At 36.5% G+C, this 204,755-nt stretch overlaps 1 protein-coding gene across 1 annotated transcript; it reads right to left on the bottom strand.

The window, feature by feature from the left end:
* Nucleotides 1-4,387: 4,387 nt before the first annotated feature.
* On the bottom strand, nt 4,388-138,535 carry ADAMTS19 (ADAM metallopeptidase with thrombospondin type 1 motif 19). The gene is made up of 23 exons (XM_056514510.1): nt 138,394-138,535; nt 136,797-137,407; nt 114,541-114,706; nt 102,188-102,360; nt 101,168-101,251; nt 100,210-100,367; nt 90,825-90,868; nt 69,328-69,433; nt 55,927-56,067; nt 55,183-55,333; nt 48,084-48,185; nt 45,297-45,427; nt 43,597-43,766; nt 40,332-40,459; nt 39,604-39,724; nt 37,546-37,626; nt 31,656-31,813; nt 30,808-30,961; nt 27,872-28,007; nt 25,664-25,868; nt 23,579-23,731; nt 7,516-7,693; nt 4,388-5,623 (listed from the first exon to the last, which is right to left on the bottom strand). Exons 1-23 carry the CDS (start codon nt 138,476-138,478, stop codon nt 5,472-5,474), a joined length of 3,588 nt encoding a protein of 1,195 aa, XP_056370485.1. The 5' UTR covers nt 138,479-138,535; the 3' UTR covers nt 4,388-5,471.
* Nucleotides 138,536-204,755: the final 66,220 nt, after the last annotated feature.

Below are 204,755 nucleotides of genomic sequence, written 5' to 3'. Positions count from 1 at the left end.
AGCTTATCCACCACCTTCAGGACTTTTTTAAACTATAGTTATACCAGTCTCTTTCTTTTCAATTTGCATTATCAACCTTTTTAATCTTGTAAACCACCTAGTCTATCTCCTTGCTAATTTATGTTTCATTTTTAATGTATTACACTGCAATTCCACTACATTGTTCATAAGAATACAGCAACCATAAACAAATACAATGCTCATGTTGTGGTTATACCAGTTCCAAAAATGGGAAAAATTATGTCTTCTCTTCTGACAACATCCATCAGTTTTTGGTGCTTTTTTCCCTGCTATTCTCATAGCAGTTAGTAACTCTCATAGGGCTAGTAACTTCACTTCTGTGACTGCCAGTTGCAAATTCAGTATCTTATAGGAATGGTTCAGGCTATTTTCATAGCTATAGTACTTGACATTTACCTACACCAAAGTTTTTATTTTAATGTCTTGTCTAATCACTCAGTTTTGTATTTCTTGTCAATTGAGACAGGAGTTAACCAGAAGAGCTTGCTGTCACCTGTGTAGATGGAGAACTCAGTTTTTACTCTTCTCATGCCACGGAAGAAAATGCCAAAAAAACCTAACAATATTGCTGACTTCTCTCCATCCTGAAGGATGATAATTTTGCTTCCAATCCTTTAATCACCTTTCAAGCCATAAAGATTGCTCCTTCAGTGCTGTGTGAATGCAGTTTCTTGAATATTTTGTAACACTGTCAGAGATTTCTGGGTCCAGCACATTCTCTTTGCTCCCTTTGCAACTGAAGCCGTTCTGACTCTCACCCAAGAGCACATGCTTATCCAGGTGCTCAGGGATCTTGCTTTTTTATTTGGCTGTTATGGCAAGACTCCCTAATCGGCAGCTCAAGGGATTGCCTTTTCCACAGGCAGGAATTACACTGCACCATGGGTGCCAGTGGCTTTGACAACAATTTCTCAGTTATGTTCTCAGGTGACTGCAACCCTAGGTGCTGTCTGCACCTAACATACTTATTTGGTCTTACTTCCCTGTGTATTTCCTTCCTTCACCTTGATCCAACTTCTCTGATATCTCTGCTATAAGAAACCCTGTAATATTTCATCTGGAAAAGCCAACATAAGTAATTAACTGAACTTCTCTTTCACTCCATTATCAGTCCTTTCACACTTGTGCTATCAGATGATCCCACCTGATTTGGCTTCCAGGTTTGGATGTTTTTCAAGTTCCCTTTCTATTAGCTTGCATATCTTTTTTACAGATCTCTTTAAATTATTTCTGGGTGCTTCTAATTTTCTTTTTATAATTGATCTGTTAGGTATTAGGGCCTCCACTGATCTCTTGATGCAGGCAAGCTTTCTATTTTTAGTGCATTTTTCAAATAGGCAAATGGCTGCTTTTCTGTCACTGAAGAAGATAATGAAAACTGAATGGAAAAAACCTGAAACAACCCAAAATCTAGCCCACTTCCTCTAGAACAAAGCAGCAATTTCCCTTCAGAATAAATGACAATGCAATTAAAATTCAGGTATTTCTTTAAGAGAGTTATGAGACGTGGTAGCTATCGTAACTTCTGCCCACTACTCTAGCTGGCCAGCACATATGTGGGAAGAGGAAGTAAACCTGCTGTGCACCAGCCTAGCACAATCCCTGTGTACCACTTAAATCCCACTTAATCCAACAAAATAGGGTCTAAGTGGTATTTAATTAGCAGAGAGGCCTACTCTAGCTCTTAGGAGTCAAGAGTGAATTTCACTTTTACATGCCAGGTGAACTTGACTGATTTGACAATCATTTGTTGAAATGTTACATATTCATCAGGCTGGAAGGAAAACATTAATGCAAAGGGATTGTTCTTGAAGGAGAAAGAACAAATTTTAAAAAAATTAAAAGAGAGTGAACTCTGTATTGTCTCTGTCTGCATAAGACTATGGCTTGCCTGAACACAGCTGGAAAGGTGCCTGCTGCCACCCAGTTCTATGGAAAACTGCAGGGCTGGCACATGCTTGCCCTCCCCACAGTGTGCTGTGGCTTAAGCCATAGCCTGGGCACATTTCAGAATGTTCTTATAATTTTCTGACCAAAGTGGTATTTCAGTCTGTACTGCTCCCCTGAATGATGATAGAGTATACTGAACAGTAAAATGAACTTGCTTTCAAATTCAGAGGTATATTTGCTATTTAGACACACAACTGCTTCAAAATGATTCACATCTATTTAACTAATAGTTTTGTACTACAGATGCTAAAGGAATCAGAATCAGCACTATAACACCCTGATTACAATTATTACAATTGATTTAAAAAATGTCATTTTAGACCACAACTTTCCACCCTTGTCTCACAATGAAAAGCCCTTCCTTTTTATGATCTTATAGAGGTGACGGAAGGATGATTTCAGCACCAGTCAGTGATTTGTTTTTGACAGATACAGGCAGACTTAAAATACACTTTTTCATTTTTTTTTTACTAAGATGGCATTCTTGTTAGTGAAATATTCAAAATCAGGAGAGCCTAAGCATTTAGAACTGTGAGGATATCACTAGCTGATAAAAAGAATTTCCTCTGGGCCCTAGTCTGGAGGCATCCTTTCTTTTGCTTGTTTTTCAAGTGAGTGCAGGAGTATTACCAATACCTGGTGCTAAGTATGAAGAAAATTTAAAATAATAATTGCTTCTTTTGTCTGCCAACTACAATAATTTTATCAGACTTTCAAATGTGCATCTGTAACATTAAGGAGTTATGCCCCAGAGCAACTGAATTTTCTGTGCATTGAAACGTTTTAATTATAAAAAAGATAACATTTAGGAGTAGAGACAAGGCAGGCTCAAAACTTAAAAGGGTATAAGAAGAAATTTATTAGTAACACAAAAAAAATTTCAGAATAAGATTTTTAGATTATTCCCTCCTCCCTTCATTCCACATTTCTTAACAACAACATACAGAAAACACTTCAGTCAGTTATCTACTTAAATAATAATTTCAGTTCACTCTAGAGAGAAAAGTCCCTTTTTTGGCTTTAGGCTTAGGGGATGTTTCCACTCTCACAATTTGCATCTGCCCGGACCTGCAAACTGATTTCCTCCCATTCCCACAGTCCTTCCAGAGCCATGTTATGGGTTATGTTGCACACATGGGGTACTATTTTTAAAGACAGGCTGCTGAAAAACAAAATTATCTTCATCTCCTTCTCTATCAAATGTCTCTGTTCATATTCCAGTCCCAAACCAGAGAGCTCCATTTCCCTGCAGCAAAAAAAGTCTTCTTCTCAAGAACCCAAACCTCCCCAAATATATTTCACAGTTTAAAGGAATTTTAGTATAGTCACAATCCCCTTATAGCCCCACAAAAAAAGGTTTTCAGCTACTCATCAGTTGCATCTTTTCAATCTCTTCCCATCACGAACTTTATCTTCATTCTGCTGACTTCTGCAGACTCTATGCTTTATTTCTTCTCATTCAGGGGAGCTCAGGAGATCAAGAATTTTATCCAGGCATTAAAAGAGTTAAAATTGCATCCAGAACATGAAGAAGCCATGTGGTCAGCTGGAGGCCTCTTCTCTCAGAACAGGGTGGGGGGGGAAGGGACAGCCTTTGTTGGCTCCCCGATCCCCCTGCTCGGCCACGCCACGTGGAGAGGAGAGCCGAGCCGAGCCAAGCCGAGCCAGGAGCCACCACAGCCAGGGCCAGGGCCGGGGGCCATGCTGGGGCCCTGCTGGGGCTGAGCCCGAGCCCAGGGCCGGGCCCCGGCCAGAGCCACCTTACCTTCGGAGGGACCAGAAGCCGAAAAAGCAGCAAATTAGCCTTAGCAACATGATTTATGAAAGCAAAATAACTTTTCATTGGCCACCTGGGATGTCAACCACCAAATCAGCCCTCTGACTGGTCCCAGAGGCAGGACAGCTTTCCTGTTTTCCGGCCTTGTGTTGCCTTCCCTCAGGCGGCTTCCCCTCCCCCCGCCACATATCTACATCGCATCTATACACTAAAATCTTTGCAGAGAAGGAAAAGCAACAGTCACTCAAATAAAGCTGCATTTCCTTTTTATTCTGAGTAGAAAACATGTCCTCCTGGCTTATTTCACCAGCTGTCTTGCCTTCAGGTTTTGCTCTCCTACATGTTTTCAGAACATGCTTAAAGGCTTGCATCACAAAATGGGGGCAGAAGACCTACTGCTGTCCACCGGCCAAGTTCAGCCATTACGGGACTCACCTGAGATAAATACCTGCCTCTCCACAGAATGCTGCTTTGTTATTCTCATTTCCCGTCTGTATCAAGGCTCACAGAGTGACACGTCTGTCTGCAGCTGCAGAGCGGTGCCCAAGTCAAGAGGCAGAAGGCACTTATACCATAGCTGTACCTGCTGCAATGTAGGGCTCAGAGGATTAAACTACCAGACACAGACACACAAAAATATTTCAAATAACAAAAGGAGCTTTACTTTTTATTGAAAACGTAAAAATCATGTGAATCATGTACAATATTTTCTCATAAGGAAAATCTTAGCTGTTTCATAATGTTTCACAAAACTGTAAAACATTTAATTTTTATAAAGACTTTTTCATTAGACAAAGATAAAACTAAAGTAGTATTACAAAGCTATTTTCTAAATCATCAACAGAGAACTGAGGATGTTTAACAGATTAATTCATATAAGTGGCAGGAGAAAGGACTCTTCCATTCTTTAATCTGCAAAAGGACACACAAAGGTATAGAGGGGCATAGGTTTTTCATTTAAAAACTTTAAAAATTAAGTGACATGTTAAAACACTACAGACGTGGATTCATAGGATGGCACAAGTTCTAGAACTGCTTTTCTCTACACTACCTCAAACAGTGCAACAGTGATTCAGTGTAAATCTCTACAGTGTTTCATTGATTTAATACTTGTGTTCAAGTATGTGTCCATGAGAAATGATCAAAATCTCTACTTAGCTATTTTAATTTTCTTGTTTATAATATAAGTTACAGTAGAATATCCCCTTCAGTATGTTTCTAAATCAAATGAACTAATTTCACAATACATTCTGTAATAACCTGTTTAATAATGTTAGCTTGTTCACTTTGACATCTGTTGCAAAAAAGATCATTCTGACTCCAAATGCCAAAAATATAATAAAATTAAAAAGGACTTTATTTCCATATACAACAAAACTATTCAGCTAAATTAAAATAAATTCAAGATAACATGACTTTTTTTTTTTTGCAACAGATGACCTTACTGAAAATAAACATTTAAAATACTAGTTACTATTTTTTAAAAATTCTGATAAGTGTATCCAAAAGTGTTCATATAAAAATTAATTATGAAAATTTCAGAAGATAAAACATGTTGGTTGTCTAACCAAAATCATTAAGGATGTCTGGCAGGCAAAAATAAATTAATTTGATTAAATTATATGTCATCTGATAATATTTGGTCTGAAAAAGCCTGTGTGGGTGTGTGTGTTTATAAATAATAAGATTGCAAAGAGCTGAGAGACAGCCAGCCTGACAGAGGTCAACTCTTCTGCTGCATCTTTTGCGCATAAAAGTCCCTGCACGTCTCACAGCATCGCTGATACCACCTCATGTCTTGACAGAGGTTCTTCTCTCTTATCACTCTGCAGTACACAGGCCACTGGTCTCCTAGGCACTTGAATGTTAAAGCAGCTGTGAAACAACAAGAGCAAAATCAAATATAAATTACTGATGCCTTTTCTAGCAAAGAATCACGTAGCAAAAGCAAAAAGGATTTAAGAAGTGTGTCTGGGGAAGAGAAAGGGTTATAGATGTAGACATTTAATAAAAGAAGGAATTCCCCTCGTCCTCCTGTTGTCAATATATTCAAAATCAAAAATTGTCCAGCTTTATTTATAAATTGGATTAAGCTGCATTGAACTTAATTAATGTCATATAGCTGTCTTCTCATGAGTGAGTGGAGCCCATCTTTCTGCCTTGTTTCACTTATGAAAGCCTCTTTACAAAGGTTGTCATAGAAAGACTGTGGTACTAAAGTTGGAAATTTTCACATTTAGTTATACATACCAAGTGTAGCTAAATACTTGCATATGTAGTATGCAGTACATGGAATTAAAAAACAGTATTAAAACTGGAACCCAGTGAAAAACAGGGCACAAGAACAAGATATTGTCCCAAACCTATCACAAACACTGAAAAAAGAAGTAAATCTCAGATTTGAGTTAATCTCCTATGCTAACAGAAGAGGAATTTGTAAAAGAGCTGATTGCACAATCCCCACCAGCTTTCACTAGCCCTACCCCCAAATCAAAAGATCTCTATGAATGGAACTGGAGGCCAAAATTATCAATATATTAAAGAGAAGCATTGCATCATGTATTTTGGAGATGTTAAGGTTTCTACTGGATTGGATTCTGACTCCATGCTGGATGACATTGACTTGTAGATTATTAGTATCAGTGCTACATAATCCATGCCATGAGGACAACATAGTCCAATCTTTTTTTTTTTGCACTTCACATTAAGCCAAATTTTAACTGACACTGTATTTTTTGTGTGATTCTTTCTGATTCACATTAGTCTGTGACACAAAGCTGCTTATATAACCTCACCCAAGAAAATCATCAATGATGGGGAGATGGCATCTTGCTTCTGAGAGAACAACTGAACAAAGAAAGATAAAATGCAAGATAAAGTGCAAATTGAAACAATGATTACTGCACAGAAATGTTCAAAGGTTGAAAACCTCAAGAAGTACCCTTCCCTGTCTTAAAGGAAGTACTGCACACAGTCTGAAATGCCGTGTGGGAGTAATCTATTGGACAGGAAATTTTATCTTAACAATAGCTCTGGAAAGTCAGCTGGAGATGGTGTGCTGTCTTACAGCAAGTCTTTGAATATTCCTGTCATGTTCAAGATGCATATGAATGATTAGGGGAACTAATGGTAATCATCATCAACAATGCACTAGGAAACAAAAACTGCCAGAACTAACAGTTCTGTAGTTATGCAATAACATAATTTATTTGAGAATAGAAGAGACCTGAGTTCTGCCAGGTACAGCAAATCTCTTCATTTAAAGTAATTTTCCTTCACACACAATGCCTAATACATCAGGCATTGCTGTAGACATTTGAACTAAAGACAAGTGGAAAGAGCTGTTTGTACTTAAAGAACAAATAAGGGCCTCCTTGACTGCACAAATATCAAGAGAACACAATTTACAGAATTTTGAAAAAGAAGAGAAGGTATTTTCTGACTTTAGAAAGGTTTGATAAAATTGACTGTGAATATATAAAAATATGTGTTTGTAATGTCTCTAATATAAATATATTTTCAAATGGGATGTTTTGTTCCTTAATACCATACAGTCTCCTAATGAGGTCCTTCTTTGGATAACAAAATCTTTCACCATTAGTTACAGTCTCTGATGTACATACTCAAAACCTGAGGCAAAAGATCAATCTCTGCACAGAATTAAATCTCCTGAATATCTCCCGAGTTCTAGACTTGTTTCTGAACAGTTTGTTTTACTGTATGGAGAGAAAGAACTTGAAAGAGATTTGTCATTTCTAATTGCTTACCTAACCTGGGTGATGTTATTGTGTTAACATTAATTTTCTCATTGCAGGGATGGAGATGGCAGGGTCTGTAGGCTGCAGGCTTTTCTGAAGAAAAGCATTCATTGCCATGCCTTCCCGTGATTTTGTGCATGCACTGGATGACTCGAGACTGCATTCCTTTGCCACAGGTGACAGAGCACTGGAACACACAGAAGACACATTCATTGGAAAGGTATTTTTGCTGGTAATCATGAACGTGAAATGCCAGTCCACGTGAAGTCAGTGGCTGCTTCTTCAGATGTCAGCATTCCAAGATTTCTGAATTCTATTCCATTAGCTAAATGAAAATCAACTAAAAAAGTACAAATTAATTAACAGTATTAATTGAAGGACTCACTCCAGCATCCTATTGCTGTCCATTTTGTAGAGCCTGTGATGAAACTCAAAACCAGCAATGTGGGTGAAGGAAGCAAAGGTTACTCTCTCTTATCTATATATTAATTTACTCTTATTAGAGATTAAAGTGATGGAAAAAACGTTCACAGATGCATCAGAGAAAAGAATTTTTAATAAAGCCATTAATTAACTACAGCAAAAATGCTCTTTCTGCAGAGCAGAGTGTATGTCGCCTGGCTTTGCATCACATCTTCATGTTTTCACACGTGTCTCAGAATTAAAACACAAATGTGAGACATGATGCCTGGCCTTTAATTAATCTTGCCCTCTCGTTGCCACAGAGAATGAGGTAAGAAAATAAAACAACTGAGCTCTGTAACAATGGTAACATTCTACTTCTATCACTGTAACATAATATATTAGAGTGAAAATTAGACAGTGCTGTACAGATGCTTACAAAAGCTATTCCAAACAAAATGAAACAAAACAAAACAACATGTTTACACCTTTTCTGACTTTTTGTGAACAAAATTTCATAGGATATTAATTACTTTTCTGTCCATTTGACACACATGCTATTGCTTTAACTACAAATCTGTTAAAAATTAGGTTGGAATTTTCTCCTAGCCTGTAATGGTTTTTACCCAATTACCCAGAAATTTCACCAAGTTTTACAGAAATGTTCTACAGAGAACATCTTCAAATACTAATCAGTTTCTTGTAATGAATAATATAAGAGCACATACTGCAAATTTTGCCACATAATCCTGGAAATATTTTTGTAAATAATTTTTATTACATAAATGTTCCGAATATATTTCCTTGGGAGGCATCAAGAAGCAGCTGGAAAAAAGAATGAAATGAGAAAGACAAGGAGAAGGTGCTATAACAAAAAATGTTTCCCAGCCATCCCGTCTCGAGATGGAGATGGAGAGCTATACTTTTCTGCAAAGGAAACACTAAACAGGTTTTTACCCTTTGGTTTGGCTAACTATGTGCCTTTGAGTGACATTTTAAACACTCACTTGGAAGAAAGATTTACATGCCAAGTGGGAAATAGAGGGCTTGCACCTCAATATGTGCATTGAGAGAAGTGAGACTCCTGTCTTTTGGACTCCTAAAGCTCCAAGAGAGGTACAAGAGACTAGGATACACACTTGGACGTTTTCACACGGGACTGAACTTTTAACTACACAAAATCAAAGACTGGCATTTTATAGCGACAGCAGGTGGACTTGATTTTGCTCCTGTTCTCAGTGAGTCAATACAGAACTGTATCTTGCTGAGTTAATCAGATACAGCCTCCATGAGCCAAGGCATGTAAAGACATTAAATTATGAATTTACCAACCACAGTTTAACATATGAACAAATATATGGTTTACAGGACGGAAATCAGTTAGTACTGAAGTACCTTCAAAGTATGCCATTAACTCTAAATTTAGTACACTGCTGTAAAATTGCATGAGAAAAGCGTCTCAACGTAACTAGTTTTCTTGAATTCTCTGCCTTTTCCTTGTGCAGCTAAAAATAATCTGAGTTCCTATAACAGCCAACATTATGCACATTATGGTCAACATGTAAAATCACACATATACCTACACAAATTTTATCCCCAATAGCAAATGGAACATAGATTTTAATTTTGCCAAAATTCTGACCACTCCTTAAATTCCTCTCATCATAGTTTCAGAGGTATTTATTTTTGGAATACTTTAACGAAATTAAAATTGAGACAATGGAATAGCAAAATTTAAAAAGGCAAAAAAAAAGACAAAACTAAAAAACTAAAACTACAACACAAATGTGAGAGTAACGTATGTTGAAGGTGTCTAATAAGGAAAGATAGTCTTTAAATTTTTTCATGGTGATCTTAATTTAGAGTAATATGGCACATAGTATTAAATTTTTTTTCCCATCAAAGATTTTCATGTTGAAAAATCCATGAGAGCATGTGGCATTCCTTTTGTCAGCTACAGAGAAGGAGCACATGGGAAGATGGACCTGGTACATAAGATCTCCAAAATAACTGATCTGGCCTTAGGTTATTCTAGAGTGAGTAGGTGAAATCCAGCCACCTGGAATATTGGAGGGGAGAATGGGATTTGAAAAAAAAAGTCTTTTGCTAACAAAATGGGCTCCAGTGGTCTGCTAATTGATAATGCCAAACAATTCATGTAGGCAGGTGCCTTTGTGGAGACCACTCTGGGAGCAGACATATCATCTGCACATCAGATGAGCTCTGGCCTGAAGGTTTGTTGTGACTGCAACTGACATGACATGCAACAAACAGAGAGATCTCTCAGCTAATCAGTGTTTAGGTGCTGAATTTCTATAGGTGCAGAATCTGGCAAGATTTTGGCTTAAAATCTTAACTGGTGAATTAATATCCTCTTAATAACTGAGCCTCCACTGGCCTTGGTGAGATATTTCAGAGTGTTATGAACCATTACAATGTAGCTTTTCATCCCAAGATGTAGAGATCATGCAAACAATTAATTTTAGTCTTGCTTGACCTACTTACTAATATCACAACTTTAGAAACTGACATCAACGGATGATTAAACAAAATATCTCAGTTCATATAGGGAATAAAGAAATTTTCCCAGCAAAGCAGGAAATAAAGAAATTTGTACTCTATGTTCTTTTATTTTCACAGAAATGTACTAAATTTAACAGTGCATGTATTCTTATTTTTTTTTAAATGGGAACTTACTTGTAAGATGTTTGGGGAATGTTGAGAAGAAGCAGGGTTACCCCAGTGATTTGCAATCGAAAACTTTTAAATCTAGCCTAGTTAGTATGCAAGTAAAGCAAGAATTTCACAAATGCCTAGAGTTTTAAAATCAATGAGGGATTTGATAGGTATGCTGTGCTCTTCAATGTTCACATAGCAGCAGAAGTAGCAGCAGCAGCGGTGGTGTCTGACTTCAAAACTAAGAATTCTACTGACTGGAAGCCAGAAAAAAAATCTTTTTACCATAAAAGCTCATATAAGCTAGTTGCTATATTAGGTCATATTCAAAGTAATATGAAATAGTATGAAATAGGTAAAGCACCAGGCATTTTGCAGTGCACTTGCTAGCTACATAAAGAGTGAGGTTTCCATGTCCATGAAGTCATCTTAAACAAGATTGTCCAGAAAACACATCAGCCAACTGCTGCTATAACTGAAAGCAGACATTGAATATTGGAGAATAAAAGTAATGAATAATAATAATAAAAAAATAATAATAAAAGTGTACTTTTCTTCTTTATCCTGAAAAGATAGGGAATTGTTCTGACTTCACTAGGAGACACCTCAACTTCTGCAGATTAGCTAGATGCACCTTCAGATCATTTCTGTCACTGCAAATATTCAACCTGAGGTAAACACCTTTCACTGTATATGCAGCTGTCACATTTTAGGTAGTGCTCATGGTACGTAGTTGAAGTTGTATAAGTTCTGCATATTTCTGGACTTTCCATGTTTAAAACTCTAAAAAAGCTTTCAATTTCAAAGAAATAAAAAATATTTTCACTTTTACACATTAATCAGTGAATTTAATCAGAAATAAATTTATCTGTCAAAAGTGCTTGTAATTTTTTGTATATATATATAAGATTTACAGAACATGCTCACTCTCAATCAATATGTAGCATTTTCATTAATTCAGCAGGTTTCACATTAATTTAAACCCACAGCTTTTACTATTAGTGAATGAAGAACGCATTTCTATAGTTCTTCTTCCCATCCACTCTATCTCCCACATGTCAGTCTTGGAAATGAAATACTTTATTTTTGTGGGGGTTAATAGCACTTCTTACTACTCAGATGACCTACACTTTAAGGCCATGTAGCTGATTAGCAAAAATTCCTGTAGGACAACTGTATTTGTAGGTTTAGACTAAATGTTCTAGTACACAGCCAGAAGGGGTTTTTTATGTGGCTGTTAATCTGTGCATCTTGGACATGATCCTAAAGGTACTGTAAAACCATTCAAGCAGCAAGACATGTAAAACATTCCTGTTAAAGATTACAAAAAATTCCTGTGTAAAGATAGTTAACAGCTTTTTTTTTTTTAAATCTATTTCTTTAAAAAAACCTTACCACCCTGTTTGAATTTTGTCCTACTTTTGAACTTCTTTTAGACATAATTTCAAGGACAGAAATCTAGGCGTTAAATATAACAATCCTTACACTTGGCATGCACACCCGCTACCCAAGATTCCTTCTTTCTGTTCCCTGCCAAAGATATATATTCTGGAGAGAATACATATTCCCAAGGCCAACAGCTGAGGAAGTTGCTGTAATGTGTTAGCTGCTTCCAGCTGGCCTTCACGAGAAGTAGGAATTCCTAAATTAAGGGAAAAATTGTCACTGGCAGACAGTAACGGTCAAAATGCATCTTTCTGCCAAGACAACAGGCAATCACTGAAGAGGCTGATACAATCCACAATGAAAAAAGCCAATCTGTGACACTATTAACAGAATTGACTTGGACAATTTATTTTCAAGAATAAGTGGACTGCTCAATAAAAGGTTTTACAAGTCTAAGTAGCATTCAAAGCAGAGGCTGACGTGCTCCTAAGGAAACTCAGTGATGAGTTTTACTGGAAATTATTAGCAGAGCATTCCTAATCATTTATGTATAGGTTCATCAGTTCCAGCTTTTAAGCGGTTTCAACCTTTTCGTGAAGTGAGTGTGAAACAAGAACAGCAAGCAATCAGACTTTAGCAGCAGGATTCATTTTTGCTAGCAAGCTTGCAAAATCTTTTTCTGTTTTGTCTTCTTATAAAGCTTGCATTTGAAGGCAGGTAGAAGACAACATGGTGCATTTTTTTCCAGCAAAAGCTTTTACTGAGTTGGGCAATGTTCTTAAAGATTACCTAAATCAAGCAAATAAGCTGCAGTTTATTAGACCATTTTTGTTGTTGTTGTTGTTGTTGTTATAAAGGCATTTCTGAATAGTGTAGCAGAAAGAGGGACTTATGGATACAGGCATAAGATGGAGTCTGAGTTCTCACATGCATCATTTCCAGGAAGGTCTTTCTGCCTCTCTCATTTCTGACACACCCAACACCTCAGTATGCCAAATTTAAAATTCAGAACTTGTGCTAAGTTTAGCTAAAAAAATATCTGCTGTTGGTCTCTTCTAAGTTTAGCAAGTTTGAGTTATGCCTATTTGTTTTATTTTATATTCTTTTCCCCCCCTTCTTCTGCCCCTGCCCCTCCGTTTTTTCTTTCTAGCTCTTTTTTCTAGGGTATGAAGAGGTAAGATTCAAAAAGAGGCAATATTTTAAATTAAGACAGACAGAGCCCCAGTTCCTTTGAAAAACTTGAAATAGGGTTCCCTTTGAGGGAGGAAACCCTCATCACATCATCTCAAGAATCTGAACCTTTCTTTTCTCTTTCTCTCTCTCTTTTTTTTCCCCTCTGTTTTTCTTTTAAGGCCCCACGCAGAACAATTTGGTTGTTTGGCAGAGGAGGCAAAATTGCCTTTGGTATCAAGACAAGAAACAACTGAAAATTTGTGAGCTGATTATAAAAGAAAATTTATTTTTTCTAGGTCAGTATATATGCATCTGTTCTTCAGAATATCATTGCCTATCTACTCTGAATGAATAGTGGGGTTTGATAGGCTTGAATCTCTGGAACGGGCTCTCTGGACTCAGCTTGGAAGTGGAAAATTCTTTGTCTCCATGTGAAACCCAGATTCCATTGCCCAATTACTTTCTTGGGTGAATTAATGAAACACAACCATCCACTTCATGGTTTAAAAACCAGGATTATTCCAATGATACTAGTTTGTTCTGTTAGAGACAAGCTAGAGTCCAAATCCATAAAAAACCTGAGACTGCTGCAGCCTGCCATTTCCCTCAGATATCATGGAAGGTATCACCATTTTTCTCTCATCATTAATGACCTATATCAAAGAATGAACAAATTCTGTAATACCATAGCAGATCTTGAAGGCCAGGTTCCTCTATGTGCTCCAGATGTAGGTACATACCATTTTAAATTTAGTATTTATACTTTCTACAGATCTATATTTAGTACAAAAACACATTCAAATTTTAAGGCTATTTAAATATACCTCCACCTGAAATAGTTACTTGTTCTTATTTAGGACTCTAGACATACTGCTAAATGGTATTTGACATCATAACACTGGTGGATTTTACAAATTTTAGCTGTGTTTGTGCACCTCTGCCTGGGCATTGCTTCAGGGATCCCCGTTAGGCAGGAAACAGAAATAAATGTTAGCTGTGGATTTGTGGTTGTCCCAGATGCCTGCTTGTGCTGACTCACACATGGATATATTATTGCCACTAGAGCTTAGCAATGAACAAGACATTATTACAAATCAAACTTTCATATCTGAGATATCATTGCACAGTATTTTGCCAGCAGATGACCTGATTCATTACAACTATCACACATCCACACAAGAACCTGGAAACAGTTAGAGTTCATGACATAATTACCTTTATCTTTCCAATTAAATTAGTTGAGCATGCTATTCTGGACTGACAAAAATGAATTCTTAAAATTAATTTGAAATATTAGCCTTTGAGTATATAATTATATTAGCATACATGACAATGCTAGCCTGATGCTCAGTAGAAAACTTTGCACGGAAAAGCATAGCTCAACAGCACAAAGATGTAATTAGAGGATTATGGTATTCCTAATGAAAAGACAGGTCACAGAACCTACTAAGGACACAAAGGAAATTTCAAAGGAGGGAAAAGGAAACCTTCAAGAAAATAATTTATTTTAAAACTTCTATTTTATCTATTTACTTTTCAGAAATCAAAGAAACATGTCAAAAAGCTGTTCTGTACAACACAGAATTAAGCACTGTCCTTTAAATATCATCACACTATGTAGCACTTTCAAGTTTTTCCAGTAGGTTGAATAAATGAAAGAGTTCTTTTCTGATAATGACTTTACTTCCAGGCACTGTATCTACCAAATTTCAAATAATGAAGATATGAAATAGCTGGTGACTTACTAAAATGGCTATGAAAGATATTAAAAAACCCAAAACATAAAACACCCCTATGAGTTTACAAGGAAACTCAACTCATAGGACTTTTATTTAGACTTGTACCTTGAAATACAAGAATAAAATCATAGAATCAGTTAAGCTGGAAAAGACCTCTAAGATCATTGAGGCAAATCATTAACTTAGCACTGCCAAGTCCATTACTAAACTATGTCCCTAAGTAAAGAGCTACATGTCTTTAAATACCTCTAGGGATGGCAACTCCACTATTTACCTGGGCAGTCTGTTCTATTGCTTGACAACACTTCTGCTGAGGAACTTTTCCCTAATATGCAATCTGAGCCTCTGCTGGCCACTTGAGGCCACTTCCTCTCATTCAATCACTTGTCACCTGGGAGAGGAGACTGACTCCCACATCACTACAAACTCCTTTGATGGAGTGGTAGAGAGAGAAGGTCTACTCTGTGCTTCCTTTTCTCCAGGCTAAACAACCCCAGCTCTCTCAGCCACCCCTCACAGGACTTCTACTCCAGACCCTTCCCCTCTGTTGCCCTTCTCTACACATGCTCCAACACTTCAGTATCTTACAGTGAGGGGCTCCAAAGTGAACAGCTTCACCAGTGCCAAGCACAGGGGACAATCCCTGCCCTGCTCCTGCTGTCCACACTATGGCTGCCACAGGCCAGGATACCATTGGCCACCTTGGCACATCTGGGCACACTCCTGGTTCATGTTCAGTTGCTGTTGACCAGAACCCTCAGGTCCTTTTCTGCCAGGCAACTTTCCAGACACTCTGTCCCCAGCCTGCAGCACTGCCTGGCGTCGGTGTGATCCAAGTACACGATCCACCCCTTGGCCTTGCGGAACCTCTTACCATTGGCCTCAGCCAACCAATTCAATGTCTTGATTGCTCTGCACAGCTTTTCTACCCTCAGCAAATCAACATTCCCATGCAAACTGGTGTTGTCCACGAACTTACTGAAGGTGCACTTGATCCCCCTGTCCAGAACATCAATAAAGAAGTCAAACAGGACTGGACCTACACTAAGCCCTAGGGAACACCTCTTGGTGGCCAACTGCCAACTGGGTGTAACTCCATTCACCACCCCTCTCTGGGTCCAGCCATACAGATAGTTCTTAACTCAGCAAAGAGGGCACCTGTCCAAACCATGGGCTGCCAGCTATTCCAGGAGAATGCTACGGGAGACGTTGTCAAAGGCTTTACTAAGGCCCAGGTAAACAACATCCACAGCCTTTTCCTCATCCACTAGGCGGATAACCCTGTCTTAGAAGGACGTCAGGTTAGTCAAGAACTGCCTTTAATAAACCCATATGCTGACTGGGCCTGATCACACAGGTTCAGCACTTGCCATATGGTGTCACTCAGGATGAACAGCTCCTGACCTTCCCCAGCACTGAGGTCAGGCTGATGGGCCTGTAGTTCCCTGGATCTTCCTTCCAGCTTCCACAGTATCCTCACGTGGATCCCATCCACCCTCAGAGAACTGTCTAAGTGATGGAGCAGGTCACTGACCACTTTTCCTTTCCATTATGAGGGTTTGGTTCTATTCCCATCCCTGTCTGAACACCTGCAGAACAACTGGTCCTAATATCAAAGACTGAGGTAAAGAATGTAAAAAGTGCCTCAGCCTTTTCTTCATCCTTTGTCACCATGTTTCCCTTTGCATCCAATAAACAATGGAGATTCTCCTCAACCCTCCTTAGACATATAGTTATAGACACATTTTTTTTTGTTGCAGATTAAATTCTATCTGGGCCTTGATCCTTCTCATTTTCTTCCTGTATAACCTCACAACATCCTTGTAGTGCTCCTGAGTTGCCTCCCCCATCTTCCAAAGATTGTAAACTCTTTTTTTCCCCCCAAATAACAGAAAAAGCTCTCTGTTCACACAAGACAGTCATCTCATCTTCTAGCACAAGGGGACAGACAGCTCTTGCACCTTTAAGATTTCTTTCCTGAGGAATGTCTAGCCTTCCTGGACTCCTCTGCCTTTCAGGACTGGCTCTCAAGGGACTCATTCAGTCTTCTTAACAGGTCAAAGTCTGCCCTCTAGAAGAGCATGGTGGCAGTTCTGTCACCCCTCTACTTACTGCTTTGAAAACTGAAAACTCTTATCATTTCATGGTTGCTGTCCTCAAGATAGCCTCTAAAACAATCATTTCAAAAGAAGTCTTCAAGATTCCATTATTTCTTATATTTTTAAAGTATTTTTATCTTGTTACTGGTCATAAACTATCAGAAAACAGCAAAAAAGTAACAACCCCATAAATTAAAACAAAATAATGAAAACCAAACAATAAATATTTTTGAGACAAAGTAAGAATTTCATAGAAAATCAAGTTTATCACAAGAATGAATACCTGAGGCAGTATTTTCTTTAGCTGCATGAAATACACGGTAATAGATACATGAAAGAAAAAAAAAATTCCAACAAAAATCAGCTAGACCACACAAGAAAAAAGGATTACATAAAAAACCAGCTTTTCTCCTTCATCTGGCCTTCCAAGGGATCACTACACCCAGTCAATCATACTTCTCAATTTCAAAGAGTGCCAGCAGCTGGTATAAGAAATAGCATCCCCACTTATAGCTTATAGCAGAGGTTTTAGTCTGTAGGTAGAACCACCGAATATTTGGTGGGAAGGAGAATGCAGAAAATTTAAAGAGCTGCCTAAAAGTTCAAAGTCAATGACTGCATACAGTATTTAGTTCTGAAATACTGCTGCGCTTAAAGAAAACAAAACTATTTATAATGTTATCAATTATCTATTTTAGCAGCATTTCATCATTTTACTTCTACTACCAGGGAGCAAAAGCTTGTTCGAAAAGTACTAGCTTGTTCAAGTGTATCTCAGATCTCCTTTTCTTTGGGAATTTCCTAGACTTCCTCTAACTGTTCAGGTTTATGAAGGTGATTTAAAAGTCAATTTTTTCACTACACCTTTGTGTCTCTATACAAGACATCTCAACCTGCTTCCCTGGAAACCATTTTTTAAAATTGTCAGACTGAAACAATTTAGTACAATTGCTGAATCCATCAGTGCTACTCTTTTCCTTCTCTGTCAGCCAGTGTAGGACACACAAGAATGCAAAACTATGACTGTACGCACACATTTAAGCACAGGGCTGCATTTGCTTCCAGTACATGCTGCCATCTTCCAGGCATCCTCTTCTAGCTATGGTTTGGTTTTCTGCACTAAACCAGCTTTTGTACTCCATGTTAAGGTCATTTTGGGAACAAACTTGTTCACTCCTTGATGGAAATGTAAAAGGTAATGTATAAAGATGCTAAATTCTGCTTAAGACTCTCCTAGGACACATAGGGAAACACAGAGTATGTATTATGAGGCGGATTTTTCCTTCCTTCCTTCCTTCCTTCCTTCCTTCCTTCCTTCCTTCCTTCCTTCCTTCCTTCCTTCCTTCCTTCCTTCCTTCCTTCCTTCCTTCCTTCCTTCCTTCCTTCCTTCCTTCCTTCCTTCCTTCCTTCCTTCCCTTCCTTTCCTTCCTTCCTTCTTCCCTCCCTTTTATTTTCCTTTTATTATTTATTTGATTATGTAGTTCTCCCATTACCATGTCACTTATCATGTAAGATGGCAAGCATATTTCAGCAGGAGCTGTTTACTTCTTTTGTTCTTGTTCATTCATGCTTTGTCTCAGAGTTCTAGGAAGGTTCAGTCCTGATGGGAACTATTCAGATGTACCACAACTCAATCAATAATGGCACTTGAGGCACAACACAACATTCATAATTACCTTTTGATTCTAATTTGGTATTTCCCCAAATTTTCTTACCTTAAAGATGCTTGAAGCAGAAAACCAACTATGTGGTTTACAACTAGTAATATCTTAGTGGATCTAAGCACAATACAGATACTACAACTTCCCATTTACATGTGATTTTCTGTGTGTTCAAAATAGGTGATATCTACTTTTAAAATCCTTTCCAGACTTTTTAGTGGTTTCTTCTGTCATGAAGGGTGGTCTCGTTCTGTTTTTCTAGAAACTGACATGACACTATATTTATTCCAGCCGAAATTCTACTGTATACTGATCTAAAAAAACCCTTTATATGAAACAAAAAATGCTAATATTGTTAATATTACAGGACTGGTTAAAAATGTATAAAATCTCCCAATGTTATTTCATTATATTAACATCTTCCATATTATTTGCTCATGCTTAATTTCTGAAACAGAGATATACCTCATTTGCTGCGAATTAACTACATTTAAATTAATATTAAAGTTATTGACTTATTATTACAGTATTATTTTGACTTCTATTATTTCACATTGCATAATTTATTTTTCCATAAATCTACTGATAGTGTTATATTTTGACTTATGGCCAGCACTATTCCATTCTAAAAATCTAAAAGAGCTTAATAATTTTGGACGGGGATCCAAGGAAAAAAAAAGGCTAATTCCCTTGTCAGTAAAATTATAATATTAATATCATCGAGGTTTTTTTCTTCTAATTGGAGGAGATCAGTTGAGTTTGTTTGCTGTGGAAATTTAGAGGATGTTGAAATATTTAAGCACCCAATTCAAAGGTGGGATGTCCCATGCTCTTCAACAATTAGCAAAAAAAGTTTGTGAGCATTTACCTTCTCTCCATTTACACATTTTCTTTCATTAGGGAAGAAGGTAAACAATCCTTATCACTGCTTTCTGTACCCTCAGCAGATCTCTCTGTGACTGTCTTCCCCTAACAGCTGAAGTCTTGACTTCCTCTGTCTACACACACACATACAGACACACTTTTTAGGGAGCACTGCATGTACTGTCTGAAATAAAAAATTTGGAAAAAGCCATTATTCTGGGATTCATTAGTTTAAAAACCAAGCAGTCGCCTCAGATAGCCTTTCAGAGTCAGTGGAAAAAAAATTAGATTAACCTTTGCGTCACATTTTTGCTTCATCAGGCTAAAGACAAAGTGAACTGCCTGCCAGCTGTTGGGACCACTACCCCAGATTTCATATTTGACTCCTCAGCATCTCTTGTCTAACATATAGATACTATTTAGAAATTCTGCTGCTGCTCCATCTTTACTTTCTATAGAATGCATCCTTTTTCCAATCTTTTTTACAACTTATGCCACATTATCTTCTCTGGTGTCCTATAAACACATATATATATCCTCATCTTACAAATTGCTGCTCCTAAGTTCTAGTTTGTTGTCCGTTCTTTTGATCCCATTTTTCCTTGCTGAATGATGTAATATCATATCCATTAAAAACTCACATTTTAATTACCATTTTCAATACCCACTTTCCAAATTATTCTCTGTTCCAAAATTCATCCTGCTTCTCATGCTTCATTTATTCTGACAATGCTCCAAAGAGTCTAATAGTAGCAGAAAAAAATATACACAGTTTCCTACACAAAGCAAGGTAACTTAGACATGCCCTTTGAGCACCCTGTGCTGCTGAAATTTAAGTGTTTTTTGGAGAATGGCTTCAACAATGACGTGCTCTTTAGTAAGCCATGAAGATGTGTAAACATGCAGCTCACATGCATTTCATTTCACCTCTCCTGGGCCTATTTGTTTATACTTAGCTGATGAATGCCTCTGAGCATGATCCTGTCCTTGTATGGCTTTGAAATGGGTAGCCAGTGAGTAGAGCAGGGCAGCTCAGCAAGGGACACTGCTGCTACAATAGCTGTGGTCTGTAAGCATTCCTCATTTGAAGGTAACTCACACACTGTTGGGTAGGATATTCCATGGATGGCATTTGCTAGGAAAATACAGTATCATTGGTAATGTTACTAATACTGGCTCCAGAAGCTTAGTTTGAGCTTTCCTTTCTGATCACACCCATATTTCTCACAAAGGTGGGCACAGAGCCCAAGTGATGTTAAGAACAACAATGTCTAGCACATTGACCCATCATAGGAACTTAAGAATCATTACAGAGTTAAATGTTGCACACAGGCCAAGTTGTACAGACTTCTTTTAGATTCAGTCAGAGTTTTAGAAGGATTATTTATTGATCTATTTGAGCTTGGAATTTTGGTCAAATATTCTTTGATCTTGGTAGTGTTAAAACAGAGCTCAAAAATTATTTGATCTTTGTGTGACTATAGCAATAAAACAAATTAACTCCATTACAGCACTCCCTAATTATTAATCATGTTAACTTTTCAGAAATAGTGCAATTTAAGCTTAATTTAAAATTATGTCTTAGGAGTTCAAAGGAAACAGCAAAGTGAGTAAAGATATTAGGCCTCTTGTTTTAGTCTGTGAGAAGCGTCATCTAAATTTTTCAAGTCAAGTCTTGGCATTAGCTAGAGAGAACTTGGCTCTGCTCAAAGGAACAGACTTCTGTCAATGTCAAGAACAATCCTAAAGAGTAACAACAGCGAACATAGAAGACTGCGTTGAACAAACAAACAGAGCAAAGATTAACGTTTATCTGAGCTTTTCATTTGTTCATTTGTTCTCACCATATTAACATGTATGCCATGACTTCATGTTGCTATGTACTCCTTCAATGGAACAGAAAAGCAACAGAGAAAAGAAATGGAGAAAATTATACAGAGAAAAAAATAAACAGAAAAAATATTTTAAATTTAACTTATGTCTCTGCAGAGAAATCAAGGTATCTATTTTTTCTACAAATGCTGGAAAATCTCTGCTGCACAAGTCACAGTCAGCCTGTATGTTAACTGCTTAAGACATTTTGCCAACTCTGTAATTCCTCATGTCCTAATTTTGAAGTTCAAAGTACAGTTTAGGTGAGAGTGTTACAGCTTTGACTCCAGGAGAAGAGCAGAAAATACAAAATTATCAGCAAATTTTAAACAGGAAGATATAAGTTTTTGTACACCCATGTATGACAATGGTTGTTTGTGAAAAGTACTGAGAGGATAAAGTTGTTCTGTCCAGAGGGCACTGGGAACACAGTGTAACTATCTCAGCATACCCACATAGCCTCAGCAATCCCAATTTGAATGACTGCTTCAATTAAGAAAGCAGATGGCAATTTCTCCATGGTTTACTTCCTTCTGGTGCTACTGATAAATGAAGAAGGCTTTAACTGCAGTTATGTAGTAGAGAAACAGAAATACTAAATGTTATTACCAAACATATCTTCTTGTAAAAGTAATACTGCTACTGAAAGTTAGTTGCTTCTGCTGTTTAAATAGTAATGGTTATACTATGTGCTTTTGAAGTAGCTAGATACTCACAGAGTACTTGCAGCTAATTCTTGGAAGGCTGGCTAGTCATACACTGCTGGCTTTAGGCCTTGTTTCCAGCTCCTACATCACATGAAAGACAACTAAAAATACATTAAATACTTCTCCATACAAGCAAGTTAAAAAAATGCTGCAATAATGTTAGGTGCTGAAAGTAAAAGTGTTGTGTGCAAAGTTATGAAGAGAAGCAAAGGAAATAAAAAAAAGATTAAAATATTTCTGCTAAAGTGTGGTCCGTGATACAGCAAAAGAAAATCTTGACAAGGTTCAATTTCAGAATTTCAGCATGTTTCAGATATTCCAAAACTGCATCAGATATTCAAGGGCAATCACAGATCTAACCAATATTGCTTGTTGTTGTTTAGCCTATGCTTATTTACCTCTTAAATTTCCTTTGCCAAGGAAATAATGTAATGACAGTTGAGAGTCCATAATAATAAAAAAATAGTAACAGAATAACAGTAGTAGATGCTTCCCAGATGCTAAGTAGCTTATGTGGAAATTTAATAGGCTAAAGGTGCTACTGTATAAGGCTAGAGGGTGTACTTTATTGGAAGCACAAATAAAATGTGCAAACACAAGGAAATTTGTAAGTTGTAAGGTTGGAGCTGGCTGCAGTTTCTGAAGTTGCTTGTCTGCCTACTGATACAGTATGTTTGTACAGATTGGCATTATATTGAAGATTTATCTCACACTTACTTCATATTCCTCATTCATTATTTATACTGTAAGCTCACTGTGACTACCAGTTTAGTGTAGGTGTAGAAGAAGAGATTACAGGCGATCTTGCCCCTGGTAAGTCACAGTTGTACTAATTACCAAAGATGAGGAAGAGCCTTACCCTTAATGGGTCTCAGCTATGACTAATAGAGATGTGTGATAAAAGGGGTGGATTGGCTAGTTGAGAGGATCTTGGAGGCAGAGGGTCTGGAGCAAGAGAACCCTGAGGAGGTAGAGGAGCCCTGAGGAAGGAGGAATGATCCAGAGAGACAGTGAGAAGAACAAGACAAGGAAGAGAGCTGGTGCAGTAAAAGATCTGCTGTGAGGTCAGTCTGGGTCTGATGGAGTCACAGCCTGCTGCTGGAGCCTGCAGTCACAGCTGAGCTGGGTGAAAGCTGCGGTCAGTCTGCAGACCAATACCCGCAGTCACAGTCGAGCAGGAGATACCCAGCAGTCAGAGTCTGCAGCTGGACCCTGCAGTGCCAGCTTGCTGTAGTCAGTCAGGATGGCTAAGCTGAAAACAAGAATAAACTGGGACCCTTCTCATGTTGTTGAATAAGGGTCTGTGTCTTGCCTTACTTCTACATCTAATCAGAGGTCTGCTGCTACAGTTTAGGTTTGGGTTTTTTTTGTTGTTTATAGCCTTATTGTTGATGCTGGGACATGTGTACACTTTCGATAAGAGGAATTCTTATTAAGAACCCAACTTGAAAAATGTGTGATGCTGGGAGGCACTAGTATCAAGGATTACTCACCTTAGACCAGTCTCCCATTCTCCAGACATAGCATTTGGAATAGTCCTCACAGTCCTCTGCCTCTTTAGGTCTAGTAGACAAAACACATTTCTTGCGTGGATTGGTGCACCTCACAGTCCGATGCCGTACTCCCTTACCACACTTTACAGAGCACTGTTGGAAAAAATTGTTTTTCAGATTTCTATAAAATTCACTTACCCCATTTCATCCCAGTCTATATGACTTCTGCCAAGTCAGCATAAATATTTTGCAGCTTCAGTGATCTCCTAACTTCCAACCATCAATTGCAACAACACTATTTTTATTAAAAAAGAAAAACTGAGAAAAAAATTCCTTATGGGACAGATTGATAATTGATTCATTTTTAGATAAAATTAGATTAAAACGTACTTGCTTAAGGAAAAAATAGGCTTTTGAATAAGAAGATATCTGAAAAGTTATTATTAAATCAATGCAAAATGCTATACTAAAAATATTAGGCAGTCTTTCTTCTTTGAATGAAAGGAAGTACAATGAAAGAAAATCAAAATAACATTTATAGGCATATGATATGAAGCAACTTCAGAAAAGCTCAGTTAAAGTGTCCGACAGCCTTTTTTAGGAGGAGGAAAAAAATGTAGAATGGAAAAGTAAATATTCCAAATCCATGCAAGAATCTAGACTGAACTTGAAAATTCAAAATCACTATATAGAGACAGTGTGTGAAAGCTCTTTTCAGGTTGCTCAGAAGGTCTTAATCTATGTTTTTTTTTCTATCATTCCCATTTACACAGCCAGAAATGATGCCATTTCCTTCTCAAAACATTATCACTGCTTTTGATCATCCCACTGCTTGCAGTTCAAAACTCTCCTCTGCCAAGCTGATTATAACTGCAGGAAGCAGTAATGGCTAGCTTCCTATACAATGGTGATAGTAGGAATGGCCATGGAAATATGCTCTTCAAAAAATATTTATTGCTTCCAACAAAAACATGCTCTCTCATGTCTCATCTCTGAATGAAGACAAACTGACTAAACAGTCCATGTTCTTCTTTTTCTCACCTCTGTAAATGGATGCCTTGCTTCTCACAACCAGCCCTTGCATCATAAAACTCTGTACCACACCAGAAACTGCTGGCATTTACATCTCCTATCTCCACCTTAGCATCTGTTTTTCATCTTTAAAAACATTCCCTATTTGTTAGCTATTTCTTGCTTGGGAATCAAGGATTTCTGCTGAGTAGAGCAATTCAAAGAAGGGACTTCTCTCACATTCAGCTGTTATTTGTATTTCGATAATGGAGGGATCCATACCACAGCTTCTAGTATGGGAGGTAATCACAATTGCCTTAATTCTTTCAATGAAGGGAGAAGTTCCAAATAACCCTTTCATCTTGTTCAGATGGCAGTGAGAACAATACTCTTCTTCCTCCACAGTCAGTTAATTTTAGAAGAACTCAAAGATGAAGAAAGCCAATTGGAAAAGCGCATCTAAAGGTCTTAATTTAATAAAGCTTTTTGGACAATAATTGCATTTTACAGCAATCCTTCAGGATGCAAAATATGTAAAATTGCGTTATGTACAAGCCCATTTGCCTATTGCTGTTGCTTTGGACAAAAAAGCAAAGAAAGAGGAAGGGAAGAAAATGTCTTTCTTTGCCAAAGGCTCTCCTCAAAGCCTCCCTGAATCAGGAAGGGATCACCCATCTGCTGATAAGCATCCCTTGGTACAAAAGTACATCCCAGCTATTCCCACTTTGAACCCAAGGTCTTGTAGCTGATAAGTGGCGCCTTAATTCTATTTGCTCCTGGTTACCCACTACTAGAGACAGGATACACTTGATTATACATGCTTGAAAATTGGCCAGAAGAGACTGATGCATTACATTAACTGGGTAAAATGTAGTAGATGTACACAGCTGGTCTTCCTAGCCTCCAAACCCTTTGCCAAAACATTGCATGAGAGCCATGACAATCATCAGGCTGAGCTGTGCCACTTGATGCTGAAAAAAGCCTTATTTCCAAAAAATACTAAGGCACAAATAATGACTATGGAGTATTTGTATAAATATTTGTATTTGTATAAATCTGTATGATATGCAGCACCTCAGACCAGACTCCTGCCTCCCACACTGTCATGCAGTCCTGGCCTTCACAGCGCTGTGCAGAAGCAGGCTTTGGCCCCAGACAGTCCCTCTCTCTGGCTCTGATCAGGGTCCCATTTCTGAGCTGCTGTGTGCAGGCTACTTGTCTGTTCTGGGTTCCTTTCCCACATGTCCTTGAACATGGTGTCCATTCTGTCATCATCCATCTGCAAAGAAACACAGGCAATGTAGTAATATGAAATCAGGAAAGGAAAAATACCACCACATCTTATTCTCCTGCTCACCAGTGTATACACCCAAGACACACTTGCATATTTTCAGCCTCCTTTTACTGTCATTTTGCTACTGGAATATTTATTAATCTAATATATATTACATTACATATGGTATTAATGTAAATTTCTTCCCCAGCCCACTGTTTTCAAAGTACTTCCCTCTAATTGTAATCCCAATCTGAAAATTTCCAAAATATAGATACATCTTAAAGATGACAGATCCCTGATCAGCCTGCCTGTTATTCTGTTTGTCTACCTATGTCAAGTGTTTGTCAATCATATAAAGTCCAGCATTCCTTGAAAATACTCTGTTGCAAGAAAGAATCCCTCAAGTGTGAAAGACTCACTGTCCTGAAAAAAGCACAAAAGCTCACAATTCCTCATGTTCTTCAGAGTAAGCCCTAACAGGGTGCATGGTTTAAATCACAACAGCAAGGAAGGCTGATGCAGTTTGGCAGAGCCCACATACCTGGAGAACAATCTTTCTAGAACATAATTTTCCCCAGATGTTCTGCAGATCCAGATTATGGCCACATGCCCTTAAAAAATCAAACAGTTCTGCTCCTGATGCAGTACACGAGAGTTTTCAAGGAGACTTAGCTTGCAAGGAGAGTTTTTAGAAAACTGAGATTTAACAAATTTGTTTCGACCTTCTGTCATGCATTTACAGGAAGAAAATGAAGCATTTAACTAAGCGGTTTTTTGTTATCAGTCCAGATATAACTTATAGATCATGACCTGTCAAGGTAATTAAATAGGCTTTAAGAAATTTCTTCATATGCCAATAGCAAAAAGTATTTATGCAAGTGTATGCTTTAGTACCATTTATGTTAAAAGCTAATAATATTTTGTAATGATCACTTACAGTGTATGAAAAATTGGATAATTAAATTTCTTACATTTCCCAGAACAGCATCTCCGAGTATCAATTGGCAAAGTTTGAAAATTTTCACTTTAATTGAAAAAAACCACAGAATGTTGAAAATTTATGGCAGACAATGCCTCACAAAAAATCAGATTATTCAATTTCTATCTATTACGTGAACAGTGATGTTAATAATATAAAATAAAGGTCTTCTAAAACATGCATATAAAGAAGTATAAATAATTCCTTCAAAAGGTAATGCTCTAGTTTGGGAAAGACCAAATGTCAGTGGTTTTGTCTTACTTAAAATGTATCATACTTCTCATTTTATCAGGTTCAGTATTTCATCCTTTCCAAGCAAACTATGTCTTCTAGTTCACTTTACATACTTTCTTGAGCAGTATTTGCATTTAATTTATTTTGCATTATTTCGTTTAAAAATGCCATCTACCTGTCCTCCAGATGACTGCAGCAGACTGATCCCAGTGCTTACTCCTGGGGATGCTAGCCAGCTCCTGCTAGCTGCTCTCCCCTCCCTCCAAGGTGTGGACTTGCTCTAACTTGCTTTAAACAAGAACATGCAAGTCTCGAGGATTCCCTCAAGCCATAATTCTTCATGTTGCATAAATGTAGAAAGAGTGATTAACAGCGGTTTATTTATTTATTTACTGTTTAGGGTATCCAGAGTTTATCAGAGCTTTAAAGACTCGAAGCCTTGTTTAAAAGAACAAACCCAAACACTAAAACATATCACTAATTAAGACCATTAGATTAAATCCCTTATATGTCTTCATATAAACACCATTTAAATTTCAGTTTTGTAGCACAGATAAGTCTGTGAGAATACTTCCAGAGGAAAGGAATTAACTGCTTTGCTAAATGAGAATTGATTTAGGCATGGTGCTTAAGGACACTTTTTAAAACTCAGGAGAAACAATTTTCAGGATTTGTGTTTTCCCTACATTTTGCATTACAAGGTTTTGGATGAATGTATTTACTGCCCATTCACTGCCAGCAGCAGTCCACTGTAAAGTTTTTACACAGTTTAATTTAACCAAATCACTATTACCTTGTTTGGCAGGGCTGTTCGTTGCACTTGCGGATCTGTGGTTCAGGTTTTGTTAAATATTTGCACTTCTTGTTGTCCACAAGACTGATGTTCTTGTTCATAATCTTTGTGCAAGAGACTGTTGTCTTTCTTTCACCTAAAGAAAAAAAGAAGCAGGTGTGTGAGGAAACCATGAATATGCAAATTGTTAAGGACACAGATACAGCTATTTCATGTACAGTTTGGCAAAAAGAACTGCAAAACCAGTGTTAAAAATTCAAAGCTAGCAGGGAGCCTGAAAGAAATCGTACAGTTCATAGGGAACATTGTGAGTTTCTAGCCTAGTCTTTGCACACCACCACCGAGAGTTTTTCTGCTTTATTCCTGCAACTAGTTATAGGCCACACTTACAGCATTATTCTTACTGGAATAATTTCTTTCTTAACCACTGAAACCCCAGCACTGGGCAAACCTTGCAGAAAATTACAAAGAGAAGTATGGTTGCTAATTACTACATAAAATGAAAAAAGAAATGAGAAAATGTGACTGGTGCTAAGATAAGGGGAATCAGCACATGCATCCTTCAGCAGGGAGCCTGCACTATTTCCCATGAACTAAAGAGGTCAGAAGACCTGAAATGCAGGGTCAGAAAACCATTTAGGAATCTGTGTATTGCTGCACAAATACAGTGCATGCCCTCTACAGAATCCTGGTGGATGGGAGTGGGTGGTCTGGAGTATCTCTGGTATCTCTTGAACATGGAAGCATTAGAAATTAGGATTTAATAAAGTACCAACGACAAGTAGTAACTTGCAATTAGACTGGAGCCTGAATTTTAGAAAACTAGCAATCCTTGAATTCAGGATTTCAGCTAGAAGAAAACAGGCTCATAACCATTTGTTCTTTTAGTTACTTTTTCTCTGTCTGGAAGTTTAATGGCGAAGGGGCTGCGTGCATGAGCAGGGCAGGCTTAAGCACAAACGTTCACCAGAGGTCAAAAACAAGCCTGTGGATGGAGCAGTTAAGTTATAAATGCACATTATGTGCATGACCACTGCTGACATTTTTCACAGTGCTTGTGTTTGTGAGAGCACATGCAACTAATCTATCATATCACAGCGTCTGAGATGTTTGACAATTCTTTCTGCACTTATGTATACATCTACGTATTCATAATCTCTCCCACCCAAAGAAAGCTTTTCTGCAACACTGGAGGTCGCAGACCAGTTACATATATAAACATACACAAAACCAATATGACTTCATCAATAGTTTTACCCTAACAAATGCTTTGAGCATATAAGTAAAACTATTGATAATTGTTATATTATTTATTCAGATTAATCAATATATTGATGTTAAATTTTAATCAAATATAGCCAGGGTAAAAGCTGCAGTACTTTAATTTCATTATTTCTTGATATTTAAGCTAGAAAGTAAAAGAAAAGTGGAAATAGTTTTGTCTAAAACAAGAAAAATCTTTCAGTAGTATTTCAGAAAATTTACCTTCTAGGGAACTTTGTAATAACTCAGCTATTTTAGACAATAACATAAAATGAAGGCCAGTTACAACAGAAAAAAATTATAAACATTAGAGTAAAATATTTAAATATTTATTTAAGCGTGAATGTAGAATAAGTTACTGACATACTGCATTTTTAGATTTCTGCAGATAATAGAAATATTTAGACATATCTGGGGCAAAAATGACCAATTGTACTAGTATTACAGTTATCCTAAAAATGCATCAGGAAACCATGAAAAGTGTGAATTCACAAGTAAACAGGGGTGCACTATTAAGAATCAGAGTGTGCTACTAGCACCATGAACAAAATACTTTCTAGGGAAGAAGCCTTATTACCACAAAAACCATGTTTATGGAAACTACAGCAATCCTTTATGACACCAGGATTGTTCACACAGTCAGAGGAGCTAGAACACTGTGTTCTTTATGCTGATGTTATGATGAAGAAAAGCATTTTCAGGCTTTCCTATTCAGTCACAAGGTGCATAGCGGTTTTCAGAACTGTTGATCAGAGCAACCATGATTGCCAAGGCTGTCAGCATGAAAGACAGATATCAAAAATCAATACAGTGTGCACAGGCTGACTAATTGCACAAGGTATGAACAGATCACTGTATACTGCTTTTATTAAAAAAAACCAAAACCTCTCTGAAGTGTTTTTAAGTGTAATTATCATTTTAAGCAACATCTTATAGAAAACTGCTCTGAAGACATGATAAATCAGATAGAAAACAGTTTGAAAGACTTTTGTTACATCAATACTGTACATATTCCAATATTTGTTTTCAGAATCATATTTTTTTCTTCCAAAATCACATTTTTTATGGTTAATAAACATAGGAAAAATATCACATAGGCATACTAATATCTGCTGTTGCAGTATTTGTTCCATATGTTTCTGGATCATCCTCAACTCGTGTAACTAACTGTACTTTTTTGATCTGAGACTGGGATTCAGCTTCTCTGTGGTTTGAAATGTCTCTTACAGATCATTTATCTTCAGTAGTTCCAAATACAGAGTGGAATGCACTTTCTATTCTTGTTCTAGCTCTTGCACTTGTATTTCTTCTTGGAAACAGTGTCCTGAATTTGCTTGTTAGATTTTGTTCCTTCATTACCATCTTTTGCTAGATCTATCACAGTATTTTTAAAACAATCAGAAAGCACAAGACGGACGTATATTTACATTGTATGGTAAAATACAAGCCACAATGAGGATATTAGCATTAAATACACCTCACTGACCATCAGAACCATAATTATATATAAACACACAGAGTTTATACATATGGCTGCATATTGCATACACACGTTTGCACTGTGTATATACATGCAAACTTATATATATGTATATACATATTGTATACACATATTCATTTATGATATATGTGTATGTTTGTGTGTGCACTTGTACATTTTTATTTTATTTTACCTCCTCCACATACAGCATCACAGTCTTCCCAGGTAGAATGTGTCCACATGAAAAGGGGCTCTGGTACTTTAGAGCTCTGATTTTCAGGCAGAGGATCCAGTGGGATTGTGTATTCATAGTGTAAACCATAGCTCTGGTCGTGGAAGAGCAGCACCTGCAAGATACAAAGAAGGAAAACCTTCCTACATACACAGACACTATGGAAGACAAACTCCAAACTGCAAGTGGATCACCTTGAAAAGCACAACAGAATGACTTAATGCTCAACTGCCTTTCAGCCCTCCTAATGGATTTGCTAGAAGAAATTAATTAGAGTATCCAAATCAAGCCAATGGGAAAAAATATTTTGCTTTATTAAGAAAATTCCTTTAATTTAAAGTATTTGAATCGTGAAGTACTTCCCTATCATCTCTACTTCTTTCCTTACTAACTTTTCCTCTCCAACTGAAATACATCAAAATTCAACTTTTTCATGGAGAATTTGGTGATTGCCATTCTGAAAAGGTGATACTGTGCTATAGTCAGCCAGGATTACGACCACCTGAAATTAATTTGAATCTCTCTCCTTACCTGGCACGTCAGTTTTTTATGACACTTTTGGGAATGCTGAGACCTTCAATCCTGCCCCAAGAACTTAAAGATTGCTCTTGGATTTAAACGCATTTTTTTACAAGCAGGCTGACAGACATATCTCTCCTCACCCCCTCCTTCCCACTTTTGTAGATATACACGTAAACACAAAAGCAAGTATACCTTACATCAATCTCATTCTCTTGAGAAGTCTGGAAAAAATATTAGTTACTATGCTGTACCATGGGAATCCAGTAAAAAAACCCAAATCGTCATACCAGCAAATGTAAAGGTGATGTTGTGGGACCTTTGGCTGATATTTTCTCCCAGAGACCTCTCCGAACATAATGGACTGTGGTGCCAGCAATATTGAATGTTCCAGAATGCTCTATCTTCCAATCACTATTGATTGACTGTTTTCCAGCATCCCTAAGAGCTGCAAAATACAGGAAAAAAGCCCAATAAAAAAGGTGTCTATTCAGCAGTGATTTTCTTCTCTCACTTCCTGTTTGGATAATTTAAAAGGCAGGTGAAATTCACCTAATTCTGATTGCAAAGATATTTATGGATCCTACTGTACATGAACTACAGTCAGTATGTGCTTCAGAAACACCTTCTGGAGGAAATGCCTGGCAAAATTGTGTGTACTTAATACTACCTGACGTTAATATCAGCGTTGTAATGCCTGAGAAGAGTGACAGGCTCTAATATAATTCATAATTTGAACACTGAATTACCTTAAGGCAAAGGGAACTATTCTCTGATCCCAGGGTGGCCATTTCTATAATCCATAAAAGCATGGGAAACACAATTTTCACAAGAGACACTTCAAGATTTGTGGAACTAAGCTGCAACTTAAAAAAAAAAAAAAAAATCTAGCTCAGAATTCTTCCCTCTCTAATAACCACACTTGCCTTTTCTGCACCTTAGAAAGTGATAAGAATTTATACATTTTTGCAACATAATTGCATGCTTTGAACAAATAGAAGAAGCTTGTTCTTTTTGGCTAAATAATTTCTCATGCTGAACCAATTTATATTTAAAAATATAATCAACCCAGCTAAGATACATTCCATACACTGTGAACAAAGGATTTTGATTAGTTTTCTATAGTAAATGAAATAGATTATTCTGTGAATGGTTTGTAATTTTATGTTGTTTTATTTTATTTTATTTTATTTTATTTTATTTTATTTTATTTTATTTTATTTTATTTTATTTTATTCCAATCAGTTGTGAATAATCATGTGAAATAGACTTCAAGACACCTTCTGTACAAGAAGTTTTACACGTTTGACTTCATTGAAATTGCATGTTCGGCATCAGAATGTTGTAAGAGAACCTCCACATGTTCCAAAATTTCCCTTTTTAAAGTTGTAAGTTAATGTGAGTCACTCCTGTAATCATGTCCTCTTCTATTCATATTTATACTGTTATGTTTTGTTTCCATGGGAAACAATGGCAACAGGCCTACGGACTGGCAGGAATCCAATTGAATTAGACACCACTGATGTGTACCACTGCAGCACTGTGTAATAGATGTTAAGACTATAAAATCCATTAACACTGCATACCAGTCTTGTACTAAGAAGAACTAGTGATTCTACAAGTTTTAAAAAACCGTATTTTAAGTTTAAGCGTTCAATTGTTAATAGTAATTAAGTTATATTTAGTGTTTAAACTATTTGGGCTAATCCTCTTCTCGGTGGAGAAACTAAAAACATGTACTCCAACATGCAAGGTCCAGCCGAGTCATGCTGCTCAGATGGAGCAGCATCCTCTCCCCAGAGAGCAGCAGAAACCGTTCTGTCTGGTCTTTAAAATGAATGTATGTGCCATAGCATGCAGACATGTGCAGGGAACTGGAACCCCAGCTCAGAATACAGAAATATGTCATATCTTGCATTTTCTGCTTTCAGATTGCTCATATGAGTCACTGGTCTTAGACAAAGTCAGAAAGTGTGTCCTCAAGCCTTGAATTTGGACTTGGATTCAGGCAGTGCAGCTTCTGTTCTTCACTCACTCACACCCCATTTTGTAAGCAAGTTCACTGAGTTTTATTCCATACTGCACACATATTCCTATTCTTCTTAACTTTTGACAGAGGAGGTTGCTCTGTACAAAATAACCCAAAATAACATTCAGAACATAAGATATCTTCTCTCAGGTAATTCAAGCAATACACCTACAACTGAAAAGCCACCTAGTTTTGAAAACAGATGGGCTAATGCTGACATTGCTAGTTGCCAGTGTCCTCTTTATTATCCTATCCTCTTCAAATTTGTGCAATAGTCTCTTTTCCTCAACCAGTGGGGACTACATAGGCTGTGATTTTCAAATATATATGCGAGTGGCTTGATAACTACATTAGCAAGTTCCCTCAGGTTCCATATATTTGCATATGCGCAGGTCCCTTTGGGTGGTCTTAAACCTGATCTATGATTGGAAGAACTTTGTTCCACCATCCTCTGCCCGGATGTTGAGGGACTTAAAAGATGTGGAAAAACTGTTTACCACTGAAGCGGAGTAAAAAAATTGCAAAACACTGCAGCCTTCTCCATGCCCACTGTCATTGGTTTTTCCTGACTTATTTTTCACTGTGTGTTGTGGGTACATATATTTTCTTTACTATTCCCTTTCCGACTAAAAACCTGTAGAAACCCTTATTAATCTCCCCATTCCTTGCCAAAATCAGCACCACCTGTGCCCTTTGCCCTAGTTTTCCTGAACTTATCCTCACATATATGAGCAGCATCCCTATATACTTGCCAGGATATATGCCCCTGGTTTCACTGCTTGTTCATTCTCTTCTTGCACTTTAGTCTGACCAGGAGGTCCTTACTCACCCATGCTACTCTCCTGCCTTCCTTGTCTGATTTCCTATATGTTGGAATAATCGAGCGCTTTTGCAACTTAGGAAAAAATATTATCCGCAATTGTTATTAAAGACTATTATTCAAAATCTTTAAAGAGCTGCCGGTTCTGTTTTGCTCCTGCATACCCAAGGGCAGTTTCCCAGGTGGTACCATCTATCAATTCCTTAAACAACTGAAAGTTCACTCACATGAAGTCCTGGCTTTAGTCTTCACCTGGCCCATATCCCTAAAAATCAAGAGTTCCAGCAAGGCATGATCATTGCAGCTTAGGCTGCCACCAAACTCTCTAAATAGTTCATCTTTGTCGGGAAGCAACCAACAGTGTCCAGAAACACTATTACCCTGGTCTATAATTTCAATTAAGAACATATCCTCAAAACTCTCCTGGACTGTTTACAGCTTGGTGTGCTCTTTCTCCAGCAGATACCAGGTTACTGAAATTCCTGAGCCAGATCAGAGACTGCAAGCATGAAGTATGATTCCTGCAGCTGAAGTAAGAGCACTTCATCAACAGACCCTGCTTGGTTAGGCAGCCTGTTGTAGCCACAACAAAGAAATTTCCTTTGTTGGCTTGGCCCATAATTTTTACCCATGGGCTCTCAACCATTTCCTACAGTCCTCTACATATGAAAGGAAAACATGCTTAGTCTAAGTGGACTCTGGTCTCTGCTTTGCTCTGTGGGTTGGGAGGAAGATGGGACCAGGTTCTCAACTGGCTTCCCTTGAAATCTGAAATTACACTCTGCAAAGATTGAACAGATTTAGTTCTAGGTATTTTTAAACTATTAACATTGCCAGGAATGAGAAATTCAAAATTTTTTAGACACCATCTGCTTTCTCACACCCTCCTGTCTCAAAATGTGGCCCAAGATGCTTTTTTTTAAATTAAGAAGCATTTAATAAAAGAAATCACATGGAGCACAACACACCTATAGGCTGGATAAGAGCACTGGCAATTACAATGTCATACTGTGTTACACTGCAAATGTGAAGGATCTATCCCCCTAAGGTAGCCTGATCACATATCTGAAAATAATGACACAGCTAACCTGCTTCTTCAGTCCAGCCGAAAATGAACAGTTTCTCTCATTTCTGATCAGCACAAAAGAATTTCAGGGTTAGGACTGTAATTAATTTCTATAGTTATATTCCACTAACCCATCACATTAATTCATTATAAAGCCTGGACCTGTCACGTCGTTACTCAAGTGTCTCATGAATGAGTTCTCTAATTTCAAAGCCTAGGGCTTCTAAGACAGAAGTATTTTAATTTTCCTTTTTGTATTCTATATTAATTTTTTTTTTGAAAACTTGTAACACTTGCCAAATATAAATGAAAATTTAGCAACTGAAAAGGTATTATACCATAGGAACCTAGATAATGCTTGAAACAACTTTTTATAGCTGTTCTTATAAATTTTTTTTAAAGTATCAGATAGCGAACCAAGTTTCAAAAATGTTACCACTGCTAATTCAGTCTTAAAAATAAATAACAAAGCTATATCTAACAATAATAATTTTTAGTTCAAAAATTAGTAAGTTTATGCTTTAGGAAATATTATTTACTTAAATAAACACTCTCCACCCACTACAATGCTACAAAAAATTCCCACTCCTAAATACTGTACTGATAAAATACTTCACACAAATAAGACATCTGTTCTGAATACTTGTTTCAACAGCACAATTATCCAATGATGCTGCTAGTGTGGGCTGTAGTTCTACTAATCAGTTTAGCAAAATTACTGCAGTTTCCAGATCATAATGATTCTGTTTCCTGACTATCAAGTAAATCCAGAGAAGGGCATTGTATTTTGACGCCTTCTGCATTTGACCTGTGCTGTACAACAATGATCAAATCCTCCTTCAATTAAAATTGCCCTCTAAGCAACAGCTAGTAGTGTATGTTGGAATACACTGTGTTTACACTTTATCTCCAATTACACAATTATTAGTTGATTGTATTTACACTTTGTCTCCAAATAGACAATTATTAGTTGTATAGTTAGCTATAAAACTAATTGTTATCTCCAAACCTTGTCATAAAATGTGTTTATGACAATTAGTAAAACAAAATAGTGTTGGTCTGTATTGACTAAATTCAAGTACAGAACCCAGTATGGTGCCACATGAAATTAGCATACAGAACTATAAAATGAATAGCCAATCAGAAACATGAAAGAATTTAATATGTTTTACCTTTCATATTTTTAACTGTGGTATTGTGAAGAAACTTGTTTCTAAGATTAAAGACTTAAGTTCTCATCCCAAAACTTTCATTATGCTATGCCTATTCGAAAACTATTCCTTTGCAATTCAGATCCTGATGCTTTCAAAATAACCTATAAATTAAGAAAGTGTAAATACCCTGTCCTAGTGAAAAAAAAAGGTGAAACAACACAAGTTTTAATTCAAGATATGGCAATGGACCTGTTACTGGGTCCCCACAAAGGCTTACAAAAAAAACCAAAAAAGGTGTAAGGCACAACAAAAGACACTGCACAGAAATACTGGCTGATTCTCATTCAGATATAAAACCATAAATTTAATGAAAACAAAATTAAAATAGTAAGCAACTAGAAGCTAATTGGGAACTTTCACAAATAAGCCGATGATTGACACTATTTCATGGGCATAAAAACCATTTCATTCTTTTTGCTTTTTGTGGGGTAAGGGTTAAAAACAGTTTGCTACGCAAGAAGAAGGAATAAATTTCCCTAAACGCAATGCTAGCTTTTATTTATTTATTTTTGCATTACATATAAATACTAATAAATAATAGTATAAATAAATAAATAAATAATAGTATTTCTATTCTCCACATATGTCAATAGAAAGACAAACTACAGCTATTGTTTTAACACTCTTGCATATTCATGTCTGTGGTTCATTGGGGAGCAATTAAATATTCCAGATCTCTAAACCACCCTGGAAGGTGCAGGCCTCAAGGCAAACCAGCAGTCATCCACTGGTAACCTAAACTGCCAAAATTAAGATTCACCACCTGCAACATTCTCTCAATGGAAGTACTGAGAATATTCAAATATTTCTTAAAATGTAAATATTGCTTATGAGCATAACTAAGGACAGTGATCAAACCAGGGAATTTTTTATATCATTGTCTTATTTCTCATACCATATCACTCTCAATTTAAATTTAAGCACTGCAGAAAACAATATCAATTATGATATTTCATATATTCACTTAAACCCTGTAACAAAAAGCACACTCTCTTAAACATCTTCTTTAGACCTCATTAAAAGATAATATATATACATTTATAATATTTACCTAAATAACTGTGGGCTGGTTTTTCTTCCACAACTTTGATTCTCCTTGCTCCTGCAGGTATCACCAAAGCTTCCACATAACCTAAGCATGAGACCAGATGTCCCAAGTTAAAAAGAAAAACAGAAGAGCATAGAAAAGTACACCTTGTATGTTTTCTCTTCTCTTCTCCCCTATTTTGCTTTTTAAATGTAGCAAGTTATAATTTGTATAGCAATATTTTGAAGATTCTTGCCAAATTGAAGAAAATCTCTGGAACTGTGCATTATATGTAATTTATGTACAATACTACATAACTGAAACAGTATGGCACAGTAAAACATATCAAGAACTAGTGAGGCTTGGAGACTGTGGCTGGAGCAGGTGAAGTCCTTTCTGCCTAAGTAGCTCAGAGTCATCATGACCACCACATGAATATAAAAGAATTCCAACTTCACTCGACATGTAAAGACAAATGGTATGGCACTAAAATCTAAGCATCCTTCCACTGCTTAGTTTTTAGTTTGCTTTATGTATTTTTTGCTCCATCTCCTTCTTGATTCAACATATTCAAACCCTATTATGGTAGGTTTTGGTTTTGAAAACTACTTATTAATTATTTGCTTCAAATTGAAATTGTCTCTTGATAGTGTGGACTAAGAGAGGATGTTGAACTAATTGCTTTAAATAAAACACAGTGAAAAGGCAATGCAAGTGGAAACCACTGAGCAGGCAGGAATGTCATTAATAAATAAGCACATATTTTAGATTATCCAGGTAAGCTTCACAAAGGGAAAACATACACCTATCTTTTATTACATGTAGCTATGTGATATTCTACACCAAAACACTTAACATTTACAACACTTTTTCAATAATTCTGAAACGTGAAAATTAAGGCAGCATCTTTCATTTCTGTAAGAGATATATATTGCTTACAGTTTCTTGAGAAGGAAAATAACTTAGAAGTGTTAAGATGGCAATACCACAATACTGAGGATTGACACAGCACCCCGAAAAAATTTGAAAGTGCGTGGATATTCACATTAGCAATAGAAGAGAGCTGACATAAAGCGATTTTATTAGCAGGAACCTTCTTTGCTGTTTTTTATATCTTGTAGTTCTCCAGACTCATCTGGGGTTTGGAATCCTTGCTTTGCCTTACATTCCACTTGAGAGGGCCAGACATAAACATTTGAAGACTTTGCTCAACTTTACCCTCTTTCCTAAAGTACTATACTTCAGTCAAAAATCCACTGAAGTCCTTTATTTTTCAAATATATGCAGTCTGCTTCTAATTACAGTATTTTTTATGTGATTTACTTACCACCTCTCAGTTCTGCACATTTTCTACTCAAGAAACTGAAAGTGCAATGGCAAACAAATGCTGCTAGTTGGTCAAATGCTCTTTCAAAGAAAAGATTTGCATATGGTGTGAAAGATTCACATTATTAGGATTTCAATTCTCTACTCTGTGAATATTATTGTACTGCAGCCAGTAAGTTATTCCCATTCACAGGACAAATCAGAGCAGCATTTGGACATCTCATATTCATTTGCATTAGCAAATCTATTGGCTTGTTATGGTATGTTATTAGTAGCATAAAATAATGAGTAATGAAGAGGTATTAGACCTCTTCATGCATTCAGCTTTATGATTTTTCACTGTCTGGCTTAGTTTAGTAAGATTACTCTAGATAAAAAAAAATCATAATTTGGAAATATATTTCGAATAACACTAAGTGAACCTGAACACTAAAAGAATTCACAACATTCTATTTGCTAAAAATATAAACCCAATTTCTCATATCCCTTAAAAATCAGTCTCTCCTATCAGAGTGTATCTTTAAGATATTCCCTTCATTTTGCAATTGAAATAATGTGCAATATTTTTGCAATGAGTTTTAAAATACTTATGCATTCTTTTCTTTAATGTCTCATCATCTCTAAAAAGCAGGATCTAAAGTCCTTTTGAGAAATATGAGTCCTTTAAGAAATACAGCTTTTTAAATTTCCCAATGCACCATGTAATTAAAAAGCCACTGGTTTCCTTAATATTTGAAATAAAGAAACAGACATTACCTGCTCCTCTGGTATGGTTAAAATCACCTTTAATAACTTTGCATGACTTTCCGTTACCATTGCATATACCACAATGATCTTCACGAGCCAGAGATCCTAATATACCATCACAGCCAAATTTCTGTGGGAGAAGGAAATAAAAGCTTTTGAGACACAGGCTCATGGCAGAGATCTGTCCCATAGAGAACTCCCCTGTGACTTTGTGTAGATTGCTGCATTCCCTCTTCCTGTGTGGCTAGCTAACTCTACCAGCTGCTCTCCAAGAGAAACACCACTGCATTCCCATCTCCTGGTGGGACCTGTGGCACATCAGACCCACTGTGCAACACACACCACACAGGCCTTCCCAATAAAAGAATGCAATGTGCCTCTCCTGCTTTCTACTCAAAATATGGATGGTTCTTTGCTATGCCCACAGTGGTAAAGTACCATTAATATCAGCCAAAGGACTTATTCTGAATAGGGCATAAACAGGTCTAAAATATGCAAATATAAATTTTATCTGTGTTTTGCTAAAAAGTATTCAATTTAAAACAAATTAAGTCTACTCAAGCATCTCCACGTTACAGTTAGACACATTTCTGTAATTAATATCAGGGGTAGCTTGACAACAGCAATAAAATTAATATATGCAGGCCTGTTATGAAATAAAAACCTTTTAAAGTCTTAACATTTATGTGTGCTTGGTGCGTGCCTGTACACCCAAGGTCAAAACAAGTAATTCATACCTGGCATCTACCATCTGCACAGACATCCAGCCCATGCTGGCCACAGGAAGTCCCGTCCATCACCTTTTCTGTTAGAAGAACAGGCTGATCCTTTCCAGCCGGAGAACAGAACAAAGCACATGGCTTTTCTGCAGCAGCAACGGATGGAAAAACATGCTTTATTGGAAAAAGGTAACTTCTGAAACACAGAATTATCCTCAACACTACTGTTAAAACTGGTACTTGCTTATGTGTGGCATGCATCTACATTAGCATAAGAAGTTCTCTTAGACACACAGAAAACAAAAAAAAGATTTTGATTCATTTCTTACTGTTTGAAAAATTTGAGTTTTTTTCTTCCTACAGCATGCTGCTGCTATAAACTTGGCCTACAGAGTACTCATGTCATGCTCGTTGATGCAATTAAGAATATACACATTACAGCTGTTGGAATATTTTGGTTGTAATCTATACTTTCATTCTCCTCTATTTTTGGCAGATCATAAATATTGGTTAAAAAAGAAACTTAACACTTTACAGCCTTTACAACTGTGCAGGGCAAGGAAAAAAAAATGAAGCAACTGACACACCCAGGGAAGAAAAATATATGAATTTACAAAGTTTACATTTAAAAAAACCAAGGAACCAACAAAAAAAAAAAAAAAACCAAAAAAACCAAAAAAAACCCAAACAAACAAAAAACCCAAAAAACAAAACAAAACACAACAAACAAAACAAAACAAACAAAAAACCAACAAAAAAAACAAAGACTAAAACAAAAACAACCCACAAGACCCCAGAAACATTATTACTAACATTTTTTATGAAGTTCAAGCAATTTTCTACTAAATTTCTAAAACTTTCTATAAATTATTTCTAATTATGAAAGAACATAAAAATGTAGTGATATCCTATGTATCCAAGTATTCCTAATGGCCACATTTACAAACAATGAAGCTTGTTTCACCCCTGTGAAAATAATAGCAAATAAAGGAAATGAAGTCTCTTCTCAGTGGTCAACTGAGTACAAAAACTGTACAAAATGACAGGAATTTTTCATATCTTTCTTCACAAACGAAATGATTCAAACTTCTTCCTAAATCTGTTGCAGATTTTTAAAAGGATAAAAGTCAATCCTGAGCCTGAAACTGATTTCACTTGGACACAGTCTATGCCACTCTGACTTCATACTGACTTCTAGATTCCTGGAGTGCATTTTTATTAGTAAATTAAACAGTTCCAGGAAACATTCAGGGGCACTGGAATTCTACTGTCTATACAGCTGAACTGTAAAACAGTCTATGCCGCAGTTTTTTGCATGTGCTAACTAGCACCAGTTCAGTCTAGACTGGAAATTGCCATCTGCAAAGGACTGTTTTCAAAAAAGCAGTTTTAGCATGCAAAGGAGTAGAAAAGTACAGACAGAGGAGTTTTGTGCCAGCTGACTTACACAACAGAGAGGTCTGGGCACATTTAAATTTCTAAAATTGACAGAGCCTCAGGGTATCACTAGAGGACCAGATGTGATCTCTTCTACCAACATGTGAAGCTAGTCAGACACAAGCCATCTCCAGCTAAAAAGCAGCCTGAGTTTGTGCCCTCTGCATCCAGTTATTCTGCTTAAATAGTAACCTCAAAGTTCCCTGTGGGCTTTAAGCATGTATCAGCATTTTTTAAAGGCGTACAAGGTGGATGACCTAAGCACTATTTTAAAGACACTGAACTCAAAGAGACAGCAACTAAACAACACAGGGCAACTCCAGCAGACTACAGGAGATCTCATACAGCAACTATTTTGGACATGGTGCACAGTTAGTGTCCTCTAGGAGAGCAAACAATAAAGGATTTGAGAATAATGTATACTGGGATACTGGCACTCTCTGGATGGTCCACTTTTGTTTCTCCTGAGGGACACCTCAAGATAACAGGATCACTCAGAACAAAGTTAGATGAAAACAACCATCTGTGCTCATTAACATGGCACAGGAGAATGTCAAGACTTTTTTCATCTGAATGAAATAATATTATTCGAAGTCAGACCTAAACAAAACATGTGTTTCTGTGCTAAAACAAAATTTAGTAAAGCAAAACAAAACTAATTTACTTGATAAGAACATATGTAATAGTTGGAAAGAGTTCTTTTTACAATGAAATGAGCTAACATACAAGCCTGATGAAAATAGTACCACCAGTTTTCCCTTTGGCACCCTGAGAAAAGGCTTAGAAGAAATGAAAACCACCTTCTTTAGTTAGGCATATATTATATGCATATATTATAATATGTTGATAGCAAAACAGTCTTCTATGCTTTCTAATGTTTTCTGATAAATTGTTTCAACAGTAAAAAAATTTTGGAGTAACAAACTCCTTAAAATTGGGTAACACACACTTGCAGTACTCCTGTGTCTTTCTAGGGTTTTCTTTATTACGGCTTGCTATGATTTTGTGAAGTTCTCAAGTCAACTGCTTTCACAACTGGTGTATTTTTGTTGTAGTTTTTTTTTAAATTTGTTTTTAATTTAAATAAATTAAAACACAAAAATTCACAGAAAATTCAGTGGGGTAGAAATTACTGTTCACTTTTCTATCAAGAAGGAATTTGTTTTACACCAACATTAATGTTGCAGATAATGTAAGTCTCATCTTCAACTATACTTCCACTTGAGCATTTTCCTAATGACATGGTATGCAAGCAAGTTTGTTGCATGGAAGCATGCATACAGTATGTCATATGTCAGGAGTTTGCATGCAATAGGTATTAGGATTTATAGAATTCTTAGTGAAGTTTACAGCATACATTATCTACATATTGCTGCCAAATCAAACACTGGTATGTGAAATACTCACAGTATTAAGCTAGAAGTTCTCTCCTTCCTCAAAAACAAAGGCTTACAGTTGCATTGTCTTTTTGGTTTTGTAGGTAAAAAAACCCTTGATATATGCATATTTAATGATGGAGCATTACTCTAGAAAGCTGTATTTCTGAGTCACTTCATATTGTGATTCTGATTAAAAAGGAAAAAGCTGACTGAATTTTCAGTCAAATATAGTTATGACCTATAAGGAATGACAAACTCAATAGGAACAAAAACCAAAATATTCTAGAGCATACAAAAGTGCCACTAGATCTTGTCTATGAAATTAAAATAACTTACCAAAAACACTGGGCTTGAGGATTGATTGTTTGCTTTAATTTTAGCTATATATTTATTGATTAACAACAATATCAACAAGCTACAAGCCATATAAGCAGATTATGAGAACAAGGGAGATGGTTTATACTCACCATCATCAATGACAGCTTGCCACTGGTGCACATGTTTCTGATATGAAGATCTGACACTGAAAGCCTGGCACTGCCAGTCCCTAAAGGCAGGCACACCAGCAGGACAAGAAGGATTTTCACATACCCTATACTGCATTGTGGGCCCATGACACTCTCCTTCAAGGCCTGAACTAGAAAAGATGGCATAAATACAACCCTTTACTGTTGGCAATATTTTGTCAAACTTACAGTATAGTTTACTTATGCTAGACATAAATTAAAAATAGCAGGCTTTTCTGCTGACACTTAGCATTCCGAAATGAAAAACTGAAGTCACAGAACAAAACACTTTTCCTTTCTCTCTGTACTGGTTACATTACATATAAGGTGTGATCGGTGCTAAGCCATGATTTACACTTAGCCCCAAGAAAGCACTAGCACTAGTAGGAGCTTAGGCAGGAGAACTCAGGTACAGTTTTGATATATCTGAGATGATTTTTCTCTATTTGGAAGCCAAAGAGACTCCTGAAAGGACACAACACCTGCAGATTTGCTACCTCTCCTTTTTCTCTGAATGCGATGTTACAGGGTTCAGATAAATGCTCTGTTTCGTTTTGGTCACTCCAGCTCTGCTTGCAGGTCCAAATGAACAAATGCAAAAGAAGGCAGAAACTGGAATAATTTGGAACCTTTCCTGGAAAAATTAATTAATGAGCATCTTAATTAATTAGGACAACCATAAATTCTAGAAATAGCTTTAAGGTATACAGCTGAAAGTGGTGTTTAGATGGCATGAACTATGAAAGAATTCTTTGTATCAAAATTTCCGTTAAACCCCCATGCTTTTGTATAGCCAAATCCCATTTTTCTCCAAAATTCTTTATGCAAATTTATCTTTTTTAAACCTCCTGTCTATTTTATCCCAAAATCTGCTATATAGTCTTCCATAAGTCTTAATTTCCCCCTTTGTAATTTAATTTTTTTTAAAAACACTAACTTGACTCTTATCCACTCTGGTTTCGTTTTCCCTATACTTGCCTTCATTATCTACTCTGTTCCCTATGCCTATACTCTCTTTCCTTTTCTTTTCCACTTGGTGTATAAATGACCCACAGAAATCAAACAGGTATTAAACAATTAAAAGGTAATGAGCAATTAAAAGGAAAACACCTTTTAGTTGGTCACTGAGAAATAGTAAAAAAAAATTTAATTCAAGCCAAAAGTAAAAATTCCCTTATCCCCCAAGACAGAAGGTTTTCATTTTCACAAGATAGGCAATCTAAATCCTGTTTATCAGATATGTCTGAGAAACTGGTAGAAATATCTCTTTTTAAAACTTTCAGTTACGTGGTTCTCCAGATGAGACGCAGAATTCAATCTTCTCTAGACAAAAAATTTAAAGACTAGAATTACACAGTGACAATTTGCAACTCAGGAGGTGTGATTTTACGTTTCTGTTGCTTCTTCAGGTGAAGCTTAAGAAGGTAGTTTCATTCTTCTATTAATATTATCTAAGGTCTTGACAGAAGCAGAAAAGATGAAAAATAGTGCTGACATGCAGCAAAATACCTGCAATACCTATTCTTCTAAGTGTTTTTCAGTATTCATAAAGCACCAATTGCTTAGGTAAAGGCCAACTGTAACGTCACGGGCTCCTGCACTCATGTAAATTTTGTACAGAAATTCCAGTGAACAGCAATGGAAACCTGAACTGTTTTTACCCAGGGCATTTGCGCTGTCGGCTGCTGATTCCAGTGTTGCAAGTCCGGCTGCAAGCGCTCCAGGCGCTCCACTCCCCCTCCACGTGCTCCGCAAAAGAGGTCCGATTGATGCAATCTCCAGCCTTACACCACTAGGGGAAAATTCAGCCCTTAGGTAAATCAGTCAAGGCACATGCAAAACAATTCACTTCTCCACGAGCACACAGGAAGCACAACATGAACATTTGGTTCAATACACAGTTTTCATATCAGCCAGATATATTTTTGCCTTGCAATCTCCAAAGCTTTTTTATCTGTCCCAGTAAATGCAACAGCCAGAGACCTTTCTCTGGTTCAGTGGCCAAGGATCAGGTTTGAGGTTGTCCACAACCTCAAAAGTAAGTTCATTTCCAATGAAGGATACCTCCTAGAAATGGTATTCATACCATGCTGTCTCCATTTTAGATTGGGCACTGACTAAGAAATCATTTTAGGATCCAGCCCAAACCTATTGCAGGGATCATTGTCCAGCTGAATTATGCAGATGATCACAGCACAGTGTCCAGGGTTGTTCTCAGGACTTGATTGCTTCAGCATGACAGTTCCCACCAGCAGGAACTTCATTGTCCCTCATTATCCAGTGACAATTTCAATAGAAAGATATATTACAAGTAATAGAGAAAATGAGATTTTATTCACCACTTGTATTCAAAGATAAAATGGAAGCTTCAAAAAGCTGGCAGTGAGAAAGTCCAGAGAATTTCTGGCATTTATTAAAATAGTAATAATAAATTCAATGATCTTGTATGCATATATCATTTCCTGGGAAAAGTGCAATTTCTCACTCAAAAACTATCCAATTGCTATTGTTATGCTCTGTAACCTATGCCCATATCTTGTACAAATCATCATAAACTCTGCAGAAATTAGTGCTTTGTCAAATTATACCAACTTAATATCTGTCACATGTATTAGGAAGTAGAGGTATTTTCCAGCCTTAACAATTTCATGATGCAATGATTCAGCAATTACAAAACAGACAATGATCACTTTATGCCATTAACATTAGCAATTTAACTAATTCCTTTTCACATTCTGAACTGTTGGTGAATCACTTTTATCAACGGATAACAGACTTCACAAATAAGTCTTGTATTTACAGCAAAACAAAACGTGTCACTAATGCTGTTGATAAAGACTTCTGTTTCTTTTAGAACACAATTCTGTAACTTTCAGTGTCCGTGCTAAACCTTTATCTGGTAACATTTTCACCTGCAGTTTGAAACTGGTCTTTACTGATCAATTGATCTTCATTTTTTCTCTTAAATCATCACATCACAGTGAAGGCATAAAGACTTTTAAAAAGTCTTCATGTAGGGTGGTTCAATCTTTATATTAGGTTTACAACCAGAAACTATAAATTTTGTAATGCTCTTTGATGTTTCAAACCAGTAATGCTCATAGACATTAAAAGTTATTGCTTCAGATAAAATACGGATTTTTTTGATCGAGATAGCATCTGCCCTCTCTGCAGTCTCAGGGATTTTTATAAATCCTTGACTCAAACCCCAACCAAGTAGGACAAGCTGTGTAATCTACATTTCTATCACTTTCTAAGATCCTAAGAGAAGCAAAAGGCAACAATAATTCATCTCCACAATACCAACAAAAAACCCCAAAGCCAGTGATTTGTGTAACCTAAACCTCACCTCAGACAGATAGTTTTCACTGCTATACATAAATAAGTTATCTCTGTAGCCTGGCCCAATGAGCCATTTTAATTACAATCAGGTAATCATCATAAGAGGTTCTGCTTTCTTATTCCATAGCATGGGCAGGCCAGTCACAATGTAAAAAATGGAATATCAAATAACAAAACACATGTCCCTCACTTTCCAGATATTGACTTCAGACAGCATCAACTATAAACTTTATCAGAATAAGAACACTGAAGAAATTGTCATTATTTTAGAGATATGAACAGAAATACAACCTGGTTTTCCTTTAGCACATAAAATTATATTATCTGAATATTTAATATTAATTGATTGATTTGATTTTAGGAGAATAATGAGAGTTCTGGTGAATGTAATGTGACTCAAAGAGTAAATCACTCCAGTGGGAAATGGCTGTCAGCACAGTATCTTGAATATCCCAAGATATATGTATGCTTTTTCTCTGTTTTCTGTTTGAGGTTGTTATACTCATTTACAGATATATGCAAAGATTACAAACAATTTTAACTGGAAAGCTCTTGAAGGACAATTTATATAATTTTAACTGAATTGGGTGATCATTTAATTTGTCTGTGATGGCATGCTTTTAATGGGATTTTCACTCTTTTACATGTAGTAACGCCACAAATATTTCTTGATTAAACTTATCCTGAAAGATTTTAACAACCATCTGTACCAATTCCTTCAAAGAGACTATTTCTAAATCCTAAATCATAGCTGAGAACTCTGTATCTTTGAAAGCTTAAGTTTCTATTTACAGTTGGAAGAGCAAAAACTGCATTCTATTCATAAATATGACACAAAATGAGAAAGAATTTGAAATAAAACAGTGTAAATATTAGAACATCTGTCTGTTTGGCTAACCCTTTTTTAACTCACTGGTTTTAGGGAAATGTTCTTTCTTGTATCTATATTATAAAATCTATCATATATAATACATTCAACTGTAGTTTATTTTAACGACAATTGAGGAAAGCAGGAACTCTAAAGAAGCATAAAGATCTATTTGTTTTGTTTCCTTAAATTTTAGATGTTCAGTATAATTGATACTGCTTTTCCACCAGAGGCATACCTTTCCAGTGTCACAGTCTGTTCCATCCATTGGTGGATCCAGTTTAGTTTTGCATTCCTTCTCACTTTCCACCTTACACCACAACCCAGTGCAAATGACATGCTGAAAACCAAATAAAGAGTAAGCACAGAATCTGTCTTATGCAAAATGACTTTCTGCATGCAGTCTGCTAATTTTGTCTACATTTATTAGTCTGATGGTATTGAAATGCGTTTAAACATGCAAAGAAACCCAAGTGGGCAGAGCTTAGACTAACTGTGCTTCCCTAGGACTCCAAGAACTGTCCTGCTTGTGCCACTCCAATGACTGCTGTTCAATGATTCATATTTCTTCTATAATTCATTTATTACTCTAGGAAAAAAAAATTCAAAAGCCTACAAACCTGATCTCCACAAAGAAGACATAAAGTTACCTGACAAATGCTGCTGGAAAGAAAAGAAGGGAGATGACAGGGCTGCAAGTCAGTCATGAATTTTAGAGATGGAAAGAAAAGCCCTCTGAAGTATCAGAACAAAAGAGTTTTTACTTTACTCAAAAGAAAGCCCAGCCTTTAAGGATGCTGGCTCACATTTCCCAAATTTCCCTGGCTACTTTTCCTGTTTTTCTCTAAAAAGTCCTCCTTCTCCCATGGTTTTCAGTGAGGACTGCTTTCTGCCTGCTGTCTGTTCCCCCTTAACAATAAACCATGTGGAAGTGAAGAGAGGTCATATGGGGCTGAGCTGTGGCCTGAGTATTACTGCATATGCACAGTGATCATCCACAATTATACTGCCCAAAGAGGGGCAAGAACAATCAGGAGAGGGGGAGGTGTTGCAAGCAGGATGGAAGATAAAGAACAGCTGGGTTTTTTAAACCAGGGCTGCCAGAAGACCTGCTTTTTCTAAGTGAAATGATTTTTTATGTTGGTACACCCAGTATGAGTCTCTTACACTAGGCATGAAGAACGTGTCATAAATCTTACGGTATCTTGAAAAAAAGCCTAAAAGCAGATGAAATATAATTCAACAAAAGATTGTGTCTGAACTAAGGAACAGAGCAGTTCCATTGGGAGCCTTACATGTAAAAATGTCTGTAACATCAGTTATCAAAAAAAAGTAAAAAAACCAAAGATTGTAGAGGTCTGATGCATTATACAGAAAGAAGAGACAGGATGGCAGCAGTCAGACTCACTCCTGATTCATCCTGTAACTATTTTATGCTGAAGCTGAGCTAGCAACACAACAACCAGCATATATATGTCTCCAAAAAACAGCTACAGAAGCTCTATCCTGTTCCTGAGTAATTTTAGCAAGCATTTTTCAAGTAATGAACTCTAATGTCTGTTCTTGTTCATTTTTTTTTAAACAATGTAGATGATGACAATAGTAGATGATATAGAGTATCAGATGGTCATAACAAAGTGCTTCCATATCAATTAGGAACTGAGAGACATACTGCTGGAACTACTCCACAAAAATATATCTTAATTTAATGGTCCTAATAAATTTTTTTTCATATCTTTAAATCATCATTTATGAGTGAATACAATGGTGGAAAAGCCATACATATTTATCCAAGTTTTAAAAAAATACAGGCAAATTTTCTTTTTTGTCATCGCATTTTTAAGTATATGATCCTTCTTTTTCCCCCTAAAACACTTTGATTGTACGCTCAATTTCACTTGTATATGATTGCAAAATGGCTTACAATACAGTTCTTTATAAGTCTAGAAACAATTGTTCTAAATATAGAGAGGCATTAAGCCAGATTTACAGGATTTGGGGTATTTTGGGTACCTAAACACAGAGACATACTTGAACCATCTAAACTAAATCAAGAAAATCAAATCAACACCATTTGCTTGCTAATGTGCATTCTATATAACTGCATGTTTCTACAAATATTTGTATACCACCTCCCTATGAACCATGAACCAGCTTCCCTAGATAGAAACTACGCTGGGCTTTAAGTGAACTGTACTCTAAAAACACTCACTTCACCAACTGCTAATGTAAGCACTCAATATTAGCAGACTTTAAAATTCCCCAACCCAAGAAAAAGGAGATATGGAGTTACTAAAATTGGTGGTTTACTTGTAAGACTTTTATCCTGGGCTTGTCATTTCAGTCAAATCACAAATAGACCCTCTAGTTACTGTCTAGACTGTATTTCTGTTGAAGAGGTATGAGATATGGAGATTGTTGTCAGCATCTAATTTTTGACATTTAAGGGTTTCTGTATAAGGCCAGGGAACGACTCTAACACACAATATGGGTTTTTCATTAGCAACCTGCAATGAAGCAGACCTGAACTGATTTGAAAGCAAACATTAATATGGAGGGCAGTGTCAATTTTAGAGTCACTCCAAAATTAGTCCTCTGAAAAGAAACTTTCTTCAGTCAAAGTAAGGATAGCTAAGCTAACATTCACAGAGGTTTACCAGTTATCTATGATAAGTACAGTTCAACAGCCATCACAGCTTTCTAGATGAGCCAAAGGAAGGAATAGACTTTGGAGATTAAAAACTTATAATTGTGATATTAGACTATTCACAATCTGTAAAGTATTTCTTTGTGTGTACACTGGAAAACAAAATATCACCAAGCACACACAAAGGATTTTTTTTTTTTAGAGAATGTGCTAGTCATGAGTTTTTTACAGCAAAAGCTCCTAAAACAAAATATAGAAGTCACAATGTATTACAGAGGTCACTCCAGCTTTGAGTTTTGTGGGAGTTTTGTGTCTGTTTCTGTCTATTTAATTAAAAAAGTAAGGCAGGCCTATGTGAATCAGAAGACATTTCCAGTCATGCAAGCATATGGAAAGATATTTCAGTTGAGAGGAATGACCAGAGACAAAAAGGGAATTTTAGAACAGTATTTGTGCAAAGTCAAGATTGTTTAAAATGTGGTGGTTGAGATGAGGACAGATATTTCACCAGAACTATAATATTTCCATTACTTTTGTTCTTTCTATTGTGATCATTCCCTGAAATGCCTTAAAAATCACCATGAAATATAACCAGTCTCCTACTTCTTTGCAAAGATCACAGCTGTGTTATGACAAGAACTGTTTTAGTGGAACTGACCAGATAGCATTCACATCCTGGACTTTAATCTTAAAAGCCAATATTTAATAGTTCAACAATTGCATTAAATTGTCAAGTTTTACAATCCCTTTTAATCATCAAGAACTACTTCTGGGCCATGATGTCACTATCTGTGATGTGAAATAATGTTAGGATCTAACTGATTCTTGCATGAGACATCATGGGCATAAAAGCAAACTTGGCTCCCTTACAAGGTAAGCATAAAGACACAATATAAATCTTGAACCTGGAGATCCACTCATGCTTTTCTAAGGTCCAAAAATTTTGCCAAGGATATGAAAAAAAAGTCTTTGAAATAAAGATGAAAAGGTAAAAATAAAGTCACCATTTATGAAAGGGGAGTGGGAGGGCCTCACTTAGGAAAATACAGGAGCAGGACCTCAGTGGTTCCTTCAGCTCTTTGCTTCATTCACTAAATTAAACTATAAAGATGAATTCTTGATAGCAAGGGAATATCATTTGTATCAGTAGCATTTCTCAGAGCTTGCCATGTAATGTGACTGTAAAGTGCAGTCCTAAAGTACACCTCAGTAATAACAATAGTAGAAAATTACATCTCAGCAGAAATGCACTATTGATTGTACCACTGATATTTGTAGAACTAAGAATATTTTTCATCATTACTCAATTATTTCTGTTATATACAAAACACAGTTGCTGAATAGAAGACTGTATGGAATTCTGTTCACTAAGTAATCCTCCAGTCTCAAAAAATGTAAGATTGTGGCATAGTTCATAATTTATCTTTCACACAGTTTTACTGAAGTGCATGAACTGTTCAGCAAGTAGAACCTGTCCAAAATATCCTGGGCTATAAATTGTTGGATTTAGTGACATTTAAATGAACCTTCAAGGAGTGTGTTTCTCTCATTTCCTGGCCTGTGGACAACAACTATAACCATAATAAACTTCCAGTTACTGGCACAGTAAGACAGACTATACAGAGATTAAAGGAAGTAGTCTGGATATCACAGAATATTCATTGGTTATCTATGCATAACTAAATAATTATTGCACTAAATTAATACAGGAACTAATGAAACACGTTCAATTTAGAAAGGTCTTCCAAATGTTGATTTCTCCAATGGCAACCACAATAATTTGTATAATCAACACAGAGAAATTTGAGTCTTCATATTAAGTAAAATGCAACTATTAGTAAGGTTAGATCCAATGTATTTGTTACTTGTATCTAACATCTTTTTATTCCTGAAGAAGATCCTAAAATTAGCTACTGAATAACAGTGCTTCACAGTTAGATGATCTTGGTATTGCACAGTCCATGTGCTAGAACCCATGAAAGATTTCTGGAAAGTTTAAATGTTTTGGTTCTAATCGAATTCCAATGATATTTTTTTTTCCTTTCTTTTCATACATATGAAGAAAACATGTAAAAGGAGGACAACTTCCTTATCCTCTTGGCTGTGCTCTATCCACTGCTCTGAGTTTCCCCTTCACCATAGAAATATTATTTCTATTATTTAGAAATTCTAAATCTAATTGGACTAGCAGTAAACTTAAGAATTTAAGACCCACAGCAGGGAACAAAAGAAGGAGATCTGAATATAGAGCCTAAGCTTGCTGTAAGTAGCTCTTCATGTCTAGAAACTGAGGATCAATTTGTTGGATTTTATTTTCTGTTGGAAGGAAGTTAAGAGTGTAAATTTTTCTTCCAGATAAAAGAACTCAGAAGAAAACCAACAAGGTGATTATACCGAGTTCAGGAAGGAAGCTTTGGAAAAATTTTCTTCTACCTCTCTATTCTCATCATGTTTTCTCATTTTTGTCCTTCGTGTCATTTATTTCTAACAGATCTAAGGTTCTTAAAAATTCATAACAATAATTCTTGGTTCAATATTTCATTATACAATTTCCAGTTTAGGGTTATCAGTTTTGCAGAGGATCTTGGAAAAACTGCAAAAGGTTCTTCCCACTGATCTCTACTCAGAAACTGTTATTGGACTCCCTTTTTCTAACTGTTAAGATCATAAGGTCATCAAGTAACACATTTGCTTTTATGACGAGAACTAAAATTAAATTGCAGTTTCAGGAAAAAAAGAATAGTTGAAACAAACATAGGCCTTTTTATTGTTTTGCATCATTACTATATTCCTTCTTGACAGCAAACCCGTATTATACTTGGATTTAAATTACACCATTACAATTATTAAATAGTATTAATATACTAATATTTAATAATATTAAATGGTACAGTAATATATAATATTTAATATTACAGTAAAATTAATATAAATATTTATTATAAAACAATTATCCTTTAGGTAGGAAAAAACAGATATATTTATTTAGCTGAAAACAAGTGATTTAGCTGATAGGCATCCTCTTACATGCAGAATGTCAGAACAGGGGAACACGACTGAAGATAACTAGAAATGGACAACTATGAGCACCTAGAACCTAAGTAATCTCTGTGCAAACAGTGTTTAACCTTGGTAATAGTATTTAATTTCCTAATATTTCTAGAATAATAATGTAAACAAAAAAACCCCTCAGTGATAGGATCTCAAAAAAGAAAAAGATTCACTATGAAAAAAACACAACAGTCATAGGACAACTTGACTATCTGAATTTAAATATATGAATCAGAAGAAAACAAAAATAATATGAAGGAGATTCAGCCAAGAAAATGAAAAGCATATTCATGTATTTTGTAACAGAAAATCTTGACATTTGTCTCTTTCTTCAATTACTTTTGAGAATCGTTAAAGAAGACCTACAAGAAATACTAAACACACTATCATTTTCTTATTCAAAATAGACTTCTAGAGAATAAAAAACAGAAATTACATCCTTTAATTGAAAGCAATGTACTAAATGCAAGGAACAGGTTCAAATTCATTAAAAAGCACTTGGAAGTAATGAATATTTGTAGAATGGTGACACTGAGATTTACAGTTAATATCCAGAGTGAAAATGTTTTCAGCAAGACAGCTAAAACAAAATCCATAAAATGATGGCTTTTTTTTCCTTTCCTCTTCAACTATACCACTCAGCATGCCTTAGCCAGACATGTACTGCAATGTTTCCTTTGAGATCTTTTAGATAAAGATTTGTTTAAGTGAAAGTCTCTGGAGAAATAGTAATATGTCCAAACTGAAAGCAGGAAGAAAACTGAAGAACTAAAGGAGAAAGGAATTACATTTTCCTGTTTAGTACTCCTAACCTTTTCAGGTTATCTGCCCACTGATTCTGATGAAATTTTATTTCACATTTCCTCTAGCCCCTGCTCTATCAATCCATACTCCATGCTCTTTATATATTTGTATTTCATCTTCCCATCTTGTCTTGGTTAGAGTCTTAAGGGCACCCAATATGTTTAGTCTCTCCTGTTGATGTTAAAAAAGGTTGACTTTTCTCTGTAAAAATCATTCTTAAACTGCTTCTTCAATCAGATGTGTACTAATATTAGCTCATAAAATTATGAACTGTTCAATTTTGCTAACCTGTTTTTTTAAGCCTGTGAACTGACACTGCTTCACACTGGCACAAAGCAAGGTCAGCAAACTGACTTAAGTACTGGAACTCCTCTTGCCATGGCACTGTACAGCTCTGCCTGGGCTCAGAGATGCCTCCTAGGAGGCGCAGAGCCCAGTTAACACCCAGCTTACTCCTCACAGTGTGCACAGGCACAGCATAATCTTCTGAAAGTCAGACATGGACGTTCAGTACCCAAACTATAATAAAAGCCAGCCTAACTAATAAATTGCAAATATTACACTTGCTGCAACAAAGTGTCTTAAAACTATGACATCTTCTGTTTCTGAAGTACAAGGGAAGTATCAATAAAACACGTTTCATATATTCAGACACCTAAAGAAAGAATTACAAGACAAACCAATGAATATATGCATATTAATTTTTGGAAAGCACGTGTAAAATTCTCACTTCAAAGGTGCTATATTCTCTTTCTGTCAAACACACGTACAAAAGCTACTCTCACACAAAAATTAGATGGTAGATGCATTCTCTGAAGTACAGCCACAGCCTTACCTGCATTTCTTGGCAAAAGGAAGCAGTTGGTCCAAAAAGAATCTGACACTGCTCATCTGCAGTGTACGTCATTCCTGGCAGCTTAGAGGGAATAATCACAGAATTGAGGCTCTGAGGATTCGTCTGTACCAGACAGTTACTGGCCTTTGACCTGGTAATATGCAGAGATTCATATGCTGAGCAATCCGAGGGTCTGATTGCCACGCCAACTTAAACTTGCACACAACATTTGAAATATGTGGACAATTACCATTCTTTTTATTCATCAGCACTGGGCTGCTGCTCATGTTTAAGCTGCTATAAGTTATGCTTATTGTAAGTTAATATGTTCTGTTATTGTACATTTGCAGAAAGACAACATAATTGATCAGAATTCCGGAAAAGTGCTGGACAACATTTTAGCATAAAACTTACTTAATGAATTAAGGTTTTGGTGGCCAAACATTTCAGTACACAGCATATTAATATAAAGTAAACATAGTGGCATATATAAAATGTCTATATATGTATAAAGAAGTGTAATCACTTACATTAAGACATGAAAATATGAAAATCCATGTAATTGCTGAACACAAATTTTAATAGCTCTAATATTAGACTGTGATGATTTAAAATATTTTGATGGATTTTGCAAAACAAATATCCCACAGGAATAAAAATAATTGAAAACTTATTATTTCAGTATATTAATTGCATCTACTTCTAAATGACATACAGTGAGAGTTCTTTTCTTGAATTATATACCTGAGGAATCTTTCCAGATCTTCCCTGCTGCACTGAGACCATGAGACATCCCCAAGATTCTGTCCTTTAATCCATTCGCCAGACATGATATGGACACCATCTGCACAGGATGGGTGGTCATTGTCGTGGTTTATCCCCATGCTGAATTTTGAAGTTATTAAAAGAAAAAACAACAAAGTAAAACAAAATAACAGATTGTTTTCAGAATTTATGTAAGCTAAAACTGCTGCAAAGGGTTGTAAGTAGCTCAGATATATATATTTCATACAGGAAACTGCTTTTGATTATTTTTTTCATGGTATCTTTCATAGGAGTGTACAGAACCATGTATAGAGGACAATTCTATAATTAAAGATGGAACTGGAGCTGCATTTATTTGATGAGAAATATTGCATTCTAATCAGTTCAATACATACTTTGGACAACTTTGTTAATTTTCAGAACTGTACAATTATTGCAAGCTAAATGAATACTATTTCTCTTGTAAATGGGCAAATACTCTTATTTTTCAAGATTAGTGAATATTTTGGCAGTGATTCAGTCTTCATTCTCCATGGAACCGATTGGTTGAAATTTTATAGAATAGTTAAATGATCACTACTTTAATGTGTAAGTATTGTCTTGGAAGAAAAAAAACACCAAAACGTGTTTTCAATTTCTTGTTAAAAATAACACTAATGAAGAATTTAAATCAACTTTGATTATAAAGACTTAGGATCCTTATTCATCCCAGTGAGTTCTCACATTCTATAGACTGCAATGAACAATTCTACTGAACATCTGCTTGAAGCTGCTGTTCTAACCAAAGATTCATTCTCACTATCATTCATAATTAGCAAACAGAGAGGAAGAAGAAATACTTAAATAAAACTAAAACTTTCACCATTAGCTAAGTGGATCATGCTTGACTGATATTACAAGAAATAAATACACTTAATTGTTTTTTGGAGATTTACAAATGGGTATGAGACTACTCTCCAGAGTATTGGATTTAAAGTAGTACTGGAATTTTGCAGCATTACTCTGCCCTGCAGTAAAGCAAAAGTTCAGGTTTAATAAAACTCCATGCCTTGTATTGATTCTTTCACTTACAGACTGCCTGTACAAAAGCTGGAGTACATCATGCTTCTCCTTATTTCACCACTCCAGAGTGGCAAATGGCAAAAAAGGCCTGCCTCCTGACACTTTTCCTCTCCAGTCCATGCCAAAACCCATTCATGACTAGACCAAATTACACATAAAATTAAAATTTGCTTTACCTTGAGTTTACTTATGAGATTAATGGAAATATCACGTAGGGCTTTCCCTTGCCTATAGAAGTGCTCTGTCTCTTACACTCATGTGTACACCCCACAGTCTGGAACATTGGAACAGTATCTTCTGCATAAATTGGATAATTTTTCTACCTGTAAACTGTGCAACTGAGGCAAGCAAATGTATCTGACTCTCATCTTTTCCTGATCTTCCTGAATGTAAAAAAAAACTACACAGAAGTGCCTCTGAACTTGCCTTTCATTATTTTTGCATGCTTCACATGCAGAATTTGAGATGTCTCTGTCTCTTGAGTTATATACACCCATAGGAATTGTGGAGGAAGACATAGGAAATCTAACAATATTTAATCTGGTGGACTACATAAGAAAAAAAATTTTGCTCATAGCTCTTTAAGTTATATGCTTCCATAGTGAAAAACAGTAATTTAAAAATACTCCTATGTCAGTATCATATGCACTGTAGGAATTAAACTAAAATATTTACAACACAAAATCTTGAGAAAACCTCTTATACAGCTGATGGCTCCTATCTTTGCAGAGTGGAAACATTGGCACATTTATATATTATTTATAATACTTTTTAAAATTAAAATTACAAGACCTCTGTAATTTCTAATTATGATTATTTCCCTTTACTCTGAAGAGCAATTCTTGAAGCTAGATTTTGTCACAAAATATTCTGTGAAGTCAGCCTGAGAAAAGTGTGCAGAAATGAACTATGATTTTACTGTTTCAAAAAACAATCTCACTAGCTACCATTGCATATATATATATATGTATCAGTGTACCCTCCTTTTTCCAATCTACTACCACAGAAGCATTTTGCAAAGTTTATTAGCACAAGAATTCTGAGGAAAACATTGTATTTGAAAGCATGAAGTGGTTAAAAACTGTTGTACTTATAATACCTGTGTATATCAGATACATTAAGCACTAATAAAAAACCCAATTTTAATATTCTTCCAATACTTTAGCTATCGATACTTCTTTAATACTTCTCCTATCATGCTTTGATATTCAACTGTAGTTCAAAATATCTGTACTAACCCAATGAAATTAATTCTTCAATTTTCTTCCACCTCCAAATTAAGGACACGTAAAAAATCCAGAAAACAGCAAACACAAGTATTGAATCCTTTGCCTACCTGAATGAATAGGCATTCAAAAATACCTATTCAAAAGGAAAATACATGTTGTATGTTAATATCAATTAACTAAATTGCAAGACAATATCTGAGAATAAGCTAAAGAAGCAAGAGAACCTGCTTTTAACACAACACTCTCAGGAATGTTTTCTTCAGAGAGTGCTTTTGATCTCTTCTAGCATGGTAATGCCTGTGTATTTTTATCTGACCTAGTATCAATTACAATACCACATAAAAGTCCATGTGCAGCAGAACTGCACTTCTGATTTCATTCCTCACATCACATCACACTACATGTGTGTAGTGAAAGAAAGAAGCTGAGCAGTCATTGCTACCTTGTTATTCAACACAGGAGTAAATACTGTAGGTATACCTACTTCTCCATTAACAATCAGGGACATAACATTATTCAGTGCTTGCAGTGGTGGTCATGATATTTTCTAGCCCCCCTTGATGCACATGAAAGACATAACTACGTAACTAGCACAACTTCTCTGATACAAAGGCACCACAGAAGCTCTGTCTGTGTAAGGTGTCTCTCCCTATAGAATGAATGCATTATGACAGCACTCAGCACAGTGCTCCCTCTCCCCTCTCCCACAGCTGTGATCAGTCAACCTCATACAAGAGAAAAGCCACACCACGTGCATGTGGGAGGAAGACAAAGAGTTTGGGATTACAGGATAACTTTGAAAAAGCTTGAAAAAACACAATTAACAAAGAAGACAGTGCTGTACTTTAACATGTCTACTTCACGTCTATATATAGAAATAATTATATTTTTAAGGAAATAAGTGTTATTTAGTCAGTGTAACCTATTCTGGCTAAGGGCTATATACAGCACATAAAATATGCAAATAGGAAGTATTCTATAGAATACCTTCCCTAAATAAAATATTAGCAACATTTAAATTCACACTATGCAATTAAGATGTATTTTAACAATCTCAGTCTTAAACTATTTTGACAAACAGACTTGGTCCAATAAACTCCATTAACAGCATAAGTCAAGTCCACTGGGGAAAAAAAACAAACATGATACCATGTATAAAGTTGAGATAAATTTTCTGAACTCTTTAATACGCAAGTAGAAATAGTACAAAGAAATATAATTAAATACTTGGTATTTGGAATTAATAACTCAGGACACTGAAAGAAAAATATTAGTTCAATATTTCAGTTAAAAAGCAATTATTTTACAACTAACTACAGCTGCAATTATATGTGTACAGCTGGAATCAAACAGACAATAGCTTCTCTCCTGTCAGTTTAGGGAAAAGCTTATATCTTTGCATTCAAAATGCATTCCAGTGTCAACATATTGAACAAGTACCAAGTACTGCAATTTAATTTGATTTTATAGTGGATTATTACAAAATCAAAGCTCTTTTAAGCCTCAAAAGAGGATCCTCAGTCATTATTCTATATTTAAATAAGCTAAATAAGGTTATGCACACACCTTCTTGAAATAATTAGGTCTGCATTGCTATTTTATATTTCTTCTCACAGTGGGACATCACAAGTCTTTGACATGTGCTACTTTCATGACAATATGAATTTGCTCAGTGATCCTACATGCTTCCAGGTAAAAGCTTTTCATTATTTATTCATTATTTTGCTTGTGCTTTGCAAATGATAGATGAGGGTTGTCACCATCCTATCACACTTAAAATGCAAGTAGTGCAGCTGAACAAGAATGCTGCTATTAAAACAGAAACACGCAAAGACAGAAATTAAATAGCACCAAAACTTAATATAGGAGCAATTAATTAGGTTAGTTCAGACAGATGTGGACAAAAGGCGAGAGAATCAAAAAATTAAAGAGAACAACTGCTTCTCAGATTTTTCACATTCACTAACAGTGAGACAGATTAAGAAATAAGACTCAGATTAAGAAAAGTGCAAGAACAAGTGCTGGGTCAAGGAATCAGCACTAGAATGTTCAGTTTAATTAACAGATTCCTAAATATTAAAGGATCTATTTATTCCAAGTCATATTTAATATAATCGAATCATGTGTGTGAACTGCAGATGAAGCATAATACTACTACTATGAGCTCAGGACAGACTGAAAATTATGAGAAAACTTTCCCCTTGTGAAGGAGAAAGTAAATCTCTGAATGCAGTTACCAGTTTATATCTGTGATGTGTGATGGGATCAGGTGCCATTTGATTTGTTAAAAATTCATATTAGTATAAGTTATTACTACAATTATTTGTAAATCCTCTGCAACTATTACCCTATATATTTTTCCATTTTGTGAAATAGATCACTAACATAACAAATTATATTAAGAATAAAAATTATTTTAGAAAGTATTATAATGAAGTGTTATCTTCATTATCATTTCCACTGCTTTCTTATTTTTCATAATTTTGTGCAATAGTATGCCAGAATGATCAAAACTTTTAACTATGGACCCAGAAATTGAAAGGTTTCAAATGCTTATATGGCATTTTATAGTACCATGATTTTTCTGATCTGAAATTCTGCAGTATCATGAGGATGCATTTTATAAGTGAAAATAACGCCCCTTATGTGACTATCACAGAGAGAGACAGAAGCTACACTACTTTCTTAGTACATTTATTGCACTTTTTCAACAAAATGTTTTATCTATCTTTATAGAGACAAATGTATTAAAAGACCAGACTAGTAGGAGGATTTTATAACCTGTGTTGGCTTGTTGGTTTTGTTAAATCCCAGTTAGTGAAATATTAAGTGTTGTCTGATTTTTTATATATCCTTTAAAACGAGGGCTTCACAGATCATTGAGTAACATCTGGCCAAGGGCAGCATTTCAACTTGTACATTAATTATTTAGCTGAAAGTGAAAGGCGATTGACCAGCTACAGAAAAATTATGATGGTAAAATGGTAAAACATTATTTTTTTGGAAGGAATTTATCTTCAAAGAAAAATCTACCAAACAAGGAAATCTAAATCTTCCTGTTAAAAATTAGATAATCAGAAAAAGTAAAAATAAATAACTTTATGCAATTATTATTTCTCTTTTGTGAATCATTACTCATCCTCCACAATACTAGAAATTCAAATTACATTTTCAGTCTTAAAACAACTGGGTAAAAGTACAACATGCATTTAGTACAGGGATATTAACATATGCTGCACATTGCTGTCCAGCTGACTTTGCAGCTTTTGCTGAACAGCTGCTTTCTTCTCTGTAACTCCCACACCTCTACCACCATGCTTCATGGTGTTGGATCTAGAAAAACTACTGAGCCACAACTCTTTGACAGAATTATATAATTTGAAGCTTTGCTGTGACAGATGTATTTAACATCATAACATGAAAATATAGATTGCTCCTTCCTGAAGGCTTTTTATAGATATTATATAATACAGGAAAAGTATTGGCTTCTGGCAAATATGACACCCATGCCACATTCCTGAGCTATCATAAAATCAGTGAAGAGCTACAAAAAAACCAGTTTTTGTATTAACAAAGAGCACTGACATTATTACAATCTTTTGCCAATTTTTTCACAGATCTTTTAAATGTATCAGACTATCAAATAAGCCTTTGCATCCTGTAGGATGCTTTTCAGTTACTAACTGCTTAGTTTACAAATGTTATCCTAAGGAAAATATAACATAAATCCATGCTGAAACAGTATAGAAACACGACAGAAACATAACCCTTTATTTATTGCCAGAGAAAGAGTTATCTAAATTTCATGTAAAAAATCATCATATCTTTTAAAGTTATTTAAATGCTGTCTCAGTGCTTCCTTTCTTCCTGAGCTGTTTCTTCAGCTGTTTTGCTATCAGCAAAAGGTTGGTGATGCTTTGTTTCTGCCTGGCATTGCAGTCATGTGTTGGGATGCACTAAGATCTTTCTGTGATCAGAACTGAACCAACAAATCTAACTTTTTTTCAGGGTTTTTAATACCAGAAACATTTTGAGTATGAGTAAACAGAAATGCAAAATATTTAACATTCATTCTTTTCTGTCATCTGTAATTATAAATGCATTTTGTTGTACAATTTTCAGGCCAGGGAAGTTAGGAATGATATACCCACCTGCCCAGTAAAATCCTAAACTGATTTAAATCAGCCTAACTATATGACTGTGTAACAAAGATTTTTAGTTTAATATGGGTGCAGACAAAAAATAGACTATCATTTTTTAAAGAACCTACCCACTAAAGCAGTAAAAATGAATGTAAGGTAATCTCAAGGACTTGCATGGCTGAGCATCTAATATATATACTTGGAACATCAACAAAGAAGGAAAGAAAAAAAAATCTTTTCAAGACCACTCAGTGTACTGTCAGCTTAACTGCAATAATTTAGAATAGTTACCTTATGGATATTTTTCTTGACCTATCTGGAGAAAAAAAAGACAGATGAAACTACTAGGATGATTTTGTATAAATCATAAATCATGTTTTAAATAGAGAATATGTAATTGCTGAAATGCAATACAAAGCTAAAGCCTCGTATTAATTTGTATCAAATAAGTTAGCACCAAGGAAAGAAGAAAGCAGATTACCTTCCATCTTAAGAGTTATTTTAAAAAAGAAGTTTCTTATTAAACAAGTACTACGCTTTATAGATAAATTTCTCTGTGACATTTCCAATTTTTTTTAACAAAGAGGATACAAAATGTCACAGATAGTAAAACAATACAAAAATAATATAAAAATAAGAGAACCATAGAATCATAGAAGGGTTTGGGTTGGAAGGGACAATAAAGATCATATAGTTCCAAATCCACTGCCATGGACAGGGAACCTATCACTAGACTAGGTTGTGCTCAAAATTCCACCCAGCCTGGTCATGATCAACTCAACATAGGGAGTCCACAACACGTGGACAACAGGACAACCTGTTCAGTGTCTCACTACCCTCACAGTAAAAAATTTCTTCCCAATATCTAATCTAAACCTACTTTCATTTAGTTTAAAGACATTCCCCCTTGTCCTGTCACTATGGGCCCTTCTCCAGCTTTACTTCAGGTCTTCTTCAGGTAGTGAAAGATGCCATAGGTTCCCCCCAGAGCCTTCCCTTCTCCAGGCATGTCAAAGTTTTAGGTAGCTAGGCACATAAAACAGGGAATTATAACCATTTCTGTGTAAAACTGTAATGACACAAATATGTGTATGGGGGAAGATGATTGCCTGTATCTGTTGTGCATGTATTTTTAAAATCACCATAAAGCTCAGTTTTTCAAACAGCAGCTGTACTTTTCAAACTGTTTTACTAAAAGTTGGGCTCCCATCTCTACACTTCAGATGACTTTGATTTTAACAGAAAACTCAGTGGTGACAAAAACCACCCAAAACAGTCAAAGCTCAACATCTCTGATAGCACCAACAGATAGATTAATACCATATCAATAATGTATCTTGGACTGAGAAACCCAGCTTTAGATCATTTGCCAAAAAGGGCAGAAAAATTTAAGAAAGAAACAACTGGAGGGATATGAGACTTTGCAACTGGAATAAAGCCACAATAAAGAATTTCCCCTGCGCCTTTTATCCGATACTCTACTAGTCCATGGGGTTGTATGGGAGAGAGAAGGAATCATGATTATTTGGGGACAGATTACCAGCACAGTCACCACGGACACTGTGGCACCCTTGATAACCTGAATGAGGATGCTGGGAAGCAGAAGCTCTGAGAGAAAGGAACCCCACAGTGATATGATGGCCACTTCTGAATAAAGCTTAATTATCAATTGGATAATTATCCTAACATGTCATCTCAATACAAGTCACTTTTTTGCTTTTGGATTCATTCTTTAAAAAAATCCCCAACAAACTCATTCTGCTTTCCAGAATGTAAAACAAGTATCATTAAATAATTATTCAAGTAAGAGCAGTACAATGCGCTGCAAGGCTAGAAGATAACGAATGCACATAAGAAGAGAAAGCTCCTATGGAAGCAGGTAATTTCAGCAATATGATTCAAATCATGACTTTTTGATTCAAATTCTGTCTTCAGAAATGAAAAGTCTATTCAGTCAATACAGATACTAACAATTACAGTCCTAATATTGATATGTTTCCAAAGCAAGCTAGTCTTGTCATGAGTTAATAGGAATTACAAACTCAGTCTTTGTAATGTGTCCCAGAAAAAGGGGAAGGCAATTGAAGGGGAGGAACACTTTCATCTTTTATAAGAAAGGCTGCTGTCACTGACCAAATACATGAAGAGTTTTCCCTATCTAATTTTTTTCCAAATTAGTCCCCCAGTGCCTCTCCTGGTGAAGGTAACCCTTGAGAAGTTCCTGGTAAAAGGTAAGAGACTCAAAATTCTTACTTGGTTTTTTTCCACAGATTTGTATTTAGGAAAGAGAAAAACAATGCACTAACCTATTAAACCTCCCTACCTTTCTTTCTTAAGACATTAAAATGGAAAATGGAAAGTCATTAAAACGTGAACAGTGGGTGGTCTATCTGCATATCCACTCAGTTATGAAGTAAGGTTTCATTCTTCAGTAAGGCAGGCAAACAATGAGGGAACAAAATAAATGCTAAACAAACACTTCGAACATCTAAGACCAAAAGTCATGTATCAAATGCTTCAATTTACTCATCCTCACTAAAATTAACCTTACTGTTCACAGTTTCATTGGCAGAGGTGACCACAACTACTCCTGGACTTATTGCATTAGATGATTTTCAAATTATAAGGAAAACCTAATCAAATCAAATTTAATTAATATATTTTCTTTCTATGTGCTAATTTTGTTCATCCTTAAAAACAAGTTTGGTTGTGTAATTCTACTTTATCCATATCTCTTTTTTTCCAGTTACTTTAATGATATTCCTTACTCCACATTACTAATGCATTCAAAAAGATTGGTAGACCCTTGTGATTATAACTCTTATGGATTTTACAGTGTTCTGTGATCATATTTCGGACAGTGATAAGAAAAGCATGGGGAGTAACTGACTCTCCTTATCTCCTTATTTTCTTATATTCCATTTAAAGCTCTCATTAAGTTCATTTTTTCATACAACTTTTTAATATCTTCACAAAGAATATATGATATGCTTTGTGCTTACAAATGCCTAAATAGGTGATCCAGAAATTCCACAGACTCCCTGTTCAGCACTACAAAATATGTGGTAGGATATCCTGAATGAGTTACCTCTCATATTTCAAAAAATGCTTGTCAAAAAAAGAATGCAGATAGGTATAAAATTAATTCTGAAAAATTTTACCAGTCTTTAAGTGGCTAAGACAATTTCTAAATTACATTTAGAGCACATAATAATTGTTAATTAATTTTGAGATGCAGAAATTTACATCCATTCTTTATTTCTCCATCATTCAAAAGTTATTATAGGCCATAGAGAGCCATAGTTTAAGTAAAATCACATGTAGCTTGTTAACCTGAATACCACCAACTCTTCTCTCTGCACTTCACACAGAGATGTCTTTTAATTAATTGTTGTTAGTTTTTACTTTGTAATATGAAGTCATTGCATAATTACCTAATACTAGTAAATCTATTTTAATAAATAGGATATATTTAATAAAACAAAATCCATTACTGTGATACAGTTTTTAATGACTGATTACACAGATAGAGCTCAAAAATCAACTGCTGACTTACATAAATTCTCAATGTCATTAAAATACCATCTGCATTCAGAAACACAAAGCTAGAACAACGACATCTCATATTACAAAGCAAGATTTAGTCTGACATTGTATTTCACTGATAATATTTGTCTCTTAATAGGAAAAATTAAAAAAACAAAACAAAACAGCACAACACTTTAAATAAACTTCCATGTACCAGAATGTATTCAATATAAGGGTCTCTTCTCCCAGGCAACTGGCAAGTGGACAAGAGGAAATGGCCTCAGGCTGTGCCAGGGGAGGTTCAGGTTGGATATCAGGCAAAATTGCTTCAGGGAAAGGAATGCATCAGAACTATATATTCATCAATACAATGACAACTGGTAATGTCTTTGTATATGCCCTCAGAAAATGAAAATCAACAGCATCTATATTCCATAGGTTTTGAATCTATTTGTATGATAAATTATGAGCAAGAATAATATTTGTCGTACAGAAGGGAAAAAACCTGGTTTTTCTTTATCCTTTGAGAAGCAAAATCTTTAAGAAAGTTTTTGGTTCTATGCTGCTGAAATAGACTCTTCTCTAGAGCAACTAGAATGGTTAAACATATTACACACAAAAAATCCCCAAGGCAGTCGTTAAATGACCTCAAGAATCAAAAAGAGTTAGTGAAAACTTTGTAGAAAAGATGATGTGCTAAAAGATCTATTTATGACTAGTCCGTGTGGTGGGCATTTAATCTCTGCTTCTGAAGCAGTTAAGAGTGAGCAAGACAAATCTCTGTAAGAGACATTCTAGATACATTTGAATCTGCTCAAGTCCCTTCCAATAAGATCTACATTTGAATGTTTGTCTTCAAGCATTTTTATACTGTCTCTTCACAAAGGTTCAACTGTTTCTAGTGTCTTCTTTGCAATTTCCAGGGCCTGGCTGGTAAACAGAGACATTCATGCAGAAAAAACAAATGTCTCTAAAATGCCTCCTTCCCCTCCTTGGTGCAAGACCAGTCTGTCTCAGATTATGACAGACTCTGACTCCATCATGACACAGGAATCTAGATGACTCTGCATCTTTTGCACTGGAGGATGCTCCTTTCTTTTTTCTATTTTTTTTTTTTTTTTTTTTTTTTTTTTTTTTTTTTTTCTTTTCTTTCTTTTCTTGTTGCAGCTGCTCATATATCTCTGGCTACCTATTCTTTCATTTTTGTGATAAGTCCTTTTATACACTATGCGGTTTGTTACAAGCCTTCATTAGTTTGGATTTCTTGAAGAAATCTCTGGTTCAATCAACATCCTGTGTTTTACATTGACACAAAATTTGCTTTATTCTTTATTTCCACTCTTTTAAAATATCTGTTATATTACCCACAGAGAATTGTGAGAATGTCTCTAATCCAAATGCCATTATTACTGTGAGAGTATGATAGCTGGAATATCTTTATGATTTGCTTTTCTAAGTTTATTTCAATTAGTATGAAAGGATTTGAAAGCTTCAAAATTTCGTATGTAGCCTTGCAACTTCTTTTTCCCCTAGGATTCATGTATCAGCAATATAAGTTTTATGTTCCTGCAAGAAGTTCATGAAAATTCCTTTCTCTTTCCCAGTCCAAAAACAATGCAAAGACATTAAGACATTCCAAGCTCACAAACAAATGTAACACAGGTTATGGTCTTGGAAGAACTGCCGTCAGCAACAGTGAGCTTCTCTGTCTACCTTGTTTTGTGTACTGCTTGACATCTAGAAGACCTTAGGAAGTCAAAGATAGGTTTGATTGTATGCTAAAAGACAAAAACCTTATCACTATGTAACCACATAGACTTTTTAAGATAAGTATCCCACACTGGCAAATTTGCTATTGCACAACCAACACACCACCCATAACTTCACAAAAATTTTACGTGTCACCATTTTTCAGGGAGCATAAGATCCTACACTTCTTGTTGATTGAGATGTCTCTTTTTTCAAACACAGCAATTTTGCAGCAAAGGCTTTAAAAATACTTTTATTATGTTGGGCATAAAGCAGTACTTACATCTGTTATTATCATACCCATGTAAAACAATTTTCCAATTTACCAGTGAATTTATCTGCAGATCATATTCAGCAATTGTTCTTTCCCCTTACTCTTGATTTACTTTTACAGGAATAAGTTTAGAGAAAATAATTCTTCTACCCATTCCCTCCTCAAATACCACCAAACACTACAGTAAAAAATAGAAATAGAACGATATGTAGCTACAAAACATAAATAAGTATTCCTTTTTAGGTCATTTCTTCATAGAAACTATCATGCAAGCAGGCTGGCTTATATTAACCAGGATTTTTTTTCTGCAGTTATGAAAAGGAAAAAAAAAAAAGAAAAAAGAGATAAGATCAATTTAATGCAGCAACTTATACTTGTGTCAATCTTGAAATACTTACTCTGTATTTGCTTATTTTGCAACCAGAAAAAAATAAATCAATATAAATATTTTAATTTCCATTTTTTTTCTTGCAATTAACTTCATGTTTCAAAATTAGATGCTAGGATCTCCATTCTCAGAAAGCTTTGACCAAATTTAAACCAAGCCACTTTTAATTTAAAGTGTTTGTCCCAAGATACACACATTTAGTAAAACATCCGTCTCTGTTGTCACTCTGAAACTGACATTATAATACTAATAAACAAATACCTGGCACAGAAACTGCAGAAAAAAAATGAGAGAGTAATACACACTGTCCTTTTATTTCAGTTAAAAGTAAGATATTTATATTTTTTTTCTTTACAAGTAGTGAAGCCAACAATGAAGTTCAGCTCTTATTAACAGATTTTATTATTGCAAAATAAGAATTTTTTTACTTTGGGTTAAAATATTTGACACTGGATGAATAAAAACATCCAGGCCAATTGTGAAGGACATTTACCTTCGCCTTCATTTTGCCATCCTTTTCTTCTTCTAAGATTAAAAAAAAAAAAAAAAAAAATGCTGCAAAGACCAATGACTATTCTACACTTTAATGGGATCTATCATGAGAAAGCCAAATTAAATAATGGCTCTTCCAACTTATGATCTCATTAAAATGTTTGTTGGCAACAATTGTTAAGAGTTGGATCTGTTACACAATACCATAGTCAGCAAAGAAAAAACATCTTGGGGCACCTGTTTTCCCCTAGATAATGGCAGTCTTTCCAGCTAATCTATTTATTTGTAGCTCTAAAGACTTTTGTGTTACTTCAAGCTGTAAACATTTTCTTGGGCTGCACACCATATATCGATACATGTTTTTATTAACAGAAACTCTATTTTCTGTTTTTTTCATTCAATTTCAATACCCTCCTTACAAAAGGAAAGGAAAAACTGAAGCATACAATCAAATTAGTCAAATCGTAGTAGTATTACATGCAAATTAATACTAGACTTTAATATCCACACACTTACTTGTGACCCATTTCATGAGCAATTGTAAATGCCAGATTCAGACCATTGTCCTCTGCAATTATACATTTTCTTTTTTCACTGCACATTCCACTCAGGTATGCTATACCTAGGAAACAAAACCATCACATTCAATTATTTTTTGTTCTAATTTTATATATTACAGCATAATTAGACCCAAACAAGACTGCAACCTTCCAAACTGAGCCATTCAAGTACATAAGGAGATATCTGACAAAGGTTTACTTACTCAATTTGCAACCAGTAGTAATATTACTCACAGCAATGATTAAATGGACTGCAATATACAAAAAATGCTTTCTTTGAAAGAGTTGCTCGGTACCTTAATGAGATGTGATAGAACACATGTATGAATGTCAGTACTGCTGCAAAGGAAAATAAATGTCTACAACAATAGGGCACAAGTCTGAACAGGCATTTCCTCTGACAGACTTAGAAGAATTGAGTGCAAAGCACAAAGTTGTGCCCCTACATTTGTCACCACTAAGTACTCATAAAGCGTTCAGCATGTTAGTGGTTTTAAAAATGTTTAGAAGAGTCAGATGTCTCTTCACAGGAGACTGCAGCCTGTCAAACATATTTATTGTAGAGGCTATAATGCCTTTACTACATAATACTTTAGTTATCAAAAAACCAAATGAAGCCTTAATGGTACAGTTTTGACTTCACCTTCTTAAAAGTAGAGTGTCTGTAACTATAAAATCTTGAGGAACATGAAGCTTAATGTGGATAATGGTAAATTTTTCAGACCACAAATGCATTTAGCAGGGACAACTGTCGTCGCTCGTCGTTTGAAAATTTGGAGTAAACAATCAAAACACTGTTTCAAGTGTTTGGCCTTCTTCCCAGGAACTTCCTTTCAATGGAATGGTGCCCTCCGGTTCAGCATGTTTGCTGGATATTTGCATGTAAAGGTCAAGTTTGAAATGTCTGACAGTATTTGAAATTTAGTCATAATTATAGTTCCAAGTCAATAAGATAAGTCATTCTTCTTATGGTCCAAGTATCTGTCAGTCTGTGAGCACAACGCTTCACCCACAAGTAGTAGTAACCACTATTCTGCCAACTTTTGAGTGTTGCCCTTAAAAGAACTGGCTGAAAGTTTTTGAACACAGAACTTTTGACAAAAATTGTTGTTCAAGACTGAACAACATAACGACAAATTAAACTTGAATAAGGCAGTGTATTTCAACTTTTACTATTTGTTTCCAAAATAGGGAATAGCCATGTGAGATACAGGAGAAAAAACAAAACCTGGTCAAGGAAAAAAAATTAGTAGTCCTTTGAAGGAGACCTCATGCTAAATGTAGGTATCACTTATAATTACTTGAATAAAAATCAGAGAATAAATGCTCTGGAATGTAATGTTTTGTTTTAAAAATGTTATTCTGCAATAGCTGAAATAAAAACAAGAATATTTCTAAAGTAATTTTGTGCCTTGTAGTTCCACAATTATATGGATCTTCTTTTAAGATTTGATGACCAAATTGAAAAAAGGTAGTAAGACTTTTAATGCTGGAGCTTGAAGTAGTACAGCTGGTAACAATAGCAGAAGTGAACATCAGGGTCCTGACTTCAGCCATCATCAGTGAACTTAAAAATTGGTCCAACGAAACAGAAAAATCACTCTTGCCACAAACAAAACCCAGTGCTGCATTTTGAAGTGCTGGGAGCAATTCTTTATTATAATGCAAAACATTCAGAAACACTTTTCTTCCTGTGCTGGTTTTGGCTGCGATAGAGTTAATTGCCCTCAGAGCAGCTGTAAGGACTATGCTTTGGGTTTTTGTGAGAACAGTGAGGGTAACACAGGGAGGTCTTGCTGAGCAGGGGTTACACAGATTCAAGGCTTCTCCTCCTCCTCACCACCAGGAGAGCAGGGGCTGGGTAAGACACTGGCAAGGGGCACAGCCTTGCTGAGCAGGATCTCCCACACCCTGCAGCACTGTGCTCAGCAAACAGAGGAGGCAGGAGGCTGCCAGGGGACTGATGCTCAGGGACTGGCCAGGCTTTGGTTGGTTGGTGGTGAGCAACTGTTTTCAGCAGCTTCATTTCTCTTGCTTGGATTTTACTTATCTCTGTTATTTTCCTCTTCATTATCACTACTGTCATTATTACTGTTATTTTTATTTCAATTAGGAAACTATTTTTATCAGAACCCATTGCTTTTCTCACTCTCATCCTTGCAATTCTCTCCTCCCATTTCACTGTGTGGGGAGAGAGCAAGCAGCTATGTGGTGTTTAATTGCCATCTGGAGCTCATTCATGACAGTGTTGATGGCTATTTTCAGTTGGATAAAACTTACTTGCTGGGATCTACAGAGAGAGAATTCCCTAACCTCCCTCTTCCTGACGATGCTCAGTACTAACAGAAAACTGTATGATAATCTCTAGCTCTCTCAAGGGAAAAGGAGTCTCCTAACCTTCCTCTCACCTCTAAATTGGCAGGTTTTCCATAAAACAACTAGGTGTTGTATTGAGTACTACCAGTTGCTGTTCACTATTCTGATTGCCCCCTCATTTACTACCAAAAAACTATGAAGGTTTCAAGTTTCACACCTATTCTGCAAAAGAGGCAATCAGCATTATTAGGAATTTTCAATAATACATTGATCATATAATACTCAACTAATGCTCATATATATCCTCACATATCACCAAAATGTTTTCATACTTGGAATTCTTTGAAGAAAATTGATTATGTTGGAACTTTATAAGTTTGGCAGACAAAACATAAGATTTAAATTTAATCAAGATTAAACTGGATTGCTGATTCTAGAAATATTGAAAGCATCAAAAGCAATTAATGCTTTATGGCTTCTCCTCTATTAAACAAATTCAACCTCATATGTGCAAGCCACATTCAACATCAACCACTGGATGTAAATCAGCCAACTACTAGCTGTGAATTATGTAAAAGCTCATGTCTTGTCTTTGATTATGAATTTCACAAGTAGTGAAAAACAAATCTACTTCAGTAAGCAGCTGCTCTTACTTAGTTGTCTGTGCATTAGGTAAGAGACAGAATTTCTTCTTTAAATATATTTATGTTCACAGCAGCTTCCTGTGGTTTATTAACACAGCTGGAACTGCTCCAAGGTTATTAGTCCTACCCATAGACATGAGCAGGTTTTTCTACAAACTGTGACATATTTTCTTGTTTGCCAATGAACATCTTCATCAAATCACTTACCTACTTATTCTTTGAAATTAGGTGCACATCTACACCCTTTCTGCTGAAAAGTGCCAGTTCAGCTGACAGGGATGTTACACTTAACAGCTTACCAGCTATCTGAACAAGTCTGTTAGCTTTACCTACTCAGTCATAGCCAGCTGTCTGTAACATAAATCCACTATGTTAAAAGGCTATTAAAAAGGCTATTGTCAGTATTGCCCCCACTCAGTATTGCAAAAACTCCATAGTAAAAAAAAAAACAACAGAATCACAATAAGAGACACACAGTCAAACTTACAATCACTGGTCTTCCTTACAGTGACTATAAAACACTTAAATTTCTTTTCATCTGAACTTCCTTGGTTTCACAACACATTTAAATTTTTATGTCATTGTATTAGCTATGTGTTTATTCATAACTTCCAATAGCATGATCTTCATTTTAATTATCAGTGGTGCACAAAAGTCACAGCCACTACAATAGAAACATAATTAAAAGCCCAAGTACATCTGACTTTTGATTCACAAATAAATATTTTACAGTACAAAGCACTTTAAAAATATTTAAAAAGAACTGGCAAATCAATGGGTTTGTCAGCATAAAAACATTATTTAATTGCACTTGATTACTAATCAAACAAATTACATTTTTAGCAGACCATATGCTTGTCTTAAAAAGCAGGAGAAAAAAGTTTTCACCATGCCAAAGTCTTCAAAGTCTAATTAGCACAAGCTGTTCTGAAGAGAGTCACAGATGACTTCTAGGAAAAACAAGTTTTGTCAGTTGTCTGTGAATCAGCAGCTCTTAAACACGGCAGTAATCAAAACAAGACAGTTAACAATCAGAAATCTCATATACAAAATGCAAAGCCCAGTAATATTTTTTTTCTCTTTTAAAGTGAGAGATATAGCAGTGAGGACAAATGCACCTTTATGTGCATGTGTTGTATCTTCATAAACATACATCATAAAAAATAATAGGATACAACCAAATCAGCTTCTGTTGCATTATTCCCAAATGCAAGTTAAATTTTATTCATGTTTTTTGTTATTTTATGACTTATACACATCTTAGAAAATCCATGCTTTCAGGAGAACATCAATAACTGCACTAATTTATATGTACTAGTAAGTGTGGGATTTTACGTTTCAGAATAGACTATTAAGCTTACTCTTACACCTTGAAATAAACTGTTGCAATTTAATCCTTAGAGCACGGAAAAGGACTAAAATAGAGAGCATGTATGTATGCCATGCTAAAATAAATTCTGAATGTGTGTTTATACAGTTTTTGGTTCTTAGTCCACAGACCTCTAAGATGCTGTTATAGGGATGGGATGGCAAAAGTGCTGGAAGGTACTAATTTTCTTCTAAAATTTCTTCCAAGATGAATGCACAGAGGAGACAATAAGTAAATTTTCCCCATTGCCCATTCCTGGCCTCTGCTGACAACGGATGTAGGGATGCCTTGAGTTAAAGGTTGGCTGCAACTGCTGTCAACTTTAACAGTCAGCAAAGTACTTATTCTGTGAATTTGTGTATTCCTTCTCACCTGCATCTGCCTGGGTCCATGACGTGTCATGGCAAATAAGTCCAGAGTGTAGTTGCCTAGAACGTATTTCTTCTCTTTTAATAAAGATTGCAGAGGGGGTATTCTAGCTCAAATACAAAGCTCTACTCATCTATTCAAAGTAATTTGGGCCCATCTAGACCTCCATCAGCAATTGCAATGATCAATTGAGAAGATCTACCAAATTTAGTAACTTCTGTGGCAGAGGCCATTTGCATGTATTTGGCATCTTATGCCCCACTGCATAGATTACTTACTCTTGTTCTACTGCAGTCTTTCAGGCATGGTTATTGTCAAAAGGACTATTGTATTGTGGGTTAATAGAAGAAACATAATTATTTTTCTCTAGTTTTCCCTCCCTTCCTAATTGGCCCTAATGTTCAGTTTACTTAGCTGCTCATGAGGACCATTGGGAAGAGCAGGCTGAGTGAGGAGATCCTGCCCCTCTACTCAGCTCTAGTGAGGCCACATCTGGAGTGCCACATGCAATTCTGGGCCCCAAGAAAGACAAGGAGCTACTACAGAGGGTCTAGTGGGGGACACAGGGGTGATTTGTGATCTGGAGCATCTCCCTTTCTAGGAGAGACTGCAGAAGCTGGGCCTGTTTAGTCGAGAGGAGAGAAGACTGAGCAGGCATGTCAGGGATGGCAGATGCCCAGAGAATGGTGCCAAACTCTTTTACATGGTGCCCAGTGACAAGGAGAAAAGGCCATAACCAAAACACAAGAAAAACACAAGGAAAAGCTTCTTTACATTGAGGATGTCAGAGCACTGGAAGAGGCTGCACAGGGAGGTGGTGGAATCTCCCTCCCTGGAGATTCAAACCCACCTGGATGTGTTTCTTTTTCACCTGCTCTAGGTGAACCTGCTTTTGCAGAGGGATTGGACTAGATGATCTCCAGAAGTCCCTTCCAACCCTATCAGTTCTGGGATTTTCAGAGAATTGGCCCTTACGATTCTCTGATCTCTTTCCTCAGTGGCAACAAAGTCCACAACTTCACACATATAGACTAAAGAGTAGTATTTTTCTTAATATGCATAACTTTGTCTATACTTCTATCTTCTCTTTCACCTCCTTTTCAGTATCTTGATATGTGTGAACAATTCTTTTTGATAGTTTTATACTGAACTATCCAGAATGCTTCAAAATATGAAAGCATATGCAGGCCACCACTATTCCTAGTTTAGGATGAAAGGCAGCTCGGAACTCAAGGATATCTTCTTGTAGTGTAAAAACTGTCAAATTATTCCCATGTCTTCTTTTTTAACTTATAAGCCACATATAAAAGTTCTAAAAAATGTAAAGGAAAATATTTAATGCCTAATACACTGTAATATGGTCACTGAGTACAGTCAGTATACTTTTAAAATATTAAATCTTTTAACTGCCCCCCTTTTTTTTTTTAAAGGCAACATCACCAAGTGGAAAACTTGTCCATAAAAACATGCATGAACAGGAAAAGACACAGATGGAAAAGAAAACTGCATAGTGTTAAATGAAAAGAAGAAAGACATAAATTTGAGAAAGTAACAACTTCCTTTTCTCCACATTTAACCTTCTTTCTGTAATCCAGAAAGAGAAAAAACCCCAATAGTTTGTACCTAATTAGTGTTGAACAGGTCCTAAATTATTCTACTCAGAAGAAACTAAAAAAATTGGATATGAAGTATTATGCATTCAAAATTTTCTTTGCTTCATATTTTCTCATACTATGAACAAAAAAGAAAAACCAAATGTAACCTTTCTAGGAAGCAATTCAATCTTCTAAGAAATTGAAATAGTTTAACTTCCTCATGGGATAATTTTCACAAGCAACTTTTCTAGATGTTTTTTTTTTCCACAGCATAGAAATTAATAAGAATCTTGATCTAGATTTACGAATGAAACATTTGGACGGAAGTAGAAATGTTTATTTTTAGGATTTACATGATAATCAGTCCTTAAATTACCTGGTGCCTTATGAAACCTTCATGGAACTGCTGTATACAATCAAATGACTTTGAAGACATCTCTTGGCAACAAAACTGAATGAGGCGCATCCAATAAAGTTTGTTACTTAGCCAGCAACAGGTTTCATGCTTAGCATGAGAACAGCTCCTACCAAATACATGCATAAATAAGTTAATCTTGAGGATATGCTTTTCACTGGAAAGATTGGACAGACATGGACAGAAATACACAGCTTACTTTGAATACTATCGCATGCCCCAGATAATGAGTTTGGGCCTGATTCCTACCATAAAACTGTTTATGTATATCAACAAAAGCCTTTGTTACTTTACAAAATGGTGAGATGATGACAGTGAACACTGCAGTACACCACAGGAAGAAACTTTAATAATTCAAATTTGCTTTCTGTTTCACAACTTGTACTACAATTACCTTTTCTTAAAAGGTGGGCAATGTGACAATGATGCTTGGCAGTCTCTCAGGCTTTCCCAAACAGAACCTAAGGAATGGATCATCACAATGACTGGGAAATACATAAACCAAAGCATACATTTCCCTTTTATTTCTTGCCCCACTACTCCAGACTGACACCTAAACTTGTGCAGTGCTACAAGGAGATCATGGTATGAAGGCTGAATCTTATTCATTTGACTGTCTCTACACTTCTGTGCACGTACATATATTCAGTTTTCTTTTTCCTCCCTTTTGATCTTTATTTAGCCCATCTTTCATCTTTCCTTTGCAAACCTGCTTTTCTTAAATAAATCTGTTTATTTTAAAAAGTTGCCTTTTGATTTCTGGTCAGTAAACCTCCAAAAGAGGTGTGCTGGGCAAGGGTGATGTACTTATGAAGCAGAGCAAAGAATGTAGGAAATGACAGACCACAGCTGCTGCAAAGAAAACTGAACCCAAGAGAGACTGGAGAGGCAGTTTAGATAAATGCCTGTATCAATTCAGTGGATTAACTGCTTGTGGAAATGTTTATCCTTGAGTTAATCAAAAGAGTGTAAATGGCTTGTTAACTGGCCCAGCACATGGTAAATGGATATGTAGCTCAGCCCAAGAAAGCATAAAACTGAATACCAGACAAAAAGAACTTTGAGCAGAGCAATGGGCTTGAGCAGGCTTTAACACACACATTCCTTCCCAGCACTGGGGGATGCTCAGCATCATGACAGTGAGCACAGGAGGGCCAATAGTGAGCATGAGATTTGTACTGTGGTCCCACAGTACATTGTAATGGCTACGCTTATTTCAATATACTGCCATTATGATTCTGCTTAATCAAAATCCCACATAACATCAAATGTTTCCAGGTAAGTACACTCTATGTGGAATACCATACAGAAGCTGGTCACAGAATTCTGATCCTCATGCATTTCATTGCTTCCCACAGAGGGTGTTCTTTCAAAGACATACTGCTGCTCTACACAGCATTCATACAGAGCTAGCCTTTTCTAAAACATATTCTCTTCCTTGTTGATTTCAGTTTGTTAGTTCTGTTCAGTTGCTGGAAACCATATCAGAGCATGCAGTAGCTCTTGAAACTATCAGGAAGCAAGTGGGACCACTGTGAACATCTGGAATATGTAAGTGGCTGTGTTTAACAGTGCCACACAAAAGCTTGATAGAGTAGTTCTTGAAAGTGAAAATTCTCTGTGAAGTTCATTGAAAAGACAAATTATTCCTCAGATCATTTAAAAATAAATGTGCCATTGTAAAAACAGATAACAGGAAGTATTCTAGAACAACTTTTAGAAATAAAACACCTGATATATGGGAACAAATCTCCCACACTTAAACAGCCTGATTTGTGTTGGATGACTTATATCTTGTACTTGTCGATTCAAAAATCTGTAAGCAATAAAAGGTATAAATTTACTAGGACAAGTATTTAAAAAGAGTTAACTTTAACAAAAAGAGAGAAGAAGTTCATTTTCTAGCCTGGTGTAATTGTGCAAAATGTTTTGGAGGCTTGTAAACTGAAGTTTCTCCTAGGGTATGACTTTAAAAGGAAAAGTAGCAACAACAGCTTCTAGTCTGAATTCAAAGGGAGATACCTTTGCCAAAAAGGCAAGTGAAATTTTAGAATACCACAATATAAGAAATCACAGTATGAATACCTGCTAACATTAAGAAACTGACTTCATTTGATGAAGACAACTCTTTGTCATAATTTGTTACAGCTTTGCTCTCAGATGCTTTCTAGCTGCTGCCAGTTGTTTAAATTACCTTTTCTTAATATAAATCTAATCACTATTTAAACATACTTTTATAAAACCAACATACTTGAAAGACTTGACCAGTTAAAAATATATTAAATGTCTGCAAGACATTAAAACACCCCAACATTTTCTTTAAAATATTTTTTTTTTAAGTCTTATCATTTGATGTCATGGGCCATGGCTTAAGGAAATAGGAAGCACAATGCCCAGAAACAGCATGTTGATGAAAATGCTGATGTAAGTGTAGGTTTTAGACTTCCAGGGGAACTATGCAGGGGCTTTAAAAGTTACCCTAGTTTTCAAGATCAGTTCTGGGGCAGCCTTTGTTTTCCAAATGGAAATTTGACTTCTGCAACCTTAAAAATATTGTGCTGGCTGTAAAATTTGAGTTCATATGTCATTTCTAGATTTAATGTCCTCCATTATCTGCAAATAGAAAAAACAAAAAAAGCAGAAAATAAGAAGTGCACTCCTATTTGAATGCAAGTGCTGTACATTTACAACTCTCTCTTGTCTCCGATTTTGCCTCCAAATATATTGACTCTCCCCATAAAAACTGTGATGACTAAATGTAGTCCTGGACTAAAAGACAGTACAATTAGTTTTCAGAACTGCTTCCACTGCTGTGCAGTGTGAGTTTGCTTTAACATATTTTAGAATACTATGAGCCTACAACTTTATACACTTGGACCAAAATCTATTAGCATCACAGAGTAAAATATATACTGGAATTAATTAAGAATTATGTCACTCCAGCCAGCTAGTGAAAATATTCACCCAGGTGCTTATCTCTCTTCTTGCCTTCCTGACATCTGGGTTTCAGCTCTCACATTGATAAAGTGTGCAGCTGCTACAGCTGCCCCCATGTTCTGTACGTCTACACACATTTCAACACCTTTGAAATCACCTCCTGCCTCATTCCACCAAATAGGCTTTTTTCCCTGAATAATGTTTCCCAGGCTTACCAGTTTAATCTGCTCATAATATATTGCTGATGCTTTTCTTGATCTTAAAAGAATTACAGCCTTGATACCCTTTCAAGCTGATTATCCTGTAACTTAGTTTCTGGTGCTTTCTTGCTGGTGCCATTCCCTATGCAACAAACCAGTGTGAAATCACTCACATAATTTTCACCCTGTAATACATTATTTCAACCTATTTCTTTTCCTGCAACAAACTATGAGGTAAACAACACTGCCTTGCTTTCTTTTGCAACTTCTTTTATTATACCATTGTTATGGAAATGACATTTACAGAAACATAATATTGCTCCTTGACACACAAGGCTTCACCACAGTAAAACATTTCTTTATTTTGTGCAACCTGAGAGATTTCTTATGTTTTTATGATATATTCAAAAGTGATGTGAAAGTGATTTTTTTACTGTTGCTGAGATCACGCTTAAAGAAAATATTCAGGATTTTTCTTCCTATTTTTAATGGGATGCTCTCTCTTTTATGTGAGATAAGGGGCAGCTAGTGGGATTGAAAGATGCATTAGTCTGCTTTTACTTTGATTTTTAGCATAATGCACTACTCTCTGGCCAAAGTTTTTGCAGTTTGTGCTATTTAACATTTTCGTGTTAAACTGTACTTTGTTTCACTGAGAGATGCACTATAAGAAAGTGATTGATCTTGGGGCTGTTTATAGCAGAAAGCACTAGCACATCTTCTAGAAAATATGAATTGAAGAGCCAATTGTTCCTTTATACCGAAAACAAGGACCAGCTATGGATGCATAGCATCTTTTGCTAAATGAGAACAAAGGAAAAGATATCTTGAGAAGGGTCTTCCACCATACCTTTTTTCAGCTAAAATAATTTGATTTAAAATTATCTGCAGATATTCGTCCTGTGTTTTACCTTCATTGGTATAACTAAGGCTACGTTGTTTCATGCTATATTATCACATGTGATGAAAGTGTTTCTGCTGCCCCAGTAAGAGTCAGTTCTAACTGATCAATGGCACCATCAGATTAGTTCCTTCATGTCCATGTCTCAGTGCTCTTGCAAGCTGTTTTCAGTTCATAAATTCCTGGAATTTGTTGGAATAATGCTCAGGAAATTTGAGTTCAACGAAAACAAGCTAAATAGACTGAGAGTATCAGGTCTTTTTTCTTCCAGGGTACCCATTATCCAAAATAATCTTTGCAAAGTCTGCAAGATGCAGGTAATTGAGAACTAGAATGCAGCATTAGCCCCTGACTGAGAAATCAGAGTAAAGGAAGACTTACTTGATGTTTTATTCAGTGTAGGGTACTATCATCCTGAGAACATAAAAACTTCAGTATAGACTCAAACTAGGAAAAAAACCCCTTGTTGCCACTTTCATGTCACAAAAGGGTGCTATGAAATGGATTCAAACCAGAAGTCTTCCCAAAGACATTTAAATGAAGAGTGAGACTTGGCCCTATCCCTCTATTCTATTCTGCTGACATTTGTGGAGCACTTTTCCTTGTTTTGACAAGGTGGATGCAGTTGAATAGATCATCTGCAATTCTCTCCACAAATATGGACCTCTTTCTGTCACCTCCTCATTTAAACAACTCATATATTACTGACTTCCAGCTCCACTCTTCAAACAAAGGCATTTTTTACAGTCTAATTCCATTACACTGATTTTCCCCTGCCATTATATAGTTAGAGGACACAGAAACTAATACATTAGTCACAAGGAGCTACCTGTCTCTTTGAAAACATTGTTCTGAAAACATTTCCACTAATAAACACCTGAGTTTTCTAGTGCACAACACTATATAAAGTTGACCATTCACGCATAACTTTGCAAATGTTTCTTTTGAAAGGATAAAGATACTCTACACAAGCATATCTCTAAGACTTAATATTAGCTAGCTAGGATGGCTAGCTACAAAACAGATATTTTACAGACATATATATTTTTAATATCTAATTTGTAATGTGTGACAACACATTTTTTTATTTTTAAAATTTAATTGTATGCATGATACATAAAGTCAAGGAAAATTCTTTATACAAACCAATCCAGAGTATATATTGGTATTATAGCACACAGAGTAACTTATAATTGATGCATGATTATTTACAGTACCATCCCACATGATTTTATATTTTTCATATTAAAAAACCCATAAAAGATGAGTGAAAGATATTTTTAAGCGCTTACAACTGCTTGGAACTGATACAGTTTTTCAACAATTTCAATGAACAGACTGACACAAAACATAATTCACTTTTGCAATATGATTAGCAAAAATGATAAATTTTCTCCTGGTGAAAAGATTTTGCCTAATCTTAATAAGCCATGCCCACTCCTCTGATTTGTGTCTCACTGCCCTCCCCATCCTTGGCATGAGCATCTCTTGATCACGGCAGTATTGCTCTGAAGCTTCACTCATTTTTCACTTCTGCATCTGGCATGCTTAAGTATAGGATCCCTACATAAAGTTAGCAAGTACACACTATTCACAAGACAAACACAAATTACTGTGATAATTAACTTGCAATTACCTTATACTTTCTTTAAAAGATAGTAAATATGCACCATTTAATACATGAGATTCTTTTGCCCTAACTTTGGAGTGCCTTTTTCTGATGGACAGGGGAATTTTGTCTATGGACAAAATTCTGAACTGAAGTTCAAGGTTGAAACATAAATATTTTAAATGCTATTCAGTGAAATGTTACAATTCTTACATTTTGTACATCTTTCTATACTTCAAATTCCTTTGAAAGAGGATTTTAAATACCTCAGATAAGTTGAAGCTAAACGCAGACAAAATTAATGATGTATCTAGAGATGAACCAGCATAATCTGTAGAAAATGACAAAGTTTTACAGCATTTTCACAGAATAATATGAAATTATGAGAGCCTGCAGATGGTACTGAGGCATATTACACCACCCCTTAGTCAAGTAAAGAGCCAAATTCAGAGCTTGATTTTGTCAATCCACTGGGATTTAAATGTATGTTAAGAACAAAGATCACATGTTAACTGAGAAAGAGCACAACTAAATCTTAACTGGAATGTGCAACAGGAATTAGATATATTGGAAAATAGTTATTATATCAATATAAGAAAAAATTATGTCTAACCTCAGAATATTTCAAGACAGACACTATTGGAAAAAATTTATTTCTTTAGTAACTAAGGATTTTATTACTTTTATATATACTTTTAATACCATCTTAACCATAGTGCATTTCTTTTTTATTTAGAACTATTACACAAATAAACTGCTATTATGCAAATAAATAGTATCAGACAACCATACACACCAATGCTATCAACAAATATACAGAATTAACCTGCACATCAAATGAGCAACATGTTTTAGCCTCAAAAATTCCTTGAACTAGAACATCCAGAGGTCAATGAAAGTCTGATACAAAATGTCAGATTTTCTCAACTCTAACATTTACATAGATTTCATTGTAAACATCTAAAACTATATGTAGACATGAAAATTAACCTTCCCATCCTCCTAAACACACTCAAAGGCCCTGCTGCTTCCTGAGACAGATTGTTAACACATAGCAAGAAAGCAGTGACCTCTGTAGTATAATCTGAAAAACAAAACAAAAAATACCTTTTTTCCATTACTTTCAGCACTCTAAATACATTGACTAACTACTTCAAAGTAAAATTACATAAAATCAACAAAAGAATTGCCTGCAACAAGTCTTGACCAATTGTTTAATGAAGAAAAGACTTGTTTTTTAAGTTTGGTAAGGGTCGTTAATTAAAAGCTCAGTGATTATGAAACTGCCATCAAGAGTCCATTCAGTCCTGTCACCCTACTACTGTTGAGATTAATTAGGCTTTAAACACTTCAAATAAAGCACAGGAAAATGAAACAATCTGATGTGTTGTAACCCAGTTATTTTGTGTCTGTCTCACAACACCACTTGAAAACAAAGGTTTGCATATCTCAGTGTGAAAACTTATGTCTCTGGTCTCACAGGAGCCTTGCCATTTATTGCAACTCAGTAAAACAAGAGGCAAGGTAAGATAGGACTGTATCTCAAGAGTTTTGCTGGACACATGAAGCATAGTAATTTTTGGAACTGAATTTAATATGAGAAGAATAAAGTTGAGGATTGTAATAGCAACGTCTGGATTCGATGACTGAGCACATGTAGTGTAGTCGGCATTCTGCATTCCTGAAAAACTGCACCAAGCATGTGTAATTCATTTGATGTTTTATGACATATGAGGTAAACTAAATTCTGTTTACTTATTTTGCTTTGGGTTTTCACATTTATTGGAACTCACAATTAATTAGGATCTGTTTGCTGTCCTTACAGACATGTAACTCACTGACAAAACCAAATTTTATTCTGTAGGCTGCAGAAGTCAAAATTTTCCAATTATTTTTTAAAATCTTGATTATTAAAGGTATTTCTAAACTAGATACACTGGATTATCTAGTATGGATATGTAGTATAGATATTGCTTTCGAGGGAACTTTTGCATTTCTACAGAAGAAAATCAATATTCAGAAGTCACATGTGAATAATGGAGCTACTGAGGCATTTGTAGCTACTGACTACACATCTGAGCATCTGAGCTTTCTTTTAAAAGAAATGTAAGTCCAGAAATTAAAATTTCTATAAAAGCACTTAAAAGATGGTTTTGCTCCCACTGTATGAGGTGTTCCTCTCTATTGAAGCCTGTGAATTATTATCATGATTTTGCTGTAAAAGAGACTGTTGTATGAATCCAAAATTGTATGCATTGCAAAGGTTATGTGAATGACTTAGACTTTGCTAGACATTGGAAATCTCCACAGAAAATCTTCAGATTAAATGGTAAGCCCAATTCTCTGAATGTCAGCAGTGAAAAAAAAAATCTTTTCTTTGCATAGGATATATTTTTAGATGATCTCTTGTTCAGTGGGACAAATCAATTCACAGAGCAAAACTCAGAGCTTAAAATGCTTTTGCTGTTTTTGCAAATTTTGTCCAGCATCAAGCTTGGAGATGTGTCAGAGAACATTTAAGATCTAGGAAATTTAACAGACTGTAGCCATCCCTTTCCTGGGAGCAACTTGCTGTAATTGTTTCTCATCATCCAATCTGTCATTCAACTGCCCTCCCATTCTGAATTCCCCATGGCACCAAGAACAGTAACATTCACAACAAAACCAAGCAAATTAATTACACTAGTGATGAATATCTGAAAAAACTGCTGGTGTACATCTCTGTGCACAGGTAACATCAGTCAATAGAATTTTAGAATGATATATACTCAAACAGTATTCAGTCACTTGTAACACTTTTCACCAATATCCAACTGAACTGTGGGCAAGGACTCATTTTTCTTACCTTTACTGATTTTGTCCTCTAAGCATGCTTCCTGCACTTCTATCTGCAAGGCTGACTGTACTCTGCCATATACAGAGCAGAACCTATGGAACCTAGCACAGGTTCTATATTCCATTCTACATGGTGGTACTGGCCCACACCCTAGTTTCAGCTTTACCTGTTTTGTGGAAACACCTGTCTCCAAAAATGTGTGTCTACCATAGGATATACCATAAATGACAGGCTCTGGGATTTTTGGATTCCTGTTGCCTTGACTGATCAGAAACCTTCCTATACACTGCAAGTGACAACACCTGAATAACCCACAGTGTTGAATTGGAACTGCTGCAAGTGCATTTCTTCAATAACTGTGACTCAACAAAACAGAAGAAACAAGCAAAAAACAAAGCCTAACAAAGACTAACTCTGCCAGCATGGCTTATGTCTCAAGGGCTGCTGGTCTGCAGCCCACAGGTACTTGAACTAGGTTTGAATTAGCAGCATCGAGCGCCTGCTGGAGTCCAGCACACAGCTTGGCATGAGGAGGTTCACTGCGATTCTCAACAAAGTGTTACCAGCTAGCGAGGCTGAGGGCAGCTGTGTCACACTGCAAGAGAGCAATAGTCTGGATAAGGGGAGGGATGCCAGATGGATTCACAGGCGGAAGCATAGGGAAACAGACCTCTTCAGTTTACCTCTGCTGTGCTGCTGCCTGTGCTCCGTGCAACTTCCTTGGCTGCTTGCTCCCTGGAAACTGGCCCTTCAGCTTCAGTATTTTCCAGCATTAACCCTCAGTGGACATGGACAGCCTGCCCAATTCCCTACCTCTATCATATCTCTTAATGCACAGGGCTGGTGCAAACCTTTGTCCCAAGGGTAAAAGCTTGCAGGAAAACTCCAGGCTCTTTGTATTAAAGATTGATAGCTTTCATATTAGGAAAGAAAAGTAAATAAATCTATCTTTGGTATTTTTCTAAGTTGGATGGAAAATACGTTCTTTCACTTCATTTTGGTTTGTGGTCTTTATTGTGCAGATGTTTGTCTGATTCCTTATCGGTTTTGATTTCTATCCACGCCATTCAGCTCCTTTGCAACAGTAAAAAGACCTGATGGTGCCTTAATTTTCTGCTTTTTTTTTTTTTTTTTGTATTTGCAACACTATGTGTTACCAAATTTAGAAATTTTTAATATACTGTACTTATGCCCAAAAACAATGTGACAAGTTTTTAGAGGAATTCTGTTTAGAGACTGCATTTTATTGGAAAACGCTTTTTAGCAAACAGTTTAGATAGAAACACATGTTCTTATAGCTGTTGTTTTAACTGAAAATGTTATCTAAAAAACACAACCAAAACCAGAAGTCTCTATGTGGGTTCCAGCAGATTAACAGGGCTCCAAACTGATGCCAACACAAGACAAGCATCATTTTAGAATCTTCCCATGCCTGTAACACTGCACTCTAAGAACTCTCTCATATAGTATTTCCACAGAAGACATTAACTAGCAGCAAACAACAGATCTAACCCAAAAGAAGTATGGCTCAGAGAGTCATAATCTTGATTGCTGATGTGGAAACGTAGACAAGAGGAAGGGAAATTAAAATGTGCATACACTTGCTTCAATAAATAGTCTTTCTGTGTTTACTTGTAAGCCTACTTCTTGAGAAAATATCTGTTGATTTCAGTCTGAAAATATTTGTTTACTTCCATCTCTTAAAGATTTGTGCAATATCCCAACAACCATTTTCCCTAGGAAAATTTCCCATATTGCCCTATGCTCATCTCAGTTACTTCAATGTGGTAATACCAGAAGAGTCACACACTCGAGCAGTACAGCATGTGCAATCCCCAGTTCACATTTTGTGCTGATTCTCCTGCAACAGACTTAATTCTCTGGAAACCAACAACTGAATTACTTCCTAATTTTTTTAGAAATTCACTGGGACGTCCACACTCATAATTCTGCATGTCACCAGCCCAAGAAAAAGAACAACATTCCAAATTACCACAAATTCAAAAGGTAGCTTCCTCCAAGTAAGTTAACAAAGGTTGTTTGGAGGAGAAACATGCTATGATCCCAAAATGCAGTTGTCTTCTGGGGGAAAAGAACTTTGGACAATTACATATCTAAAACAATCTTTTCACTAGCAAAATTAATTTAATTTATATAAAAACATCTTCATATATTTCCACCCTCAGAGAAATCCTCTGTTGTAATCATAGGATGTCCCTGATGATCATACTGAAAAACAACGTCTGAAACCTCTCTAAGTTTTAGATGAACTGTGAGAATCAAGGGAGCAGTACGATATCATTTCTGTGCACGAGTAAGGAACAGAAAACATACACATGAGCAAAACAGGAGGGGGAAAAGAATGAAGAATGCTGCAGCCAACCAAACATCCAATCAGCTCAAAATCACTTGGATCAGGTCAATTTTCAGCCTAAACAATGGTTTTGTGGCTCTCCACCCGGAATGAATTTGACAGTGGCTACAACAATTGGCAATGCTGAAATCAGAACAGCTTTGCAGAAATCAATTGACCTGGGCTGACTGATACCACATAAGAGTCTAGCTTAACGTTTTACAGAAACGTGGGATTAGATAAGGAAGTCAATTATCCAAAAATCCAAATACTCTGGATTTACATTATGAAGTAAGAAAGCAGACTCTCAACTCCCTGGCTGCAGCAGAGATTTCCAAGCCTTTCTAGGAATAGGGAAATACTTGATACCGTAAGGCATAAAATAAATACACTCTACTTCCTAAATTTTAAGACACGTTGGGGAAATAAAATAAAATTTCTGAAATAATTCTTCTTTCTGTCTACTTTGCAAAACTAAAAAATATGAAGTATTAATCAGTTTTGGAATCACACAATGATTGGACAGGACCTTAAAGATCATCTAGTTCCAACTCCCCTGCCATAAGCAGGGACACATTTCACTAAATCAAGTTGTTCAAGGGCCCATCCAACCTGGCCTTAAACTCCTACAGCTTCTCTGGGCAACCAGTTCCAGTGCTTCACCACTCTCTGAGTAAAGAATTTCTTACCAGTATCTAATCTACACTTGTCCTCTTTCAGTTTAAAACCATTTTCCCTTGTCCAGCCACTACCTCCCTGCATAAAAAACACTTCTTCCTTCTTTTTGTAAGTCTTGTTCAGGTACTGGAGGGGCACAATGAAGTCTCCCCAAATTCTTCTCTTCTCCTTGATGGTTGGTCTCCAAGATATATTGATTTTTTTGTCCCTGACTAAGAATGTAATATTTTGACAATCACTGTAAATCATGCTTTTTATCACTATAGAAAAAAAAAAGACTTGTATTTTTCCACCTTAAATTCTTCTTCTCTGAAGAAGAACAACTCAGCTCCTCTGAAAGAATATTTAGAAAATTATCACCACATATTTTGTTCAAAATTATTAATGAAATATACTTCAGTATAGTTCTGGGGAGATTTGTCATATGGTTTTGGTTTTGACTAAACTTTTTTTTCTGGTTAACAGAGTTCTTGGTTAATTATATCTTTAAACCATTAAATCTTCATATAAATCACTGTTGTTATAAGAGACAATGCGAAAATACTTTCTGAAGAGTGCATAAGTTATGTACTGCCAATCTTGTTCTACAGAAAGTAGAACACATAAAAGTGTGGATGATTTTGCCACCTAAATACATAAACACTTTGTCTGTGTAACAGAATACTGGCACTTTCTCTCTGGTTTAAGAGGATGTGCATGTCCAGTCTGAAAACTGTGAGCCTTGGCATGTAATGACTAAACAATAAATCCTGTATTTATCTGCTTAGTATCCATCACTGGAAAGAACTATTATCCAACATGGCAATCCTTTCCAATAATGAGGTCTGTCCTGTACAAGCTCCTTCTCATAATTCTCATTACTGGATTGCCTAAAGTGCTACAAAGATCACCTTGACTGCCTCATATTCCTGTACAGTTATATTAATATTTCAGAGATATTTGCTTTATTCCTCTCTTTATGGTAGAGAAGAGTCTTTACTGTGCATTCTTCTGGATTTTTTGAGACGGGGGGAAGGTGAGGCAAGGTCTGGACATTGGGGAATCCTATACTACAGCAGCATTTCTCATTTACTGTCTTTGGCAAATTCTGTAATTTACAGCATGTGATACATCCCGGGAATGTACTGTCTCTTTTTGCCTATAAACTGTGGCATAAATATAGGAAGATCAAACCGCCCTTCATTTCCTTTCAACAAACTTTTACTCATGAGCTAATCTAAAATCTTTATTTTGGTTTTCCTAGGAAAAAAAAGTCAGAATAAAGATACCAAAATGAAACCACCTTCTACATGTACTTTCAACAATTTGGCATTATAGACCTGTTAGCCTAAAAATAATTGACAGAATATATCAATGACAGTAAGATAACTCACAAATTTTCTTCAAGAGAGATGGGTAAAGTTCTACAACACTCTTTCTTAGATGAGCTCCAGAATGATGGTGGACAACACTCAGAAAATTATCTTCTAAACAGTGAGCACGGACCCACAGTACTATAAATATTAATGGAAGAAAGTATACCCCCACATTTATGGAAAGGCACTATATTCATCTGGGAAAATAATGACTGAAATTCATAAAATAAATTATGAAACATAGAGAAAACAATGACCTTTGCTTTTGTTGCACAATTGTGCCTATATGGAAAGAACTATACACACAAACTGTGGTTTGGTTCCTGAAGAAACCTCCAAACAACAACACAGAGAATGGGAAAGTCCATAACAGCCAATCCACAATATGCCAGTTCACTCAGTCACGATCTCCACTTCATTTTGCTTATCACAATACTAAGACTACAAATTCTTGACTTAACAATTAATAGACTGTTACATTTTCAAGTTTCATCCCAGTTTGTTCACCACAGAACTGTTAATTACTGATACTGGACTCATTTTAATTTTACTCAATTTAAAATTCTATTGACAAATTCAGAGATAAATAGTTCTCCTATTACCTCCAAGTTTGAACTTATCATAATACTATCCTTGAATATATTCACTTAAATTCTGAAATTCAGGAAGCAGCCTATCCTGATTTAGATATACTGGAAGTATTCTAGATTTAAATTTCAGTTTAGATCAACATAAAATGATGAAGATTTCTTGTCACTTTCTCTTTCAGCTGGAAATAAATATTTTTGCACTAGTAAATAAAAAGTAAATGCCTCTAAACAAGAAACACTCATACAAAATTCACCTAAGGCAAATATACCAATTAGTGAAAGAACACTATGAATTCTGGATCATTTACTGCTGTGAAATACATTACATTCTTATTTATAAAGCATTTTACTGATACCCATCCAACAACACATGTACTTGGGATATAGCAGTCAAAGAAAAAATACTAGCAAGTGGTGAGGCAATACAGTTTACATAGGAATTCTCCTCAAATCTTTGCAACTGAAATGAAACAGGAAAAAAATCTACTTCTCTGCCTAGGAGGGAGCACAAGTATGACAATACTACATTACTATCATCCTGATCTTACTGAAAAAAATCAGGTTCTGATTACCTGTATTCACATACAGAACTGTTAAAGGCATCTATTAGAAAACTGAAATTCTAGGTAAGAACATGCCATGACATCCTACAGTTAAGGCCATGGAGTGTTTTCTCCCAGAATTATAACTGAACAGAGCAGCTGCTAGTTTTTGCTACCCTTTCCACCAGACATTTTCACTGAAAAACTGTCAACCAAAAAGTGTGCAAACAAAATAAATGTTTACAGAAAATCTCAATGCAGCCTGCACTTACTTTAACTGAAAATGTCAGAAGATGCCTGTTGCAATAGCTCATATCCTGTATTCTTTTGAAGAATTTCATAAGCTTCTTACATACATGGCTCATAAATACTGTATCATGCATTAGATTCTTATGGAAATCTCATTTATACATGATATTCACACTGAAGATAAATCCATTGCATAAAAAAAGAATCATAAATATATTTTCTTAGTTTCATATTCAAAATTTAAAATAGTAAAAAAAATTCCTATTAGTCAGTGAGACTAAAAAGAAAAAGTTTTAAAGTTTGCTCTAAGAAAGAGATGGAAATATTGTACTAAAACACAGTATTTTGCTAGAAGCATACACCAATGTAATAGTACTTTGAATTTTAGCTTTCCATCACTGATTTTGCTGTCATCTTTTAGCTTCACACTTCTATTTGCACAAAACTAATTTTGTTACGTAGTTTATACATAGTCTCTTATGTTTATTTACTTACCAACAGTATCACATGGTTCATCCTTATGTACACAGAAATCCTTCCTAGAATTGGGGGTGAAAGAAAAAATGTTAAGCAAGTCAAGCTGTTAGACGTTAACAACTGTGTAACCTATTTAGAAACATTTTTTACGGCTCAACGAATAAATACAGAACACCATTATCTCAACAAAGAACAAGAGGAAGCTAAGGCCAGGATTCCACAGAGCACTTAAACTCCAGCTTATTTTCTAGAGCAGATTTAAGAGTAGTCAGGTGACAAAACATGTACCGCATATTCAAATTGCACTGCACCTAATTTCTATATTCTTTTGAGGTTTGTGGGTATTTTTTTCCTTCTTCTACAAGCATCTTGAAAAGTAACAAGTCTAAAGCTAGTCTTCCTATCATTTGAAACCAAGATATTTCCAGTGCTTTATATGAGATTCAAATGCAACTTTTAGATCAATAATAGAGTCAGAAAGTTTTTATTCTAGCAAGTCAATGGTTAAAAACAGTAATAAGGTTATTACAAGAAGCATTTCTGCTAGGGCATCCCCTTACAGTAGTGGAAGACTTATAAAAATTAACTAACCTATCTATTTTAGTCCAGTCATAAGTCTATAAATAAGACTCTCTATTGCATAAAGGAGAATAAACATTTCAACTGTGTCTTAAATATCTGCTTGGGATTCATTTTGATTTCACATGTACTTTACTTCTCAGAGACACACAACAAGTTACTAAAAGAGCAAAGGGAAAACTGCTCTTTAATGGAGTGTTTAATGAGTTATGTTAATTTGTTATTTTAAGTTAAAAAGGGGCTGCTGAGGCATGCATGAACTGGGGAGGTAGGGAGGGAAACAATGGGGAAAAAACAACAAAAGAACCTTCAGGTATAGCAACCCCACAAACAAAGAAGTTCAGTTTTTCTACTGTGCCACAGAGTAAAGGCCTTTGTTTTTAGGGGGAGACCATATGAATCAGAGAAATTTAGCTATTATATTCTGTCTATGAAGGTACACAGATAGACCCATCGATTGATAAAGATATACATATAGACAAACATCCATTTTCCAGGAATAAAATGTAGGAACTGTTTCATGCTTGAAATGAAAGATAATGACATTTGTTTTTTCACAAAATGCAATTACTCCAAGAGCTGTTTGTTTGTTTCCCACAGACTATTTCTACATAGGGATTTAGACCCAAAAGCAATTTCTAGAGGTTGGCAAATTTCTGACAGCTGTTAAGGGCCACACAGATAGATGCATGGGGTTATATAGCTTTTAATTAACCAGTCACCACTGCCAGATAATGCCAAAGAAGAGAAGAATGACAGTGCTACAGATTGATAAAGTTGTGAGTAAACTGATAAGGACAGCCTAGGAATACACTCAAAAGGGCCCTGGAACTGAGCAAAAGGTGCTGAACAAGAAACTATAATCAGACACAGAAAAAAGTTATTTTATTTTTTCAAACCTGCAAGAAATTGCATTAATGCACTGGGCTGTAACACAATTCTTTGTTTTGTGCTATGGGACACAAGGGACTTATTGTCTTGTTAAGCAACATGACAGAACGATTAGAAATATGGGACTTGAGGTGAAGCAAGAGAACATGCATAAAGACAATCTAAGGACATTGACTGCCTTCCATACACACCCACCCAACCACCATAAAAATTAATTGACTCAATAATAAGTAAAAAAAGAAAAGGAAAAGGGAAAAAAAAAAGAGATCATACCTTCAACTGTAAAATAATAATATGTTACATTTTAAAACTGCCAATATCCAAAAGGTTTTTACTCCTGTAACACCTTTCTTCTCATATACTTACTGAGCTGTTTTTCTTTTGTTTTCACTTCTTGGCTGAATCTGACTATGATTATGCTGTGCATTCAGGGTTTCATTATGGGACTTGGGGGAAATGGTACTGCTATGATTTGGCAAGAGGGAAATACAGTAAACCATTCTTAGTTCCTGACTTACATTGAAAGAATGTAATACCTCCTTTAATTTCCAGGAATATGAATGCATTACATACAATTGAGACTAGACTCCACAGTAAAGATTTACAGTTCTTGCTAAACCTACCAGAGACTCTCACAAATATAAAGCACACTACTAAGTCCTCAGACACATTATTTGCCTTTGTCCTTCTCATCCTTTCTCTCAGCAAAACAGAGCCAAGATATTAAAATTACCATTACAGCATACAGAAGTTTTAGTGGCAGCAGCAGAGTCTGTCAATGAAAGCAATAAATGGTTAAAGCCCACCCACTCCAAGCAGTACCCAGCACATAATCTCCATTACTCTAAATGGTTACTTTGCATACACACAGAAGGGAAAACAGGTCCTTACTTCAGTGAAGGAGAAGCTTTCACACTATTTACACTTGAATTCTGCACTTGAATGAATTGGCTAACAGCAGAAAAGGACTCTAAGCGTGGATAGGTAACCAATAATGCAATGCTTCAGAAAATTACGTTTCATTAGTAGGTTTTAGTTTATGACATATAGCATTACAAAAGATGTTCACAGCACACAAAGGCTACTTAATTTCTAAATACAAAGTATCTCAGTACATTGCCTTTGTTAAAATAAATCCTGATATGTAGGTGGCATATACAACAGAAAACCAAAAGAACAGTAAAGGAAGACTAAACTAAAATCCAGACTTATTTTTTGTCAATAATTTCCAGCAATTTTTCATTTTAGATAAATTTAATACTTGGTTTTGGGCAAGTCAAAATAGCCAAAAGATCTATGTTTTACTGGTATATCATTTACTGGTATATCATTTCCTTCCATACCCTATATTGGAGAAAAGATAAAAAGGACAGGTAACAGATTTTTTAGTCTATCAGATCTCCATTCTGACTTCACTCTACCCCAGTTTCTCCAATGTTTGCAATTTTGAAACATGTGGCTTGAATAACAGCAGAAGTTAGAATGCTTGAAACTGCAGTCTAACTGCTGATACTGATTCCAGGGCTTACAACATTTTTGAAGCTTGTTGCTCAAGTAGTCAGTTTAATCAAATCATAATATTTTAATAAGGAATAGTTGCAATTAATGGCAATTGTGGCAAGTGACATTATCATCAAATTGCAAATGCCTTCACTTGCATTGTGCAAAGTGAGTAACTACAACACTGAAGATGTTCTTGCTTCTTCACATAACAGGACATAATTCTGAAATAATTCTCACATATAAACCAAGAACATATATACTAATTAATAAATGTCCTTTTAATGACAATAATTAGATTTAAAATTATTTTTGTGTTAATGAGCCCCAAGAAAAATTACTTATTTATTATTTATTTGGGAATTTAAATGAATGGACAATGGTACTAGTATGGTAAGAAATACAATGATATTTCACAAACTGTTTATTATTTTGAGAGTAAATCTCAAAGGCAGCAGTATGTAATGATCAGTGTATTTTAGGAAAAACAGGAAATAATATATTTAATTATTTCAAATGGTTAACACCACTTAGGCTCTGTAAAGCTGAACTGACATTAAAAAGGGTGATATTAATAGTGCTTACAAAGCTCACATTTTGACTTAAAAACAACAGCTCAGAAGCGTGATAAGTTAACTAACAGCTGATTTGAACAGCTGTATTGTCAACATATGGAAACAGATAGAGAGTAGTCAGGAATCCAAGCAAGGTGCTCTTGAGTGGAGTCACACAGAAGCTAGGCTCAGCATTAGTATTAAACAACAATGCAGAAGAAAAAATGAAAGCATTCCTGGTAAAGTTTAAAAATTACATGAGTTCTGATAGATACACACAGGAATGAAGAGAGATCAAATTTTAAAGATAACTCATCTGAGCAAATTTTCTTCTAGTGCAGCCAAAAGTGGCCTCCCAACTTGATTAAATGAAACAAGAACAAAAAAATGAGAATTTGGAAACAGGCAGTAGGAGGGAACAGCATCCTTGGATAAAGATACAGGAAAATATCAAAATGACACCACTACCTCTGCTCACAACAATATTGTGTCCAATTTTGGTATTTATGCTTGAAAAAATAGTTTTGTAAAGCAAAAAAGGTCTGGAAAGAAGTGAGAAAACAATTACATAGATAACTTCTGCAAATTACTCTGGGACAAAGAAGAGTTTTGACTTGAGCACAGCCTACAAGTATTTTCACAGGGAGGGGTTTTCCATCAGATTTTAGCAGCAAAGAGTACCAAGAGATCCATGGTTGAAAGCTGAAGTCAGAAAAATTAAAAATAAGACCAACCATCCATTCAGAAAATTAATTACTGTGCCAATAATCTACTGCTGAATAGTAAATCTTCCTTTCTTTCAAATTTTTGTCCAAGACTTGCCTGCCTTTCTTAATCACCAGGGAAATTAAAATATAAAAATAACTGTCTAGATTTTAGTTTGGGTCTCTCACTAGATACTCAGAGATTTTAAACTCAGTTTAAGTCCATATATTCCTGTGGAACAGATCTGTACTAGTGAACAGCCCAATTGTTAGAGCTTGAAAGAATAAGCTGACAGCAACAGGTAAATTAATGCAAATTTTTCCCACATCCATTATTAAAAGCATTATCACTTCACAGATTCAAATATCTTCAACATAAAAATTAAAAAACCAAAACAGCATACAATGACTTAAAATCAGTGTGAACTTAGTAAAAATACACAGATAAAATTACAGGACTTCAATTTTACAAAGGATTCTGGCTCAAAAAAAAACCAAAACTTTTTATTTAAATATGCTCTTTTCAGGTTTCCCCACTGTCTTCTGCATCTACAATGCTATTACTAAATAATTAACAGAAAGGCCATGTGAGATTCTCATGAACTTCCTTGATGCCTACTGATAGTGTCAAATAAATCAAATTATCAAAAGAGTTGATAAATTGAGTACAAAATTATCAAGAGAGTTGGCAGTATTGAAGTTACAGCGATGAAGACAAATTTAAGAATAATCTCATCTCTCACCATGTATTTGTAAGAATTCACTTTTCCAAAGCTGAAATTCACTAGGAGCTTAAGGACAGCAGTAGCAATTTAATAATCCAATCTCTATCTCTATACATTTCAGCAATTTTGACTGCCAAAAACTGCAGGCTTCTGGGGCATCTCTGTAATACCAGTTTCACTCATGCAGGGATCTTTCACAACCCTCTTCCTCTGACTTTCTTGAGGATTTATTTTTGTTTCAGAAAGGTAACAAAAAGCGAAGTCAGAAAAATAACTGTATTTCTTCTGTGCATTGGAAGGTAATAGCAACACTTAAGAAAATCGTGTGCAAGCTTTGGGGAGAGCTCTGGATGGTTGAAACAATTGGAAGTGAAACAATATTTATGAAATCTAAGTGCTGTTTATGCCATTAGGTACTTCTATGGAACAAGGCACTTTCTTGCATTAAAATTGCCCAACAGTAGTCTTTTAATTACCCAGGGAAAGCAGATCTCAGATACTGAAGATCAGTATGAATAAATGGCTGATGCACACTATCAACATGGAGTATCACTACCTGATGAATATTGGGAGAATCACAGGTCTACTTCTGTCATAAGAGCATGTGAAAATATCACTACTGAGAAGGAGAATAAAGAATTTGTATTATTCTTTTCACACTTATTCTACAAACCACTGTGACACAACAGATTGACTGAGGCACTGGAAAAGCAGAAAAACTCCTAATTTTTAAGTGACGGTAGATTCTGCCTCAAACTCATAAAGTTGGGCACTTCAAAGTTTTTGCTACCTAATTTGCAATAGAGGCTATATATGAACTTGAGCACCACCACACTCAGGTCAAGAAACCTGTGCAGATAGCAACTGGTAATGTCATTTCAGGGGCCACCAAAATCAGGGCTTGTCTCTGCACACTCAGGCCCTGTAACTTAAAAGACAAGGAGGATGTTGATGCAACATGCTTGACTTTTTCTTCAGAAAAAACTCCTAATACTGTCTATCTCTAAAGTAACTCTGATAATTTATAACTGTGAATACAGTAAAACTTGATAAAACAGGTAGCTTTATCAAGACAGTCCTTAAAACAATTTTGTCTTAATTATCACATTCTCTTTATATCCAACCTCCTTAGTAAACTTTTCTAAATACATTACAAACTCTTCCTGTGTTTCTTCCACTTCATGGCACCATATTTTAAACAGCATATTATTTCATCAAAATAAGCCAATTTAAAGGGAAACTAAACAAAAACTGACATTATGAAATAGGACCAAAGTAAATTGAAATGAATTGGTAGCAGATATGCATTATTACATTCTATCTGGGCAGGAGAGAAAGCTGTGGGGAGAAGTTGGTTTTGCTTTTGTCCTTACAGAACAAATACAGAAATAAGTCTTGGAAAGTACCTTTTTCCTGAAAAGGCTATGGTGGCCCTTTGGCTGCTGAATAATGGTCTCTATAACATCCACATTACAGTCTTTGTACTTAGGCATTAAAAATTAGCTCTGAAGAACACTCAATCCTTCATTTCTAACTCTTTTGGTTACTACACAAAACTGCCATATGAAAGCTCAGGAAAGCTTTTACAAAGAACTCTTGCTGTTCTATTATCATGCAAGACAAAAGAGGAGATGTGGCAACTTTTCGGATGGTTGCCACAGAATGTGTTGGATACCCAAAACTTCACACATTTACTCGAACAACACCAAGCAGTTGGTGTTCATCTGTATAAACAAAATCATTTCCCTCAATGAAGCAGACCTACTGTCCAAAGCTCTTTGGAAGTTTTGACAAAGGAGCTTATTCCATGCTTGCAAAACAGAATGAGACTCTGAATTAACAAAACACACATGTAGAGCCACACATGATGTTAGCTATACCACAAACCTGATGATGTGTAGAGGTAGCCTGGATTAGCAAAACATTCTCAGTCAGAAAATTGCTCTGGTATGATTTATTAGCAGCTAAAGCAGCTCTCAAGTGCAAGACAGTACAGCCTGGAGAGTAATACCATTGAAAAATAAAAATGTCAGAACAGATCTTTAATTTCTGGCTCCAGCACTAAACTACTGTCTGCCATCTAATCAATCACTTCCCTTCTCTGTACTTCAAATTCCTTAAAACTGATCAGAGATTTAATCTAAAAATTGTATTTAAACTGACAGGTAGACAAATCCGGAGTGAGGGCAGAATACAGGCAGGAAAACAATCTAGAGCACCTCTCTTATGAAGACAGGTTAAGACAGCTTGGGTTGGTCAGCCTGCAGAAGAGAGGAGCTCTTATGAGCTTTAGGTGCTTTAGGAGTACTTAAAGCAGGCCTAAAAGAAGACTGGAGAGGAACTTTTTACAGGGGCACGTAGTGACAGGACAGAGGGCGATGTCATTAAATGGAAATTGGCTAGGTTTATACCAGACACAGAGAAATTCTTTAGAGAAGCTGTGAATGCCCCATTCCTGGAAATTCTAAAGGCCAGATTGCACAGGGCTTTGACCAATCTGCTCTAATACAAAGTATCCTTGCCCATGGGGGAGGGAGGTTTGGAATTAGATGATCCTTAAGGTCCATTACAACCAATTCTATCATTCTACAAAATCAGAATATCACTACTGCAAAGCAGAAAAGCATCTTAACACGTGATCAGACTTTTACAAAGCTTTTTTACCACTTAGAATCACAGAATCCCACCATTTTTAGGGTTGGAAGGGACTTCTGTAGATCATCCAGTCCAATCCTTTTGTCAAGGCAGGGTCACCTGGAGCAGGTGACACAGGAACATGTCCCAGTGGGGCATAAAAGTCTCCAGAGAGGGAGATTCCATGACCTCTCCATGCAGCCTGTTCCAGTGCTCTGAAAACCTCAACGTAAAGAAGTTATTTCTCATGTTGAGGTGGAATTTCTTGTACTTTGGTTTATGGCCATTGGCCCTTGTTTAATTGTTGGGCACTACTGAGAATAGTCTGGCATGATCCTCTTGGCACCTGCCTTTGAGATATTTATGTTCACTAATAGGATCCCCTCTCAGTCTTCTCTGGAATAAAAAGGCCCAGCTCCTGCAGTCTCTTCTCATAAGAGAGATGCTGCAGACCCCAAGTCATCTCTGTAGTCTCTGCTGGACCCTCTGCAGTACCTCCTTGTGTTTCTTATACTGAGGAGTTCAGAACTGAACACAATACCACAGATGTGGGCAAACAGAGGGGCAGGATCACATTCCTGAACCCGTTTGCCACATTCTTCCCAATGCACCCCAGGATCGCATTGGTCATCCTCACCACAAGGTCAACTGATATACACATCAAACAGAGGAGGATGACACAGACTAAGAAATGCAGACTTTTCCAGGAAAAGATAAGGGACTGAACAGCAAAAGTAGCAACAGAGCTCTCCCCAAAGACTGTTCAGACTTATAAATTTCCTGCTTCCTGTAAGTGACTGGCTCTCCAAAGCAGAAAAATCTAGGGAAGCATTTTTCTCCAAAAGACACTATAGATATTGGAGTAATCATAATGAAACTAACTTACAGGAAAAAAAAATCTTTTTATTTTATATAGGGTCCCAGTAAGACTGCCCTGAATAAATAGCAAAAGACTGCATGTAAGTGTAAAGCTTACACACGGTTTTACGATACTATATCACTGACTAGCATGGGACTGCACAGTGGCACTCTGCTACTGACAAACCCAGGAATTTTCTTTGGAAGGCAGCTCGAAGGTTTCCAGTCCAAACCTGACTTCAAAAATGGCACTAAGTCCAACCCTAGGCTGAATGAATTACCATTCTGTCCTTTCCTCTGGATCATGCCTGCCTGCTGGCTGAACACCAACAAGCATCTCCCTGTGTACCACCTACAGAAAAAACCAGGACAGGGAAGAGGTGAACTGGAGGCCTGTTTCCTTCTCAATGTGCTAAATGTCTGACAACTAAGAGTTAGGAGGAACTGCAGATCTGGAATCACACCCTTGTGGCTGCAGGGCACATACTGAAGATGTACATGATGCACCTTCAGCACACAGTGAATCATACCAGTTCCAGGTTAGTAAGAGGGAAGCGTAACTCAGTAATGTGCCTAATGCTGATCTAGCTCTCAATGGTTTAAATATGCTTTTGTGTTTAGACTGAAAGTATCTACAGGTCTGGGGTGCTGCCTCTTTTGAATGAAGACACAGGGATGAAGGATTCCAACTTTGCTACATAGATAAGGCCTCAGGTATATAGCCAAAGAAGAAACAAGAGAATAATCTGTTCATAATTTCAAATGTTTACCATCTGGGAAATAGTGCTTTCTGCACCACCTTTGCCAACACCAACACCAACAAAGGTGGTGACCTTTCCAGATACCTCAAAATGCTCCCTTCCTCACTGCAAACTCAATTCTTACTGTGTTGGCAATCTACTTTGATCAACGTTCACACTGGATGCCTATTTTTTAATGCTTGTTTTCACTACTTTACCTTGTGATCAGTATGGCTGCATCAACTGAAGTCATGTCTTCTCCCCAGCTTGTCGACATTTCTAAGTGTATATCATTCTTCTTGCCAAATTCTTCATGCTGCCATTTACAAAAGCTTTCCAGCATTTTTTCACCATGATGTCCAATATACATATCTGCCTGGAAATAAAAAACAATGTTACTAAAATTAGGATACTGTAAATAGAATTTGGAACCCTTTTTGACCAACCTAGCAAAAATCTGCTTTTTATGGCATAATACCTCCATGGCAAAACAACTCAAGCTTCAGGAACAGAGACCACTTTCCTCACTTGTTAGGGATACAAATTAAGAAAGCGCATTGAGAGTGTACATGCATCTGCTCACCCAAACTCTAGTCTGATTTACTTGCTGATTTCTCGTTATCCATGTGAGGAAAAGTATAATGACGTCAAGATTCAGAATTTGAACATGAAATGAGATTACTCCAAGTGCTGAAAGGAACTGTAGAAATAAATACTTATTCACTGGAAAATTACAATATTTTAGATTAGAACTACTGGTAAGAGAATCTCATTTCCTTATGAACTAAGTGCTATATCAGCTTTTGTTTGTCTAGGGATTAGACAACAAAGAAAATCAGTTCTCCTTGTACAATCCAATGTATTTAAAGGAGATTATTTTTCTATTCAGATATGTGAACACACAAAAAGCAGAGCAGAAGCAGATTTTGCTAAGATCTACCTGAGTTCCACATGGAAACTTTGATCGACTTTTAATTGCCAGCACAGAAAAGCCTCAATACATGCAGCACATAAATTAGGAGAAAGTTAATCGTTATTGGGGCTGCTCCTCAGCATAAATAATATACAAGGAAACATTTTAGCCATTGAAGTTCATGAATACTGCAAGCTTTTGCACAGCAACAAGCTAAGTAGCATTACCCTCTACAAGCTAAGACAAATGTCATAAATACCTACTGGAGTCTCATGAAGAAGGACAAGTTTAGTCACCCGAAGATTTACTTGTAATCCTAGACTCTTGTGTTGGAAAAGATTAAAAACCTAAGAGAGATTAAAAAAAATAAAAAAAAAAATATATATATAAATATGAACTTGTATTGCACATACACTAAATACAAATGACAGAACCCCAAAGAACCTCAAATCCTCTCATATTCTATGTACTGTGACTGCTTTTATCTTCTGTAATCTGAACAGAACATTAAAATAATGTACTGTGTTGGTATTCTGAAGTGAAAACAGAGCTTAGGCAATATTCATTCTGGGAACATAAAAAAAGTCCTCTTCCTCTCAATGGCCACAATCACTTTATAAACTGTGGCCTGTTTCTCCAAGTATTTACACACACATTTAATACTGTTCACATGAAAATTTATATTCAGTTAAATCCATGATCTTGGACCAAGTGGTCTGAGCCAACATCCAACTGCCTAATTCTTCCTTATCATTCAGAATAGTTAAAGCTCATATTAATTTTTCAGCTTTAGAAGAATCTTTCCTTGTATATTACAGGTTATTTTTCACTGCTTTATGCACCAAATGAGTGCACTACAGTTCCAGATAGAACTGGAGGGGAATGTAATTGCCCAAGTCCATTACACCTTCTTTTTTTCCCAACGGCACACACAATCCTTTTCCGTAACAATGTCATATCTTCACAGCAAGCACAGGTCATCAGAAACTATCCAATATTCCAACCTTTCCAACAACACCATGGGCTTCTAACCAAAAACTCATCTTGTTCTCTCACTTCCAGGTTTCCCTGAGACGTATGACCAGGCAGTACACAGTAGCCTGCAGCACCATGGTTTCTGATGGAAAACATATGGACTAAGTCTTGACAGCCTGCTGATGGTCCTGCTCTGACTGTGCCTTACAGGTGTTCAGCAGAAACACGAGAAGGAGCAATGGAATCAGCCTGCGCTTGGCAGGTTGGCACTGCTGGCAAATCATCAATATTAGTTTTAAATTTCCTACCATGTTTAAGATGGTTAGAATAAATCTTCTGGCAGCGTCTGTTCCATGATACGAAACCATAGCTGGATCTGCCACCACAACAGTTTCTATGTTGTACTCTTGAGGTAACTTGTAAGAGTATCGCTTTCCTCTTCCACTTTCTGACGCTTTTTGAGTCTTGGATTTTCTTTTATCTGTAAACCAAAAAAGCTTGAGAAATTTATCCTTCAAACTACTCCTGCTGTACTTTTTAGGATTTGTTACCCTTGGTTATGTTGTAACTGTCATTATGTGGAAAGTAATAGCTATGGACTTTAATATATTATGCTTATTTGTCACTGCCGATGCTAAGGCTCATACTAAAGGTCTCTACTGTGTATAAATATTAGCTCATACCAAGAAAACAGAAATTTTATCCATCTTTTCAAGTAAAATCAGAAAGACTATTTATATCCTTTCAACTGGTATATTTATAAAGATAATATGTGTCTCCTACTTTGTTTTGTGGGAGAAAACTCAACTCATGCTGTGACTGAAGGAAAACCAGTCACACTGACATTGCAGAATTTTTGTCTGTCCATCTTCATAAATCACAGAGAAAATATCTTCATGTAATTATATCTTAGCATACAAGACAACAAATACAGATTCGTCACAGAAACATGTATTTGGTAAATACATGCAACAATTCCATGATTTGCAAAGAGAAAATAGTGTTTCAGACGAATGACAGAGAATGACATAGGTTTGTTAGGAAAAAAAAAAAAGTGAATTTTTACTGACATGACTTCAAAATCAGTGCTCCTGTAAGCAGCTGAAACAAAGTAGCAAAATCAAACCCTGGAAACAGGCCTTCAAATATACAGAAAGTTACAAGTCGAATACATGTTATGCTCATGGTAAGGCTGAGGTTATAAACGGCATTCATTTTCAGTTTACCCTCCAAAAACCCAACAAAATCCCCATTACTACTATGATACATAGGAAACCCCCCTGCCCAATTACACAGAAACAGTTCAAGCCAGAAGGTGGTCAGATTTACAAACCGCAGTCAGCAATGCCATTTTAAATAATATAATTTAAAATTAAATGAAAAATTAAACTCCTTGCTGTAGTCACCAAATTTTGTTAGATCCTCTTAAGAGGATGTAAAATTTCTGGGACTGATCCCATTGAAACCAAGTGGAGTTTTCTTCAGAATCCACATGTTTGTGATGTTTGAGATGACAATTATACTCTGGAAACAATAAAATACTCAGAAATTTTGCAGAAATGCCTTGCAATTAACCAGTTTCATCTCTAATGGGAAAATTCCTGCACTGTATTTTAAAATACATGATCACGCTCCCAAAAACAAGTCACTTTTCCAGACAGTGCTAAAAATGAACTCACAAAGTCAATTAACTCACAAATTAAATTTAAAATATAAAATAGCAATGGAAGAGGGGTCTGTGATTTAAACATACAATTGATGGACCCTCGGGGGTTGACCATCCAAGTGGCCTTTGCTAAGTTTATTTCCCAGTTCTTAAAGGTTCCCCCACCAAGTGCCTTCAGGGTAGTCTTGAAAAGGCCGTTGCACAGTTTAACTTTCCCAGCAGCGGGTGCATGGTAAGGGATATAATATATCAAATCAATGCCATGTTCTCTAGCCCAGGCATTGATAAGGCCATTCTTAAAATGAGTCCCGTTGTCTGACTCACTTCTCTCAGGGGTACCATGCCTCCAGAGGACTTGTTTTTCCAGGCCTAAGATGGTGTTCCGAGCAGTGGCATGAGGCACAGGGTAGGTCTCCAACCACCCAGTGGTGGCTTCCACCATGGTCAGCACGTAGCGCTTGCCTTGGCGGGTCTGAGGCAGTGTGATATAGTCAATCTGCCAGGCCTCTCCGTACTTGTACTTGGACCACCGCCCCCCATACCAGAGGGGCTTCACCCGCTTGGCTTGCTTGATGGCAGCGCACGTGTCACAGTCATGGATAACCTGGGAGACGCTGTCCATGGTTAGATCCACCCCTCGGTCTCGTGCCCACTTGTAGGTGGCATCTCTGCCCTGATGACCTGAGGCACCGTGGGCCCATCAAGCCAGGAACAATTCTCCCTTGTGTTCCCAATCTAAGTCTATCTTTGAGACCTCTATCTGTGCAGCCTGATATACCTGCTCATTGTGCCGGTGTTCTTCATTAGCCCGACTCTTGGGAACATGAGCATTCACATGACAGACTTTCACGGGTAGCTTCTCTACCCGAGTGGCAATGTCTTTCCACTCATCAGCAGCCCAGATTGGTTTTCCTCTACGTTGCCAATCAGCCTTTTTCCACCTCTCCAGCCACCCCCACAGAGCATTGGCTACCATCCAGGAGTCAGTGTAAAGGCAGACCTTTGGCCATTTCTCTCTCTCAGCAATGTCCAAGGCCAGCTGAACAGCTTTGAGCTCAGCAAGTTGACTTGATTTACCTTTTCCTTCCGTAGCTTGTGCAACCTGTCGTGTGGGGCTCCATACGGCTGCTTTCCACTTCCGGTTCATCCCCACGATGCGGCAGTCGGTGAAAAGGGCGTAGCATTTTTCATCTGCTGGCAGTTGGTTGTATGGTGGGGCTTCTTCAGCCCAGGTCACTTGTTCCTGCTCCTCTTCGTCAGCGAGACCAAAATCTTCACCTTCTGGCCAGTTTGTAATTATCTCCAAAATCCCAGGGCGATTCGGGTTGCCAATACGGGCACGCTGCGTGATGAGGGCAATCCACTTGCTCCATGTGGCGTCGGTGGCACGGTGGGTAGAGGGAACCTTTCCTTTGAACATCCACCCCAGCACTGGCAGTCGGGGTGCCAGGAGAAGCTGTGCTTCTGTGCCAATCACCTCTGAGGCAGCTTGAACTCCTTCATAGGCAGCCAGGATTTCCTTCTCTGTGGGAGTGTAATTGGCTTCAGACCCTCTGTAACTTCGGCTCCAGAATCCCAGGGGTCGGCCTCGGGTCTCACCAGGCACCTTCTGCCAAAGGCTCCAGGACAGACCATGGCTCCCAGCTGCAGAGTAGAGCACATTCTTTACCTCTGGTCCCGTCCTGACTGGGCCAAGGGCCACTGCATGAGCGATCTCCTGCTTGATCTGGGTGAAGGCTTGCTGCTGCTCAGGGCCCCAGTGGAAATCGTTCTTCTTGCGGGTGACCAGGTAGAGAGGGCTTACAATCTGGCTGTACTCAGGGATGTGCATTCTCCAAAAGCCTATGGCACCTAGGAAAGCTTGTGTTTCCTTCTTGCTTGTTGGTGGAGACATTGCAGTGATCTTATTGATGACCTCAGTGGGGATCTGGCACCATCCATCTTGCCACTTCACTCCCAGGAACTGGATCTCTCGGGCAGGTCCTTTGACTTTGCTCTTTCTAATGGCAAAACTGGCTCCCAGCAAAATCTGGATGATCTTCTCTCCCTTCTCAAATACCTCCACTGCCGTGTTCCCCCACACAATGATGTCATCAATGTACTGCAAATGTTCTGGAGCCTCACCTTTTTCCAGTGCAGCCTGGATCAGTCCGTGGCAGATGGTGGGGCTGTGTTTCCACCCCTGGAGCAGTTGGTTCCAGGTGTACTGCACGCCCCTCCAGGTGAAAGCAAACTGAGGCCTGCACTCTGCTGCCAAAGGAATGGAGAAAAACGCATTGGCAATGTCAATGGTGGCATACCACCTTGCTGCCTTGGACTCCAGCTCGTACTGCAGCTCCAGCATGTCCGGCACGGCAGCGCTCAGCGGTGGAGTCACTTCATTCAAGGCACGATAGTCCACAGTCAGTCTCCATTCTCCATCAGACTTGTGCACAGGCCAGATGGGGCTGTTGAAGGGTGAGTGGGCTTTGCTGACCACCCCTTGGCTCTCCAGCTCACGGATCATCTTGTGGATGGGGATCACAGCATCTCGATTTGTCCGGTACTGCCGGCGGTGCACTGTCATGGTGGCAATTGGTACCTGTTGCTCTGTCACTTTCAGGAGCCCCACTGCAGATGGGTTTTCTGATAGTCCAGGCAAAGTGTTCAACTGCTTAATGCTCTCTGTTGCTACAGCAGCTATTCCAAAATCCCACCTGAACCCCTTTGGGTCTTTGCAGTAGCCGTTCCTGAGGAAATCTATGCCTAGAATGCACAGTGCTCCTGGGCCAGTTACAATAGGATGTTTCTGCCACCCCTTCCTTGTCTGGCTAATCTCAGCTTCCAGCAAAGTGAATTCCTGTGATCCCCCTGTCACCCCAACAATGGAAACAAGGTTCTTTCCCCACATGTTCTAATGCTATCAGGGTGCATTGTGAACCAGTATCAACTAGCACTCTATGTTCCTGTGGCTTTGATGTGCCAGGCCATCGCACCCACACTGTCCAATACTCTCTGTCATCCCATGCCTCTCCCTGGTAGGGGGCCTCTAGCCCTGGTTATTATTTCTTTCCTGGGCATACATATTACAGGTTTCTTCAAGTGGGTTTGACAGATTATATTCTCTTCTGTAATATTCTGCACCTTGGTTATGGGAGGTTGAGGCTAACTTCACTTTAGTAGAACTCCCTTGATTAGTGCTTCCCTCCCTGAGCTGACGCACCCCTGCTGCCAAGACAGAAGTGGGTTTCCCATCCCATCTTCCCATGTCTTCCCCATGGTCATGCAGAAAGAACCACAGGTCAGCTCATGGGGTGTACCGTCTCTCCCCAGCTGGGGGGCATCACACACTGAATTTGGGGCCTGTGACTCATATTGGTGCTGCATTGATCTTCCTTATCTCTTCCCTCATCCCTCTCATCTCCTCTTTAAACTCCTCTTGACCACAGCAGAGACACTGGCCTGCACTGGGCCATTCATCATACTCTCAAAATTTCTGAGTCTGTTGGCAACAGAACCCACTGTCTCTTGGTGGTTATCAGCATTGATCATTGCAATCAAGGTGGTATACTGAGATGGCCCCAGGTTTGCCAGATTCCACAGCATCTGCCCTGTGCACCTGACCTTGTCAGGATCATTGTCATGCTGTCCATACCTCCTAAAGAGTACCTCTAATACTGCCACTTCTCTCAGCTGCTGGATCCCTTCCTCAAGGGTCTTCCAGCACATTCTATGGTGGTGCTTCTGCATTCTCTCTTTGTGGACAAACTTCTCTCTCACACTCATTAAAAGCCGGTCCCAGAGGGGAAGGGGGCCTGGCTCCCTTACAAATACCTGATCCACACAAGAGTCCTGGGTTAAGGATCCCAAATTCCTGGCCTCAGTTCCATCCAGCTGCACACCTCTACCCATAAGGTCCCAGACCTGGAGTAACCAAGTTGTAAAAGGCTCACGGCCTCGCCGTGCAATGTCTTTGCGCAGGTTACGGAGACTGTCGTATGAGAGGGACTCGGTGACAATCTCAACCTCTGGCTCCCTTGCTGGTTGTGAGGACCCTCCTGGCTGATCCCCATTATCTAGGTGCCTCGTTTTAATCTTAGATTTTCTAGTTTCCACAGGGGCAGCTGCTGCTGGCTATGGCTGCCTCTGTGATCCGGCTGGAGCCTGGACAGATACAACATCTACGGGTTCCACTGCAGCACCATCTGACTCTCCCTCTTTAGGGGAGGGGGAGGGTTTCTCACCAGCTGGGGAAAAGTGCTCCTTCAACATCTGGCCCATGTCCCGTATCTCCCTTAGCAGGACCCCCACCCACTTGGGTGGTTCCTCTCTGTAGTGGGCAGCGGGGCAGGATCAGGCTCTGGGGCAGCATCCCTAGTCCCAGGCAGGGTCATATTCTGGGGCAGTATCCATAGTGCCTGGGGTAGGGTCAGGCTCTGGGGCAGCATCTCTATTCTCTGGGGCAGCACTTTTATTTCTTGGGGTAGGTATCAGGGTTGTTATCCAAGCTAATATTCCCTTGTCTCTGAATGCAGGCATATCAGCAACACCAGCCACTGTATGGTATCATAAACATTCAGAGGAGATTTAAACCCTTCAAAACTGGTGAAGTAGACCCAAAAAACTGGGTGAAGGGTTGGGAGAAAATTTGCCCTGGTGTCATTCCCTCACAGTAGATGCCATTATTAAAGTAACCCCAAAAACACAGTTAGTGTGTGATAGCCCTGAATCCATGTACTCGCCTTCCAAAGGAAGCTAAAAACCCACAAATTCCTCACCTTATTAACCCATACAGCAAACTGGATAGCAGACACAGTAGCCTTAGTTAAAGGGCCCATGTTTAGATAAGGGCCTGCAAATGGGAGAAATAGTCACAACCACGTGCCACCCAAAGCAGGGTAAGCTAGACCACATGATGCCACCTAATGAGGTTTCCATATCCAGCACACAAAAATTAGGTTATTCAAGAATTGTTATTCCTTTTATCTCTCGATGCACTCGAGCCCCACACTGGGCACCAAAATCCGTCCTGGATTGAAGGACAGGTATCTGCTAATAAAGGCAGAAGCTTCTCTTTGAAATGGAGAATGTAAAGCCCCTTCCTTCAAATTATTATAATAATTTTGAAAGTAAGGGGCTCTCAGGCAAAGATATGGGAATTAGGAATAACAGTTCTTTACTAGGAAAATTAAAATAGAAATACAGTATTACAAAGAACAATCCCAACCCTGACAGTCAGAATACAACCTGACACCCTGTCAGTCAGGGTGTTGGTAGCAGTCCCATTAAATGGTGGCTGCAGTCCTCCTGCAGTGGCAGATGTGGTTCAGCTGAAGCAGTGCTCCTGTAGAAGGTGCAGATTTCCTCTGAAGGTCCAGGGATGATGTGGAAAGGTCCGGTTTTCCTCTGGAATCCAGTGGAAAGATGGTCTCTTGCTGTCCAAAATCTCAGTTTTTTTATCTAGGTAGGAAAGACTTGGCTCCTCCCTTTGGCTGGAGCCTCTCCCAGTAGGATGATGTAATTTTACCAGCCATACAGTGGGACTCAATGGCCCAGCAGCAGATGATATCTTCCTGGAGGGAGGGAGGGTTGTGGAAAAGATAAAGATGACTGCTCCACCTGGTTTTAAAGATGGCCCTTTAGCAGATATGTGCCATGGAGATAAAGGTCACTACCCCACCCAGCTTCAACAGATGGTGATAGAATACACATTTCTGGCCACATCAACCCAACACTTTACTACATCTGAGAAGGTCTAACTGATCCTCTACAGCTAGTGATAGTGTAAGACTTACTAACACATTTACTAAAAGAAAAAAAATATGTATTTTCTCTGTTTGATGACCTAGAAGTAGAAACAGCTTATAAATTTAGGCTATCTAAATCTAAAGTCTCTTATTTTGATCCTTCAGACACTTGCTTAGCCTTGTAACTTTTGCTACAGTGCAGCCTTACTCATGTTTGCTAACAGAGGATCTACAGCCTAGTTTATATAACATTATGTGTGTTTTCATTGCTCTTTTGAGGATAATTTCTAATGAGACCTCAGTGTTAGTACTTATGCCAAAAAACCACTTCCTATAAGCTATACAACTGTGGCTTGCCATACAAACATCTAATGCTGCAAGGGTAAGCTATAGATCTAAATTTGAAAAGTAAAATCATGTGGGTTAAAAAACATCTCTTACGACCAACCTGGTCAATATGCCTTCCTCTTATGCACAATGCAGCTTCCAGCAAAAGTTTATTCACTGATCACTTCTTTGTAAAGGACAGCAGCTAGTGATTGAAAACTTCAAATTTAATCTTAGCATGTACAGAGAATTCTCTTAACACATCTCTTTAAAAGTTACAGCTACCAGTAAACCTCTATTCAGAACTGACAGTCCACAATAAAATACATCATTGTCCTAAACATTAATAACACTGTGGTCCCATAAGCTGTTGAAAGCCCTGTCTTTGGGGATTGTAGTGGATGAGAAGACTACACAGCTCTGTAGACAAACTGTCTGCCCATCATTTGACTTAGATATCTCTCCCATTAACAAACCAATGAGCAATCTGTTCTTGGCCAGCCAACCTTTTACAAATTGCTGGCAGAAATCCCCATCACGAGATCTCATTTATCTGAAAATTTAGCTGTTTCCTAAGAACTTTAAATAAATGGAATTAGTAATTTTGGTACTACTTGTATTCAAATAACTGCCACAACTGCTGCCAGATAACAAGAGAAACAGGCTTTAGGCAAAGACTCTTGTTTCTTTACATACTCACAAATAAGTACAAATTACAAAGAACTATTCATTATTGCAGGCAAAGGATGTAAAAGACAATAACTGTTGCAAAAAACTCAGCTACATCAATAATGCATGTGCTAACAAGATTAAAGATGCATAAATTAATCTAAAAAATTTAATTACATTGCCAAAATAAAAAAATAAATTCTACAGAAGGATTCTGTGCAGTAAAATTCTAGTTTGTGCAACTATGGAAAAAAAGAAGACTCCATATCCATATATTTTTTAAACTCAGTTGACTGAAAGGAAAGTTAGGAATTACTGCATTACTTCAGCAAGAAGACTAAAAATACTGCAGCAAGTACATTTGACATAAAATAGGCAATTAAGAGAAAACAAGCAGAAATGTTAACAAAACAATAACCCCACCCTAAAAAAATTTAGAGAGATTAAAATCCATCTACTATAATCACAGGTTACATAAAGTATCTGAGCCAACATTTCAAAGAGGCTGTGACCACAGGACTCCTGGACACCTTCAGGTCCTCAGGCACAAAAGCATTTCCTGACTACATGCACATGCAGCCCAGACTGCAGAGGAATCACCATCACTCCCCAGGGGATAACCTAGTCATACGGAAATTGCAGTATTCTGCCTACGTAGGGAATATTCAGGAGCTTAAGAAGCCATGAGCTGTACTTCCACTACAATTTGAATAGGGATTTAAATACTTTCCTATGGAGTGACAATGTTTTTCTGACCCAAGGAGCAGAAACAAATATCTCAAGTAGCACCAATCTCCATTTCATGCAATCTCATAGATCCATGAGCAAGATTGTTTGCACATTTTATTGCATGACTATCACATAGAAATGGGCTGTAGAGAAAGAATCAACACAGCTCTCCCAGCTGTGTTGCCCAGTCTACATGCCATAAAGTAAAACTTCTGCTTTTGATTCGGTGATACTTAGCAGGCTTTCTCCTGCAATATTATGTTATTCAAGAGGAAAAGTACAATTGTATCTCAGGACAGTATATTATTTAATGCCAGAATTAAGGAGAGGAACAGTCTTCCAATCTCACAAATTCAGAGGGGATTCAAAATTCACATTTACTGTATCCTAGGTAAGAGATTTCCTTTTTTGCAACATACCCCAGGCCTTGACCATGAGTTCAGTTCACTGTACAAACAACTTCAGTTTGGAACAAGTGCTTCACAGCAGGTAGAAGGAAAAAACCTTAGATTCCCAATGTGGCCATTTATTCTAATTACAACTGCTTCTCTCATGTTTTTTCTGCAACACACTCCTGCACAGGTTTCTTTTAAAGGTTTGATGGGCCACGTGCTAAAGAAAGGAGTGGAGTGTAAGTCTATGTGCAACTGGCTCACACACATAAACAAACCATAGACACTTTCAACAGAAGGATATACATGCACACTGTCAACAATCAAGAAAGCATCTGCTTCTGTCAGTATGATTCTCTGCCTTGTCTAATTACTAAGAAAACCATCCCATTCACAAAAACAAGTTCTTTGTTCTCCTCAAACAAGTTTGGCTGTGCAGCAACTTTCAATCCAGCCCTCAATGGCAACGGACAACAAACAATACCTTCTTTGATTGCCTCTGCTGGTTCTCCATGAAAAGCTATTCTTCCCAATAGTGATCCTTCAACACCTCCAGCACAGACATTCATTCCTTCTGATAATTACAATTCATCACTGGCAATGCACATTTGCTTGATAGGTAGCCAGCCTTTGAGATCAATTTGGAAAAAAACCAGCAACAGAAATACCTGTCTCTATTCTGACACACAAGCACTGTAGAAGCAAGAGATATGGTGGTAAGATAAGACCATATTGCTGAGAAGTTGCTTTCTTACCAAGGTTGTAGTTGCTCTATTTCAAAAAGTTCCACCTCTACCAAAGGCAGCTGAGACTATCTCACAGCCCCACAATAAAGCCTCTGCTTCATTTTTGTTTAATTGATCTACTTAGCTTATTATTTTACTTAGAATTCTGAAATACTTATCTAAAGGCTTTTTTTTTGATGCTTAAAGGCTGCACCATGCGTGTAGTATGTGCCTGTAGCAAGAATATTTTGGTGATATTAACTAAGTTCATGTCACATCAACGAATTGCTCTCAGTATAGACAGAGCTTTTTAAGCACATAATTCACTGCACTCCCTCTTAGTAAAATAACCTGTACCAGTGGAGTGAGGGACTGGTCTTGCTAGAACAATAGCATTGGTTAGAAAGTGCAGTTATTTATACGCCCTGGCAATAACGTTGTGTCAGAAGATGCTACTCAGTTATGCACAGCTCAAATTATTTTGAAATTTTAAAGCTGGTAGTAGATATAATGAAGCTTCCTTCAAACAGATATTTGATGCTCTGTTGGCAGGTTATTCATAACAAATCAGAGCTTTGTGTGTAAGATTATTACAAAAGAATAAACTGACTTTCCCGTTTTGGAGCATAAGAGAAAGTGAAAGGATATCTGATAATGAACATCATGGAAGAATAAAGTCCTTATGAACAGGTTTGCATCTTTACTCGTTTTCATACCCACCACTGTTCGCTACTTTGTCAGATACTCCTCTCCCCTTTTTGCATGCATACTTTTCATTTTTTCTTTCTCATTCCCATACACATGCAGGCATGCATGCTCTAACTCATTTTTCTCTAATAGGGAGGAATAAACAGCTTTATTTGATGTGAACAGCTTTGGATAATAGAGAAAATTGAACTTTCAGATAAGCAGTGTGAATGTAATACACATTCATTCATATGTATATCTAGAAGAGTAATATAGAGCCAACTGAAGGAAGTTCTGTCATTTATTTCATCCCACTGCAAAAAGAACCTTGCTTTGCTAATTTATCTTTGATTTCAAACTCTGCATGGATGCCTAACTATAAAAACAATGCTTCCAAAATAGAAAAAAAAAAAAAAAAGAAAAAAAAACACCACAAAAACTGTACATTTATTCTGTGAACATACAAAGTGGACAGAGTAGTATAAAAGTTCAGGAAGGATCAGACAGCCATGGAAAAGTTTTGGCTGAAAATGATCTCCAGAGGGCAGCTAGTCCAACCTCCTGCTTAAGTCAGGCCAAGTGTCAGAGTATGATCAGCTCTTTTAGAGACATTTCTAGACATTTCTTTATAAATACCTGAGGATGTGGACTCAACAGCCTTTCTAGGCAACCTCTTCCAGTGCTAAGTATTCTTGTGGAGATTTTATTTTCCTTATGGAAATTGAAATTTCACTGAACACAAGTTACAACTGTTGTCTGTCACAGCATATCTCTAAGGAATGTCTGGCTTCATCTTCTTTCTGCAGACCCTTAGGCACCAGACAACTGCAGCTGCATCCTTCCTTTATCTTTCCTTACCTGCTTGAAATAACTTAGTTCCTTCTGCCTCATCCCAAATGTCATATAATCCAGCCTCCTGGATATATAACCATTTCAGTGCACTTCTGCCATTTTCTTTGCATTTTGCTAGAATCTCACTTACACGCGAAAAACAAGCCTAAAAATGTGCACTCATTCTGGTTTACTTCCTAGGAGAAAAATAATTTTTCATAACAACATTAGAAACACCCTCAGCTCAACGCTGAGGTCAAAGGCCTGAGATGTCCTCCATCCTTTGAAGAACAACAGCTAATGATGAAGCAGAAAAAACAAAACACTATCTTTCACAAAAGCCATTTTTGCCTTCTCCACTGATACCTATGAAGTGATCACCGTGTGCCAAATTTCTGTTGAAAGTCTTCTACAACAACTTGTTCTACCTGCCATTGTGGAAGAAGCATTAGAATCGTTTCATAGAACAAGAACATTTATAAAAATCACTTAAATTCAGACAAATGTGGAAGTTCAAGACTAAAAAAAACCAGGAAGAACTCTTTAACTTCGTTTTAAAACAGAAAATTAGGTACAAGAATTGCACATAGTGAGTGATTAAGCAGAGAAAGACAAGAAATTTATTTTAATTATTAAAAATTTAATTGTTAAGTTGAAATTTAAAAATACCCTAAAGATTTCTACTTTCAAATACAAATGCACAGTAAAAAGCAGTGTCTATCCCTAATGCACAATTCCCTCTCCCAACAAGTGAGAGGGAGTCTTAGCATGCCACCTCAAGAGTCCATCCTAAGGTACTGCAACAAGAATATCAGTAAGGCTTCTGTCAACCTTCTTGTGTAACTACTATCTACTTTTCTTTAAAATCTATTTGCTGCATTGAAACTTTTCGCACGATTTTTGTATTACCTGTAACAACACCACAGTACTGATTCTGAGAAGGTGGCTTTTCAGAAATCTTCTCCTCTGCGGACCTTTTCCGTCTGTACACCCTGTGTGCATGCCCTGTCACAGCCAAAGTGCGATTGAGAGGCTCAATAAATATGAAATCCTCATTAATCTGTATAAACCCCATCTGCAAAGGAAAACATAAGGAACATATAAGGTAAGAATTTATTATGTTGTGCACAGTCCTGCAGGAGAAAAAACCCACAACACTCCATTTAAGAAAACACTTTGTTTTAGTAACCTTATGAGCAAAGCGAGTACCTTTGTATTTTACAAGTTTTCTACTTAAATAAACTAGAATAAATTTCATTTATTTCAGCTAAATCCGGGTGGGTGGGTGGCTACTTGCCAGTAGCATATGCACAGTAAAAGATATGGAATGTTAAAAGTTTACTTTGGGAGACCCAGGAGGTCATTTATATATGTACAGCATATACAGAAAAGTCTATACACTAGTTTTGTTATTTATTATTGTCATATTTTTAGATAACTATATTTAATAAAATAACAGGAACAATGTAAGGCATATGAATACACACTGAACAAATGTAAGTGTGGAAAAGAAATCTTGTGGCACACTTTTTACTCTTTTTCAAACTATTTCGAACTATTTTTAAAACTACTTAAAAGCAGCAGAAATCCCTTCTTGGTTTCCAGCAGTTACACCAGAAAAATATTTGAATACAGCCATTTAGTTGGTTAACTCTTCCCATCCCAACATATTCATACGCACAGACACACATGAAAAGTTAACACACCAGATGCACATCTAATATTACAAGAGCATAGCCAAAGCCTAAAAAAAAAGAATACTATAAAACATACTTATATAAACACCACACAAATAAAACTCAGTTTAAACTGTTAAGCTGCCAATACACACAAGTTCCTATCAAGAGTAAAGCTGGAGACAGCAAGGTTTTGTGGAGCTTTTTGCCCCATCAGTAAGACTCACAGCTAAACTCCTCATTCTCTAAACTTAAAAAATCTATGATACTGTTCTGCTACAGAAAGAAAACAGTGTGATATAACTGGCTAAGAGAAGCAGAGAGCTCTTCTGTATGTTTCTAAGTAGCATTAATGGACAGGAATAGAAAATAATTTTATTTCTTCTGGACTCACGTACATGCCATTATTGGATATCCTGTCTGACAGATTAATAAATCATCCAAAAATATTCTGACCCAAGGAAGAAAACAAAATCAAAAATTTTGAGTGGTACAAAACACAATTTCATTCAAACACAATACTTTAAAAAGAAAAAAATCCAATAGTCTTTCTGCACAATCACATGAAATAAATGTGAATACACACATTTAACGTTTCAATCAGGTACAACAGCTAAGGAATGCCAAACAGATGTTGAAAGGTCATCATTAACATTGCACACAAACACAGAAGTATCTGGGGGTTTGGCTGTTCCTTTTCCTTTTTTGCACTTACTTTTTAGGTACAGTTCAGCAGGAGCTTTAAATGTCACCCACTAGAAGATTAGCTAGTTATGTATTGCTAAGTACTTTCTGTACACCTGTAAGATAAAATTCCTTGAAAAGTCTATCTTTAAAAATGCTAGTTTTATATAACAATTAACTAGTCTTATAAAAACTACAAATGATGTGAATTTTTATTTAAAAGCACAGACTCAAATAATAGTAAAATGCATAAATTACTTTTAATTTGATTTTTATATCTAATGCTGAATTTCACTGAGGGATAGATTACATTACTTTTTAAAAGATAAGCTGAATATAGAATAGGAATAGCAGCCTATTACATGGTGCTGCAAGTATCCCCTGTCCACCAACAAAAAGCAAGGCCTTAGTCCCTCCTGAACTGACTCAGTCTTAGAATATTTGTCACACCTCTTCCATCTCCATTCTCTTTGTTGCAAAATGAAACCATGGCTTTAGGATGATGCTCTTCAGATTGCCACCACTCATTAGACATTCTAAAAAGTTTTGCTAGGACTGACATTTAATGTTTTCTTCCAGCTCTCACATAAACTGAAGTTTAACTCATTGGTAGAGAAATCCCAAATTTATTGCCTGTTTCCTGAGTCAGAACTTAGGAAACTGAACAGGGAAGTAAAGTTAAACATATACAAATGGGCAATTTTCAGACAAATCTGAATAATCAAATAATCTCTGATGCCATTTTGACTGCTTCAGGGGAAAAAAAACCAAAATAACAACAATAACAAAAAGTCATTATTTCTCCAACTTTTGGATAATTTCACAGGTAGAAAGTGGTAGGTGAAGCTGTACCTTCGTCAACCATGCCCTAATATTTTCATAATCATTACAAATGGGGTTAAGAATATCTTTTTTAATGAAGTAAACACAGAGAGCACAGAAGTCAAAGCATGCATTAAAGCATTTCAGTTTCAACACATTTTCAGATATTGTATGCCAGGGCCAATTACAGCCTTTAGGCAGTTAAATATTAAAACTTCCATGTTTTGAAAACACACAGAAAAACAAATATTAAAAATATGGAAAAGCAAAACCCTAATATCCATCCAGGATAGAACTGTGAGTTCTGACTAACTGACAGTTTCATGTAAAAAATACTACTGCTCACAGCTACAATTGAAAAGCCTACCAGGACTCTGGACTTAACTCTTATAAAGGTAATACAGGATGCCACTCTTTCCCCCGCTTTATCACGTTTATTACATTAAAAAAAACCCCACAAACTTAAATGCAGCACACATCTCAGTAGATTTAAAGCCCAGCCCAATCTCGTTTGAAAAAAAAAAAAATCTTCAAATTTCGTACCTACTGATAAACTTGTGTTGATGTACTTGTATTTTACTTACTGTATGCAGCAAAGTATAAGTTAAGTATAGGGCAAACTTCAGCTGATGGGCAAATAAAACTTTAGGTGCAGAAAATTAACAAATTAACTCTGGATAGTGGGAAACCAAGACAAATTAAAACAAAACCTTTCCCCAGCACCCTTAGTGGCACAGGGCAGGTGGGGAACAGCAGGTGTGGTCAGCATTTTAGAGTTTCTCCCTGCTGCAGCCAACTCTCCACTGTTTTGTGAAGCAAATGCACACAGCGAGCAAGGACAGGCTGTACAAGACTCCACTTCTTCCTGCTCCCAACATGCTGCCCAAGGCATATATCAATGGGAAAAATGCATTCCTCTCAGACCCAGAAAATGTATATGTCACTTAAGTACACTTATTGTATCCATCAGCACCAAAATATTAATGTCACATTTGCATTATAAAAATTAGAGGTTATTTTCAGTGTACCATGCAAAAAAACAAATTTTCTTTACAAGTTCAATATTTACTTGTTTTGAAACATAATCTGGTAATAGACTTTGTGCTATTTGTCAAGTGTACCAAAACTGAGGATTAATTGCTGATTAAATGGGCAACATCTTTAATTTATATATGAGAATCCCACTCTGAAGGTTTTTTCTCCCCTGTTTTAACAATCCATATTTAATTTAGTATCTTGATTATAACAATTCTATCAGAATCTGACCTGAGCTGAAATACAATAAATAGTCTCCAGCTCTTACTAATACAAATAATAAAGCAACCTCAAATAACTTTTCAAACTGTGTATACAACAGTGTAAGAACTTGGCAAACTGTTTTTATTTAAACACACTACCACTTTCCCTCTATAAGAACTTTCATTGCTGAAGGCTGAAGAAGCGTAAACTTGATGGTCTCAAAAGTCTTTTCCAACTTAACTGATTCTATGAGATACACAAAATGTAACTGCAAACAAAATGCATAAAATTTATCAATTCTAAACACTCTAATTTTTTTAAGAGCCTTTTTTTGTATAAGCACAAATGTGCTTCCTAAACTCATGGGGGTGTTTTAAAGTCAGATATTCGGTCACTGCTATCAGCAGGAAACTTATGAACCATGAGTCCCTTCAAGGGCCAGCTCTCTGTGCAATGCTGGCCATCAGGTTCAAGTGACCATTTCCACATGCCAGCTACTCTCCACTCTTCTGGTTACAAATGCCAGCCAGCTGTAGACTCTTGGAACTTACACAGCCACAAAGTTCCCTTGTTCAGCTTGTACCACTATTTTCAGAAATGTCAGTGCAATCTCAACTACTGCATACTTGACCTTCAAAATAATTTAGTAGAATAATTTAGTAGAACTAGTAAACCAATCATAAAATGCAGAAATTGTTCTCCCTTCCCCTTTCCTCTTCCTTTGCCCTGGAAGTCGTGCCCACTTTCTGGCTGAGTAATCTGTGACTTAAAAGACCAAAAACACCTGAACTTAAGAAACACCTGTGACAAAGGAAAGCACACCCCAACATATGAAAAGACTGAAAGACTGTGTATTCTATGAAAAAAATAAAAACCCAGCAGAAATGACTACTTGATCCTAGTCATCTGGAGTTCTCCAACACTGATTGTAGTAACCAATATTAACAGAGCCCATGTACATTATTCAGAATAAAGGACACTGTTCTTGAGGGAAGCACCAGCTCAGAGAACAACTGGCTGATTCTTCTAGCAAATTACCTAGCACAATGAAATCTCAGCTTTCTCTCAAAGTCCTAAAAGGCCATTTAATCTTATTCAGGCCAGAAAATCAAACATCTTAAAATATATTCATACATCATTCATGAGTTGTAACTTAGCTTATAAATTTCACTTGACTATTGAAACAAACTTAGCTAAACTTGACACGCTAAGACAAACCAAATTTTCTCTTTACATCATATGCAGCATGCATTATTTCATTATTTTCATTATACAACCTTAATTGTCACTGCTTAGGTCCTGTAGTATTGGAAATGTAGAATACAAAGTAGAATATACAATGCATATTACCTCTGTATTTTAACATCTTGAATCCACACATCAAGTCCAGTCCCCTAAGCATCTGAGATTTTGTAAAACAGATTTTCTTACATTTATAACACAAATCTCTTGTCAGACTACACTTATTTTCATATTTTTTTGCTACTACTGTTAAATAAAATAGCTTCAATAGAACTGCCAATCTATTATTTTACTATCCTTACTTGAAATGTTTCACATTTTTATCTTTTAACATTTGGAAATCTTTCCAATATTACAACTTTATTGATTCATGGTCATTATTTCAGATCCATCTGATCCAGGGTCACTGCTTTCCTTCTGGACCAGCTCTCCAGGCCAGCTTTCCAAGGTCCCTTGATACTCACTCCAAAGTTTTTTAAAGGGTAAACATACCACATTGCAGTTTCTACTGTGTGATGACAAATACACCAGCCTTTGGCTGTTGCTTGATGAAAGAGGCTTTACTACAACTCTGACATCGGCTCAGCTGGTTAGAGCCAGGTGCTAGCAGCATCAAGGTTCAACACTGTATGGGTCATTCATTGATTCTTGTGGGTCCTTTCCAACTCGGAATATTCTGATTATGTAATTATCCCTGTAACCACAAATTAATTCCTCTCTCTGAACATCAGCAAACAGAAATGCAAGCCACATTTCAGCTATCATTTCACTGCAAATCCGTGAAATGAGACTAAATATGTTCACTTAACGTCCTCCACCAATTACATATGCTTGATGGCTCACAACAATCCTGTGATCAGCAAATACAAAATCTTTTTTCCTCCTGTCATTGTCAACTAATTCACAAGTCTATAAGGCAAATCTATAAATGTATAAAACTACTAAATCACAAATAAAAATAATTTAGGTTTAGTCCGGCTAAATTTGTTACTGACCTTAGCTCCAGCTCCTATAAAGCACCTAAACTAGGTTTTTCATGACTGCACCTCACAGGGACTGACCTTTCCAGCAATAAAGGGGTTTACTTCCTTTGAAAATACTTCATCGAAAACATCGCCTTCTCTCCACATTAATACAAACACTAGTCACACTGAAAACCAGGCAAAATTTACTGGAACTCTTTCACTCTGCCAGTTAAATTTGTGAGTGTTGGACTTCAGAGCAATCATAGGAAGTTACAACAAAGGTACATCTTCCACTGAAAGCCAGACAGCTTCACATGGAGAATTAAGTCTTTAAGAAGTGGGAAAGCACAGAACAACAGACAAAAATATAACAGGATGACGACAGGCAACACAATTCCTACACTTTGCTGTTTCCAATTTATTATTTATGGTTATGGTTACACTTGATCATAGTATGGTCAGTTTTTATAAAAATATCTTTTTGCATCTCAATTTTCTAGCTCTACCTAGTTTTATGTGTTAGCCTTTGGAGCTACTTACTTATCCTAAGGCATAAGGTAAGTAACATGATATGGTTGTGAAAATTGTTTCACCTAAGTAATGTGCCCACAAGTTCATTACAACATCATGTATGCTTTCACAGGTTTTCCTTAAAATAAAAAAAGGGCAAATTTTAAGAAGTTTACTGAAATTAAACATATGTTGCTGTTTTCACAGATTTATTGCTTCAATAGCACATTGTAAATGGACTCCACTGTACACTCTTATTTTGGCAGCAGTTATCCTGAAGTATAGTTTAGCTGTAGTTTGTTTCAATCAAATTAGTTATGTAAAAACACTGAAATGGCCTCAATGTTTTAAAACACAGAATTCATCTCAAACCCTTTAGAATCTTGCAATGAGGAGGCACAGAATAGTTTAGGCATACATAAAAGTTTTCAAAATCACTAAGGCACCATAACTCAAATTTCGCAAAACTAAGTGAAGATAAATAAGACATTGATGTTGAGTCAAGCCCTGTAGTTATTATGATGACTTGTTCTAGAACAACTATAGAAACCTTATAAACAATTACTACCCTGCACAAAGTGTCCAATGAACTGTATTTGCGTGAGCTGTTCTCTCTCTCCAGATACAAGACTAATCTTTTCCAGTTCAAGGTAGCTGAAGTATCTTTACAAACACTTCATTGAAAACTACTTCCACGAGGCAATTCTAAGTTCTATTTTCAAATGCTTAAAACAGAAAAGTAACAAACATGAAGTACAAACTCCCAAAGCTAAATGTACCATTTCTGTTGTATAGCCTATTTTTCTATAAAAACGGATGGCAACCAAACCAACTGCATCTAGCTGCAGATAACTTTATCACAATGTGCCACAGGAAGATAATACTGTTATGCATGATAGGTACATACATTTTATGTAATAGTAACCTCCAGAGAATTTAAAATTTTGGGGCTTGAACAGGTATGATCAGAATGTCATATAAGCCAGATAAAAGCACAGAGAACAGCAAAAGCCAACAAGAATCCCAGTATCTTTATTAAAGCCACAGAATGACAGAAATGGAGGTCTCATGGAGACACCAATAATTCACGTGACTTCATTTCAGTGCCATCCAAAAAGAAGACACGTATAGAATATATGTAAAAGCATGCATTTATGGAAAGTTACCAGAAGGAACTTCATGACATTCAGCTATGATGAATGCCAAGCCTAGCTCCAGCCTCCAGGACAGATCCACACCTGGCACGACAGACCTCACACTACAGGGGTGAATGGATGGCGAGAAGATCTGCTAAAATGGTCCTTGAGGGCAGTAGGCACATGACACAGAATCATAATTGTCTGTGATGTTTTACTGTTATCAGTTGTGATCTCTAAATTCTAGTCAAATTCCATAACTTAGATTTATTCTGGTTTCGCTTTTAGTTTTGAATTCTCATCTTGTTCTGTCATTGACTTGCAATCTAGATTTTGCCAAGATACTTTTGTATTCTTAACTAGAATTCAGTTTCGGGATTATATATTCATATGCTGAGATATTCACAACTATTTTTAAAAATTTGACAAAAATCACAGTTTAAAGCCTACCTTTCAACTGCAGCATCTACAAAAAAAGAACTGCAGTACTGCAGTTGCATGGTAACATGCAAAAATATTCAAAAAATATTTGACAGAAGCATAAATAGTCTAAATGCTTTTTTCCTGTTACCATGTTGCACAGCTAAAATTACTGTGTAAATAAATGCATTTTTTTACTAAGCTGTGGTATCAAGATCCTAGATACACAGGTATAGAATCGCTTTACATCTACAAATCTATCAAGTGTTTAGGTTCTACATCCTTTTAATGAGGAGGAAAAGGAAAGGGGGGAGAAACTACAGAATACAGAGATGGTCTGGAAATCAGAGTTTAAAGTACACGAACTTCCATTTTCCCTCACCTAAACAGTTTCATGTTCACTCAAGAAAAGTATTCCACAACTGTGTCTTTAAAATCATAAATCCAAAATTATTAATACCTAAAGATTTATACTCAGCAACAACAAACTAAGAAGTGAGGACAGGCATGTTCTCATTTTTCTTTATGCAGCATTCTGGAAGTTTATGAGGTACAGAAAGCCTACTACTCCCAGTGTAGGTAACTTAATTTATAAAATTTTAAAACCAAATTAGCATTTCTGATCCAAGTGCTACAAGGTATCATTGAAATTAAACTCAATATATGTGACAGTAAATTTAAAACCTGTTTCCAAGACACATTGGATTAATGACACACTGAAAATACTCTTGATTTTTAAACTAACTTAAACTGAAAAACTATTTCGTTCATTTGCTACAGGCAACTATACAAAGGATTGACTAATACTATTAAGAAAAGAGACAGCTATTGGCAAGTCAGACTTCATCAGCAGTGCAGCTATTTAATATTCAGAATATCCATAACTGCACACAAGGCACACTCTGTAATCCTTAAGAAAATAAATACAATATTTTCATCCTTAGATGCTTAAAACAATGCAGAATTTATGGCAACCATGGCTATGTCACAAAAGACAACAATATGTGCCAATCCACCATTTTATAAGTTAATGGTCTCTTTCTGAAAATTCATCCCCCCACTCAGTAGCTTCTACCCTTTATCTTAGAAGGCTGGCCTGATCTGTAAAACTAACTAGATCTTGAACTATCCATTATTCCTCTCTTTCATGTAGTTTTGGTTTCTATCACAGAAGAAGCAGAAGCTCCAGTGAACAGCTAGAAAGCCTTAATGGCAGACTGTGTAGCTCAGAAACATAAGATGAATCACTTAAGTCACAGAATGATTTGGGTTGGGAAGGACCTTAAAGACCATCTCTTTCCAAGCCCCATCACGGGCAGCACCTGGGAGCCCTGCACTGGACCAGGTTCCTCAGAGACCATCCAGGCTGCCCTTGGACACTGCCAGGTATGGAGCATCCACACTCCTCTGGGCAATCTGTTTCAGCACCTCACCATCTTCTGAGTAAAGAATTTAGTCCTAATTTCTAATCTAAACCCTTACTCAGTCTTTAAGGCTTATCCTATCACTCTAAGACCTTGCAAAAAGTCCCTCTCCAGCTTTTTTTAGGCCTACAATCAGATCAAAAGAGATTTTCTCAATTACAGAATGTTAAAAGGGAAGACAAATGAGGCTGTTGTTCTGGCCATGAAAATGACCCTCAATCAGCTCTGGCCAATATATGCTCAATAAAGCAAAATACAGTATTCTGTCCTAGCTGTCTAAACATTAAGACTTAGATCTGATTTCATGCTGATTTAGATCAATTACAGTGTTTTAATAGTAAATATAAAGTAATTTCACATAATTAGGATTGTGAATTTATGCTTTGTAGCAAAATTCATTGCCTATAACTTTATGTTAGAAAATTAATTTATTTAAAAATAATAATTAATGCATGGACTAGAGCTCCTAAAGAGAAGACAACTAGAAAGCATTGTTCATGCAAAAATAAAAAATTGCCCACCTAACTCACTCCTCTTCACTTGCATTAAAAAATCACTATTACTCTCTCAGAAATAATTAAAATTCTACTAAAAGAACACAGAAAATTTCTGTTCTCACAGTTCTAAATTATCATCTACAGACAGAAACTTTTTTATTAATGAAAGTTCTTTCAGTGGTCTCCTAGCATCTTGGTCTTCAGGTTTCATATTTTGATCTGTCCTTACAAGGGCTACAGAATTAGTTTTTCATTTTTCTCAGTTCTCGTTTTCATGTAGGCATATGCTCCAAGAAGCTGGAAGTAATAAAAGGGCCATGTCTTCAGTTTGGTTCATTAAAAACACAATGATCAGAGCTGACTGTGGTCCAAGCACAGTTTCCACATGAACAAAAAAAACTAACCACCATTACAAAAGGAAGCATTAACCAACTACCACGGCTGCTAAACCTAAGGAAGAAATAAAAAATACCAACTGCTTGTGCACTATAGAAAAAGATATTCTTTTAGCCCTGAGTATAATCCTGTATTAAATATACATTTTTTGTGGTTGCAACTTCATTGTTGGTGCATGCACCAACTGACAAATGAATAAAATTCTTCCTGTCTGTTGCCTGAAATGTTCTGAAAAGCCTTACTTTATTTTGCTTCAAGAAGTATGCTGGGGCAATATGTTCAACCAACCACAGATGACTAGTATAGGCCAATAAAATAAACTACAATCAAAATGAAAAGCAGAATACAATTATATTTGAACCAGCCTGACACATCCCTTTACTAGTAGAATTCAAAGAAGAACTTACATAAAAACCCTAGCAGCCAGCTAACCTGCAAATTGGGACCATCATGTTGTCCTAACTAACTAATGCATGATGTTAACAATCATTTGGTTTTGTTCATCAAGTACATGCTATATAAAATGGAACACAACCACTGACTTACTGTTAAAAAAAATAAAAGTCACAAACCCAGCCATAATGCTTTCCAGAATAAATACAAGAGCTTCTATAAAGTGAGCCAGGATTTTAAAAACTTTATTCCATAAAACTTAAGTTAAAAATTCTTTACATTGAGCTGGTTTAGTGATATTTCAGATCACTTAGTTCACAACAATATTTGAGTACTTATTAATACTGTCCAAGAAAGACTGTTTGCACATCTAAACATGACTACTTATAGAAAAAGCAACACCTATGGAAACATGTCACCTAAGGGAAAAATCCTTGCAATTAAAGACTCAGTGCTCATAAAGATGTTCCCTTAGAACATTTTGGTGTAATATGAGTAACTTCAGCGATTCTTGTGGTAAGACTAAAAACCACTCTTTTGGAGTATGAATCAAAGTGCTATACCTTTAGCTAATGAAACAGCATTAAACTCATTTCTTTAGAGCAAGCCTGGATTTTATCCCATCAGAATCTGAAACAGTATTTTATGGAAGAAAAATATAATAATACACAAAGGTTGAGCACTAAGCATTCTACACCTAGTCCCCTGCAGAAGGTTAAACAGGAAATATCAACAACCAAAATCTGCATTAGATAAAACACCTAGACTAATACCAAGAATACCAATACAAGGGATCCAAGCTTAAATTGATTCATCCTTGTAAAACACTTAAATACTGCATACCCATGAGTAACCATTATTCAAACCCATGTGCTTTCATGGTAGCCACAGAAGGATATGGCACAGTTCCAAAACCTGCCCATGATTGTCCACAGAGAAATTCAATCTCTGCTAATCCTTACTGAAATATCCATCCATGACTCCATTATCTTGGTTTTTTTTCTGACAGAGAGGCAGAATTGTTCTTATTATTCCTATTATTAAACATTATTTAATTCAAGGCAACACTCCATGAAGCTCAGTTTCACTCAAATTTGCAATTTGCCAAAATTACTAACTGTGGAAAACAGTAATTCAAGAAAGGAAAATAAAATAAATTTATAGATATAGAACTACAATTCAACAAATAAAGTTAGTCCTTCTACAAAATAAAGTTATGCTTAGGGCTTTTATATCTCTATCTAGAATTACATTAATCCAAACCAGACAGCTTTAAGAGAAATAAAAAAGACTCCCACAACATTGTTTTAAAAAGTTGAAAATATATAGAAGTTATACTCTTCTATGACTCCTAACTGAAATTCTTTTTTTCTAAACTATGCAGGTTTTTTGCTTATAACTCCTAAACCTAGACCCTACTTTCCCTTTTTGAGGGAAAAAAATATCAATTTACCTTTTCTTGCACAAAGAAACTAAAGCTTTGCTACTCTTAGGAAAGAAGGTACAGTATCTAATTATTTTTCAAGAATTATTATTTAAACAAAAGAAGAAATACAAACTTTGATAAAGGTTTTTATTCTTTTAACTTAGAGAGCTTGATTTAACGGGCATGAGAACACAAATGGTGATCAGAATGGAGTTTTGACATTAGCATTTTGGACTAAGTACCATCAGTCTGACTGGTCACTTTTAAACAAAGTTGGTTACATGAAATAAGCAAAGGATTTATTACCCAACATGAAACAGAAAAGAAAGGAATTATTTCCTTCCATTATTTCCAATGCAAATAATTTAGTCTGGGAAGCAAAAAAAATAAAAAAAAAAAAAATAAAAAAAATATATATATAAAAAAAAAGAGACAACAAAGAAATGTGCTGTTATTATTATTATGCTTCCTTAGATAGGTTACTACTGAAGAAACAAGTAATCAGACAGAAAAAGAGAAATGTGCTAGGATTATCAGCCAAAAACTGGAAAACAAAGCATTTTATATACCTAATTGCATCAATTATACTCTATACACTGTCTTTCACTTTAAACTCATTCACTATCCCCATGTGTTTCTAAATAAATATTTGAGGTGAGGTCCACTGATGTCACAAACAGACAAACGAGACTGGTGATCTCTTACTTAGACACAAAATCTCCTAAGCAGCTTCCTGTCTCCTAATTTACAACAAGATTGTCAATTCTCAGCTTTCAAAAGTTGTGCCAATTGGAAGAGTCTCACACACAGCTTACAACAGAAACACATACAGACAGCTTCACATTTAAGAGTATTTTTCAAAAGAAAATTAAGACTATAACTAAAGAGAATATGAGTCCCTTATGATGTCCCCTTTATCTCCTGTCTCCCAGTTCCAGAAGAAAGCCAACTTCATACGTGCCTTGAAGCAAAGTTACATCTGAGTTTTCAGGGTTATAATCCAATTGCCAGGCTAATCAGACAAAACCAAAAAAACCCAACCAACCAACCAACCAACTACAACAAAAAAAACTACAAAAAACCCCACAGAACCAAGGAAAAAGAAAAAAAAAAAAAAAAAAAAAAAAAAAAAAGGAAAAAAACCCACTCCAAATTGTAAGCACATCTGAAGAACAGTTTATCATTTTATGTAGAAGAGGCATTACTATAATGGCTGTAGCCATCACCTGGGCACTTCTCCCACCCAGCATCTCCTGAAACCTAGAGGGACATAAGAGGACATTTACTTTGTATTGAAGCATAAGAACTCGTCCCCAGACAAATTAACATCATATGCAAAAATATCTGTATTTTCCTTAACTTGCTGCTATCTAAATAAGCTTGCCCTGACTTGACCCAGTTACACTTCTGACATCTAATGAGAACATAAGGTAGCACAGCTGAGATCATAAAACAAGCATATGCAATTGCTGGAAGATAATCACACAGAAACTAAATCACTTCACAAGTCAGTTTTGGGCACATTTCTACATTTTTGGATGCAAAACTCATTCAGAAAATAATTCTGACTGAAGTACTGGTAGACCCAAGAAAAACATTCAACAGCACAGGCTTCCAAAAAAATTTTAGTTCTATTCACTTACGTGCAGATGTATGTATTATTAGCAGCTAATGTTAGGAGATTGATTTCTCATTCTAAATCAACTGTTCTAAAATTAACACTAGAAATAGTCTTCATCTTTCCCTTCCAAATAACACTTATTGCTTATTTATGATGGCATATGAGAAGCAATAAAAATAAACAAGAACACCAGACTGTCCAGGCAATGACATGTTAACAACAAAAGCTTAACTGAACTGTTAATGAACTGCAGATGCACAGCTGATCTTAAAACTAATAGAGATGTTTTGGGTTATTGGTTTATAAAAATTTGATCAACTACCGTCTGGATCTGCAATGTAACACAGATGCTCATGCACATGCTTGGTGTATTTCATGCTATTTCCACTACACTTTTGATTCTGCAAGGAGAAACCAACCTGCCCTCCTGCTATATCCCTGAAGTCACCTGAGAGATCTGAATAAACCAAGGAAGGACTCGGACACACTCCACAGAAAAACTTCTGCAAACACCTAATTCAGCCACAAATCCAAATAACTTTGTCTCAGTCTCTTCTATTGAGGTAGTTCTCCTCAACACATAGCAAAGAGGTATGTTCACCATTTGAATACTACTTGTACATGACCATTTGTTTTCACAGACTTCTTGAATATTCTCACCTTCCATCAATCCCACAGCTCACACACCTAATGATTTCTCTGGGCTTTTCCCCCTATTTCCCAGCTCCCCCTATTTTTATCTTATTTAGCATGGAGATCATGGATGCTGCTCTTTTTTCTCCTGTCACAATCCATCATTAACAAAAAAAAATAATCTCCACTCCTGCAAGAAAACATTTTAAAAAGAAAGAAAAAGAACAGTCCTTCTAACATAATATTACAAGGGTTGCAACATGGAGAACATTTGGTTCTTTTAAGAATCCTGGTTCATTTGCTAGCAAAGAAACAATTGGCAGATACACGAGATATATAAGCCAGGGATACATGTTCTGAAGAAAATGTTGGTTTCATTAACATTAGCAGTTGTAGCTGGAAGACACTCAGTGCTCTGCCTTTTTAAAGCAGTTAACATCAAATCAGGAGGCCAAAATGTCACTAATTTACTAATTTAACTAAAGGAATTAGCCAGATTTTCTGATTTACCATCTCACTTCTCTATCCTGAAAAATAACATTGATAATTTTTTATGTTAATTACAATAGGTAGAGATCTCAGGTCATGCACAGCAGTCTCTCTTTTTTTTTTTTTTTTTTTTTTTTTTTTTTTAATAAAGCCACTCTGGAGAGAGTGTACTTCTCATCTGTAATTATCACTCAGAAATATATTGCAAAGGAAGTATTTGTACTGAAACTAAGCACTTTAGGAAGAAAGCAGGCCATTATAAGCAGGATTGGAATCACAAATCAAACCTGTCTCAGGACAGAGCACCTGCATGATTGCAGGATAGCTCTTTGAAGAAGAAAAGAATCATTACCACATGCTCTGAGGCATGGTGGCCCAAAATGTCACATACCAGGCAACAGTGTTTAATATTAAAGGAAACAGGGATCGTTACAGTTCAAATGTTGCCTTGGCCTAAGTCAAACCTGACTTTCTAAATCATTCAGATCTTCATTAATATTGTTCCTATGTTTAGAAGACTTATCCTCCCTATGAATTAGGAAGAGTTCTCAGATACACAAAACAAAAATCTAACCAAAAGATGTTTCATCCAGGAAGATAAAGAAGAATAGCAAAAAACTGCAGCACCGGGACCCAGAAGGGAAAATCAAAACAAAGAGGGTTTATTCCTTTATCTTTAAGCCGATCTTTGCTGGTTTATGGCACTTAATGACAGTTATAAAACTTTTAAAGGGATGCCATCTCCAGCACTCCTTTCCTTTATTAAAAAGAAAGAAAACAAAACAAAACAAACCCCACCCTACAACCTAGATTTAATAGTTCTGTTTGTAATTAACTCCTGGTTCAGCAAGTTTGTTAATAGCGTTAATAGTGTTTTGCATGTACATATATGCCAGTTATTTCAGCTGGCCACAGTCACTTATTCCATTCTCCTAGGCTTCTCTACTGTGTGCAAAGCTCTGCTTCATTAGATTTTCAAGGTGATATTTTAACAAAGAGATTTAAATATAACAGAGAAATTACAAGCACAGCAGCTAAGCTTTGGCTGGAGGCAAAAATGTGGCAGATGTGCCTCTGCCTAAGCATGCCACAGTAACCTCACGTAAACAACTTGTTTTGTCCAGCTGGAAACCAGACTTCCTGCAGAGCTGGCTGTCCTCCTCTTTCCCACCTTCCACTGTCATGTAAATCCAGGAAGAACTACCCAGATGAGTTTCAACACAGATATTGAAAGGCTTCCTTCATCAAGGGGCACTACCACATCTCATTAGTTCTCCAACCTAATGCAGAGGTAGAAACCACTAATGTTTTGTCCAATGCTTTATTTTCCCAGGGATGCTTGGTTTTTTGGTTGATTTGTTTTTGGGGTTTTTTTGTGTGGTTTTTTTTTTCCTGAGGAAAAAATACTCAAAACACTTTCATACCAGAGCAAAGCTGCTTTCAGTTGTACCATTTCCACTCATACCCTACCTTGCTCACCAATTTATACTGATCACAGATTTTAAATTGCCCATATAAACGTGTTTAAAACATAAATAAGGCACACCTTAAAGTCAACAAAGCAAATCTTTTTGAACCTGTGAATTCTCAGTATGGGATACTCATAGAGTACCCTCATTCACACATTTATTTCTGTCCCTCTCAGTAAAGTTTCCTTTCTCTAACAAACCCGTAATGAAACAGTAGACAGACTGATTCTATTTGTTCTCTCTTCATTTAAGGATCCCAGGAAGCTGGGTGAATAGAAGAGAGTGTGTATTTAATTTTACCCTGGCAGCCTGTAAGGATAATCCTATTCAATTTTATAATCCTCCTTCTGCAACGTCAAACTTTCACATGTATGTATCATATGGACCATAAAGACCGCTAACATTCTCTTTTCTTTACCCTTTTATGAAAAAATTGTTGGTGATCTCTGTTTTGTAATGCTTACCAGCAGAAGAAAAGAAGCCGTAATTGTCTCAAATTTCTTTTGGAAAGCATCTGGTGTGGAAGTTACTCAATACGGATGAGTAACTGCAAGGGTCACTGAGGTGGGGAGGAAGGGACTCTACATTTGGTTGACAAAAGGCTGGGTATTTAACCCATTTCAGCTTGCATGTTGGCACTGCATGATTCAGGATGTGTGATGGGGTAGCTGCATTCAAGCCTGATCGAAGCAAGAGGTCTATTGAAGTCTCAGGATCTTACAGCAGGAGTTCACACTCTGTAACAGCACAGCCTCCCAGGGCAATATGTGAAGCCCAAATGTATGAGTTGTTGGGACCACCTGCTCCCAGAGGCGGACAAAAGCAGGCATACTCACAAAAGCAAGATTTTAGCTTGCATGTCTACTGCACAGCAATCAGACTCATTGCACACACCACATGCAAGCAGTCTATTCATCCTCAATCCATCAGATCCTATGCCAGGAAAGGAGTTCCAGCAGGTCAAGTATTACACTGCCACTGAAAGCTGTGCAACCAAAACGTAGAAGTTCGGTACAGCTGTTTGAGCTGTCCAAAAATCCAAGTATACTTGTCATATCAGGCATTACCCTCATTGCAGGAATCACAAGGAAGTGTAACTAAAAGCTATATTCACTGGGATTTTTCCCATATAAAATATTGATACACTGTGGTTAAGATCCTTGTCTAGGAAGAAATATGTCAAAACACAGATTTAACCTTTTCTTAGGCTGAATCCTATCCCAAAAAGTGGTTGTGTGCAAAATTTTAGGAAAATATAAACTTCCTGATGGATTTTGTTACTATTGTTCATTCCAATTTCATTCTGCTTGTTCTGAGACAAACTATAATGTTAGACTATCTTCAATGGAGAGGTACAAAATAATAATTCCAGTTTTCCAGAAGCCCTAGTGTCCTGAATGTAAGGGATATGTGAAATTAGAACATCCTAAGAAGTCAAAAATATTTTTAATCCATCATGTGTCATTCAATTACTAGTAGTTAATAACACTCATCTTCAAAACTATTCTTCACAAGCATTGTGTCAGAAGTAAAAAAAGCCATGCATGTACAGTACAGCTGCTTCAGGTTTCTTTCAAATTTTACTGAAGCACTATACAACCGTTTCATTAGCCAGTAAAGGCACATATGTTTTTCATATCCTTATTTACTTGTTTTATTGTAAAAGCAGGACATTAAAATCAGAAATATCCATTGAAATGCTGTTCTCCAGTGATACTTGGCACATTTCTGCATGCACAAAACAAGTGTCATCCATTCTTTTGCTGATGCTGGCAGCATTGCTTTGGATAGTGCAATTTAGGTGAAGTACTTGTCTACAAACTATTGATCAGACATTTAAATACCTGCTTTTTACTGGCAATGAGGCCTAATAAAAGCATCACACACTTCTGTAGAGAGAGCTCTTCCCTGGACTGGAGATATGCTAAGGTTTGTTCCAACTCAAGTCACTGTGAAAGTGCATATTACTTTTAATTACAAATAATATTATACACAGATTCATCAGAATTATAAATATGCTATTGCCTGATTCACTGTCTTAAGATCCAGCGAAAATCAGATGAATTCCAAATCTCCTCTCCAGTAAATTAACAAAAATGTCAATGTTTTCTTAGGTAGAGCTTCAGAGATGTTCTGCTAGACAACCTGCAAGAAGCTGAGATGAGCAGCACAGTAGCAAGAAGCTTCATTGTTCTGTCCATTCTGCCTGTCTACATTTGCTCCTGTTTGCACTTCCTGACAGAGTAAGCATACCCCAATGCTTTAGAAATAAAAAGCCATTCAGATCCTTTCTCAGTGTAAACAGAAATAGTTGTTCTCTATTTACTGCAGACTGCTTCAGTCAAAAAAAGAAGGAACATTGAGGAACTCCCTGCAATCAGTACACAGCCATAGAGTACTACCTAAGGAATTCATTACTGAGAAAAAATTGCACTAATACCCTTCTTTTTAAAATGAAATGAAGAGGGGATAAAGCACATATTTACCATGTTTACAGCACTCTGTGGGAAGAGCAGTGAGACTACTTCAACTTTCATTCTAGCAGTAGATAAAGAACCAGCAGTCTGATTTCTTAATTCTAAGTCCACAGTAAATTTCTCCTACAGCATGCTACAAAAAATTACCATATATTTTTATATATATTACCAGACCCAATTAAAACCGCTCAACGACCTTTGACACAATTTTTTTCTTATTTCAAATGTCATGTCAGAACAAAAGCAAAGTGAAGAAACAACCATTTAAATAATTAATGGTCCAGCTCTGCAATTCATCACTTTCAGAAGAACAGTCTCACTGGCATCAGCTGGACTGTTTACATCCTGGTATTTGGCTAAGCATGAAGAAGAAATAGGCAGTCAGCATACAGATGGGAACATCCTTGGAAACATCTCCTTATTCATCTTCTCAGAGCATCAGTGCAGAATCCCAAAATGTACTCAGAGTAAATCCCACTGAACTTCGAAGAGATCTAAGCACTTGTGATCCACAAGTGTTTCACCAAGGAGTTGGAGAGGACTTTCACCACTGACCGTGTCAGCTCTGAGACTGCACCAAGGTCATCACGATGAAGTTTCTAGATAGTCCATGCATATCTCCAATCTTCAGATTCATTAGAAAATAACCACAGAGCTATGCTTCGTTTGTCAAGATTAAGTACCTAAACGAAGACACTCCTTAATGCTTGCAGTCAAAATTTGGTTAGTAATTATCTAGGAGTACAGCTTTCATTTCTCACTTGTATTTTTGCATTACTTTCATAGTATGTCAGGAGCCCAATTATTATTACCCATCATATACTGGTTCTTGATGAGCAGCTTAAGAAAAAACACACTCTGAAGCTCTCAAGAACTGTGAAATAATATGGGGAAGCTTTAATGTTGTCCTCCTTTCTGTGTATAGAAGTTGATTACTACACAGACTTTTTTTTTCCTTATTTCCTGAATATCACTAGCATGTCAGATTTCTGTGCCTTGAGAACTTGAACTGATACCAGCATCCTATGTGGATGGCACAACAATTTCACCTAAGGCCTCTAATTTATTGAAGATGCAGTACCACAACAGCAGCCATACATCTGTACTGCCAGGTATGACCTTTCTCTGCACTGATGGCCAAACCACTACACTCCTTCCCCCTTTCTGCTGCATGGCATAACTGCTGTCTGTCAGGCTACATCTAATTTCCTTGTCATAAGAACACTCACCAAAAGGCTGTTTCTGAAGAGCAGAATGGTGTAATCTAAGATGCATATTAGCCCACATTTGACCTTCCAAAGTGTATGTAGCTTACTAAACCTAGCCCAAGGTCTGCAAGGCTTTGAAATGAGAGTATATCTAAGGTATCTGTATTTTCCCTTAAACGTCTTTATATTTAAAATGAAAAAATAAATTCCAATTCCTGTAAAATATTTGTGAGGACAAGTTTCAATGTTATTTTACATATTGAAAAAAAGAAAATGTAATTTGAAATACTTGCTTGGCTCCATTTTCAGGGTCAGGCCTAGATGAAACAGGGTGGAATATACAACACATGTAAGGATGTTTTTTCAATACTCTTGGAAACTCAGCAACTTGCATATGTAATAGAGCCCAAGCAATGACTGAATAAAGAATGACAAATAGCTTAGGATTTGTTATGACAACTTTGACATAATAGCACTGTGCAATTTTTTTAACTATGCCTGACACAGCAACACTCTCAGGAAGAACAGCTGCTTAACTATTTCACCACAAACAGGACAGCGCAGTTGAGGATCATGAAAATACCAGTCAACATCAATAACAGTTGCCAATTTTATCTGAGATACACAGAATAATTTTTTATAATGTTTCAGCTGCAGTTTTCTGGATGGGGAACATGATCTGCACACATGCATGGCCAAAGGCTTTGGGTAAGCTGGTACTCCTAGTAAAGTCTAACAGAATCAAGAATTACTAATGGCGCTCTTAAAAAACTGGGATCTATCCAAAAAGTGAATTTCAATTTATATAATAAATCAGAGATGTTACAGACATGCAATGATGTGCATGGCTTTTGAGAAGACATAATAAAAAGGTGATAATTATTTCCACCAATTTCTTTACAAAGATCTTCTAACCTAATTTTACCCAATACAGAAGTAAAACTCTCAAAATAAGAAGGAGCACAGAAGTCAAATGCTTTTCACGAACACAAAACTCTTTTACCCAATTGTTTTCAAACCACCATCAACTGACTTTCAATATTTTTCTCCACTATTAATTCTACCACCACGCTTTGGAAAATCTGACAAAATATCAATAACTAGATGCCAACCACTTAAGAGTTGTGTGAAACTTGGTGGTTTCACTTTGCAGGAGTGCAGACAAATATTTTATTTGGTGTCAATCCACCATTTTCAGTTTGTGTTGATTTTTGAGTAAGTTCTAACAGGCACACGAATAAGCAGTCCACATTTTACCTGGTTTCCCTTCACGACCATACAAATAAAAAGGCCTATCTTCATGAATCAACAATGGAGCAAGTTAGACGCTAAAATTCAGAAAGAAATACAAGAAAATGATGATTTACACCCAAACCCAAGGATTGTATCAACCCTCTCTAGCACCATTACTCTTTATATTCTAAATTCTGTGAAGTGTTGCAAGAATGTGCATTTATGATGCTATATAAAGGCCCCAGCTGAGAATAACAGAAGCAATAATTGGGGCTTTTTTTAGGTTCTGCCAGCATTCTATACCATCACAGGTAAACTTTTTTATTTCTACACGTTCCATCCCCCTAGGAGTACCTTAGGATTGCAGCTCTTTGGATCATCACTGCTGTTGTCAGTTCTTCTCTTTATCTGGTAAAAATCATGACTGATGCAACAGAAATAATGGCAAGGGGAGCTTGTTTTAAATAAGAGAAGTATGCCACAGAAGTAACAACAATTGAAAAGGTCTGACTGTACTAAGATTGCTGAGAACATACTCATTGCATTCTTCTACAGAGCAGTTAAAAGGAAAGAAGTCCCAAATTCTAAGTATCTACAGGTACCACATATGGGAAGCTGTGAGGCAGAGAAAAAAGGCCAGAGAGATGAAAACAAAGGACTAATGAAAAGGAAAAAGGAGACACTGGTAAAATCTGGTAGAAATAGATAAGACAGAACACTTTGAAAACTGAGATGCAGAAGGAAGATAATACAAATGAGGGAAACAACTTTAGAATACAGGATGAGAATGAAGAACAAATGGATTACAGATGGACTGCAGGAGAGATAATGAGACAGAGAAAAGAAAGAGAGGGAGCATGGAGATATCTAATTACAGAACTCATTGAAGAGAAGATAAAATTGCAGATAGAGACAAGGAAAGTTTAAGAAAGGACGGTGTAAGAAGACGGAAATCTACAATCAGAAAAGTATGCATCTGGAAATAGGATTAATTGTACAGGCTAAAGGCAGAATTAGCATCTGAGAAATGTTATGAGTATGAATAGGAAAATCGCTAAAAAACAAGGTTAGGTACAGAGGTAGGACACAAGATGCTATGAAATAAAGAAGACCTTGGGAAAGGAATGGGAATTAAAAGCAACAGATGAAGCAGAGACTTGGATGGAGGCCTGGGTGCTAGCTAGGTGCATGCAAGATGACCTTACCAGTCCACCACAGGTACTGAAGGAGGCGAAGGAGCCCGGGTAGCGGAGGACTGCACCACTGTAGTAACAAGCTCTCTCAGGTTGCGACTGTGCAGCACTGGGTGGACTTTTGCCCTCACCCCCGAGACGCTCCTCCACAGCAAAGCCAGGAGCCAGGAAGCGGCTGTCCCTCTTGAGCAGCAGGTAGAGCTCCCGAGCAAAAGCTGGGATCCTCAGCAGCACTTCATCTCCATCCTCGACTGGAGGTGGTGGTGGGGGAGATGGTGGTGTTGGCAACTGAGAGGCAGCGCCAGACCCCTGGGGCAGGGGGGACCAGTGATAAAACTCCTGAGACTCATACTCATCCTCAGTGTCCTCTTCCTCTGCTGCCTCCCCTACAGCCTGCGCCTGCCCGTCCACAGAGGAGGAGACTGAACGCACCTCTCGGGAACTGCCAGCCACTGGGCTAGGTGTGACTGGGGCACTGAAAGTGCTGCTTCGGTTCCCACCACTGGGGTCGACACTGCAGCCCCCACCACCACCACTGCCACCCGCCGGCTCCTGCTGGCCCGGGCTCCACAGCGCAGGGAAGACGATCTCCCACTCCTCAGTCTCTTCTGACGCATGGAGACCTGCAGGAAATCCAGCAGATGCTTTAAATGAGTGGACCACCAAGCAGCATCCAGTGCCTGGCAAAAAGCTACCCTTTGCCCCACCACAAGATGGTCCTTCTGACTCCTAGACCTACAAGCATGCCACACAAAACACAGTGGGGTTCATTCGTCCCTTTCATCTTGTCCTTGTGCACGGCAGGGGGCCCAGCTGCTAGATGTGTCTGTGCCTGTTGATGCGTCTGGAACACACCAAGGTCCTGCAGAACTGAGAGAAAGCCAGACCCCAAACTGGGCAGAAGCTATGTTTGTACCAGTAGCTGGTAGGATATTCTTCCTTTTCATCACCACCTCCATGCAAGGAAATTTGCACAAACCCTTCATCATTTAGAGCAAGTAAAAACTTTTTCATATAGCTAAAAAAAAAAAAAAAAAAAAAAAGAAAAAAAAGTCCTGGGGAAAATCTGAACAAATTTGAAAATGTCCACCTTCTTCTCAGCATGCTGTGCAAGACCCATTGGCCTCCCAAAGTTTGGCCAAACATGCACACACGCACACCATGGCTGCATGTACAAGTGGCAGTTGCATGCACATGCTGTATATCATGATCATTCATATAATGAACCTGAATTATAATCACTCACCACTGATGTCCGCATATCCTACACTCTCTACATCACAATACAACCGAAGCCCAGCATGCCAGCATTACGCTTACAAAGACCTGAGTACATACAACCTACACTAGCCTGAGACAGGAAACAGTTTTATTTACACATTCATCTCACACTCCAGGAACAGCACAGCCGGCAGAGATGACAGGGCTGCTTGTGGAAACCAGGTCTCGCACAGAGGAGCGCAGCGCGGCGCACCCTCACAGCCGAGGCGCGCATGGTCCGGTCACCCATCGGTCCCGGGGGGCGGGCGCGGTTAACAATGACCAGGTACCGCCGGCGAGGCGCGGAGGCCGCCCCCGCTCGGCCCGTCCCGCGAAAGGCGGCACTTACCTGCGCCGAGCCCGCTTGACAGCACGCACAGCTGGTAGAACACGCAGCAGACGCGGCTCAGGCGCATCCTCCCTCCCAGCGCCATCGGCTCCGCGCCCGCGGGACGCCGGCTGGCACGGCACGCAGGGCCGTGCCGAGTCGTGCCGGGCCGAGCGGGGAGCGCCGCGGGGCGCCCGCGGAGGAGCTGCGGGAGAGCGCGAGCAGCGCGTCCCGGCGGGACGGGCGGGCAGCGCCGGCGGCGCGGGATGCGCAGCGCACGGCGGCGGGGCGCGCGTGTGTGTGCGTGTCTCTGTCCGTCCGTCCGTCCGTCCGTCCGTCCGTGCGGGCGCGGGCGGCCAGCAGCGCGGCCCGTGCGCGCACACAGCGCCCAGCGGCGGGCGGGCAGCTGCGCCCCGGCGGCAGCGACCGCGCTGCCCCCGCCCGCCGCTCGCCCCCACGGGGCGGGACGCGCCGGGCCCCGTCCCGTCCGGCCCCGCCCCGCCCCGCCCGGGCGGGCACCCGCCGCGGCCCCCCTTCCCGAGCCCCGCCGGGCCCCGCCGCGGCCCCGGGAGACGGCGCTCCGCACCGCCCGCCCCGTCCGGGAGCGGCCGCACCGCGGCGTGAAGGGCTCTCCGCATCGCCGCGCCGGCCAGGCGCTCCGAGCAGCCTTTGCCTAAATTCGGGGAGCAGCAGACACTGACCGCTTTTGCCTAGTTTTGTGTAATTTGATTCTAAACTCCTTTTGCCCCCACCACGCGGCTCTCCATGGAAACCCATCACTTTCCACCCCGGCCCCTGTCAGCAGAGGAATGAGTAAATGAGGAGCTGAGCAAAAAGCTTTAGCTGCACATCTAGCATCAGCATGAGCTGCAAAACTAACAGGTAAACACGTCCCTCTAAAAGCCGGATTTTGTCCTAACTTCTGCTGCTTTACCTACGGTTGCTGGTGTCAAAGGTGATTGCTGTGCCTTAGGGGAAGGCAGAGCAATCCATTACCGTCAGGAAAGCCATCTGTTCCGTTAAGAAGTTGCAAGAATTCTTTCTAGAAGTTAGTTTTGTAAAATGAAAAGCAAAACATACAAACAAACAGAAATCACGTGTCACAGCCCCAAATAAAAAACACGTTTAGACTCCACAGAAGCCAAATGCAGCTGGCTTTTGGTCTCTGCTCTGCTCAATAGCTGCTTGAAATTTGGGTAGGTATTCTCAGCTGACTCCAAATAGTACTTTTGATTAGTTGATTATCATACACAGGGTTTTTTTGATTTGTTTTTTTGTTTTTGTTTTTGTTTTTTTTGTTTTTTTTGTTTTTTGTTTTTTTGTTTTGTTTTGTTTTGTTTTTTTGGTTTTTTTGTTGTTGTTGTTTTTTGGGTTTTTTTTTGTTTGTTTTTTGGGGTTTTTGTTTTGTTTTGTTTTGTTTTTTGTTTTTTGTTTTTTTTTTGACATTTGAGCCAACTAACACTAAGCAAAATCAGAGGGACTCAATGAAAACAACATGAATTTATTAGGAAGAGGGGAGTTTTTCAGGGCAGCAAACTGGTATTTGCCTGATAATTAGGTGACCTTAAAATGCATTTCAAGGGAAGCTTTGTTTTCCAAATAAAAAACAACATATGTACTAATCTACAGTGGAATTAGTTAATAGGCCAAGTCCTGCAGCCTTTTCACAGCCACAGCCTCCTTACAACTGATCAGGAAGTGCTGTAAAATGTGGTTATAAGCTCCTGTGAAATTCTGATTTTATTTTTGTTATAACAAATTAGAATGTTTTCTGGCAAGATGCAAAAATACACAGAGAGGACCTTTACTCTGGGGTTACACAAAATACATAAATGGATAACAAGTGGGAATAAAGTAAAAAGATGTGGCATGTGAGTGTGCTTACTTTAAAACTGTGAATTGCTGTAACTGTTTCCAATTTGCTGGAGTTGCTGGTCCTTTTGGACAAAATTCTGCTTCTTTTATTCACAGAAAAATTTTATTAAAAAGACAGAACCACTGGTTTTGACGGTAAGGTAAGGAGAATTTGGCATTTTCAACACTGCAAAGGATAAAGACAGTTTAAAAAATGCCAATTGAGAAAGACTTTAATATGTTTGACTTTATCATCAGCCAAAGAAAAAAGAACATTTCTAATAGTTCTCCACAAATGCATACAGTGCAAGCTAGAACCAACATGGAGCTAAAAAAAAAAAAAAAAAAAAAAAAAAAAAAAATTAGTTCATTTTATGTTGGTTTTTTTTTTAGTCGTTTCAATAGTTAAGTAAAAATATAGGGGGAAGTTCTCTATGTTTAAGTTTGGGGAACGTGCACTATAAAATAGAGCCCCTACTGGTGTTCATTAGTTTTAACAAAGAGTCTGGTCATAGGTTAATGCTGGTAGATGATATTGTAGCCCACCACATGCTAACAATCGTCACTGTAGACTAGTGCAGGGAAGCCTATGTCGAAAAGAATAAGAATTAAAGGGATAAAACTATTCTTTCATACCGCAGTTAGTTTGCAGAAAGAATAATATTGTTATCCATGTGTACTCTACAAAAGATTATTACCTTAATCAGAAAGCCATTCCAGCTCTGCAAAATTGTTTTTACTTTACCTAAGGTATGGTACAGGAGGTGTTATTAGCTACGCATTTGTAAAATTGGAAGAAATAGTATCTTCCAACTTGATACAAAGCAAAATGAAAGGAAACATTGCTTGCTCCAGTAAATTTTAAAAACTGCTTTACCTATTTGGTAGGTTGAAGCCTTTTGACATTTCAAGGGATTTGTGCAGAATCACAAATGTAAAGCATGTGTTAACTTGTAAAATATAACAATGATTCAGACCTCACTGACATGAGGAAAAAACAGAAAATTAAGTAAAGAATATGTCCTTGTCAGTACTTCCTGACTGGGATAAATCAGATTAATTTTGTTGAAATCAATAGAAACTTGACAATTTCCTTTTGTTTAGTCCTCCCTGATGTTAAATTTATAAAACTGTGCCTGTCCCTTAAGGACTGTCAGGGCCGGGTTTCTCCCATGCCTCACTACAGGCTGACTTCATTTCATCAGTACACCAAGATCATTCATGATCACCAAGACATAGACATCTCAAGCCATCTTTGGAAGACATCATGTGCTTCTTCAACTTCCACACCCCTCACCCCATGGTTTTATTTAAATCCATACTGCAGTTGCTGTCTTAACCTTACAAAAATAAGCAAGGGCCAAATCCCTGCTTCCCCCAGACCGTCATTTCATTCTCTGTTAGGAGTGATTTATTTCTAAGGATTAAGGTAAGTATGGAGAGATCATTCTATTGAATTCAAAATATCAGCTTCTGTTGATATAAACACCACCATCAGCCAGAGACTCTCCTTGGTTTGTTTTTCCTCCTTACTTAATCATTTGACTGTAAAAGCTTATACAAGTTCATACATATAGAAGTGTTTTAAGATTACCTCAGCTTTGCATTATATACAAGATTTGCTCCAGTAATTGTTACCAAAAAACACAAACTTTTAATCTTCTTCGCAAAGCTATAGTTATATATAACTATTGATCATACAAATTGATTTTAAAAAAATCTTTAAGTATATTTGTTTCAGATTTTTACAACTTAAGGAAATATTCTAGATGAATGGAAAAAAATCAATTCTGTTTTGAGTGGTGCTTACTACATTAAGGCCACATATCATATGTCCACTGAGATTAGAAACAGAAACTCACATCTTCCTGTTTCTAGGGTGCTTTGCAAAAGTTACCTCAATCTAAATAAACTTGTTTCAAAGAAGATTGAACAAAAAATCTTCTGATGTGCAAGATACGTGTGAACCAATGCTGCAGATTTTCTCCACCTAAGCATGAATGAAGTTTTTTCCCTTTTAGACAATGCTGTACAAACTATCTCTTCAACTGAAAGTTGAAACTCTGAACATTTAGTCTGTAGTTCTATACTGTTATTTACATGCTCAACATGAAGGGTTTATTTAAAAGGTATGTATTTAAGACCACTTCAAACAATTACTCTTTTGCAGCTCTTACTACAGAGCAAATCTTACAGTTACATCTGAACAATCAGATGACCTGCTGAGTAAGACATGTCAAATTGTTGTGAGCTTAATACCTCTACTGGTTTTAAAGTGCATCAGTTTTAAAAGGCCAAAGTTAAGCCCATAGCAGCTCAATGTCGTTATGCCACACCACTGCTTATTATGTAAATTCAACTGAATTTACTAAATTCTGCAAAATTTACTCCCAAGTTGTTGTCTAATCCTCAAAGTCATATTGATCAACTTGTGGATAGTATTAGCTAAAAATATACTGTCAACATATTATTTACCTTTATTTATTAAGAATGCTTAGCCAAGTCACAACTTAATTAGAATAGGCTTTCTCAGTGCTTTTATTATATCCTCTTAATCTAGTGATTCCTTCTGCAGAAAAGAAAAATATTATTCTTGACCATTGCTTACATTTTGACAGAAAGCTCAGCCTGTACAATGGTAGGTAGTAAAGTACTCAACTCAAGCTGAAACCACTGTAAAGACAGCAAGGCAGTCTGTGTGAATCTGAGTTCCACACAACTTCCCAAGCTAAAGATTTCCCTCAAAGTGGAGCTTCCTGAGATTTCTTAACTGGATCATCTAACAAGCAAATATTGTCACCTGATCCATTATGGGGAAGAGGCTACTTCAGAACAATCAACAAATAGTTCTCATTTTTTGAACATCTTAAAAGGGCAAGGCTTCAAATTTGAAACCTGCAAGTCATCTCTTGGAGAAAAAATGGACCAACTATATCAAGTGAGTTTAAAATACTTTCCATTGCTTCCATACACAGTTCAGATGCCAAGTGGTATTACCATAATGATCTATTTACAGCATTTTCTCTTCTGTAAAAAACCAAAAAATCAAGCCCCCAACTTTTCAGTCAAGGAATCAGTATAACTCAGAAGTCTGTGAACTTGAAAAAATAATGAAGAATATAGGACTGGAAATGATAATATGAAGGGCAATGTGGGTGAATATGGTATGACATGAAATATGGCTTCAAGAGATTTTTAAAAGACTGAGTAAGTTCTAGAGTTTCAAGCAGTTAAGCTGCAGTCTATCAGTATTGATGCATTATCATTTTTATTATATAACAATATTTTTGTCATGCTACTAACCCACACAGAGAAAAATAGGCTAACAGGGAGGAGTGTGGATCTGGAGAAGCAAGTGTAGAGGACATTGATAACTGATTAAGGAAATGAAGTCAAGTGAAATGAGACAGGCTGCAGAGAAGATTATGGGATTCCACCTCATAGCTATAAGGCTATAAGTAAATCAAAGGAAGCAGTCCCTGCAGCAAGGTAATTTCCTTGCTATTTTGTGAGGTGAGTCTTGCTTTCTGAAACACATCTTTCTGTGCAAGTTTAAAGAAAGTGTTCAATAACAGACCTAAACAAAGACAATAATTAATTTCTAGATATCAGCCTTCAGCTTCTCACCCATCTGCAAGCACTGAAGATGTCATGAAACCTTAGAAATGAAGTTAACTAGTCTCCCAGTCATTATTCATTTAGATGACAGTGTGAATATCCTATTTGCACTTCCTCTTGCCATAGGAGAGAAAGACTTCATTATAGCTACCAGATAAAAAGCAAACACTGTAGAAATTATTTATTTTCTCCTATCTGAAGGATTTATTCATAAGAACTGGTGTGTGGTAGAACAGGCTGCCTTGCTCTTTTAGCCTCTGTAACAGGGAAACCTATTAAGACCACATGAGTTGTCAAGGCATACGGTATGTTACATTCTGTATGAGTACTGTCCACAGACACTCGCTTTGAAGGCAGGCCAATGGCAAACAGTGGCACCAGGAGACCAGCTAAAATATAGAGAAATCAAGGTGAAAGAACATAAAACACAAGTTGTGCAAGACCTCTGTTAAACAGGCAAAAAGCCAAGAACACATGGCTAGAGGATTTCCAAGCTACACTCTAAAAGTCTTTTGCTTGAACAGAGATGGAAAAAAAAATACTGGCATCATATGAGATGTTCTAAGTTTTGCTTAATAATTCTTAATCTCTGCTTTACTCTCTTTCCCATTATGCAGAGATGGATAATAATAAAAATGCAGAAATTGTTGTATTTAAGCAAGGTCAGGCAGTAGAAATAAACAAATTGACAAGCCACACAATGGTGATTGTGTCCCTGGCCAAAACCAGGAAGAAGTCAACAGAGAGCTCAAAGTTCTCCCTTGTGGAAGAGACATCAGTTTCTGTTTCCAGAGATCCCTGAAGATTAAATGTGCTAAATATCATTACTGTCTAAGAAGTTCAGTTATCCAGTAAAATGCTATGTATTGTCAGAAAACTTTGAAATTACTTATAAATACTTTGTCTGAACGAGCTGATGTAAATCTGGTCCATGATTGCTCTTGAATTTTCTCCCAGTGTAAGAGCTTGTAGACCAAGGATTTTACCTCCTTGCCTAAATAACCATGTAACCTAATTCATGTCCAATATGAAGGAAATAGCTTTCCATATATTAAAAGTAAATACTACTATATGAGTAAAAGTAAATACTAAAGTAAATACTACTACTGAGATGATACTATATCAATGAAAAAAAAACCAGAAGGAATAGTTAACCTGCTAAAAAAGACTAGCAGTTGTTATGATAATAAGAAATACATGAAATAGTTTTCCTACGAGTAGAAATATTTATGATGGAACATCAAAGTAATAATTTATTACTGTGGATTCACTAATGCTGTACATAACCCTAATTTTAAAGGTTCTTCTATCAATGCGCTTTTTGTAGTTTAAATCTACTTACATGACTGAAAGATACAAAAGCATATTTTCATGTTAATTTTTGGTGAAAAAAGCACGTAGACTCAAACTATTGATCTGTTGTAAGCTACACAAGTTAAGTTTAAAGTTACATCCATAATTCTATGATTTTTCGCTTCCAGGTTGGTGTCCTAGATAGCAGAACCAGTTATTTTAATATTTATGCTAGTTAAGATAATATCAACCCAAGATATTATAAATTCAGATATTTCATAAGCAAGTAAGATCATCTGCACTTTTCCACTCCCATCTCTTACCTTAATTTTGATGTGAAGGAAAGGAGTGGAGCAGGCTCTAGAAGCATATTAATAGGGATGGCTGATTTAACAAGATCACTGTCAGTATGACAGTTTTTCAGAAAAAATGAAAGTGGTTTAATGTTTTGCACAAACCTTTTGTACAAATTTTTCATAAGTACATGCAGAAGATGGGCTTAAAGGGAAAACAGCATATTTTAACAAAGTCTATCCTGCCTGTGCTACCAAAAGACAAAAAAAATTGAATATAGTTTAACACATAGCAGTTATCCGGAAAAGGTAAATACTTGCAGAATACAGATCAGAGAATGTTGGTGGGGGTTTTTTTGCTTCAGGAAACCTGTGTTTGGTATTTGCACATTGGTGCCAAAGCAGCACCTCCTGTTTCATTCTAAATGTAGCAGGATTTCTTTGTACTTTACTTATCCCCTCATTCATCAGTCTGCATGTATTAGAAGAAAGTCTTCCTTTGATCTTTGGAAATAAAGACATCTCTTCTGGAAAACTATTTCAAATTCAAAAAGGAGCCAAAGAAATAATTTTTGCAAAGGAGTGAAGAAACCTGGATGTGGGCGGAGAGATGGAGGCTTTAAAATGCAATCTATGAGGTGCCAAATTCTAAGAGGGGTCCCTGGTTAAATAGCTACCTGCTTTGTAACCAGCTGTTCTAGCACAGAAAACCTCTTACTAATTCAGGCTGGGGGCTGTGAAGGCAAAAATTTACACAGGTATGACTCTTCCCATTTAATCAGAATCCTAAATTCAGCTTTAAACCGTTGGTTGCTCAGAGGAAAACTGAGCATTCAGATTTAGCTTGGTTGCAACAAGGAAGATGAATATAGTTGTTTACACTGCATTTGCCCCATGATAGCCATTACTTGTATTCAAATCTATGTAAAAGAATTGTTGTTATTGCCTATTTTCCATTTGACCTTTATAAGAAGGCACATCAGTTTTGATTCATTTGTGACTTGAGGTCATGAAGGTTAGAGTGCCTTAAGGAACATATGTAGTTTCATAAGCTAGGAGGACCAGATAGTTTATATTCTCTTTTAATACAACTTCTAGAGAACAAGAGATGAAGGCACAGCAAAAGCAAACAAGGGTATAGTTTGATTGGAAGAATTTATGAAAAATTGGAGGAAATTATGTGGAAACTGGCCAAATAACAAGCTGTACCTACAGCTGTCCCTCTTGACCTATGAAATGGCTGTCTCATGAGTGGAAATTAGCAAGTTGCTCCTCCTCCATTTTGGCCAAGGAAAAAGCTAGTGAGAATGACCACTGCATTCAGAAGAGGGAATTTCTTTGAGGACAAAATCTTCCCCTACTTTTAGGCACTGCAGAACATATTGCACTAACCTGTTTAGTGCTTAGTCCACAGAGGGTCAGCTGCTCTTGTTGAACAAGCAAAGCACAAATGTGCAGTTCAGATGTGGCTGGCAGTGGAGAGTCATCTTGCCCATCTTAACATCATGATTTTTCCCAACTTACACTTCTTTTTTTAAAATACTTTCCAGTATACAAAATCAAGTGGCTATTCTGATAAGTGTGATTCACAAATACAAGCTAAAGTAATAAATGAGGAGACAGCTAAAAATATAAAGAAAAAAAAAAAAAAAAAGGAAGGAAAAAAAGGAAAAAGTGAGACACATGCTTTTCCCTCTAATACTTATGAATTCTGCAAGGTTCCTGTGGTGAATCTAGCATACCAACTTTCAGCTTGAGGGTGGCTGAAGTTTCCTGCTTCAGTAAACTACAGAGCTTTGCAAAAGGCATATTTATGGCATTTAGGACATTATGTCAAAATTCTACATGTTCTTTTCTAAATAAAAGTTTCTCTTTAAAGAAATTGTTCTCACGTCCAACTTTCAAATGATTAATTTAAAATTTCTATTATCAATCAGTAGGTTGCATTGTTTATATTCCTAATATCCATCAGTGGTTTGTCTAATGTAAGAATAATAATTGCTGTCATTTTTTCTAGATTAATAGATATGCCCATCATAGAAGATTAGAAGTAGATAATGAAGTTCTAGATGTCTTGGGGCTTGACCTTGAAAAAAAATCTTCTTTTGTTTTACTGAGTATTCAGATTTAATTTGTGTGTTTTATTAGCTCAGTGGAGACAGTCATATATTAACAAGATTGCTCATTTTCTGTTCCTCAAAGCTTCAGGGTGACATTGGTTGAAAGTCTGTATCTTTTATTATCCTGTTAATTTTTGCTTTTTTCCTATATCTTCAAGAAAAGATTTCGTTAGATATTTATTTAATTTATTTGGTTAAGAAAAATAAGTAAAGCAGCAAGCAAATGGTGATTGTAAGAAAATATGCTGCATCATATAAAATATAAATATAAATATATAAAATATAAAATTTTAATCAATACTAATCATGAAGGGCATATGTATAATGAAGATAAATAAGAACACCCTTTAAGAAAGCAAATGCTATCAGTTAAGGACTGTTGCAGTCAAGTTTCCCAGTGAAATAAATGCATTTTCAATTTAGTAAAAAGTGAAAGGTCAATTAAATCTACTTTGTATAAAAACAACTTTCATAAATATATTGAAGTCGGTTATTGTTAGTTAAGACACCTTCCCAATTTATCAATTACAAAATTCTTAAGAAGCTTTTCCAATTTTATATACAGTGAAAAAGGGTGATCTGTCTTTTTTGGTAATAACATAGTTATCTCTTTTAAGCACACTTGACAGGTTCATAAGTGAAATTGAGTATTTTGAAGTTCTTTTTAGGTATCTTTTCAAGACAGGAGGGTTTTTTCTTAACTCTTATGTCTGGCATGAAAATGATGTTCCTGCTTTGTATAAATATCTTTCAAAATACCTTTGATCTCCAGAATATCTAGCCTTAACTTCTGAGAAAGCATCTTTGCAAAGCAATGTGTTTTAAGAAAACAGGGAGAAAAGGAATTGAAGAACCACTTCAGAGGACAATCTGGATAAAATGACTGAGAATAACTGAACTCTGCTAGAGGGAGCTCTGCAGCTACATATTTACTCAAGTGAACTTAAAAGAATTTGCAGTCTACCTACTGTTGTAGACAAAGTTAGTCAAAACTTGGAGCTAGCAGCTTAAACAGTGGTAATAGCTAGAGCAGGCAGAACCTGTAGATCATGGCATATGATCCACAGCAACCAGATTTCAACATGCCAAACTGCTAGCCACAGAATCAGCCAAAGCAGACCTAACAGGATGTCTTAACAGCCCCTTAGTAAAAAAAAAAAGCAAAAACAAAAACAAAAATATCAAACCACGCCGCCCCCCTTCACAAAAAAAAAAAAAATCTAACCAGTAGAAAACCAAGGAGATCCTGCATCCTAATATTGCTATGGGTCCAGCCTATCCCTTGGGGAGGGGACAGGGAACTTAGATGCTAAGCACATAGTTGCCCAGCAATTTCCTTGTTTGAAGTCCATCATCAGAAGCACCCAGCTTGAGCTTCACTAACTCAGCTTGTTAATAAAAACAACTTTCAGCTTATTGATTCAGTGGAAACCTAGTGTTGAACCCTGTTGTGGTGGCTGGCATGTAATTCCCATATCACTACACAGAATTAAGATAAATTAACTTGAGCTTGAAATGCCATCATATGTTGCATGCTGTCCTGAGCACAACATGTAGGTTGCTAATGATCTGTAAAGCATTTGGTTTTGCTTTGAAAATTATCTTTTCAATCAAATTAGAGTCTGCTTTTAACAGTTGTATGTAATGGTGGTTCTGTTGTGGATTCAAAGATGCAGACAATATTTTATAAAAAGATACAAACTTTTGTATTTTCAAGCCTAAATGTAAACAGAGGACATGCTTTTGCACAAGAAATGCAATGAAAAGCCTGATATTGTCTTAGGCAAAACATTAATTGCCTTTTGGGTAGAGCCAGACAAAGCAAATGAGCTCTGATAAAGTTACAATTTTTACTTATGTGCTTCAAGCTGGTCAAGAATTCAACTCCTTTTTTCATTTAGGCCTATAAATTAGAGTCAAGTTGTCTTGGTGCATTTCTTCTGTTCGTTCCTTGGGAAGTCTGCTTCTTATCCACTGTTCAATTTGCTGCCTCCATACAGCTGTGCTGCTGCAGCCTCTCAGCGTCTGCTTTGCATTAGCAGGCCCTGGCTTTGCTAGCAGTCAAAGCAGCACTAAATTCTCTTGAGTGAAGCAACCTCCCTGCAAAACCTGCGTGAGGCAAGAAAGTGTTCTGACATTTTACCACGCTAAGTGTCCTAGCCACTAAGCTGTGCTGCTAGCAGAGCTAGTTGAGGCTTGTTTCAGAGGACTGGATGCTGCACTGCCGTGCTGTGCACAGAGGTGGCCCCTAAATTAATAAAAGTACAAACTGAAAAAGTGCCTTAAGACATGTTTTTTCTCTCACAAACAGAGAGACAAAAAAGAAGTTTCCTTGTTAGTGCTTTTGCTTTTAGTTTATCTCATTCTGAATCTCTGTCTGAATCTCCCTCCCATATACAGATTACTGTGCAGAAGATAGAGCTAAGTGTTAAAACTGAGAGGACTATTACAATGTATTAGTGACAGGCTTCAGCTTCCTACTCTGTACTTACAAGTAAACTTTGCTGTAAAACTTCATTGAATACAACATGTCAAATGGTTCCAAGAAGAGCTTATTCCAGTGAATGAGAAAGGATATAAGCAGTTGAAGGTAAATCAAAGGACAGCATGATCAAATTTTCCCCCCATAAAAATGGGAAAATACAGACATTCTAATTTAGAAATTATTTCAATAGAGTATTTTTGCAAAGAATATGTTGTTAAAAATATCACAGAAAAAGATCAAAATAACCAGCTGAAAAAATGGCCTCTTGTGTCTAAGCATCTTAACAGATGGTTTGTATTAAACTTCTATTGCTTCTTCAAGAAGAATGGCTTTAATGTCTACTACAGTTTTATTATTATTATTATTATTTTGAGAACATTCCTATAGTATTTTAGACATATAATATAAGGGCAAAACTATGCCAAAAATCTGACAGAAGCTTTTCTTACAACCTTAACATCTATGATTTTTTTTCTGCTGCTGATTTAGGTCACGTTTTCATTTACTTTCTACTACTGTTGGACTTGATGAATGATTTTGTTCAACAGGAGTCTCTTTCACCACAGTTCAGTTCCTTTTCAGTGTTTTCTTATGCTTTTCTTCAACAGCACATTCAAAGGAAAATTGTTTTAAAATATTTTGTTTCCTTGGATTTTAAAAAGCACAAGTATTTAGGATGTACAAGAAGGCATCCAGCAACCCTTATGGAAACTTGTTGACGTAGAGTTTGGTCCTGATCCCAGACAAGAAAACTCTCATGACTTTAAATCCTTTGTAAGCATAAGAAATAACTATGTAATGTACTTATCTTGTATTATTTCATAGGAAATGTGTTCCAAAATGACTAAGTGATGTAAGTCAGTATTGGTACATTGTATTCCAGGACAATATACCGTTTCTTCTTCTAGAATAAATACTATACAAAAGCAAAGATACATAGAAATATGTTAGATTATTATTTATTCAAAAGACCAATAAAAACAAGACAGTGAGGGGAAGAAATGTAGCACACTGAGCACTCTTTGATTTCCCCTATTTTGCTGCAACAGTCAAATTAAGAACTGTAACTAGGGCTTCCTAGTATCTCTGAGTGATTCTAGGTATTAGCTGGAATTAATTATATATAAAATGCTATAATTTGTATTTCAGAGTGTTCTCTGCCTATGTATGTTTTCCCATAGTTTTCAGATTCAGCATTAGGAAACATCATGGTGAATCTCCTCAGCAGATTCTGTAGTCATAAGCTAGAGTGTGATGGCTATCCACCTAGGTCTTTTGTTGACCCTTGACATCTTGAAGTCCTGATTCTTCCAAATGACCTTCAATTTGAATTGCTTACAGAAATGGTAGGTACTATATTTTTAGTAAATCTCTCTCTGTTTAATAGGCAACAAATAAAGAGAATTAATTTCTGAAAAGATGAGACCACAGACTAAAATTTTTAAATAAAGAGCATAATAGTTCCACAGAGAGCACAAAATTTAGTACCAAAATATCTGCTTCTCGAATGATCTCACCTTATCGAGTCAAACTGCAGGCAAGTATAACAATCTCACCAAATATCCACCTGCAAAAATATCATGGTTACTATTGGCAGTACCTTTTTTGCGAATAGTTAATGACACTCATGTGAAAGGAACTCAAACTGAATTTCATTGGCATCTATTATTCTGTTTTTCCCAGCCACAGGATTATGCAATCAAGAATAGAAAATAAATGTGCCAACAGAATGCAGGGGTATTTTCATGAGCCGTGGTGGAGGGAAATGAAATTCTTGCTGGAGGAGTCACGTTCTCAGGATCTCTAGGGGTGGTTATAAAACTTATCATCATCACCATCCTTTTGTTTTCATGCATTTACATTTTACTCTTTGTCCTTCTAACTTTCTGTCTCTTCCCCTCAGGGTGAAAGGAAGTGGGGTTGTCTCAGCCATGGCTTGGTCAGGCTAATGAGCAGTTTCATTTCTCCTTTGCACTTCTCCAGAGAAACTACTCAGAACAACCTTCCTGCTCTCCGTTGCAGTGTCCATCACCAAAGGGATTAAAGTAAGCATTTAAGACAGAATTTGCTGTCTTAATCTTGAATCTCTTTGGTTCACGGGTAGAGATACAGCCTGCAAAACACATGGATACATTGTGGGTGTGTATTCAACAGCAAAAATAAATTGTGTCATTTCAATATGAAAATCTAGGAATAGATACAAACATACAGCTGTATGTGAAAGTGAAAGTGCTGGAGCAGGTGACAGAAACAATTCACTGTTTTTATGGCAAATATATGTCTGAATTAATTGAATGGGAACATGGCATTGAATGATAACAGAGTAAGATCACAGTAACTCTCTTTTACTCTCCAAAATATAGACAAGTACGACAGTCTGGAAGAAAGAAAAAATAAAGAAAAAGAAAGAAAACAATAAATCTTTGTGCTAAGGATAGGTTACTTATAAGAGAGAGCTAAAAGCCCCCGAGTATGACATCAAAACTGCTAATTAAAGTCACTCAGCTCCACATGGGAGTTTCTAAAAAAAGACAGGGAGAGAATGCATAATATTAAGAATAAAAATAGCCAGAATATTTTGGCAATAGCCAAATAGCCAAAGGGTATCTTTAAAAACTATGGAAAATCAATGTATCAGAAAAACAATAGAGTATTTGTTCTTTCGGGGACAATGCAACTTATGGAACTTATGGAAGCTGACAAGTCTAATGGAATTTTCAAAGACCACAGCAAAAAAATCAAAGGCAAACAAAATAGCAGATAGAATGAAAACTGTTGCTAGCCCTCTAGCAGTTAAGATTACTTCTTATTTAGTCATACAGATGGCAGTCTTTTTAATTAGCTTCAGTAGCTGTGGAGCTGTGGGATCAGGCATTGATGTTCACTATCCAAAAGCCCAGGCAATTCATGGGACAAAAATTAAGAAAGCAGAACTGAATGGAAGAGGAGGAAAAAACCCCCTTTGATTTAAAAAAAGAAAAAAAAGAGGTCTGAACTGAGACTCTGAACAAATTGGTTTTGTTCCCACATTACCACATTGCAGTTCCAAACTTTTATGTACTTGACATTTAGGAAGACTACTAGTGTCTTCTGAGCTATTTATTTATTTATTTGCTTTTTCATGTACAGTGGGTCAACTGAAGTCAAACCTGGTCTAGTCTCTTTCAGTGGCAGGTGGTTGAAAATGGATGATTGTAAACTCTCTTCCAACCCTTGCCATTCTGTGGTTCTATGACTATGATTCTATGACACTATGATTTTATGAAACAGACTTTATATATTATCTCAGTGACCAATTAATTGCATTTCTGCTGTGGAAAACCTTCTGTATCCCTTCACATGAAAGTATCATTCTTTTCATTCACTGCTATTGCCTAGAAGCTAATATTGCATCATATTTTTCCACAGTTTTCTGAAATTAAAAGCTTAGTTTTACAACAGCAAGTGACAAGAATGGGTTGCACCTACATCAGCCATTTTCATATACCAATGTATACCTGAATTCTTGAACTTGCTGGTATCTTTATAAAACTGATTCATGTGGGAGAAAGCTGGATTTGAAGTTACTTTATCTTGAAGATTTATTATCTTGATTTTCCATACCACAGCTGTTTTGTTTCATGCAGTTGTTTTGCATTCTGTTTGGTAGCAATGAAATCTCATGTTTTTCAACTTCAGGTGAAAAGAGTGTGTGTTTAGAAAGATTCAGTTTTCATTTAAACAACACCAAATCTGTAGTAAGCTGTGTTTGTTTATAATAGTAAGTATGTGTTTGTTCATAGTCTGAAGAAAGGCATGCCAAAAAATATGGTTTATTCTCAGTACAAATGGTGGTTTCTAGCTCTGAGGTCCCAGGACCAATCTAGAGACATGGCTTAATTGCACAGAAAGATATTTGCCTGAGTTGCCATTTTTTTCCTTCAGTCATAGCAGATTTTTGAATTTGTGCTGTGAAAGTTTTAGTGAACTCAATGACCAGTTTTGTTCTGGACATATATTTGAAGCTTCTGTTAAATCATATTCAACAAAAACAAGGAGAACAAAAACAATTTAAAATCCACTGAGAACATTAATATTTTCCCCCAGTCACACCCTCAAATACAGTACTTCTGGTAGGTATTAGTAAGGCCTCTCAGGAGAAAGCTCTGGGTCTGAATCCCCAGTTACAACTCCCTAATAGAATGGAAGGTAGGACAAAGCCATTAGCTCTTCTGATGAGTTTTGCAAGGCTAATTCTGCTTATTTTTATCCCCCATAAACTTATTTGCAGACATGCCCTTACAAAAAGAGACAAGCTGGCTATTGTTGTCATACCTAGTAAATTACAATACAAAGCTCAATAATAGATACAGACACCACTATTTTATTGCCATCACAAACTGTCTTGAAATCAAGAGTACAAGACCCAGGAGATTACTCTTAGTCTACAAATAATTTAATTAAATTAATCCAAGTTAGATTTATCATGTTAGACTATGATTCTAATCCCTTTTGTTCAATTAGAATCAATGACTAGAGTTTGCATTCTATTCCCATTTACTGTGAGGTAGCAAGCAATCATTGGCATAGGCACAGTATTTGCCACAAACATAAAACATGAAAAAAAATTTCTTTTTTTTTTTTTTGTTCTGAGTATGTGTTGTCGTAGAATGAATGTCTGATAGCAAGTTGGTAAACAAAAAATTTGTCAGTGCACAAAGGATTGAGAATAAATGGAGTGATATCTTGCTTTCTCCCTGTAATCTTATTGATCAAAAGCAACTTGTGTATTTGGCTTATTTATCAGTTTGAAACTCCCCTGGTGCTTCTAAAGTCTCACCAAGGGATACTGTTGACCAAAACTCAAGCCAAAAAAACATTTTTCCTTTCTGAAGCCAGCTTTTAGTTTTAGCAAGCCAAAAGTAGATTCTGAGTTTTAGTGTATTTATCCAACTATAACAAAACCCCTTCATCATGAAACACTCAACCAGCCTCAAGAGTAGACAATTACTTGGAACTAGTCAATGACTGAGATGTTACAGATGTCATGGAAAACTAATATAATTTTTCTTGAGCAGTCATGGCAGTGGACAGTCTTAACCAGCATCTTTGTCACTGACACTCTTGTTATCTCCTGTGATACTTCAGGACCAGTCTGGGAAAGGATTATTAGGTAGTATTGCAGCTACCGCTGTGATAAGAGTGGTTTACCAGTCTCTTAATAGGAAGCAAAACTTTATTTTTCCTGAGCTATTTATAGGCAGTCTGAATCAGGAGGTGGCCCTCTTGAGAAAATCCTCACAATAATGAGGAAATCCTTAATCATTATGTATTTTGGTGATTTCTAGTTGAAGTTTATATATAATATGGATTCTGTATACTACACTGCTGTTATCTCCAGTTCTGTATGAAAAACAAGATCCAGAGAAAGGCATGATAAAAATCATGGTCCATAACAACCTTAATTATTACATTCATTGCTACTTTATTGCTACAGAAACTATGATTTTTTAAGCTGTTCAGAGGATTTGGTGTTCATATAGGTGCTGCAATTTCCCAGGGCAATAAGTTTATTCACATTTGATCTGTTCAAGCAGAAGTATTTTACTCAACTGAATTAAATTACTTAGTTATTTTAATTTAAAATAAAATTTGGATATTTAGTTAAGTAGGAAATGGAAAAGTTCAAAAATAAATATGTCCAGTAACCTACTGGAGTGAGGGAAGTCTCCCCATTATTTCATTTCACTGGGATTCCATCCATGGCTTATGCTATACGTGGAGGTAAATTGTACCACAAATCAACAGCAGAATGCTATAAGCTTCCTCAGAAAGGCTGAGGATATCTCATGGTTAATAATTTAGGTATGGTCTGTAATTCACTGGTAAGATTAGTGCACTTATAATGTACCACTGGTTAACAGGTGGTGTCTGTGTCTAACGTTAAAGTGAACACTAAAAGTCTTAAATGTACCTGAAAATATGCATCACACCACAACTTTCAGCTAATCCAACACCCTGATATTCAATAAGATACATTGTGTGCAGAGAGGAACCAGATTTAAGAGATGCTGCTGGGCCTAGCAGTTCAGGCTTGGCATCAGAAATGCTAGAAGAGCCCAGCAGAGAAAGAAGGCACAGCAGCAGCAGCTGCTGAAAAGATGGCAGACATTGTAATGCAACTTGTGTTTAATGAATCCTGATGCAGCCTGATAAGCAGGAGAAGATGACCCAGCTGGACATTAATGAGTTCAAATTTTAATTTTGTCTTTTTAAGAGTACAACCAAGGCACATTACTTCTGCCATGCTGTGCAAAAAGTCTGTCTGTACTCATTTTGGCTGGGGTAGGGTTAATTTTCTTCACAGTGGCTGGCATGGGGCTTGTTTTGGGTTTGTGTTGAACACGGCTGATAATGGAGAGATGTTTCTGTTATTGCTGAGCAGGGCTTGGACAGAGTCAAGCCTTTTCTGCTTTTCATACTGCCATGCTGGCAAGGACACTGGGGGTGCATGACACCATGATGTCACCGTGCAATAATCACAGGACCTAGAGAACACCTACAGAATATACAACCTCCTCTTGGGTTTTGTTGTCAAGCTTACATAAACTAAATAAAATTACACAAGAAATAAATTCTTCATTGCATGAAGAAGGTGAGAATTTTTTACCATATTATAAACATTGGTTAGGCTTATGTATAAATAATTCACTCATGGATTAAAAAAGTACTTTAGACTTCAAGAGAAATTGCCTGTGAGTTCTGCCTGCAGGGTTGGAGCCTCAGAATTTCATGGATATGTGATGCATTTTCACATGACAATGCTGAGGCATCTGCTGGTTTTATTTAGTTTGATTTTTTTTAAGCTGGAAACCATCCCGAAATGGGTTTCTAAGCACAAAATGTCATCACCTGTATTAATTTACATTTTTACCACTATGTCTTAAAAAGAAATTATTTTTAATTAAAACTGCATGTGTGAGAGAAATTATGGACAGACTCAGCAGGCTGAGGCTGGGGTAGAGTTTTCTTCTCTTATGGTTTGTTTGGTGCTGTTTTGGATTTGTGACGAAAACAGTGTTGGTAACACTTGGATGCTTTAGTTATAGCTGGACAGTGCTTATTCTGTGTAAAGGCCTTTTTTGCTCCTCATACTGCCCTACCAGCAAGTAGGCTGGGGTCCCTAGGAGTTTTGAGGGGTACTCAGTTGGGAAAACTGACACAGCTGAGCCAAAGGGATGTCCCATACTGCCAACAGGTTAAACCGTGACACAGGACCAGGCAAGATGCAAGCACCCAAAGATATCCCTAAATATACTGGTTTTGGGATGTGCTCGTACAAGTGCCCTGTTAAAGATTGCTGTACATCCAGGAAAACAAATCTTAGCACTAGAAAAAAAAGTAATTCAAATATGGTAGATAATTTCTCCTTATTTTTTCTCTAAAGCTGATGAAAGTGTCCCTTTAGTTTCCACTACTGACATCCCTTAAATTACAGCCAATGGAATGGCACAAAAAAAAAAAAAAAAAAAAAAGAAAGAAACAACAACAACAACAACAAAAGCTGACAGCATAAGGCCAGTTACAAGTCATTTTGTCGTTTTCACAGTGAGAGTGAGATGTTTTGTAAGAAACATTGAATGCTTGTGCTATGGCTGGACATGAAATTCACAAAAACTCATGAATAGTTGTTGAAGTGAAAGAAAAGCCAATTATCTTTAGTAATTGATTGTTAATAACAATTATTTTGAAGCAGACAATCAAGTGTAAGATGACACAAAACAAAAGACAGAGATGATAATGATAGAAATCTGAATGCTGAGTTTTCTGTAGCTCTTTTCTTGGGGCAGTAGTAGTCATGCTACCTATCCATATTTCATATCTCAAGAAAACATGATGATGTATCCACTGATCAGTTCTAATATACAAAACAATCCCTCCCAAAACTGTTCTGTTACATCAAATTAATACTTTGTATGAACTGTGAACAACTAGAGCATTGTAATTGCTGCTTAGCCTACATTTTAGCAGTTGAAATTACATTGAAATACATTTTCAATCACTTCTGATATATTTTAAAATCTATTTGAAAATATTATATCTAGATTTAGCAGAGCAATTACATTTATTTATTCAATTTTAGAAATTTATTCTAAAATTCATCCCTAGAGGTCTGAAAATTGTAACTAATTTGCCAATATTTCCAAGCTCTCATGCATACATTTTGGTCAAAAATTATTTCATTCAAGTTTAGCAACTTCATTTTTTCTACAGTATTTTCATTATAAACCAACTACTCTAAGATGATCTGGAACAAATAAAATTGATCCCAAATAAAATATAATTCTAGCACCCTTTCCTATCTACTCTTTAGCCACAGACCCTTTATAAATTATATTTTTGTAATCATTGTGAAGTACCAATTATTGAAAGGGGTTCTTTAGAATTCCCTCTAGAAATTGTGCCCGGAGATAATGCCACCAGCAGGATGACAACAGGCAAACAAAACCAGTAGACATACTAGTATTTGCTTGAATAGTCATCTTTTCAATGTTGATAACAATTTATATCAGGTAAGAATCATGGCATTTGGCTCCATATATCTTGCTAGTTTCCTATATTTAATTTTTTAATAGAAACAGAGAGTGAGTCTGGTGGCTGGGGATTCACACATCCTGCATACACTGCACTTCTATACAGGAATAGGATTTTCAGGAAATATTGATGGGTTAATACCCCCTTTGCCAACCTTGAGGAAAAGGTAAGCATTCAAACAGTAGGGAAAATCTGGCAATAGGGATGATCTAATAGAGGACTTCATCATGGTAGCTCAGGCGGTTGTTTTCTAAACCCTTTTTCAGATTGGACACAAGCAGTAATGGATATCTTCATCCATGAGCATCTAAAGCTGTGTGGGCTAAAGTACAGCTTACAAGGTTTGTCAAAGCCAAGGTCAGCAGACGCTCCCAAAAAAACCAAATGAAGTTTTGAGTTTGGTTCCCAAAAGATTTACAAGGTTAGAAAGGGAGTTTTGTACTGCCCTTTTTTTTTTCCTTAGAAGCTAATGAACTCTTCAAAGACAAAAATCTGTTTATCCCCATTGGCAACCAATAACCCAAATGAAATAGATATGTGTGTTCCTCTGGGATTTATACCATTTGCTCTAGCATTTATATTACTGGCTTGTACAAAGGAAAGAAATAGTAGTTTGAGCTCATAACACGTTGGGCAAAATATCAAGAAGATTAGGCCACATGGTAGAGCAAAGCCTGATGAAAAACATACATTTACTGCAGAAAAATTTTTATGCCAAAATCTAAGAAATCCTACTGCAAAACAGTGTCTGCCTTGTATCATGGTATTTTACCCCCTCTCCCTCCATAAGATTTTCTTAGGAGAAAACTAGGCTTAGCAAAAAGGATCTGAATAGCAGACTATTAGGAGATTAGGAGAATTAATGTAGGCATGGAGAAAAGAAAATATAGAAATTGAGAAAATCTAGACCATTTTTTTATTAGCAAAAATATTAATCTTTTCCTGTTCAATAAAGTTATGGCTGCCACAAATACTAAAGATGTTGAAATTACAGATGTTGAAGGAGACCATCAAATGCACTTTAAGATGTTTATGATATTTATTATTATGACCTCATTTGAGATTCAGTCTAATATTAATTATGAACTGCAGCTGGTAGTCCACCATTTCCCTAGAGAATAAAGAAAATCTTCCAATATATCACATCCATGAAAAACAAGCTACACATTAGACAAACTGTTCCCTTACACATTTTAAGGCTGCAACCTTTCTCTCCACTTCTGAGCAAGAGCTATAACCCAAAACACAGCTGCTCTCTACAAGGATGAACAGCCTCATATCTGACTTCCTCTGACTAGCCAGAACAATGTTGATGGCACCCCTTTTTTCAAAGTTGGTTGTGTTTCATAAGAGAGCCACATGGAGTGTAAAAAGCTGGGAAGACTGCCGTTCAGAGGAAAATAAAATGAGATTTCTTAATAAAGAAGTTCCCATTCTTGGAATAGTCATGTCTCAGGAGGTAAAAATATGAGGACATATCCTCAGCTGTCAGGGAAGATGAGCACAGAGCCAGAACAAACTATTTTAGTCTCGATATCACAAGAAAGAGTATATCAAACCCCTGTACTAGCACAATGGGATTTTCAAAGTCATATTTTTATGAGGCACAGCACTGCTGTTAGTTACAGGAAGGCTACAAAGTGAGAAACCGCATTTACCAGCAGTTTATGAGGATTATTGTGGACGCAGCTCTGTTGGTGATACTGTGCTGATTTTGTAGAGTTTCAGGCTCTGCTGAGCACAAATAATATGGCATATTATGGGTTGTTAAGGCAAGCACTCTATTAGAAGGCAGTGTGCTCCATAAAATGTATCAGACACTTTCAATGTCTATGTGATGTCTCAGTGACTTGGATCTGTGGATTCCCCCTCAGGCACAGACATTACTTTTGGTAAAGATGGGATTATTTTTGCTAAATTATGAGATCTCTTTGCTTTGGTAGGGGTGCTAGTACTGATATTCTCACTTCAGGTATTCTTGTTCAAATTGGCAGGTTCATATCACCCCTTCTCTTCATTTTTGCAGGATGCTAGGATGAAACTTACCTCTGTTTGTGTCCGCCAAATTTTCAGGACTGCATTATGAGCTGTTACTGTTTTCCCCTGCTAGATATATAATACATTTTTTCTGAATGGGAAAATACTTTAGATACTGTATCGTATTGATTAATCTATTTGTCATTGTTTGCTTTTTTGTACTTCTGCAATTCTTTTTTTTTTCTCTGGCATCAGTTTTAAATATTACAGACTCACTGCATCCAGGTTTCTATTAAATATGACAGCTTGATTCTCGGCCGAGGCCAAAATATAATTTGATTGAGCAAAGTGTAAATGACACCACATAATTTCTCTAATGGTGTTTTGCTACTGGTATTTTTCCTTTTGGACTGGAATGAGTGATTTTATATCTCACCACAGACTTCAGTACCTGAAGTCACTTTCATTGGTGTGTGCATTATACATTGCTGCTATGTTAGATATATCATGTCTTGAAAAATGGAGTTTCAAATCATCTGTTTTCTAGCAAACTTACATTTGGAAAAATGAGACTTTGGGGCTCTTGGAGTTCTGGCTTCTGTAGCCTTGTTGTGGGTGTTGGCTGTCAAGTTGCTTAGGGTATGGTCCCACTCATCCTCAGTCAATATATGAGCTTTTGCCTGCTTAGGGGGATTATAAACTTTTTTTCAGACTACAAAACATTATTCTGGGGGCCAACAGAGGTATCCCTTTATTTATGTCACACGCCAGGGTCTTGTAAATATTTTGCCAAATATTATTTGTTGTTCTAGGAATGTATCTCTGCTTTGCCTTTCAATCGCCTTACAAAGGTCTCGGACAGGCCAGAATTACAGTCTTTAACTGAATTGTAGGTGAAGAATCAGATTTTTCTAAAATTTTACTTGGCTTGCATTTTCAAACTCTTCTTTTTCCTGTCCTTTAGAAGGCAGTCCTAGCTCATTATGTGAATACCAATCTATTAATTTCTGTTTCACTTACTAAACACAATAAATGTTTAGTCCACTGTCTGAAAAATCTTAGTTTGTACTGGTACCCATTTAATTGTTAAGTACAGAATGAGGGACTCCCCACGGAACCTGATTTTGCATCCTCCAGCATCTCAGTTCCTGTCACCTTGCACCTACCTTTGAGATGGCTCCACAGCAATGGTTTATGCTCCAAAGTAAGAAATCTTTTATCAGTCATAATACTGTCTCTGAGAACAGGCTTAGAACAGGCATTCTCTAAGAATACATAGATATAGAGTGGTGTGTCCAGTTCTGGGCTCCTCAGTCCAAGAGAGACAAGGAGCTCCTGAAGCAGGCCCAGCAGAGGATCATATAGATGATTAAAGGACTGGAGCATCTCTCTTGTGAGGAAAGGCTGAGGGAGCTGGGCCTGCTCAGGCTTCAGAAGAGCCATCTGAGAGGGGACCTCAGCAATGTGCATAACTCTCTAAAGGGACAGTGTCAGAGGATGGAGCCAGGCTCAGGCTCATCTCGGTATAAGCAGCAAGACAAGGGGCAATGGGCAAAAACTGATGCACAGGAAGTTCCACCTGAATATTGCCCAGACAGGTGGTGTAGTCTCCCTCCATGGAGATACTCAAGAACCATCTGGATGCCATCCTGTGCTGTGCATTCTAGGATGATCCTGCTTGAGCAGGGAGGTTGGACCAGACGATGCAGTGTGGTCCCTTCAAAGCTGGCCTGTTCTGTGATCCTGTGATTCTGTGATTCTGTATGATCCATTAATAGCAAGTCCCTCTTAAAAGATACAATTCTAAAAAAGTAGCTTTTTTTGGTGATTTTGTGGAGATCTCAATTATTTCCAAAGAGAGAGAAAGAACAGTTAAACCTCTTTGCAATCTCACTTCTCCCCAGTTTCCAACATTATATTTAATGATAGCTTAAAAGAAATGAAATTAGGATTTCATGAGATTAATAATAAATTATTATGTAGCAGATATCATAACTTCTGTATGAAAACAAAGTAACTCATCTTGTCCTTGGCTGGGTCTCTGGCTTTTCTCGTATAAAATACTTAAATTAGAAATACACAACTGAACTGCCTGAGGAACCTAAACTCTGTGCTGACAATGTCTGTGTAGGTTTTAGCTAGCAAATAATCTTGTTCATTTGCACTCTCAACAGATAAAATCCATGCCACTTTAGCATGGCACCATTCCTAAAATTAATATACCATGCTGCAGGCCATGACATGTTAGCTTGGGCTCTGTGATATTCTGATTGCAGTTAAAATGGCTCTTCTTGGTTTAGGCTTGCAGAAGAGCATGTTCATGCCTGTTGTAGCATACCATTTGGTAATACTTCAGAAAGTAAATGTCTTAATTAATAATCCCATTATAATTACTGTGTGTATCTTTGCAATTGCAGTTGTTGTTTCTGGAGCTCCTGTTACTGCCTCTGAGATTGGCTTCCTTGGGGATCCAAGCTGAAGTGGTCCAATCTGTTTAATTCTGCACTGAAGGAGTGTGTACAGCATCAATTATGTTATGGTAGGTGGAAAGCCTTAGACAGTAATCAATACATCTTCATTTAGTGGTTCTTAAGCCTTCCAAAGTTGTATTGTCATCACATTTGTAATTTTTGTTCAAATTGGTTTTTTAGGTCTATCTGAAAATCTTATGCTTCTGTTCATCAGTTTTCAATTTTATCTCTTTTTTCTGCTTTCAGAGTTGTAAAAAATAAATAGTTGTTTTGGTATGTTTGGCTTTGCCTTTTCACATCATACAATTTTAACTAGAAACTGTGGTAGTCTATACCAAAAAGGAGTGAAAATAGGAGCAATTTTCTGTATCAGGTTTTTATATGGAAAAAGAGTGGTTTGTTTCCCCATTAGGAATTCTAAAATAATGAAATGGTAATCATGGATTATATTCACCTGCATCCAAAGAACCTTATCATTTTCAACTCCAATAGATGAGCCTAAATGATGCAAAGTGTGGTTGCTCAGGTCTCTGCACTGGTATTTAATGGAAACGTACCCAGCGATGGTGTAATAACCTCCAGAGAAATTATGAACATCTGATACCTTTTTTCCTTTTTTAAAGATACATTGTGTCCAGTTTTCTGACTTCCAACTAGTTGGAACAACAAAAGAAGTCATGAATAGCCAACTACTGAGAGTTTGCCAAATGCTGATTTGAATATAAGAAGTCACAGTGACCTAGCCATTGTTATGAAAGAAAACACAGAGTTATTTAATTTCTCAACCTAACTAGAGTTGAAGATTCTCCATCAGATAGATGCTCAGGACTCATATTCTAATTATAAAGTATGTTTCCAGGAATCTGTTCCTCCATGCATCCTCTATCACACTCATCTGTCATTTGTTCAGTCTCTGAAATATTCCAGGCTTGACCTTGTCCCTGTTTTCTGTTTCTGTTTCTCTCTACTACTCTTCTACTGGCAGCTTTCATATACCACATGATGTTTTGTACCTCACTGAAAAGTCAGGGTGTTTCCTAAGTATAGTTTTCTGGATTGTAGCATCCTTATTACTTCAAATTAGATCTTACATATCTGTTCTTCAAGTTTTTCAATTAGTCTGGTAAAAGGAAGGATTCCCCTGTAGTGAAATTACTTCCTACTTCAGTTTGTAAGTCAATATTTAAAAAAAAATAAATAAAACAGAGCTCACATGCTATACAGATTAGCCTGATTGTGACAGGGATGAGACTTTATTTTAAAAAATCTATACCTGAATTTTTGTATTTTTTTATATAGTCTCAAACAAAGCTCCCCGATATACATTTGCCTGAAAGTCAGTGCTGAGATAAATTTGATGCTACCCTTATGAAGAGCAGCATGAGGTGGTTTTGACTGTCATATGTCTGTCTTTTGAGATAGAAAATGCCTTACAAATGTGATCTTATGAACAGAGAAATTGACTTTACTCAGCTTGGAAGGGTTGGAAGGGACTTAGTCACAAACTCCACTCTATTTATTGTGGATTTTCTTTTTTTTTTTTTTTTTTTTTTTTTTTTTTTTTTTTGCTTTCTATAGAGCATTTCTCAAAACTTTTATAAAGATTCATGCCAGGGCCTTTTCATCAATTTTATTTCATATCTTGATTTAAAGATTTTTTAAAATAGTTTTAAAAATCAAGTATTATTTTTGCTTAATCTTTGGTTAAGCAGAATGGTTTATAAAATTAAAAGCTTTCAAATTCTTTGTGTAGCTATAGATTATATGTTTTTACATATGTATCTTTAATGTACACTCCCTTTTTAATTTAGGGGATTAAGAAGAACAAATATTGTGAACTGTTTTGGAGTGACTCATGTAAACAAAAGCTGCATTGAAATCATATGTTAGTTTAAGTCATCCAGTATAGAATGAAAAACCTTTTAAGTCATCCAGTATTAAATGGAAAAAAATACAGAATTACATGGCATTATCTTCTTGTTTTATTCTGCTGTCCTGTATTGGCAAATTCTGAAATACAGTTCTGTATAAAGAAAAATCATACATGGATTTACACAAAACCAAACAACTTACCTTAAAATAAAGAAAGAAATTGAAATGTGAGATCTAAATTTCCTTTGTCACAGAAATACCACAAAAACAGGGAATTTCATTTGGCTCAAATGAGACATGTAATCTGCTCAAATGATGATGCAGACACAGAGAAGGCATCAAGAGGAAAGAGTAAAGTTAGCTGGACAACAATTTAATGTAGAGAATTAGAATAATTTATCAGCATTTGCAAAACATCGTTTTGAAGTTGATTAGAAGATCAATTTAAGTAGAAACCTAGGGTAGAATCTGATGTAGTGATATTTACTGGATAGGAAGGACTCTGTGGCTATGATACTTCAGTCTTGCTGAAGCTGAGATAATAAGGATTTATAAGGAACATGAAGAGGGAATAGAAGTAGTTCAGATAAGAAGTGATTAATGACTGATTGAGGATTTCAGCAAAAGAAAGGTCATCATAAGACAATGCAGACAGTGTTCCAGAGAAGAAAAACTTAGAGATAAAAAGAGGATTAAAGAAAAAGGGAAAAAAGTTTATTGATAGACTAAAATTATTCACAAGGTTTTCTAAATGTGAAAACTAAGAAGAATAAAAAGAGTCAGCTATCTTTGGACCATGTAGTTTAAGCTGGACAGTTTGAAAGAAGGTCTTTAGGGAATACTCAAGTTTCTTCTGTGACAGAGCAACTTTTCTCTGCTTTTACAGTCCTACCTCAAAGCAAACTCTCATTAAGTTTCCTTTTATGAGCAGCATCATGTCAGATGGTTCGTGCATAAAAGCTGCAAAACAAGCAAACAGTTGCTTTTGCACTATTATTCTCTTGAAGAGTTTGTGTTTAAAGGACACAACATGCAGACTCCCAAATTGTGATAGACAAGATCATATGATTTACAGAAACCCTAACCATTAACCTCAAAATCAATATTCAAAAATTTGAGGATTTTGGATTTTCTTTAGAAAATGCAAGCAGATATTCTGTCAGCATCATACATACCTGTGTAACAGGTTACTAAAGAAGAAATAGCCTTAGATCTAATTCCATTTACAGAATTACCTAGACTTCTTTGAAATTGTACAAAAATGAGAGGAGTGATTTTAAAATGCTGAAAGGCTGTACTTCTTTTGATGAATAAATATATTTTATGCAGGCCTAATTAGCCCACAGAGCAGAAACAAAACAAACACACAAAAAGCCCACTCTCAAGTAAATAACAATTAAAACTGTGTAAACTTCACAGTTTTGAATAATTAAGGTAAAGATGAATAGCAAACAACTGACTAGCTATACAGCTGATCACTCATTTTAGTAGGGTTTTGGAGGGAAAATTATCCATTGGCAGGGAGGTGACATTAAAAAAAAAAACACATAACAAGATCTAAATACAGAATGTTAACTAATCAGCAGAACCAAGTGATTTAGGAAAAACAATTATCTGAATAATTGAAATAAGTAGTTGTAAGACTACTTTAAATTTTTTATTAAACAAATGTCCAAACCTACAATTTGATGTAGGTCAATATTCTTGCCAGTCAGTTTGCAGGTATTTTTTAAACAGATGCTAGTATTAGTTAATACTCACAGACTGCATACCATGATTATTCTGTCAGAATTGCATTTGATATGGATGGAAGCTTTTCTTGAATATACTGCAATTTTCAGCATTTTAGTCAATGGGCAAGCAGAAAATTTATTCAATGCTGGTACTTATATACCTGTGTACATTCACATACAACAGTAAGCAAGAGCAGGTCTGTAAGACTGTAAGTGCTTTGGACATATAACTTATTTTCCTGTGCATGTCGGCAGTCTATAACCAATAACACCATTAAAAATATAAGGAATGGAGAGGTTAAATTATAGCTTCCCCATGTAATTTCATTATTTTTCTCTTTAGTCTACCATATGGCATTTCATAACAATTATCATTATTATAGTCAGAGAGTAATAAGATTTCTGGACTGGTGTATCATTCTAAAAATGAAGATGCAGAATCTAAAATTCTGCTGGTGGGACCCCATGCAAGCCACACTGCCTTGGCTCTGGGCAAGATGCTGCTGTAGGGAAGCTGGACAGAGTTTTCTGAATGTGGTCCTTAACAGAGGACCCTTAGGCATTCAGAGTTGTATAGCAATCTTTCATTTCCTAACTATACAATTTTATTTTCTTTATTTCTCTCTTTCTTTTTTATTTAATGAAATAATTATGCGGTGAAAAAAAAAACAAAATCCAAAATGTAAGTTGGTGGCAAGTTGTAACTACTGCTGCTGTAATTCCATCCAGCCATTTTTGGCATTATTTTTGAAATACCAGTATTAACCCTGCGTATCAGTTCCTGTATAAACCACCATGTGGACTCTGATAATATGTGGTTTATCTTTACTTGGTGTTTTAATAAGCAGAATCATTCAGCTCTCATGTTCAATGAGGCAAAATTTGTCTTTGACGCTAAACACATACAGTACTATATATTTCATATTTGAAAACAAGAGAAAAAATCCTAAAGTTACCATATTACATGAAACCTTTTGTTTGCTGTCATGTGATTGTCCTTCAGTCAGATGAATTAACTGACATTGTTCAGGGAGACATATAGCCCAGAAACCTCAGTGCAAGGTATGATATCCTACCACACTAGAGTGAAAGACAGAATGAATGCAGTATTTAGTAGCCTTTATGTAAGGATCATGCTAATGGTAGAAATCAGATTAAGACATCCTTATGTCCTTACATAAACCAGGCAGTCCTTAAAACAAATATTCATTCATCATCTGATTCAGCACTCAGCTTCAGAGTAACTCTCACTGGGCAGTGAATAAAGACTACAGCAAGAGGTGTTTTCAGCATCCTCAGCAGTCCCACACCAATTATGGTGCCAGTTGCTCTGACACTGGCTGCATGTTGAAGAAGGAACTGCAGGCTCCCTGGTTGATTTCAGTACAATTTCACCTGCAAGTGAATTCAGTGAGGCTGTTCAGCACTGGGGTCCCTGCAGAATATGATGTCTGTTTAAAACAACATGATTTCAGTCAAAACACTTGATGACATCTGTCCAGGGAGTTTTTGCTTCAACAGGCTGACTGGCTACTTAAAGCAGAAGTTTCCAGTACGAAAAGTACTACATTTTAGTTCATTAGTAAAAACTGGGGGAACAGCCAATTTAAAAAAAAAAAAAGTATGGGTGAAGCTCCCTCTCCCCATTCCTCCCTTTCTGCCACCCCTCCAGTGTCACTGTCATTAGTCTAGCATATGCCCAGCTGTTTTTAATGCCATGTGATAAACATGAAAACAAGTTTGGGCTCTACCCAGTCCTTCTTGGCTCATGATCACACAAAACCTCCATGAAGGGGGAAAAAATTACTTCCAAAGATCAGTGTTTCCATTTTACAGACCCTCTGAGCAAAACCATGAGCCAGGACCACAGGCCACTGAAAGGGATTGCAAAGTGAAAATTTGGGTGATGGTCTTCTGAGTGAATTTAAGTAAAACACTCATTTCCTCTGACATGGTCGCTGAGCTGAGTTTTGTTTACATAAGACTCTTTGAAATGCTCCCTGCTACCCTCTTTATTTTTCTAATCTTAGTCAAGTTTCAGCTTTGTTCATTAAAAACCCATCAGTGAACAATTATGCTTGAATTCTGACTTAAACAGGCCACTTGGGGGTACTGTGCTGTAAAGCCAAGACAGCAAGCAACATAAAAAGGCAGACATAATCTCATTCACAGCCTAAATTTGCAGAAGAACACCTGCAATATAACGTGTCTGGATAGAACCAGGGTTTTTGTGATTAATTGCCAGCTGTTGTCCACAGGAGATGGAACTATGCTGTGAAACCAAGCAAAGTGCTCCTTGGGGCTCCCACTGCTTTCCTTCAGATGTATGGGGTGGGAAGGAGCACAGTGAAACTCACAAGAAGAAATAGATCTTCCCAGAGTTAAAAAGAGCCAAATATTGATACATCATTTATTTGTTGCCTTGTTAAGGCTATACCAAATTAAGGGTTTATGCAAGGCTTCAATCTGGCTCAGTTACTGATGTTTTCTCATAGTTTCCTTGCAGAAGGCATACCTTGCCTAACCATTAATTCAATTAAGAATGAAGATCTGTGCTATATAAGCATATAAATGTGGCAAATGTCTGCTGAGCTGCAACTTGTGGAATATTGTCAGCAAAAACCCAAGAACTTTAGGTTAAAATTTCACTTCAAACTACCCTAAAAATAAGAGATAGTAACCAATAATGTTAAAGCAGTAACAAATTTTGATATGCTGCTTTGATTATTTGAAGAAATACAGAAATAGTAAAATTGCCTAGTATTTCACAGATCTGTAGTGCTCTTCATTCAGCCATTTTTACCATGGCAAAATAGATTACTGATATTTCAGAATTAGCCAATTTAATTAGACATATTAAAATAAGCTGAAACAGTTTATCAAGTCATATGCTGAATCATAAACCAGAGAATGTCTTTATAATTTCCTGCTGGCCTTTAATAAATTTTTTTTTAAATTTCTTTCTCTGATAATGCACTTAGAGAAGCTAATGACTGCAGATGTCTAAAGCAGCCAGATGATTTAAGAAAATAAATTCTATTTCTAGTAGCATCTTACTTATCTAAGGGAGTGGAATGTAAGCTACTAAGTAGCAATTTCTTGAAAATGAATATTTAGCTTTGATACTTTTGAGTGTTTTACACACTAGCTCCAAGTATATAATGTGCTGAGTACTATTGCTCAAAATCAAACTCATTCTCCCTTGGGTTGAGGATTTAACACTTGTTCATGTGTGGAGCTTCAGCAGCTGCCTAGTTAAAATCATGCACTCCAATAGATTGCAGTTTTCTCTAATGTAATGTAAGAACATAAAACTGGAAAGACCCTACTGGAATATTAAGGCTAGACCTTTTTATTGCAAATAGTCTTCCGTCCTATCGTCCATAAGTATGTAAACTTACACTTTAAAATAACTTGTTGCTTTTTATCCCTGTAGGAAAATTGCTTCAAAATCCTATTTCTTGGATTCTTAGAAGTAAAATTTCCAGTCTGTATTTATTCATAAGAACTTTGCATTCATTTGTTTTTCCTGCTTGGATTAAATTCTCCTCATCAGTCTTTCTGATATGATCCTAAAGGTCAAAAGATAGAGTTTTTAAAGTCACATTAGATGTGTGAAAAATGATTTAGAAACACCTTCAGAGTTATGCTAACCTTCAGAAAGATTTTTAAAGGTCAGATATTGCAGATACTGAAGCTCTGAAAACTAGTTTAGTTTCAGCTGTATGAACCTTACCTAATAAGAATCAACATTAGTGTGCAAGTGCAGGCAAAACGAGACTTTTCTGCTAAATCACTGAATAGATCGTTCATTAATCCTTTTAATTAATAAATTCAAAAGGTCAATGAGTAGTCTTCCATTTAGTTTAACAGTTACTGGAAGATTTTGTGATTTGGAGAAAATTTGTCTTCAATTAATTACTTCTTCTTTAACATATTGCCTACAAATATATGTGTACTCTGGATTCTATTCTATTTTCTCTACACACAGCCAGAATTTCTCACACAGCTCCTTTACTGTTTTCATTTCATCATGAAATTTTACTTTTACTCTCAGATCATGAATACATTAAAATCTCACTTTTTTTTCATTTTGCAAAATTGGAGTTTTGTTCTATATTATCTTAATTTTTTTTTCTTTCACTCTGATTGCTTAGACGAATGGCTTCCAACAGCTCAAGGAAAAAATCCCAGGTCTACAGAACATCTCAAAATGAATTGTCCTTCTTATTTTCTAAGTCCTGGGAACACACAAGTCGACAAAATTTTTAATTAGTTGGGGTTTTTTTGCTTTCTGGGTTTTTTGGGGTTTTTTTTGAGTGTGGTTTTGATTTTGTTTTTTTTTTTTAGTTTTGTTTGTTGTTTTGTGGGGGTTTTTTGTCCTTTTCACATGAAAGCCTTTTTTTTTCCTTCTAAAAAAAAATGAACTCATCCTTTCTGTCAACAATATAGGATATGGCTATGCCATGTCAATTTAATAACCCTCTCTATCTGAATTAGAAGTGTTTCAAGAATCATCACAGTAACTTGTGCATCTCACAGTCTCACATATCCTGGGGGAAAAGAAACAGAGACAATCATTCTGAGCAAATTCATCACCAAACTCTAAAAACTATTTCCAAAAAGAGAGCTTAACACTTAACGATTTCATTGATTGTCTTTAATATTTACAGACAGTAGGAAAAAAAAAAAAAAACCTCTTACAAAAGTACTGCTTATTCAGGTCATGAATCTGAGTGAAAACATAACTTTGTTATTCTTCCTTGGAAATCAATTAATGCACTTTAAAAGGAAATAAAAGCAACCAACCATTCCCTTCTCCATTGCAAAATTTTGTATATGGTACAGTATTGTTTAGCATTTATTTGACTGAAATACTTTGTAAGAAGACAAGAAGAAATGTGTGGAGCATCAGGCAACTTATACTGAAATTATTTTCTAGACATTTCACAGGGACAGCTGAAGAAAGGGGAGTTTTCAACAGAAACTGGTAAATTTGACTAAAGATGAATAAAATTGATGGGCCAGAAGACTGGGCAGGGTTGGCATATTGGCAGTTTTGCAAATTATTTTATTGAGCATTTTCTGATTATGAAAGCATACAAGTATTTTAGAGATTTTTTCCAAGCAGAAAGAAACTTTGCATCTATGCTCTGAGTCACTCTTGCCCTGAAGTCATAGAGAGCAGAGTGGCCTTGAACTGTACAGGAGTAATAGCCATAAAAGCATTAGATGTAATAATAGATAACTATTTAAATATATATATATATATATATAAAAATAAATAAATAAATATTTAAATAAATAAATAAATTTAAATAAATAGATAACTATTAGACATAGTTAGTGTTCAAGGGAAGCTTGGCAATGGCCTCTATTGTCTCTACATTCAGCAAAACTGTCCTTAACAGGCAAGCAAGGAATTATATTGAAAGATTTATTATTTAGAAATTATGCCCCATTAAAAGAGAGAGGGTGGTGTAGAAAGTGGAAGAGTAGAAGAAGGACCTAAAAGTCCTTCTAGAAGTCCTTTTAAAAGAGAAAGACTGAATTGTGTGAGACTTCTAGGGCATTTTTGGAAAGAAAGATAGATATTTAAGAGATTAAATGTTAGAGATGGGTAACATACATGCGAGAAATGGACATGCTTTAATACTTTTCTTTAAGCTGTCATCCTTCTGTGGACATTTTATACATATAATTTATTCATTATTTTTCCGAAAAACAAGTTGCTATAAATATACATTATGTGCATATGTTCTGAAAAGAGAAACGAAAATATTTTGATGATTTGACATATGCTTTCTAAATGAGCAAATCTGCCATGCAGGGCCAGAGCTCTGCCCTGAAGTCTCCATTTGTAGCTAACATAAATTCTTACTCTTACTTCACACTGCCTATTGCCCACTACTCAAAAAGCAGAATGTTTGCACGGTTGTGCTTAGTATTAGAGGTGGTGGAGACCTTTTGTGGCTCTAAAGATCCCTCTTACAACCCAAATGCCAGCTCTCCTGAGGGCTGGAAGGTTAATTAGGAGCCTAACTCTGTCCTGCACGTTACAGTGTGTTTCCCACAACGAAACAAAGGGTTTGTCTCTCTAACACATTTTTAGGGCACAGAAAGGGAAGGGATTTGAGTAAATTGTGCCACATGGGTTTATTATTTTACAGACTGTGTATAGACAACTGCAGTTGTCTATATAGAAAACAATGCATTTCCATGCAGTTTCTTCTAGTCTACACAGAATACAATATTTATTTGTTTTCACTTCGTGTTTTTCAGAGTCAATGTGATAGTCTGAGTAGTAAATATACACTTTCTATAGCTTTACAGTGAACTTGTACAACTTCATGTCACCTTGCCCAAAGGCAGTTCCCTACGAACAACTTCTCTAGGTATTTAATGGTAATTTTTCTACTGTATTGCACCAGGAATACAAATAGCAGTGACCAGGGATAAAATACTATCTTCAAAAAATGCTGAGCAGCAGCAGCAGCTACATTTGCATCTTTGTTACATGTAGACACTTCTCTAATTAACATCATATGTCCTGAGCTGAGCCCCAAAACACTTGAAGCATTCTTAGCTCTAATGGAGAGAATATGTTAATTCATCTTTCTTTCCTCAGTTTATAGTTCTCTTTTCTCCTTAAGGTTTTTGGTCAGTTCTCAGGCAGTTTGAAGACATATTTACATCTATTCTTTTACTGTTCCTATCTCCATATATAGTATTTGATTCAAAACAAAGGAACATGTCCAACTTTCATACCACAGAGCCACCAAAAATAGATCCTTCAGAGTGTTTGCAGTCATACAGAGACTTCTACAATGCTCAAGTTGCCACAATTTAGCAGGCCATTTAAGGTAATTTTCTTCACTTATATTCTTCATAAATTTTCAAAATTTTGCTAAAATTTGATTTAAACATTGAAACTAAGATATGGAAAATGCATTACAGCCTTCTCCCTCCCACCCCTAAAAAGATCTGGTGATCTCTGATGTCAGATATTTGCACTGCTTGATCATTAGGTAATGTAAACTGAATCTGGAGGAGATGTATTTTGAATTAATTAGCTGGAGCATATAGCTAGGTGTTTATGTAGCATTTGCCATAAAATTTTCACCTATGGCCCTGGTTGCTTGTGTTCGTTCTCTTCTAGCATGATGATGGGGACTGTGATGCTGAGTCTGTCACCATCAGTATGGTCACCCTCCTGGCTTGTCAATTTTTCCTGGTTTTCACTGGCTGATCTGGGAACAGACTGTTTTTAACATGCTATCAGTAAAAGCTGAAATAAAATTACAAATCTTTATACCAAGATGGGTAGCAGAAGACTGTGCTACAAATATCAGAGTTTGAGAAAAATGTCAGGTTAAAGAAACTTTTTTCTGTGGCCATCAGTGTTTAAGTTCTACCTTGGTAGATAAATTAGACAACAGGATATTTCATCTAGGAAAAGAAATGCCAGGATTATTTGAGAGCATTCAGCCACAGACATATTGTGCTGTTTCTAGCATCTCACTGTGATCTAGAGGGAAACTTCTGTCATCCTGCTGATTGTAGACAGTGCAGCCACAGAAGTGTGGAACGAGGCTTTATGGACATGGCTTTCCTTCCATATCAAAACAACCAGTTTGATGTGTTATGATTTATTCTTATCTCCTCTTTTCTGGCCACTCCTGTTTGCTGTGTAAACACAGGAAAATGTACTTCTCCATTGCATTTTGATTGAGTCATTGTGCTACAGTAAATGCTTTACCATGTCTGTGCATTGCAATGTCAGTAGGTACAAGCCCCTGGTAGAGGGGCTTCTCCTAGTGCAAACAACAGCAAGAAGCCACAATGTCCCTGATGCAGGATCTCTCACCAACACCATAGTTACTCTTGCTAATTGATGACTCTTTCAAGTTTACCTGTTGCACTTCAAATAGAGATAAGTTCATTTAATTTATTTGCAATGCTATCCCACAGAGAACTGGGAGGTACAAACAAAGCCTTGGTGTACTGGGGCAGAGGATCAGAAGCATCATTTGGAGGTTACAGAAGAAGAAGGGTACACTTTGTTCAACTTCATTCTGTGAAGAAAGTAGCAATGGATTTGTGTGCCAAATGCTTGTAGAAAATCGCAAACAAAATTTCTCCATCTAAATAGTGAAGTTTGAGTGTAAGAAATATAATGGTCTAATTTGCAGAGTAAAGCAACATGTAGTTTAAATTACTGATCTCCTTGACAGAAGTTTAGTCTGAAGAGCAGATTAATGCTACTACTGTACAGTCAAGCCTGTAGTGTAGTAGGAATCATTCCTTTAATTCATATTAGTGAAAAGTATTTTTACTTACAAGCTGGCACAGCTTTGTCAAGGGCATGTCCTGCCTGACCAATCCAGTGGCCTTGAATGATGCAGTGACTCCATGAGTGGACAAGGGGAGGGCTACAGATTTTGTCCCTCCGCTCTGCTCTGGTGACACCTCACCTGCAGGGCTGAATCCAGCTCTGGGGTCCCAGCACAGGAAGGACATGGACCACAGTGTGAGTTCAGAGGAGGGACACAGAGCTGATCGGAGGGTTGGAGAACCACTCCTGTCAGGAAAGGCTGAGAGAATTTGGTTTGTTCAGCCTGGAAGATTAAAGACTTCAGGTTGTCCCAGCTGTTTTTTAAATTCCATTTTGAAAAGATGAGAACTGTGAGAAGTAATCTTGAATCTGATTGTAACAAGACTAACAGCAACCACTACATTTCCCCTGCTTTTAATCTTTTTTGTTTATGATTAAGGTAGTTTAAGGTTCATGTATGACATCTGTTTTCTTTTCTTTACACTTGAAATAACATGATTGAATCTCCAAGGACTTGATGTTTATATAGCCTTTTACAATTTCAAAATCTATGTAACATATATATTACTTGTTTTAGGCATACTATTTTAGTAAAGATTATACAACAGCTATAATGGGGACAAAGATCCTAGGAAAGTGGCAAAGCTATTAGAGATAATTCTAAATGTCAAACAGTAGGATTTAACTAGATGACAAATAAGACATTAAACAGAGCACAGTCTTTGCAGAGATCTTGACATTACTTTGTAATGGAAGGAGGATTGCAGACATGAATTGAGTTCAAAGTCTTCTAATGGATGCAAGGTGGGGGAGACTCCATAGTCAATGTCTGTGTGGTTTCTGATTTAACCCTTGAATGGCAAAAATCTGCATAAATAGGATAAAATAACTTAAAAGCCCAAAAATAATAATAACTAAAAAAAAAAAAAAAAAAAAAAAAAAAAAAAAAAAAAAAAAAAAAAAAAAAAAAAGCAAAGTAGAAATAAAACAATAAAACAAACAAACAAACAAAAAATAATAAATGAGATTTGGGTTTTTTTTTGATAGTTAATCCAATGCCATTGCCTGGAATATTCATACCAGTATCTTTCCACAGTGTGATGCTCTTCGTAAACTAAATACAAACAAGCAAATCTCCAAACTTGCAGCTTGACACAAAAAATCTTTGGAAAAGGAGGCTGCATGCAGTTTGGATCAGAACAAGTGACAAAAAACCAAATGTTAGGAACAACAGTACACCAACTACATAGTTCAATTGAGTGTGAAGTGCAATTTTGTTTATTGTATGGTCTCTGAATTGAATTTGTGACCCTCAGTACATTAATTGCTATGAAACCAGTTGCACTGGGCGCAAAATGAGATAATTATTAAAAAGCCAGAATGACTTCCACTATGTTTTTCACACAGAGAAAAGACAGCTATAAAATTTCATGTCTCAGGAGCTTTTCGTCTTGAGATTTTAGTACTGACTCTTCTAGTATGAAAAAGAGTTATCATTTTTCATCTCCTGTTTCTAGATTGACAGGATTTAAGTATGACTCCCAGTGGCTCAAGGGCAAGTATTTCTTACTATGAAAAATGAAGCATCTAATTCTGCTACTGAGCTCTGTATGTAGAAGCACAGCAATATAGAGAAGCCCTTTGAATTATAAATAATCACATTATCATTGTATTGACAGGAAATACATTACATTAAAATGGTAAAAAAGAAAAAAATTAAAGAATTTTAATTTCTTTGGGAGAAAAGCAATTTCTAATTTTTCTTCTTGACTCAATACTATAAAAAGTGGGAAAAAGCTGGAGTTGAACCAATTTTGGTTTGCTTGCTCTTGCAAGCATTCTAAATGAGATTAATTAGTGGTTGGAATATGGCTGAGGAAGGAAAGGCACCCAGCTTAACTGGACTTTGCACATTGTCACATAGATGTTATTATGGAGGATCACAGAGTAGTTGAGGCTGGAATGGACTTGTGAAGATCAACTAGTCCAACACCCCTGCTCAAAACAGGAGTAGCTGGAACAAAGTTTTCAAGGCTGCATCCAGACAGGCTTTGGATAGCTGTAAGGGTGAAGACATTGATAAATCCCTCAATTGGTGCACATTTATATAACAGACCCCCCCTTGCAGCATACAAGCAGAAAGTATTTAGTCTTACATGTATCTCAGCTAATTCAAAAGCCTGTTAGGCTGACTTTATGAATTACTTTTCACCTATATCCTTTTATGCACACTAAGCTACATCACAGGGACTGCTGTTATTGAATACCTGGTTTCCAGACAGCTGCTGCTCTCTGACATCTATAATAGTTTTGTAATTGCACTTTTAAAAAGCCTTTTTTTTATGAATATAGCACAAAACTCTTACAATTTTGACTAAAAAGACACACACAAGCTCCTGACAAATTTCTGAATCCAACACCTATGGAAAGAAACACATGCCTTTGAGGGTGTTTTCTATTAATGGCAGTGAGCTTCCAAAATAAATAGTCACTCCAAAGAAACCCTACTACATTGCAAGCATACTGACAGCTCATGCAGTCCTGCCTTGCCACAGAGCACAGTAGGAAAAGTATTATTGCTAAACTCTCTGTAGGCATTTGCTAAAGTTCCATTTGACAGCTTCAAGATTGAAATAGTTGCATGAGGCAATTGAGTGTTGGAGGGAGCTCCCAGTGAGAGTGTCCCCCATGAGGCTTCTGCTAAAGTCTTGCAGAGCAACCTCCCCCTGCAGATGTGCTCAGACAATCCACGCCAGAGATAACAAATCCATTGGCACTTCAAAGAAAATTGTCCACTTTTGGAAAAGACAATAGGAAGTGTGAAATATTTTCTTATAGTCTCCACAGTGAGTGGGTATGTGGGTATACCACAGAAGCCTGAGACCCTTAACAGTTCTCCTTTACCTCAACCACCTCTTTCTTGCTTGGAGTCAGAAGAATTGTAATTAATGTATGCATAGCTCTGGACGGCCGGGCTGCAAGGGCAAAATGGAAATGTCATATCCATTCAAATCCAGTGCATATCACCCTCACAAGGAATTGTTCTTCTGAGTCATATGGAGAAGAAAACAAGGTTATTATCTATATTCCCATCTGTTTCTCACTCCTATTTATTGTAGACTGGTGCACTGTTGTCAGAAATTTTCCACTCCAAGAAGTGGAAGGGCAATGACTTGTTTGATCTTCTTCCCTGAGTACTTTCAGGTTAAAACCTGAACTCATACTTTTAAATTTAAGCCAGAATAGGGAAAGATAAACAAAGAAAGAGGAAAACAAGATTTCTTCTATAAAAATAAAAAGTGGTAGCAGAAGTTTACCACTTTTACTTTATGTAGGAAAAAGTTTTTAGAAGGAACTCTTCAATTTTTTTCCAAATTTTAGACCTGAATGTCTTATGGTGGTAATAAATAATTTCTTTTCTTGACATTAAATACAACAATTGAAATTAAGAAATGAAAGTTTGGAAAAATCTGGAACTTCAAATTAGAATCTCTGTACCCTATTAAAAAGAAAAACTGGACTTCAGACCTTTAAAACTATTTATTACTCATGGAATTATCTACATCTCTCTGCAAAAGAAGAAAGTCTTATGAGGCAAGTGTCAGAAGATTGCTGCATGGGCAACAGGTGGTGCCAAAGGTCAAGTCATCACAGTTATGTAGTCCTTCTGAGTTGTCCTTCTAATTTAACTAGAAAAACAAAAAGAGGGAGGGGATGGGGGGAACACTTAAAGCTCTTAGTATTAAGACAGTGAGTGTTGTAGTATTGATCTCAGTGGAAGAAATTATAAGAAGGTTTTAAACCATCATCATCACCACCACCATTATCACCTTGCATCATAAGTATTTATTAGCATTATGTTTATGATCTGAGATTTTATTTAATATTTATTAGAGTTTACATTTTCTATCCTTAAGATCCTTTAATAATAATTTAAGTGGTGTTATTAATTTTATTGGTCATTGTCATAATTTATTTATCTTAACAGTTGACATAATCATGGATGTAAAGACAATTTCTTACGTCTAAGAAAGCAAGAAATGTCTAAACTTCATAATATCTTCAGAGGTAAAAGTTTTCTTTAGCAAAAAACTTTTTCACTTGACCTAGCTGGTTTGCAATGTGCCAAAGAAAACCAAACGACCCCACATCGAGTTAGACCAGGAGATTTCCAGCATTTCCAAGATAGACTGTCATAGGATGTAGAAGCTTCAAAGAATGTATAATGATGCCCTACTACTACTAGTCTTTGTGACCACTTACTAAATTCCTCTCTCTTCACCAAAATGTGTCAGGCAGCCTTACTTAAGTCAAGGTGGGTATCTGGTAGGGAAATACATGCTTATAAAACCCAAAGCACTGAAATCTGGAGAAAATTAGTTAAGAAAAAAAGTAATTTTTATGGTGGGAAATCTCCAAATTATATGGATATATTACTGATGTCTAATACAGGTAACAGGCTTACACTTACTTAGAAGTATCCAGTTTATCCATCTCCTAAACTGGACAAAAAAAAAATCTCCACGTTCATTTCTATAATTGTGGTGAAGGGATACAGAGTACATCACATCTGAAGTTTTAAATATCCCTTTCAAATGCCAGAGTTATTAATGTACTCTCATTGCTTGGAAAGATTGTGCTCTGATCACAAAGTTTTGATAAAAACCTTTTAAATGCTTATGCTAAAAATATTTATACTTATAGGCCAAAGTTTCATCTTACTTGTTATGAAATATTTAGGAAATAACCCATAAATATAACTCCTATTACAAGGAACACATGGGGAGTTGAAAGACTGCAGTTGTGTGACTATAGAATCAGGCTCTCAAAGATCAACTGGGTTTACACCTGTAATTCAAAAAAATCCTGAAACAAAAATGCCTGTGGTACAAAGTAGTAAGGATTTGAAGAACAGGTAGTGGAAAGAATTAACAATAATATAAAAGCTTAAAAAATGAGAGACAGTAAAATTCACAGATCTTTTCCTCTCTAGTTCATAAAATTTAATTATGGTTCAAATATTAATTTCAAAATCAATTTTGTCTTGAAAAATATAAAGTACCCAAATGGCTTTTGTATGGGAAAACTTCCAGTAATTAACATTGGTGCTGTTGTCTTGGTGTTTTGTGTACCAGTTTTAATTTAAAAATCCATTTTCCATGGATAGAAGCCTTGAAAACAATGATTTGCCATGGAAATATTGACACAATGCAAAACACAAATAGGACCAGCTCTCCCTCTAGACACAAATGATTCATACTGCAGTGAATCACTGTTCCACACAGGCAACTCGATTTCCTGGCTCTACCACTCCTCTTATATATCCTAAAACATTATGCTAGAATGTTGGCCATAATATTAACTTACACAACAACTTTACTAATAAAGACTATCAAATCAGAGCTACACAAATTGTTCTTCTGTGCCACAGAATTAGATAGCAATGCCATGCTCCATCTAAAGCCTCCCATTCTGTACCTTTGAAGATTAGGTCAGTATGCCATATGGTTAACCTCAAGTTCCCTCAAGGAAAACACTTCTTTTAGTCAACATATCTAAGAAGCTGTAATTACTTGGCTTTAATTCTTTGGGATTATTTCAGCTGTACTCTCTTGTGCTTATTTGTTATTTCTTGCGGTTTATTGAGAACTAGTTGTTTGCTTGATGATGTGCAGGCATAAAGAAATAGATTGAATAATGCATTTTTTTATTTCTAATGTCCTTTTTTAATTTTTTTTTTTTTTTGTGAGGTTTCACATAACACTTCTAACTCAAATCTGAACTGGAAATTTATACACAATTTTCCAGGATGACTGCATCATTTGCATGCAGATATACAAAAGACATTTATTTCAAGTAGAGAAAGAGTTTGTACCCTCATGAGCTAAAAAGAATATAACCAAAATACAAAGCATTTAAATTCCATAATCCCATATTGTCCTGTTGTTACAAAGCAGGACAGCTTGTAACAAAACTCCACTTCCAATTTAGAGTATTTTGAAAATTTTCATTCACATTTGGGACTATGATCCTTTTCTAGCCTGTTATCCAAATCCTTCCTGATTTTAAGCCAAATTCAACGGAATTAAATGAAGGTGAGACCTGGCCAGATAGTTTTTGGTATAAAATGAACCTTGTAAAAACATTTTGGGCTAGAATGATGCTAACCAGGGAGTGCTTTAAGTAATCAGACTGAATATCTATTTGTTTACTGATATATTGCTGACTTTGGCTTAGGTCTTTCTAGGTGCAACAGCCAGAAGTTAGCATTTCTTCAAGCTCATGACTGGGCATCTTTCTGAAAAAGGAAAACCACAAACATGTGATGGAAATACAGCCATGCCTCTCTAAATAATATGAAGCATGGCAGTCATAGCTGTTCAGTTCTTCCTGCTCAGCATTGCAACAGTTGGAAAAACCTGATGAGGAGAGAAGTTGCCACGTGGTAAATTATCTGTTCTGTGAAATTCTGAAATAAATGAATTATACTTTTCCTAGCAGTTAGACCATTCCTTAAGAAAAGGAAAAAAAAAAGAAAAAAGGAAAAAAAAAAAAGAAGTATCAGACACAGCCAAATGCGTCAGGCAGATGTGGCTGGAGAAGCTACCTGAGGTGCCAGCTGGATTTATACTAGCATTCTTGGAGAGACTGAAGACACGAATGGCTGCTTTGAATTTAATCTATGTTATTTCCTGCCTGCTGGCATTACTTACAAGGCTTTTGCTGTCCACTCTGTTATGCCCTTCAAATGTTGTTTTTGAGTTTTTTCCTTCAATTTCCCTTCATTTTTTTAAAATACATATTTTTCATTAAATGATACCATTTTCATTAAATTTTCGCACAAATTTTTCGTTAAGTTATTGCCTTAATCATTTGGCTCCAATCACTTTGTTCTCTCGAAGACAGACAGTAAGTCACAGTAAAGACCAAAGGCAATTGGTTAACACATTTTGAAATAGATTTCTGGCAATAAAATCAATTTGTGAAATAGTTTCTGACCTTTTTTCTGAAAAAAAGCTGCTTTCTAGAACTACTAGAAAGTTTCTGTGATACCATTTCCCCTGCAAAACTAATTTGCAATGTGAAGCTCACATTGTAATTATGTAATATGAGCCCTGCTAGTGACAAAGGACATCATTTATCCAGAACTTTTATTTAGAAAAACTGAATCAGTAAACTTGGTTAAAATTGGTAGAGTTGACCCTTATATTAGTAGCCAAATACTGTGCTCCACCATCTAGTAGTGTATCAACTGGGTGCTGTGGGGCCAAAACGTGCTGGAAATACCAAGAGCACAGAATTTAGAGGTTTTTATAAGGACTATGTCCATCAGCTTATGAAGATGCAAGGGTCAGTGCATTCATATGCAAGCATGCATAGATAGATAGATAGATAGATAGATAGATAGATAGATAGATAGATAGATAGATAGATAGATATAAATATATAGATATAGATGATATAGATGATATAGATATAGATATAGATATAGATATAGATATAGATATAGATATAGATATAGATATAGATATAGATATAGATATAGATATATAGATATAGATATAGATAGATATAGATATAGATATAGATATAGATATAGATATAGATATAGATATAGATATAGATATAGATATAGACAGATAAATATATCTACATGCACATACATGCTCACATGCATTCTGGATGTGTGTGTCTGTTTCTGTAGCTTTCAGATAATGAGTGCATATGTGTTATGCACGTATTTGGATGTTGGTGAGTCTTGAACCCCATGATTGTTTCATCACTTAAGTGGTTCTGTGGGAAATAAAATTCTAGAGGCTTTTTAAATGGGTTTCTATGTGGTTTGGGGCTTTTTCCTTAGTATTTATTTTATAGAATGATTAAAAACCCAGTGCTTTACAGTTCTATGCAGCCATGTCTATATTCCTGCATGAATCTGCCCTCAACTTGTCAGGCCCCTATCAAATTTTTCTTGACCTGTTAGCTCAGCAAGAAGTATCATGCACTGTGGCTTTGTGGAAATGCAGCCGTGCCAACTGACCAGCAGCTCTCTGTGAGTCTGGCTAGTTGCTATTTCTTGGCTGCTGGGTGATCCAAAACAGAACAACTCAACTCTGATGGATCAAACAAATAGCTCTGGAGCCTGAATGAGGCCCCAGGGCAATATTTTGTGCAGGCTGGTTGAAAGAACTTAATATCTTTGAAAGCTCCATGTCTGTCAAATTTTGTTGAAACTGTCCAAGGCACTCCAGGGTACCAGTGAGAGAAGCACAGACACACAGACAGCATGACTGCCTAAGCCTTGTTTCCTCAGGAAACCAGGCTAAAAATGTGCCTAGAGATATTTTTAATGTTGAAAACTGTTAAGCAGTCCTCAAGATGAGGAAAAGAAATACCTACATTACATATTATTTGGACGAAGATTTCAATGTGCAAAATGAGAAGAGTTAAAAATCTATTCAGTGTTGTATCAAGTCATTCAGTTGTTGTATGATTTTGGAGTGAAAAGTAGTGCTTTTTCCCCCACAATTTACACTTAAATGAAATCAGCACCAAAAACTACAACAATAGTAATTTTTTTTCTTTATATATACTTACAAACTAGTTCGTAGTCATAGCATGTGTATTGTTGTAGTAAGGTTAATTTTATCAGAATGTTGTTCCATGTAAATTCTCTGTTGCATGTTGTGGTTTTGTTCTCTTCCAGAAATATTTACAGTTCCCTTCCTTTTACACAAAAATATCTGTACAACACTTGCTCTTATCTGGTGTGATATTTTGTGAGTTTTGCTCATGACTTTCAGATCACATCCTATGTTCTTATTTGAAGAGAAGGCTCATGTATCTTGAACGTGGAATGCAAATTAACAAGCCTGGATGAAAGAATATTCTTTATTCTTTTTATGAGATTGACTATCCAGACACACAGTGTCAAGAACCTGTACAATACGGACTTGTTCTGGGTACAGGGACAGGGAGTTGGAGCTTTTAGTGCTGTCTATTTGGTACCACACAAGTCACTGCTGGGGAAGCAAGCTTTCCATAGGAAAAGAATCCAGGCGTGGAAATGGGAAGTTGGCCATTTTTGCCTGGCTCTCTGCAGGAAAAGGCACTGGGTCACTCCAGCAGGCCTAACCCCTCTCTGCCACAGGTGGTTCCTTTTCCTGTTCCTCTGATCCACAGCTTTCGTGTTCCGTGCTCAAAGACAGCAGCGGCGAGCCCAAGATGCCACTCTGAGAAAAAGAAGAGGGAGAGAGTGGCAGTGGCAGTGGCACAGGGCACAGGGCACAGGGCTGTGTGAGCCCAAGCCCCAGCAGAGTGAATGGAGTGATGCTGGTGCTGGGGGCAGCTGCACAGGGTGGAGCCAATGGAGTGGATTCATCCAAGGAGTGCGCGTCGGGCAGCAGGGATGATCTAGCTCTCGAGGGGGTTTGTTTGATGCAGCCCTCATTGTTTTCTTGGATTGAAGGGGTGTGAAGGGGAATAGATGCAGGCCATGAAAACTCTCATTTATTTAGTGGCGAATACCCTTTTGTGGATAAAACACCCTCTCTCTTTTGTACACTGTTATTACGATTATTGTGATTATTGTTATTTTCAGTAAATTGTGATTCCAATTTATAATCTCTCCTAGTGCTCCTCCATTATTGAAAGGGGCAGGGGAAAAAGGGAGCATCATAAATGGGTTTAATTTTCCAGTTCTGTTTTAAGTAGCACAGTACTTGCTACTGAAGTACAACTGATAATTTCAAAAGATGCTGTGAGCAGAGAGAGGTATATACTGAAGATACTGAGTAGTACCTTCATAACTTTGAAAATGTGAATAGTCCCATTAATGTTGATGAAATTTTCTACAAATTTGAAGCTACAGACCTGCTAAAGAAATAGAACTGAGGCCTATTTTATCAGATTAACCCAGGAAAATATTCCTAACATAATATGGTGACTAGATAACTCCTCTAGAATTGACATACAAGGTTTAGAAATATATTCAAATCTGCTTTACCACCGGAAAATATTTTATTCTCTTTCATTATATATCTGCATTTCAGTAGGCATAAATTTCTTTTCTTTCCAACAAGATCATCATTTAGACTAAGGTCCAAACAGCTCTTAATCAAGTAATTGCAAACTAACAGATGCTGCCCTTTTCACAAGGGCCTGCCTTGAGTGAGTACCGCAACCTTACAAGTTTTCAAGGCTCCCAAAGGCCAAAATCATCATGTGAGTGCTAACACAGAGAGAGTGAGAGTTTTCTCCATTGCTTGCCTGCCTGAACTGCTTTGTCATTAGGATATTTCCTGGCACTGTTTTGTCTCAGACCAGCTTGTGCTTTCCCAAATATAATTTTGGGGATAGCAAACTCCAGAGACCATTCCAACTGGGAAGACTATAGAGTGACTGTCCAGTTTCAGGGGATCTACCTGCAGAAAGGAAAAGCTGAGATGCACATACTTAGCCCAGACTTTGCTACTTGACTTTGGAGCCAGGATGTGGGTCCTGGCCTCTCTTACTTAGCAACCCAGACTGGGCATCAATGTTTACATTTGGGTGCTTAATACATACACTTATGTATGCTGAAGCCTGCTGTGCATAAGCTGGTGTAGCAAAAAGCAGCATTTCTTCAGAGAGAGACAATTTCCAATATTTAGATTTAGAGGAGCAGATAAGAGTACACAGAACAACCCAGTAATTAACCTGGACCCCAAAAGTGTTTTGCCCTTACCCACAGACCCCATGGACAGATCACAACAGTGTGCTGCAGACACTGAATCTGTAAATGCAGGGTTCAGGGTGAAATCTGGACACCTTATTTTGGAGCTGGTAGCTATGCCTTTGGCACTTTCACAACTCTGCTTGGTAAAAGACACAGGAGTTCGCTCAAATTCGCAAGGAAAACTGTATTACCTTGCATAACTAGAAGAGGTAGTAGAAATGGAAATTTTGTACCATCCCAGGTTGCCTGTAAGGAAATTTTTTTTTTTTTTTTTTTTTTTTTTTTTTTTTTTTTTTGATATGTTACAGTATTGACATTTGATTAGAAGACTCACTTTTACAAATTACTTCATTTTACTTCAAAATTCATTTACTTAGATATAAGTTCTGTTATATTATTTCTCATGCACATTCATTTGCATAAGAAAGAAGTGAAAGTATTGAATTATTTAGTTAGCTGGACTGTTATGATATAGAACCACACATTTCTTGGAAACTCCACTGTGCCTTTTTTGGGTACACTTGACTACATTTCAGCTTTCTCCTGTGTATTTTTATCTACTGCTTTATGTTAGATATCCATAGTCCTACTCCCATGTGATTTTAGCATATATATTGCCTCTGAATTACTAGGACACTACATACATAATGCACCATTTCAACAATTCTTTTGGATTGATTATATGCACCAAAAAAAATCCAGTTTTCTTCTCCTTTTTTTACAAGTGTGCCTATTTTCATACAGTTGAAATCTCAATTATTTGAAAATACACAGGTGCAGAAATACACAATTCTAAGGAATTCAGAAAACATTGGCTAGAAATGCTTCCACAGCATGTCTAACTCTACTTAATTTGCATTTGCAGGTTTTGAAAACTGTGAGTAAAAACAAAGAGTAAAAAATAACTATTTTTCAGACAGCAGTTATCGATAAATGTTTTACTGTGATTTTGTTTTGTTCAAAGCACTGCTGAAATTTTTTGTTTGCATTTGACAACATAAATGGACCACAACTAGTGTGTAAATTCATAAGTTTAAAAACATTTAAATTATATGTTAATATCCATAGAATCTAAAAAACAACTGGGTTGTAAAAAACCTTTGAGATCATCCAGTCCATCCTGTGACCTAACACCACTGTGTCAACCAGACCATGGCACTGAGTGCTGCATCCAGTGTTGAACACCTCCAGGGACAGTGACTCCACCATATCCCTGGGGATGGGAGATCCCCCGTGGATCCCTGGGGGAATAGGATCTCCCATTCCAATGTCCAGTCACTCTTCCTGTGAAGAACTTCTCAAAATCCAGCCTAAACTTCTCTGGCACAGAAGGCCAGTGGGAAAGGCTGTGTTCTCTTGTCCTGTCTCTGGTTACCTGGGAGAAGAGATCAACCTCACCCAGCTAAATCTCTTCTCAGGAAGTTGAAGAGAGTGATGAAGGTCATCCCTGAGCCTCCTCTTCTCCAGGGTAAATAACCCAGCTCCCTCAGCCACTCCTCACAGGACTTGTGTTCTAAACCCTTCACCAGCCTTGTTGTCCTTCTCTGGACATGCTCCAGCATCACAACATCCCTCCTAAATTGGGGGGTCCAGAATTGGATACAGAACTTGAGATGCAGCCTCACCAGTGCCAAGCATAGGGACACAATCCCTGCCCTGCTTCTGCTGCCCACTATTGCTGACACAGGCCAGGATGCCATTGCCATTTCTTGGTTGTTTTCTTCTCTTCTTGCTGTGGCTGGCATCTCTTTCTCATACTCATCTGTTTATTCGTGATATGGTGCAGCTGAGTTCAATAATAAATTGAACTGGGCCCATGTGCCTCTGGCCCAAGTGCCTGGAGTTGTTTCTGCACTGAGCTCCTGCTGTAGGGAAGGTACAACAGGGACACTGAAGTTAGTTAAAGGCAGGACATTCTTGTTTGAACTCCCCAGCCTGCCTTAGTATTGCCAGGGTTAACTGCTGCCTTACCTATCTGGAAAGGTGCATAAAGTTTTATATTTCTATGTATTCAAAGCATTTTTTTCTGTTTTTATCTTCATGCATTAAACTTTCTATTGAATATAATTTCAAAGTAAATTAAGTACTTTTGTTCTAAAATGTACAATATCTACAAATTTTAGTCAAATACACAATCACTAATAAATGTTTTAAAATATATACTTTAAGCCAAATTGTTTAAAATTATTTCCTTCTTCTTTTAAATATCAAAACCTAAAAGGCTGTTTGCTCCTTCTGTTCTGCTGGTTATTGCTTGATTTTTTTGTGGTTTGGTTTTGATGGCATCTCTAACATGTGAAGAAAATACAAAGAGCAAAGTTGTACTGCTTTGGTTGTTTGTGGTGTCCTCTGCAATAAAAGAAGATAATTGCTCTGAACTTGTTTTGGCAGATAAAAAAGTTGTTTACAATGTTTTGTCTCTTGCTTTAATTGTGCTGAGAAGACACTGCTATCAAAAACACATTTTTATTTCCATTTGTTTGTTATGACTACCAGTTTAGGGTTTACCTAGTTACTTTAAAAAAATAATTTTTCCTTGACAAAGAACTATTTCTGAAGACAGTAAATTTCACCTAATTTTTATAAGTATCAACGATACTGCAACTTAAATTTCCTTTTATAACAAAAGGGGAGTTTCTCTCAAGTAAGTTCTGAGATACTAACAGCAGAAGCCAGGTAAAAAGCAGCTGCATTTACATTTAAGATTTTTATTAATAGAAATTATTTGATAGTACTGGATGCATAACAATATTTTAATAATAATAGTTGCCTGAGAAAGTTTTCTAAGAACATTACTGATTACTTACTGATACTCTTTACTGTATTGCAATGATACTGGAAATTACCCAAGTCACAATGAATCTAGTTAAAAGATCTAAGAGCTGTTAGTTATAAATCAGCAGTACTATATAATGTACTTTACGGAGTCAGAGATGGAAGAGACAGATTTCCTTTGAAACCCCCTGTTGTTATGTTGTTAGATCTCTAATTTTAACATCAACCTATTAAATTCAAGGACAGCAGTATACAAGTGAAAAGTTTTTTTCAGACCTGTTAAAAGACTGATTTAAAAATGTAGCTTATTGGCTTTTTTTTGTCTGTCCAGCTTATGTGAGTCTATCAACAAGCAAATAAAATAACAGATTGTTTTTTTCAGCATTACATTTCAGTACCACAAAATTTTTAAATGTGCACATACACTATTATGTCATTAAGAACGTCGTTATGGACAGAGTGAAGCACGTACAGAACTTGGACTTCCAAGAGCACATAGACATCTAACATTATAATGGGAGACTCCTTGACTGTAAAGCCAATATGTAATATAGAAACATATACACAGTGTAAGATGCCTCGTTTCAAAATACTGTTTCATAAACAGAAGGATAAGTTGCTAAGTCCCTTCTCCTTCATAAAAAAAAAGTAATCTCAGAACTTTTGCAGTTAATCAGAGTCTCCAGAAGAACTAAAACTGTATAGTTACTAAGAAAAAAATCAGAAAAAGGGGGACAGAATTTGTATTTTGGTCGGGTTCATTGCTAATCTTTCACTCATGAGTACAAACCCACATGAGTGAGAAGTTTACCAGAGTAAAGACTTAAGACAGGGACATAAAAGAGCTGGAATACTAAGGAATGCTATTAGCACAAGATTGATAAATATGACTGATCTTTTACACTAAAACTCTTATGTAAACTTGATTAATCATTGTCATGAATGTTAGTATGTACGCACTTTTAAAATAGTGAATTAATTTGTCCAAAAAATGTAACATTTGTGTATTCTTTGAAGAACAATTTTACTCCAAATACAGGTTCTTCAATTGGTTTAGAGACATCTGTTACTAAACAATTTAACACAATGTTTAAAAAATGTATGCTCAGAATTCCAGATGAAATAGTGTTCAACAAAGAAACTGTTTGTTCCCTCCATTGCTTTATTGAAGGAATAATGAATGATGCCTATAAAAATAAAAAAAATGTGCATAATGAAATGTAGGATATGTTTATTATTAAGAAGGATCCATAAATGTTAATCCAAGTTATGTATTGCTATGTGGTTTACATCATTAGAGTCACATACTTGGAATAAATGTGGACCTGGAACAAAAATTATGCTTGTCCTCATGCAAACTTTGTGTCTCAAGAAGAAAAATAGATCATTTATTTAAAAGTAAGAATAAGAATCAGGAAAATATAAGCTATTTTCTCACACTGTTAAAGCTGGAAGACAAATAAATTTGAATTGTTTAATATGTTTTTTAAATATTAATTAAATTTTAAAAATATATTTTTTGCTCTCCACTCTTGGAAGTCAAAGAACATTAATATTTTAGGTCTATTTTCATTCTACTATATAGGATAGCATATCTGTTATTTTATTGTCTAGATTTCAGTAACACGGATAATTAGAAAGAGGCATGTCTTCGAAAACCAGCTGCTTTTGATATATAAACTTTATCTCAAGAAACCTTTTTATTGGCAATAAGCCTGTCTTGATGGTTTATGTCATTGTATCCAAATGTTTATTAAAAAACTGAGTCATTAGGTCACCAAGTTAATTCACTCTCTAGAAGTTAAACTGGGGGCAAAGATAGAGGTTTTAGGAGATGATGAGGAGTGTCTCAGTCAAGTGTTACACTGAATGTATGTGCTTAATTCCTTGAGGACATATTCCTCATAACAGTTTAAATATAAAGGTCATCTTTAAAACTCTTGCCAGGACTTACAACTAACTCAACAGAATCAAACAACTCAAAATAGAAGAGATGGAAAATGCTGAAAATTGTTATAGTATGTAAGAGTTTGGCCCTGATGGGCTGAACAAATGAAGTTCAAGGAGAGAGGGATAGATGATTGATGTTTGCATGGGAGAAAAGCTTCTTCTTTCCCCTTGTTATCATAATTCTGTGAAAATTCTATCAAGTCTACACCAAAATTCATCTCAAAGCAATTAATACAGACTTAAACATACTCTGTGTGAGGTTTTCAAATAAGTATACATTTTAATCTAATGCAAACAACTGATCCTATCAGCTTCTAAATTCCTGAGGAGTAAAACAATCCTTTCTTAATAATTGAATTGGAAATTCACTCTTTTCTACACTGAAATTACAGGTTACATTCAAATGAGCACCTTCAGCCTACATGTTTTATTCCATCTGGGCAAAACAAAACTATGATACACCTCATTCCAGTTCTTCCTGCCCTTAAGGCAAAATAAAAAGTAAAAATGTCAAACTCTGATCTTTCTAAATGTGAGAAGTGAAAAAAATTATAGAAGCTCCATCTGCTTCCTAAACAAAACCCAAAGTCTCTCTCATTTGCAAGTAACCTTTAAAAATAATAGCATTTACTTTTCATATACACACAAGCATTCACAGACTCTTATCAAAGAAATCAGGATAATAAAATGCATTCATTTTCACCTCCCATTTTAGCTAGATAAATCCTTCACCTCTTCATTAAGTCTCCAGTTCTGAAAGGAACTGACATCACACATAGTAATTCTTCCAAACTGGATTTTTTCTGAAATAAATGGAAACATTTTAATTTTTTATGAGTTTCAGTCAGTTACAGTTCAAATCTATAAGGAAAAAAAGTATAAAAAATACAAATGAAGTTGCTTAGTCATGTAATTAATTGATCCTTCTGCTTCACCTTACCACTTTAATTCATTACAATAAACTCAAACTCTAAATTGTGTTTGACAAGATGGACAGATCTTTAAGAGTCCATGGGAAAATCAGAATGGAAAATGGATAAGCATAGGAAATACATCTTTTGCATTATGTATAAAGATTCATATATATATATATATATATAATCTCATCAGAAAACATATCTGAAGTATATGTCTATGTAGAGTAGTCTGGTATTAGCAAAGTAGACCATGTTCTGAAAGATATCAAGCTTGTTTTAAGGAATACAGCCTTTCAAATTACAAGAAAGGCTTCTTTTGACCTCTGCAAAGCCTGTGGAGAGCAAACCTCCAGCTGCCACATAATGAGCAAAACAAGATCACAATGATAAACTGACATTAGCAGCTGCATAGCGTGTCTGAATAAACAACTCTTTAATAAAACAAATTCCTTTATTGTTATAAATGACAGAACACGTATTTCATGCTGATATAACCTGGTGAAAAAAGTGTATTATTACCATTTGTTTCAGCCATATGTTCTCATTCACAGCATTGCTTACAGAACTAAAAAATATTTATCTTATGGATTAGAATGCTGGTTTCTAGAAGATTCCACAGCTTTACATGATGCTAACAAGGGGAATTCATAACACCAAATATCAGAGCCTTTTTACTAAAACTTTACTCAACCCTAGAACTAAAATATTTTCAAAGTACTATTTACCTAAAGTTTTCTGATCACAGTAATACATTTCTCACTTTGGAAAATGCATCAGAGAGAGAGTAAAAGGACAACAAAGAAAGAAAATAGTAAAAAGAAAAGAAATAGAGTGTATTCTTTCTCTCTCACATAGCATTTTACTGTTTTCATTTTCCCTGGCCTCACAATCAACCAGTGTTTGGGAGAATAGCAGAGCCCTGTTCTGAAGCCTATAGGGTTATGAAAGAAGTGGCAGCTGATTTCTATCCTTTTCTAGGAACTGACCACTCACTTCACAGGGATTTTAAGGTTATTACTAAATTACAGTCAGCTGAAGAGCTGGAAGGAAATAGCAAACTTATTAGCAAATTTGCAAAACTTTGGATAGGTGAAGAAGTTCATCTTTCTCTTCCAAAATATTTTTATTATTAGATATAAGGAGAGAAAGAAATTTATCAAGAGGAACTCTGCTGGAAAGAAAAAAAGGGGAGAAAAATAGCCAACAAATGCAACAAACTTTAAAGTAACAACTTGTAAGAGTGAAAATTTTCATTCTATGAACATTCAAGAATCATTCTAGGATGTGACAAGTAAGACAAGTCTTACAGCAACTTAGCATTCAACATTCAAATTTAACCAATTGTTCTAAAGTTGGCAAAGCACCTTCATCCGTTCCTTCCCTCTCCCCAAAGAAAAGATACAGAAGCAAAATTAAGCCTTATGTTTATTACCATTTGCAAAACTTGATCAGCAAACACCAGGTGCATAGTCTGTAAATCCTAGAGATCAAAGAGCTTCTCTAATCTGATAGAGATTCATAAAGAAATTGTGCACAAATTAAAAGAGAGAATAAGAAGAAAGAAAATAAAAACAACTCTGTCTACTAGAAATAATTCCTTTGAAATTTGAAGTCCAGACTCATACCAAGGCATTTCTAAATTATCAAAGATGGCCTTGATGTTCTAGAATGTACTCTACATTTTTCTGCGGATTTACTGTCAATATACCTTTTGGAGATCTGAAGTTCTGCACCTGCACTGCAATAGTGAAGAAAGTAGGAGACTGACAGGAAAAACTTCCTCTAAAGCCTGTGATTTAGTTAAAGTAGCAAGAGTGAAGCAATGTATGGAGTAAAAAAAAACTCCGAGTCTGAAGGAACTCTAATTGTTTTCCCAGTCTATATCAAATCAATGCTTATGATGATATTAAAAGGATACATTCAACATTATAAATTAAATTGAATACAATTGCAGTTGTTACAATTATCAGCTTTCTCAGTTCATTGTACAAAATGTCATTATGATGACTTGTTGTTTACCTAGACTTCTCCCAGTTTTAAAATGCTGAACTGATTATACTGATGCAAACAATATCATTGACATCCATCTCTGATTTAAGTCCTTCATCTTTCATGGAATAACCATCAATTAGATTAAATACCCATGTGCAATGTGAACATATTTTTTTCAGTGCTATAATATATTTAAAATTTAACATTATAAAAATATTCATGAGAAAGATCTAAAAATATGAACTAAAATAAATAATATTTGGTATTAGCTAACACAGGGTTTTGATAAATTGCTCTTAAATTACTATTTTCTTACTACACACTACACAGTTTCAAACCTTGGAGCTAATTCTAGGACACTGGGGAGAAGACATAGATGGGTAGTGGAAAAACGGAGGTTAGAAATTTATATGCTGAGTTGAAATTTTCATTCAATCACAGGTATTCAGTAGTTAGGATTTTAGGAAATGTGAACAAACAAATGCTGCAATGTAAGGATCATGTGAGCTGGTAGCTCTGCTGGGTCATCAAGATTTACTTTTTAATCTGTTACAGCTACAGAGGTTTCACTACACGTCTTAAATCCTATTCTGAAGGCTGTGGCCACCATGTGAAGTGTGCAGCTATCACCTCTTTCTGCTATGTCAAAGCCCCTCCTTAGGGCCCTACTCAGAAATAAGCCAGCTGAGAAAGTTCTCAGCAATACTGAAGAAGGAAATAAAAATAAAAATTATATCCAAAAAGAAGACCAGTTGGAAACCAATAAAAATCATGAACAAACTCAACACCTACAAAGTTCAGCTGTGAGACTAGCCCTGTTCTACATTGGATTAAATTTTAATTACTTTTTAACTATAATTTCTGGAGTGAATTTCTTCTTCAAAGAAATACATAATACCCATTTTAGTGATTTAATACTTATCACTGTTTGCACATTTGTAGTGCCAGTATTTTGAAGAACAGATAGGATGAAGACAGTCTTTTTAAAAATTGCTTAAAGAATCAGCTGCCAGCTAAAGTGTCAAAAAGAACTCAGCAAAGTTCCATACTCCATGTACTGTATATGCACCATATGTGTCCATCCATTACACAGGAACATCTTGCAAAACTTATAAAATAAATGCATGTCATTAAAAATTAGATTCATATATATATATATATATTAAATGTACTTTCTTGCTATGACTGTACCAAACATTAAAAGTAAGCAAGTTTTCAGCAATTATGTCATAATTTATTTTTTCTTCAAATGTGGATATTATAAACATAAAGATGGACTAGCGGGAAGGAAAGAAGGGAGGAACACAGAAAGGAATTTGACCAAAATCCCTAAATACAAAGTATCACCCATTAGGAGGCTGTGACATGCTAAGAGCCTTGTCCTGCAAAAACAGTACTAACTCTACATCAGTAAAACTGTCTGCATGAATACTCACAGCTGGGCGATTAAAAGGGAAGAGGAGAAGAGCTGGAGAGCAGCTCAGCTGTTTATGGAGCTCATGCAACAGCTGGGGGCCATTGATTTGGTACGTGCAGTGCAGGCACGGGATGTCAGTCTGCTCCCCCTGAAAGCAGCACTGCACCCCAAACAGCTGGCTTTGCCATCAACCTCATGTGATTCACTGACCCCATTCCTGCATCTCCCTCCTCAGAGCTCAACAGGAAGATACAATCACAATGCTTGCACGAGGTAGTTATTAATAAACGAGTTGTTAAGCCACAGCTAGTTTTTCACATGTGATATTCTGAGAGTCTTCCACAATATGACAGGCATCACAATTTCTCTGCTCTTCTCCAGGTTTTTCCAGAAAAGCAAAGCAACTAATCAACTAATTATTTAAAGAATCTTAGCAAGGACAACACTAAGTAGAATAAAACTAAAAGCTTCACCTAAGAATCCTTGCAAGCACTCAATGTGCTTGAGCAATATTAATTCAAGATTGTTTTCTTTACTAAATAGAAAATATCATGCCTTCACTTAGTGCCAGGGAACTGATACCTTTACACATGGTTTGTCCTCTGATAGAGTGCATAGATGACCCCCATGTAATAGCACCCACTATGTATCTTCACTCAGCACACAATATGTGTCCACCTTTACAGATATTTGGGTGTACCCTGTCTAACCAGGAGACAGAAAACTGGTTGCACTACACCTATCACAAGACAAGAGCTTTGCCTATTGGGGTCAGCCATGAGGAATACTGCAAACAGAGAGAACAGAGAGAAATAGTGTACCACTTACTGAAAGCAGAGGAACATGACCAGTTGGAAAGAGTGGGCATATATATACAACTCTGCACATTGGACAGCAGGGTCAAATCTAGACACAGCAAGTCAAGAACCAAAACTCACAAGAGGCTCTCTCTGGTGAAGGGGATCTTCAGATTCTGGACTCCCAGTCCTCATCTTTACTGGCCCAGAAGCCCACTTTCAGGCATTGGAAATCCTTTTTGGAATCTAGCAGTGTCAGTGCAGGGAAATTAGAGTCTTCCACACTCCTTAGGCAGCACACCCTTTTTAAACCAGTTGTAAAGATGTTAATCTGTTATGTTTATCGTCTTTATCAGTTAAAATAAGTGGGTTCAGGGCACATGCAGTACTTAGTAAGTTTACAGTTGCAGAGCAGATTTCATCTGAAGTGGGTTAAATTGTTGTTATGCAAGGAAATTGGATGGCTGCTTTAAGCAAATGGGACCCTCTAGTATGAATGCACTGATGAAGATACTTTCATTTTTCACAATAAGGAAACAAGAGGAGGGGGATGTGAACATATTGTTTTGTAATTCCTCCAGGATTAAGAGTGATTTAAAAATCTTTACAGTAAAATTGTTTAAATGACAGGAAGAGTAATTAAAAATAAATATTAAAAATCCAAATTATAACAAGCAATAAGATACAAAATAAGAAGAAAACTATAAGAAACCATAATCTTCTTGAGATGTTTCCAGTATTTAAGTGGGCATTAGTTGCAAAAGCAGGCTTCATGATTTTACAGTGACATAAGAAGCAAAGGTTGGAAGGAGAACAGTCTTAATCTAATCATAAGCAGCTACAAAAACGCTGTGTCCCAGCTGTGATCTCTGGAGAACCATATTAACATAGGAGTGTTGCTAAATGTATGTGTCCCAAATAGTTGTGACCCGTGGAGACCAGCTTTAGATAATGAGAAAAAAGAAGGTTAGCAGTTGCTGAATACAAGCACAAAGTAGCAGAGCTCTACATGTATCTATCCCCATACCACCTATAAAACTTGAAGTGCATTGAACATAACATTTAACTTTGGCTGAACTTGATAAACAACTTGAACAGGGTAAGAAATGCTTTAGTAACCCCTCCTGCTTTCTTTGCTAACCCATTAATAATTCAAACATATTTAGGCAGCTTCAACTGCAAGACATTCCGAGTATATCCTTAACTATTCTGGTGCTAAATAATAGAGTTCAGCTACACAACAGTGTTTATGCACACGAATCCTGCTGGAGTCAGTACTGTTCTTCTCTGAATGTCTAGCTGTCTAGATGCTTGTGTCAATTTTTGAAAAATAACTTCTTTTTAGAGTAGGTTTTTTGCACAAAAGAAGAATCGAGTATAATAGAGTGGTAAAATCACAAAAAAGTCACTGTAGTTCGCTTTTTGATATATATGTATATATATATATATAGATACACAAAGGCTGTTTCCTCTTCACATCTGTATATTTTACCATGGGGGAGTTCATTATCTTCTTGCAGAAGAAAGGATGTAAGGCAATAGCTGAGTTCTGTACAGTGAATGGGGGGAACATGGAAGGTAGCAGAGCCCTGTGCAGAACTGTGTCTCAGATCTAAGGAGATATATGCACTGCTGAAGTGCTTTCCCAGAGATATGCCTATAAATTTTCAATTTAGATTTGCTCATAAATTTCCTATTCATACCATTCTGATTTTCTTACACGTGCCTAAGCCCATTCACAAAAGTACTGTTAGTGTCTGGGATGAAATACAGGACAGTAAATGAAAAGCATAAGATTGCTCCTAACCCACTTTTTCAAGTATTTCTAGCTCTTTAATACTTCTGGTTCTTTCTCATCAGGCAGATGAAAATAAGCAGCTTTAGGACACTTTGTTTGGCTTTGTTCTAGAAAGTAGAAAAGGAGATAAGAGAAGATAGAAAGTCATTTCACTTGGTGCCAGGCGGCCTCTGCATTAGCTGCAAGCAGGCAATGTGCAGCTAAAATTCATGCCCAAACTCTATTTGTCACAGCTGATTAAAGTGAGTGACCTTGATTTTTCCCTCAGAGAAAAACTGCAAAGGCAGTCTTATCTGTCTTCCCACTTGGTAAAGTGGATTTTTTTTTCCTCTAAACCTGAGCTTTCAGTGAGGATGTGAAAAATTAGTGTAACTTGTAGACCCTTCAAAAAATATCCAACAGATCTATCTTGGCCAGAAGTCCAAGATGAATTTTTAGTAAACTGAAAAAAAAAAAAAAAAAAAAAAAAGTGAAATTATTTTTTAAACTAGTTACCTTAGTTGCATAATTCTTCAAAATATTAATGAAGTTTGGTCCCACAAAGTAAGAGCAGCTCATTTCATAGCTGCAGCAGTACCTGGAATACAGGTGTACATTAATTCAGTGACACAGTGGCATAATGTTTTAGTTTGGTGGTAGATTTAGTTTCATGGTATCACTGAGAAGAAGGGAAAGAGTTTAGGGAAAAAAAAAAGCAGTCCATTTTAACCCCATGACTTGAACCTTTATGCCAGATCTCTCATGCCAGATCAAACTCTCTTGCAGCGTTAGAAATGTTTGTCTAAGAGTTTTCTTGCCATTATTTCTCATTGTTGCATACTTCTGCACTTGTGTAAGGAGACCTTAGTGACAGTTGAAACACAAAAAACTGTGAACTTCAATAAATATGCGTATCAAAGTTTTCCAGTGGAAAGTGCCAACAAGTGAGGTAAGCTTTAGTGATAAGCAAAAAAACCCCTTGAACTACAGAAATTCTAAGATATAAAAATTATTATTTTATGAATATTGTTCTTCCAAGAAAATAATTTTAGATGTTTAAAATGCATGACAACAATGTTTCTGTTTACAACAGAAGCTCCTAAGTCATTACTGCTAGAAGATATTTCTTCATCATTTACTGAATTTAATGGTTTAATTTGTTTTGATCTAGCTAAAAGACAAGAAAGAAGTTAAACCCTTGAGAGGTGCAAATTAGTCTTATGGAATTACTTATAAAACATTGTTATTTTGATTTTTTTCTCATACTTCCTTACAGAGCAACACAATATTTTTGCATTTCTTAATATCTAAAAGAGTTTATCAGTTTTTACCCATGAAAAATGGGTAAACTGATCCACTCACATTTAAAAATTTAAAGTGAAAGGATGTCTTTCCCCACTATCAGAAATTTTTTCCCCACTGATTTTATGTGTCATTCTAGATGAGGAATTTTTCTTTTTTTTTCTGAGCCCTGTTTTCCATATTAAAATTACGTACTACAAATATCAAACACTTGGTTTTCTTTCTCAGAAAAATCCTTTTAAGGAGGTTCAGTTGCATAAGTGGCAATAATTAATGAATTCAAGTGGTGCTCACAGTTGACCAAAGTGGCTTTTTTGCAAGTTCATTTCAATACTTCAAGTTTTTATTTTACAAAGAAAACTTAGCCAGCTCTAATAACTCAAACATCCAAGTGTGGCTGCAGATTGGACAACCTGTGAGCCATAGTGATGACAGTAACAGTGAAAGAGAAGGCTGAACCGGTGGTTCAAGGACTGGGCAAGGTTGTAGGGAATGCACATTCTGTTCTTTTTCTGCCCCAAACTTCCTCTGTGGTCTTTGGCAAGTCATTCTAGCACTTTATACAAGTGAGCCCACTTATAATTTAGCCTTTGGAGCACTGACATGAATTGTGATAGTGATGTGACTTTCACAAGTAACCAAAATAAAAAAGGACTACCTAGACCAAGAGGAATTGTTTTTTAGACCATCTGTAAGGACAAAAGCCACATAATTTTTGGATCCTAATCCCATGGTTAGACCCATGTGAATAAAACTCTGAGCTCTATTGTCATCTTTTTTGTTATTTATCTTCAAAGCAGCCACCTACAAGCTTGGGACTCCATTTGTGGTTTTCCAGACTGAGAATCAGGATCATCAATGTACTTTTCTTTTTCTTACAATACAATGTGAATAAACTGCTAATACATGGACTAAATTACATTAACTGAGAAAATAACTTTTGGCTGTGTAAAAAACTATTGCAGAAGGCCTACCAAGAAAACTTGTAACAGCAAGACAGAACCAAAAAATACAATGCTAGTGATAAAAAGAACATAGTGGTGAACAACTTCACCTCAGATAGGACGATGAGGTCAAGTGTAGTGCTCTAAGATGAATGCAGAAATACCACTGAATTGGATAGAATAGCATGGAGAAACTCAGACAGTTATTGTCTATGCTCTGCTTCATTGGTTAAACCCAAACTCTGCAATGGACATTCTCCCAAAAAGAACTTTTTTTTTCTGAAATGACAGTCATTTTTTGTCCATGTGAAATCTGGACGCAAAGACAGAAAAAATCATGACATAATAATTCACTTTTCTGAATAAAAGGGCATACACACACACATACACATAGAGAGAGCCATGTATTTTATATGGGGATAATTACTGTGTTTTTGTCTTGTTCCAACATACAAGCCATTTGCTGAAATGAAACACTTAAGAGAAAGACTGTAATTATTTTCATTGCTTAGTTTTTGTTGTATCTTTCTGCATTCATATTTCAACCTGGAGCCCATAGATCACACTGAAGAGATACCTAAACTCTTAAATAATGTCTCTTATTTTCTGTTATAGTTCTTAAATTTTCTCTTATACTTGCCTAGATTTTAATCAGTGTCAGATTAGAGAATTCTGAAATAATATTAATGGTACTACTCATTTGAAATTGTTTTTACTTCTGGAAAGCTAACATTTTTAAATAGTATGCTTGTATCTAGGAAAAAATAGCAGATTTTCTTGAACTAACTTCTAGGTTCACACTCAAAATTCACTGGTCATTCTAATTTTTTAGGATTTACCTGAGAGAGGATACATAGTACCTCAAAATTAATAGTGAAAGAAAACTTTTCTTTCATCTTCGAAAAGAGTAACTCAAGGACTCCAAAATGTTTTCCTTTTTTATTGAAAGATTTATTTATTTCACAGAGCACATAATAACTGTGAAGCCAAACAGCTGGAAGCCAGACCAAGTGTATATGTTACACTCCCTATGCTATTACTACCACCTCTGTTAACAATGTGCACCCTTTAACTAAATCCTTCTTGTCAAAGTTATATTTCTTTAATCTTTGACACAATGTGATTAATGTTCTGCCACCAAAAGAAAAAAAAAATGCTAAGGATTTGGCAGATAGTGGCTAGAGAGTAATTTTTTAAAAGTATTGATCCAAGTTATGTACTTTATAGTTGATATTTGTTATCATTTTATCTAGTGCTAGAAAAGCCTCACGGTAATTCACACTAATAATGCAATGACACAATATATGTTTAAAATAGCCCTGCAGTTTACCCCAGGAAATAAACTGTATACAATGTTTCCCTTTAATTTTCCAATTACATCATTGTAAGCAGGATGAAGATGAGCATAAACATTTTTTCAACTAGTTATATAGTAAGCAACTACTACTACTTTTAGGTGTAGAAAACAGGACCAAATTCCTATAAAAACTTAGAGGTTTACATTTCTATTTTCAATTATATAAATATTTATTTATATATTATATATTTATTATCTATGATACATGATATATGATATATTATATATAATATATTATATATTATACTTTGTGTTGTATATTATATGTGTTATATATGTTATATGTTGTATATTACACATTGTATTTTACATTTATGTGATTTGTATCTGCCTCTAATATAAAATTAAGAAATTGTGATTGCCTATTCCTGTCATCCTACTGACTCGTCTTCCTTAATGCTCTTAAAAATATAGCAATAAAAAGGAAGAGGACTGGAGATGTTTCAAGTTCCTTGAATCTGTTATATCATTTCAGCTTGCATTATTTGCAGGTTTTATATATGCGTGCTCCAACAAGTGCTACTAAATTTTACAGCCTTGTCAGTCAGTGTCAGGCTCTTTTTCTCTAAAAGAGTAATTCCTGACCTCTTGACCTAAATCTCCAGCCACAGCATGTTTGCATGAAAACTGCTAGTCTGGTATGAACACAGTTCATTAGAAGACTACCATATCCATGCTTTCTTCCTCACTTCATCAGTAACAGAATAACACAGCACAGTTCATTAAATAAATGTGAAGAAAAAGCTTGTTTTATGATCCAAGGCTTACACTATTTTGCATGGTTCACATCCAGATAAATTACAAGCTAAATTTTGAATACAGTACATACAAAAATTTCAGCTGTTTTCATGATGTCTGGCTACAGCTGTCTGGTAGAGGAACCCAAGTAATGGCCATGGAGAGAAATTTGAGCTAGAGAGTCCAGAGAATTTCAAATTCTGGATAGCAAGATCAAAGCAGAAGTCCACTTTAGTCAACTGTCCTTATAGGAGTAGTTCCTATTATAATCTGGTATGGGTTTTATTAAAAAAAATAATAAAAAAAAGTTTACTATTTTCACTAAGTGAAATATTATTTACAGATTCAGTGGCAACAGGTTTTACATCTCTTTTGAATTTTAGTCTTGCTATATTTGCAATTCCTTATCTTTGGACAGGGGATTTTGTCTCTGATCATGGATTTTTGCATAAAAATAGGAGCTGAACAGTACTCACACTTGAGTCATTATTTAACAAGTTTAATTTCTTTGTAAGCTCCCACATTCTCAGTGCAGTTCAGTTACACCATTTTCCTATGTATTTTCACCTCACTGTATGATCAAGGGTGTTGCAGGGAAGATCTGTGTATGGGATTGATACGGTTACATTTAAAAAATGCTTAATTCAACATTGACAACTTCACCACATGAGGTCAAGAAGTGCTGACATAATATCCCCACAGGGTTTTTGGAAATAATTAAGGCGAAGACAAGAGAATGGAAACAGTATGTAAGACAGATAGACTGAACAAAAAGAACAAGAGACTATTTTGTAGAAATTATTTCCAAGGTTCAAACAATTACTGCACATCTAACTAAAATTCAATTGCTCTCATCCGTGGTCTTTAGAGCATTTCTGCTTCTCACCAAAAGTTATACAGAATATTTTTGTTTTCTGTTTTATAATATTTTAAATCAAAAACATATGAAAGAGGTTTATGCAATAACATATGGAAGTCATTAATGTTGCTTTCCTTCTCAACTAAGTACTTCAGTTCTGTAGTCCTTAAGTAAGAAAAACTCTTACTGAAGTCACTGTGAGTTTTTCTTGCATAAAAGGAAAAAAAAAACTTGAGTAATAAATGTAATGATCTGTAGGCTACTAAAATTGCTCAGTGACCCCTATGTCAGTCCCTTTTAATAATGTATACTTTTTCGCAGGATATAAATTCTCACTATACAGTGAGTGATTGTTTTCTATTCAACTGGGGACCAATTTGGTTTCCACAAAATCAAATGCAAAACTCCAGCCGACCTCTACAGGAAGAAGGATTAAGACTTTTACATAGTTTCTTTATAAGAAATCTTCTGTCTCAACACGCTGCCACCTTCTCAGTTAACTACTGATATGTGTGGGCTGCTGTATCAGTGTCAGTCACACATTTCTTGACAAAGAGAGTGCAGAAAACCTCATCTGAATATTGCAAGCTGAAAATTGCAAAAATCGGACCTACTTAAACCTCTATATATTGTCTAAAGAAAGACCTCTATTAGCCGTTTAAAGAGATGAGTAAACAAAAAAAGTCAGATACTTTGTTTTTCAATTAACAAATGCTTTGAAATACTGTTCATCATGATTTCAACTCAAGTTCATGTAGTCACTAGCAAAAGAAACCTCTCACAGCAGTAAATGGAGTAGATTCAGAAATACTTTTGAATTGTGAAGTAAAATGAATAGATAAGAAATTTCATTAGTATTGTTATGTGACGTCGCAGAATTCAATTCTGCTCATATTCTCTGTTATTCTTTTTATACTTGTGTATTATTCTTCCATAAATTGTTCATACTGGTCATTTCTTCAAGCGACAACATCTTTGTCACTGGAAAACTGAAGACTGGAAATAATTTTCAGTAAAAATATATAAAATAGAAATATAAAATAGCCCAACCTTTATGTAATGCCTGATCTGTTGAATAAGTGTGTGTATGTATCTGTGATATAACACTATATTTCTGAAAATATATGTTCAAAGGACAAATTCATATAGACTTACATAGTCTCCATAGTACACTAGAGTAAAATCTGTTCTTAGAAATTGGAAAGGACAATTCAGATAACACTGCAGTACAATGATTACTTGTTCCAATGTTTTTCTTGGAACTGGCTGATTATTCAAATCTCTGTACATTCATTATCAGCTTTCTTGTTCCTCTGAAATTCATTGCAAGATTTGATATAAAGGAAAAGAGAGAAATGAAAGAGGCAGAAAAGTAAAAGGGAGAGGAGAGGAGAGGAGAGGAGAGGAGAGGAGAGGAGAGGAGAGGAGAGGAGAGGAGAGGAGAGGAGAGGAGAGGAGAGGAGAGGAGAGGAGAGGAGAGGAGAGGAGAGGAGAGGAGAGGAGAGGAGAGGAGAGGAGAGGAGAGGAGAGGAGAGGAGAGGAGAGGAGAGGAGAGGAGAGGAGAGGAGAGGAGAGGAGAGGAGAGGAATCTAGGAGTCTTATAATGTGTAACAGGAATTCATTCTGGTGTCATACTGCACATCACTCACACTGCAAGGGCTGCCAAAAGCAAGCTTATAAAAATTATTTATCTAGAACTTAATATATAATCTTGCTGGCAGTGAAAGAAAACTGTTGAGGTTGGTGCAAAGTTTTATTCTATGTGGAAGGTAATGAATCATCACCAAAGTTGAAATGCATTTCGACTAAATGGAATATGATTTTGTAGGTTGCTTCATATTATGCTGATTTGATTCTTAGTAAAATAAGTGTGAAATGTCAGAATTTCATGGACAATAAAACTTTCTGTATTCACTGGTAGAGATGTACTCCACAAATTACAGGGATTCCAATGGCAATTGCTTTGAAATTTTCTTTTACTGTATTCCTCATAGTTGTTTCTCTCACATGTTGTTTGCCACAGTGTTCTTCAATTTGTACTCATTTTATGAGAATCAGATTTCATCTAGACAATATTTTGTAAGGTTCTGAGAACCAGAATGGATTGTCTTCTTTTCCTTGCCCCCTCAAATAACTCTCAACTGTAAAAAAGCAATGTCTCCAAATACTTTACTATTCTGGAGTCAGATTTTAACAAAATTCTATGCAGTTGTGAT

Source organism: Oenanthe melanoleuca, chromosome Z (assembly GCF_029582105.1).
Source record: "Oenanthe melanoleuca isolate GR-GAL-2019-014 chromosome Z, OMel1.0, whole genome shotgun sequence".
Classification (NCBI taxonomy): Eukaryota; Metazoa; Chordata; class Aves; order Passeriformes; family Muscicapidae; genus Oenanthe; species Oenanthe melanoleuca.
Note: the sequence above shows the minus strand (reverse complement) of the source record. Positions and strands in the feature narration are given on the sequence as shown.

Coding starts and splice junctions, on each gene's coding strand:
- ADAMTS19 (XM_056514510.1), bottom strand. CDS start 138,478: ATGGCGCTGGGAGGGAGGATGCGCCTGAGCCGCGTCTGCTGCGTGTTC. Junction 37,627..39,603: donor TAACCATACCAGAGGAGCAG/GTAATGTCTGTT, acceptor TCTCATGCTTAG/GTTATGTGGAAGCTTTGGTG. Junction 25,869..27,871: donor GAACAGCCCTGCCAAACAAG/GTAATAGTGATT, acceptor GTTTCTTTGCAG/ATGGATGATGACAGAATGGA.